General features: G+C 37.5%; 13 protein-coding genes and 3 long non-coding RNA genes across 37 annotated transcripts in view; 10 read left to right on the top strand and 6 right to left on the bottom strand.

Annotated features, from left to right (window-relative positions):
- The window catches only part of pdxkb (pyridoxal (pyridoxine, vitamin B6) kinase b), an 18,063-nt gene extending 17,780 nt beyond the window's left edge, over positions 1–283 (top strand). Inside the window, exon 11 of the mRNA XM_043246171.1 lies at positions 1–283. This exon is cut by the window's left edge and continues 4,447 nt beyond it. The gene's annotated coding sequence lies outside the window, so the exon portion shown is untranslated.
- Positions 284–1,616: 1,333 nt separating this feature from the next.
- agpat3 (1-acylglycerol-3-phosphate O-acyltransferase 3) lies at positions 1,617–19,050 on the top strand. 2 transcript variants are annotated; one of them, XM_043239553.1, is made up of 10 exons: positions 1,617–1,798; positions 10,742–10,800; positions 11,632–11,918; positions 12,559–12,728; positions 13,402–13,563; positions 14,721–14,874; positions 16,260–16,362; positions 16,658–16,733; positions 16,830–17,028; positions 17,819–19,050. In XM_043239553.1, exons 3-10 carry the CDS (start codon positions 11,741–11,743, stop codon positions 17,908–17,910), a joined length of 1,134 nt encoding a protein of 377 aa, XP_043095488.1. In that variant the 5' UTR covers positions 1,617–1,798; positions 10,742–10,800; positions 11,632–11,740; the 3' UTR covers positions 17,911–19,050. The 2 variants fall into 2 exon arrangements, with proteins under 2 accessions (XP_043095488.1, XP_043095496.1); XM_043239561.1 differs by lacking the exon at positions 1,617–1,798 and adding an exon at positions 9,188–9,330.
- Positions 19,051–21,135: 2,085 nt separating this feature from the next.
- On the top strand, positions 21,136–23,337 carry dleu7 (deleted in lymphocytic leukemia 7). Its single transcript, XM_043228879.1, has 2 exons — positions 21,136–21,682; positions 22,382–23,337. The coding sequence occupies exons 1-2, from the start codon at positions 21,248–21,250 to the stop codon at positions 22,586–22,588; spliced, it is 642 nt and encodes a 213-aa protein (XP_043084814.1). The 5' UTR covers positions 21,136–21,247; the 3' UTR covers positions 22,589–23,337.
- A 31,176-nt stretch (positions 23,338–54,513) lies between these two features.
- Positions 54,514–60,001, top strand: LOC122341430. Its single transcript, XR_006250464.1, has 3 exons — positions 54,514–54,781; positions 55,235–55,317; positions 58,355–60,001. It is a non-coding gene; the product is annotated as an uncharacterized LOC122341430 (long non-coding RNA).
- Positions 60,002–61,974: 1,973 nt separating this feature from the next.
- Positions 61,975–66,997, bottom strand: LOC122331092. The gene is made up of 2 exons (XR_006248131.1): positions 63,150–66,997; positions 61,975–62,774 (listed from the first exon to the last, which is right to left on the bottom strand). It is a non-coding gene; the product is annotated as an uncharacterized LOC122331092 (long non-coding RNA).
- Positions 66,998–77,997: 11,000 nt separating this feature from the next.
- Positions 77,998–84,195, bottom strand: LOC122346574. The gene is made up of 2 exons (XR_006251146.1): positions 82,504–84,195; positions 77,998–79,102 (listed from the first exon to the last, which is right to left on the bottom strand). It is a non-coding gene; the product is annotated as an uncharacterized LOC122346574 (long non-coding RNA).
- A 246-nt stretch (positions 84,196–84,441) lies between these two features.
- spryd7a (SPRY domain containing 7a) lies at positions 84,442–87,590 on the top strand. The gene is made up of 5 exons (XM_043241291.1): positions 84,442–84,679; positions 84,998–85,114; positions 85,219–85,385; positions 86,192–86,294; positions 86,510–87,590. The coding sequence occupies exons 1-5, from the start codon at positions 84,646–84,648 to the stop codon at positions 86,605–86,607; spliced, it is 519 nt and encodes a 172-aa protein (XP_043097226.1). The 5' UTR covers positions 84,442–84,645; the 3' UTR covers positions 86,608–87,590.
- A 1,154-nt stretch (positions 87,591–88,744) lies between these two features.
- kpna3 (karyopherin alpha 3 (importin alpha 4)) lies at positions 88,745–104,104 on the top strand. Its single transcript, XM_043239827.1, has 17 exons — positions 88,745–88,861; positions 93,611–93,655; positions 95,620–95,709; positions 95,826–95,855; positions 96,032–96,084; positions 96,496–96,591; positions 97,347–97,432; positions 97,517–97,603; positions 98,261–98,430; positions 98,938–98,982; positions 99,268–99,399; positions 99,479–99,607; positions 99,780–99,884; positions 100,554–100,625; positions 100,712–100,874; positions 101,049–101,143; positions 101,473–104,104. Exons 1-17 carry the CDS (start codon positions 88,793–88,795, stop codon positions 101,500–101,502), a joined length of 1,497 nt encoding a protein of 498 aa, XP_043095762.1. The 5' UTR covers positions 88,745–88,792; the 3' UTR covers positions 101,503–104,104.
- A 977-nt stretch (positions 104,105–105,081) lies between these two features.
- Positions 105,082–107,902, top strand: ebpl (EBP like). The gene is made up of 4 exons (XM_043241154.1): positions 105,082–105,325; positions 105,410–105,479; positions 106,175–106,313; positions 106,393–107,902. Exons 1-4 carry the CDS (start codon positions 105,110–105,112, stop codon positions 106,622–106,624), a joined length of 657 nt encoding a protein of 218 aa, XP_043097089.1. The 5' UTR covers positions 105,082–105,109; the 3' UTR covers positions 106,625–107,902.
- arl11 (ADP-ribosylation factor-like 11) lies at positions 107,668–108,636 on the bottom strand. Its single transcript, XM_043241279.1, has one exon. The coding sequence runs from the start codon at positions 108,459–108,461 to the stop codon at positions 107,931–107,933; it is 531 nt and encodes a 176-aa protein (XP_043097214.1). The 5' UTR covers positions 108,462–108,636; the 3' UTR covers positions 107,668–107,930.
- A 1,178-nt stretch (positions 108,637–109,814) lies between these two features.
- Positions 109,815–118,298, top strand: rcbtb1 (regulator of chromosome condensation (RCC1) and BTB (POZ) domain containing protein 1). 2 transcript variants are annotated; one of them, XM_043250116.1, is made up of 12 exons: positions 109,815–109,984; positions 110,925–111,115; positions 111,270–111,420; positions 111,610–111,776; positions 113,216–113,374; positions 113,537–113,644; positions 114,100–114,242; positions 115,445–115,635; positions 115,743–115,869; positions 115,978–116,129; positions 116,700–116,830; positions 117,086–118,298. In XM_043250116.1, exons 2-12 carry the CDS (start codon positions 110,990–110,992, stop codon positions 117,224–117,226), a joined length of 1,596 nt encoding a protein of 531 aa, XP_043106051.1. In that variant the 5' UTR covers positions 109,815–109,984; positions 110,925–110,989; the 3' UTR covers positions 117,227–118,298. The 2 variants fall into 2 exon arrangements, with proteins under 2 accessions (XP_043106051.1, XP_043106057.1); XM_043250122.1 differs by lacking the exons at positions 109,815–109,984; positions 110,925–111,115; positions 111,270–111,420 and having other exon boundaries at positions 111,636–111,771.
- Positions 118,299–119,081: 783 nt separating this feature from the next.
- cdadc1 (cytidine and dCMP deaminase domain containing 1) lies at positions 119,082–124,799 on the top strand. The gene is made up of 9 exons (XM_043235942.1): positions 119,082–119,296; positions 119,654–119,754; positions 120,088–120,265; positions 120,737–121,318; positions 122,159–122,208; positions 122,301–122,470; positions 122,632–122,821; positions 122,952–123,009; positions 123,488–124,799. Exons 1-9 carry the CDS (start codon positions 119,176–119,178, stop codon positions 123,550–123,552), a joined length of 1,515 nt encoding a protein of 504 aa, XP_043091877.1. The 5' UTR covers positions 119,082–119,175; the 3' UTR covers positions 123,553–124,799.
- cab39l (calcium binding protein 39-like) lies at positions 123,888–133,790 on the bottom strand. 3 transcript variants are annotated; one of them, XM_043235970.1, is made up of 9 exons: positions 133,535–133,790; positions 129,464–129,596; positions 127,668–127,832; positions 127,465–127,583; positions 127,091–127,259; positions 126,950–127,009; positions 126,659–126,724; positions 126,421–126,564; positions 123,888–125,788 (listed from the first exon to the last, which is right to left on the bottom strand). In XM_043235970.1, exons 2-9 carry the CDS (start codon positions 129,563–129,565, stop codon positions 125,609–125,611), a joined length of 1,005 nt encoding a protein of 334 aa, XP_043091905.1. In that variant the 5' UTR covers positions 129,566–129,596; positions 133,535–133,790; the 3' UTR covers positions 123,888–125,608. The 3 variants fall into 3 exon arrangements, with proteins under 3 accessions (XP_043091905.1, XP_043091896.1, XP_043091889.1); XM_043235961.1 differs by having other exon boundaries at positions 133,582–133,790; XM_043235954.1 differs by having other exon boundaries at positions 133,352–133,760.
- A 1,220-nt stretch (positions 133,791–135,010) lies between these two features.
- mcf2la (mcf.2 cell line derived transforming sequence-like a) lies at positions 135,011–196,077 on the bottom strand. Of its 14 annotated transcripts, XM_043237666.1 has the most exons (33): positions 195,926–196,010; positions 190,895–191,348; positions 169,154–169,237; positions 165,497–165,611; positions 162,133–162,223; positions 153,225–153,344; positions 152,951–153,067; positions 151,527–151,676; positions 150,640–150,764; positions 149,917–150,031; positions 149,202–149,321; positions 148,058–148,249; positions 147,417–147,608; positions 146,392–146,551; positions 145,846–145,898; positions 145,403–145,482; positions 145,253–145,319; positions 145,056–145,171; positions 144,908–144,977; positions 144,718–144,810; positions 144,350–144,442; positions 144,130–144,255; positions 143,793–144,014; positions 143,450–143,542; positions 143,245–143,323; positions 142,489–142,671; positions 142,103–142,195; positions 141,347–141,424; positions 140,204–140,278; positions 137,756–137,865; positions 137,532–137,644; positions 136,459–136,562; positions 135,011–136,377 (listed from the first exon to the last, which is right to left on the bottom strand). In XM_043237666.1, the coding sequence occupies exons 2-33, from the start codon at positions 191,055–191,057 to the stop codon at positions 136,298–136,300; spliced, it is 3,672 nt and encodes a 1,223-aa protein (XP_043093601.1). In that variant the 5' UTR covers positions 191,058–191,348; positions 195,926–196,010; the 3' UTR covers positions 135,011–136,297. The 14 variants fall into 14 exon arrangements, with proteins under 14 accessions (XP_043093601.1, XP_043093588.1, XP_043093595.1 ...); XM_043237653.1 differs by lacking the exon at positions 190,895–191,348 and having other exon boundaries at positions 195,926–196,077; XM_043237660.1 differs by lacking the exon at positions 190,895–191,348 and having other exon boundaries at positions 142,489–142,668; positions 195,926–196,077.
- A 2,300-nt stretch (positions 196,078–198,377) lies between these two features.
- Positions 198,378–215,892, bottom strand: tubgcp3 (tubulin, gamma complex associated protein 3). The gene is made up of 22 exons (XM_043248691.1): positions 215,649–215,892; positions 214,903–215,010; positions 214,531–214,598; positions 214,315–214,398; positions 214,014–214,225; positions 212,649–212,821; positions 212,152–212,264; positions 210,199–210,324; positions 209,613–209,681; positions 209,219–209,351; positions 208,904–209,070; positions 207,100–207,210; positions 205,921–206,029; positions 204,583–204,772; positions 204,269–204,404; positions 204,091–204,159; positions 203,041–203,176; positions 202,860–202,948; positions 202,649–202,780; positions 202,421–202,561; positions 200,519–200,635; positions 198,378–199,821 (listed from the first exon to the last, which is right to left on the bottom strand). Exons 1-22 carry the CDS (start codon positions 215,722–215,724, stop codon positions 199,660–199,662), a joined length of 2,721 nt encoding a protein of 906 aa, XP_043104626.1. The 5' UTR covers positions 215,725–215,892; the 3' UTR covers positions 198,378–199,659.
- A 1,088-nt stretch (positions 215,893–216,980) lies between these two features.
- Positions 216,981–279,481, top strand: atp11a (ATPase phospholipid transporting 11A). 5 transcript variants are annotated; one of them, XM_043235593.1, is made up of 30 exons: positions 216,981–217,488; positions 247,737–247,859; positions 248,611–248,700; positions 248,805–248,885; positions 248,977–249,084; positions 250,430–250,558; positions 250,734–250,837; positions 251,071–251,121; positions 252,662–252,726; positions 253,309–253,390; positions 253,927–254,077; positions 254,786–254,983; positions 255,064–255,237; positions 256,456–256,622; positions 256,838–256,909; positions 257,795–257,868; positions 258,885–258,988; positions 260,373–260,554; positions 263,673–263,924; positions 264,009–264,189; positions 265,139–265,241; positions 265,332–265,477; positions 265,808–265,867; positions 266,521–266,648; positions 267,996–268,131; positions 268,715–268,738; positions 271,716–271,781; positions 271,875–271,978; positions 272,056–272,221; positions 275,545–279,481. In XM_043235593.1, exons 1-30 carry the CDS (start codon positions 217,450–217,452, stop codon positions 275,821–275,823), a joined length of 3,639 nt encoding a protein of 1,212 aa, XP_043091528.1. In that variant the 5' UTR covers positions 216,981–217,449; the 3' UTR covers positions 275,824–279,481. The 5 variants fall into 5 exon arrangements, with proteins under 5 accessions (XP_043091528.1, XP_043091518.1, XP_043091553.1 ...); XM_043235583.1 differs by having other exon boundaries at positions 256,453–256,622; XM_043235618.1 differs by lacking the exon at positions 268,715–268,738 and adding an exon at positions 273,817–273,906 and having other exon boundaries at positions 275,545–275,666.
- Positions 279,482–288,358: the final 8,877 nt, after the last annotated feature.

Here is a 288,358-nt window from a genome sequence, read left to right as displayed (position 1 = left end):
TCTCACAGAACGCCAAATATGGATTTCAATGACTTCATAATGGGCAGGATGACATGTTGCCAGGGCAACAGTCGGAGGCATCGTTCTACTTCTCTGTAAATATGTCTCTCTCTTAACAGTTCTAATAGTGACATGTCAGTGCTTCACGTTTCATTTTGATTCCCTCTCTGTTGACATGGTTGTTATCAGAAATACGTTTTGTTTGTTTTTTGTTCTTTCTTTGGTTTTCCGTTCTGTATGGGGTCAGAAAAGACAATAAAAAAAATAAATGTTTGGTAAAGTTTTTAGTGCTTTGTTTTCATATTCTGAATATTTTATAATATGTAACAATAAAGATTGTAGTGTACAAATCCACATTTATAATGTATGTATGTTATAATGCAATAAAGAAAAACACAGTATTATATTAAATGTTGTATGTGTGTTACTTTAGGGTTTTGGGGGAAAAAATGCTTCTTTTTTTTTTACCATTTCTTGAGTGTCGGGTGGTTTCTTTGCACGGTTAAGGCTGCTCTGTGCCAGCTCAAAATTCATTGTACACATAATGAAGCTCAAAAAGCCAGACATTATGCCTGCTCTGAGCCACCTCAGCCCTTAGTATAGATGTAGCCTAATTGCTGTGTAAATGCATTTATGCCACCTCTGAGCAGCATTACGCAATGTATGTAAAGACACCTAAGAAGCGCTTCAGTGCCACCACTGCAATGTAAATCAGCATTAGAGTTTGTTGTTTGATATACAGCGTATATGTTTAATTAACTTTAAAGTGCATATATTCATAATTTGAGAATTAAAAATTAAGATGCTTTTTTCTGTCAAAATGAAATGCAGCATTAGAAGTGATTTCTGAGAAACGCTGTTGAAAGTGGATTGGACTAAGCACCAAAACACAGCCAATCACCAGCAAGGGGCGTGTCCGCACGAGATGGAGGCGTTACCAGTGTTGCACAGCCGATTAGTTGATTTGGGGGCGGGGCTACCAAGATAGGGGTGTGGTCATTTTTGGTAGGCGTTTGTTGTGGTGAATTCAAGTAGAAATATGGTGTTTCTGAAACCCCTTACTGCACATTTAAACTTAATCCATGTCATAGCAGAAGGGTGACCATAAGAGCCATTCCCCCAGGACGCGTCCAGGCCAGGATCTCTATATTGCCTAAAATATAGGTTTTGGCTTTTTTTGCGTGCAGACCGATCGGTGTATGACATCGGTTCCTTATGTTTTCAAAACGTTATCGAGGTACTCTGAATAAAACCAATACAGAAATCTTGGCAAGGACGCGTCCGCCAAAAAATGGCCCTTTTGGTCACCCTACACATTTAATTAATCCATGTTTAGATTTACAATTTCACATTTAGCTATTATTATTATTTTTCTGTGTGCAAATTCATTTTAGCCTGCAGTAAATCTAGCCTACATTTTGTCCATGGTATGAATGCAAGTGTGCGTGTGGTATAACTGCGTCGTTGAGGTAAAGTTCTTTGTAAAGAAGACTAACTGAAAGTCTAAAGCACTTACAGATACGGTCAGTTCTCCAGGTTGACTTTATCGACGAGGTCAGCGTCTTGCAGCGGTGGAACTACAAAACGCCATTGTTTCCAGTCGAAGAGGGGAGCTAATCGGACAGGAAGTCCCACGACTAGATGCAATGTGTGTGTGCTGTGCGTGGATGGATAACGACACATCTGAGCAGCAGCACAGAGGCTTAGATGCCAGTTTCCGACAGCATTATCACATTGCGTCGCATTAAACGGAAAAGCACGAATCCTCCACGCGGATCCACTGATGACATTTAAGCAGGTAACGCTAATGCACGCGCATGCAACGGACCGCCGCGCGCTCTAGATGACGACTGCACTCTTAACCCGATTAATAACGCCGTTATTAACGTTGACAGGCGGTTACACGCGCCCATTGCACGACCCTGTGTTTTCTCCCCGTATTTTATTATTTTGCGTTCGTATTATTCAGTGCATTCGCGGTGTTGTGCACGGGCTCGAGGTTTTCCCGGCACTGCAGTGGCCGGTTTATAGGCACAGCGTGTTGTTTAGGGCACTTCACAAAGCTCACTGCTTAGTAACCGATTCAAGGCAGTTTGACAGCGTACGGAACACCCGTTTAAGATAGGCGTTTGCCTCCATTTGCGTGAGCTGATGTTTGTCGTGCTCACCCAGCAGTCGTTTCCGTACGAGTGGCTTTAGGATCGCTGAAGATGAGCGGTGTTTGTGACTCGGTTGCCGTGTGTCATTCCCGACCTGCGTGCACGTCATTGTCGTGCGATTATCGGGGTTACTGGAGTTCAGATGCAGCGCTGGGCTGCTGCCTTCGGTTGAGGCGAGGCGATGAGTGGGGTTTTTTTCTTATGCACTGTATTGACATTAGTCATATTTTATATAATTCCAGCGTATATGTGTAACTGCATTTGGATATTTAATATATAATTGGGCGTTTAATATAATGTATATGTAATTTAATATAAAAATTGCTCCTGGTATAAGTGTTTATTTACATTTTCTGACATTTTTGAAAGACTTAACTTTTATATATATATATATATATATATATATATATATATATATATATATATATATATATATATATATATATATTTTTTTTTTTGTATTTGTTTTTTTTAATTATTTTTATTCAGATTACTAAGACACTCTTCCAAATTCAGCCTCATATAATATAACCAGTATTAACAATGTTATTTTAGTTATTTAGACTAGGAGTAGTATTCTGTTCCACCTTTGTTCAGCTAGTGATTTCTGCGCTCTTTTTATTTACAGCAAAGCCTCTCTTCTATATCCTGTCTTTTCAGTCGATCAGAAACCTGTGTGCGACCTGTGTAATCTGATTCAGTCGAAACAAATAAGGGTGTGGCCATGTTTCTGCCAAATTTTGCAGGCAAAAAAAAATTCAATTGTCCATTGCCGGTAGCGTAGTGATGCATGGAGGGCAGTTCATGTTTTGAAACCCTAAGTTGGTCGGCATGGCATGTTTGTTTGATCAGATTTCTATCAAAATGACTGGATTTTAACCATTAAAAAAATCACTGAACATTGGTAAATTTGATTCTACCTCAAGTCTTATGCCACCCATAATGCATAACTTTCAACATCATTGGGTAGCCGTTTTTTCACACTACAGCTAAATATCTTTTGAGCTTTATCCCAGATCATTTCTTTAAACATAGTGGTTGTAACTCACTTGAATGAGCAGCAATGATTTACTTCCAATTTCAGGCAATTCCAATTTACTTCCAAGATCAGTGATCTTCGTTAACTCTTAGTGAACAGAAAATTAGGTCAATAATCATGTATTGGCTTCATTATGAACCGGCTTGGTTTTTTAGCACATATGAATTGCATACCAAGACATTCATTAGGTCTGAAACTCGCTTTAGGAATTTAATGTACATGAATGAATTAACAAAACTGTACCTCTTTTTTCTATATTAATTCCATATTCTATTTCCATATTTTTAGGGCCAGTTTTTGGGTTGCAAAAGCTAAATTTTGGTAATGGAACCATGTTTCACTGCTTTGAACTTTTGTTTTACTAAGTGCAATTCATTTATACCTTGGTCTTAAACCTGCCATTCTTTGCCAGCCATATGTCACATGCACAGTATTTTGTAATCCTTTTTTTTTTTTTTTTTTTTTTTTTAAGAGCAATAATGAATTGGCTCTGAATAAAACATGCCATTGAATCAGTTATGCTTTGATGCACATTTTGGCCAGGTTCAGTTAGAAACTACATACAGAAAAGGTTGTTTACAATAAATGTATAGTTCTTTTTTTTAATATCTGTAGGCTTGCATTTTGTTGGGCCAAAACAATTTATAATCGCATGCATTGGGGGAGAATGTTTTAATAAGATTCTTGTTTTATGTCGCAGTATATCAATGACACTGCCTTGTTAGTGCATTAGACAAAACCTATAAACCTTACCTTTAATCTGATACAGCTTCTTAATTAAACCTAACACTATTGCTTTGCGCCTGAGGTAGATAACAGCAACCCCATCTTGATTGGGGGCATGTAGTCACATTGTTGTTGGACAACTTCGTTTTTCGCGATTAGAATGTGGGTCAGAGGTTTTTAGCAGTGACGCCTTGACATTATCCTCTTAACAACTCTCTGCTTCCTTCGGACAGCAAACAGAGCATTTATCTTTTGTTTCGTAAAAAGGGCTTGACTGACATGATCGCTTAGATTTTGTTTTGTTTCAGCCACAGGAGGTTGTTTTTGTTTCGATGACCGCTTGCCTGTTTTAGCTTATTCAGTACTGGGAGGTTTGACATATGAAGAAAATAGTGGCTAAATGCCATTCTTAAGATTATTTGCGATATTATGTTTATATCAGGAAAAGTAACAGACCTGGAAATCTCCTCGCCACAGCAACCCATTTGAACAGATCTGGGTTTCATCCAAATGTTGTTGAATTGCTGCTGCATTGACCACAACGTTGGAAAGGCAGGAGCTGAGGTTGTTAAAGTGCTGTGTGTCGAGGCCGGGAGAGAAGGAAAAGCAGTAAATGTTGCAGTACAGTAAAATTGGATTGTACCTTACTATTCAGTTGAGTCCATGCACAAGTTTTTTTTGTCTGCACTGTTCTTATAGCATATGCATTTCTCAAGATTCTTGTTAGCAGCCTGGTTCTTCAGTGTCACCTGAAACTTGTATGAATAAAAGATTATACATGGATGCCCAAATTGGCCACCGTTGTAATTTCATCACATTACTTCATTGGTTAAGCCTTTGTAATTAAAAGCAACAAACACAGCTGAATGAACTCTGTTGGTTATACCTGATAAATGGAGCATAAAATTAGTTTTTTTTTTTATAGTAGAATGAGTTTTAGCTATTTAAAATATAAAGACAGCTTGAAGACCGTTAAATATATGCTTTTTGTAGCATCCATCCGTCGTGGATGACTACCCAAAGAGTGCAGAGACTGTAGTTTGGTGGTGGGATGATAACTTATGTAAAAATGAAATGTCAACCTCTAGCATGGCTTTGTGATTCATTTTGCAGCATTAATTTCAGTTTAGTCGTTGTACAAGGTTTGTGTGAGACCTCTGGTGTACTAGGACCGAAAACACTGGCTCACTGAGAATTATTGACCCCCTTGAGTCCCTCTTAATGATGATTAAGTTCAGTCTGGCAAAGCTCGAGACTTAACCATAGCACAAGCCCTGCCTGTTGTTAATGGTGATCTTTTGTATGCGTCTGTAGAAGTCTGTAGAATTTGCTGAGACACAGTAGCAAAGATAACTGACATTTCCCACAATGTATTACAATAAAAAGTGCTGTTCAAAGGATATAAATGTATGTACAGAAGAATATTTATCGTAAAGTTTGGGGAAATGTAAAGAAGAAACGTTTATGAATGTAATGATAATGTCTTGGTTTGTTTAAAGATTTCTAAGAAGCGTTTGTTTGTTTGTATGTGTAAGATACTGATTAGATTATAGATTTAGACACTGTGACCTCAGCTGCAGTCCATTAAGCTGCTTTGGTCTCTCATGGCTCATAATATATGTTTTATGCTACACACCTTATCAGGAGATGGTTTTACAAAGTGTTGATGAAGGCAGTAAAGCACTTCTGTACACAGGACATTGCACATTCAAGAATACATGGACTCTCTGCAAGGGCTTTCCCATCGATAGAGTACACCAACAAAAGATCAACTCTACAAACCACAATTACCCCTAGTTTCAAATTTTGATTCATTGCTGACCCCAAAAAAGTCAAGAGCTTCATTTATCTTCCTTACTTGCATCTTAAGTTAGAGCATCTAACATATTAAATGCTGCAAGTTAGTATGGCTCTTTTGCTCTTTTCTGTGCTTATATTTCCCAGGTGGTCATCACATCAAAAAGGTGATTATTCTTTGTTTTCTTTTCCCCAAGTACGGCTCAAGGAGCACTGAAGTATTTACAGAGACCAAGCAAGGGTCTTTCTTTTGAGAAACCGCCATCATTGCACATTAATTCCTGGAAGCAGTTATGCTGACCTTTCTAAAATCAGAAGAATTGAGGAATCTGAGTTTAATGCATGTATACAGGGTTCACCGGCATCGTATAATCGAAGACAGATGGACACAAAGATAAAAGAAGAAATAACGAGATGAAGTGAGCAACAGAAGCAGAACGAATAAAAAAGGAAGCGCTGATGTGTGACGTGTAGGCCTGTGGCACATTGTGTTCTCCGTTTGTGCCAGTAATGCAGTTGTGCATTCATGGCTTTGGGCCACAACCTGCCTGATCTTCTCTGTCACCACCTCATCTAAACTGGACTTAGGGCCTTGTCGACCTTGGATGCCAAGAACAAGCTCATAGATCTCCGGCAAGGCCATGCCATGTAGATGCTTGTCCAGCATGCAACAACACCCACAAGACTCCAGAATCACTACCGAAAGACATCATGCCTCCTTGTACAAGATCTTTTAAATGCCTGAGAGTGGGCTTGACCCTAGAGGCTCCTCCTGGTGGCTGAAGGAAGTCAACACTGTCCTGTCCCACTTAGCTCAATCGCTTGAAGTTGATGTAAATACGATGTGACTTATCCAGGGTGCTGCTCCAGAGTGCTAATCATTGGTAATCTAATCCAGAGGAGATTAGAGAAGAGGAGGGAACACAGGATGCTGAGAACGGCTCTCTCTGGCTTAACGGAAGGTTGCCGCTACGTTTGTTGTGTTATAGGACTGTTGCATCTCGCTAAGGATTCGCTAACTCGAACTGTGCTTGGAAGTTGGGATAACAGTCCGTAACAGCCTCCAATTTGAGTTCAACATTGGTCATTTTTTACGTCCGCTCGTGTGCTTCTGAGTGTCGCCGCTTTTATGGGATCTAGTTTTGTTTCTGCTTGCATCATCATAAAAGTGCTCTCCTTCTGTGGGATTAGCATTAGCATGTGGCCTCGTTCAACTTTTTAAAAGGATTTCTTTGCCAAATATTTTCCGGAGCGCTTTCTGCACACATCTTTTCATCCGTGTCCAAGATTGTAGAGAACAGAACCACCTGTCTGTTTTTGAAGAAAACCAGAGGGGGCCAATTTCCTAATTGTTCTGCTTTGAAGGCCCATCACCAGAAGCGGAGATGCTGAACCAGGGGGCTGTGATGATCTTCACAGGGATCTGTGGGGCGTTAGTGGTCATGGCAGTGGCCTACTACGCCTACTGGTGAGTCCGGTTAATGGTTATCTAAAGCAACAGTGGATTGATTAGGCCGCTTGCTGCTTATGTGAAGGTTATTGGATTTGACACAGGCAAAGGTCCTAAGGTCTTCCTGGCCTAAGACTTTAATTTGTTCATTTGTATTTATTTGCATGCCTGTCATGTTTGTGGGGCACTATGTTGAGCACTTGTTGCACAGTTGTCTCTATAACCACTGAAAGGTCGGAGTCAGTTTTTTTTGCCTGTATATTATTAGCTTTAAAGCTTCACAGAGAGCCAAACAATGCGATACCAAATTGTTAGCTGAAGTCTACATGAAAATTAATACAGACTTCCATCCCAAGCACAACTTAACTTCCTCCTTTCTGTATTTTTTGAGGTATTGTTACGCTGCGTTTTCTCGGTTTGCTTTTGTTTGAAGCTGTTTTTACTTTTTAGGGGTACATTTCGTCCATCTTGGAAAAAGATGGCCCCAGGCTGTCTGGTGATGCAGGCCAGACAGCTGTTAACTCCTAAGCTGGTTGATCCCTCCATCTCTAATCCCCCCACCCTTTTGGTATAGCTGTCATGCTACTGAAAAGTGAATGAGGAACCGAGTCAAACAGATATGAACATGCATGTATCTGGATGATGTGGCATCTTTGTGATACGCCTTTGATACACCTTTTCAGAGTTTTGTGACACCATTTGATACCTCTGAATGAGAAACTGGATATTAACATAATTTCAAACATAGCGCTAAACATAAAGACTTTATGACTGAGAAGAACATGTTGTGCAAGTTTTATGGACCACGTTTAGGATTAAAGGAAACAAAGTTTCCCTTTCTTTAGCAAAGGAAAACCTCTCCTCTTTTCTTTGCAAATCCTTGGTTTCTGCTTCTAATTGAATACTGGTGTATTTTTTTCTCTCTACGTTCGGCACTAAACTCACAGTGCAATATATTTTACGTCATCTGCCAGTATGAGTGATCTTGTACCACAGTAAGCATATGTATCACAATGTAGTTATTTTTGCTTTAAATATGGTCCTTATGATATCGATTTCTGACACCATTTCATCATTCTTGTCAATAAAATAGCCAGTAATATTAGACTGCTTTCACTTTAAGAGCTACCTGGATCCAAATAAACCTGTTTCTGTTTTAACAGTTCATGAACCCATAAATCAGTGAAAATAACTCATTGTACACCTATGCTCCACAAGCATGTTTTCACATTTCTCATACAGTGTGTTTTTTATAGTAATTAAGTTCTTTCCATGGGTTTCAATGACTTAAAATCACTCAGTTTTGAATCGCAATGCTTTAAAAATGCATGCAAAGAATATATTATTTTGACTATGTAGTACAGCGATGTCACTTGAGCGTGTAACCATGATAGAGGTGAAATTGAAATAGGCCGCCTCAAACAAAAACTACATTTGAAGAAATCTATTCATATAAAAAAAGGCTTTGCCTCTGCTCTTTCCAACCACAGCATTTTAATCATAAGCCAGTACAATTTATAGAGTAAATTACATTGCACAATTTCAAAATTTTATGCAGAATCAATGTTGTTCAAGGAGCTCGGACACCATGGCACCTGAATGTAGTTTCACAAAACGAATCTGCTAAAAACAAAAACAGCAGATGAGCTGAATGAGAACAGAGATGCACTCTCCGACATCAGGTGACGCTTACTGAACAGCGTTTTTTTTTTTTTTTTTAAAGCTGAAATATCGGCATTGGCTATATATTGGTGGACCGCTAGATCTCTGTAGTCCCATATAGTTTGGTAAACGAAGAAAGATTTGTGAAGTATATATTAATGTCTTTTATTTGTTTCATATTGGCTGAGAAAATACTATGCTTCAATAAGTTGATCAGGTGATCCATCAGAATGCACATATACACTTCACCTCACAAACCTAGTGCAACTGACTGTCATTCAGAGCACACACACACACACACACACACACACACACACACACACACAGACACTTTGGTAAGGTTCCAAAGTTTACTTCAATTCATGCTGTGGTGGACAGGAGGACAGAGTTCAACTCTTTCCTTTCCCACCCTCACTCATTTTTCTTCCTTCGGTCGGTCTCTGTCCACTGTAAAGTCACAGTTAATCTTCTACACTGCCTATGGATCTTCATCTAAGGTTAGTGCTGTTTGTCTTGGCTCATGTGTTGGTAGAGGAACCGAAGCTTTGTCGGTTCGAACTTTTACTCGCTTGTTTCTAGAGGCCCCCCATGTTGTTTTGTGTTTATTTGAAATGGCAGCACATTTGGCCGATTTACTCATGATAAATGCAAATTCACAGGAATCATTGACTAGCTGACAGCTGACAAGTATTACAGGTTTAGTAATCCAGCCATTTTCCATCATCTGAAGAATCTGTGAGTGTCACTGAGGTCAATCTGGGTGGATTTTGTGGTGAATTGTGAGGAAAACAATGCGTGGAGTATGTCCGTCAGTAAATAAATGTCCACTTTTTCATCGTTTTACTTGCTAATATAAGATATATATATATATATATATATATATATATTTTTTTTTTTTTTGCTTTTGTCAACTGATGCTTGTTTTTACATCTTCAGGCTGAGTTCAAGCTCATTGTTTATCGTTGTAAGGCGTCATACAAATTGGATCTTAAGACTCTCCTAATCCATTATCAACTTTCGTTAGCTCCACACTCACAACACACACAAGAACAGATCAAGCAACAGACTGCACCGTCTGATAATGCTGGCCTATGGACTGTCGGGCAGAACTAATGTTTAAGTGATATCAGTGTAATAAGATGGTAGACTGAACTGAACTTTGTTATCAGAGCCGGCACATAATAACTGAGAAAATGGTAGTATTGATGGGGTGTCCGGCAGGTTACCAGACGACCGGTTGTAGTAGTTCGGCAACTTCATCCAGATGTGTGTCAGATAAACCTGCAAGGAATTACTCGGTACTCTCTTTTCATTTGCTTTAGCAGTGCTTTAAAAGATTATTTGGCAAATAAATTTGCTGAAGCACTCGTTTTGTTAGAGTATTAATCTAGTCTTTCTCTTGCATTTGTTGTCTTGTTATCGGATTAAGCGCTGCTGGGAGATTAAAGCTTGATAAGCTTTCAAAATCGATTTGAAACGAGAGACCTTCAGATCCGACGAGAGCGTTTGCGTGATATTGTGTCTTTCGGAGTGGGATTTTTGTGTGTGACGAGTCATGTTTAGGAGCTGCCATGTAATAATGGAGAGAGAGAGATAAAGTTGGGGATGAGAAAAAAATGCAAAAATGAGTCTGTCAATGCATGCAAAAGAGAGAGAGAGAGAAATTGGAGGAGGTGTTTGGAGTTCCTCCAACTGGGTGAGAGGGTGTGTGTTTGTGCATGGGCTTGTGTGTACTGGTGCGTGCGGAATTTTTAGTTCCTAAGGGTCTGTGGTCATGAACTCTTGTCTACTTCACAGTAGATATTCGTATTTTAAAACAGATTGTGAAAGTTAAAATCAAGGGACGATATGTGATGCTGGTGATGGTTTCATTCGCAGCTCTAAATGCACTCTCTCTTTTTCTCACAGGTCGGTGGTACTAAGTGAAGGGCCGTGTAAAAGAGGGTTGTAGAGACGAACTTGCTGTGGTGAGTTAAACTTTCGTGATATTGAGTAACTGAAATGATACGCATATATGTTAAAAATAATCATTAGAGAGCAGCTGGTACGAATTCTAATAATGCATAAATGCTACTAATGTTGTCGAGCACTTATTTGCAGATATTAATAGTGTGAATTCAGGCTTGATATTGTGTTGATAATCTGTATAACTGGCACAATGACCAGCTGTGCTGTTTATTTTTGCTTTGCAACAAATCATTTGGTTGCTAATTTTTCCTTTGAAAGCGTATAACGCCACGAACGGATAGTTGGACTAACAAAACATAAACATTTCCGTTTGTGTACTAAATTAGCAATTTGTGTAAAATTGATTTGCTAATAGTTGGCTTATTTTTAATAATCTAGTATAATAATTGTGATTAGTTAGATGGATAGACAGATTTTTATCAAATCAGCACTTACAATTAACACTGCTATTGCATATAAAATTTTAATAGTTGTCGAATCAGTCCGTGTAATTTCTGTGGGGGAAAAAAACTGTTGCAAAAATGAAATAAACAACAGTTTTTTTTTTTCAAATCGCTTTCTACAGAAGTATTGCAAAGGCTTGTCCATACATGCATCTTAACAAAGTTGTCGGTACATTAATATTGTACTCACTCCCTCAGATTTTTATACATTATGTAACGGGAGGTCTTTTTATCCCCTTGGGTTCTTCTGCCTTAACTTTTGAGGACCCCTAGTGTAATGTAAATAAAGCATAATAATATCATATGCATGAGTCAGCCTGTGGGCTGCTGCTTAATTATCCGAGTACGTTTTAATTTGCCGTCTCCTCTGTCTCTCTTGTCTTCCAGCTGTGTGTGTGTGTGTGTGGGGGTGAGTGTGTGTGTGTGTGCGCGTGTGTGCGTGTGTGTGTGTGAGTGGGGGTGAGTGTGAGAGTGTGTGTGGAAGGGGCTCTCAGTCATGGGTGTGGTGGCATGGCTGAAGAGCCTGTTCGTCCTGCAGCTCTTGATTGGCTTTGTGTTCGTGGTGAGTGGCCTCATTATTAACTTCATCCAGCTGTGCACCTGTGTGCTGTGGCCCTTCAACAAACAGCTGTACCGCAAGATCAACACCAGACTGTCCTACTCGCTATGGAGCCGTGAGTCGTTTTGTTTGTCCACAGCTCATATTAAGTTTGCATATGCATTTATAGACCCGTTTAGCAAGTACTTTTTGTTGACTTTGTTAATGAGAACGTTTGCTTTTAAAGTCAATTTATTTCAAAGCTAGGTAACTTATTATTGTAATATATATGTAAAGCATATCATTGAATGTTTTTCAAAATGTCTTAAACATGCATACAAGTTTCATGCTTGGTGTCAGATCAAGTGATCCATTATTATTTGACATAAAATTAAATCTTTTTAACTTCCTGTTTTTCTATTATGTCATTTCTATTCTTGTGTTTTTATTTTGGTTTAATAGGAAAGTTGTATAAAAATGATTATTGCTAATAATAACAACAACAACAACAAAAATAATAATAATAATAATAAAAATGATAGAAATTTAGTTATGTTTTTCTGTATTAAGTATCTGAATTATTTTCTGCTTAAGCCTGTCCTTTGACCAATTTACAGCATCTAATTCAAATTTATTTCCATTTATTCATTTTGCATATGGCTTAAATAAGCAGTAGCAATTGATTCACCAATTTGCATGGCGATATAGATCATACTAATAATGCATCTGGCGTCATAATACTTGCTCGACACACTTTTCTACTGCTTTCTTATCAGAGCTGGTGATGCTGTTAGAGTGGTGGTCTGGCACAGAGTGTATGCTGTACACCGATCAGGCCACGGTGGATAAGTTTGGTAAAGAGCACGTCATCATCATCCTCAACCATAACTATGAGATCGACTTCCTGTGTGGCTGGACCATGTGTGAGAGATACGGCATACTGGGGGTGAGTTCTGACGAGCAGTGAAGACAGCTTGGTGAAGTGAGAATTTGTGTATATGTGTGTTTGTGTATGTATGTGTATATATGTGTATATATATGTATATATATATATATATATATATATATATATATATATATATATATATATATATATATATATATATATATATATATATATATATATATAAATTTTTCCTCTAATTCTTTTTTAGTTTATGTACTTTTTAATGTGCAATATTTCTATTTACTTTTTTTTTTTAAGATTTTATAATTTTAGTAATTCAACATACTTCATTTGTTTTTAAACTATATAATTTATTCAATTAAATAACCAATTTTTCAACTTGGTTCCCAAGGTAACATTTCTACTTTTTGTTCTCAGACTATTCTTTAGATTTGATCTAAATGAACAAATACTAATTTCAGTAGTTTTAGTCCACAGTAACAAAAACAGCTTTGTCGTCATCCATTTTTGTTTTGTATTTAATAATCTTAGCAACCATGGGGATCAGTCCCAAGAGATTAATTTGCCTTTTCTCTCTTGGAGTTTTGAGGTTGGATTTATTTGTTTGGATTGACTGGATGATTTGAATTCTTCTCTATTTTCTCTCCCTTCCTCTCTGAATCCTTTTTCGCATTTTCTATCCTCTCTTTACCTTGTTTTTTTTCTCATTCAGAGTTCTAAGGTTCTGGCTAAACACGAACTGCTGAAAGTTCCTCTAATCGGCTGGACGTGGTACTTCCTTGAAATTGTTTTCTGCAAGCGGAAGTGGGAGGAAGACAGAGATACTGTGTTCAGTGGGCTGAACCGTCTTCGAGATTACCCAGAATACATGTGGGTGAGTACACCGAGCGATTAGGATGATCTAAAGACCTGATAATCAAGCAGAGCTTTAGAAATGACTTTTCTGTTTACCATTGTGATATGTGCTGAGTATTTGATTAAATGTTGCTGTCAAATGTAGAGCTAACCACAACATAAGATCCACCTTGTACATCTCTAAACCCATGCAAATGCTATTCAAAAAAACTATTCAATTCGTAATAGGCAGATTTTTGTGTGGTTGACAGAAATGTTGTTCTATTGTATTTTTTGGTGGATTATCCCTATTAAGCCTCGTTCGCACCAATGACGATAAAAAGAATCTAAAGATAACTATAAAAATAATTATATTAGCATCCACACCAGAGAACAATAACGTATGTTTAATTTAAGCAAAAGTGCATCTGCTGCTTTAAATTCTCAGGCTTGTTACTGCAGGATAGTTCTGATTGGCTGTCAATGTTTGTATCATTCATCAGCTGGAAAAAATCGTTTTGGGATTGATTTCAGTGATATTTCGCTGTGCCTTTCTCTTTTTCTAATATTAAATATTGAGAGCGATTTTCAGATGTTTATTGTTATCTGTATTGTCGTCATGTTTGATGAAAAAACATGAAACTACTCAAAACTCCAAATTTTATTTTTTGTGCTGTTAAATGATTAATCGTTTTTGTTTTTTGTTTTTTTACATATTTGTTATTGAGAATTATTTATTATGAGTATATAAATGGACATACAGTAAGTTTTTTGAAAATGTCACAAACAAGTGTGCATGCTAAAATATTTTTTTTTTTCAAACTCAGTTCACAAAAAAAAAAATCATCAAACATTCTGAATTAATAGTTTGTGACCTCTACCACCTATAACCCGTAGTAACATATTTTCTGAAGCACTTGACAAACAAAATAATGTCTTAATCCATCATTTTATTTATTATTTGCTTATTTTAATGTATTGAAGCTGTAGATAAACATTGTTGTATTATTTGTATGTGGGTCAGTGTTACTTGACAGGCAAGTATCTCCAGCGGTGAGGTCACTTATGACGTGCTCCGATTGGAAGTTTCCGTTGGCAACAAGAGGCAGAGATTACAAAGTGATAGGATTACTGTGTTTAACACTGACCCAGGAGTTACAATCCTCTGTTGTGTGTGTGTGTGTGTGTGTTTGGCAGTTCCTGCTGTACTGTGAAGGAACGAGATTTACGGAAAAGAAACATCAGATAAGCATGCAGGTGGCTGAGAGTAAGGGCCTTCCAAAACTGAAGTACCACCTGCTGCCCCGCACCAAAGGATTCACCACTACACTTCAATGCCTCAAGGGAACAGGTCAGATAAACATTTCCACACAAAGCTACTGTGTGTTACCCCGTTAAAACAGCCAAACGTCGACCCCTGGGTGGGTGATGGACAGGAGTGGTCCAAAGAGAACATGGTCAAACCCATAAGAGGCCTCATTCATGAAACGTTTTTGGACTTTCACCAGCCTGGGGTCTAATAATAATGTTCAAGTGACCCTAGACAGAGTGCAGTTATTCATAGCGTGATGCTGCTGTAGTGGTTATAGTGATAGCTAATGTTCTTCCTGGAATTCGCATGTTCCCAGAATACACTTGACACATTGCCATAAGAAAATCCCAACACATTCACATCCTCCGTGGTCGAAAGACTCTTCCGTCTGTCACCTGCTGCCTAAAAATAAGCTGTGAGTTTAGGAATAAACTACAATTTAGAAATTTGGGGTCGGTAAGATTGGTTACCAAGAGTGCATTTTACAGACTGCGATTAATTCGTCAATGAATTAATTCACCCCAAACTTTTAAACGCTGTGTAAATAAAAGCAGCCATTGTGCCGTACTGTTATTTTGGTATGCATCTCTTTTAAGGTATGATATTATCACTATGCAAGTCACAATATGATGTGATGCATGTCTAATATTGTGATTGTGTTCTGTGGCGCTTTATAATTCAACAGTAATTAGTTTCATAGGACACCACTTGCGGATTGCTTGTTTCAGAATTGTTCTTTCCTCTAATGAAGTGACTGAAATGGACTTGAACTTGATTTGACTGCAGACGGGCCATCATGAATGTGTGCAGCCATGCTGCGCTGCTTTCCATCATCCTGATTTTCATGCCAATTATGCTCAATTCATACTCTATTGAGCTTCGTCCCCTCTTATCCTGACATGAATGATATCTGGTGCTCTGAATCTTTAATTACATTACATCTCCTTTAGGAGTTCGCCCAAAAACTTTCTCATTATTTGTTTGTTTGATATAATGTTGCTTAATTTCTTCTTTGGAACACATAAGACGGCACATTTGTCCATTCAGTTCAGAAAGAATGCAAAAGCTCTACAAGTGGTCCATGTGACTCGTTCACTTTATTTAGAGTTAGATTGAAAATGGGGAAAAAAAGGATTGTTCACTCAGAAATGAAAGTTCTGTCATGATTTACTCACCCTTGTGATGTTAATCCCACATGACTTTCTTCTTCGGAAAACATAAATACAGATATTCTTGGTAGCTTTAGCATTTAACTTCCGTTCATGAACAAAAGCATAAGTATGAATGAAATCCGTATGCCCAGTCAAAGACAGGATTATCATTTTTGGGTGAACTGTCTATCTAAATTCTGCACAATGTATTTTTTTGCAACGTTCAGACATTTTGTTCCGTAACCCCAAAATGCATTTGCTTTGTTCCAACAGTGAAAGCTGTGTACGATGTCACGCTGAACTTCAAAGACAAGCAGAACCCGACCCTGCTGGGCATCGTTAACGGGAAGAAATACAAAGCGGACCTGAGCGTCAGGTGAGTCACGGAGCTGAACTTTACTATATTTTCATAAGCTTCCAAAATCTGACACGAGTATTCAATTAAAGGATATATTAGGATAATGAGTGTGAGTGTCCCAAGTTCTCATTCACTAGGTTTTAAGTATTATGCACTGCTGACCCGAGATCTCCCTAAATAGTTGGATTAAGGTTGTAACTAAGAGGATATGTTCCCAGATGAGCGGTTCTTCTGCTGTGTGCTGGCTGTGCTTCCAGCGCCCTCTATAGGAGCATTGTATGTGTGCTCTGACCTCTCGCTGTTGCGTTCTCAGGCGCTTCCCTGTGGAGGAGATACCTGATGACGAGAAGGAGTGCGCTGACTGGTTACACAAGCTCTACCAAGAGAAGGTATGAAGCTCAGGGTTTATTTGGACTGAGTTGACATTTTTAAAGATTCATTGCATTGATGTGGGCTGCTATCATTTCACGTATCTGTCTTTCAAGGATGCGTTACAAGAACACTATGAGAAGGAAGGCTGTTTCCCTGGCCCCACCATCGAACCCAAACGTCGAGTTTGGACACTGCTCAACTTCCTGTTTTGGGCTACTCTCCTGCTTTCTCCGCTTATTAACTTTGCCTGGGATGTCTTTGTCAGCGGCTCTCCCCTCCTCATCATTGGCTTTATGATCTTCCTCATTGTCGGTCAGTTGTTTTATTCATGTGCTCTCATAGTGGTTCTCTCACATTTTTACAGCTTATTCATAAAAAAACGCAGCGCATTGTAGATTACAAGGGCTATTTATCCATATCTGTGAGCACAGAGATCTGTGTGGTTGCTTTTAGCACAAATACACATTTAAAGTTTTTTGTTATTTTTATTTTTTTTCCTGAAAATAAAGATCGGCAAACGGAACTCTTTCTGCTTTTCAGAAAGTTGTATTCTCGGGTTATAAAGTAAACCAGTTGTATTGTATATTCCGTGTTTTAGGCAAACAAATTCAACATATTGCTTTAGAATACTTTTTGTTCATGGTAAAGTAGTCCACAAAGCTGACGTGTTTACCTGTTGATGTTTTGGCCAATAATTTTAGCCCTCTGAAATCTGGATAAACTGAAAAAGCCTGTAAAATATTCCTCCCTCTAAATTATAATTATTGTTTGCTTTTGTCTAGCAATAATTGAGATTCATCTGTTGTTTTGATTTGTTGTGATCATTATTTACCTTCTCTCTCAACCATTCATTGATTTAGATGGTTTTGTCATGTTTGGCTATAGCGCAAACTAAAAGCTGTTTGATACCTTTAACTAGTAAATAGCTTAACTAATTGCTTTACTATTTAATGTGCCAAAACATTAAAGTAAACTGCGTTTTTAAGTGCATGCCTGCTCAAAAAGCAACAGATTAAAACCATAAATTCTCAGATTAGAGAAGTTCCTGCACAAATATGTTTATATGTCATGGCATCAAGCGGTGTGACTTCTCTGTCTGCAGCTTCTGTAGCAGTTCGTCGGCTCATCGGTGTAACCGAAGTGAAGAAGACAGGATCCAGCTACGGCAACACAGAGGCCAAGAAGGAGAACTAAACATTTTCACCGTGTCAACACCGTGTGGCCACTGTATCGCTCACCCTAGAGTCCAGCCTCAGGCACAGAGCTGCCCTGTGTGCAGTTATCCTTCTTTTTACAAAAAAAAAAAGTAATTAAAAAAAAACGAATGAAATATTAAAATCTAAGCATTGGGAGGTATATAGGGGTATAACTGTAGATTTAACTTAATACGCTAGTCTATAAACATTACGATCATTTTTATGAACCAACTAAATGGGAAATAGAGGGGAAGAAACACTCGTCAGCTGCGGATCGATGACGAAATGCTCGTCTTCTCCGGCAGAGAAAGATGAGATGAACTAGAGAGACCAACCGCTGATACGCCTATCAACCTATCAGTGACTTGTCCCTCCTGTTTAGCCCCGCCCTTTAACATAAGACCGCCCCTTTCCCCAAACAAGCCCACTTCTTGTCATAGTTCTCCATTAATATTCATCATCTCCAGAAGTGCTTTGTAACACTTCCTTCACTGCATCTACAATATCAGTAGTTGTTTCCTCACAACGTTCCTCTTCCGATCTTCACCCTGAAACCACTCGGACTGATTTTCTGCGATCAGAAATGAGGAAGATCGCTTGAGGAAGACAAACAGCCCAGACGATCAACAATGATGGTCACGATCCATCCAACAAATGAACTGTTGTAGATCTTTGGTCTACTGCAGCTGGAGTGACGTTGGTGAAAAGTTTATGACCAACATGGTTAAAGATGTGGACTGAGCAAGGAAAAGCATGTCTTCTGTACTCCCATTTTTGAGACCTTTTCACGATGGTGTCTTAACCCACTGCGTCACCATTGTATTACTGGCTATGCTAAATAAGCGATAAATGTTTTCTACCAGTGTACTCCAAATCACCTACAGCATCTGTTTAGTTAGTGAGCAGTTTTGTCAGGAAATCGAAGGCCCATGGACCATGCTTCAGTTGCCCAATCTCTCTAGCCATGTGTAACTTATGAAATGCAGGGGTTGAAGAGCGACGGTGTGAGAGTAGCTGAATGACCAAGAAGAAAATGAGTTCTGTCAATAAAGAACGAGTATGAAAACTGTTTAGTGTGAACTAATGACACTAATGGTTTGTAAATAAACTCTAGAAGTTTCTTCTTGACTCAAATCCACCTGAATTCGCAGTACGTTTATGGTTTTGCACTTTTTGTCTCTCTTTTTATCACCCTTTTTTTTGTGCAACTTGATACTTTTCGTAGCAGTACAGGAAACTAATCGTGCAAGCCTTAACGGAACAGAAGAGTGCAGCTTTGTTTGGTGTGCGCTTGGACAGTCCACTTTGGTTGTGATTGTCACATATTGTGCCGGTTTGCTGATCCTCAAATCACAGATAGTGTAGGTCACCGATAGTGAAAGAGCTTCAGATTTTTACGTGTGTGTGTGTGCGTGAAAGATCTGATGAAGATCTGCACGACACGCGTGTAGCAGGTGTGAGGTTTATCATTTAGATAAAAGACCAAAGTTCATTCAATTAAAATATTACTGTAAAGGGTTTTTTGCCATAACCTGGTTTGAAGGAACATCGAGTTGATGCGTTTTTGTTTGTTTGTTTTTTTTCAGAAACTGAATTTATTAATTTCACAAAATGTGCAGTGATTCCCACAGCAAAGGTTTTATTTTTATGAGATAATGCTGTGGAAATAAAAATAATCTGTGTAATGTATAGGTGACGTTTCAGAGTATGCTCGCTGATCGGGGGGGGATCTGTGATTGTAGACGAGACCGCTATAGACAGGGTAGGACTCTGAGCCTAGATCCGTTCTAGTGCTCTAATGTCATTATACCTGATCTTAGGCCATTTCCGCTGATTGTAATAAATGTTGTTACTGCATACTGAAGTCTAGGACTGAGTTGAGATTCAGATCATTATCGCACCGACTAAGTGGTGGGCATTGGAACTGATGCTAAATAGTATTGAGTGTTTCCGACTTTCTTTCGAATCTCCTCAAAGAAATGATATATCAACAGAGGTAGAGTAGAACTAAAAATGTAGTCTGTTAAAATCACAATTTTTTTTTTTTTTTGTATTTACTTTCAGATCAATTAAAACATTCGGTGTATGATTGAAACTGGAGTTGTTTTATTTCATTCAATGAATAACCAGGTAGTCTGTAGGAATGGGCTTTTTATATATGAGTATAATAAAAGATGCATTTTACCATGTAATGAGCTCAAAAAAATGGTATAGTTATCAGAATAGGTTGTTTATATTTTACACACACATATATATATATATATATATATATATATATATATATATATATATATATATATATATATATATATATATATATATATATATATATATATATATATAATTAAACACCTCTATGTATAAACAAATAGTGAAATGTTCAGAATTTTTGATGACTTCTGAAATGTGGACAGTAGAAATAAAATTAAAAGTGTGTGTGGTCCTGGTAAACCCTACATTATTGGGGGATAAATGTCCCCACAAAGATGGAACCATCCAAAATCCTTTTCCTTTATGGGGACATTTTTGTTCTCCGTGAGGAAACGAGCTTATAAACCATACAGTTTTTGGAAAATCTAAAAATGCAGAAAGTTTTCTGTGAGTTTACAGCAATAGAACTATGTGCAGCATAAAAACCAGCTGAATCTCCCCATAAAATATGGAAATGTGTGTGTGTGTGTGTGTGTGTGTGTGTGTGTGTGGGAGTGAGTGAGTGAGAAAGACGCTTTTAATCAAAGAAATGCTGTCAGGTATTTTCATTTCTCTTAAAATCTCAGATTTGAGTATTTGTGTTGCGAAATGCTAGCACTGCCTGTAAAGACTGTCCCCTGTGACTTCTTCTTGGGAATCATGCAACCAGTGTGACATTGGTTGCATGAAGTCATCTGGGGGGGGTTAGGTTTTTTTTTCCCCTTGTTCTGTTATTTTGTTTTCGCAGAATAGCAAAATAATAGCAGCGTGAAGAGCCAGGACATCATTAATACGTTCAACCAAATGTGCTGGTAAGAAAAAAAAAATACTCAACCAGTCCGATTTGTCTGGGACAGGGTAAATGATAGACCAATGGTTCAAAATGCTAGCTGTTTCTGTTTTCGTGCATTCAGAACAACGCGTTATAACACCTCGGCTGGTGTGAAACGCCATCCTCACCTTCACATTTCACTGCATGTCGTACCATGTGTGTATGTGACAAATAAAAATTAGAATTTGAATTCAGTTAACTGCCTTTTCTGGGCGTCTTGATACAGGCAGGACTATCGGGTCACATTTGCATGTGTAAGCAAGCGCTCATCCACTCCAAACACAAACAATGAGGAAGTCGTTGGAGAAACAGTATGCCGCAGCAAAAACATTTAAAGCCGGTCATTTGTCACGCTGTTTCGACCAGAGCCTCTCTCTCTCTCTCTCTCTCTCTCTCTCTCTCTCTCTCTCTCTCTCTCTCGCTCTCCCTCTCTCTCGCTCTCTCTCTCCCAACAGTGACCAAGGCTGCCGATCAGGCGGCAGACATGGGGCTCTGCTCATTAACGCATCAAATCGATGCCTTAAACATCCTCAACGACCTGCGAGCTCACGCGACGACCGGCACCAGAGACGGCGAGGGTCGTCGCCCAGGTGATTCGATGAAGGAGCCCCGCAGACCGAAGACCATCGCGGAGAGAGCGCGAGAGAGCTGCCTCGCGCGCCTGCTCGACATCCTCGCGCGACTCATATCCATAGAGGAAGATTTTATAAAAGACGTCGCGTACGAAAGGAGTTTGCTTAAGCATAAGGTGAGGTGGTTTCGGTAAGAGTCTAGACACTAGATGCTGTGCTGTAACGACTCGAATTGTCGCGACCTGGCAAATCGCGTAGGGTTTGTTTTTTTTGTGCAGTGCAGATGGGGGCTACGGGGATCAGATCATTTCTTTCGGTCGTAGCTTGAAAGTAGCCAGTGTTTTGTGTAGATCGCTGCTCTGCGGGTGCGCCGTGGGATGCTTTGTAAACAAGATTTCCCACGTGAGCCGTCTTATCACTAACCAGGTTAATTCAGCCATCCATATTTGTAGCGGTGTATCCATATAAACACACAAAATATGCTACTAATATATGCGACCCTGGACCACAACACCAGGCTAAATTATAACGCGTGATCTGAAATAAATATGCTTTCCTGGACAATATTTGGTTGTGATACAACTATTTGAAAATCTGGAATCTGACGGTGCAAAACAAATTAAACTCCCAGCAACGAATGTTAAGTTTGGAAATATTTAATATAGGGAATGTACAAAATATCTTTATACTTAATATCCTAATGAATGCATAAAACATACAAACATACCCATGCTACTCGATGCATATTAAAATGATAAATATTCTGTCAACACTTGTCCGAGTCCTGCATGTGGACGCTGAACTCACCTGCCCTTGCTCTTGATTACCTTCATAAGATCTGTTTCGACTCTTCACATTTGTGTCCTCTCTTTCAGGACAGCGTTGACCTAAAGAACATATGCTTGAGGATGGCTATCGCAGAAGGCGGTTCTCGCTCGGACAGAGACATGAGGGAACTTCGGGACTGTCTCCGACTTATTGTGGGTAACCTGCTGGCGTACGCGCGAGAGGAAAACAACCTCTCGTCCACCGAGACCACTCACAGACTCAGGGAGCTTTCCAGCTCCTTCCCAGAAATCTGAAGACCCGGTATCACCGCGTGTATTCTAAGGAACTACCTCAGGAGCAGATATGATTTGAGACGCTACCTTTTTTTTTTTTTTTTTTCTCAGGAAATCCGCAAGCCACGAGCTATCTGTGAATCATCTGTCGTTTTTTGATAAGTATGGTGACGCTTCAGAATTCCAACGGAAGGCGTTGACGTGAGTGTTTTGACCTGAAAGCTGCGCATAGAGATGGTTTCATATTTAATGCTCAAGCCTAAGAACGACATTCTCTCGTACCAGTCACGCCTCAGGATGGGCTGGTGTGGCCGTCTTTGTCACCTGCTAGAAAAGAAAGTTAAGGAGCAAGTTGGGTGGGGGAGGAGGGTGTGTTGGAAAATATGCATTTGTTTATGTGTATTCCATCATTACGACACCGCGGTTTAACTACGTTCCAAATGGAATCATTATCAGTGTTACAACGAAACACTATTAGTTCTAAATAAGCGATTATGAGTTCAAGGCTTGACTCTTTTATTGCTCGTTTGAGCAGCACTGGAAATGAATCTATGCTTTTGCTCTGTTTTGCGAATGATGCTATAGCATTTGTAGAGTCTTGTCACTAGATGGCGCGCAAAACCAGCTTTTTAACGTATGTAAACATTGTCTGCTCCACTCTGTGAAGATGATCATAATAATAAGTATAATGTGAATGAACAGTCCCAAATACTACTGAAAAATGATGTTTAAATGCATGAACGTGAACACATTAAAAAAACAATAATCAAGTGAAGTTGTGTTTATTTTAAAGACACAGAAAAGGCTAAATGTTTCGTTAAAAAAAGCTGTTAGGTTTAGCTGTTAGCTTACCACTGTTAAAAACAACCAAAATGATGAAATCTTGTATTGCTTGTAATAGAAGTACTATTTTGTGATTTAAGTAATTTATATAGGACCAGCTGGTAAACCAGTTTAAAATATAGAAAGGGATGACTTATTTTAAGTACGTGAAGTACTTTAAATCATTTAAATGAATTATTCATACATTTAAAAATCTTAAAACCCATAGAATCAATATGTAGTCATATTTCTGTAGGAACCATTGTTTTATTGAAGCAGATACAGTTCTTGAATTGTGGCTAATTATTTTAATGTATATAAAAAACCACATAATTTTTAGTATAGGAGCAGAAATACAAGAGATATGCTATACTGTATTAGACAAATGAGGAATTCGTTCAAAGAGAAACACTCATTTGTGATGAATAAAGACTTTCTGAGACTGCAGTATCACATGTGATCAGAAGAGGGCGCCGTGCACACATTTTATATCCTCAGTGACTTCACACACCACATCTGACACAAAATCACTGGAGTTGGGGACTCCATCAGATGGCATCACGTGTCATCTGATTCATATATTAAATTGACAGATTATGTGTGAAGCTGCGAAGATCGCTTTACTTCAGTAGTAAATGTTTTCCAGGTTTAAGATTTACCATCCAACAGAGGAAGTGTTGATGACCACTTAAAACTGAATGAAAAACATCTGAGTCAGTTAAAACTTCAAACTTCTCATTTTACCTTGTAATATCCTTAAATGTTGGAAACCCCTGTAGGGTTTTTTTCTACTAGTTTAGTTTTTTTTTTAAATAAATTCTCAAGCGGTTAACCATTTGAACCTCGGGGCAACAGCTGCTTTTACCAAATAAAGATGCTACTGCTTCAAACCAGTCACTAGTTACTTGTCAAACGTATTTCATTTCTTTAATCAGCGTTTTCTCTTCTGGAAATATTTTGTAAGTGCTTCATTCTATCTTGAGGCCCTTCGCAAACTTCCTGAGGAGCGTGTTTGACTTTGTGTGTCCTACGGCTGGTCCTTTATGGCGTTGTTGTTTGCTGTTGTTTAGCATCTACTTCCACGAGACCGACTGAACTCAGCAACCCCAGGCTCGTGGAGGTCTGGGTTGAACCACTGTGGGCTCCTGACAGGCCAATGAGAAGCCAGCTCTGCGGCTGCAGACAGTGTCTAGCAGGATGGATGGCTGGGGTATTATGTCACTTCCTGGGACATGGCGAGAGCGGATTCAGACAGATGAGTAAAAGGATGAGTGTTGTGCGAGAAGAAGGACAGAGGAAAAGGCCGGACATTGTTGGGGGTCCGTATTTGCCTGTCTTTGTCTCTCTTTCACCCACGCTATTGTTTTTTTTTAGATCAACATTTAATTCTTACATCTTAAATGCGTCTCTCCTGACTTTACCTTGATTGTCTTACTTTTTGACTAAATTTTTTCACTTTTATAACCGCTTTACATCTTTTATGTATTTTTTCACATTTGCTTGATTAAAAAAATAGTCTTGTGACCAAAAACATAAAATAATTTATGTAAAGGCATGCATATTGATTTCCTGGCTAAATCTTAACAGTCTAATGACATTTCTACCACAATTGCCCACAATTTGTATTAAAGAAAAAAAGTATTAAAGCATGTTGATACATCAACAATGTAAAAATGTAATAATGCAAAAAAAATAAATAAATAGCTGATAGACATCAAACGCTTGGACATATAGTATATACTGTTCACCACTAGTCCTGGCTACTTGGTTCAAAAATCTATTGAACATTACACAAGTTTTCTGTTTAAATCAACGCTGTTGTTTTAAACTTTCTATTTCTCAAAAATGTGTTATCGTTTCAAAACAATATTAAGCAGCACAACTGATTTTAACATGATAATAATAAATGCTAATTGAGCATTAAAGCATGATTTCTAAAGGATCATGTGACGCTGAAGAGTGGAGTAATGATGCTGAAAATGCAGCCAGAAATATATTCAAATGGAAACTGTTAAAATGTAATAATATTTGATTAGATAAAGCCAGGCTTGCTGAGCATAATGTCTTTACAAAACATTTACACATCATACAGGCCCCAAACATTTGAAAGGCAGTATACAGTATATGGCTTTTCAAAAGATTCCAACATCAACCAATGGGAATAAAAATTCATACAAAATACTGCATTAATTACTACACTTTGAATGTTTCCATGTTTATTTTCACTAGCAGCTTTTTCTCAGGCAAACAAGCTACAAGCTGTCACTGGGTCAGTACCCTTTCTAAAAGTACACCTTTATCTCTGTGGTGTATATTAGTACCTAAATGCTCCAGTTTTGTACTTTTTGCGCTTTTTTTGTAATACGTTTAGTTAACACATTTTTCATCATTTATAAATTATATATTTTAAATGATCCAAATTTAGGACATAAGCATTTAAAAATAGCATGCAAACCACTGGAATGGAATTCGTGGTTTTGTCTATTTAAATAATTTCAGTTATCAGTTAACATTGTAGCATTTCCATCAGTGAAACTCCTATACCATTTTAAATTTTTTATTTTTTTTTTTAAGGACAGTCATACGACGTGATGTGTATATTCCTGTGGGGTCGAGTCATTCTCTCATCTTTTTCTTTCTATTCATCTCTCGGCTCTTTATTTTTTCCCTCTGATGTAGAGCCAGATGAGGACTCTGGGGTGGCTGTGAGAGTGGGGGGACTGACTGGAAATGTGTGTGTGTGTGTGTGTGTGTGTGTGAAACCTCACCCTGCGAGTGGGTGGTGGATGATGACCCCTCACTCTCCAGCAGCGTGTGTGTGTGTGTGAGTGGTGGCCCCGGCCCCTAGACGTCTATCTCCGGGGCTCAATCTCACGCTGAATAGAACCTCCACTGTGTTTCACTGCGGGGCTTTCCCGCACGCTTCACTCTCAATGTATGATTCATTATCCAATCAGAGGGAGGGTGACGCATCCGAGAGTGATCTTATCGAACCCGGGTGCCCACGTTCAGCCTTCCAGATGCTCCCTCTACTAAAGAAACAGAATTAATAGAGTTATTTTTAGTTCGGAGTCTCTTAAAATAGGCTGTGAAGGGTGTGGTGGGACCTCACGATCACGGCCTGTAGCTGAAATCAAACGGGCTTGAATGAAGTCACGAGAATCATCGTGACCGCTATGTTTGTGGTTTTGAGATGTGTAATGTTTTTGCTCTGTATTTTATTTATAAGTGATGTCTCCCTAGTACTTAACTAATCTTCAAATGGTATTGATTGTACTTAATTACTCCTCAATTGTTGTAAATACGCAGTACATAATGTAAGAAAAAGTGTAGAGGACGTCGGAGATCTTGATGCAGACTAATTTTATTTACAGTTCAGCAGTGACAAGGTATACACAGTACTCTGGATTCAGCAGAGTCAGATTGAACCCCGAGCTTCCTACTCTTCCAACGTTTCATACTGTTTTACGTCCATCTTCTTGCTTCTCTTTGGTAGTCCTTCAGGTGAGAACGACAGGATTATCTAGAATCCCTAGAAGTTATACGCCCCTTTTGGTCAGCAGATGGTTCTTGATGGCCCGTTGCCGATCCCGCTCTATAGGTGATGAAGTAACACTCTGGTGATCATATTTACATATTGTTGAGATCGGGATACACTATCTCTACGATACTCTCCGTTGTATTGAAGGGAGAATAGTTTTCTTGGAGTGAGAGTCTGGTCGAGGCAGACTGTAGTTCTTACAATATAATAAGTTTTAGATTCCTCCTGATGTTTCTAAGCGTTATTACTTTTACCATCTGTTAATAATTGTACAGCGTCCTTTACTTAAAACAGACACTGATTGAGATTTTCATAGAAGCTGAATAGGAGTTTTTAGGAGGGCCTAATGTTCAATTTTGAGGTTTTTTTGCATTCCTGTTCAGCAGAACAGCACATATACAGTCGATTTCCTTTTACCTTTCCAAACTGTTTTATTAGCTGTGTCACAGTAAGTGTCACATAAAATCTTGTTTACAAAACAAATTCGATCCCCTCAAGCAATTCTATTAACATAATTACAATCAGCCTCTCTGCACTATTAAGAATAAAGGTTCTGCTGTTCTTCTTTGGAGTCGTGTCAGCAAAGAACCTTCTTTCCATCAACAACCATTTTTTTTATTTATTTTTCCGGTTTAAACCTTATTTTGGTTTCAGTTGACTATATGTTTCTTAAATATATATATATTTTGTTTCTGGGTTCTTTAAAGTGTAGATATAAAGGGTCTTTGTATAAGTTGAAAAAGGTTGTCTTTTGACGTCAGACTTTGTTTTTTACTGAAAGAATATAATACTTGCATTGTGGATTTAAGCCTTACCTTCAATCCAAAGAACATTTTTTTTTTTCTCCGAAAGTTGTGTGACAGTAACGTTCCCATTACTATAGCTCATTTCCCATCAGAATGGCCTCTGACTCTTTTGTGAGTAAGTCAGTCATTATGAGAAAACAGGAAACTAATGGCCACTATTGTGCTTGTACTCACTGAGGGTCACTTCTTTAAATGTTTTAACGGGGGATTTGTGGCTGCAGTACTTTGATGTTGTTGTTGTTTTGAGGAACAATTAAAAATGACTAAAGCCTGAGTTTTCAGCCGTTGTAGAGAACTTTAATTCTCATGACATTTCTAATTATTAACAAATCTATAACTTTATAAGCAATGATTACATAAAGTGCATATTACCGGATAAGTATCTGAATGGGGAGTAAAGGTTCAGAACTTCTGGTTTTATATACGACTTAGTTTTTTTTTTCAATTTAAACTGAATTTAATTTTGTGGTTAATAGCTTTTTGAATGGATATTCTGAACTCTGATCTCTTTTTTTCTATTGGGATTAGGATGAAATCAGGTCTAAACTGCTTTCAGAGTTCTTTGCCCCTGACTTGACTTCATCCGTGCAGGGTCGCACACTAACAACAGTTTTTTGGCTTGTGTGTGAGTGTGATTGGTTTCATATTTGCATTATAAAAGCAGTGCAAATGCAAAAAGAGTGACGCATAGTCATAGTCGCACAATTGAGATTCATTATCAGTGTGAGTCGAGCTTAGGGAAGAACCCTTTTCTCCGCTTGACAATATGATGTAATGCAGTGCTGAGGTCATTCTTTGGTTGCCATGGCATCACCTTGGGAATGTGAATTTGAGGTATCGAATCAAGCTTTCAATCAGTACCTCATAAGTCAATTAACCTTCACTGAATCTCTTTATTTCTTATTGTTCATGTGTCTTGAGTTAAATTGAGTCTCAGAACTGGTTTCATCGTCAGTAAACCTTGTTCTGGTTAGATGTATCACTGTCTGACTAATCTGACCACAATCCAGAGGCTGTGACTGTAAACTCTTATTCTGAACCACAGACTAAATTTGAGTTTAGCACCTGTGATGGGGTTTGAAACGTTTCCAGGGATCCAGTTCAAGAAAGAAAAAAAGAGTTCAGCATTTTGTACGGCTTTTGTTTGCAGAATAGCTTTCACTCTTAAAAATAAAAGAACAACTATTTAGAAATAAATAAAGAATGATTTCGGTTCTCCAAAGGACCTCATGGAGCCTTTTTTTTTTTTTTTTTTTCAAAATGAAAAGAACATTTTCCACTATAAAGAACCTTTTGTGGAACTGAAAGTTTTCATTAATGTTTTAAGCAACAACAGAAGCCATTACCCTTTTAGAAAAATCTTTGATAGCACGTATTAGTACTTAAACTGTACCAGCCCAGCGACAACATTTGTATTCAGAGAGTGAGGAACGATTTTCATTGTCTTTGACTAAATACAATGCATGTGGGAATGCCAATGTTATGAATGTATAGTTTATCATACGCCGTTCAAAGTTCTGCCTTTACAACCATGACTTATTTTTCCACCTCTCTCAACCATTGCTGTATAAAGAAAGCAAATCAGGTTACAGCAATCCTCTTTTTGGATTATTTTCTTAGGGTTTGGGCGTTATAACTCAAATCACTCCCTGCCTGTCTCACACACACACACACACACACACACACCCGCAGGCTCAACAAATGTTCCGAGATAATTTTTCTCACAGTTTATATTGCGGACACCAGCATTCAGGTGACTGCTCTGAAGCCCATGTCAGAAATCGTCCCGGATCGGGTTCTAACACACTCCATGTATGTGCAGTGCTGTGTTCACTTAAGCTCATGCAAGAGCATTTAACTGAAGGCTTATGAACACTCAACATTGCCCCTTGCCCCTCTTTCTGACACAATTGGACTGGCTGAAGGTGTCTCCTGGGAGACATTAGTCAGTGAAAAAGCAAATACTCCATTTTGAATCCATGTTTTCAATTTGGAGGCACATGGTTTGAATTAGGGTCATGCTTACTGAGGTGGGTGAGTGGGAGGGTTAGCCTCAGGACCGAGGTGAGTGAGAGCTTGCTTTACACCCACATTTACACTTTAACAGTCAGTTTTGTTTCGATTTTTATGGGAATTTTGAATTCAAGACAGTAATGGTTATTCATTAGTTTGTCGGTTCATTTTGCAACTAACGAATTCAAGGAACAGGTATATTTCAACCAAAATTGAAAAGTCAGTCAACATTTTATTCACCCTCATATCGTTCCAAACCTGTATGACTTTTGTTTCCCATGAAAAGTTGTATAAAACTATTTTAAAATAAAAGTATGTGTCAACTGTTTTATATTTAAAATGTTTGCAATGCAATAGATTATAAAGACTACAGCTTATATTTAGGGTTTAAGGATTTACAATGGGGTGCATAAATATTTGAAAACTATTTAAATCAGAAATCAAAATTTAGAAGTATCGTCCATTGTTGCTCTAAAAAACCTAGTTATTTGTTATTGTAATCCCAGTTTATAAAACCCAATAATATACAATAATTACAATATTATAAAATATACATGACTTTTGGGGGTGTAAAATGGTTTGCCAATTCAAAATTACACTTTGCATTCTATATAATAAAAAAATATAAACAATAATATCCAGTGCATAATGCCATACAATGCCATGATGGTTGCTAGGCTCCAAGTTGTAGTCTAGTTTATAATAGCCTAAACCTATTCTGTGGTTTCCATTAAGACTTCCATTGCTTTTGGCATCTAAATTAAATTTTCAGTTCTAATTGAGGGATTAGGGATTTTTTTTTTCCATCTTAGTGCTACTCATTTGGAAAAGTTTTCTGATTCTGAAAATAGGCAAGAGGGCTAGTCTGGAATTCTTGGATTACATCATCCTTTATGATGTCATCATCATTGGGTGACTTTGGCACGTTACCGAGCGGGTGAAGTCAGGCGGAATTTTTGCTCTCGCTGCCCAGTGCAAATCATTTAAAACTGAGCCTCAGGGTCACTGTATCCGTACGGACAACTGTTAACCCCACATCCACTCTCCTTTCGTTACTCGTCTCTTCAAGGGGACAGCCGAGAGAAGGTGACGTCTTCGTTTTTTAAAAATGGCCAAAAAAGGGGGGGGTGGAAGCCTATGTTTTTCTCTTGGGGGACATCATAATGATTTGATTTACTGGCGGTCATTTGATCAACAGCGTACGGTCCACTCCCTAAACACACACACTCCTAGAGAAACTATCAGCGGCAGACGCGCGCAAGAAGGTGCAGGCTGCCGGACATCTCGGGGCTGGAATCACATTTATTCTCATTAAACTGCGATAGTGTCAGCTGGAGGCAGGGGAGGCACGAGCCAGGGTCATAAAAACTACCTCACTACCTTTTCCCGCCATTACCTCATACAGATCACATCACACCCAGTCAGCCATTCTCCAGTCAACGCCGAAGCTGCACGCGGGCGTATGTTTTTAATGTGCATCGCTTTTTTTGCTGGTAAGTTTTGTGCTTGTGGAACTAGGCTACTTTTGTTAACAGGGAAGGAAATGGCCCGTCTTTAACCTTCAAACATAAAGCAGTGTTTCACGCGTTTGTGAGTAATTTGCATCAAGTCGATATGCAAGTCTTTATTTGTGATAAGCAAATAATTCGTGGCCAGTTCGTATGAATTTGTCTTATTTGTGCATTTTCGTGCAATCTGCTTAAGTCCCCCACTGATGCTCAGGCTTAATTGTTGGGTTAGAAGAGGACTTTTATGCCTACTTTATTTTTCCAAAAATGTTGGCACAAGTCACATGAAATCGCCAACATGGAAAGTAATTAGAGATTAAAATGGTATAAGGGGAGGGGCTTTCATATTCAAGAGAATTTGATTGGATAAAGTAGTGCAAGATGAGTCATCAATATTTTAGAGCAGTTTTTAATGTTTTCAATTATTGTTTAAGCAACACAAAAAATGATATGGCCTAAAACTAAAACATGGACTAAAAGACAAACATTAATACTGGCTAGTCCTTAATACGCTATATGTTTTTTGTTTTATTTCAATATGCCATTAAAAAACGGTGACCTCGTCGTTGTTCTCTCCGTCATCAAATCATCCTTTATTTTATTTTTTTTGCCACCAAATATCTTATTTCCCAATTATACATCAGCTCTAATCCACAGGCATCCAGAAAGCTTCTATTTCAGTTTTTTCAACCCCACTTAATGGCAGTTAATTGTGCAGACTTTGGCCAGCCAACCCATACCCCCACCTCCCCCCACCCCCTTCACTTCATTTGTCATTCACAGTAAATATTTTGTCAGGATGCTTTTTACAGATGGCTGTTTGTTTTACAGCGACAGCGGAGGTCAATAGAGATGGCTCCACGAGATGAACTGACTCGCTCCCCCGAGACGTGCGTTCTCAGCGAGGCCCAGTGATAGATGAAGTGTGTGAGGGATCGGTTCGGGCCCGTGTTCAATCAAACTTCATGGCTTACGTTACAGTGGATGAGGCATGGGCACTTCATGGGACCTGTTTTATGTTCTGTAGGCCGTGGAGCGTGGCATTGTTTGCACTGGTGAGTGTTTAGTGGCTATTAAAATGGAGATTATTTTTCATTTTGCATGTCGTAAATCCAGCGTAAGTTTTAGATGAGATGAATGACAGATCTGTTCCCATATCCGTTTTGACTGTGCGTTTGTACACAAATTAAGAGCTGGCGTGAGTATTTCAAATTTAACAGAGCTTCAAAGGAACAGTTCACCAAAAATGTAAATTTGCCGAAGATTTATTGGCTCTTAGGCTTTGCAAGATATAAGTGAGTTTGTTTCATCATCAGAACAGATTTGGAGATATTTTGCATATTTACATTACTTGCTCATCAATGGATCCTCTGCAGTGAATGGGTGCCGTCAGAATGAGAATAGAAACAGCTGATAGAAACATTACAATAATCCACATGACCCCAGTCCATAAATAAATGTCTTGTGAAGTGATAAACTTCAAGCAATGAATCCATCAAGACATTTTCTGAGTCCAAACCATTGCTTCCAACTGAAATACGAGTACTTTATCCAAAATATTGACTTCAGCGAAACCGCCTCATCTCATCAGAAAAGAATTATGCACAAAAGCAACAGTTGCTACTAAAATTCAGTATTAATTAAAGGAAATGGCAAGTAACGTGTTGAATTTATGTGAATTTTTAAAGTAGAAAGTCTTTATTATAAAACATAATCCAAAAACTTGTTTTATTAACTCAAAAAACCTTTGTTTTTAAACATAGTTATTATTACACAATTATTTACAAGAAATGGCAGTTAACACATTGAATTAATGTGAATCTTTGAAGTAAAAAGACTAAAATATAATTTTTTTTAATGCATTATAATCCAAAAAATTAATTAACAACTTCAGAAACCCTTGTTTTTAGACAAAGTCAAAAATGTGAGAGTGAGATAAAAGACTCATTTGTGAGTGAGCTATTCATTACGTTTTTCTATCATAATAGTTTTCAAGGATATTTGGACTTGTGGACAACAAGCTTAAATCAACAGTAGTGAAAAGACAACAAACACTCCCAGTAGAAATGGCATAAATCAAATTAAGCAGTGAAGGTAATAAATTAAAAAATGTATCTTTTCATCAGAACATTGTTTTGCTTACAGATTTGATTTATTGTTTAGTTATCTTTCTTTCTGTCACACACACACACACACACACACATACAAAGTTGCTCACACACACACAAAAACATGAAAGCCAAACACACAAAACCATTGAGGTGTTTCTTGGGCTCAAGCCACATCCAGTGATGTCACTGTGCTTATTCTGAGTCTTTTGCCCTAATGTATGCTGACTTAAGCAGCCAAGAACACACTCACACACTCACACACACACAACCACATGCACACAATACGTAACTATAACATTAAATGCATACTGATCTTATAGATCATAACGTTAGTTAGTGTGTAGTTTAGTGGAAAAGATGCATTCTGAAATATTACTTTTGAGAAGATTAGTTTTTTTCAAGCTGTATGTCGTTGCACTAGATTGCATCTTGCTTTTTATGTAAGGTAGTCTGGGACTGTAATGATAATCGACACATTTAGACTTTTCCTCAAACATATGGACCTGAGACAGATGGATTACTTAAGTCAGATATAATTTGACAAAGCAGACAAAGGCTGATTTCTCACTATATTTTAATAGCAACTGAAATAGCTCTGTAATGTAAATTTATACAATTAATTTCCGCTGATAGGAGACTTACAATTATACATGACCTTGGTTTTTTCTAATATCGCTACCAAATCATATGCAGAAAACTGTAAAAAATGTTATAAAATTGTCCATAAATCTAAAAGTTGCAAAAGATATTTTTTTTCTTCACTTGCTCAAATAATTGTAAAATAATCCATATTACTGTAACATTCAAAAAAATATTTATATTGAATGGTTATACCAGTATGTTTGCAGTGAGTTTGTTGTGCTTAAAAAATTTGACTCAATATTTCTTGAGTGTTACAGGTATTCTGCTCAGTTTTGAGTACAGTCTTACTCAAGGGCATTACCATGGATCCTGGGGGTTTAAACCTACGAGCTTTCAGTTACCACCCCAGATCAGTATTACTTTCTACAGTCTTGCATATTTAATGCACACTTATGCTGTCTTACCAAATCAAGTGGCATTTGTTTCATAGGTGCATGTATTGCGCTAGCTTCCCAGACACTGAAGTTAATTCCTGGTTTAGACTAACCAAAGTGTTTAAAGCACATTAGTGGTGGAGAATTTTAGACCAGACGATCACGTAATGACCAAAGTAGAAAATTATTCCTGGGAGGATTTCTGTGTTTACCATTTCTTTACTTAGACAAAACACATACTGTTTCATTTAAAGGGATACTCACCCTTGTTTCAAATGTATTTGACTTTTTTTTTTCTTGTGTGGAGCACAAAAGGAAATGTCTACTAAGCTGCACTTTTCTTACAGAATTCAATAATTTAAAGGTGACAAACACAGTAGTGTTTTGAATTAAGTGCTATAATGTGCATCCCTAGGGCTAATTTTTGATGCAAGCTTGTCTTCGCTCCCCCCGTGACGTACGAAGGGAATCTTATTATAATATCAACACCCTGTAATCTGCAAGTGTCCACCCACTGCACCGCCATTGTGTACCAAAAACCGGTGTACCGGTTTGGCATGGCAAAAGTTCAACAAAGCATGCTAACTGTTCTGTCTGTTCAAGCAAAGCATGCTAAATGCTAACTGTTCTGCACACAACACTGTTTAGAGTCCCAGCCTCAGAGAAGATGAGACACGAGTGGATTTATTGATTAACTCACTGCTGCCACACAAATGTAATATAAACATGTGATTTCTCTCCCAGCAGTTTACAGATATTGTGTGCTTTCAACATAAACTTGTGTGTATTTGACCGTTTAAGACCAAAAAAGTTTTGCACTTCCATGCCTAGTGACAGCCACTTTCTGCTTCAGATGTGCACGTTCAGAAAACCCTGTATCAGTTTTTAATGGGTTACTCCACTCCAAAATGAACATTTTCTCATGAATCACTTAATCAAATCTTGATTCAACTTAAGAACACAATTTAAGATATTTTTGATGAAAACCAGGAGTCTTGTGACTGTCCCATTGACTGCCAGGTAAAGAACAGTAAAGTAAAGTCCAGAAAAGTGTCAAAGACATTGTTAAAATACCTACTGTAGGCAAACTGCGTACATTCTGTGTCAGCCGCGCTACAATGATACGCTGTTTTTTCTTCAAATCAAAGCATCTCCTGTTTTTCATCCTAAATATCTTAAATTGCGTTCCGAAGATGAACTAATCTTTTACAGGTTTGGAACGACATGGGAGCAAGAGGTTAAAAACGAAATGTTAATTTTGGAGTGCTAAACTAATCTGGTTTAAATCGCATGATTTCAGACGACAGACTTGATAATCAAAACTTTTTTAGCAGGGGATCTGTGATATGAGCTACAGCAATATTCTGGAAATGAGGGTGGGGAACAGCATCTCATTTGCATTTAAAGAGAGTGTGTTTCTGCTTCCATTCAAAATATTATTTTTATTATGTAACATTATGGTATTTTGTGCTGAAACTTCACAGAAACATTCTGGAGACAACTGAGGCTTATATTGCATATTGTAAAAAGGGTCATAATAGGTCTTTAAAATTGTGTTGTACTATTTTATAAAAGTAGAAATACATGTATTTCATTCATAAGTAAATCTGGTAAATGTGCTTCAATTGAGAATATTTCTTTGAAGTATCAGAAGAATATGCTAATATTTCTATCGCTCTTTCTTTCCTTTTGGTTTTCATAGCAGCATCGGAAAAAAAAATCTGTGTTAATTTCTGAAAAGAAGAATTACGCATGCGTGTTCCAGATATGGTTGCGGCCTTAGATTATTAGTATAGTATTCAGCATTAAGATGATCCTGCTTTCCCCTGCATATCCATTTTTGTGTATTGCTTTTCAAATTAAGGCTTGGTAAATGTGCTTCACTTGAAATGCAGTTTGCTTATAATATAATTCAGATGCTAATATTTCAAATTCTCTCCGTTGCTGCCTGTCTTTTTTTTTGTTTTTCCCAGCACCACTTGAGAGTCTCCGGGCTCTAAACAGATTCTGAGTCCCCACAACTGCTCCTGTGGGAGTTGGACACGCTGTATGTTTAGTCTACGGCACGACCAAAAAAGACAACGAGACAACAAGCATGCAAACACTCACATACGCATGAAATGCACGCACAGAAATTGGATTAGTACGTTTCTGTGTAACAGTCCATTGACAGCGTGCGGGGTATTGTTTGTGCATGTGTGGCTATGCTTTGTATTCAGAGGTGTGTAGTGATGATGACATCATCCTTGTCTAGCCGGCAATGTGGGGGTTATTTTGACAGTCTCCTGCGCTATTGTTTTGTCCCGCATCTGCCCGCAGATTAGGGCATGTCAGTTATGAGCATGAACGTTGCTCCCAAATATATAGTGCGCATATCTAATACAGATGCGCATAATGGCCTCGCTGCTTTTGCCAGTCTGATGAAATCATGAAGTTTTTAGTTATGCCAGCCAGCCAGTCGGGGTCCTTTCCTCCTTTGTGAGATCATGCTTGGCAGGGGTGGGCAGAGGTTCCCTGTCTTACACTTGTCTGCTGTGGGGTGGCCGCAGATGTGTCCGTCTCACATATGAATCACAGTGATTTAGATGTGTCTTTTCAATCCCCCTGAGTGGCTCATTCAGTGAATTAAGAGCAAGGCGTTGAGACAATCAATTTTATCACAATGGGGCCCGTTCCAGGGTGACGTCATCGCCTGCTCACGGGAGCGAGATGGAAGAGAGGAACAAAAAGAAAACTAAATTTTACCATAGTAGCCCTAGTGTCAGCCAAAATACCAGAGCAAGCATTCTTGGGTTGGGGATTTGAAACCTACTACCTATTAATATTTAGTGCGTAATTCTATCTATCTACCCATCTAATCACCTACATTTTTAAATGTGTTTTTGTGTTCCACATGAGCAATGGCAGTGGTTTGATAATGCATATATGCATTTTTATCATCACATTACCAGTTATTTTTCAGATACGCTACCAGAAAGATGTCACTTAGGCTGCAATTATTTGGGAAAAAACCCACAGAACAACAGTAATATGGTTTGATGTGTGCGATTTAGAACAAAATTTTATTTCTATATATAAGAGAAATGTTTAAAATGGCAGTAAATCAGCATATTATAGAGTGATTTTTGAAAGGATTGTGTGACACGGGTGTAAAGATGCTGAAAATTCACACATTAAATACATATATTAAAACAGGAAACTGCTACTACTACTAATAATAGCATTATTATTACTGTTTTTGCTGCATATTTAATCAAATAAATGGTGTTTTACTGACTCCAACTTGTGTTTCGCTCTCTACATTGGTTTCCCCATTTCCGTTTAGTCATTTGTGTTCATTGAGTTCCAGGTGCGTGTGTTAATTATCTAGTTTAGTCCTGATTTCCTGCCCTACTTAATCCCTGCGTTTCTAGTGTCCTGCCCGGGCTGTTAAATGTGCCTGTGTTCCTGAGTTTGTGCTACGCTGTATTCTGTTGGATTACAATTAAAGTACCAGGCCACCATCTCCCCGTTGTGCCCGCTATCTCGCCCACCGCTGACGGAGCAGGCCCAACGAGACAGAGGAACGGACTGTCGCGGAGCCGGAGTCCAACGAGACGTCAGTCAAGTACCACGACTGAGGGTCAAGTAACTGGGCATCTGGGGCTGCCAAAAGTGGAGGAGGATCTCATTGATTGGGATACTGTTCTGGAGATCGACCTGCTCCATCTTCCTCCTGAGTTCCCGCTGGGCCTGTCTAGCCCTCCTTCAGCTCCCTGTGCCCAGTCAAGGACTGTTCTGTGTTTCCTCACTTGATTGTAGAAGTAGCACCGCTTACACACACAGTGTATATATATATATATATATATATATATATATATATATATATATATATATATATATATATATATATATATATATATATATATACACACACACACACATTATTTATTCATTTATTTATAGGGTGAGATTAAGGAAATAGGAAAAATGGAGTAGTGATGTCTCTGATGAGTCTATTCATCGTCTCATTCATACGGCTTTATTTATCACGGTCTGGAAAGCATAATGTCAGTGAAACCTCCCTCGCACAAGTTCTCAGAGTGTGTTATGACATCACTCCACCCCTGCAAAGGTGAGGTGGGAACCTCTGTGTCGGACTAACGGGAAGAATGTCTCGAGAGCTAGTCTGGAAATACTTGGGATAGTTTCGCTGGCACGGTTTCACAAGGGGATGATGCCTGGCTAGTTGCATTGTTTGGGATGACCTCAGTGGAATGTTATTAAGGAAATTATGTTTTATGTTGTGTAGGAAATGTGAGATACAGGAGTATTTAGACGATTAGTCATAAACGCCGACCAAGACCTCACAGAGAGAGACATAACAGTAGCATATTGAGCCGTTTCATGTCTGCATATTTGAGTGATAAACTACTTTCATCACGTTTCCATTCAGCGCAGCTGTGAATCAGAGACTGGAGTCTGTATGGTAACGGGACCCTGCTAGACATCCAGTGCTCTGGCAGACGAGGGCAGAGTCCTGTTCCTCAGCCCACGAAGAAAGCTCTTAGTCAGGACTGGAAAAGCAAGGGGGACTCCCCGCTTTTGGGAAACCACATCTGCAACTCCATTATCCCTGACTGCTGGTTTCTAGACTCCGTTAAGACAGCAGAATCCTGGCAGGCAGCAGGTCAGTGTAAGGTCCAGATGTGGCCCTTCTTATCATATGGCGGAGAGCTCGGATTGTGCTAATGCACATGTGTTTGGTTATGTTGAAGGATAGAGTTTGCTTTCTGTTCAGTGGTAAACTATATTAGAAGTGGCGGTAGATGTTAAATCAAAAACACTACTGCTATGCAATGGACAAGCGAATTAGTAAAACTATTGAGACCAATTCTTGATATTGGCTAGTTGCCCTAGCATGCTTTTTAATGACATATTGTCTTTTTATTAGCACTTATAAAGCAAGCACATGTTCTGCAATGGATATATTCTTCGTCCCTAATTCACACCTAAACGTAACAATTTCCCTTACTAATAATAAGCAGCAAAATAGGCCAAAGCTAATAGTTAATAGTTATAGTCGTAGTTAATGGTTATTAAACAGAATTAAGTGTGCAAAGTCTAACATTTAGAAACATTTTAAAGGGGTCATTAGATGCACAAGTTGATATGATTCTTTAGAGTCCTAATAAAGACTATAAAATAGTTTGGTTAAAATTCCTCAATGGTAGTGTAAAACGCCTTTTTACCATGTGAGAAACGGCTCCTTTGAGAGCAAGCTGTTTTGTAGCGTTTTCCTTTAAATGCAGATGACCTCTGCTGAGCCCGCCCCTCTCTTCCAAGCCACTCTCTTAGGGACTATTTACTTTAGCCGGATTTGTAGCAAAACTTGCTAATTACCACATTATTATGAAAGGCGATTAGCAAAGATTCATTTAAAAACCTTATATTCATTTCTTCTGTAGGTGAATCTGGATTTGATCATTTGAAATGATTTGCGTGAACAAAGACACATTTAGGTAGATCGAGACACATTTTTTTTAAAAACAAACTTCATCCACTGTGTCTTCAGCTGCTGAGATGTCGGGAGTAAATGACTACGACTATGTTCATTACATTACTAACAACAAAACACTTAAATTGATTATGAGTCATTCTTGCATGCTTCTGCTCCAGCGGACCGCTCACTCGGAAAAAAATGTAAAAAGATTTGAACAAACCCCTAACCTTCAGTACGTAACTGATAAACTCTAGAATACACCGAATAGCATAATCCATACAGACTTTGTCAATAATGACAGAGGGAAACTGGCCATCATACACTACATGACTGTGTGAGGATTACACAGATCTCAACAAACTCACTCAGAGACAATGTGTGCCAAATATCAAACATGTCATCCGATCTGGAGCTAGTCTGGAGAGTTTGTGACCATCATACACTACCTGAAATTGTATTAAATCTATCAACTCAAATCTGCAGACTGGCTCTGACTTTTGCCAATTGGTGTCCACTTCTTCATACTGTTAATCAGGAAAATTGGGGCATGTTGTCTTTTTTTTTTTGTGTAAAACAGAAAAACAGAAAATCCCATAGACACTGAATGAGGAATCTGAGCTATATCTAGGAACCAAAATATCATAGAGATTTGGGGGTGGATTTTTTTTTTAACTTGGGCCAGTAAGCAACCACTTAGTAACTACATAGCAACGGGCAAAAAAATCGCTCCGATCACCTTAGCAACCACCCACATCATCATTGCATGGGCAAGCACCACACAGTTTTATTCAGTAAAATGCAAATATTCAATGAAATTGTTTAGTGCTTAAGAGATCATTAATGTGCATGAACAGACAAACTGTGAAACTGTCATTCATATTTCTATATGTATAACTACTGATATATAAAGCTTTTTCATTGAACTTATGATAAAGCATTTTAATTCCCGGTTTTATCACTTTGTCAGCATCTTTTCTGTAACCATGTTATACTTGCTCAGATTTTTCAGTATGCATTGCCTCTGTATTTGGCATAAGCCAAGAAAAGGCCAAAAAAATGTGCTCATGCAGGTTAATAATTTTTTTTTTTTTTACACAAAATAAGAACAAAAACTATAATTTTAGCACATCCGAACTTTAAGATGTAAAATACTTTTAACACACCATTTTCGGAGTTGGATAAAAGAAACAAACAACACTCTTGAAATGATTTGCGTTGATAGCTCTGTTTAATGACAGCATCAGAGTCTCTCTGCTCTCTAATTTCTGCCGTGCGTGGTCCTCTCTGTGTCTCCCGTGGGGCATTTGGGTCTGTTTGCTAGCACTCATAATTGCAGTGGTGAAAGAGAGAGAACGGGAAAAAAAACAGTAACAGTAGACAAGAGAGATGTAGAAAAACAGTAATTAGAGTTAGAGATGGTAGGAAGCCAGTTAAGACTTCAAGTCATCACGGACAACATCTTTATGTCATATAGAAGACATGAAGGCATGGGTCTAATTCAGTCTCAATTCTCAAATAATGATGTAAAATGCATGAATTTTTAATGGTTTTCAGCATTTTTTACAAATTAATTTTTTTTATTTTTTTTTTTTTTCCCTTCTTGGATTCAGTTTTTTTCTCCTTTTTCTAGAATCGGTTTTAATTGAAATCCTGAAATATGAACAGAAATGTATTAAATGTTTAACATAAATTATATTTTAAGGTCCCAATCTTTTTAACCCTCGAATTAATTTTTATTATTTGTTATATTTTATAGAATTTTTCAGGGTTTATTTTAATGGTTTCAGTACATTTTAATTATCAAACCATGCATAATTTATTGATTTTATATTTTTAAAAGTCATTATTATTATTATTATTATTATTATTATTATTATTATTATTATTATTATTATTACAGATTGTGTGTTTACATTTTTATGCTTTACACATTCTGGTAAATAATTTTCTCTTAAATATCTTTAATAATAATGTTATTAGTATCATTAAATTAATTAATATTTATGTCAAGGTTTCTGTAAAAGTCTTTTGAAATGTCTGTTTTACGTTTGATTATATCTTTCCAAAATTTGGCAAATTGTGTGACTTTCTGTGTTATAAAGTAAATTCCATTTTTATGACAGGATTACAAGATTTCATCCTTGTTTTCTGCGTTGCGGAAATCATAGGGCACTAAATTTGATAGGAAATATCTGGTAAAAATTGTGGATTTCTAAAAGAATGACTAAGAATGAAGTTTCATTATGCAAGAAATCCACATCATTCGGAAACGTCGACTCACTTTTCTCACAAATGAGTTGACATAACAGTTCTTATCGCAACCCATGTTGTATAATTATGCTTTTTTTTAAATGAAATACCGGTCTTGGCTTAAGTTGACTGGAGTATTGTCAGTGATTAACTTTGCGTTCAGTAGTTGATGTGAGAATTGGATGGAATGATACTGTAGGCACGGCCTGCTTTTGACTGTTGTCGTTCTTCATTTCGTTTACACACATCAGATGGAAATTGCTACCTGCTGCATTCGTCCAGAAGAGCAGCTAACTGTGAAGTCTGTGAATACGTGACTCATCTCCAATCTGCAGTCCAAGGCAAGTCAGAAGTAAATACTGTAATGTCAAGTCTCAAAGACTCTTAACAATTGCCAAGTCAGATTCACAATAACTCTGCTTACTGTTTTTCATCTAATAACATATTGATAAATACTACCATTCATACTTTGGTTAAGTTAATGCCTTTACTCAGCAGTTATGCGTTACATTAAGAAAAAGTGATATTATTTTTACATTTCCGAGGTGTGCTTGTGGTGTTTAGCCAGTCACAATTAACTGGGTCAGAGAAGGGGCATGGGAGAGCATGCCAACATATTCTGTTACACCAAATAATGATATTTAAAGGAGCATCATACGGCCCCTTTAGCAGCGCGGCTGTTTTCAACATTGATAATAATAAGAAGAAATGTTTTTGAGCAGAAAATCAGCATATTGCAACCACTTCTTCAGCATTACGTGACACTGAAAATGAGTAACGATGCTAAAAATTCATCTTTGTATCACAGGAATAAATCAGGCCTACATATTAAAATATATGAAAAAGTAGCTATTATAACTTGAATAATAATTCACAATACAGTTTTTTTAAATTTAAACAAAAAAAATCTTACTTACCCAAACTTTTGAACTGTGTTGTGTAATATTAATCAAGTTTAAATATATGCTTTAATATGTATATGTAATGTATTAATAAAATACGTTGAATAAAAATATAAAACTCGCTTTTATGTGGCACCTCTGAAAGCCATAACCTGATATGTTGTTGTTAACCATAAAAGCTTCAAAACTGATGATGAGAGAAGGATGGCGTTTTATTTTTTCAGTGTAGTTTCATGAGGAGTCACACAGTAACGGACAAACCAGAAAGAACTTCAAATACTTCTTTAAGAGCCAAACGTGATTCACCATTCAGTCATCCTGACTTGATCCCAATCTAACAAAAGACTGTCATTCTCGCAGCATTATTATCACAGCTTGAGCTCGCTGTGACTGTTTCTGCTTTTAGATGGCTACAAGCCTCTTAAAAAAGGCCAATGAACTGAAATGTTTAGGTAATGGCTGGGTAGGCTGGTATTTTGCGAAGGTGTTGTGGAGCAGCGGTTTTAGATCTGGGCCAGTTGTAGGTTTGAACTCTGCAAGGGGCGATCCGTGAGCTGTTATCAGCGTGCCCATGAGCGGAGCAGTAAACCCCAGGTCGCTCCTTTTAATAAGTGTACCGTGCGTAAAGCGTTTGCGAAATGACTACCGACTAGACCACTGCACTGTTTATGTCCTTTTATGTAAACTTTGTATTAAGCGAAGGCTTTTACGCCGTTAGTGTCTACTTCAAATGGACGTTAATCTATTGCCGTGACACCTGAAAAGCGACTAAGCCTTACTGGAAATGCGACGTGACGACTGTATTTTAAGAGCAGCTGTAATAGAGGTCAGCCATGTGGTTCAGATTGGCTGAAATACCTCACAGATGATTAGTCTAAAATACTAGACATTCTTTGTAAAATTGTCCTGATGATTTCCTGGCTGCACAGTGTGAAGCGCGCCACAAACACGAGGCCGCAGTGTTACAAATGCATTAGCACACCCCCTCGCCAAGGGCCCCAATCAGCATTCCTTCCTAAAAACGCTCCATTCTTCCTTCCCATATTTGGGAGAGAGGGGTAGGGAATCCCTCTCCATGACTCATCGAGTTTCTCCGACTGTAAGGGGAGTTCACTGAATGGAACGAACATGACTTGTTCATTTGTGGATTGAGGGATGTGCATGGCAAACTCCCTGCTAAGTCATAAAGCAGGAGAATTTTTAAACGGTGACTGCTGCTCGCTACGGCAAAACTTGCTTTCGTTGTTTTGTTCGAAGAATACAGATGGGTCCGGCTAATATGTCTAGTAGGGGGTCCTGCATGTGAATCAAAGCTTTATAGCAATATAACTGTTTACAAACTACAAAATCTATATTCTGTCACATGCCTATATATTCTAAAAGTATCCATACAGTACATGATACTCTATTATGTAACTAAAAATTATGCATGATGCAGAGTATAAATAAAAGCTACAACTGTTTGAAAATACTACTTAAAATTATATAAATAGAAAATGAAACCTTTAGTATGTATTTTATAGTTTTATACTCTTTTATTGTATATTTAATTGTTATTTCTATAATCTCTTATAGAAATAAAAAGCTATGCATATATACCTCGACTATATGCAATATAAGACTCTTATGCTCATCAAGCCTGTATTTATTTGATCAAAAGTACAGCAAAACACGTGTTTTATGTTGTAATATATATTTTAAAATAATAATATAACATTATGTAAATAATAATTTACTCCTGCGACGCAAAGTAGAATTTTCAGCATCATACTCTAGTCTTCAGTGTCATATGATTCTTCAGAAATCATTCTTCTATGCTCATTTGGTCCTCAAGAAGCATTTCTTATTATTATCAATGTTGAAGACAATTGTATTGCTTAATATTTTTTTATGGAAGTAGTGATTTGTATTGAAAATTCTTCATCTTTTGTGACATACACGTCTTTAATATTTTTTTGTTTACTGATTAAAAGTAAAATGAGACATTAAATTCTAAAAAAAAAAAAACGTACTGACTTCAAAACATTTGACTCTCAGACTTTATATTGCGTTGTAGTAACTTTTTTACAGCAAATTAAATGTACATTCTAAAAACTAGTCTTCATTCATTTTTAATATTAATAAATTCAGTTTGCAGTTTTCTTTGTCCATGCACAGTATTCACTTCAGGTACAAATATCTCCTGCTTTTGATTGCAAACGTGACATATGGATATCTGAGTCACATATCCTGTCCCTTCCAGTCGTAGCAAACAAACTCTATGACTGGAACAGTAGGTACGAACAATCCTGAATATACTTTTCCCCCTCTTCCTCTCTCTCTCTCATTTTCCACACTTCACTTCTTCCACTGTTAACCATAGTGGATTCAAACACAAACAAACAAGCAGCACTAACGATTGCAATCACCACTAATTTGGAGGCCTAGCTCTCCACCCCCACTCTCTTCTCCTAAACGTGCTCCATCCCAGAAACCCTTGGGGCTCCAGATGGGTGTACTGGCTGTCGTGAAGGGGAGAAAAGGACAGAGGAGGTGGTTGGTGTTTTTGGAGAGAGTGCAGATCTTTTTCGCTCTTCACTTTGAAGTGACTTTCAATAATACAGCTCTCGTCTTAAAAAAAAAACGGTTTTATAACAAAGGCTGGTTTTAAATGAGAGATTATGTTTAAGATCAGCCTTAGGACTGGATCAATATTCAACCGCAACAAAGCACGTCTCACAAAATAAGTCTTTTACTGCTTGGCTAGATCTTTGCATTTGCGTTGTGTAATACCGCAACAATGCACAAATCCTGACCCGAGACCAGTGCAAAATTGCCCCAGCCGAAAGCATAAACAGAGGACGGAGCAGGGCAATGGAGGGAGTGGCAGAAGTTGTCGTAATTGGTGTAAGTTTGGGGGGGTTGCAGCCACACTGCTGGGTTTTGAAAGAGTGTGCAAACGGAGCCCTGTCATTTACCAGACGCCCGTTGGGCTGGGCTGTGTGAACGCAACTCACAACTGTTCTCTAATTAACTCCTGCTCAGAGAAAGAGAGAGATGAAGCACTGCTCTGCCAGAGCTGACTAAACGCAGGAGAAAAGAAAAAAAAACACACTCTGTTTGGCTGCGGCTCGTTTGATTCAGCAAAGTTCGTAGATTCAACGATTCAACGGTTAAGAATCTAATTCTAATATCTTGATTCTAAATCTTGCAGTAGCGCTCGAAATCGAAAACAAACAAAGATCACAGCGTGATCTAGCATTTCCGGCACCAGAAAACCGAAACAGTGGCCTAGAACAAGAAATATGCAAGTTGGTACTCTGTTATAAAATCAGGTACATTTTTATTAACTCCCGTCTTACGCTGTAAAATATTACATTTTATACACATAGCATGTAACCACAGTGTAAGCACACATTGGTACATAGTATCTACAGCTGTAATGTCTGTGTAACTACACATATGTACCAACTCACTGAAGAGTATGTGTAAGTACAAATGTGTAACAGAACATTGGTAACAACACTTTTTGGTAAAGAAAGTATTACACTTCATATTAAGTGGACGGTTCCTATGGATTTATAATCTAATTACTTAAGTTAGCATACTCCCATTCAAACGCTTGGAAGACCAAGGAAACATTTAACCAGTCCTCTATGAATTACAATCTATCTTGCTCTTTAAGGTCGCAAAACTCAGGTGCCTAGGATAGCAAAGTCCAAAAACCGTATTATTTTTACTGTCCTAGAAATATACATTTGTGTCATACAGACATAATCACTGATAAACTACTAAATGTTGAGCTCAACTCCTGAACTGTAACAGCTTCATTAAATAGCAGGGGCTCTGGTTTGGAATGATAAAATAACCTTAAATAATTTATACACTACATGGCTGAGTGCACAGTGTATAGTGCATAACTCGGGATGCAGCTCGTAAAAATAGGGAACAATGTACTGTTGATAATTAAGAAATTTTCGGTATTGATTTATTTGACCTATATTTTGAATTACACATTTTTTAATTTTCAGAGTCTAGGAAACTTAATGGATAAAGGCCCCGTTTTATAGACAAGGCTTAGCCTAAGACAGGATTAAGCCATAGTTCAATTAGGACTTTTAAGTAATTTCCATTCACATACCTTAAGAAAAAAGGATTACTGGTGTGCATCTTAAGACAAAAAAAAAGGCGCTGATAAAAACAGATAAAAACATTTAAACTTTTCAGAATGCCGCAAGTGTACCGCGGGTCATGTGACGAGAATCAACCAATCAGCTTCATCATTTTCCGTAACAACATTGAAGGTTCAGCCAATATAAAGCAATGGTTGTCAAAGCTGTACAGGGATATTCATTTCAAAGTAAATATAATATCAGAGATAATGCTGGAAATCCATTTTTCCTTTGCTGATACTTCACCAGCCCGAAAAAAAGGAGAAAGCGACGCGCCTAGCATTTCCCACAAACTTTTAGGTATTATATGTGAACGGCTCCTTACAAGTTTCTTTCAGTTGAAACAGCTCAGATTTACATTTAGTCTAGGACTATAAGCTTAAGCCCTGTCTGTAAAATCGGGGGATAATCTTTATTTTTCTAGAGATTTTTAAGTCTAAAACAGTATAAAATAGTTATTCCATGGCCAGTGATGTCCTACCACTTTATGAAACAGCTGATTCAAAGGAATTATGAATGCAAAGGAAGTATCTATATTTGTCAAGCAGGTGTGTTTGTATATGATAAGTAATAATAAATGACTTTGCTTGTTGTGTAGGTTAAAAAATATTAAAAATGTAAGTGACATATCTCTGCAGAAATGTAGAGAATCAAACGAATCAGTAAATTGTTGAACTGGTTCATTCAAACAAATGCTTGAGTAAATAGATTCACTTAAATCAAGCAGAGATAACCGTGATATTTCTCAGATTGGTCCCCTTTGAAACTACATATCAAAAATACCATAGAAAGTCAAAGTCATTGTTTACTTACGTTCTTCAGAATAACTTCTGTCATACTCAACAGAAGAAAGAAACTCTTACAGGTTTGGAGCAACGCGAGGGTGAGAAAATGCTATCAGGATTTTCATTTTTTAAAAGGACCGTCTCTTTAAGTTAATTAGCTGAAGGCCGTGAGTGAAGCTGAATCATATTTAGTCCGGTTTTTCACAGCCCTCTGGGATCTGGTAAGAATCCGTTTAGGTCTTTTCTTTCACGCATGCACACTCTTCAGGGTGATGTCATTTCTGCTGGGCTTTTCAGCAACTCCCCTGGCCCACGTCAAGCTCAGGATCAAGCTGGCCAGTGTCAAGCTTTCGTCAAACGTACACGATATGCATTAACTGCATCAATGAGGCTAAAAGCTGTTGAAGTCGAGCTCTGTTCAGCAGACAAATGAATCAATCCAGTTCATCTGACAGACACGGGCCTCCCTTTAAGAGCTATTGTGGGACAGAGTGACAAGAAAACGCTTTGTGTTTGATTGACACGAGGTTCGCTGGCCTCACAGTGAATGGAAAGGTCAGAGGTCAAACTCAGGCCTCCAAGTATAGCCACTTGCAAACGAGATGAGCTCTGTTGGGGAACACTGTCACCAAGATTTTAGCATAGCGAAGAATGACTGCCTTTGTTCCAGCACAGAGAGAAAATGCTGTATCTTTTTAGGGCATAAGAGGCCTGTGTGAGCACTATCCCTGTTCCATCTTTCTGACTTTCTTTCTTATCGTTTCTTGTTAAGAAGTGCAAACATTTGCATATTAGAGCTTTTGTATGGCTTAGCACTTTAGATCATAAACAGTCTAATTAAGAGGGATTTTTGTTGCATATGTATATAAAGCATACATTTGTTTCTTGACTGGAAAGCTATGAAACTGTTTGGGGTTCATTTATAATCGTATGTAATTAAATGTACAGAAAGTATATAATTATTTTAGAATCATAATTAGTTTCACTTAAAAACAGTACTGTTTAAAACACAAATTTGTGTTCAAAATATTGTTTAAAAGGTTTGGTTTTGGTAGATGTTGTAGGTGTATTTGAACAAAAATATAGTAAACACAGTAATGTTCTGAAATATTACAATTTAAAATAATTTTCTACTGAAATACATTTTAAAATGTGACTTATTCCTATGATGGTAGAACTGAATTTTCAGTCTTTAGTGTCACATGATCTTGCAAATTAATGTATTAATTTATTTTTATAATTTATATTTATTTTTCTAATATTTTTTTAACATTATAATTTACATTATTTAAACATTATAAATGTTTTCACTATCACTTTAATCAAATTAAGGCCTCAATAATAATATTAATAAAGAGTCAGTCTATGGTATAGTATACTTTTAGCTTAGTTAGCTATGGCTAAACGTGTTTTAGTGTTTGCCTGAATAAACTATATGTGAGCTACAATGACAAAACTGAGAATGAAAAGGGGGATTTTCCAAAGAAATTATCATTTGAAAAAAAATCTATAGTCCATCCTTTATTATATTTCCACAGACGTCTCACTTGGGCATTTCCAGCCACAGGCGAGACCAAAGCATTCCAGCAGAAGTTCCCTGAACTCTTCAAAGCCTTGACCGTAACTGTGTGGTCAGACTCATTTATACCTTGAAGAGCTTAAATGTTTTCGGAGCACCACATATTAATGATAAATGCTTTAGTTTACTAGCTGCTTTAGTTACTGAACTTCAAAGCGGTCTGGATTACGTTCTCCTCCTCACTTAGTTTTCCTTCCCTCCCCTCCACTTCCCTCTCTCTCCCTCTCCTCCTCCCTGCAGGAATTCTGTGTAATTAGCATGCCGTTAATGGTCCGTGCGATTAGAGCCTTTTAGATAGTGAGGTTTTACACATTGGCCCAATCTAATCACTAACAGGCGTGTGGAGTCGTTCATTTGAACCATGTGCAGGAGTTGTGGAGAGGGAGAGAGAAGGTCAGATACTGTTTAGTAAAGTGCAGCATGGTTGTCCTGGTTTTCAGACTACATGCTTTTCAAGAATTAGTGGATAGTGGAAACTCGCATGACGTTTCGAAACACCAACCTGGTATTTAGATGTGAATATTTGGTGTGGAAGTGGAAGCCCAAGATACAAGTTGGTTTCCAACTGTTGAAAGAGCTCAGTATTGGTCTTGGATTTATATTTGTAAGATAAAACCCAATAAAACATATACACAAATGATCTATATACAATCAGCCTATGCTGACTGTGCAAAGTGGAGAAGTTTTAACTGCAAGGACGGTCTGGTGCTTCTGACTCACAAAATTTAAGTAAGTTACGTTTTCTTATTAAAAGAACCTGCTACTTGCTATTCAAACATGAGTTTTGAGCAATGAAGGGTAATGTTAGTGCTTGTTTGTTATTTCTCTGATCACGAATGCAGACATGTTGTTATGTTTATAAGACGCTATGCAATGCATCTTGTAAAAAGACAGTACTAAGTCTTTATAATTATCAGTTATATCTCCACTGGATGCAACAAATGCCTCAATTTTTGTATCATCGCTCTGGGTCAAGGGAATCACGTTATGGTAACATTTCCATCCCACATGCATGAGGTATTCAGCCAGTCACATCGCACTGTTTAGCTGGCCAATCAGAGCACACCTCGCTTCTCAGAACGATGAGCTTTGTAAAAATGCACGTTTTAGGAAGGCAGTTCTCAGAGGAGAAACAATAGTGTACAGTATGTGGAAATTAGTTTTTTTTTAAACTTTAAACTGCATAAACACATTGCATTCATTTCTACTCTGAAGATAAAACTAAAACTACCACCAGGTGGCAGTAAAAGTCTCTATGAGTTGATTTGTTCAAATGACTGATTCATTCAGGAATTCAGTAAACAGTTCTGTCCCTTTAAATCACTGATTTAAACAATTCATTCAAAACTCGGATTCATTCAGAAACTAAACTGCTGTGTTACTCTGAGATGCACAGCAGTTTAATTTTGGCTTTTTAGGTCATATTTTCTGTAGCAAAATTGAATTGTTAGCACAATATTAACTTATTGACTGAACCGTTGTATAAAATTACATTTGCACTTGTGTTCTTCACGACAAAAAACAGCACTTCTGTGATATTGCTCTCGTTGCTGGTGTGGCATAGTTTATCATTTGATATAAGATGAGAAAAATTTTTTGCCACAATATCTTGAATTTTATGGCATAACTGCATTTATGGAGTTATGTTTATGGAGGTTTTAGATAGATATATTAAAAAACATCAAAGATGAATTCAAATTATTAAAATATTTATAAGGTAATTATGTTGCAACAGTGGCAATATGTGACTGCACAAAAACGTACGTGCAGTATGCAAAGTCTCATATCAAAGATTTTTTTATATGCCAGCATTTGCTCAAAGCAGCGTCTACGTTTTCAGAGCAGCTTTGCTTTCGTTTACGTTCATTTTTGATAACAGATTTTATATTGGTTCTTTTGACTCAGGGTGACAGATGCTGTAGAATCAGGAGTCCTGGCAGCAATGCATCTCGCTTTCTTCCGCTCACTGTATCTCTCTCTCTCTCTCTCTGTCTGCCTCTCTTTTTCCCTTTTCCCCCCGTCAGTCCAAAACCTCCTGCTTCCCTGCTTGGCCCAATCTGGAGAGAGTTAGTGCCATCCCAATGGACCAGGTCAAGCAGCCCTTTTGTGCTGATCTAGGTTCAGCTGTGTTTATTCGAATCTTCAGCTTATACACTTGAAGAGACGCCACGAGACTGATCTCAAACCCATTTCAGGCAAACCCTTCAATCTCCGTCACGGATCAGCTGTTGTCCACAGCGTCTCAGTGTCACACTGAGGAGGACAAAAAGATTCTAGTTTATATTGCTTGATACTCGGTGTACTGATATATATTTGGTGAAAAGGCAATTCTGTTGTCATTTACTCACTAAAAAGAATTATTCATTGAATTTACTACTTTACTTTTTTTAAGTGGTTGCAATCAATTTATGTTAGATACATTTAAATACTAACTTTCGACTAAATTTGTTTATTTAAATGTCCCACTTACCTCAAAAAATGTAGTAAATTCAATGAAAATATTGTAGCATTTGTTTTTTAGTGATATAGTTGACTTTTGCTTAGAACACACACACACACACACACACACACACACAAAGAAAAAAATTAGGCAGAATGTTAACTCTGCCCTTTCCTATACACTGAAAAAAAATACAATTTTAAGGTAAAAGGTTGCAAACTATTTATTTTAGCTATAATACTTTTTCAACCACTTTCATTAAATCATTAAATTAGTAAATTCAATTAATAATTATTTTTTCAGTGTACAACAATCTTCAAAATATTTTCTTAAAACAATGTCATACAGGTTTGGAATGACTTGTGAGCTTTTTTGTGTTTGTGTGTGTGTGTGTAATTTATTTATTTTTTTTTCAATTTTCATAAACTGTTTGATAAACAAACAAAACAAATAAATGCCTCTAGGATATTTCATCAAATCTCATGGCGATGGCAATGACAACAATTACAGAAATGAGAATGATAATCATCTTCATTAAATTTGAAATTAAATTGGTCCGTATCGTTGCATGTTTCAAGGTCTACACTTTTTGCATTATGTCATGTTTCAAGAGTGTTTGTTGCTATCTCTTTGTGCAGAACTGAGGAAATGGTTAGCGAGAGACTGTACCACCCCTCCCTGTGTCTTGCTGTGTGTGTGTGTGTGTGTGTGTGTGTGTTGACTGTTGGTCCGTATGGCAGAAGAGTGGCACTGAGAAATGTAATTAAACTAACCCACCCCCTCCCCATCGCTATCTCTATATCTATGTATCCTTCTTGCTCTCTCTTTCTGTTAGTGTCCAGTGTCTTCCCACTTTGCTGTCCTCTTTTATGCCATACTGGCCTTATTTCTTATTACTAATGATGTCTGATACCTAACATTTGAAACATAACATTTCAAACCTAGGGTTAGGGCTCTTTTAAAATTCATAAAGGGGCAGTTCTCTCTCTCTCACGCACATACACACCTACATAATAAATACATCAAATTCTATCCAAAAATATTTAGCAAAATGTTGCATTTTTCATGACCATAAAATGAAAGTGAATAGAGTCCGGTGTTATTTTGGACCCCACTGACTTACAGTATATAAACAGAAACAGACTTCAAAATATATTATTGTGTTTTACTCTCAGAAATACAGATACAAAAGGCTGACATTGGGGCAGGACCTTTTTAAAAGGTACATGTTTGTACCTAAAGGATCCATTTTAGTACCTTTAAAGTGTGCATATTTAAACTTAACAGAAGCTTAATAGACCTTTTTGGAAAGGTACTGCCCCAGTGACAGCTTTTCTGAGAGTGTACTTAATCTCATCTTTTTTTCAAATATCTTTTTTCAGATACTTGTGTTGTCTATTTACCCAACGTTATGTTGTTTTAATATATATATATATTGTTTTTTTTTTTATTATTTTTTTTAAATTTTTGTTTGTTTAGTGTCCATACAATAAAATTTATTAATGTAAATAAATTAATAAATGAGTTTGGTTTTTTTTATCGTTCATAACATTAGAGCCAAGTTGAGTCTAATGTGCTTTTTATTATAATTATATGTTTTGGACCTCACTGATTTGCATAAAACAGTTGAGATCATTTATGGAATTCTTTTTGTTGTTGTTTTTTTATGTTCTTACAATAAAGGTCAATAGAGTCAGATGTTGTTTTAATCCCCACTGCCCTTCATTATATAGATAGACAAAAATGTTTTCTTTTGTGTGTTTAACTCATCCTCATGTTGTCCTAAAGTACAGATATAAAAAAAAATCATCTTTGTGTTCATACAATATCAGTCAGTAGTATGTTATTGTTTTGAACTCTGTTGACTTGTATCATAGGAAAAAACAGGTGCAGCACCCTTCTTCTTTGTCTTGCACAGAATAAAGGACAGACAGTATATGCTAGGAACCTGGTGGTCCACCCAGAACATGTTAGCAAACACATACCAGCATACTAGAAAACACTCAAAACAGCTTAGCAACGCCCTGGATACATCCACTACACTGTTAACACAGCAGCAGTGACTTTTGCACAGAGGAGCTCTAGTCCCTCTTCCATTGTTGTTGTCTTTGTCCGTTTCTTCCATCCCACTTTCTCTCTTCCCCTCTCTCTCTCTCTCTCTCTCTCTCTCTGTCTTTATCTATCATTCTGGCATGGATGAGTGAAGCAGCACCTTCTCTGTTAGGGTGTGTGGAGAGAGAGAGAGAGAGAGAGAGAGAAAGAGAAAGAGAATGAGAAAGAAAGGGATGCAGGGAAGGAGGGAGTGGGAGGAGAGGGGGGGCAGTGATGACACTGCATGGTGAAGTCATACTCCATGACATCATCCTCTGGAGCAGAGCCAGGAGAGCCAGCAGTCTCTCTCTCTCTCTCTCTCTCTCTCTCTTTACACGCTCTTTCAGAAGGAGCAGGAGTAAAACTCTAGGAGCCTTTTGTTCCCACAATCCCCCACCACAAGTAGCAGCAGCCCCCTCCCTGCAGCCCTCCGTCTCCGTCTCCCAGTCTCTCCGTCCGTCCGTCCGTCCGTCTCTTGTAGAGCCTCAGGGCTTGTGTTTGTAGATGAGTTCTGGCTGCAGCACGATCGATACAAACACTGCGAGTTGTGCGTCCCTGGTTCCCCTCTGTCTACACACACAGACACTCCGTTCATTTACTCCTGGCTTTCGTGCAACATGTGGTTCGGCGCCCAGCAGTTTGTGAAGTGCTCGAGTTCTTGCTCGCGGACTTTCTTTGTTAATGAAATGTATGTTTGCTGCCTCGGTTGTCTGACAGGTAATGTGCATGGAGCTTACCGCCAGCACGACTAAAGCGTGCTTGCAAGTGTATCAGGATGGTCGCATGTGGTCCAGAGAAGTCTCTAGGATTATTTCAGATCAGAATTGAATGTCTGGTCGCTTAGAAATGTGTCTGAAATATGGTTTAGGGTTACACAGCTAGGGTTTTATTCATACCCTAAATTTCTACCTAGGCAGACGTGCCTGTTTATTGTTGTAGGAAAAAAACAAAACAATAGATATGTTAGATACCTCTGAATCTGCATGTGTGCACACAGACATATAAATCAATGAATATAGTCAGTATTTTTAGATATAGTCATATAGATATGCAATGTTATGTGTCGTGTTTATTGATTGCGCTGATTTATGTATGGTCGTTTTGTGCTCTTTTGTCTGCTTGACTGCCAGTAGCTTTATTTGTATTTCTCTTTTTTTCTCTCTCTCCTAGTTTATAATGCGGAGATGAAGAACATCTGTGTTCATGCTTAACGTACAAAAGCAAAAGCTATTGAAGATGTTTCAAAAAATAAGGTAAGCTCACTTGCTAAATTCGCACATTAAAATCCAAGTTATTTAATCAAATACGTGAATTATCAATTTAATTAACAAATATAGTTGAAAACATGTCTCTTCCCTATATTTGGTATTATACATTTAGCTTTTTATTGATTGTGCACCTTAAAGGAACTGCCTTGTTTATTATTGTGTACTGTTCCCTGAGGTCCACTTGTAATGTTATAAACACTTACATAAAAAAAAGATGATTTAAAAGTAATAAGCTTTGATTGGCTAGCGTTGTGTATGTTTGACAACATACATTCCTCATAGACGGACGCTGCTGTCATTTAGGTTAAAAACACATAAATAACTTGATACACATCAAACGATCTGTAATAACAGACAATGAAATTGTGGCCACGTAATAAAAACAGTTAGTCACACTCGTTGCGATATTACTTTCAGATCACAGCATCATCTTTTAGTTTCAATCTTTCTGAAAATCATGTGTCAAGTTGTGCCTTGTTTGTAAAAGAGTCTGCGGTGAAATTAAATGACCAAGTTTTTATGTTTCAACCACTCTTTCCTAATGTTGGGATCAAAAGGAAGGCAGTGCAAAGACGGTACAGTGTCTTGTTGTTTTCGGGCTAATCTTCATCCTCGTCATCAGGAAGCACTGTAGAAGAAGGCGTTGATCATCTTCTATGGAGGCGGGGCTTATCCACATTGATACATCAATGTCTTTTGACAGACTCGTTTCAATATACACGTTTTTTTAGACTAGCTCTGAAACTTTACAGTGACATTGAAGTAAAATATCAAGTACGAGAAACATTGTTTCTTCTGATTGAAATCCTTACCTAAATGCACCTTTGCTCCAAGTATAGAAATGTGCGTTTTCATCCTACGATGCAGTCAATGAGTTGTTTACCTCTCAAAAACATATATAGAATAATTAGTCACTTTTAGAGTGTAGAACTAGAGCTTATGCTCGTAGGATTCATGGTTTAATGAAGTGCACGCTGTTGATGCATTGTCCAATTTAAAGATGCTGTAAGCGGCCTTGAAAGACAAGTCAACAAACCTGAGCAAGCAGAGGGCATTTGTGATGTCTAGTTTTCTGTGTACCATGTTTGTTTTCTTTTCCATGATCCATCTCTCATAAATTTGACATAATGAGTAGCATGTCACGATATCAGCACAGGGATCATGCTGTCAAACCTGTTCCTTAGAATGCACTTGCAGAACCAGATCACCAAGGGCACTTCCACAGAGACCTGCTATGACGATGGTCTCTATAGCAATAGAGTCACCGTGCACCATTTGTGCTGCTTTTATGCGATTGTGTCACCTAACTTCAGGCCAGCAGCCGGCCCTGTTTGGGGTTGCAGAGAATCATGAAAGCATAAACCGAAACTGATCAGGATGGTTTTTTTTATAAGGATGAAGAAGCTGCATGCCATTACGGACCTTTTGCTTTAAATGCTAAATGTTCCTCGTAAAAAGAAAGGGGACCTGGCCTGACTGCGCTACGGTACAAACTCTCACAAACCTGTAATTTTGTTTCGAAATGTCCGGCTGCTTTCTGCACATATAATGATAGAGAGAACGAGAGAATGTGCTCAATGTGTTGTGCTTAAAAAGTAAGGCCAAGATCTGAATAAGATCAGATGAGGGGCGATGGACCCGAACACAGAGCTCATCAATAAAGCTCTTGTTAACTGCTCTGAAACATCATATAAGTCAAATGCTGCACACAGAACAGGAGTAATGAGACGCTTATGAGACAGTATTACGTAAGACCAAAACCCAGATGTGCTTATGCACACAAAATAGAGAGCGTTTGCAATGAAAGCGGACGTGACTACATTATATGTAAAAATAATAATAGTAGTAATAAAGTGCTTGTAAAAATACTTATAAAGTGTATTTTAATCTAACATATAAAACCTTTGAAATGGTAATATAAAGATTATTTAGTCTGAATATGTGCTTAGTCTATATTAATGCTAATTTAATATAGTATGTTTTTGTATATTATAATTTTGAAATATAAATATGTCGTAATAATAATAAGGTTTTTTATAATAATAATGGTAACACTTTACAATAAGGTGTCATTTGTTAACGTTAATGTATTAATTAACATGAACAAACATTTGGATTTATTACACTCTTTATTAATCTTTGTTAATGTTAGTTAATAAAAATATTTATTTGTTATATATATCGTTCATTGTCTGTTCATGTTAGCTCACAATGCTAATGTTAACAAACAAAACGTGCAATTTTAATAATGCATTAGTAAATGCTGAAATTAACATCATAAATGATGTAGAAGTACAGTTCATTCTTAGTTCATGTTAACTAATGTAGTTAACTAATGAACCTTCTTGTAAACTGTCACCATAATAATAAGCTATTTATAAACAACAACAATGATCAAACTAATTATTATTATTATGATGCTTTAGTCCTTTAGTGTATTATTAGTTCACATCTGAACTTGGCGTGAATCATTCCTCATGGTGAGTCAGAAAATATGATATGTGTGGGACATTCAAGGGCAAAAAAGCAACTGCTAAATATTTTTGTATTTTCACATGCATTTGGATGAATCAGTAATGTAGCATAATATGACCTAATGTACTTCCACTGGTGTTTTGTAAAATGGAAGTTTGTGGAAAATCTTGAACAATCTTAGAAACAGAAAAGAATAGGAAAACCTCTCAATTGTGTGTGTGTGTGTGTGTGTGTGTGTGTGTGTGTGTGTGAGTCATTATTGATTGTGACTCATGGGTGCAGTGCTTTTGGATGAAGAGCTTTCAAAAATACACGTACCCAGTGCACAGCCCGTGTCACGGTTAACGGCGCAACCGCACGTCGATGCATTTCTCACTTTGATCGCTCAAATGTAATTTACAGTCAGGTTACAAGAGTCATTAATCTACATCGCGCAGCAGTTCGACTGGCGGTTCTTCTGCTTCTGTAGGTTTTCGCTCATAAACTTGCCACTGACCGATTTATTTCACACCAGTCACGGCTTATCTCTCTGTTTGCTTTCTATCAGCATTTGAACCAGCGCCGGTCCCGTGAATTAGCATATCTGCCGGTTCACGCTGTCTGGTCTCTCCTCATGTTTTGATGTGTTGGATGCGTGTGGGAGGAAAGGCAACAGGGTGCGCGTGTGACCAGCAGAAGAGTGTGCATCTGAAGTGCTGGGTGAGTACAAAGGGACATTTACGCCTGTGTCCACCGAGCACAAAGCGGAGCCTTCAGTCTGCAGGCTGGAGAGAGCTGGAGGGCGAGATCGCCCCCTCCTACTCTCAGACTCGGTGTATCATCCACACCTCTCTCTCTCTCTCTCTCTCTGTTTCTCTCTCTTCTTCCACTTTAATCCCTAATGTTGGTTCTGGTCCATCGTGGATCCATGCTTGGCCTCCTCCCTTCGCACAAGTGTCATTCTCCACATACGCATGCACACAAGCTCACCCTCGCTCCTCTACGCTTATGACTGACAGCACAAAGCGGTCATGGACGTTACACACATCTTCACACAATGAGACAATGAAGCGAAGTAGAAAACTAGAAAAGTTCCTCAGGATCATTTTGGTTTGACAAAGCCTTGAAAAACGCCTCGACAGTGTCTAAAATAATTTAATTACATAAATATTCTGGATTCAGTGCAACTCTCTCTCTTATGCACAACAAAAATGTATTTGTTTAAAAAAAAATTCAATTCAATTCGGAATATGGGTTAGTCAGGCATGTTCAGAGAAGGTGAATGAGATCAATCTGTACACATTAAAATACTCAATAGTTAATAGTCACAACATAAATAATGTTTCTGTGTGATTTATGAAAAACACATCAGCATTTTCTGCGCAAAATTATGTTTTGACATTATACCAGTTATTATTTTGACATGACAAAGTTACACCATAAACCCTAAAGTGACTGAAAGCTATCATTTAAACAACTTTACGGCTCAAAAACATAGGTTCGTATAAAGCTTCACATTTCGACTTTTATCTAAAAAATGTCTTTCTTTGCTTTTTAGTAAATGCCTCAATGCCACCTTGCTCTTCGTTTTTGTTTTTAGAAAACAAACATATATTTTATAGGAGACTATTCGTGCTTGTGTGAAAGACACAAGCAGACCCTGAGTCAGCTTTGTATTTGTCAGAGGTGGTCTCATGGATTTTACCCACTGTCCTCCACATGGCTGTGCTGTGGGCTTCTGTTAGCATCGGTGCTGCGGTTCTGGATCCACAAATGCTGACCCTCGATTAGCCTGGACCTGCATGTGACATGCCTTCCTGATCAGGAGATATTAATCAACGCTAGTCTCACAGTGGGTATAAAAACACAGCTCTGGCACTGACAGAAAACTGTTCTGCGGAGATGACACTCGCTGCTGACTGTATTTATGCTGCTGTTTTCAGCACATTTAGAAATTTGTCATCGAGATTTAAGAGTAGGGTGCATTTTATAACACAGCTCCTTAAAGCTGAAGGGGACAGCTCACCCAGAAATGCTAATTTTACCGTAACTCAGTTACCCTTGTGTCATTTCAAACATGCATGAAAATTTTTAAAAGTTTTTTTTTTTCCCACACAATGAATGTCAGTGGGGTCAGAAGTTGTTTGTACGTCAACATTCTTCAAAACCGATTCTTTTGTGAACATCCTCTTGCACTTTTTAATAAATTGTGATATTCGCTTCTTGTGCGTAGCTGTTTTTACTGTGCAGTGTGAATATTTCTCATATTTTTACACATATATGGTTAACATATTTTGTATATGTATGATACTTTTATACTTTTAAAAAACATTTTAATGTTTCTTCAAAATGTGCATGGCTGGGGGGTGCTATTACACTTGTGTCTATAATTCTGTGACAATAAAGTGCTTTTATTTGATGAATTTAAAAGGCATTTTAGTGCAATACAGTGTGACCGCTCTGTACAGTTGCAGTGTAGTCATAACTAACACACAGAGCTCTATAATAAAGAGAGAGGTTATAGAATATATGACCTTTGACCTTATTCCTATACAGTGGTTGTTTTGCTGTAACAGCAACCAGGCGAACTCAAAAGTCCGCCACTATAATTATCTCTCTCTCTTTTGTTGTGTACTAGAGTGGGTTGCAGGCTGATGGAGGGTGATTCAGTCTGAACTGAATGACTGCTCTAACAGAACGGCACCAGTGACCTTATGGAAGCATCATCATCTCACCCTGTGGCCATCTGGTAGTGTGATCCTCGCTCACACACACACTCACACATCCACCTCTCTTTTGAAAGCACGCGTGCTCACACAGTCTTACAAAAACACACAGGAACACAGTCATAAATGTGTGAGCTTATATACATGAGCAAGAACAAAAACACATGCTTGCACGCTAATATTCTGTCTCCCCCTTGGAGGCACGCATACACAGAGACATATGCTTATACTATTGCATAAAATCAAACAAGCGCGCACTTATATACAAGCATGGTATTGAAAATTGAATACTGGTGGTGGGCGAAGGTGAAATCTTAAAGGAACGCATCGAAAAATGAAGATCTGTGATTATTTACTCACCTTCATGTTGTTCCATTGGTTGCACTGGTGTCGTATTTAATACCAGAGTAAGATAGCAGATAAATTGCAGTGTGTTCTTTACAGCTATCGTGTGATTTCAGGTCAGGGCTGGAAATTAACGGTGCGTTTGGGAAAAATGCAACCAAAATGAACATAAATGCCCCCAAAAAAATGCACAGTTAAACTAAAAGGATTACATGTGTCGAGGTCAAATTGTACAGATTACATTTATATCTGCTCACATAGTATCAAACTTTTTTTTGGAGCATTGACCAATCACACACGCATCTGATGAGCACGTGAACACTGCTGTCCAATCAGTCAGAGGTGTGTAGGATTAGTTCAAACAGCTTCTGGTGGCTGGTAAAAAAAAGACAAAATGTGGAAATTTAGTTTTGCCATTCTGCTAATATCTCTTGTGATGAAAACAGGGTACGTGAAGGAAATAAGGGATTTAGAGACCCTAATTAAGATGATTTGAAATTTAGTAACCAAGTTGTTTTTTTGCCTTCCATGGACAATAATAGCATGGGTTTGGAACAACATGACAGATTTTTTTTTTGAGTGAAAATACACACACGTATAGCATCTGTTAAAGCTGCAGTCCCTAACGTTTTGTGTTCAAAATTGACCAAATTTATATAATTAGCGACTACATCATGAATCCATTTTCCAGTGGAATAACTGTTTATATTCGGACTATTTAGACTGGTTCGGGTCGATGCAGTTGCGGAGTAGCCCGGTTCCAGTGTGATTCATGAACAGTGAGAGAAAAGTAGCTCCGGCAACAATATTCTTCCGCCACACGTCGTTTATTAACTTCTAGGGCGCCAAAAGTTACGGACAGCAGCTTTAACAAACACTGCACATTAGCTGTTTGTATTTCTACATTTAATTTTGTGTACGAGCTTTGTAGTTTACATGTGAAGAGTTCATTTGCAAAAGCAGATATCTCCGTTTTTAACAATTCTTAAAAATCATGTTTTTTTTCATTGTGCGTTCCAATTAATCAGTAGTATTTTGAGTTATACTTTATTTCTACTTTTTTACTTCTGTATTTTATTATACGATGTCTGTATAGTTGGCATTAGCTGAAATAAAATAAAAAAGTAATGTTTATTTTATTGCAAGTCATGACATTTTCTATGGCTTTAGTTTTAGTTAACGATTGCAACCCTGCTACAAAGTGGACATTTCTGTTTCATAATTCATACAATCATATATTACACGTACACATGTGCTATTCCAAGAACAAGCTTAGTTAGAGCTGGCGTGTACAAAGAGTCTCTGAATTCATTCATAATTTATATTTCATTTTTTACCGCCACCTATGCACTTCCGTCCAGTTTCGGTAGCTCCGCCGCTGGAGTGTCTGCAGCTAGTGAGCGTCGTCGTGTCGGGGGTTGAAAGCGTGTTCACAGGCTGAAGCGTGGTGTTGGCAAGCCTCACCAGCAAGTGCAAATGACTGGGATGCCAGGAAAGCATGCCCTGATCCGTACCAGACACGCGCGCGCAAACCTCTGCGCTGCAAACAAACATACCTGCACACAAACTCTGGTACATGCACTCAGGCACATGCACACAGCAGGTGTGTGAGAGTCTGCGGCTCCGATGGGCGAGGGGTTCGGAGGAGGAGAGGCAGGCAATATACGAGGAGTGTAAGTCTCTGGTATTCGCTTGGAAGCTTTGTCATGCAGTCAGACAGCAGCTGGGCAGGGAGGTTACAGGCAAGCACGCGTGTCTGTATGATTTAAACGGCTTCTGTGAGTTCGGTTTTAATTTGGTCAGGTCAGTAGACACAATTCACAGCAGTTTTCCTCCTCCAGCCCAGCTAGTGCGACTCTGAAACCGTAATGCAGGGCACTGGACACACGCAGGACCTGTTCCTGGATCTGCCTAGCTCTAACGTCGAAGAGAAAAAGCACATATAGATAAAAAGTCCTGAAAATCCAGTTGGGTGATGCATAGATTTTTTTTTCCAATATTGCAATATTGAATGTATAGGATTTTTTAAATCGCTTAAGTTCATGACGATAGTCGCTGATTTATTATATAACAACCAAACCCTCTCACAGTTGATTTCTCTGTTGCTTATATGTACTTTTTCACTGTTACAAATTGTGTTCGCTTAATTGCATTTGCAACAGACATTCGATAACACACTCACAACCTTTCTCCATAAACTCTTGTTGAGACAAATGCTACAGATGAAATTTCTTAAAAGATCTGATCGTCTTAAAGCTACCCCAGGAACATTTTACAGCGCGTTCCTCTCACCTCTCACCGTTAATGATTTCCCTCAGGCCCAGAGAACGGGAGGCCGATTTGGAATACTTGTTAAATTACTCCGAAAATGGCATTTCGCAAACGTATTGACATCTTCATGGGCCTGTCATCTCCCGCAGAACACCTTCAGAGAGAAATACACGAGCTCTCGTGACTCGTCCGCCCAGCAGAAGCAGGCGAAGTCAAATGGAGAATTAAAATCAATTAAGGACAATCAACGGCAGGTTATTAAATAGACCAGGCAGCACGTTTTCTGTGTTACTTATCATACATTTGTGTCTAAGTGAGGAGTGTTTCTGCCAAATGAGTCAGAATATATTTTTGGGCATAGTATTTAGTACACACACACGCTCACACACCCTTCTGAATTCCCCTCTGTGGCCATTTTCTTGTTTGGTTTCACAGGGCAATCGAGGGAGCCTGGATACAGTGGGGATCTGTGAGAAGAGGCAGAGGGGTATGTAATCGAAGAGGCCAGCAACTCTTTATAAATAGGCTTGGGTCGCTATCATTGTAAAGCGAGGAGGAATCTGATCCTAGATCAGTTTGCCCAGACTTTCATGAACACAGGCACACCCAGGATGAGCCCAGAGAGGTGCAGACAACCGTTTGACTTGATGGTGAGGGAGAGACAGGGAGCGTGAGGGATGGATATGAGGATATAGATAGACAATCTGTGGGCGAGGGACAGCCTCTCTTCTTTGAAATGTTCTTCAATGACAGGTGTGAGACACTGAAAAGAGAGGGCGGTGCAAAACCTTCTGGATTAGATCATCACATTGAAAAGGTATGTCAAGCTTGAACTCCAAGATTAGTTTGCAAAGATGAAAAATGACCTAAACAGGTCCATCAGTCCAGCTTCAAAGCAGAAGTCACTCTGGATAAACGGCCCACTGAATTAATAAACCTGGATTAAGACGCATATTGCGCAATTTGGACGTTTTTTAATCGTTCAGTCATTCGTATTACAATAACACTGTGGACCTTTTTGTACGTTCATTTTCTTCCATGTTTAGCAAGCTATTTAAAAAAATAAAATAAAGCTACTCACCTTTTGTTTCATCTCTGCTCTTTAATTTTTTTTTTTAAATCACGTTTTAAAAAAATGCACATGAATCGACTGTGAGTCGATTTGAAGATATTTAACGCCGCGAAACCTGGCGTGTGAGTGCCAGAAATTATTTGATTGTTATTTTATATTTGGCTCTGAATGCAAATGACCCTGGGTGCCTCTGCCTCGAGCAATTTCCGCGTTCATAACGAATATAACCGCGTAGAATGCCACGCGGATTTCACGTAACACGAACAGAGCGTAATATATCATCGTCTAGGGGTGCTGACACTTTTTTTTTATAATAGCCTAGTTACGGTTGTGAGTCTCTCTTGAATCGTCTGAGACATAAACGAGGCGACAACCCCACGTGCAAGGACACAAACGAGCTTTACATCTTTAGACCGCGCTCAGATCACGCGTCAAAAACTTTACCGCGCGTTGAATTCGTGTGACTTGCTCAAACATAGCTGGATTTTTTTTTTCACGAATCCGCGTCAAATAAAAGACGGGCACAACATCGCGGCAGGACATATAACGGCTTTATCATTCAAACGATTCCCTGTAACGCTGATAAAGTTTGCAGACTGTTTATTTTAGCCGCTGCGATTCGGTTCCCGTTAATCGCTTGCGTCGATTTATAACTAGTGAACACGGGCGTATTAATTTTTAAACAGATTCCGCAAAAAGCCATTCATTTGGTCGGAGGAAAAACATTCTTTCAAAAGCATGCCATTGTTTTAATTCGCCGAACGCCTGCTATAGGTGACAGTGGTTAAAAAGAAAAAAAAACCTGGCGTGGCAAAGACATGTTTCTGTTTCGCAGAAATACAGACCATTTGACGTCCTTCAGCAAACGAATTCAAGTCCATTCGTTCAATCGTGGCAAGCAGAAATCTTATTGACGGAGATTAGGCTAATGTTGGAATCGCTCGCACGGATTCGCTCGTTTCTTACGGATGACCGTCCGGTTCTTTGGCTGAAATTTGCATTGACCGTTTTGGTGTCTCGTGGAGCGATTCTGACCCCCGCGAAGCCTTCACCGACGGCTGTGCTTTTTAAAGAATTGATTCCCGCGTGGACGCGCATTTAGGCAATCCGTTCGGTGTCAAAGTTGTCGGTCTACGGCCTTTGCGAACGCTTATTCCGCGTTTTCATTTATTCCAAAACGTGGAGAGAAAAAAATGATCCCATGGGCTTTTGGTTGACGTGTTAAACTCGTGTTAAACTTTTGAGATTGCGGGTTACTTGTAGGCTAACACCTGGAAGAATGTGATTAAATTATGGGCTACTCTTAAACAAATTTTCGCGATGATCGCAAATAATAGCCTGTTTAATTTGGTTTCTTTAACCTGTTGCGCTGATGTTTAAATCGCCTGCTGTTCTGCGTGAAGATCCCTGGGATCCTCGATCCTGCTGGAAAGCACGTGCAAATATATAAAGAGAGATTCTTTAGTTCTCCTCAGTTAGGCTATGCGTTTCATAATGCAAAGAGGGGTCGCGAGTAATTTATTCTTTTTAAGTCTTTAACACCAAATGCATTGTCATAAACAGCCATAAATGATGTGCATGCAAAGGAACGCGTTTGTTCCGCGGTGGTTCCCAGATGAACTTTCGCGTCCGTGTGGAGAAAAGTTCGTCCGTGGGCCTGAATCCTGTAATTTATCAAAGAACAGTGTTTGTTAAATGGCAGACGCTTCACTTGCGCTGCAGCACGAAATCTTTAACAACTCATTTCGCGACAGGCTACGTTTGTTACCGTGTGTTTTCAAATGACCGACACAATATAAAAAAAAACTGAAATTACCCCGCGGCGCAAGAACTTTATTACTTTTATCTAAGCAGTGTATTTTGAACACAGATGCTGCTATATAAAATGTCACCCGAACTTAATTTTGCACATTTCTAACTGTAGGTTTATTAACTTGATGGATGTGCTACCAAACAATTTGACCTCCGGGTTAAAAAAAAAGTTCAGTCGCGGTTCAATTTTTTAATGCATTGTCCTGTTTGTGTTATTACACAAATGTTTATATACTTACTTATTAAGTTTTAACATCATCTAAAAGAAAGGCCCGATGGGTGACAGGATACATCAGGTTTGGGCCAAGGTCAACTCCGATAAACTCAACAGGCCCGGTGCACTGTAAGGCTAATAGTCCCTCGGATGTTTTTCATCGCCAGAATTAATAAAAACGCTATTACTAAACTCTACCGAATGCATGTGTGAAACACATCAGTCTCATCAGCAACATCTGCCGCTCTTGGCGGTAAAGCTGTCACGCGGATATCTTTCTTTTGTCCAATATGAGCCGACACTTTTCAAAAAAACAGTCTGAATGAAACCACGAAGACGACTTTGTTAACATTAATTGCGTACAACGATTGGTTATCTAATTGAGTATCTGCCGGACGCTTTATTGGCCGTGGAGCGAAGCAGAAAAGCGACAAGCAAACTCCGTGATGCAACTCTGTTGTAACCGGAGCAATGGTCCGGTTGATTCGGTAGGACACGCATGCATCACCACGTAAAGTAATTCGGCTCGCTGCAAACTATAGCCTACTGTATGCGTGACGAATCTACTCATGAAAGAAACCTCTTTTAACGTCTTTGTGGACACGGCGCGGCAAACGCTGAGGCGTTCCGCCTGAACTTTTGCGGCTTACAGCTGGATCGCCGCCGTGCAGCGACAGCCGTGATCAAACGTCCGCAAAACTCTAAAGGCACGGCAAAACGACTTACGTTGACGAAACGTGAACACGCGCGTTGCAAAAAAAAAAAAAAAAAAAAAAAAAAAAAAAAAAAAAAACATCCGCGCGAGCGCATGCACGCACTTAATACAGATATCCGTCCTCGCTGTCACCGTGTAAGCCGCTCGGGCTTGTCATTGCAGCGCTTTGATGAAGACTCGCCCGGCACTTGGCGCTTCCTAGCCCGGCGAGCGCGTATCTTGCCCCGTACGAGTTGAGCTGTACAGTGAGGGGGGACACGTGATCTCATCTGATCCCGTCGATTTTGTTAAAGGGTGGAGGGTCTGGGTTTTGTGTACATAAGGTCGTGTGCTCGCTTCTTTTCTCTCTCTCTCTCTCTCTCTCTCTCTCTCTCGTACTCCAAGTGCCACCGCTCCGCCTCCTCTTTTCGCAACATTGACGCAATGTATAAATGCTGGAACAAAAGGACAACTTCCTTGAAGCTTGGCGTAATTGCAATAATAGAGATAGAGAAGGGCTCCGGTGACACACCGATGGGTCCGGCGTTTTACCGGAATATCTTTCGCACCGCTTCGCTGGCTCGACGTACACGCAAAACGGATTTGCACTTTCCCAGGTTATTCCAAGCCTGAAGTAAGTATCATAAACCAGCCTTTTTCCTCTTCCATACCCAACCTCTCCAGCTCCGCTCGCGCTCCCCTGCTTCACAAGAGGAAATACGACGGAGCGGAGCTTTGTTGTTGAGTTGCCATTCACAGCGCGTTTTCTCGCGTACTGGCCGTGCGATTCAGATGTTCGAGGACGAAAGTTGTCGTGTTGTTTACGATTCATCATCGGGCTCATCCGAAATTCGCATATGTTTAAGCGGAGGTGGTAAACAACCGCGGCGCGGGTCGCACAGTTATTGTTAGGTCTGAAAAGAAAAGCGCTAGTTTTTTTTCTTTTGTTTTTTTTTTTGAATGAATGTTTATTCGGGTTTCGACAAAGGGCGACGGACGCGCTCTCGCTCGCGGGGGGGAAATTGAAGTAGAAGTCGACCGATGCCAGTGACAGTTTCCACGATTAATTTCGCGGAATCGCGAATGAAAAGAGCGGCTCGAGCGCGCACACGTACAATCACCGAGCACACACAAAAAGAGCTACAGCGAGAGCCGAGCGGCGAAGTGCCGGGTTTTATTATGTTCAACTACACCGAAGCTGCATTCCGCTTCCATTCCGCCGCTCCAAAATTATACGAGGACGTGTTGTGTGCCTCAAAACCAATATATTCTCACATGTTGCTCGTTCTCACTGCCGAGCGCGAACAGGCGCGTTTTATTTCCGCGACCAAAACGGTGCCCGCGCTATTGCCGATCCGATACTTTGCGAACAAAGGACCGGGGGAGAATTTCGTGAGGTGGAGGACGACAGTAAAAGAACGGGTAGACTGTTTACAATAATAACAGGATAGTCGTGACGTCGAGTGATAGACAGCGCTCTCAGCCAGAGGAGAAACTTCTGAGGCATCAACAACATTCTAAATTTGGACAGGGGTTACATCATCGAAGTTAAAGCTGCTGGGGGGCGGGACTTCCGGTTGGATTTGAGTTCGTACCGCTGAAGCGGCAGCTCTTTCTGTTGTGTCTTTGTATCTGTCCGTCGCCGCGCAGTCAGTCGACTCCTTTTTTCCCCCTCGCCCCGACGCTTCACATTTTGACCGCGTGCTCCGCGGGACGTGTAGGAAACGTTTCGGGGCGATCGTAAATGGCTTAACGGCGTGGAGGTGTCGTGCGGACCGAACTCGCTACGTTGAAACAAGCAAAGCGCCACCCAAGCCAACTTAAAAGAAGCAGCGGACCCGTATGTTACGACTCGAGCTATCAGAAGAGAGCGTTGGCCTGTGCGTTATCTCTGTCAGTGTGTGGTTTTGTGCTGGTGCTTTTCATAAAATCCCATAACGATAGATAGTGGTACGACATATATTAGACAGGGTTGATGAAATATCATGTAAGGACTCGCTACAAAGTCAGCACAGTTCACTGTAACAAGAAATGACTAGGTATAATCAATGAATGGATGCCATAATAAAAACAGGTTTAAATTGTATTGCCATTTCACCCCCAAATGCGTTGTATATAAACAGCATACGTTTATCTCTTAGGATTGGTGCAAAATTGTCCAGGCTATAATGGCGGAAACCAAACTTTGTATAAAGTGTGGGAAAAACCTGACCTGTTTTAATCTGTTTTGCGTTCGTACTTTGACCGATTTATATATTCTGCAAAACGTTTAATTAGAAAGCTGTTTTTTGGGGGGTTTTTTCGTAAAGCCAAGCGAGCAGAGACCGTCCACTTTAAGATCCCTCCCGCTTTGGGTCACCAATAAATGAAGTTAAACCAAACAAACCAGCATGAGTCAGTGGCTGCGTCTTGTTAGGCCGGCCCACTTAACAGGGGTCGAAGGTTGCTGTTGTATTCTCAGACTTGACTTGCAGGCATCTATTGGCTTTTGATGGATGTTGTTACTTAAGTGTGTAGGCTCTGGCCTCTGTAAAAGTGGGGCTGTCCCCTCACATGCTCCCACCCCCTCCCTCATACTAAAGAGATCACAGGGGTGCAGCTGCTTCAGACAGCTTTGGGGTGGGGTGGGGGTCCGAGACCCTTCAACGAGAGAACAAAACCCTTTCATAAACACACACACTCAAGTTCACCCCTCACAACTGCCCCTATTTTCACACCCCTACAAAAAAAATAAAAGGTCTGAAAAGTGGAGGGTGCAAGAGTGCAATGGGGGCACAACACGCACATTTGTCCTTATCAGAACACTGCTAATTACTTAAATGTTAGGATCATAAATCCGCATAAACGAAAAGGCGTGTTTTCTGTATTTTTTCAGCATTATGTGGCTTGACTTGCAACTGATTTCAGAAATTATCAGAAGTATTGCATGCGAATGAACAAGCCAACAGGTCGAGGGTTTAATGTAATGCGAGACTCAGAATAATCAGCTAATGCGTACAACGAAAAACTCTTTAAGTTTCTACTTTCAGTGCTCAAGCAGTTGTAGCGTGCCGTAACCTACTTCGCTGACTCAGCAACTTTCTGCTTTTTTTTCCCTTTTACTCTGGTGTCCTCTTCGACTCCCATCAAATTGCAAAACTAAACCACGCGTTTGAAAAGAAGACGGATATATGCTTCTCACGCCAGCGGAAAACTCACAGAACAAGACAATCAGATTAAAATATCGTTTTCTCTCATTGATCGTATTGAATGCGATTCGCACGCCTGCAGTGTGTCTGTTTCAAGAGTTGTTTTAAGGTGGGATATGAAGGCAGAAAGTTTCATTTGATTCAGCAATTCAAGCTATGAATGTGTTACGGTTCTTTAGCCACCCTTTTTCTGTCGCACTTGCATCACGAGGTGACACACGTCCTATGACAAAACTTCTGAATTTAGACATTACTCAGTAATAATGTAGATATATAATAAAGGGCCTTATATATATGACAGCATGTATTGATTTATTGATAAAGTATGTATAAGTACCTTTACAATCGTGTATATTATTAGTGCTTCCAAAAGCATCCTGCTTCATGCATTTGACTGAGATTCATGCCGCATTAGTTCAACGTCTTTTAATATAGCTAATTACCCAGCCCTGTAATATTTATATGTGCCGTAACAAAGTTGAGTTTTGCGATAAGGTTGATTTCATGTGTTATGTACAACCGTAAAAAGTGGATTATTAATATTCAAATCACCAAACATTTGTGAAACTTGTAGCTAGGATTACCGGTAGCACACATCTACTGGCAGCGAGGTGCCATAGGCGTGATGTATATTCAGTTGGCTTATTAGAGCCTCGATACTGCTGCATATGAATGTTAGTTAGTAATAAATCACCCAAACTACAAGAAATGGGGTAACCCTCATGCTGGTATCTTCTACTACAGAGTATCTGCGTGTGGATAAGTGGGCAGCATTAAGATTTGGGCGTTCAAGTGTGTCACAAAGCAGCTGCCGAGGAAAAACCAGGTCATATCTCCCTCTCTTTCTGAGCAGAATGGATATTTTACAACACCACTGAGACTGAACTATCAGTTTGCATAGGGCGTATACAGAAGAACACCTTACATAAGTTTCTCTATAGGGAGCTGGCAGGGAAGTAGTCGATGAAATAGCTTAAATGACAAGCGTTGGATGGCCAAGGGCTACTTTTCATTTTTCGAGGCTTCTTATGTCCTCATCTGTCCCGATTTGGGTGCTTCCCCTCAACCGGCGGAGGCACGCGGGATTGTTCTCCTCTAAACACGCGCGCGTCTTTAAACGTGCAGTTTCGCAGAATAAAAGATTGTTTCGCGTCGCTTTGACGGCGATGAAAAAAAAAAGAAAAAGTGTTCCTTCCAGTAAAATCTCCCACCTTCAAAACCGCTCTCCAAGTCCATGTTCCCGGCATGCACATGCGAGCTGGGGGCGGCTCTTACCGATTTGAATGAGGAGTCACTTTAGGCGCCATTTTCGAGTGAGCGGCGATAACATCAACACTGAGCGCGCGCGCATAGACGGACAAGCGCGCGCGACGCTTCGTCTCGAAAAAAATAACGCTTATCGTCTGAAAAGGCACGGTCGGACCACGCTTAGAGAGCAAAATCGCCAGCGATCTGGTGTCGACGAGCACAGAAGTGACCAACGCGAGCCGATCGTGGAGCCGAAGGAGAAAAGGGGGCTATCGCTCAGCTGCATATGTGGAAAACCTGCGATTTTTAAAAAAATAATGCCTAAAAATAACACTCGACGCTGGGAAAAATATAGAAAAATTATGCAAAATGCCAGAGGGTCTTGGGATTGGGATTCAGCGCGGCGGTGGTGGAGATTGTGTCATTTTGGTGTTTTTTCACGCCGCTTTTTGAGCGGGAGTAACGGACGAGCCGCTGGCGCAGATACACGCAGATCAGCCCGAGACCGTGATGCATCAGACTCCAAACTCCGATTAGAGAGGAGACATCAGCCCTTTCAGACGGTAAGATGCTCGAAGCTGCTTATTTATCGAGTTTGACGCAAAAAAAAATGCGAGTTTGGTTGTATTTTGTGCGTTTTTGGGAGACCACGTTGTCGCGAAACCGACTTGAAGCGCGTTATTTTGAAGGGTAAATGCTTTGCGCCATTTTACAAGTGCGAGCACGGAAGTCTGTGTTGATTTTAAAAAAGTTCTTTGTTAATTTTTTAATTGTCGCCCTGACCCGACGCTGTCAGGATGTAACGCTCTCGATAGAGACGTCACGGTGTTGTTATATGTTACAACTTGACTGAAAGGAGAATTGCGGTGTTTATGTAACTTGTAAAAATTGACACGGCGAGGTAGTCCTGTGCTCACTTGCGTTACTACTCGGATTAAGAAAGAAGGAGGAAAAAAAAACCCGTGAAGTGTTGTTGTGTTAAATTGGAACAATAGTAAAATCGAGCGTTTTTTTTGTGTGTGCATCCAAAGCTGGGGAGGGCATAGGACGCGTTTGGTCTGCTGGAGAAAGGGAGATCGTTCTTGCTTTTTAGCTTTTCTTGGAAACGTGAATCGGAGTTCAGCATTATAGCTGCAAGCTGGGCAGTTTCAGCTTGTTATGCAAGTTGATGAATTCACGCACGACTTTAGCTTGGTTATTCACAAAATAAAGAATTGCATTTTTCCTATTCTGACCTTCAATAAATATCTGTATTTCTAAGTCGATTGCTTGCTACGTTCACTATTAGTTTTCAATAGCACCACTTCATTTTTTTAATTTTTTATTCCCCCCCAGCTTCTCTGATGAGTGGCCGTGTTTCCATTTTTGAAACAATAAGTAACTTTTTGTGCTGTTTTTGTACTCGACCGGACGGAAAAGTAAGCCTTGAACTACTGTGGGGGTGGAATGAAAATGCAGGCCTGTTGAGAAAAAGCCTATGTCAGTTGCAGAATTGCTGAGGTGTGTGTTCCTCTCCTCGTTCAGTCTGTGTGTGTATTGGGTGTCTCATGGAGGGCGTGCCGCACCTGGAGATTCAAATGAGCCAAAACTACTCTTTGACTTTCTTCCTGCGTGCTTCACAATATCGATAACTCTTGACACAGTCACGGCGTATGCGAGCAAGCCATCATACCAACAAATTTAACCTAAAGTACGCGAGAGATGATTGTACGAAAACACATTTAAGTCACACAGGCCTTTACCAAAAACACTTTCTGAATTGTTGTTCCACGGCTTGCTTTCTGCAGTCGTTTTTAACCAAACGGCTATAAACAATTTTGTCAAAAGTGTAACAACGCAGCGTAAGCTGTCCACTTACTCTGTAACCATTTTTTGAGGCCAAGTGTGACTTTAATCGGAGTTGATATTTCTTTGCTCATCGCTCAGCGTTGTGTCAGAAGGACAATATTGTTGCCTTGAGTGACTTTTGAGTGGGTTTTACTTCACTCGTCGCAGCTTATCGCAATTGATGTCAGTTATTGAAACGCAATAACACTTCTGAAAAGTTTTAAAAAGAACCTAATTTTTAAAAAGAAAGTTAAGCATTTATCACTTTTTTTGGGGGGGGCGGTGTTAATTTATTTCCTAGTGTGCAGTGCGGTGTAAGTGCTTTGTCACATTTTCGTGGGGAAAAAGAAAAAGAAGGCCTAAATGAAAACGCCGGTCAAAAAAAAAAATCACGAGAATTCGTTATATCTGTTGGTGTATGATGATGGGCAAAAATTATAGTGCGTTTTTGTGGCGCATTTATTGTAAAACCGGTAGTAGTTACTAATTAAAAGTTGGCCACTTGCGTATTCAACGCACCGTACACATACGTTCACTCAAAATTGTACCTAAAAATGACCGTCGAACATGATCTTCTAATATAAAGTGATGGTAATATTTTAACAGTAATGCGCCTTTCAGTCAGCTCGAAAAAGAAGATCGGGAATGTATAAAACAGATATTGTCATGGCGACATGCCTCAGTTACAGCTTGTCCAGCCACAACAACAACAACTATTCTTTCACAACTGAATACTGAGCCTGTATGAATCCACCCAGTCTCTTCATTCACCTCCCAGACAAACAAATAAACAGTAATTATTTATGCATAAAAACAAACAAAAAAAAAACCTTATTGTAAACAAATTTTATTGTCACCCTTATAGCTTGTCGTGTGAGGATTGAAAATGTTTTTTTTACTCTCTCTCTCTCTCTCTCTCTCTCTCTCTCTGTGTGTGTGTGTGTGTGTGTGTGTGTGTGTGTGTGTGTGTGTTGTGTTTATAATTTCATGTCAGTGTGTAATTGTGGTCATGAGGTGATCCCTCAGTGGTCTATTGTGAACGAGCAGAGGTTGGACATTACGACGACGACCCACTTTACATCGAATTTGTCTTTAGGTTAGGATTAAAGGTTACAGCATTATACAGGGCTTGTGTTCCTTTGATGGGGTGGCCACTCAAGACGTCGGCCCGATGCGAGTTAAAGCACGACGGATAATGACAAAAGCATGCCAACAAGGCCTAAATCAATGCACATTCACAGACAGCCACTCAGTTTGAAATAGCAATCGGTTTAGTTTTGTTTTTACAAGCGGAACAGAGTTTGGGACAGTCCCGTATTTAATCAGATCGTTCACAGGCAGCAGATAATAAGGTATTCGATAATTAAAGATGACTTCACAAAAGAAAACGCAATTCCACTCAATCTAGCGCCTTTGAAATCCTGATCTGAATTAGAATTTTGCATTCACCAGTAGAAAAATTCCTCAAGGCCAAAGATTGTACCTGATATTATTATAAGTCGTTTTATTAAGAGCTAGTTGTTACGTTTTATTAACAGTGTTATATTTTGTAAAACGCTCATCAACCCTTTCAAGGCCTAGCTGCATTATTTTCAACCAGTTGCAACTAATTTGCTACAAAGACGAAATTCTCCACATTTTGCTGTGACCTTTGATCTCGGTGAGCGTTAGCTTGTTCACTCGTGTCTCTGTGACCGTGACATATTAGTCATCATGATAGTCCATAATGACTCGCACTAGCTTATTATAAACGTGCATTGCAAATTTTTCACAATTATAATTTTTACACAATTGTAACCTCTTGGCCCAAATCCAAATAGAAACCCTCAAATACATATATGTACATATTATAGTAAGCAGTTTGTACATAAAAAGACCGCTGATACTTTTGGTTTTCTGTCATATGCCATTTGTGCCTTATTTTAATGGTTATGTAATACTGCATATTTGAGACAGACCCCATCCCACACTATATATATATAAAAAAAACTCTTTAGGTGCATGCCCTGTGAATTACCTTATCTTTTTTTTCCTCTAATCATTATTTGTTCCTCTTAATTTGAATGCTTCAAAATATAAAATACGAACCGCTTTTTCTACTTGCTCCCACTTTTTCAAACCTTGGCTTTAAAAATGATGCCTCATGCTTTAGACCTCAAATGTAATTTAGTATACTGTATGATTAAAAAAATAATTAGCCAGTGTTTGTGCCGCACACGAATCGAGGAGCTATCACTGGTTGTATTATTCATGTTGATTCTGATCAGTTTTTGTGGAGTCCATATCGACTTCAAAGGGATCACGTTTTCATCGTTTTTTTGGTAGCAGCGGCTCCCGTAGATAATACAACAGGCCTGTACTGTTCTAGCTAATTTTTATATCAACGTCTCTTTGCCTTAAACACTCCTGTAAACATTGCATAGCGACTCTTTGAAGTAAATGCGATAGCAGAACTGGTCCCAAAATGAGTTTGAGGTTACTGTTGTGTGTGTGTGTGTGTGTGTATGTCCCCCCCTTCTTTTGTGTTAGCTCATTTCAACATGCCTCTTGCCACAAAGTTAAAGAAGGGCCTCTAGGATTCAAAGAAGTTGGTTGATGTAGTTTCAAGCAGTAGCTTGAAGGGAAAATAAGAAGAGTCACTTGGCTGTGTTATCATCATGAAACCTGAATGTCGGTAACATTTGGGGCGGGGGCTGTTGATTTCATAACTTGCTAGTAAACCGATTGGTATGAAACATGATTTGAGGCCTCAGTTGTGTGTGTGTGTGTGTGTGTGTGTGTGTGTGTGTGTGTGTGTGTGTGTGTGTGTGTGTGTGTGTGTGTGTCGTTCGCCCAGCAAGATCAGAGGACTCTCGATTCCTGGTGGATGTTTAATTGTGTGTGTCCTTTTGTAAATGATCATTTAGATGCGAAACACAGAAATGAAAATCTTGATCCGAGTGTCAATTACAAAGGTATCTGCTAAGAGGAACACAGCGCCAGTCGAGCTCTCTGATGCCAAACAGCAGAGCTCTTCATTGTAAGCTCTTCTTAGTACTACATGTGCTGCCAGGGGCTGCCCCAATCTGACGTTACCAAGGCAAATGCACTTGTTATGGGGACTGGCGCTGTCGTCAAGGTATTAGGCCAGCGCAACCCCCCCTTCCTTGCTGTTAAAGTGCTTGATGTGTTTTCGCGACGTTAGTTCATGCAATATGAAATAACTTGTAGATTGCGTTTGTACTGCGACGTTTCATCACGTACAAAGGCAATATATTAATCTGAAGCAAGTAAGCACACTTACGAAATACCAATGAACCTAAAAAAAAATTGAGTGGTGCTAATTAAAAATTTTTAATTCAGTGTCTTTTAACAGTGAGCAAAAAATAAAACGGTAATGTCTTATACACTGTGTTTTTAAATGTGAATTGTATATAAAAAAAAAGATAAATACAGCATGCTCATTTTGATATTTACAGTGTAGCTCCAAGTTTCTAGTTATGTTTTAAAATGTATTAACATATTTTATATTTACACTGTTTGTGTTATATAGATATTAGATTTTCTGTCTATGGAGTCTAGATGTTTTCAAGAGTACACCAACTGCACAGAGATCAGACATAGTTGTTGATAGAGTGTGTGGACTGGGATTAAAAATGTCAGGTTTGTTTTGTTCAGTTCCAGGATTGTTTTACTGCGTCCCATCGGGCAGATCCTGTGTGTGTAAATGTGCTTTTACACACGCTCGTGTGCTCTCGTGCACCCTTCGCTTGTTACTCTTGTAAAAGCAAGTGAAATTATGGGAGCAGCTTCCCCTTTCTGTGGTAGGAAGTGAATGTTTCTCTGTAAACTTCTGGCATGCGAAGCTACAGGGAACGACACATCTAGCTGCAGTCTCGTAAAAATACACTAATCAGACTATCACCAGAGTGTGTCATTTTGGTTAGCAAATGTTTTTTTTGTTTTTTTTGTAAAGGTACACATGTATACTGCAACGTAGCATTCAATGTAAATAATATATAAATAACTTATTCTGATGGGCTGCTGTGTTGTTGAATTCATCGTCCCATCTAGATGTTATCATATAATGTTCAGTCACTGTAAGACTAAAAAAAAAATCATCAATGGGCTTTATACCTTCATGAATTTGCTTTTGGCATAGCACTAAATTATAATTTACAATTTCAAAAATGACTAATGTAAAATGATCTGTTGGTGTAAATAAAATTGTAGTTTGTTGCTGGGTAATTAAACTGAAATGATGACTCATCTTTTTTTTTTAACATTACTATGCTGTAAAAAGTTAAATGTTAGTACTACTTGGAATTATATTTATACTGTGGACATAATTAAAATATACTTTGCGTTTTTTGTCCTTTTGGTTCTTCATTTATAGTCTTTTATATGGAAAAGTGTGTTGTTTTTACTAAAGTATAATTTTTTTAATTGTTTATTTAAAAGTAATTAAACTTTATTTTTTTAATATCACATGTTTTGTAATCTTCAGAAAGCACCTCGTCACAACTGTAACAAACCTATGTTATGAGTTATTTAAGATTGAGGATGGGCTTCCTTTCTCTCTCTCTCTCTCTCTCTCTCTCACACACACACACACAAATCGACCATCACAAACCATGACACATAAGGATTAATCTTCAAGCAAGATTATGCAGTATTCATTTAAATATTGGACATAATGTGCAAGCACAATATAATTACACCAGTCCAAAAAAAAAAAAAAAAAAAACACTGCTTGCTATGGGATGGTATAATTTTTTTGTGTGTGTATGTGAGTGTGTGTACCTGTAATTATATTAATAAACATAACAGCCAGATTTTGTGCTTCATAAATATTCCTTTATTTTTGTTTTCTCCAGGAAAGGAATGTCGAGCACACGGCATGACTCTGAGCTGTGACACAGTAACTGTAAGTACACCACTAGTTGAATCATTTTAACTATATTGATTACAAGAAGCATGGTTCAGCTGAATTCTTTTCTGAAATGCATAAAATACCAGGAGTATATTAGAACCTTTTTTTTTGTCTGTCTTCTATATCCTCATGAAGTGCCTAACAAAGAGAAAACGAGAAAGTTAAAGTCATACAGACAAAGCAAACAACATAAGTAAATATTATAATGTGGGAGGTTACAGGCTTTTGTCAGGCAGCACTTTTTTCTCTCCCAGAAGTCCATGGGGCTCTTTTCATAACCTGTAATTTTACACTTATAGACAGCAGATGCTTCACTGTCCTCTTGCTTGTGTTACACCAAAAGTTTATTGTCAGTATTGGATCACCTGGTACAATAGCACATGTGCGTTTACTGAATGGAACAGAAACCTGGGGGTTTACGAAAACAACATCAGAAATAAAACATGATAAATACTGAAGATTAGTCATGCGTGAAATTGTTATTATTAGCCCAGTTATTTTGCACTTTGTGTCATGTAAATTATTTCTTGTGATTTCAAAGATAGTTTGGGGCTCACCCGTATGAAAGCTTCAGTTTCAGCTTACTCATATGGTTCTTTAAACATTCACGTCTTGACTGATTTAAATTACCTAAATGAATCTACTTGCAAATCTCGTTGAATATGAAGATAATTTTGGACGAATACAATTCCTTTAGAAAACGTGAATGCACTCAGAATACACTTGTTTTTTTTTTTATAACGGTCAAAAGTTTTTCTGCTTTTGTCAGATGTGTCTAAATGAAGGTCTGGATGCAGTGAACTTAATCACGGTGCACACTTACCTCGTAATAGTGAGTGAGGGAGAGGCAGGCAGGTGATGTAAGAGCAGTGTGAATATCATGTGTTTCTCAGAACAAGTACCAAATCACCACAACCGACCAGAGAGTTAAGAGTATGCAAATAGATTTTGAGCACTTTGTACTTCTCCAGAAAAAATCCACCCATCACTTGTAGAATAGAAATGTGCTGTTAAAAATAAAGTACAAAAAATAGTTATGAGTCTAAGGAGCAGCAATGTAGCATTTTATATAACATTTCTGAAAAAGCACACATACATATATATTTAAAAACAGATGCTCACTTATTGTCAACTTCATGATGTAACAGACTTTTAAAAATGGAAAATGATACATTTGACCTTGAAACTAGATATTGGCAGCTGCTAGGTTCTTTTCTGGTTCCCGTTTAAAACAAAAGCAAAAAGAATTATCTTCACTTGATTCCTAAAATGTTCCGAAATAGACACACTTTCACTTGGCGTACACGGTTATGTTAGTGATCCATGTCCTGCTGCATTTGCATAGCAAAACCAAACGTGAGAAATAAGTTCACTAAGCCTCAGGAAGTCTCGGGTTTTAATCAAAACTGCCACTTGGTGTTTCGCTTCTGCGCATCTGTTATTTCTCGATTCTAAGCGAGCCTTTTTATTTTCATTTTTTTGTCCTCCAACTCATTTAGACGTCAGTTGAGTACAGCATGCAGTCACGCTGACACTTAGCACTCACTGTCTTTTTATTTATCCTGTGTTTTCAGGTTGCGAAACGCTCAGCGTGTCTGTGCAGCGGAGCGGGCGCGCGTGCGCTCAGCGCGGGGCCTGTCGGTACTGTAGCAGCACAGAATGGTTTGTGAGTTATAACGGGGGTGCAGGCCGTACTGTGCTGCGGCAAGAACGACAGGACAGACGCGCACTTCACATTCAAACGGGCGCAAGGCGGCAGCAGCAGCAAGACTGCGTGAGCCGGCGAGACTCCTGAACTTGGCCGTGTGGCTGCCTGGCTGTAGCAGCACGTAAATATTGGAGTCAAAGCACTAGCGAATCCTCCAGTATTGACCGTGCTGCTGGAGTTAGGCGGGCCGTTTACCGTCCACGGGGCCCTCTGCGCTTCGGGATCACTCATCAGGAAAGCGCAAGAAGATTAACGGCCGACTAATAGCGTTCTGAACGCTTTTATTCTAAGAGCCCGTGACATGGAATCGGGGGGAAAAAACCCTCGAATAAGCTGTATAAGTGTTTGTCATTTCAGTTTAAATGAGTCACATGCTTTTCTAAAACAAAGTGCTTAGAACTCGTTGATACAATTTATGCACGTGGAAAAATGCAATAAAGGAAAATAAAAAAAATCAAATCACAACGATTGCATCAAGGCAATTAGTTGCACGGAGTCGCGTTGCGCGCGAATTCTGCGGTTCACGTCAAACACGTAAATCCGTCACGTTTCTCACACCAAGTCCTAATAAAAACATCTAGACCGTAATGCGCGGTTCCTGTTGCCTGTTATGTACGAAGCACATTATTATAAAAGCAGAAAAGGGTTATAACGTGTCGCGTTAACGTGTTATAAACCATCGCATCACCTTCCGTCTTTATTCGCACATTGTGAATTACGCAGCATCGCCATCTTCTGGGAAACTTTAAATGGTTTGAAGTTTTCAGATCGCCCCCCGTGTAGATTCAGGGAGGGGTGCTGACAGGATCACTTCGTGGATCGGCCCCTTTCGGTACTTTGCGCTGTTTGTTTTGATTCTCGTGTTTCTTTTCCCTCTGCAAGGCTCGTTAATATCGCTCTCTGTCGAAGCGCTCGGGCTGTGCCGAGGGAGACATCCTTCACAACCGCGTCCGCCATCAGGACAAAATTAAGAGTGGGTCGCGTTCATCTGGATCAACCGTACAAAAATGCGCCAAATAAGCTAAAGGAAAGGTGAAAATGGAAATCTGTGTAAAACTTTTAAGGGTACCACCAGCTCCAGGTCGACCCTGCTGACTCGAGGGATGCGAATAACCAAATATCACCTACATTAACTATAAGTCACACCAAGATGCGCTCGCTTGAACGTGCCTGAACCTTCATTTTTTTTAAGTGACAGAAGTCAAGGAAGGACGTGAAGGCGACGCGTCCTTAAATACGAGAAGGCTTTCCTGCCTAATGACAATTAATGGAAAAGAAATCCTTAAATGTCTTGGATGCCGAAGCGCCGCTCCGGGACCTCACAGTTACGATGGCAAAAAATAAAACGACACAAAATGCGATTGGACTCAGCCACAGATTCACTTGAAAATAAATACAATGTGCAACTGATCAATCAAAGGGGAGCTTTGGCTCATCATCCGCTCGACACATTCACGTGAATATCTAAAAGTCACAGACCTCATGGTATTTATGTACTCGAGCGACATGTAATAATTACTAAAAATGCTCAAGGGCTGCACAGAATATACTAACTGGTTATTGATTGTTTTAAAAATGTGTATTTTAAAAAAAAACTTTTAGATAGTCGGTGGTAGGATGCCGTGCAAATGATTTCGTAAAAAAAAAAAAACTGTACAAAAAAAAAAAAAACTGTACAAAGGGAAAACGTTCTTACTGTTATAAATATATATATAAATGCATGCATATATATATATATATATATATAATTGCGTAATCTTGATTGGTCACCTATGATTACGTAACAGACACTTTCTTTGAATACCGAGAGGTTTGATATTGTTGGATTTGTTGTCTTCCTCGCGATCTGAACGCAAATGGGTTCGTTTTTTTGCAAACTATACTCGAAACGACTCGCCCTTAACTTTACATATGGCGAGGGCTGTGATGTCACATCCACCTCTACTCTATAGTCCGTTACGTAACGAAAAGCGGGCACGTATGAAATCAATAACGCTGCCGAACGGCGCGCACGACGGACATAATTAGCGAAGCGACGAAAACGAGAGAAAAATGGGGCAGAAACCACGTCACCTTCTTGCGCTCTTACGTCACTCCCTTCTCGTGTCACTGAGGTCATTCTGAACTAGACCTTAAATACTGTACTTATGAATTCGCTCTGAACTCTTTCTGAAGCGGGAATCCATAGCGCGCCAAAAAGGGCTGCGTAACTTTTTTTTTTCTCCTTTCTTTCTGAATGAGCTATTCTTGGCGGGCAAGGCGAGATCATACCCGGTAATTTCCACAGAAACATCAGTTGTCGTGTCACAGCGGGTTTACGCCGAAACCCGACGGCGCGCTTCTGAAAATAACGGTTTTGTTATCGTTCAAAAGGCTAAAGGCGAGCGGATAAGTGCGGTCGTGCACGTCGTCTGCCAGCCGTTACAAAACTTGTTCACTCGTTACAAAAGCTAACAGACCTCACTATATAACATCAATTATATGCCATCACCTGCATCTCAGAATCACAACATGGCGATACCGGTAAAGTTAGTTTAAGTCTGTAGCCTATGTACAAAAAGTGGCAAGTTGGAACGCTCTCTCGCCGTTACAAGACAGCGACTATGTATGAATTATTAAACTAGATTAAGCTAAATCAGATTTTATTTAAAAAAGAAAAAAGGTCGACGGCAAGACCATAAAACACTGTGCTTACTTTACCTTCTTTTTGGTCCATTTACCTCGACATCCGCTTACTAGTCACCCCAAAAGACAATGTGGTGATGTCAGTCAAAATAAATACGCATATATATAGTTTTACAATACTGCAATAATCCTATGAAAAGTAGGGACGTTGGGTAAAACGGTTCCACCGCATAACTGCGAACACATCACGCGCTCTTTTATTGGATAGAAACCGCGCGCGCCAGTTACTAGGGCACTCAGAGAACGCAATCATGGCGCTTGTTGCTGTGCAGATTTCCACACTAGCGAACTTCAAAAACAACAAACAAAAGTTAACGTCGAAGTCACGCGTGGCACGGAACGAACGGGCGTCTTGCAAAATGTTCATTTTAACTTTTCCGTGACGCGAGGGCGAAAAAACATGCGAAGCGAGGTAGAGAGGTGTTTTCGTTTGTGAAAGTAGTCGGCCAGGGTGCGTCTCAATCGGCTCCCGCGCTCGTGGATCAGTGGGTCTCGTGAGTTCGCTCACTGATAAGTTCCCTAACTCAACGCACATTGGGACACGGACCACTCGAATTCCAGTGACGTGATTACGCGCGGCTTCAACAGACAAGATAGTAGAACGTCATCACTGAAATATATTAATCCGGTTTCCATATTATTTTTTAAATCTCGTTAATCACATCGTTCTGTTACATTTCCGTACAACATTACAGCCGAGTACTAATTATAAATGATAATTATGTGTGTTCATTACCGGTTTAGCGTTGTGTGTTTATGTTGAAACGTAAAAAAAACGGTAAGTTTTTTCAAATCTTCTATCATGTGTTATTATATTCATCGCGTTCGCTTGTGTGGTTTATGTTTCACGCTTAAGAAATGTGACGTTATTTCCGGTAAGGGAGCGTAGTGTGCACCGATGCGCCCTAGTTTTCGCGGTGCATTGTGGGATTTTTTTTCAGGGAGCGAACGTTCCAGTGCAGTGGAAGGATTTCGCGATTGAGACAGCCCTTAAAATGGCCGACTGCCTGCTCAGTGCCCTTACTACTGAACAAGGGAGCTGATTGAGACGCGCCCAATCATGGGTAGAGATCCCCCCTCACTTTGTTGCTATGCAAAACCTCATACTGTAACCGAGTGGCACGGAGCAGGTTAAAAGCTTTTAAGGTCACATCGATCCTTATCTCTCAGATTTAACGCCCTGTCTCGCGCACGATCGGGCACACATATCCAAACTTGTACAGTCTATCCAGTTGTCTGTCGTGTCAAACTTTCTTCCTGTTACCTGCGCGGTCTTATAATACAAAGACATCAAGGCCTAAATTATCCCATCAAGAGACATTATGTTTAGTGTGGTAATAATTCGCTCGCCAGTCTTACGAATTTAAAGTGATAGTTCACCCTGAAATTAAAATTCCGTCATCGTTTACTCTTCTGTCGCTCCAAAGTTGTTTGAGTTTATTTCTGCAGAGCACATGAGATATTTTGGAGAAAAGTTGACTTAAATGCTCTTTAAGCCACTGACTTAAGAGTATTTCTCCTCTCATACTAGCCAGTGGCCACCGTCAACTTTGTGGTTACACACGTTATTAAAAATATATTTTGTGCGAAGCAGCTGTAATAAACGAATACAGGTTTGGGACAACGTGTGGGTGAGTAGACTATGACAGAATTTTAATTTCTGGATGAACTTTCCATTTAAGTTTACCATTAAGGTCGACCAAAGTGATCGGTTACATCCCAGTTATTTATTCCATCGTTCTTGTTATGAGTTTCTTCTACGTAACACAACGGGAAGTCATTGTTACCTTTCACTTCAGGGTGAAAAAGATGCAATGGAAGTCAAAGGTGTGCGATACCAGCTGGGCAAGTCACGATATGACAGCAGTCCCTCTTTTGAACACTAGATGTCGCCATTGAGCTGCCCTGGAGATACTATTTTAAAAAGTTGAGGAAAAAACCTTGCACGTCATATCCTGTTAGCGTGTAGGAAGAATGAAAATGACCTCGGATGGTTTCTAGCGCAAACAACATCGTATAACAACCGAATAGAACCTAAACCCGTTATTTAGCGTTAAGGTTATTGTTGTGAGAGAAACACCGTTATGGCGGCTTTTGGTTTCGTGTTGTTTTGGCTGTTGTGGAGACAATAACAGAGGCCACGTAACACTGAAGGAAATGCCCACGGTTCAGCTGGACACTCATCACATGGGTAAGTGTCACGATCTGGCGTTTCATAGAAATTATATTTATTTAAACTAAACAAAGCTGTGTCATTTCACCGCTGTCAGAATTTGTGTAACCGCTTATTTACGTTTCTTCTGAGTTTGACATGTAATGACTTGTATAAAATTCAATGGAATGAGGGAAGGTGGCTTATTAAACAGGTGACGCAACATGTATAGCATGTGGGATTAAAGAAGAACGAATCAGTGAAAATAAAATCGGTGGTAAAATATTTTTGCGTCTAGTCCGTCATTTAAATGCGTTCCGCAATTCATCTTTTAAACATATTCCCATGATACCTCAGGTACTGATGTTGTCATTGTAAAGAGCGGAAGACGCATATGTGGAACTGGTGGTTGCATTGCGAACGCCCCTCTCCATCAAAACAAGAGCTACTTTGAGTTCAAGATTCAGTCCACAGGTAAGACGTGATGCGTGCGAGCATTAAAGTGCGAGCTACACTAATCAGTCAACAGCTGCTTGTAGTTATTAGGTGCGACTGCAGTGAACTTCGGCCTTTTGCAGGTGTCTGGGGAGTAGGAGTGGCAACACAGAAGGCAAATTTGAACCAGATCCCTATGGGCAGAGACCCACACAGCCTCGTGCTCCGGCAAGACGGCACCATGTACCACAACAACGAGGAGAAGAACCGGTTACCTGCAAACAGCTTACCGCAGGAAGGAGACATTGTGGTGAGTCTCGGCGGCGTTGAATTGATGTGGGATTTTTTTTGCTAAATATGTCCATTTGCGTGTGCTCGGTAAAGGGAGAAGTATTGCATTTGGACTGAGATTTCGGGATTTGCTGCTTAAAGGGATTCTTAACTCATTACATACACAAGTTTTGTTGTGAGCTTTATTTCGGTATGCCACCTGACTGTAATTTCATACTTAGTTTACTGGGTCAACTGTGACCCTTTCAGCATTGACGTGTATGCTGACAGCAGCTATGAGGGTTTTCTTGAAGGCAGTGGTTCGTTTTCAAATTCAAAATTCAAATTTGATTTGTCACATACACATACATACACGGTACGACATGCAGTGAAATGCTTTTTACAGTGCAGGCATTTTCTTTAGAGAAATATATAAAAGAGTGTATAAGAAGGAAATAGAAAACAAAATAATTATATATATATATATATATATATATATATATATATAATATATATATATATATATATATATATATATATGTGTGTGTGTGTGTATATATAAATATATATATGTGTGTGTATATAAATATATATATATATATATATATATATATATATATATATATATATATATATATATATATATATATATATATGTGTGTGTGTGTGTGTGTGTATATATAAATATATATATATGTGTGTATATAAATATATATATAAAAATATATATATATATATATATATATATATATATATATATATATATATATATATATATATATATATATATATATATAAATTTTCAGTGTAATATCTAATTGTTTTCACTCTTTTGTGTTTGTGTAGGGTGTCACGTATGACCACGTGGAGCTGAATCTGTACCTAAATGGGAAGAATATGAGCTGTCCAGCATCGGGCATTAGAGGAACCGTTTATCCTGTAGTTTATGGTAAGTATTTTTGGAGTATTATTATTATTAAATTGTTTATTAACTGTTGCTAACCACTAAGATCTTTGAAACAAGAACGGATGTCACTTACATAAGTGTAACGATTCACATATAATTCACAAATGAAAACGTATTTCAGAATTCTTGAATTTTTAAGAGACTTTATTGTTCAATGACCCATCTGAGCCCGTTTGCTTTCATCTTTTCCCTCTCAGTTGACGATAGTGCGATATTGGATTGCCAGTTCACTGACTTCTACCATCCTCCACCGCAAGGCTACCAAAAGATTTTGTTTGAGCAACAGATCTTCTAAAGTTCCCGGCATGCTATACACAAAACAAAATGTACTCCGCAGCCGGGAATGGAAGTGCTGCGGTTATGACTGAACTCTTGATGATTGTGTGTCTCGTCCCACTGGAGGGAGCTGAAACGACGCTATCTGCCATTTTGATTTGTGTAAAACTGACGCACATCTGCCCATTTCTACTACTCTAACGTCATCCAAAGTCGTACTCCATTATACCTTCGGCGCTTTAATGATCCGTGTACTGATTTCAAAAGGTTTATTCAAAAAAATACATCTTTCAGTTAGACTCCATCAAACGCTGTACGCTTACTCATGTGCGGTATTAACAGTGTGCTGTTGCGAATGTATGGATTTTTGTTGAAAGACAAAAACGGGTAATAACTGAGTCACGTATTAGAGCTGACTATCATGACTTTATACTTTATGCATTTCAAGAAAACAGAGTGATGCTGACCTGTAATGCTGATTTTGATTCAAGAATACTGTCAAAGATCGTTTGGATTTTTTTGTTGTCTGTGTGATGTATAACCTACAGACACAGACACACACACACACACACACACACACACACACACACACACGACTTGGATTTATACAAGCTTTACAAAAATACATATGTCAATTTCGTTGCGTTTGTATTATATTTGGTTGTATTTTCTGTTGTTGTTTATTTTATATATATATATATATATATATATATATATATATTACGTCTTATTGAAGTTTAATGTAACTAATATGCTAAATGTGAGAGGTACAATAGAGTAAGAAGTGTAAGGGTAATTAACCTTAAATATTTAATATTTTACCCAAAAGGAAAAAAAAAACCCTGATTATCTGTGTTCTCTAATTATAAACTGTTGCAACCGATCACAAAGCTGGTTTTAACTAATTGAGTATATATGATGTTATTTTTGTATGTTCTACTCTGACAGGTCTTATTTGTGTTTTGTGTATTTAGTAATAAATATTTTGCTTTTGTTCATAAAGACCTACCTCCCCATCATTCGTTATGTAAACCCGTTTCTGTTATTAAAGTGTCCATTTTTACTCGCCGGGCTGTCTGAGCTCGCCGGGCTGCGCGGTGACGTGACGTACGTTACCGGCGTACGTGTCCCGTCAGCTGAGCAAACTTGCTCAACCTCTAGTCTACGCACAATGACGCAAATCTACGGAACGGGTCCAGTGAAACACATCGGCTTAACTCCATCAATGTAAAGAATCGCTGCGCCTTTTATCATAATCTTTTACCTGAAAGCCCATAATGGAACGGCGTGAAACTAGTATGCATCCGAAAGACCTGTTAGTTGTCAAAAAGATAATAGTTAGTATACAGTCTGTGTCCCATCCGCTCAGCACTACCCCTGCTCTGGGTAGTGATGGGAAGTCCGACTCATTTCCGCGATTCGGACCTTTCCCAAAATGAACCAGTCCAAAAAAAAAAAAAAAAAAAAAAACAGCACTAACTAATCACCGTCACTAAGGTTAATCATAGGCATATTAGCTGTCTGAAAAGTTAAAATAAATATAGATTTTTTTTATTCTGTTTGTTACAAGTTTGATTAATTTTAAAAGTGCATAAAGTGATTTAAAGCATGATTTGCGTATACGATAATTATACACACAGACAAAAAATTGGAGACGTATCAACTTGCGTTTCTGTGAAAAAAGGGGCTTCTAAGAAGAAAAATGAATTGCAAGATTGTATAACAGTTAAAAAAAAGGTCTGAGAATTGGGAGAAAAAAGTCAAATCAACAAATTTATCAAAGAGATCAAAGTCAGAATTGTGAGATAAAAAGTCACAATTTTGAGTTTGTATCACGCAGTTATGAGAAGAAAAAAAGTCAGAATTGCAAGAAAAAAAGTCGTAAGCTGTGTTTTGAGTTTGTTTTTAATTTGCAATTTTCCAATTTCCATATTCAGTACGATATACAAGCGACATTTGAAGTGTACCCAGAAAAGCCAATAAAAGACGTTCTAGGAACGCGTTTTGGTTTTAGAACAACTTTGGGGAAAGTTATTAAAGTTATTACATTTTGGTGTAAAGTTTACGAAAATTGAGATTCGGCGAGTCGTCACTCGTGAAAAAGATCCGACTCCAACGAACGATTCAACGAGGAGTCGGACAGCGCTACACCCCCCGCTCCGCCCGTCGGTCGGGACTACAGACACACACATACACACAGAGCCATGGCCGAGAACGCCGGCTTGGAAAACCATCGTATTAAGAGCTTCAAAAACAAGGGGCGAGATGTGGAGGTAAGTCCGCCGAAGACCTTAGACCCCGGGCTTCATTTCAGTTCAGTTTCCCCCCTCTGGCTCTCCGTGGTTCTGGTTTTATGGTGTCGGATCGGAGCGAGCGTTTGTGGATCCAGCAAGAGCATCATGCGGAGCGGGCGCGGCCTAGATAGAGGCCTCTTTAAACACATTTGCCTTTAATATTCACCAGCTCATCGCGGCTTATACACGGGCTCGAGTAGGTATAACGCGTTATTTAGTCGTGTAGCGTCAAGACGGGTTTGTTCGTCAGGCCGGCCTAGTGGCCCAGCAGTTAATTTTTCATTTTAAATTACGCCGAGCCAAAACATGCAGATTTATCGTGTTAGCATGTGTGCTAACGGCTAACAGGTTAGCAGGCGGCAGATTAATCGCCCAGCAGCCGGTTTTTTTCGTGTTTTTTCATGCCCATGCTTTTAACGTTCACGTACAGTAGATGAACACCCCAAACAGTGTCACGTAGTAGGAAATATAACTTGCGAATCGGGTATATGCGACAGAGACAGGTGTGTTAACACCGGCTTTAGCAATCTCCAGAATTGAACTTATGACCAGTCATACCTCAACATCTGACCTCTTTTTTGCTCGTTCAGTCACGACAGGTTGACAGGCTGCTGGAGTTGATTCTGACAGACGTGTTCATTGATTAAAGCTGTTCGTGGTGTTTTAATAAAGATGTCATTGTGAAAAGACAGCTGCTTCACACCTTTTCTTCTTCAGTCACATTGCCCTTTGGCGTGGCAGTTAGCATCCAAGCATCACCTGTAGGTACACCAGGGCTAAATAAACGTGATTTTATTGCCTACAAACTGACCTGGAGACCTCCAGACGGTCCTGCTCCTGACTGCATACCCCAATCTAGGCTGTAACAAGGCGACCTAGAAATACTAGCAAGCCAGGTTGTGCAGTAAGACGGTAGATTATATAATGCAGCAGTGGATTTTTTTGCCACTGTTGGCTTGAACACTAGGCCGCTAAAGATGTAATTTAATTTTTATGCTGTTGTGTTTAAGTTTTATAACATGCCTTTCGGTTAACTCCTCGGGCGTGGGTGATATTGAAATTTTAAACCAGGACATTTATGTCCATTACTTACCATGGCGTTGATAGACCTCACAAAACGATCTTGCAATTACACCAAAGTTACACAATTCAAAGTAAATTAATGACCTACAACTACAATAAGTATATCAAACTTCATCTTCATACCGTCCACTCATTTAAGCGATGTATACTATAAAGCATATCTCTATATTATCCTCCCTTTAAAAAAAGTTGGATAAACATCATATCCAGGTTTATCCACGTACATAAATTAAATGTTAAACTATCACCGACCAGTGTTATATTTACATATATAATAATGCATCCAACTTTGTCTTTATAGTACAGTCATGTAAAGTATTAAATAGCAAAATGTAAAAAAAATATTATTGCACAACTCTCTCTCTCTCTCTCTCTCTCTCTCTGCTTGATTGTTTAAATCACACACATCTTTTTATTATTGCCTTTTCTAATGTGAAGTTGGATTATACGGTCTTACAATATTAAACGTCATTATTTTCTCTGGCTGTGTTGGAAAAGGACTATACAATTGAATTGGTATCAATAACCAAATACAGTTAAGTTGAGAAATAACAGCTGTTTCATCAAATGTATAGTCTTACCCAGAGGACCACTGTAATGAGCGCTCAAAGTCATTCTCAGCTGAGAAGCATAGAAGTTAAGGAGGTGCGATCACATTTATAATGAACTCATTTACTCTCGTACCATGTTGATACTAGACATCATTATCATCATCGGCCGTGGGCTCACGCGAGTAACCCCAGAGGCCTCCTTTAAGATTAACGGTGTGAATTGACTGCGACTGTAGGGTGCTGGTGTGACTCAGCCGTCAGACACACATGGCTTTGGACGAGGCCGGCAAAGCTGTCGCCCTTCTGCAGCTATTCCCGGAATTTGCAAACCAGATTCAGATTTCTCATCTTGTGTTCCTATAAGAGCGAAGGGCTTGTGCACAGAGGCTCAGCTGACCTATTTGATGTGGCCAGCAACGGACTGTGGAACTGTGGGATACTTTGACTCATTAGCTGCTAGATTTAGCCCATGACAAGGATGTAATCGTGGCTAACAAAGAGAGTAACAAGTGCTTCTGTGTTTCGCATTTGCTAAGTGGCTGTGGAAAAAGAAACAAAGAAGTTTGATTGGTCTGCCATGTCACACTCTCTTTATACTAAAAGATCAAAGAGATCATGTTCAAATTTGCACAATATTCGTTAAACCTTTGTGATTGGATTATGGGGCTGAGTGTTGACGCAAATTTGATTTGCCTGAGCTCTTGATTCAATCGATTCATTGTTGATTATTTAGATATATATTTGACGGAGTATGTTGATTTTGTGAAGAAAAAATCTCCCAATTAAAGATGTAAGTTACACAGTAACTTAATGTTGTTTTTACACCCGTCCATTCTGCAAACAGACATGACTAGTAGGTTAAAATGAGTGTAATGAATATGGAATGTAGTGCATATTTATAGTAAATGACCCTCTGTAGTCATTGTTTATGCAACAGAATAGTCTTTAGGGAATTGAAATGACATGCAAGTCAAGTTTTTCTGTTTCAACATACATTCTGGTGTTCATTCATGTTTTTTTTGTGCTATAGCTAATAGTAAAGAGGAAAAGAGATCATCCACTGCTACATCATTTGATGATTTTTGTGATTAAAAGTTACAGAAATTGAAACCCAAGACATTTTTCTTAACAATACTAATAAAACAGTTATAAGTAATGTTAGTTTTGTTCGTGCATTAGCATTAAACGGCAAATAGTAAAGGATCAATTTTGGATTTTAAGACTAATATTTAGATCATTTAAAAGAAGGATTGTCAAGCCAGCCGTGAGGAACTACTTGAAATCTCAGTAAGCCTGCATCCTGCTGTTTTGTATTTTCCAGATGCTTTAGCTAAATCACGTTTGGGTCGTTTGCATTTAATATCGACACAAGCAACTTACAGTTGCGTTCAAGATAAACATTTAATCAATATGTGTTTTCCCTTGAAATCAAACACGTAGCCTTGTCGTTGCGAGCTGCACGGTATTAAAATGAGTCAAGCCTGATGTTTGTGGCTATTATGCGGTCAGCCTATTTATTAGTATGTCGCGGACCTAACAGCAGTGAGACAGCATGTCCTCGGACCATGCTGGCAACCAGACAAGCACATGCACACATACTGTGTCATTATGCTGGTCTCTAGAGTGCCAAGCTGTCATGTCACCGGCGACGCATCACTCCTCTGACTCCTGGAGTGCTTCCTCTCGGTTCTGCCCTCCTGTCATTCTGCTGTGACTCACACATATCGCATGCGCCGCTGAAATACCATTGATGTTGAGACTCCAGGAATCTGCTTTGTGCTGAGAATTTTCTGTTTTTATTTGGTTTCTTGAAATGGGCCGAGATGTGACCTAATGTTAGTTCAACTTTGAGCCACGGTGCTTTTGCAGGTGAATCAAGTTAGAATTTGTAACGTTTTCTGCACAATGTGATTTAAAATATGTGCCAAATGCATAGTTTTAACTTTCTTCGTGTATCCAATCATACTTGTTTATTTAAGTCATTAGGAAACAAACCTTTTCTGTTTCCCTTTCTTGTTTGTTGGATTCACTTTACTTCAACATCCTCTAGCTCCCCCCACTCCATGGCTTTTGGATTGCATAAGGCACAGTATGGGTTTGCTGTAACCTGAACTAGGATGCCCAGTCACAAGATCAAATCTGATCCGTCCCACCATCCCCACCACAGAGCAAATGTAGTCTTTACATCGTTGGCTGCTGATGTTTTTCTTTTTCCTTCTATGTCCCATTAAATTAAGTTATATTTCAAAATATTATTTAAATAATGGCGTATGGGATGAATGATCTGTTCATGTTTTGCAGTAAAATCAGCATAAAATAAAAAATCACCCATTTTATTTTCTAAATGTATGTTATATGCATGTATGTTTTTTGAGTTGGCCAGCCTAGACTTTGTAATGTTTATCATGTTGTCAATACAAGGCCATATATGCTGCTATGGCAATAAATAAATAAACCAATCATTTAGATTGCTTAATGTCCTCATGTTCATCTGCGTTTACTTTTGAGTGCAACTCCCACATCTCAAAAACCAATCAGCAGCCAGTACTTAAAATCAAGTCCCTACCTTGCTTTTTATTTCTTTTTTTGATAACCTATAACAACTTGGATGTAGCCATATCACAATTTGGAAGAAAAATGGGTTTGTTGCTCCAGACATGTCTGGTGCAGATGTGTGTTCTATTGGATTTTGAGCAACAGTTCTAATAGAATGGCCACAAAATGTGATTGTCTAAATGGAGGAGTGAGTGACAGCTGGGTTCTGCTGTCACCATGGTTACCACGGTTGGTTGCCTCTTTGTTCTGTTGGAGTGGCCAGAATTTAGTTGCCATTAATGTTGCATTTTTATTTCGGTCGTTGTGGCCCATTCAGTGTTACAGTGTGTGTGAAAGATTAACTTGTGAATTAAAACAAACATCTAAGGAAAAAATAGTATTAATCTGGTAACTGCCCATAATTCTCCGGCAACACAAATGCACATTTTCTTCATAATGCGTCACATTTTAGCAGTTGTTTTAATGTTTTTGTTTTGGTCACTATTTATACATATGTTGTACTGCAGTTAACTCATCTGTTTCTTTCATTCTTTTTCAGACGATGCGAAGACATCGCAATGAAGTGACTGTAGAACTGAGAAAGGTAAGTTCACAATAAATGTACAGGTTTATCCGCATATTCCCTGTTCATTTTTATAGGTTTCTTCAGGATGGAGGTGTTAAAGCTACAGTGTGCAGATTAACATTGCATTCTGGTGCAGTACATGTGACTCATCAGAGAATGCTGGATGAAATAAACCAGACTTGGAACACTGGATTCTCATCCTCTTTAGTTTTTTTTTCATTCGTAAATAACTGTGCACTCTCAGCAACAACATTAAGCTCTGTTTATTGCGGTGATTCAGTGCGCACTTGAGATTTGTATTTACGGCTTGAGTTGTGTGGAATAGTTTCTCAGTCTCATTTAGGGCTAGGCTGAAACAAACCAAAACAATTATATCTTGATATTTTTCTCCCTCTTTTGGCAATATTTACTAGCGTTATTTATGCATTTGCTCCAAAATGATCTATGAAAATTAAAGATGTACTAATCGAAATAATTCACAATGTTCTAATGCCATCTCTTTTATCAGCAACAAAAATAGTGCTATTTATTACCGTTTCAGTTTTCTTGAGCTAGCATAGTAATGCCTTTAAAAAGTGTTTTTGCAATATAGCTTGTAATTTTATATTTCCAGTGAACTCTTCGGTACATTCGATCGCTCAGTTCTAATATCATTCACCCAGTATCATTTTTGAGATGTCTGACCCACCTTCTGATGTTCGCTTGACATCACTCTGAGAATTTACTTGCAGTTGCAGCGTTGTGTGTGTGCGTGTGTGAGATGAAGCAATTGTGTGGGTACATCACTGCAGGAAATAGAGGAGCATCTGTAGTTTAAATATGGCCTGGGCAGGGAGCTCTCTAGAGTCTCTTCAAGTATTACAGTAGACTTAAGCAGGTGGTGATTGCATGAAAACAAATATTTAAATGCGTTTGGTATTTGGAAAGTGTTTATTTCAAGCAAATGAACTAGTTAACTATGCAATAGAAATGCATATTGAACAACAACAACATGTCTTGCACTTAAAGCCTTCTCACGGCTGTGTTCTCTCATCCGGTGAGCTGTTTCTGTTGGAGATCTGTTTGCGCTTGCAGTATTTGGGTCACGCCATCCATGGTCACTGGGCCCCTGGCTGGCTGCACCCCAAGAAGAAGGGCTGTCATGAGGGGCTTCCCTCGTCACACACATCTCTCTTCCTGTTGGCAAGGGACTCAGAACCTCGCTAGAACTATTTGTTTTTTTTGTGGCTTTCTACATCTATTAAAGAACTTTAACAGATCCCTACTTGAGAATGTAGCATGTCATCACCAGAAGCAAAGTTGCCTGGAGCCTCTGACAAAGTCCATTAGTACAAATGGATACCAAAATGCTTTGTGTCACAGTCTGAGTGAGTAGAAGTCTCCTGTCGTTGGTCTACTAGGCCAGAGTTGATGTGGAGCAGAGGTTTAGTCCTAAAGCCTTGGTGGTGTTGATTCATTTGGTGCTGGATTGGGTGACACAGCAAGTCCTGTCCATATTAGGCAGTTACACGGTCAGCCCAGAGGAATCGGACAGAATTCTGCTGTAGCGCTCTGTGTGTGTTTGTGAGCTAGACATTCCTCTTCACATTCCTGTTTGCTCCAACATTAGAGTCACAGGCCACTTACTGACATTATTTTTCTCTCACTGCGTAGAACCAGAAGTTACTTTTTTTTTCTCCATTTTGTCACTTGCCTTTTTCAAGGGCTTGGTTATTGTGCTGTTGAATCGTAGTTAGTTGACATCGGTGGCTAAATATTCCATTAAGAGGCAATATCATGAGAATGTAGAAGGCTGAGTAAAACTTAAAATAGCTGTCTGAATGTGTGTAGCACCTTCCACTCTGTGTTAATAAACACACTGTGATTTCTGATTTGCTCAAATGCATTGAGTCTGTAAAATCTCAGATTAGTTTATGTTTAGATCTACATATAAAGTGCAGGTTATCACAGATAATTTGGTATTTATTTCTCAATCTGTACAGAACAAAAGAGACGAGCATCTTCTGAAGAAACGAAATGTTCCACAGGAAGAGAGTCTGGAAGACTCTGATGTGGACTCTGATTTCAAAGGGGTAAGACTTTTTTTTTTTTTTCTTTTTTTTTCCTCTCTCTCTTTTAATCTTACTCCCTATCTTCCATTTTTCTTTTATATAGTTTGTCTAAACTTTACCCTCCATTTTCTCCTCAGCAAAATGTAACGCTAGATGCCATCTTACAGGTAAGATTCTAGGATGTTTTAATGTTAAATGGTGGTGGTAAGAGAGGCATTGACTCTGATAAATAACCGATTCAGAGGGTCAGCACACACATCAGCACTACATTTCACAAAGTGTGTGTGGGCGGGAGCAGCCCCTTCTTCCTCTTATTCTCCTTTTCTCATATTTTTCACCACAGAATGCCACCAGTGACAATGCAGTGGTTCAGCTCAGTGCAGTGCAAGCAGCCAGGTAAAACGCTGCGATGTGTATAAAAAGATTTGTTTGTTACACAGTGCCTTCTAAAACATCTTTCATAACCTTGAAACAATGTATAAATATGGACTTTCTTAGTACACGTTCCTGGCGTTTACGTAGACGATTTAGCAGTGAACGTGACTCTAAAGAAGCAAGACTTGCACTAATTTAATTTCACATTAATAAATGTTACATTTTTATGTTAATATTTTATATAGAGCTGAAATAGCTGAATGTGAAAAGCCTAACACAAAACAGAAAAATGACATACTCTTTTAATTATGCTTGCAATTAAATATAATTATTTTTGGCTGCATTGGTCTCTTTGAAATGAATTGCATTAACACTGCTCTGGTGTATTTAGAGTGCTGAAAGATGCTTGTTTTTCTTATTTCTGTCTTACAGAAAATTGCTCTCAAGTGACAGAAATCCCCCCATAGACGACTTGATAAAATGTGGAATCCTTCCAATCTTAGTCAAATGCCTGGAGAGGGATGACAAGTAAGTGACTACATGGCTTAATTAATGGATCTTCTAATTGTACTAATTGTGTACGAATGTCATCTAAAGTACTGCAGGATTTTGTGATTTCAACAAAAATACATTATAATATTAACTGTTTTCAGTGTTGATTTAATAATAGTTGTTTTCCAAATCATTTAGAATTATGCTAAATACTTTCAATCACAGAAATAAAATGCATAAAAAATATGAAAAAAAGACAATTTTAAATTGTAATGTTTTTGTAGTGTTTTGCAAATAAATGCAGCATTGAAGATCAAAAGTGACTTCTTTCTGAAACATCTTGCCAAAATTCTTATTGTGTGTGTGAGAATTATACACAAGCAAAATCAATGCATAGCTATAAGGATAAATAAACATGAAAATCCTATATAAAAACATCTATATAATAAATCTTAAAACTTTCGTCCTTTTTGTTCACAAATTATTGGAAAAGTAATTATAATGCATTGGACATTAGCTGTGGGTACACTCATTGTATGACTCCTTACTTTTGGTCATGTTTGACTTGAAATGAGCCAAAAACTGTTACCATGTTTGTGTACTTTAAAAAAAAAAAATGCTTTTAAAGGTCAGCTCTGGCCACAAACGGAATCCTGTGGGAAAGTCCTACGGAGCCCAAATCAGAGTATTACAGGTCACTCTAATTTCAGAGTGGTCAGAAGCAAAGTTTTGTTTACCCACCACCTCAAAAACAACTGACCAAACTTGTTTTTTTTCTCTTTCTTCATCAGTCCTTCATTGCAGTTTGAAGCTGCCTGGGCTTTGACCAACATTGCATCAGGGACGTCTGCGCAGACACAGGCAGTGGTCAAATCCAGTACGTTGTTTGGACAGACTTGAGTCAGCCAGTTTTGACTTTATCCGTTCTCCTCTCATTCTCTCTCACTCTCTTTCTGTGTAGATGCTGTCCCATTGTTTTTGAGACTTCTTCACTCTCATCATCAGAATGTGTGCGAGCAGGCCGTGTGGGCGCTGGGAAACATCATTGGTGAGTAACTTGGTGAAATGTCCTCACACTGTTACTGCCTCTGAATTTTGTAACTAAAAGTGAGAAAAATCTGAAAAAGAATTTAAATTGAAACCAGTGAGGGAGTAAGTTTGACCTTTTTTTTTTTTTTTTTTTTTTTTTTAATTCTGACAACATCTCAGTAACTGAGCAGTAATATGTGAACTTTTGGATGTTGTGCTTTAAGCAGCTGCTACATGCATATTGGTGGCATTAACACATTAAAAACACCATATATTATCTATATATTTTTTTTTTTTTTTACCTTAAAGGGTTACTCCACCCCAAATTGAAAATCACTTATGCCTATGTCGTTCCAAACCTATGAACAGTTGAACCACTGATGGAAGATGGAGGTTTTTTTTTTTTATAATAATAATAATGATTAATGACAAAAATGTCATTTTGGGGGTGGAGTCAGACTTTAATTTTGCAAGCTGTGCCTGTATTGCGCCACCTATAGTACCGGAGTATATTCCTTTTTATTTACTTCAACAAATGTTTTTCCCTTAACGTGAATAGGTTTCTATTTCGGTTTTAACTTTTTAACCAAAATGCTGTTCCATGTTTTGAGAGTTGTAACATCTGGGATGATTTATCAGAGCTTAACCACGTGTTTGTTTTATGGTCCCTGTGCAGGTGATGGGCCTCAGTGTCGAGATTACGTTATCTCACTCGGTGTGGTCAAACCTCTCTTGTCGTTTATTAATCCTTCCATCCCCATAACCTTCTTGAGAAACGTTACCTGGGTCATTGTCAACCTGTGCCGAAACAAAGACCCACCCCCACCTATGGAAACAGTACAAGAGGTGAGGAGCGTATGTGTTTATGATTGTATGTTTGAAGGACTTTATAAACCGGCATTTAATCCAATTAAGTATCATTATGTCACAATATCCTAAAAGAGAGTGCAAGATATTATGCATCAAAAAATGTATTTTCTTTACACTCACCCTCTGTCAATAATCTGAAGTGTCTCTCCTTTCAGTTTAGTTGCTCTCTAATCGACATGCCAGTATTTTCTAATTTTTCTTGTCTACTCCTCTCTAATGTGGAGGTGTAGCTTTGAGCTGAAAGGAACATATTGTACCTCCTGCTGCTAAGAAATCATTAGACTGTGATCTCACACACTCTGTGTGTGTGTGTGAATATGTGTGTGTAACAACTGTTTCATAGATGGCAGGCTTAATGAATATTTTGATGTCCTACAGCTGATTTTATGTTTACATGCTGTTTGCTTATTCTCCCAGTCTGGTGGTTTAAACTAAAATACTAATTTTCTAAAATGTGTTTTTTTTTTTTTTTTTTGCTCACAGATTCTTCCTGCCCTTTGTGTACTCATATATCATACAGATATAAATGTAAGTACAAGAAATATTTTTTTTCATAAGTGTTGCTTGAATTGAGTAGTTGCTTAACTGGCTAATGAACAGTACTTTTTAGTTATTTCAGAAAAAATGGTATTCTATTGCCTTGAGGGGGATTTATTTTACAAGAATTATCTGCTGACAAGTTATTTTACGTCGTCTTATAAATTAAGTACATTAACATAAAATATTAGTTTTATTTCTTCAATATTATTTAAATCCTCTAAAAGAAAGCCTGTATCTGCATTTTAAACACTAAAAAAAATCTCCTTCCATTAGATTCTGGTAGACACGGTGTGGGCTCTGTCGTATCTGACAGATGGAGGAAACGAGCAGATTCAGATGGTAATAGACTCAGGTGTCGTCCCCTTCCTTGTTCCACTGCTCAGCCACCAAGAGGTCAAAGTTCAGGTAAAAAATAATGCCATTTATATACATTAAAAGCAACACAATGGCATTTTGTAAAAGCGTTTGTGTATCCTCTGTTCAGACTGCGGCGCTTAGAGCGGTGGGGAACATTGTAACAGGGACGGATGAGCAGACTCAGGTGGTGCTCAACTGTGATGTCCTCTCTCACTTTCCCAACCTGCTCACACACCCCAAAGAGAAGATCAACAAGGTGAGACAAACACACACACTCACAACCCATCTGATCCCATTTGTGTGAAATGCAATCAAGATGATGAAACCCAAACATTTACTTGTCTAATTTCATAAATGACTCTTGAAATCCCCCCAGTCGCAGCGTAATGTTTACAGTACATCTGTGATGTGTCTGTTCTTCCCTGCAGGAGGCAGTGTGGTTCCTGTCCAATATAACAGCAGGTAACCAGCAGCAGGTGCAGGCTGTAATAGATGCTGGTCTCATACCCATGATCATTCACCAGCTTGCCAAGGTAAGATGTTATCTGTGTAGCCTGCTGTACAACCACTTTTCCCTTTTTACTTTGTTAATTTTAGAATTCATTATAGGTTTTAATTACAGATTTGCAGTACTTGCCACACCTTAGATATGTAACGCATTGTAGCCATAGCCAAAAATAATGCATTGTATTGGTCAAATAAATAATATTTGACCAATATAAAGATTTTTTTTTTTTTTAAATGATAAATTTACTACAGAATATCAAAACTTGATTTTGATTAGTAATATGGATTATTAAGGACTTTTTGTTTTTTTTTTTTTTTTTTTTTTCATTTTTATTTATTTATTTATTTATTTTTTTTTACCCTGAAATTCCAAATTTTTTAATTATGTCTCAGCCAAACATGTTTGGAAACCAATGGAAAGCTTATTTAAAGAGGTTTTAGATGCAGAAAATTGCAATTTTGAGAAATTTTGTTTTAGTGATCCGAGGTCACTGATACAAATGGTTAACATGCTCCTATGGTGTATTTGTATAGGAGCAAAAGACATTGCAAAAGCAACGTCTGGTGATCAGAATATCATAGCCACTCACAACACCCAAGAATCTGAAGAAAATTCTGGAGGTTGAATCTAGACTCTTTGAAGAGTCCATATAAGACAGTAAACAGTGCTTGATCTTTAATATTTTTCTAAACAGGGTGATTTTGGAACACAGAAGGAAGCTGCATGGGCCATTAGCAACTTGACAATAAGTGGAAGAAAGGATCAGGTATTGAACCATTCCAGATTAATTTCTGTTTCCGTGCCACTTTCCTTTTCCTGCTTGTTAATTGGTTACCTTGATACAATTGACAGGTGGAGTACTTAGTGCAGCAAAATGTGATCCCGCCCTTCTGCAACCTGCTGTCAGTGAAAGACTCTCAGGTGGTCCAGGTGGTTCTCGATGGACTGAAAAACATCCTCATCATGGCTGGGGAGGAAGCCAGCACAATTGCTGAGATCATTGAAGAGTGTGGAGGTAATGCATTAAGTACAGAAATAGGTAGTCCTTCAAATTTAGACCATCTCTTTTGGCTGTATTGCAATAAATGCTTTGTATAATCGGCCAAAATAATCACACATGCGCATTCACTGACATTCTTGTAGAGTAAAAAAAAAGATTAGCAGTAATAATCTTACTTCTGTATTTCAGGGTTGGAAAAAATCGAGAACCTACAGCAGCATGAAAATGAGGACATCTATAAACTTGCATTTGAAATTATCGATCAGTACTTTTCAGGAGACGATGTGAGTCAATCTTTTGGTTCTTGTTTTTCTATATATTGCTTGATGCATTAATGTGTTGTTGCTTTATAGGGGCTCTTCCACCAGAGGAGTTTATTTTCATAGTTCCTAGTAGTACTGGTGGAAGTAGGAACAGGAACTAAGAACAGTTTAGTTTTGACTCTTAGGATGCAACCAGAAAAATGGTCCAAGGGGGAAACTGGTTCTTTAGGAACCACCATGCTGGCTAGTTCCTAGAATTTTGTGGTGTGAAAGCCCCATTTGTTGGTGGTTCTGTCTAGATTTTAGTTATGAGTAGATATGAGGTTAGTAATGTCTGGTTTTGTTTCTAGATTGATGAGGACCCCAGTCTGATTACCTGAGGCCACCCAGGGAGGCACATTTAACTTTGATCCATCCTCCAACCTTCAAACCAAGGAGTTCAAGTTCTAGACAACCGGATCATCGAACTTAAGAATGGTGGGTTTCCCAGCTGCTCCTCAACCCCTGCCACCTACTGACCCATCATCTACCAACCACTCACTAACCAGAAAACCAACCAATCACCATGCTCAGAAACGACACTCACTCACACAGAAGAAACTAGCACTGAAGGATCTGAGTCTCAACGCCACTCAAAAATATGGATGGATCTCAACAACCTCAAGACATGGAAGTAAAAAAAATAAAGAACAAGACTCATTATACTGCAGTTGCCAAAAAACAAAACAAAACAACAAAAAAAACAAACATCAAAAAAAGGATATATATTTTGCTCTTTCTTTCACTCACTCACACACATAGGTGAGCATGAACAATAATAGGAACTTCTGTTGTTGTACCAGCCATCATATCAGCCAAGGAAGATGAAAGAAAGAGTTATTCCTGAAATATAAAGGCAGGGATTTTCTTTTGTTTTCAAGAATTTCCTTCCCTTGAAATGTTGCTTTTCTGGTAATGATCTCAGACACCCCAACTCGATACGTCCAGCCTCGACTGTGTTAAGCCATTTGGACCCCCTCCCTCATTCATCCGAAATCTGTGAACTAGCCTATAATGGGTTATTCCATGAAATATTATTCAAATGTGGGAAGGGACTGTCTCTACATATGTGGTGTGCAAACAGAACTTAAATTATCGCCACCAATTTTTGCTTTTTCTTCATCCTGAAATTATGGATATTTACAAAACACTGAAGCTGAAAAAAAAAAAAAAAAATCACGTCAGAAGATCACACAAACTTGAATGGAGAAAATTTCATTTAAGGCAGTCAAACGCCCTCATTTTCAAGTTCTGCAGCGATAGTGTAGTGGACATTCATCGTGTCGATCTTTATTTGGTTTGCAGTGGGACTGTCGGACATGTCAAAGGAGGAACCTCTGTGATTTGTCAATTTGGCCAGGACTTTTAAAGGGGATGCCCCAGCCTTTGAAAGTTCTTTGAGATAACCTTAACAGGTCTTTCTGCTTAACAAGGGTGCTCTGGCAGCGCTTTTTATTTTCTGGATTCATCTTCTCTACTTCCTGTCTGTAAGCATAGTAATAAGTTCATCGGGATAAGCCCAGTTGTAACCGTTCGGAGGATATTTTCACTAAATCAGTGCATTTTGTCACTTGGTAGTCAAAACCACAAGAAACTTTGCAACAGTGATTGGATTGTGAGTTCTTTTTTTTGTTTTGATCAGTGGAGCTTCCGCTTTTGCAGTTTTTCCAGTCTTACGCGCACACTTTTGGTTTTCCCGTTTTATTGCTTAATGTAAGTGGAGAGCGATGTTCGCTTTAATTTTGACTATACAAGCAATGGGGAAAAGAGATCCATAACATTGTGGTTCTTTTTTTTTGTTTAGTTGGTTTTTAATCTTATTTCACTTGCTACAAAACCTAATTGTACCAACTAAAATAAAAGTATATTTCTTGTTTAGGTATATAATGCGAAGCTACCACTTAGGTCCACTAGACATTGTTGGGACGCTACAGAACAATAATAACGTTGTGACTATTGATTTACAGCCAATAGGGGTATTTTTTTTTTTTTTCATTTTTGATTTAACTTTGATTTTATAATGGCAAATGACTGCCATTATTTGGAAAATGGGCTTTCTTACTGTTGTGACTGGATGTTTTTTTTTTTTTTTTTTTCTTTTTTCCCTGTGCATTAACTTGTAAAGGGATGTATGGGAAAAAATTGCATTTGAACTAAAGTAGTTATGTTTGGGCCGCAAACTGCTGACAAAGACAGTAAGGAAGCTGAAGGCAGCCCTGATAATTTTTGAATTAGCCATTATTTGTTGAACAAAAAGAAAAAAACAGGTTTGAAATTCATGAACTTATCTAGACAACTAGAAAACGAGCCACTTTAAAGAAGTTTTTTGTCTTGTATCAGAAATGGATACAAGCTTATTGCTTGTTGCAAGATTTTTACTTGCTAAAGAAAAAAAAATTAATCTAAAAAGCGACAGATCGCATTTTGGCCTCTGATTGTTTGTATGTTTTTATAAATTTTAGAACTGAATTTCTCTTTAAGGTGGCTCATCAGTATTTTTTTTCAACTCTTGTGCATATTAAAGATAAAGAATGAGTTGAAATTCATTGTGCCTTTTGTTTTTCATTTCAAAGCAACTACAAAAGAGGTTCATAATGCCTACCACGTTGCATTGGAGCTGCTTATACTATGGGGTCTTTTGGGTGTTATGTCTGCCTATCTCTGGACTTTGCGATGAGACGTTCTCTGGAGTAGAGTATAATTCTCATTAAATTCTCCTCTAGTCTGCTGGCTGACTTGTAATTGATCCCCTTAACTTCCATTTTGCTCCCTTCTCATTCTTTTCATATGGTTCACAACTACCCACAATTCTCGACCTATCCACTCCCCCTTCCCACCACTACCTTTCTATGGCAACACATCTTTCGCTCATCACTCCCTCAGGACGTGCTTTATGTATCAATGAACCTAACCAAAATAAACTTGCTGTTAGCCATCCTTTTATTGCTCTCTTATGATTGACCTTCTGATGCTTTGGTGTCCCTTTCCTTCTTGTCCCTGTTTTGGCATTTGATTTACCTTTTTCTATTCAGAAGTCTCTTTCTAATAAGCGCAGCGCTCAAAGTTGTTCCTCAAGTGAGATTGGCACTAAATCAGAACCACACCAGTCACGCAATGTTCTACGTGAGGACTGCAATTACAATGAGAACGAGAGGGATCAACTCCCCAAACTTTTTAGAAAGCTGGTTTTAAAAGGCAGTTTAGGTTAAAGAACGAAATGTCATTTTAAACTTAAAATTGAACATTTTAAGCATATTAAATTCTTATAGGATTATTCTGCACTGACCTACAAATCGACACCATGACTGAAAAGTTCTATTGCAAGTGTTTGTGTTGATATATTTCATGATGTGCCTAAATGACCTTTAATTATTTTAACGTCTGTACGTTTGACAGTTTTACATGTTTTATGTCGTAGAATAATTATCAAAACGATGGCAGAAAATCTTAAGAATACTTAAAGGGTTAGTTCACCCAAAAATGATAATTCTGCCATTTATTTAATGAGTGGTACTCTTGGGAACTTGGGAAGAATTGTTCAATAAATCGTTTTTTTTTGTTTCTTGCGCACAAAAGGTATTCTTATAGCTTAGCAAAACTGATTTCGAGCCACTGATGTCACATGGACTGTTACTGTGTTTCTGGCCCTGGGAATATTTCAGTTGCCTTGCTGTTTATGGGAGGGTCAGAGAGCTCTCTCATTTGAAGATGTCAAATATATCTGCATTTATGTTGTGAGAACGAAGGCCTTAAGGGTTTGGAACGACGTGAGGGTGAGCTATTAATGACGACAGAATATTCACTTTGGGTGAACTAACCCTTTAACTTTAAAAAGAAATTGCCGCCAAAACGCAGTCCGCTCTGTGACGTGGACGGATGGAGTGGTGAGAGTTCCCCGCGAGCCTATGGCTGCAAAGCTCCACCGTTAGAACGAGGGGCGGGGCCTGGATGTGTCATTCAAACAACTGCAAACTTCTAAATACGATGGCAGAAAGCGAACAACCTGCACTTTTCACTAAAGTTACGGTTTATTCTCTACTCGCGTGTGCGGCTCAGTTTGCTGTCGGGTTTGTTTTTGCGCAAAAATGGGGTAACAAATGCTCAGCTGTTGATCGGTGGGTGCTCGTGTGGTTGTTTTACGACGCAATTGTTCATTTTACTCTGGTAAGTATTAAGGTGCGTGCAGGAAATGTTCACGTTTTACCTGTCCGTAACTTTCTGCTCACCTGTGGCTCCTCGACCGTGCAGGAGGGACCCTTCGTCTACATGTCACTTGTTGGAAACGTGGCGACTTCTGACGGTGTATTGGCAGAGCTATGTGAGTGTACCGTTACACAACGCACACAATTAATGGGAAAAGTATTTTTTTGCACTAATGAAATGAATTGGTTTTGTTAGAAGAAAAAAAAGACTAAAAGAGTAGGATGACATCTAGTGGTGTTCAAAGTTCAAAGGCCGTTCACTGAACATTGAGTGTTCTGTATAATCAAAATACAGGAGTAATGATAGAAATCAAATTGATAATTATTTATATAAGATGATAAGAAAAATAGTATTCAAAATGAGCTAATTCTGCAAAGGCTTATTTGAACATGTCAGTCATGTTTATACAAGCAGGGTTTATACTAGGAAGCCCAATTTTTTATGCCTTTAGCAAGTATATTAATTGGGTAAATTGAATAAAAAGTACACTTTTAAACTTATCCAGTAAAATTAAAAGGAAATTCATGCTAATTCAGCAAAAAAAAGTGGGATCCTTGGAAACATTCAGCAGTTGAAACCTCTGGAATTTTGACATTTCTATTGCAATTGGAGGGCCTTTAAATATTGTTGTGGACAATAAGGGGGTTAAAAAGTTTAAACCAGTTTCAAGGAATCAAATCATCAGAGTAAAATGACATGTTGCTGTTCTCCTCATCTCATTTCTCTAGAACCATCGGTTTTTTCAGCAGGTAGTTACGGAATGTTGACTCCTGAAGCAATTTATTAAATTAATATTAAAATGCTCAACAGGGAAAGAGTATGGCAAGGCAGATGAGCGCTGGTTGTACTCCGACCCAACAATAGTGTCTCTGGAGCTTCTGACCGTGGTTTTAGATGGTTTTTTGGCCTTGCTTCTAGTCTATGCCATCATCAAAGACAAGCACTACAGGTAAATCAAGCAACACATTTCAAAATAATACTGAAGCAAGATCTGTTCTAATGAAAATACAATCCATTTTCTGATCCAGGCACTTCGTTCAGATCACACTGTGTGTGTGCGAGTTGTACGGGGGCTGGATGACCTTCTGTCCGGACTGGCTAGTCGGAAGCCCTAGCCTGAACACCAGCAACTGGCTGTACCTGTGGGTCTACCTGGCGTTTTTCAATGGGATCTGGGTGCTGGTGCCTGGACTCCTCCTCTGGCAGTCATGGAGGGATTTAAGAGGAATGCATCAGTATCCAAAGAAGAAGAACAGATAGATTCAGAGGAACTGTGGTCGTTAGTAATCAGCCATATGATTGCCGTAATTAGCCTTTCACAATGAACAGAATGAGATGTGGAGAGAATATACTGCAGATGATGCATTTACATTTATTGTGATCACAGAATATTAGAGGAACAGTTGTTAAGGCGTATCTTTGAATAATTGCCGTAGTAAAGACACAAAGGAAGTGTCTCATACTATCTGCATTCCTACCCTATGACACCTAAACAGTGAATGCTTTATTATTACTTTTTTTTTAATATTCATACACTGATCCAGGAGCGGTTTCCAACTAATCGCCTTAGAAAACTAACTTATCCAGTCCGACAGAAAGCACGCATTGGTTCAATTCATGTTTCATCGCACCTGCTTGTCTTTAAAATATTGATGAATCATGCTTCTTTTTACGCAGACTGTGCTATTGAGTTGGCTGTTTTCTTGCGAGGTTTTGACAGCATAACAGGCAAGCCTGATGTATTTCGGTCATAGTCACTTATATGCGCAGGCCTGATCAAGAGATTTTAGGTATTTTCTCTATCATCGCAATTTCAAGTATTCATTTATTGCACAATTTGGGATTTGCAATTTTACTACAGCTTCATGTGTAAATAATATAAAAGGGTAAACGTTTACAATAAAGGCACATTAGTTCATGGTAATCAATGCCTTAATTTGCAATATTTGTTATGGTGAAAAATGTTACCTATAAAACACAAATTTCATTTAAAATCGCCTAATTTCATGAGTTTACCATTTGAGTTAAAGTAATATTTTTCCTTATAACGTATAACCTACAGTTAAACTCAAATACATGATGTATAAACAGATGTCGTCAACGTGGCATTAACGATGATGAATATGTTTTAAACATAAGTTCATGTTAATTAATGTAGTTAACTGAAGTTGATTGAACCTTATTGTGAAGTCTAAAACGAAATTGCATTTCAAAGCACCTGCTTTCTATTAATTTTCTTCAATAAAGCGTGCAGTATCAAAATGCATGTATCGCAGGATTCTCATCAAAATCACCTCGGCTGCCAAAATAGTCATTTATTTACAAGGGAAAAGATGTTTGCAATAACTACAGTGCATACGCTAAGTGCAGCACAGGAAGACGAGTAACACGTAATATTTACAGCACACACAAGAACAATAAACAAGTGCAGCAGTTCATTCAGTGCATTATTTCTCAACATTCTTGCTCTTGGCGCTATGCCTCTTCATTTTGATTGTTAGTAAGTTTACGCTTCAATAAAAGGAGACATTCTATGTATTGCCTGGTTAGCCATTTAGTATCTTGCTTATGCTTTATGCATTAGTTTATCTATAGAGAGAAAGGCTTGTTGGAGACCCAGTCCCTTCAGGGCGCTGCAGGCTTGGATTTCCCACACCCGGTCTGTGTAACTATCCAGGTCCAGCGATGAAGACACCTCTCTAATAGTCAGAGAGTTTGGCAGATCTTTTTTGTTAGCCAGCACCAGCAGGGGAACTCCTCTCAAATGCTCATGACTCAGAATCTTCCTCAGGGCTGTCTGGGCTTCTCCCAACCTGGCACGATCACTGCTGTCCACCACGAAGACCAGCACCTTACATCCCTCGAAATAGTATTTCCAATTGGGCCTCATGGTTCCCTGTCCCCCAACATCCCACACGGAGAGCGAGGTCTTCTTGTCCAGCTCTACAGTTGCAACGTTGAAGCCCACAGTGGGAGAGGTCTCCATCACCACACCACGCTGCTGTCTGTACAGCAAAGTAGATTTCCCAGCTGAGTCCAAACCCATGAGGAGAACCAGTGGAGTCTTTTTAAACTGTTTAGACTTAACGACGCCCATCTTGATGCGAGAGACGCGTTTCCGATTGAACTTGCGGACTCTTGTTGTCTGTGTCTCGTCAGGTTTGAACTAGCACCTGATTTCGCTAAGCGACTTCTGTTTCTTTTTCAAACTATAGCTCAGGACTGACCGTGGGATTCAGCTCGACTGGTTAATCCACATTTTTAAACGGGTTTGTCAACTTTGCATTCGGGCCAACCTGCTCCGGGAACCTAGACCTGTAAATAATGCAAACGACCCTGACTCTGTGGCTTGACAGCATGTAATGTGTATAATGTATGAAAATTTATATTTTGAATATATTTGAATGTTTATTACTGCCAAGTTAAAAGTAGAAAATATATATATATATATATATATATATATATATATATATATATATATATATATATATATATATATATATATATGTTTATTTTAAGATTGTGCTTTGTATTCTGTTGCTACGACTGGAAAATAGTAACATATACAAAATAGTTACTAATAATAAAATATTAAAGATTGAAAGTAATATACAATAAACGTATTACACATATACATTGATTTTGTGAGTCCCAAACAACAGGTTGACAGGCATGCAAGGTCAAAAACACTTTTTTTATAATATGCATTTATTTTTACTATATTTGTTCAACGACTCCCAACGATTCATTTTCCAAACCCCTCCGGTGATTGGGCGATTTCATTTAAAGCCCCGTTTATGAGGTTTTAGCTCCAAAATCGGCCAAAGAATGAATTAGCAGTTTTATTCAGGCCAACCAGAAACATACCAAGTGGGCGGGCAATATGCTAATATTTCATTTGACGTAAACATGAAACAGCTTGGGACACGTTAAAAAAAAGACTCGTTTCAATGATTCAGAGTCGACTCTTTGTTTTGAAAGACAATAACTTTTTACACGGTGAACGTACAGATGCAATACTTTGTAGGATATTTTCCTTCACATCATTTCATTTCATTACAAGGTTATTATGGTGATTTTACAAAAATCTATAATGGGGCACTTCAACCATATCACACTTTAATAGCAAAAAATACGTTTTTCATTTCAGCATGAATACAAAAAGTAGGCCCACTATTATTATTATTATTATTATTATTATGTACATACATAGTAGTTAAACCCACATATGATGTGGGATAATAATAATAACAACATTTTTAAGTCACGATTTAACAGAACATGTTTCCTTTATTCCTCTTTGTTATTGTTATTACTATTATCAATATGTATGTGGCTTGTTTTCGCGTGTATTTTGTCGTCCTTATTCTTAAGTCCCGCCCTTTTAACGCCAGCCTTCTGTTACAACCAATCCATGAAGTAGGAGCGACGAGCAAGCAGCCTGTGATTGGACAGTCGAGCAGTCATTCACGGAGCCGTAGCAACGGTGATCAGGAAACAAGTGAGCTCGTTTTCTCTTTAGCGTGGACGCGCTCCCGTGGATATACCGCGGCGCCACAGGCTTCTCGGGGAACTGGGGAACTCGCCAACTGCATGGTTTCAAAGTCCCGTAGTCCCTAGGTAGGTTTTGTAGCGTTGTTTTGATGAAAGCCGTTGTTTCCGTAGTCTATCTCATGCCCCGATGCAGCGATGCGGTAGCTGTCAGGCTAACCGAGCGTCGCTCGTACACACAGTAACGCGAGCCTGCAAGAAAATACGTTTAAGCCAACCCTGCTGATTTAGCGATTTTTTTTTCGCGTGCACATTACACACTAGCGGCCACCGCAGTCGTGTGTTTCCTTTTTGGTTTAACTTTGGATTTTGCTAACACACACGGTCGCCACTGGTCCCTAATCGGCTGCAAACGTGACACAGATATAATAAAAGCTGTATCTAGTGAGTTTTAGCGGTTGTTCCGTTGTAAAGAGTTTGACTTAAGCGTTTCGGTGACAAAACAACAGGCTTTATGAGCCATCAGTTCAGTGCTGTTCCAAACACAAAAGCCTTTTTGTATATTATGCAAGTGTGTTGTGTAAATTATTTGCGAGCTGTGGTATTAGGATATAATATCAAACCGAGTGCAGTGGTCATCTGTTATTCTTGTTAATTCAATTAACCTTAGCTTGATTACTGAATAATTGAGAAGCAAATCAGCATATCCCAATGATTCCTGAAGAATCATGTGTCACCAAAGACTGAATTAATGATGCTAAAAATTCAGCTTCGTCATCACAGGAATACATTTATATATTTTTTAGTTTTTTTTATTGTAATGTTATTCAGGTAGCATTTCATTTTCAGTTTAAGACCTACTAACGTTAAGTAACTTTGCAACTACATGTCAACTAGCAGTGATTAGAGTATAAGTAGACTGTCTGCTTAATGTCTCCTAACACTTTGTTTTGATGGGTCCGCATATATAGTTGACGTGTAGTTAAAAAGTTACTTATAGTTAGAGTTTTTAATGTGTTTTTCACCAGAGACGATAAAAAAAAATGACAAAATTGTTTGTGTTTTAAAGGCACGCGCAGCAGGTATCTTCTCATCTCCAAACCCCATCCCCTGCGCTTACAAAGGAGTGTTGCCATGGTGGATGTGAGCAAGTGGCCTCTCTTCACCCTTTTGAGTGCACAGGAGCTCGCCTCCATACGACAGGCATGCATCTTTGGAGCGTCTGCGAATGAGGCCATCTACATCACCCACGATGACGAAGTAAGCCGATCAAGAAACCGATAGTATCTGCTTTGTCTGTGTGGGTCTTGGTGGTGTAGGCTTACACGACCTGTTTTAGCCGTTTGAAACTAGCGGTTTGGTTGAAGTGCTTCTGTACCTGCGTATGAAAATGAATCTGGATGTCCTGGCACAGGTGTACGTGTTGGGGTTGAACTGCAGTAATTGTCTGGGCACTGGAGACAGTCAGAGCACAATCGTTCCTAAAAAGCTGGACAGTCTGACTGGAAAGAAGCTGGTCAGTTTGAGCTACGGCAGTGGCCCTCATGTTCTTCTGGCCACAGAAGGTACGTACAAGCTCAAATCTCTATATTCTTTGAAAACTGAAAATATGTTGTGGCTTCACCTCTAGCAGAGGCATAATGTGAAATCACTCGCTTGTGTGGATACGGTATAGTTCTGTGTATATGCTTAAACATAGTAATGGGTTTGTATTTTTATACTACTGCCTTATTCAAAGTCCACTTTTCTTCTAGAGGGGGAGTTGTATGCATGGGGGCATAATGGATACAGTCAGCTGGGAAATGGGACGACCAATCAAGGTGTGTCTCCTGTTTTGGTGACAACTAACCTGCAGAGCAAGAAGGTGACCGAGGTGGCCTGTGGTTCTCACCACTCTTTGGCTCTGACCCATGAGGGTGAGGTGAGGCTTGGGAAATATTTTTTTGTCACACTTAATTGATGCACTGCATGAGTATAGAGCCCATTTTCACCACAAACTTTATGTCTTCAAATTATCTCATAATTTAGACTTTTCGTCCCTTTAAGTAGAACCGTTAGCTCATAAACATGACGTTTGTAATGCTTCATATGGTAATAATGGTAATCGTTTTTTTATATCTGGTGGAAATGGGCTTCCACACACAAGAGTTTGCACGTTTAACCTATTATTTATTAGTTTTCTTTCAACAATAAAATAGAAAAATTGCAAAATTACATTTAGAAATTTTTTTGCCTACAGTATCAGCGCAGAAAGGCATATAAATGGGGTAAAAGGAAAAAAATCGTAGGTAGAAGAAACCATATGTGTTCTAATATAATCCTATTTGCAAAAATAAAATTACAAACATTTTCACTGGTAACCGGAGACACATCAGTGCATGCATTATTAGTCTGAGGTAATCGTACTAAACAAATTTCAAGGGATTGTGAAAGTTTTTGGTAATCAAATCAGAAAAGTAGTCTTATATTTAAAGCACCACCATTTACATGCATATAGATGTGCTTGGCCATTGTGGTGTTTTACACTGTTTTTGATTGTTAGGCCATGAATAGGGCATTTAAAAATCATGAAAGATGGCACAGAATCAAACTACTGAATGGTCCAGATCTTCAGCTGCCAAAACAAAACAAAACAAAAAGGCACAGCATAGAAACCCTATTAAACGTTGTCTATCCCATGATCTCTCTTTTGAATAAGTATGTCTCAGAGATGTCCTCTTTTATTTGTGGTATGAGCGCTATATAGTCTTTAGTGGACCGAGAGAGCTGCGTTTCTTACATTCTGGTTCATTTAACACTGCCTGTTGTTTAAAATACCCCGATCGATATTGATTCACATATGTCCATTAATTAGGGTCAGAAAGTTGAGATGCTGTGAATCAGCTCGTTACAGAATATGATTTCCCTGTTAACATTGCTTTGTGTCACACGCGAATCCTATAATCCAAGCAATATCCTTCTTGTTTCTTTTGCGTGTAACATTTTCCCTTTTATCAGAGAAACACTCCGGTAGTAGGTTAAATATGTAGGTTACATTTTAAAGGGTATTAGGTGGGTTTTGCTTTGACAAAACCCTCCTCTCCATCCTCATCTGTTTAGCAAGTACAGTTAGCCGCTTAGCCTCACGGTGCTCGGTGTAATAAGGAGCATGTGACCCTTTTTGCTAAGCTGCGGGGGCTTTTGTTTTCTCTGGGACTACAAAGATCAGCTTGGGTGTAACACTGCGTTTTTGTCCAATTGAGCTTCATGTATAGAGCTAGTGTGTTTTTATAGCTCACACAAAAACATTTGTGGTCCAGTCGGTTGTTTTTATAAATGACTATTTCCATGCTGATTTAGACTGATCGTATGTCGCCCTAGGTGTTTTCATGGGGCTATAACAACTGCGGTCAAGTGGGTTCAGGGTCCACCGCCAACCAGCCAACACCCCGCAAGGTGTCCAACTGTCTCCAGAACAAAGTGATGGTCAGTATAGCTTGTGGACAGACTTCATCCATGGCTGTGGCGGATAACGGTGAGGTAAGGGATAAACTGATTCATTAATAATTTATCGAAATATACAACGTTTTATATAAAATGCTACCCGTTGACCATTGACTGTTTAGCACGGCAGTCGCCTTGCTGTGTTTCTCACTGCAGCTGTGTTGCGTGTTTGTTAGTGGTGAAATGTGTGTTTTTCAGGTTTACGGCTGGGGTTACAATGGTAACGGCCAGCTAGGCCTGGGCAACAATGGGAACCAGCTGACACCGTGTCGTTTGTTTGCGCTACAAGGCCTGTGTGTGCTGCAGGTACAAAACACAAGATCAGTCACGTTCTCAGATAGATCGTTAGCTGTACGTTTAATGTCAAGCCGCCGAAAAGTCGAAGGTCAGTAAGATTTAATATTTGAAAGAAAGTAATTCAAAAGTGCCAGGGCATTTGTCATTTTACAAAAAAAGATTTCTATTTAAAAAGAGTGCTGTTCTTCAGATTAACTGTTTAGCAAAGAATCCTGGCAATTTTTTGCTCAAAAATATTATGCAGCACAACACGGAGAATAAATGGTTCTTAAGCACCAAATCAATATATTAGAATGATCTCTGAAGGATCACGTTTGTGACCAGGAGTTTTTCATTTTCACTTATATTATTTAGCAATAGCACTGTTTTTACTGTAATTTGTACTGACCCCAAACCTTTGAACCGTTACAATCTAAGTGGGTTTAAAAAATGGAATAAATGTAAAACATGTCACTGTGTCACAGATTGCGTCAGGTTACGCTCACTCTCTAGCACTGACCGATGAGGGCCTACTGTATACGTGGGGGGCCAACACTTACGGCCAGCTGGGCACCGGCAACAAGAGCAACCAGCTCAGCCCTGTACAAGTCATGACTGAGAAAGAAAGGTAAGGGGAATATGCTTTTTTTTTTTTTTTTTTTTTTTTTTGCGCCCACTCATTCACTCACTAACTTCACTCTAAAAAAAAAAAAAGGTATTATTTGCTAAAAGCATTCATTAATTTCAATAAAGCTGAAGTAAAAACTAAATGGTTGATGAAATAATATTATTTGAAGTATTAAAGGAACACTCCACTTTTTTTCCATTCTCTCTTGAGTTTTACCGTTTTCTATGCTAAAAGTGCTATCTTCTTGATTTGTGGGAGAAAAATACCCCCAAAAAGTGTTCCTTTAAAATGACTAACTGGGAAACAATAATAATAACAAATAACAATAATAAAAATAACAATAACAATAAAAATCACAGTCACATCACAACATTACTGAAATGTGAACTAAAATAAAAAAAACTGAACATGAAACAAAAATAAACTATATTTAATAATAGAAATTAATTTTACAATGGTATATAAATAACACTCATCCAAAAGCCACTAAACTGGCTTTTTATATTGTATACTGTCCTAAGCTTCAACATGCCAAGTGTGCCATTCAACTGGCCAAAATGTGCAACATGAAATACAGAAAACAGAACCACCTTTGTGTCAAGCACAGCCTAAAATGATCCTGTCTATGTTGGGACAGTAGGAATGCGTGATGTAGCCATTTGCATTTTGTCAGTGCCATTGTTAGTGTGAACGCAGAGAGATTTCCTGTTGGTCCAGTGGGAGCTTCCTGCAAGTCATCCTGTTTTGGGTGTAGTTTGAAGAGTAGCTCTCTTATACTAACTCTATAAGGTCACCGTTATCGCTGTTGTTATTATTAGGGGAACACTTAATTTCTAGGGATTATCGTCGATTTGATTACAGAGTAAGCATTTAATAACAAATTGTTCAATCTCGTCATTATACATCTCTATCATTGTATTCAAATATTTGATACCGTTCAGTGTTTTGATACAATCTACTAAAAGCACTATATAAACAAGTAATTGATTGATTTTAGATTTTAAATTTGAGAAAAAGCATGCAAACTGAAAAAAACCCAATTTATTAATCTCTAAAGGGAAAATAGCACTTCTGTAAGGCTCTGACTGATGTATCCCTCCCTTTCCCGTGTGTGCCCTCTCGTCCTGCATGTATCCTTCCTCGTGTCCCTGCTCCTCCACCTCGGCCTCCTCTACGTCTTCCTGCCGTTTCGACTCGTCCAGGATTGTGGAGATCGCCGCGTGTCACTCCACGCACACCTCTGCGGCGAAGACCCAGAGCGGTCAGGTGTACATGTGGGGGCAGTGCCGAGGACAGCCCATCGTTCTGCCACACCTCACACACTTCAGCAGCACAGACGACGTCTTCGCCTGCTTCGCCTCGCCCTCTGTGATGTGGCGGCTGCTTTCCATGGGTGAGTTTGTGCTGCTGTTTTGATGCTTTTCCGTTGTTTTAGTCTCAATGCAATTATTTAATGTGCAGAAATAAGCTCCCGCATAACTGTGCCGTATTTGTCATCAGAGCATGATGACTTTCTGACCGTGGCCCAGTCCCTTAAAAAAGAGTTTGACAATCCTGAGACCTCTGACCTTAAGTTCAGCATCGAAGGGAAGTACATCCATGTCCATAAAGCTGTTCTCAAAATCAGGTGATGACCTCCAGTTTAATCATTAATAATTTGTGCATTAAAAAGCAGAATGCTCACTTGGTAACTGCTAATCAAAGATTTCTTTTCTTTTACTCATCACTTTTTCAGGTGTGAGCACTTCAGATCGATGTTTCAGTCACACTGGAATGAGGATATGAAGGAAGTGATAGAGATCGACCAGTTTTCGTATCCGGTGTACCGCTCTTTTCTGGAGTTCCTCTACACAGACAGTGTTGATCTTCCTCCTGAAGATGCCATTGGTGTGTTCTTTTTGAGACGTAGTTGTATAAAAAAAAGATTCTATGAATATAAGAAACTATTCAAAATGGACCAAAACTACATCAATTACGAGAAAAAAAAAATAGTATTACTTTTGCCTAGCTTTAAAATGGACTTCTTGATTTTTGTCTCTTTTTGTTGCCAGGTTGCAGTTAATATTCCATTCACTATTTTTTTTTAACTATATGTATACATTAGTAATTTGGTTTTATTATTAACAATAGAATATTTATTTATAATAATGCAATTATGATGAGTGTTATTAACCAGCAATAACAGTTGGTTATTATTAATACATTTAATAATTTTATTTACAACAACAGAAATATTTTTATTATTGTTATTTACAGTAAATTCTTTTTAAAACAACAAAAATAATACAATAGTAAATACTGTTTTTATTATTAACAATAGAATAGTTATTTACAAAAACAATAAAAATGTTTTTTTTTTTTTTTTTTTAACAAGACACCAATAATTGGTTTCAAATGGTCTGAACATTTTTGTTGTACCCATCAAAAATATATATTTGATTAGTGTGTCTCTCACAGGGTTACTGGACCTGGCAACCTCATACTGTGAAAACAGGCTGAAGAAGTTGTGCCAGCATATCATAAAGAGAGGAATCACGGTGGAGAACGCTTTCTCTCTGCTGTCTGCTGCCATCAGATATGATGCTGAGGTAACACTAAACCACCCTGGAGGCCTGGTTTACCAGAACACTTAAGCAAACACCTGTTTTTATCCCTTAGCTCCTTTCGCTCTCATTCTGTTTGTTTGCTCTTTGCAATTAATCAACAATTTTAACTAATTTTAAAAAGAAACTCAAAATTGTACGCTAAGATTGCTACGTTAGCCATGGCTGAAAATATTGATTGTTCTTGCTCGCTTGTTCAATTACTCATAATTGCACGTTCATGCTTTCTTCCATGTGAAGGATCTAGAGGAGTTCTGTTTTAAATTCTGTGTGAACCACTTGACTGAGGTCACGCAGACGGCTGCGTTCTGGCAGATCGACGGCAACATGCTGAAGGAGTTTATCTGCAGAGCCAGCCACTGTGGAGCCTTCAAAAACTGACTCTGACGGCCACCAGATACACACACGCTCGGTGTCTTAGTCAAGGAGCCCATCTGTTACTGCAGCCAGTCCTCCTCGCCGCTAGAGGGCGCTGTGTCTCCAGGCGGTCATAGCACACAGCGCCCCCTGTTGAGCAGGAGAGGAACTCTTTCATAATAGATGACATTCGTGAAGAAGGGTCAGTGTCTGTGTCATGTACATCTGTTACTGAAGATAGTCGGAATGGACTTCATGTTTAAGAGGCATATTGCCTAGTTATTAACAATATCTAGTGCTGCAGATGGGAAGAGTGTTGTAAAAAAAAATATTTGGGCCAATCAGAGACAAAATTCAACTGTATTACTTAAACATGCACCACTGAAAAGCAGACAAAGAGACTAAATCAGTCTTTTTGTTTGTCCCTTATACTTTATAGCACGGGTATTATTGAACTAATTAGATTTGTTTTTCTTGCAGTGATGCTGTGCATTACAAATTGTTCTTATTGTATTGTATTGGCTGGGATCTGTTCATGTGCTTTCTATTGGATAAAGACAGCCCCTTATTTTGTTCACTTATTTTTGTCTAAATGTTATTGACCAAAAGAATTTCTGCTATATGGTGTTTTTGTTTTTTTGCTTGATCTGAGTCTTAAAATATAGGCCTTTTTTTCTTTTATATTATTATACGTTAGGAAGACTGTCTTTTATCGCTTATCTGCTGCTGCTGTTGCACTTAACCAGTCTAATGTTTAAGTTAGCTAAAATATAAAGAGTATTATAGTTGCACTAGATGTTTCCTGTGCAGGAGCTGCTCCTATAAGATCACTAGAGGATGTATATGAATTTTTACAGCTGCACCTTTTTAATAGGTGTGAAACACTTAGGGGTAATAATACTAATGCCTATGGTAAGTGTTTTTTTTGTTTTTTTTTGTTACATATTAACCAACTGTATTTGTTTTGTTTTTTCCACGTGTATATACTGTACAGTTTTTGCATTAGTTTTGTAAATTAATCTGTGCACATTGTGCGCCACAGATCCTCTTGTAAGTTATAAAAATGAAAAAAATAAAGCTTTTCTTATAAGTTGCATTGGGTGTTTTATTTTGTTTTTTAAATGTAATAACGCATGCTTGAGTGTATCTGGATTTCATGAATTTTAAATTTCATCGTACCTTACATAAAATTTTCATTAGAATTACACATTTAATACAATGTTAAACATTTAATTTTACATTTATTCAATCTTTTTTTATTAATCATTTGCAAATTGGCATTTGTTCTTATAACTATATGAGAAATGGTCACACACGTACAAAATAATGCTTATTCATTATGTAAAAATGAATGATGGTAATTGTGAAATCCTTGTTTCAGGTAAAGACGACTGTGCAGTCATTGTATGATGTGATGTTCAGAAATGATGTAGGGTTATTATGTACCTAGTTCACAGGTTTGGTTATTTCAGCTGCACCCATCAGCTGGTGTGTAAACACTGAAAACATTAAACATTCATGCAATCTTCTTGGACAAATATTTTAATAGTGTGGAGTGTTCAGTGACTCTGCTATATCATCAGTGAAGTAGATTAGTGAGTCTCTTGTGGAAGAATCTGACTGGCCTGCCCAGATCTGAAGACTGACCCCAATCTCCCAGCATCACTGATGCGCTCCTCTGACTCCAAAAGAGAAAAAAACCTTGCATCCAAGATCCAATGCGCTGCAAGATAAGATCAGTTGTCTATCAATGCCAACGAATGCAACTTTCTGTGTTCGTCGGGCAGTTCCGGGTGTGCTGTTTGGATCTCCGCGTGCTGTCATTAATTGTTTCTGACGAATCGAAACGGGCGAGCCTTTAAGATCGGATGCCCCGCCCCTTGGTGACGTCAGCGCAAACAGGAAGAGGACGGAGGGCTTGTTGTTGTTTGGGGCTGTTTAGTCAATGACAGGTCGATGCTGATCGCGGTTGAATGGCAGCACCGGACAGTCGGCGGTCTCACCGGGATTTCGAGGGAAACGGATCTGTTCCAAACGGCGAGGGAGTGCGCAATGCGAGGGATACCGGAGTACAGACGGATGCCAAAGTACAAGGTCAGTGTCTGCTTATGGTAACCAGACCCCAGGACAGCTCTACTGCACAGACTGCTCTGCAAAGCTGCTTCAGTGCTGCTTTTATTACGGTTTTTGTCGTTGTATTATTTATTAGCACAGCAGGTTATTGTGCATTGCATATATATTCTCTGCACATTTATTGTCTGCTCAGCAACTTAATATTAAGAGCAATTTGATTGCATTAAGTCTATTCTTAATTTAATTCAGATATGATTTAATGCAACACGTGTATGTAACACCATGTTGTAACAGATTGGTTTACCTCTATTGTTTGATCGACTCATATTAGTTGTTTTGTCCCTAATCTGTTCACACAAATCCTGTTTGTTTGTTTAGGCCATGGACCTCGACTGTCCAAAGCCAACCTCTTCACGTTGTTGAGTCTGTGGATGGAACTTTTCCCAAAGAAACAAGCCCAGCAGCGAGAGAATGATGCAGTAGGCATACTTTCATTTCCTACGTGTGTGTTTTAAGGGCAGTGCATCCGAAGATATATAATAAAAATGTGTTGCAAATGCTTTCAACCCTTGTGATATGTCCTGATTTGTATTAATTCATGTGAAAAAAAACAAAACGTTCTCAGTCCACAGCAGCAATGTTATTGGAAACCTGTTTCCCACGTGACGGAGTCTCTGTTGTGTGTGTATAATGACTGGTCTGAAGATGCAAATGAACTTGTAGTGTGCGCCAACTGGAAGGGCTGCTGCCATCCTGTGACTCATTAGCTGTATGGATATGTAAATAATGAGAGGTATTTGATGTGGATCCAGGGTGGAGACTGCGGTCTTGTGGTGGTCCATGAGCGCAGGGTTCTGGGTCTGCATTGCTCCAGTGAGCAGTTACATGCAGGACAGGTGGCTGTGGTCAAACACGGACCCAGACTGAAGGGATGCGACCTCTACTTCTCCAGAAAACCCTGCTCCACCTGCCTCAAGATGCTCATTAATGGTACGATCATACCTGCTTTGTCTAGAACTATTTGTCAAATAAATATAAAAATTAAAATAATTTAATCGCTTCCTAAATAGTTTTTGTCTACGTAACGTGTACTGTGTATATAAACACATGCATGTATATATTTAAGAAAAATATGTATAAATATATTTTAGACTATTAAATTAATATAAATAAATACATGTAAATATTTTCAAAATATATGCTGTATGTGTGTATATATATATATATATATATATATATATATATATATATATATATATATATATATATATATATATATATATATACACACACACACACACAGACACATATATACACACATATATATAATGTCAACAAAAACTTTATTCTGCATGCAATTAATTCCGATTTTATATATTATATGTTCTTAACATTTCATATATGACTGCCCTTCTTGCCCTTTGTTGGTACCCTCTCTCTCTCTCATCTCTCTTTGCGTAGCTGGTGTGAGTAGGATATCATACTGGCCTGGTGATGCTGAGATCAGTTTGCTGTCAGGCAGACACAATCACACAGACTCCAGTCACCAGGAAGCTATCTTAGATGCCACAGCCGCAGAGAGACTGAAGTCTAACAGCAGACCCCACATCTGTGTGCTCCTGCAGCCTCTGGACTGCACCATGCAGCAGTTTGTGGACGAAACGTCTCAAAACTGTGACTTCCTTGGGAAGATTGCTGCAGACAATCCAACTCTCGATGTCAAGGATATCTTTGGAAGGGAATGGTGGAACAACTTGCATGAATTCTTGGAGAAGTTCTTTATAAATGATGAGGAACAGCACAAGTATGTGTTGAACAAGATGGGACTGGAGAGCTTCTGCGCGGAACCGAATTTTAGCAACTTAAGGCAGCATATGAGGGATCTCGTTAGGATACTGGCATCCGCCGCCGCAAGCGTACCGGTTCTAGAAGAAGATTATGGGTTCTTCATGAGAGAGCCTTTAGGGACGGGTTCTCCTGCTTTACCTCAGGATGTGGTGCGACACTGTATCATACAGGCCCGATTACTGGCGTGTAGAACAGGTGAATGTCGTTCAGCTACAGTTACTTATTATTCACTTGCTTGACTTGTTGGCATCAAAATGTTCAGCTGTTATCAGAAATTCACAAAAGAAGAAACCAAAAGCGATGGCAGAAAGTGACAAGATGAATCTAGTATCGCCTAAAATGGTTGGCAGTAATTAGATTCATCAGGTCTTGTTTTAGTGAACGGTACGTTTAAAATCACAACAGAAGGAGCAGATTATTAAAGTTATGTTCTATGAAAGGTTCATATTTTGGTTTCGAGAGTCCCCAACAACAGGCTGACATACATGCAAGGTCAAAAAACATATTTTCATATTTGCTGTATTTTTTCAATGACTCCCAAACGACTCATTCAAATATTTTTTCCAAATCTCCGCAGTGATTGGTCGACTTCATTTAAAGGAACACTCAACTGTATTTGGAAATAAGCTAATTTCTTTTCTAGTTCTGTCATTCTAGCCTTCTTTTTCTTTTTTAATCCACGTTTGAAAACGTATTGAACAAAAAGTGAAAATCATGGTTTTGTAGGCTAGTCTGAATCAGATTCACTGCTTAGATCAGATCAAAACAGAAAACATAGATCGATCGAAGCTTGTCTTGCACAGTCCTTAAACACTGAAAATTTATCAACGGCAGGGATAGAGTTAACCATATTTTGAAATCTTAATATTATTCTGAGTGCTTTATCTAACAGTATGTAATGTCAGACAACATACTTAGCCCGTTGCTAATGCTGTTGTTTTCCTGTAAAATTATATCATTTCCTGGAGGATGATGTAAGGGTGCAAAGTTAAATTGAGGTACACTTCAAATGTTTTTTCTCTTTTTTTTTTGTAGAGGATCCTAAAGTGGGAGTTGGTGCAGTTATTTGGGCTGAGGGAAAACAGGTGAGCCAAAAAACTAATAAAACTTGACCTTCGTTTAAAATACATTTGTAAACTCGAACACCTCCTCTATTTTCTTCTGAAACTACGTCTAGTCACCTTGTGATGGCACAGGTCGGCTTTACCTTGTGGGCTGCGGGTATAACGCCTATCCAGTGGGTTCACAGTACGCCGAGTATCCTCAAATGGATCATAAGCAGGAGGAGAGACAGAACAGGAAGTACAGATACATCCTCCATGCGGAGCAGAACGCGCTCACATTCAGGTGAGACTCACGGGAAGGAGCAGAGCTGTCAGGAGAACGGCTGGCAACAACAACTATTCATCAGATTCATCAGCTCACACTGAAGATGTGCTGTTTTAAATGCTTTGACTATATTTGCCACTCAAACGTGCCTCCTCCGTTTGTTCTCCATCAATCTGCAGGAGCGCAGAAATAAAAGAGGAGGAGAACACAATGATGTTCGTGACCAAATGCCCATGTGACGAGTGTGTTCCTCTGATCGGCTGCGCAGGAATAAAGCAGATCTACACCACAGACCTGGACAGCAACAAAGTCAAACATGACATCTCCTACCTCAGGTTCGACAAACTCAACGGTGTCCAGAAGTTCATTGTAAGTCCAGAGTAAATTGCTATAATTACGAGCTTACAAACACACCACACTGTTGTACTTTTGTTTTTCTTTCCTATTTTTGTTTTACATTTTATGCTTAAAATAATAATGTGTGCGTTTTATTTTCCAGTGGCAGCAGAAATCATCTGCTAGACATATGTCAGAACCAGCTGCTCCGCCCACAGCGAGTAAGTGTTTTTATCAAGGTTTCTGAGTAGCTATTTTTCTGAACCCGTTATTTATTAGTATAGAAAATGAAAAGTAGTGGTTTTCTAAGCCAGTATGACTAGACACTACAATGCCATTTTAGCCACACCATGACCGCAGCAGGCTCACTCGCAACTTTTTAACTTTGGGGGAGTTGGAGAGTGAATCTATTTTCAAAAAAAAAAAAGGTTTTATAAATGCCTGCACATCGGATACTTAGCCTAATTAACACAGGTGGAACGCAATCAAGCTAATCGGAGCACGGGTATAAATACAGCTGCCATACCTCCTTTCATCTGGCGGTTAATCAGCATCCCTGCACTTCCCCTTCACCACGCTAAAACTCATTCACCTTAAGTTATTAACACGCTTACATGGGGGTCTGTAATTCTTAAGAGCATAAATAATTAGATGGAATATGGCACTATATATATTTATCATCATTTTATTTTTTTGCAGACGGCTACATGAAACGAAAAGAGGAGGAAGCTCATTTTCAGTGCAATAAGAGACTGAGATCATAGAAGACGTTTCCAAAGCCGCTCGTCCGCCGTGATGGCAGCAACAGACTTCACCTTCTGTGCTCATGCAGAATGATTTAAAGCACGAAAGAGGAAAGATGTTTTATGCTTTGTTTCATAAGTTTACCAGAACGGCCGGTTAAAGGTTAATCATATGCATTTTTAGAAACGGTATTTGGGTTGAAAGATTGTAAAATAGCACATTTTAAACGTACATTAAATCAAAGGGTTAAGCAGAACTGTTTATGGTTCACGCTATAGATGACAAATGATTTAAATTTGTTTTGTTTTACAGTGTAAAATATATCGGTACCCAAAAAACGAGTCAACGATGTTGCTAATGCTTCAGTTGGTCTTTATTATATAGCATTTCAGATGGAAACTGCACCTGCATGTGTAGTAGGAAAATTTTCAATTCAAATTTAGAACACTTTTTGGCATCTTCAATGTAACTGCTGACAAATATACCTAATAAATTTGGCTTCATGCGAATCGTTTGAAAATAGTTGCTTTGGAGTACAAATGAATTTGCTTCACGCTGTGATCGATGGCTCTTAACCACCGAAGCATATTTCATCCCATAAACCTAAAGACGATCGTAAATAAAACAATCAACTGTAGAGGAAAACAAAAAAAGAATGAAATTTAATGAATTTTCTTCAACAGCATAACTCAAATATAGTGAGTTAAAGAGGTTCATTGCTTAATCAAGCTAAATATGCTCAGTGAGAACATATTAAAAACAATAAAAAGAAATTAAGCTCCCCCTTCCAGAATTTCTTCTAAAAAAACAAAACGGAACAAAATAGTAAATGAACAACTCAAGAACAAAAGGCACCTTTTTGTACATTTTTGTCCTCTTTTCATCTTGTTTTTCAGCTATGCAACAATCTACTTCTGTCAAAAATCAAAGACAGATGAATTATGGGTTATAGCACAAAATACATACTACAGTAAAAGGTATACTATAGTATAGAAATGAGTATTACGCTACAGCTGCACTACAGTATAAGAAGTACTTTAGCATGATGTACTAAAGTTAAGAAATGCTATAGCACTAGGGTTACTACAGTATGGAGCATACAATAGTAATACCACAGCACTATAGCTATACCTCACCGATCTACAGGAAATCTACGAGTTGGAATATACACCGGTTCACTTAGTGCCAAAGTTGATTTTTCAAGATTCTTCTAAAACGGCAACCACCTTAAAGAGTAAAATCAGCGTCGTCTTTTTTTTTTTTTTTTTTAAACATAGGTAAACATCCAATAAAAATACATAAAACAAAATAGCGATGCTTTCTGATCAGAGAAACGGCCTGGCAGCAACTCAAAATGTACATGAAGACCCACAGATGCTCGTTCTGTTTCAGCTCAGATGAACAATAATTAAAATACTGATAAATGAATTCATCCTTCTAAATAATTCTTATAAAACACAAACAGAACGAAGAAAACGGGGAGGAAATCATCTGGTTTGTAGTGTTCGGGAAAATGAAACGAAAAGCGAATGCTGATGCCAGAGAAAAGCCACGAAAAGGAGGAATGCAAGAACAAAGATTAGTGCAGTCGTCAAGAGACAGAAGAAAAAAAGTTCGTAATTAATTTTTGGGGAATTTCACTTCTTTTCCAGCAATATCCAAATAACACAATCTCTTCTAGCATAGCCAAACTGCCGTGTTGTGGCGCCATCGGTGCCATGGAGAACGTAGAGTGTCCAAGCTCGCAAGAAACCTCCGCCAACAGAAAATTAAAGTTTACCTGTGCTTCCTCATCTGCACACCGCTTTGATGTTCTTAGACGGTTCTTCCCATTACTCAAACTGGCTGATTCCTACTTTTAAAACATCCTATCATGGCACGAGAGATCGCAATAAAATATGAAAGAAGGAAAAAGAGAAGCAAATAAGAACAGAGAACATCAATGATCAGGAACCTTCTTTTGTAAGCCTCAGAACTAAGAAAAGACAATTTTTTCAAGATTTTAAATAGAATTATTATTGTTAATATATTTTTTGTGTTGTTTTTTTTTTTCCCTAATACTGCAATAGCTAGAGTTTAGGAGGCTGGCTTCTTTAGGTCTCGTATTTGTTTGACGAGGTACGTCTTTTCGTCGTTAAACTGCTCGTCGTCTGTGCGATCCTTCTGAAAGTTGCTAAGGAAGTCGATGAGTTTCGTTTGGTTCTTCAATAGAATGTCTACGATGGGCTGCGTTTTATTTGGATTGGCCACAAACACCTGAAGAAATGCGGAAGAAAAAAAAATTATTAAAGACTGAAGGATCACTGCGGTATTTTTGAAAATAGGCTTATTTTCCAACTCCTCTGGAGTTAAGAGTTACGTTTTACAATTTTTTAATCCGTTCAGTCAGTCTCCGGGTCTGGGGGTAGCACTTTTAGCTGCAGCTTAGCATAATATCTAGATCACAATCTGACTAGCATCTCGCTCAAAACTGAACAAAGTGTTTTTGATATTTTTCCCATTTAATACCAATTTTTTTAATTTTCTTAGTACACGATGTAACTACAGAAGAGATGCTGATGGTAGAATTAGATTTAACGATCTATTCTAAGTTGCAGATAAAAGTGCTACCGTCAGACCCAGAGATTGGTTAATGGATTTGAAAACGGTAAAACTAAACTGTTTAACTCTAGAGTTGGAGAATTAGCCTTTTTTTAAAAATATAGGAGTGTTCCTTTAACATAAGTTTCACTAAATTTGTTAAATTCATAAAAATGCTTGATTTGATGACAGATTTTTTTTTTAAAAGCTATCAGATGGCCTTTACAAGTTTTGGAACATAACGCATGTGTCATATAAACCACAATTTTTTTATGCACAAAAACTTTTTTTGAAAGAATAAGGCGTACCTTGAAGACATGGAAAGCCTCAAACTGAATGTTGGGGCTCTTGTCTCTCAGGAGGTTCATCATGAGCTTCAGATTCTCTGGTTTACTGATGTACCGTGTCATGACCGTGAAGTTGTGTCTGTCCAGGAGCAGCTCACCCAGCAGCTGTCACATAACACACAAACACGTGATGTTAATGACAGGACAGGACAGGACAGGCCGGGCCAGAGAAGGCAAAAACCAATGTCGCAATACACACCTTCAGCGACTGTCTCTTGGTCACGTAGTTCTCAGAGTGAAGTAGTTTCTCATAGTTATCAAAAACCTGGTAGATCAAGGACAGCAATTTAAAATGACAAAAAAAAGTCCAAGAGTGCATATCAATTAGGTAAAAGAGCTCAATGTGGGTGCTTCACCAAACCAGAAATATGACAAAAAGATCAAAGTAGGCACACCACAGCCCCAAAAGTAGAAAATTATGTTCTCACCTTTGATCTTTTTGTCTAAATTCTATGATAGAAAATAACAATATATAAAATATATTAATTACCGCATCATAGTTCTGTTCTAAAAATTCTGCCACCAGAACCTTGTGTCTTGTGAGCAGATCCTGTAAAAAAAAAAAATTAAAAATTGCATTGAGTACCAATTTAGGTAACAATTAATTTTCAAATATAAATATAGCACTTACCTTGAAGGTGGCGAATGCATCAGAGGCAATGTCAAATGTGGACATCTCCACGTAGCTGAAGAAATCTTTAAAGTGTTCAGACTGAAGGACAATTTTGGCGAGAGGTTCATGCCGGATGCACTCGCGCAGCATAATCCCACAATTCAATGCCACCTGAGGAGTCTCATACCTGCCACAGAAGAAATGTCAAGTTCACATTCACGTGAAGCCATTTTCAGATAAACACAGCTTAACGATTTTAAAACTATTCTAAACTTGCTAAAATGAATAGATGGTTTCTTGCGGACTGATGGAATGGAAACATTTGAAAGCTTCTCCACTTTTGAAATGATATGCATGCGTGCCACATTTCAAAAATACCTATCATCTCTCACCCTTTGAGTAAGATGAAAAGAACTTCCTGATGAGAGCAGAAATATTCCACCGTTGGGCTGCGGGTCCCGATCTGCCTGCGCAGGATGTTGTTGAAGATCTGACATACGTCCTTTTTACCCTGTGAGCCCACATAAACAGTGCTATTATACCGATTATCACAATGGCATATGAACAGATGAAAGAGAACATGCAGTGTCCTCACCTCAAAATCGATGACCTGCAGGTTTTCCACCAGTGAGATGAGCAGGCCGCTGTTGTAGAGCTCTTGGGCCAGCTGGGCCACCGTTTCAGTGTGCGGCTCCTTGTCGTTAGTGCCGTACAGGATCTCCTTCATCGCCACCAGACATTTCGACACCTCCTCCGAAGCCTGACCAGCACAACAAAAACCACTTTAATCACTACAAAACGTGGCGATAACTCCACGCATTTCCACACGTGTGTTTACAGCGCATACGGCATCAATGCCACATATTACTCTGAACAGCTACAAGGATTCTGGGTAATTTCACAAAGAACATCATTAGCTATTTTATCAGCAGCTGAAACAGCTGGGTTTGAAAGTATGGATGCATCGTGGAGCATATGGATTCCCCTCCAGCTGGAAAAACCCCGGGCCCTGGGAGCGACAAGCAGCAGGTTCCCAGCACTTCAAACGCTCGACTTTAACACTGGCCTGCTGAAAAGAGCCTTAGCGGCCAGGTGAAAATGAGCAAGAGGTCGGGCAGAGGAGCGACATTCCCACCTTTCCGACATCTTCGTACTCGCGGCACAAACACCAGCGCTTCCAGCAACCACAATTCTTGCTCATTAAGAACGTGCTAAAAATGGGGTTTACACTCAAAATGAGCCACTTATTGACATGAAGATTAAAATTAAAGTTACCTAATGAAAAACTACACCTACCACCGGGGGTTATTACAGTTAACTAAAACTCAAACCATTAAAAACTTGAAATAAAATAAACATTAACTAAATACGAAAAAAATACAAAAATGAATACACAAAAATGTACAATTATTAACGCGACATTTTACGTTTATTTAGCTTAACATGAAGTACTAAAATAAATAACCCAAGTAAAATGGATAAATGTGAAACTAGATATCAGCAAGCAGACACTAAAATAACTGAGAACAACAAACATCTGCTGTTCAACAAGAAAAATACCTATAACTCAAGGCTCTATGGTCTCAAATCTCTAATGATGGTGTGCAAAGTTCACAAAACTGCATTCACAGACATTAAAATGCAGATTATATATATATAAAAAAGTTGATTTGAGTTAATACTCAAAACAAGCATGGTAAAACAATTACAGTCTTATATCAAAATGCATATCTAAGTTTTGAGCACATTTTATTACAGGACAAGATGAATCATGTGCACTGCTGAATGAAGTTCTCCGTCTGATCTAATGCACTGCTTCAAACACTTATTTGCCTTTGGCCTGGCCTACGTCTCTGAAAAAGCAAATGAAAAATGCAAAAACACACTGGAAAAAATAAGCAGTGGAAAGCAGGCTGATTTAGACAACGCCGATATTGTGGTTACGAGCTATAATGTGTCTCAGGGTAAAGCTGTATGGAGACCTAGGAAACTTGAGCATCACCATTTAATAGTCGAATTCATTATGCAATCATCTGAGGGTTTCTGTAACAACTGGGATTAATGACGGTATCAAAAGGAATAAAATCCTGGAATGAGAGCGAAAAAATAGGTAGAAAAAAACTGATTGTTGAACCAAGGTAAACATAGGGTCAAATTTACTGAATGTATTTCAGTGTAAAAACACCTGTAATCCATCTTAAGCAAGCGCTTAAGGCACTGGAACGGCCCAGTGCTAAACTCTTGTCATTCTTTTCTGTGTAAACGCCTCATTTGTGGCAAATTAAGCTTATTAACATGATGGAGTGATGCTGTACAGTCCCCTAAAGCATGCCAGTATCTGCTGGTGTAATTCACTCATAATATCCACAGCGACTGCGCTCAAACTCTTACCTTCTCTGTCTTCTTGTCCTGCTTGACCAGGATCGAGAGGTTGTCCTTCAGGGTCTTCACAATTTCTGTGGGGTTTTTGTGAGATTTACCAAATAGTGGCATGGTTGCGGCCGTAGACGTCTCGCTTTAGAACCTGGAGTAAATAAAACAAGAAAAAGAAAAGAGGAGGAGGACACAGGTCAATGGTTTTGACTGCCCTCTTCAATTCTGAGACGCGAGACAAAAACCTTCTACAAATTTAAACTAGGCAATTGCTAGAAATATTTAACTGGGAAATATTTATGCATTTAACTGGGATCAAACACAGTACAAACACATACTTGACTCAATATAACATTTCTCATGATCTTTTAAACCTTTTGAAAGAAAATGTGTTTAAATGCTTGAAATGAGACAAATACAAACAGCGCATGCTGCGTGGGCTGTTAGTTTTTCCATCTAATATTTAAAAATAAACTAATTACATGACGACCAATAATAATAAGGCCAGCAGTGATCTGAAATTATCTGAGCACTCAGGCAGCATGCAAGTAACTTTAACTATGTAAAATAAAGAAAGTCATTTATTTGTTCCAGCCTAGAAAAAACACATTTATTAATTATTATTCTCAGTTTGATGTAATGATATGGGTTCATAGCAGAAACAGGGCAGACAGGGTTGACACTTGAATAAAAATGTCACAGGAACTTTTCAGAAGCGACTTAAACCACATAATGAGGGGAATATTCACTGTTTTTCCAAGAGAACCCAGTGAAACTTGTGACTGGTAATCCTGTGATCTAAGAACCTAAGCAGAGAGTGTGTGTGTGTGTGTGTGTGTGTGTGTGTGTGTGTGTGTGTGTGAAAGAGAGAGAGAGAGTCCTAGAGTCCACTGTTCCTGTTGGAAATTTCCTGTTCCTCCACCTGTCAGCAGCTGCTCTTTGATCAGATTCCCTTCACACCGGTGCAGCGTCCGACGTTTTTAACAATACCTTACAAATTAATGATTACAAAAAGCACAGCCCATCTAATTTGACAGTGCTTTTGGCAAACCATTCTAAAATGCTTCCAATTTTTACAGAACATACTAATCTTTGTCCACGCAGCAATCTAGGCGTGTTTAAAGCCTTACAATAACTCACTATACAAACACTTCCAGCAATAAAACCGAGACCTGACCCACTCGGTCACGTCAAAGCCATAAGTCATAGCTGCAACAAATGCCACCCTCACCTCACCCACGTTTACTATCACAATATCACCTTAACCATCAAAAGGCCCATCGCAGAGGAATGTCACATGACCACATATATGCGGTAGCGAGTGAAAAGGTCTTCTGTTTGCTGTGTGACAGCGTTAGGAATTTCATACAGTCCTCCACAAAAGGAAAAAAAGAAGCTCCACCTTTGTTTACTATCTGTAAATACCACCATCAACAGGGAAGAACTCACTCTGTAGCACATAGACTACATAATTCATACAACAGAGACAGAAACCAGTGAGAATCACAATTAATATTCCTCTATTTGTCAGGAATTGAATATACAACACAAATGCAGTGATATTATTAGTAACTGAAACAATATTGTAGCATAGGGTAGAAAACGGCCACATTTATGAAAGAGTATAACAAATGACTAATAGGGTGGAAAATTCAGTCAAAAGTAAGCTGTCAATAGGGCTGCGCTTTTTGATAAACATATTATATATCAATAAATTGATAGTATTTGTTGACCGAGTTAAAATTATTCATTTAATTTACTCATTGCCAAACAGCAGTTTAAAACGTGGACCATCCTATAATAGGTATGGTTCAAAAAGCGTGCAGAATTTATTCATTTATGCACTACCGAGATTGTTCAAAAAAAGTGGGGACACATTTTAAATACACTATGGTCATTTGAATTAATAAATTAGTGATTACACGCACAGCTCAAAATGATCAACCTACAGTAAGCTGAAGTCAAAGAAACGCTTAAAAAAAAAATTATGCAGCAAGCTCATTCCTTCAATGGTCATTCAACGGTATCAATTCCTTCATCCTCCAGGAACTGCCTGCATACTCTCCAGGCACTGCTGTGCACCAGGAAGACACACTGCACCAGTGTAGGGATTTCATCCCAATACCTAATGGGATATTCCTCCCCAGTCCCACCACCAAAGCGGTCGTGCCGTTCTCCACAGCTTCATCTGGTGTTTAATGGCAAATGCAAATGGAGACCTGAGGTGCACGGCAGTGAGCGCAAGACCCACTAGAAGATGCCAGGTCCTCAGGCCACACTAATGAAGTCTGTTTGTTTGGTCAGAGACATTCACACCAGTGGCCTGCTGGAGGTCATTCTTGTGTTCGTCTTGCTCCTTGTACAAAGGAGCAGAAACTATTCCTGCTGATGGGTTAAAGACGTCCTACGGACTTGTCCAGCTCTGCTAGAGTAACTGCCTGTCTCCTGAATCTCCTCATGCTCTTGAGACTGTCCTGGAGACAGAGCAAACCTTCTGGTAATGATGTGTATTCATGTGCCATCCTGGAAGAGTTGGACTCACTGTGCAACCTCTGTAGGGTCCAAACATCACCTCATGCTACTAGTATTAACAGTCAAAACTGATGAGTAAATGTCAGTGATCTCCACCTGTAAAACCATCCCTGTATTGGGGGATGTCTCATTGTCTTCTAGTGCACCTGTTGTAATATTTCATTAACACCAAAGCAAACTTGATGCTGTACACTTAAAAAGTTCTCCTAGAGCTGTGTGTGTGTATGTATATATATATATATATATATATATATATATATATATATATATATATATATATATATATATATATATATATATATATAATATGTTTATATATAGTATGTATAGTATGTTTTGTTAATACAACTAATCCGGACTCTGAGGCACAAAAACATATCGAGAAAATCAAGTTTAAAGATGTATAAAGTAAGTCCTTATCAATGCATATTACTAATCAAATATCAAAACTTAACATATTTATGGTAATAAACAGCCAAAAATACATTGCATGGGTCAAAATGTTTGGTTCTCCTATTATTTATAAGAAATCATTTATAACTACTTATAACTATATTTATAACAAACATAATATTGATTAGTTTATTACTGATTTGACTTATACAGCTTTCAACTAGATTTTGTTTTGTATTATTTGTATATATATACACACACACATATATATATATATATATATATACACATAAATATAAACTGTATAATTCAAATTAATTAAATGAAAAAATGAAATTACAATTAATCAAATATGTCACAAACAGATTTTGACACTGACATTGTAATAGTTTTTTCAAAACAAAACCATTTGGAAAAAGCTTCACAGATTCCACATTCTGAGATGAAGGTTAACTGCGTGCCGTTTTTAACGTCAGTCGTGAGATTCGTGTGACTGAACTTCTAAAAGCTGCCTATCAACCCTATAGAGAAGCGCCTGACAGAGTTGGTGCTGTGTAGAATCGTGCCGAAATGCATGCTGAACAGAGCGAGCAGGCCCTCCAGTGCATGATCCGCGTGTGTTTGTGTTGAACTGAGTGAACGGGCCTTGCAGTGGTGTGATCCGTTTCGGGCCTGTTCACTCAATTCAACACAAACGGCAGCAGCGCAACTACAGCGTGACAGCGCGCGAGCCGCTCGCAACGTAGCACGCGAACGGAACGACACGGAACGGAACAATGAGACGGTTCAGACGCTCGCGGCTCAAACGCTCAGCCCGTCCGCCCTGTTACCAAAAACAAGCCCGACATGCGGAAAACTGGGCGTACGTTTGGCTTATTCTCCCGCGACAGCAAAATAAAAGACACGCAGCTCGTCGTTAAGAAATCTGAGCTATGGGATCAGATGAACGTTTCTGTAAGGCGTGAAATGTTGAGTACTTACAGTGCTGCGATGTAATTGTGTCTTCCGCGGCTGCTGTGGCTCTGTGTGTATGTGTGAGCGAGCAGCACTCTCTCTCTCTCTCAGTGTGTGTGTGTGTCTGTGTTTGTGCGTGCGTGCGTGCGTGCGCGCGCTGGGCTGAACGTCAGCGGAATGTGTGCATAAGCGAATTAAACACCGACTGACTCAAACGCGTATATCTGCAAAAGACATGATGGGTTCGTAACACAAACTCGCTGTCGGGCGGCTGTCCGCGGTCGAAGGATGATCTGGGATCGGTCCCGTGTCCGTCGCTGGCGGGTCGGTCCGTGCCGCGCGAGCTGATCTCAGGTCAGATGAAGACAGGCGCTTCCTCCCTCACCGAGGCGAGGCGTCGGGTTACCCGGATGTGGATGTGTTCAGACTGTATTATGAAGAGAGATACAGGCTAAAATAAGTGCATGACTCATGATTTCGAATCACGACGTTTTAAACTGTCGCGTCACACACCTGCCTGAACTACTGAACGACACCTTGCGTCACAGACAAAGTGCGCAGTGTGTCGCGGAAGCGCTGAGACTCTGAGTCACCGACGAGCTGAGGACGATCAGCGGCTGCTGCGTGAAGTCTGTGCAATCTGGACAGGTTAAATAAAAATAGAACATTAAAAAAAACATTGGGGTTTTTAAAAATATATTTTTTGTAGTAGAGTATAAATATAGCCTATGCTCAAATAAAAATTCAATCCGTCTTGTATCATTTTCTGTAATATTTTGTAATGCTAAATGTCTGTTGATTAAGACACTGTTTGGTATTGCATTCTCGATTGTTTTACTAAATTTAGCTATATATATATATATATATATATATATATATATATATATATATATATATATATATTTCTGTATCTCTGTCAATACTATTGATATACTTGATATTTATGGATTTTAGATTTTAATTCAAACTCCAGATTAAATGGAGTTTGAATTAAATTCAACCATAAAAAGGTTTATCCATTTATATTCTATTATCGTATTTAATACAAATCTGAAAAAGTAAATTATGGAAAATTGTTTTGCATTGACATGATTAATTGCGATTCTTTTTGTTTACATATTAATGTGCATACTGTGTGTATTTATTATGCATATATAAAACACACACACACACATACAGTATATAATTAGAAAATTTGCATGTATATATATATATATATATATATTCATATTTAATACATGAACATTTCTTTTAATATATATATTATAAGAAATGTTCATGTATTAAATATGAATATATATTTATATATACATGCAAATTTTCTAATTTGCTATATCTATCTATCTATCTATCTATATATATATATATATATATATATATATATATATATATATATATATATACACACACATTTATTAATTATAATCAAAATTGACTTCTGACTAATGTTTTCCCAATTATCTTTTATCGTAATGAAAAACGTGCATGAAATGAATAAACCAGCAAAATTATTTAAATTACAAAGTTTTTTTGTTGTTTTTTTGTTGTGGTGCACAATGAAAAGAGCTGATACGTGCAAACTCGAATTTACCAATTCATTCAAAGGTCATCTTCAAAGCAGAAATGAGAGAAATAGGAAGAAAAACAGCAGACATTTCTTCACAAATTCGAGCCAGCAGAAGAGGATAGAATGTTTCAGTGAAGTTTATTTAACCCTAAGCACTTTAAATTCATTCGTCTCATACATCCTCTTAGATACATATTTACACATGTACACAGATACGCGTCTAATACAGGAAAAGATGGAGAGGCAAAACTAACATGCAGCAATGTGCCACATAAAATTTAAATAGAAATGAACAATGTTTTTTGTATTACTGAACATGTTAAAAAGACAACATACAGTTATGGGGACGTGAACATTTAAGCACAGTAAGGCTGTGGTCAAACTGTCAGAAATTATGGCTTGATTTGAGGAATATTAATATAGATGAAATTTGTCAAGCTGTGAGAAATACTTATTCGACATTGAACCGTTTTACAAAAGCTGAATGATGGTTACAGCATGCCAATTATCACTTACCAGATATGACATCTAAAACAAACCGAATCGAACAATCTGTGGTGACGAAATAAATTACATAAAATGTGAACACGATTGGTACGTTCGAAAAATTGCAGTAATTGTACACGAATGGTGCAGAACAGACAAAATACAACAAAATACATTTCATTGACGCACAACGGTAGTGGTCATAATATACAATATGTATATTTTTATATACTGTTTTAATGAAAAACATGAGATAAAAGTTAATATCTGTACAAATCTTTTACAGGAAATAATTTAAACTATACAGCCGTTTTAGATTAATACATACAGTGAATAACGGGACTTTTCAGCAGGCATAACCTCAAGAGTCTTTACCGTATAAAACATCGCTTCATTGTCTTGCTGCTACAGCAAATCGGACAGGAGCTTTAGACGCCAACAAAGTCAGACATTTCAAAAAGACACTGATGTTCTCGATGCAAGATCAATAAAACCAGTGGAAGCTCGTGTGGTCATACATTAAAGTCCAATGAGAGTCCTTGTTATGTATATTTAAAGACTTCTAAAACCGCAGGCTGCTCTGAGGTTAATGCCGACTCGACCAAGAGCCCTTTTCTCTTTTAATCTTTGAGGAAATGCATGCAGACGTGAAACAAACAGCATCACACCGATACTTTCAAAGTAAAGGAGAATTTCCACAGGGAACAGCAGACACCGAACAACTTGTTTTCTCTCTCTTACGAAGGAGAGAAGGTTGAGAAAGCGTGACGCTCTGTATAAAATATCCTGAATAGCTCGTATTGACCGCAGAGGTCAATGCCTTTCTCGGGTGACGAGGTTAAATACAGTACAAGGACTCGAGGAGCTTCAGTAGAAAGTGCACTGTGTAGGAGCTGCCACAAGGCGCTGGAGCGGCGGCTTCAGGCTTTGATGTCTGAGAAGCTTGTGTAGGTTTCGCTGCAGCTGGAGGATGTGCTGAGGTTTCCAGACCCGCTGCCTTCTGCGGGGGAAAACACTCATTCGTCAAACGCAGATTTCATGACAGGGATATGTAGGGCTGGTGGAAGAGAAGCTGTGTTACCTGAGCTGGAGAGGGACTGAGAGGATTTGGATTCTCCGATGAGAGTGAGCAGGTTTGCGGCAGGGACCCAGCCCTCCTTATTGGTGCGCAGATTACGTACAAACCTGAATCAGCACAAAAACACAGATATCACACCAGCCTCCGCTGACAGAAAACGTCAGGTAATTCTTATATGGTCGTCTTATAAAAAAATGAAAGTACATCCATAACAGGATTTCAAACTCAAAATGTCATAATGGATCTATATAAATTAAACAATGTTGGCAAAAAAATAAATAAAAACACACACACAAAAAGTTTAGGTGGCCACGAGATCACTTAAAACTATAATAATAAAATGATTTACATAAACTCATGCACACATAACACATAAAAGTCAAATCGAAACATTTTTAGTTGCCTTCAATAAACCACTCATTTTACTGAAGAACTAAAGTTCTGGAACGCAGAACATATCTTCTGGAAACACGGGATATATTGGAGTATATTATTATGTTCATTAGTTAACATGAACTAAGAATGAACAATACTTCTACAGCATTTATTAGTATTAATGTTAATTTCAGCGTTTACTAATGCATTATTAAAATCACAACTGATCAATAAACAACTGTCTATTCATTAACTAACATTAACAAAGATTAATAAAGAGTTTAATAAATGTAGTGTTCACTATTAATGCATTAACTAATGTTAACAGGTGACACCTTATTGTAAAGTGTCACCATAGTTAAATTAACCATGTGAAATAAACATATATTTAGTATTAAATATATATAAGATAATTAAGCCGTTTTGTCAAAATTACAGCAGAAATATATGCTAATATATGATAAAATGATAAAACAAAAAACTATACTATATAAACAATACTAAAAGACTGAAAAAGGACAGACATAGCTGTTTAGATTGAGCTTTTATTTCCTATTAACTGATTAAACAGAAAAAAGGATGAACTGATTTCAGTTGTTAATATGTTGAAAACCATAATAATAATCAGCTTGTGAGTCATAGTGGTATGCAATGTGTAGCATGAGGATGAGTAAACATAAACCTGAATGTGAGCATCTTACCAGCGTCCATCGTCTCCCTCCTTTACAAGCTGCACTGAGTCTCCGCTCTTCACCGTCAGCTCCTGTGGTCCGTTTTTATCATGGTCAGCAACTACCACGTACCTGCCTGGAGACACACACACACACACACACACACACACACACACACACACACACACAATCAGTGCCAAATTCAAGATATCTGCAAACAAACATGGATGGGTCTTTAAGCGTGAATGACTCACCAGTTTTTTCCCTCCCTCATCCTCAGGATCAGAGTTCATGGGGTCCTCGGCGCTCGAGTAACCGTCGTTCTCCTCAGACGCGTCCACAGACAGCGATGCCTTGGAGAAGCCTTGTGAAAGAGAGGATGAGTATAACAAGTGTGACATTTGGCTCACGGTGAGACGATGAAAGACACGGATGAGTGGTGCTCCACAAAGATGGTGTGCGTGGAAGGTGAAGAAGAGACCGGCCCCGTTTCAAAACTTAGCGAGCTGTTTTGCTGTCTTCTAAGGCAGCGTGCTAAACGTGAAGTTCCTGAAGTGGGATTATCGCATTTCAAACGAATCTGGCATTAGCATGTTGCTAAGCTAACAAAACAACAGCATTAAAAAAAAAACTGACTAACTATTTTTAAAAACAAATTAGTACATTTTGAAATCAAACAAAGGAAAAAGCGAGTCTGGCATTAGCATGTTGCTAAGCTAACAACACAACAATCTTACCTTTTTGAAATCAAACAGAAAGAAATAGGACGTAACACTGAAATAAATGTAAAACTATGTAGCAGAAAGAGTGAAATTGTACAAAAAAATAATAAAAATACTGTTTAGTTTACTTTGGACGAGTAAATCGTGATCTTAGATGCTTTCACTGAAACTCTGCATTGGGAGTATGTATATGATACCTATGTAGGCAGCACAGTAAGTTTTGAAACAAATCCAATGTCTCTTTCTCTCGTAGGCTGTTGAAAAATCAGCATATGCTGGTTAGGTATGTTTTGAAGCTGGGATGCATGTCCTTTGCTGGGTTTTAAGCTGGTCGGGCCGGCACATGACCAGCTAAGGGCCAGCTTCAAAATATATCTAACAAGCATATGCGTATATTTTCGACAGTGTATCTGAAGAAAAGAACAGCTCTGGGCACTGATATAACAGGATGAGCTGTTTTTGTTTTATGTTCAGACAGCCATGACTCTGTTGATTTTGGTGACAGTTTGTAAAAAAGGCACGACACATTCGGAAATCATACAAAACATGTTTATGGAAAAATACATAAACATTTTTAGATCTGATTCAGTGGATATTAAAGGAGCCTGGAACAGTGTTTGGTAGAAAGGGACTCTGTGGTTTCAGAGTCGTAAAAGTGAATCCAGAACTAGCACCGCAAACCAGCAGACAGGAACCCAAACCAGACACTCATGCAGCGTGAAACGCAAGAGCTTCCACACCGAGGGAAGTGCAAGTTGAAACTCTTGCTCAAATTGACAAATTCCAGTTTGTAAATGTACAGGATTAAAGTATTAGTGCTGATTTGCTGTAAAATACTGTATTTGGAAAGGAAACTTCTGTCGTCATTTACTTGCCCTCATGTTGTTCCAAACCTGTATGACTTTTTGTTTTGTGGAAACAAAAGATTTTTTCATGCAATTTTTTTCCAGGGAGCTACTACAAACAAGAACTGAAGCTTTCAATTCACAAGAGGGATGGGAAAATTATTATCTAAATGCAAAAATCTCTTAATGAGCTTCATATGAGGAACAGGCTGAAACTTCATGCTCATCTTGAGATGCTGAGAAATACTGTTATCAGTCCAGTTTGTAAATGAATCCTTCTTTTGAGTCGGACCTTTTTAAATGAAGTGACTGATTTGATTCTCAAACTGAATGATTTATTCATGACTCAAGTTCAATTCAAAGAATCGTGATCTGATTGCGACGATTCTCAAATTAATGGTTCACCCAAAATAAAATTGCGTCATCATTTACTAAGAATTTCTTCTGTTGAACACAAAAGAGAGTTTGTAATCAGGCTGTTTTGGAGTCACCTTTGACTCCCATAGTATTTGTTTTCAGTGGTCAATGGCGTCCAAAAACAGCCTGCTTCTTTATTTTTGTTTAGCAGAAAAATAAATTCTTACAGGTTGACACAATATTTATTTTGTTGGTGAACTATTCCTTTAAAACCTTTAAAACAGTCAGTCAATAACAACCACTTCTGTGATACTTTTAAATGGCTCTTTCGCTTCTTCTTTTTTGAAGGCTGAATGCTTTATTCTCCATTCAATGCAAATAAACGGAAAACAGCAGCTAATAAATTTCTCTTTTTGCGCTCCACAGAAGAAAGTCAGTCATACAGGTTTGAAACGACACGAGTAAATAAAGATGACTGATTTTCAGTGAACTATTCCTTTAAGAGATTATCTGACCATTCTCTCTGCTGTAACAATAATAAGATATGAACTGGGCTGGTCTCACATTCTCCCACAGTAAAGAGCATTTCAGATCGTCGGCAGTAATTTATTGAGCAGTTATGTCTAAGAGATGCCATTTTAGCGTCGTGATTTATTCAAGCAAACCACCAATTACAGTGCTATCATACTCCGTGGTTAGTGTTTGCCAGTCTGTTTGGAAGTTTGCTGTGAGAGAGCAATAAAGACAAAGTTCATTCCCACACCAGGCATCTAGTTACCTCTCCTTTTAGTCTGCAACAGACTAGAAGTGCTCAGCCATCTCACTCGGGTAAGAGTGATGTGGGGACCTGCGTCTGAGGGAGAGGCAGCTGATAAGATTTCAAAGACTCCATCGAATTACCAACCACCCCACAGACTGCTGTTGCTGTTTGGGTGTACACCAACAACAAGCCAGTTTGTTTGGATTTTGATTGTGAACGTTTAAAGGGACAGACCACCCAAAAAAAAAAAAAAAAATGGTAACACTTTCTATGAAGCCTGTATTTATGACAGGCTGGTTATGGGTGTTCTTCAAGCAATATAATGAATGCATTATAAATAATTTTATAATATGTTGATCAATCTCTTGAATATTTATATATTGTTTTAATGTGTTATAATTATTTGTGGTTATAGCTATTAAAAGAGTATGATGATTTATAACACAGTGAAAACGATTCATCCACTTAAGTTTCAATGAATTATGTTTCTTAGTCATAATGCATCATAAGTCTCAAGTCTCAACTTACATTACTTAAAGGGGACAAACACAACTTCTAAGTAATAATAATAATAATAAAATAGGAATGTGTAATATGACAGTGTTCACTGTGTGTTATAATAATGTTATAACATCTAATTTATAACATTGTAATATTTACATATTTGCGATTATAACTTTTAAGATAGATTATAAGGCAATTAAGTTTTTTTTTATTTTTATAATGCATTATGCATTCATTTTAATGCCTTAAGAATACCCATAATAATGTGTTCTGGTAATTAGTAAATAATTCTGGCTTCATAGAAAGTGTTACCAAAGTCAATGGGAAATGAAAATGCTTGGTTATCAGCATTCTTCAAAATATCTTATTTTGTGTTCAGTCGAAAAAACTAACTCATACAGGCTTGGATGACTTAAAGACAAACACGCAATGACAAAATGATCATCGTTTTGGGTGAACTGTCACTTTAACTTCTAATACAGCAGCATTTTAGTTTTGATTACTTTAGGCTGATGTATGAAAGATGGTGGAACATAATATATGGAGGTGAAAGATAATTCGGCAACCACATAATATGACAAACTAAATGTTTTGGAACACTGGTTATGGCTGATGTTTGAGGAGGGAATGCTGGGATATTTTTAGGGGACAGTGTACCTCTGAAGCCAAACGGTGTAGGATCACTCTTAATCTCATGTCTTTTAGTTTTGTGGTCAGGGCTAGGGGGGGATGATCCTGGCAGCCATTGCAAAGAGCGAGAAAGAACAAAAAACAGGACAAAAAACAGGAATAAGAGAGAGAAAGTCTATAACAGGGTTAAAAGGAAAGCTTTTTAAACATTATAAAGGAAAAAAAGTGGCTCTGCAACATGTCCACTAAGTCCAACACTGTGCCTTAAATATCAGCAATGCGATAAAATGTGATTTTGACCTGATCCAAAAAAAAATCACAATCTTATAACAAGAAATACATTGTTATGTTTTTGGTGTGGACACATTCTTGTCCCTGGAAATAAGTCGTCACACCTGGCACAGTGACCAGCACTTAAGTGGCGGTTGATCTAAATTGTAATACTACCAAGCTTGAACTATGACGTTAAACTGCTGCTAATCTAGACTTCTGATTTACATACAGTCTAGTGTTTTCTGAGACTACAGTATACCTGGAGGACAGAGAGAGACCATGGGTAGTGTTAGGCTTTTGCCACCAGATGGCGCTATGAGTTCTGCAGCGGGGTTCAAGCCAAATATTAGTGATTGAAATATTCACAATTTATCCATTGCCACTGAAATCTGTGTTAAACTAATATCTTTAACCAATTATTTCAAACACTGAAGAGTTTCTTTTATCAGTACGCACAGTCACCGTTTTAAAAATATGATATGTTCTTTAAGCTTTGCTCTCCTGCTGTACCTTTTTGACTCTTGAGGTTACTGAAGCCCTGCAGTGTAAAGCGCTTTTTAGCAACCGCAGCTCTCTCAGTGTTGGGACTGGTGACAGTCTCGTCTATTCTCCGCAGAGACAGAGAGAAAGAAAGAGGAAGGGGAAATAATGAAGGAGGTTACAGGTTTAGACGGGGGTTACAAAGAACATCACAGAAATTTGCAAGAAATAAGCAGCAGGAGAAAAGATAGCAGCATTCTGAACTGTCTGAGAGATTTTGACGTTAGTCTGGGGTTGTTTTCACCGACTGATTGGAGTCATACATTTGTTGTGTGATAACAGAAAGATGACTTTTGTCCATAGAGTGTGTAGTGAGACCATATGTGTGTATGCTACGCTGCGAAGAGCTGACTGACCTTTGACCTTGTCGTTATTTTTAAGTGAGACGGCTGTACTGGAGTCTGCCATCGTGAGCTCAGTTTTCTTCTCTTCTCCTTTCTTGAGGGTCTTTGGGTAGGTCTTGAAGGGGCTCAGGGTCAGGCTGGTGCTGGTGGGAGTTAACTGTGAGATCTGATCTGAGCTCTTCTGCTGGCTTGCTTCTGAAATACATCACATCATTAGACAACCACACACAATAAAACCAATGAGGTGAAGCGGGCCATTTTATATATATACACGCTACTGTTCAAAGGTTTGAGAGGGACACCATTTTTTTTGTTGTTAAAAAGTGTCTCTCATGATCAGAAGGGCTGCATTTTTTTATCAGTTAGTTAAAACAGTAAAATACTGTTTGTACTGTAAAATATTTGTAATTTAAAACAACTATTTTAATTCTATTTTAATATATTCAAACTTTTCCTATATAGCAAAACTGTAAGGCAAAGCTGAATTACCAACATAACTCCAGTTCTTAGTGTCACATGATTCTTCATAAATCATTCTAATTTGCTGCTTTTATTCTTTATTTCTCATTATCAATGTTGAAAACAGCTTGTGCAGTTTTCTCTGCGGAAACCCTTATCCTTTTACGAAGGATTCTGTGATTAAGAACAGCATTTATTAAAAATGTTTGTAACATTATAAATGCATTTATTGTTACTACCGATCAATTTAATGCATTCTTGATAAATGAAACAATTTCTCTCAATAAAGAATTAAAAAAACTATTTCACCTCTACAGGCCTTTAGCTGCCCTGTTAGGACCTTCCGGATCTCGTTCACCCATGCCGTTTTGATCTCTGGTGTCGGTGCCTGAAAATAACCAATAAAATGATCATAAAGGCAAGTACCAGGATCACAGAGTGCTGCTTTAATTTATGTACATTCAATGTTATTTAGATATAGGGTTATTAAATATAGGACAATTTTCAGGTTTACCTGTACAATATACACCTCCTCTCGAGAATTACACCAGATCTCAAACTTTTTGTTGTCTCCTTTTGCATTTTCAGTAATACCTACAGCACTCATCTGTCAGAAGAAAAAAAATACATTTACACACACACATACATTATATATATATATATATATATATATATATATATATATATATATATATATATATATATATATATATATATATATAAATAGACTCAAACAGCTGAATTTGAATAGAACTTAGAATAAAACACAAATTAAACATTCAGATTTAATTACTCATTTTTCCGGGTTATACTACCGTTTCATGAAAAAATTAATTACAGTAATATTTGGTACTTACATTGAGTGAGTGTTTGAAGCTGTATGAAGGTGCTTTCTCATAACCCTCTCCGTTCTCCTCTCGTTTCTTACAGAAGAGCAGAGCTTTCTCATGCAGGAACAGGTGTCTCTGCATGGGCTTGAAGCGAGCCAGGTCTTTCACCTTCGCGTGACCCTTCTTGTGCTCCGTCCACACGCTGAACGACCCCTGCATCATCAGACGCCCCAGATCACTGAGGTTGCCCTGGAAACACAGGTCAGAGGTCAACGGCTACTCCAAAGGCAACTTGCATTATTGGAAACCATTTTAATTCAAAGTGAACATTAAATTTCACAGCGCGAGTAAATGAAATCGTTACTTCATATCCAGTGATGGCGATAAGGTGCATGGAGTCATTGACGGCTTTCAGGATGCCCAGAATAGATGAGAGCGCCTCCTGCAGGTCATCCTCACCCTCACAGCCTTTACTGTACTTCAGCAGTTCCTGACAGAAACACACATGAACACATAGAGGTTAAATCAGTGAGAGGTGCAAACATGGGTTATATATCAGCACGTGTACTCTGGGTCTCGTTTACCTTCAGTAAGAGCTGGTATTTGGTTATTCTCTGCACTGGTTTGAGCAGGTACGAGTCCAAACCGAGCTTATGTTCCAGTTTCCTTTGACACTCCTGAGAACAGCACACACAAACTCCATTTCTTTACTATGCTTTTTTTCTTATTATGATAATGGTGATGATGTCGATGATGTAAATCACCATATAACTATTATTTGACTATTACAATGAATATTTATTAAATTATAAATTGTATTTAATTAACATTTATTATTACTTATAATTAATACGTAACAGAAAAAAAACATTTTTTTAAATAAATTAATGTGCTAATTTAGCAAGGACACATTAAAATGACTTAGAGTTAGGAGATGTGTATGAAAGATGACCTGAAAAAAAGCGCAGTCAGAGCACTGTCTCCACAGAGACTCGGAGCGAGGCTTGTTCTGACAGTACTTCTCATAGATCTGCAGATCCGTCATCTAAAAAAAAAAAAAAAAAAACACGAAAACCATGTTTGCATAATCTATTCAATAATGTATTCAATCAGAACGGCCCAGAATGTAACACCCGACTCACTCTCTCCAAAAAACACCTGCCCACAAGCTCAGGATAGTCTGTGTACGCCTCCAGTTCACGAAGAAAGGTCCTGAAATATACGGAAAGTGAATACAGAGAATAAGAAGTGCTTCATAACACGAGACACGGACACGGAGGGTTCACTCACTTCTTGTGGAAGTGGTATATCTCAGGCATATTCCCAAAGAGGACGTCCTTCTTATGAAGCAGCGTATTGGGGATGAGGTGAGACATGGCAGGATTGTCCATCTCTGCTCCATAACCCTAAATGCAAATACATCTGTCAAGTCTTGAAATTCAGAATTAATCAGACTTTTAGAGGTTAAAAACGTCAGTGCAGCTCACCTCCAGCACACACAGCAGCTCCTCCACATACGCTCGCTCCGTCTCCAACAGCTCGTTCATTACGTGCCTGTAGAAGATGCACGATAAATACACAATTCATACAAAAAGACACACAATCAGAGCTGATTTTGTAATAAGCTGCTGACTGACCGTCTAAGCACAGCAAAGTTCTCCTCCTCATCAGAGACAGACGGGTGTCTGCTGCCATCATTCTGTAAGTGTATCTCTTCCTGAAAATGGAAACAACACTGCGTCATGATCAGATCACAAATGCCACAGAAGCTGGTTTGGCAGAACATTTTTAGCTCAAGTATTATTCAAATAACCTCTAAGGTTGTCAATATGAAAATAAAAGCTATTTTTTCTGCCACTTAATGTTTTTTTGTGTGCCAAAAACGGTCACATTTCCCATATAACAGAAGGACAATTTGCTTCATCATGTTATGATCAATTAACAAGCTTACGTGCAAACAAATGCATATGTTGAAGGTACACTGTAGCCAATGTTGTTTTACTTATCAATATCAAAGCCATTTTATAAAGATTATCGCTTATATATTCAATAAAGCATTGCCAAGAGATGAGATACCTACTTTTCTGCAGTTTCCATTGATGATATCACCCTCTATCGACTTCTCCCTATGAGCTGGGATGAAAGCACACTTATATAAATAATCTAATTAAAAAAATTTATTTTATATTATATACACTGCTTTTTGTGTCATGCAATGAGCCCTGCAGATCTCCATGGTAAACACTAGATGGCAGAAGAGATCAGCAAGTGACAGCATCCGCTGTATGTCTTGTGCCCGAGTGACCGTAAGTAGCTAATGGCCGGTGTGTATTCAAGTGCGGAGGGGGTTAGGGGACGACATTGAGAGGACGCACACATTACCGCACTGCGGAGCAGAGAAGACACTGCTGAACTGCTCTAAGGGAAACCGCTGTATTAATGCATTTGCATCTATGCACAAGTCATGTGATCATTTTGTTAGGGATTAATTCAGAATTAAAGCTGAGAACTTGGGTGAACATGTAAATGTGAGCATTTGAGATGAATATATTTGTCCCAAAATGTTGTATTATTCAGTAGGAGTAAGTAATCCAACACATTAAAAAGTCACGCTTAGGGGGTTAACCTGGAGATGAAATGGGTGATTTGATGATGGCCTCGGGACGTGGGGCGACAGGCTGCACGGGTCGTGTCTGTTTGGCTGCTAACTTCTTTAGACTGACCCTCCTCTTCTCAAACATTTCCTGCATGGACAGCTGCTTCTGAAACACTTTGTCCACCTGATCCTGTTCGAGCACAGAGAAGACATTCATTTAACACTAACGCACTAAAACCCACGCAAGACATCTGAAATATTACTCTACACTTTAATTAAAGGGGACATGTAATGAGAAATCTAAATTCCCTTGGTCCTTTGATATATAAGAGGTCACTGTGCTATAAAAACATGCTGAAATTTACAGAACAGATCTTTCTTGTTAGAAGATGATCAACGCCTGCTTCTACGGTGCTGCCTGTTTAGCTCCGCCCACCCATTACCGCACACAGTGTAAATAACTACAGGCAAAGAGGCAGGTCTATGCAGGAATCAAATGATAAACTTTATTTGATTAATTTTATTTTTAATTAAGTGGTAGACTGAGTCATTAAGAACTTAATGTTTTTTTATGATGTACAAATCATGGCAACATTAAATGTGGACCTCAGAGAACAGCAAAAAATAACAAAAAAGTAGTGCTGTCAAACAATTAATCACAATCAAGTTTTTATTTAAATACTATACTCCGTGTGTACCGTGTATAATTATACATAAATACAAATACATTATTGTATTTGGAAAATATGTGTATTTACATATATATGTTCATATAATTGATATTATATATAAATATATTTCATATACAAACATACAATTTTCTTAAATATATACCTCCATGGGTGTGTATTTACATATGCATAATAAACATACACAGTACACACAAATATACTACGTAAACAAAAATTTTCATTTCGAATACGATTAATTGTTTGACAGCACTACTTTAAATGAACAATAGCTATAACATATGAACAGTAGATATCTGACTATAAATAAAACTCTATATGCATATTATTGCTCAGCTATGTTTTTTAATGGTTTTGACTTTTTACCCTCAAGTCTTGTGTGAGCACCGACTCATAGTCCCTCCAAATTCCATTCAAATCTGTCAGCTTGTGCTGATTGGCTGTTTCCAGGTAACGCTCAATCTCCTGCAGCGCCGACTCCGCCCCATCCTGTGATTGACACTTATCCACAGGCTGAGATGCCAGCAGGTAGATCCCATCATCACACCATTTAGTGGCCTGGAAGAGAAAGAAAAAGAGTCAGTGATCATCATAAGAGGGCGTTCGGTCCAAGTCTGTAAGCTTTTGTAATCTAGTTACACTTGGCAAACCCTCCTCCGACATGATAAATATGGACAGTGACCTAAACATAAGTCTGTTAAGCTTATAAAACAGGCTATTAACAAATCATCAACTATAACTTAACTCAAACTCCTAATTTGCTGTTTATTAATAGTTAGTAAGGTAGTTGTTAACTTTAGGTATTGGATAGGATTAGAGACGTAGAACATGGTAATGCAGAATGTGTGCTTTATAAGTACTAATAAACAGCTAATATGTTAATAATGGGCATGCTAATAAGAAACTAGTTCATAGTGAGAATTGGTCCCTAAACTAAAGTGTTACCAATCCATTTGATACATCCTGAACAGTGCTGATGAAGAAATCCCTAGCTGGGCCTTCTGTACCTTCTCTAGACACTGGTGCAGCTCCATGGCTTTGAGCAGATAGGCTTTCTTGGCCTTGAGGACACTGCTGATCTCCTCACACACAGCCCTCAGCTCAGAGCATTTGGGCAGGATGGAGTCCACAGCATAATGAGACGCTTCAATCAACTGGTCAGCATCGCACGCTAGAGTCAGCGCTCGGTCCAACACCTCCTACAGGCAGAGAGAGAGAGAGAAATATTTCATCTGCATAATATTACGTACACTTTTATTCAGCAAGGATGCATTAAACTGATTAAATGTTACAGTAGAATACACACACACACACACACACACACAAACAATTGCTTAATCGTTCAAAGCAGCAGTTTTCTGTTCAAAATGCAATTATGTTATTCTGTTGTTCTTTTCTTTCTGCATTTTATTTTTGCACTTTTTTTTCATTTTAGTTTTAGGATAGCATTATAATACTATGCATATTTTAACTGTTTTATTTAAAGAAAAAATCGATATGTATAGTTCACAGTTAAGGCTTAATTCTATAGAAAAGCAATACGTTTTTCAGTTGTTTTTGGCTTTTTAATTTTCATCTAAAAACATGGAATGCGCTTGCTTCAAGCAATGATATAAACAACATTCAATGTAAATATAATTATATTTAAGCATAATTTCATAAAAATAATTAGAATTTCAAGAAAATTAATCAACAATTATGTAACTTTATAACATTCAAATTATAATATTATATACTGTATATATGTATATGGAAAAAAATGTATGTTTGCCACCCAGAATTCCCACAGTCTGGTGTCAGCAGAATGACTCCAGGAAAGTGATGGGTGATTTATCACATTGGGTGAAACACCCCCCTTTCTCTCCGCAGGATGAGGACATGTGGGTGATTTCTATAAGGGCCTCAAACTGCCATGCTCAGCAGTTTAATTATAGAGAGTGAGATTTACATGCTTTATCAGACCATATGCCTGTATCTCCACATGCTAGAACATTATAAGGACAAATCAATGTTTGATGGATGTAGACTGGATCCCTTCTAGAGGGAAGAATTGTTGTTTTTTTTGCAGTGCTACTTCATTTTGTATCTGAATGATAAATTATGTAACATCATTAAAACCATAAACTCACATGTCATCAAGTTAATACTTACACATGCTCTCTCTTCGTGATTGGTCAGCTCTTTCAAGATGTGTTCAACATGGGCAGGGCTGATTCCGATCTCGGAGAAGCCTGATAGTCTGTCATACACCATGTCTAAATGAGCTCTGACCTACAACACAGAGAAAAGCAGCCATTACAAATACTGCTCATAGAGACCCTCACACACACACACACACACACACACACACACAAACAAAAGTAACGATGCACAATATATCTGTATAAAAACCACTATTCAAAAGATATTATAAATTGCCAACTACAATTTAGAATTAAAACATGAAAACAATTGTATAATTTAAATATTTTTCATTGTATATTTACATGAATGTATAATTAAAATGAACAATTCTACCAATTTTATAATTGTTTATCCAATATTGTTAGCCACAAGTAAACTCATTACTACAAATTTTTTTTTCACTATTAATTAAATAATCTCCCACTGAAATAAAATATAACTAAAATGTGGTTACCTTGGCAACTAGATGACGTAAAATAAAAGTGCAAGTATCAATTAATATTAGTAATATTAGTAGTACCGGAACTATATTTAAAGAGAAAATATAAAAATAAAAGACAGTTCAGCATATTAATGAAATACAAGTACATGAATAACACTGAAATATCACTGCTTTATCTATATATCCCTACTAAAAACATATTTCACAGATATTTAAGATGCACCAGTCAGTGTGTCTCACCTCCCTGAAGTTCTGCTCAAAATGCCGTAGTTGTAGACATTGCTCCAGCTTGGTTTGATGTTTATCCCAAAAATCATCAAATGCTGTTTCAGTCTCATCTAACTGACCAAGCAACCTAGAACAGAGAGATGAAAACACTTGCTGAGTGAAAGAATACTTCACCTCGTCATTTAATTTCTTCTGTGGAACACAAAAAGGGACGTTTAGAAGAATGTCCAAGTTGTTCTTTATCATACAGTCAAAGCTTACAAACAGCATATCACGAAAGTAGTACAAATGATTTGTTTTGTCATCTAAAAAAAAAATCCTGCCTGCTTTTTCAGCTTTTGTTTGACTTTACCATAAATAAAAACTACAAATATAACCGCATCTACATAATAAAGGCTGACAGCAGGCGCCCCTGGATGTTAAACACAGGCACATATCCAGACCCCAGAACACTGCTTCACTGAAAGGTCATGCGAGTAGAATACGTTCCTGTTGGCTAATGCACTTGATACGTGTGTTTGAGTGTGTGTGTAGATTTGCTGTATAATCTTGTCCAGGTGGGTCATCTTGTTTTGCATGCAGAAACACAGCTGCCCTGAACAGCTTAATAAAGGGCAGAAACCGAACAAGGACACGCAACAGTCTGCTGCTGTACTGTAACCGTCTGGTCTCTCATTTTCGCATTCCAGCATGGTAGATGGTCTCTCTCACACACACACACACACACACACACACCTCTGAACAGTAGCCAGGTTCTCCAGTTCATCCTGGTTCATGGTATAATCTGGATCTTTCACCAGGGGCTCATTGATACTCTCCAGCAAACGTGATCCTTGACAGAGAGCGATCCTCAAGTCCTCCTGCATACACACACACACACACACACACACACACACACACAAAGGGACATGAAATAAACATATAATTCAGTGCGAATAGCGAGCATGAATTATTTATGTAAACTTAAGGTTTCTTTATAGCTTATAGCCATGTGAATAATCGATGTTAAATTATTTATGATCTTGCTAGACCCCTTATTAAGGACTAGGTTCTATACTGAAATATTATATTATATGATCTTTATTATACACCTCACTTTTTTTCGTGTCTGCTAAATTGTGTCAAATCTATGTATATAGTATAGAATTCTTTTGCATTTTTTTGTATATAATACAGTGAAAACATTACTGAAAACAAAATGTATGGTTTCCACAACTGGTATTAAGTTGCAAAAAACTTTTCAGAACTGGTAAGAACCTTTATTAATAATTGTGCATTAGATCAGCGTATTATAATAATTTCTAAAGGATCATGTGATACTAGAGTAAAAGTTTGCTGATAATTGATCCCAGGAATACAAAATATATTTTAAATATAAATAATATTGAATTGTAAAAATATTTCACAATAACATTTCATGTATTTATTCAAAACATTTCTGCAAATAAATAATCAGTCTACTTGAAGTATTATTTTGCATCCTTTTTTCCTATAATTTATTTAAAGAAATAGTAAAAATAAATGCACTAACAATAATAACTGTAATAATTTATTTACTGTATTTAGCTGTATTTCAGCATGATAATGTACAAGTCTAATATGCTGAAATGAGGTTTTCTGACCTTCATTTTGTCCTTCTTTTCCGTGTGGACGGTTAGAAGGTTGGACGTGGCCTCAACGTCATTGGGCAGCTCTGTCTCCGCCAGCTCGGTCCCAAAAGACTGGAGAGTTTGTGCCGTTTTCTTCACCATCAGAGCAAAACCTTCAATGGCCTAGAGGCACGACAAAAACCAAGAGACACATATGCACCAATCACACAACAGCAAGAAACCCAAACACAATCACACTAATGGCTGAGTGTGCCACAAATAAAAAACATCCACATACACTGCAAACAAGTGTGCTGTACTTAAAACACAGCAGCCACGGATCAATACACGCAAATCAATTACTGATTACTTAAAAGCAGGTCCACAAATGAAACGAGAAGAAAGACAATTCATCTGCTTGAGGTACAGATTGCTGTCTTGCTGGAAGGCTTGCTTGTTTAATACCACATTATAATCATGAAGCACCAAGATTTAGCATATGTTTGGCTTTTAATAGCATTCTATCATACTATTTTGTATGCAGTATGAATGTAGTATTATTACGTTTCCACTTTCTCTAAGTAACTACATTCTAAACATATACAGAATTCACTGGTGTCATGCATATTAGTACATCCCATAATGCAACTTGTCCTTCCATTTTGTGAGTGATGAATTGTGAACGTGAGACAATATTAACTATGATCTATTAAACATGTTTTTTATGAATTGATGCCATATTTGCATTATCATTCAAAAGTTTTGGGTCAACAATATTTAAAAAAAAAAATGAATACAGCAAGGATTTGGTGTTGATTAATTAAACCAAAATCATCTTTTAAATGGATGTTTAATTAGATCAATTAACACGTCTTTTAAAATGTTAAAAATATTACACTTAAGCTTAGTTTATTAGGTTTATTCAGTATGTTTATTCATTTGCTGTGTGTCTAAGATAAATCATGTGACTCTGCGGCCATCTTTGAAACACCTCTCAGGCATCCAAGTGCAGCTCCTATCTCTTTATATTGGGAAACATCAAACTCTGCCAAATTGTTCATTAATCCTTACGATTAAATTTCATATTTGAAATCACCAATGACAACAACTGTGCAACAACTGTTGTTTCTTTTGCTGAAATAGCATTATAAAAAGCTTATTTCTCAGAGCGAGATCGCACTCACTCCTAGGCACACATCTCACAATGCTGTTTCTATAGCAACCGGAACTTCTAACAGCAGATGTGGTGATGCGCTGACGTCACAGATCTGCTATTGGCTATTTTATTTAGAAGGCGGGGCTTCTTGTGATTGATTGGCCATTTTAAGAGTTGCATTTTTTCCCAATTCGAAATTATACGAGCGAAACATTTTTGGTATTCCATAGTCTTTGGCTTTATACATCAAACCAATCCAGTGCCCACTTTTAATTTCTAAGGTCCACAGGCGTGTACTCACGGTGCGGTGTGAAATCCATTTCTCGTGGCAGTACTCCTGCGTGCCGCCCAGTTCCTGAGTGAGCTGTGTGCGGTCGATGTAACTGTGCAGCTCAGTCACAGAGCTGAGCATGATCACCTACACACACAGTACATAATGGAGAGCACTTCTCTTATGTCAGTGTATTATACATCTCATTACGCTCTTCATTAACCACATGCCTCAGTGTGGGAATTTGTGCCTTTGTGTGTGTGTGTGTGTGTGTGTGTGTGTGTGTGTGTGTGTGTGTACTTACCGGCACCTTCATTTTAAACTCATCCTTGTTTAACTTAAAAAAGATGTCTGAGATTGTCCGCTGGAAGAGTGCTGTTGGTCTCAGTACCAGCACCAGCTGCAGGTTGCCTGGGAAAGAGCCCTACAAAACACACAAACAAGAAAAACAGCCAAGTCAAATCCAATCTAACACTCTGCTTCTTGAACAATGAAATTAAATGCTTTTATGGCTCATTTAGAATGATATACGGAGAATATAGAACTCCTATTCACAGGAAAACGCTGCAAATATATACGCAAAATTTATACTAAAATGTTTCATTTATTGCAGATGTTATCCAAGCGTCAAAAACAGAGATAGCTTGCAAAGTAAATCAATGAGATCCTTAAAACGGTGCAGGAGACTACTTACATAAAATTACTTGCGTAATACTTACATAATATATAAACATTGTCGTTCTACATCTCCAAATAATGTCTCAGTAAGATAGTGAGATGATGTTTAAATGCTTAGTTTTATAAATAAAACTCTTTTTTTTTTATTGAAGGAGGAAACACGATACAGTGCAATGATGACTTAAAGACAAATGCTCCTCAAAAACCTGATGTGTCACATTTTGACATGATTTCTCTAAAAATTATGCATGATGTAGAATCAAATAAACATAAGTAAAAATAAGTAAGTTGCTTCAGTCAAGATAAGTGTTTACCTTGAGATATTATTAACAATTCAAAAGTGCAATTTTCTTCATTATGTGTTTTTGACATTTCACAGCATAAAGATATGTATGTATAAACTATTATGAATGTATTAGATTTTCTAACAAGTTGTGATCGATTTGATCATTTAGAGGCCTTAAAAAACTGTGTCAAATATGATGCAGTAGGTTTTATAGGGTTAATATCTAGCGTATGTTAGTGAACCATTGCATTTGAATGGCACAGACTCCCTCCCACCGTCTGCATCCACACACACCCCCCATCTATATTCTGTTGCTATGACAACTCAGTTCCTTGAGAGACTAGAAAGGCTAACAATGGTCTCACATATGCCTCCCTGAGCTCTCTCTATCTCTCTCTGTGAATATATGAACACACACACACACATAACCTCTCGTGGAGTTCTTATGTTTACAGTCTCTTCATTAAAACGCCTCCCTACTGGGCACCGTGTCAAATCAGAAATATGTCTGCAGATCAATACAGAGCTGTGATGTTAGCGTGGACGCTGGCGTGGCTCTCCTGACAGCAGACGACCCAGCAGCCCCTCTGTCTCAGCGTAACTGACAGTGTATTGGTCAGGATGCAGTGAAGCAGAAACGAGAGGTTTTACAAAGTGACACAGAGAAAAAACCCTTGATGATGCATTAATATTCATCTATTCATTAAAAATGCCCGGTGAACACAATTTAGTCAGGGTTATTCAGTCAAATCATTTGGTCAAAAATACAGTAGAATCTGTAATATTCTAAAATATTCCAAAAATTATAAATATATATATATATATATATATATATATAAAATATTTTATATATAATATATATATATTCTTTATTCCTGTAATGCAATGATGATTTTTCATAATCATTTCATCAGTTGAATATGACATGATCATATTGATCATATTTGTTTTTATTATTAAATGTTAAAACAATAAATTATTGGCTCACAAAATAAAGAATCGACTCTACACAGCCTAAACGAGTCGTTAGTAATTTGAATCCCACTTCCCACTAACATATTCGCATAATTCCCACCTATGTTGTAAGTTGGCCAGCCGTGAGTTTAGCACGGGATACACAAAACGTTCCGGAAAGACTAGTATATCTGACCAGCGGCTCCACACAACCTGCAAGTATGATAAGTAATAAATGCTTATGTTTACAAAATAAAGACCTATGTCAATGGGCCTATTGTCTCTGATGCGCTATACATGGTAGAACAATCCCAACAGTCTGGGTCATCTGACCAATCAGAGCAGAGCAGGCTCACGGAAGGGAGGGGTTTAGAGAGACTGAATCATAGAACTGCTTCAAATGAATCATTTGAGAATCGCTGGATGAGGTGACATTAAACACACATTTTGAAAAAGCGAAGTGTTTTTTTCAACTTGCGTGCATGTGAACCTATTGTAGGAGACTCCCAAAACAACATTAGAAGCCTTAGAAATGGCATAATATGGGCACTTTAATACAAAAATAGAATTTATAATATAATTTATTTGAAAATGATTTTGTAATTATTAATGCCTTTTCAAATTACCGCACCCTTCCAGAAAAAAAGTATTGATTTCCTTAGAGGAAATTTTTTATACTTTATTTCAAGGGCTTCTTGTGTAATTATACATTTAGAACATTAACGTAAAATAGGATTAGGGTTACTTGCTCGTAATTATGCATACTTGTTATCACAATGGTGAGCAGACATAACAAGGACAACCTTAAAATAAAGTGCTGCAGAAAATTCATACTGACTACAAACTTTGTAACAATTTAATCTCCCTTCACGATATACATACATTCAGCGGCCCTATCTAAAATAAATAAAGAAATATAAATAATTTATCAAGTCAGTGTAGCAAAAACAGTGCTTTTTATTCATAAATCAATTATGTGATATATTAGCATTCATTTAAACTGCATTAGTATGTATCTAGTGCATCGTCATTGCATCTAAACGCAGGCAGCTGTCCAGTCACTCTGACCACAGATTTATGTTGGCGCCCAATCGGGATTTGTCACGAACACTTGAGCCATCCCAAGAATAAAAATCATGTCCTTACAGTTCTGCGTGAATCTGCCAACATGAGATAATCCTACAGCGGGTTGATCTCACAGTCTGCCATGCTGAAATGCCTCCAGATCTGGGTTTCGAGGAAAATGTTGTTACCCTGCCCCCCTTTTTTTCTTGGACAGTGCTGTTGTTTGTTTTCGTTTGCGTTTAACAATTAGGGAAAAGTGAGATTCAAGGGCTAACAAGAATAATTAGCATGGCAATTGGACATTTGGTTGCAGAGTGGACCTCAACACGAAAGAGATATGATTAATTAACCTCAGACCTTGGCACATGACTCAACGCGCATTTTGATCGGACACTACAAAACGTAACTACCTAACAATCGCCAAAACACTCCTTGCAACAAATTAACTAGAGGAAAAAAAACTAAAATGACAGAAAATGTAAAAACATTATTTCATTGTATGTCCAAAGCAACGGTCAAATCCAAATGAGCAAAAGATTTCCCATTCAGACGCACTCGTGTTTGATTGCTGACAAAGGAGTCTCCTCAAATTGAATCCCGCCTTTATATTACCATGACAATATCCCGTTCCTCTGAGGCAGATTGGCCATGCTTGTCCCCAACAAGCTGGCAATAACCGAAGAGTCGCAGGGGTCGGCTCCGCGCACAACAGGAAGTCAGAGAAACACGCCCCATTATTGAGTCCTCCATTAAAGCTCATTCAAGCAGATGTGACCAACACAGTTCCTCTTTTAGGAAGCTTTAGTAAACCGCTGTGTGGCTGTGATTGTATTACAGGACCGCCTTGGGCCTCTCATAAATACAGCAATTATAAGATAACATACCAGTGGTCTTGTTTAGTTTGTACTCACTGATATAGACAATGCAAATGCACACGCTATGTTTTCCCAAATATAATGCACTCACTAAAACATTAATGCAGAAATTAGTCCTACTCATTAATATGATGGCACTGATGTTGCAGTGAATGTGGTCACCTTCCCTTCCCCCATTCTCGCTTACTCAAGCCTTTATTATGTGTGCGTGTGTTTATGTGAGTGTGTATGTATAAAGACTGCAGTGGGTTCTCCTACCCACAGTCAAATTACAAAACATTGTTTTTATGGCTTATAATGGAGGGTAATATCGAGAGAGCAAGGATGCTGATGGTGAAATAATGGAGAAATTCATAAATATTATTCGATCACAAATTATATATAACTTATTGCAAGCCCAGAGCTGCTTTGTCTACAGCCGTTAACAGGAAATCCATCTTATTTACACGGCAAACATATTTTGCTTGTTATCAAAAGAATTATCTACTCTAGAAGAACTTTGCTGTTGTTATTGATTCTATTCGAATGTCTACGGAAGTATGCACGCGCAGTAACGTTTGTTTATGTTGTTGATGAAAATGACTATTTATACACACAAGCACAACCAAAACGTCAAGAATAACATCGCTAATTGACACACAAACTCTTTACACTTTTCAGAAAATTACAGGATATCAATAGAGAGAACAAGTGTGAGACGAAGAAAGGAATTACTATGTGCATTTATGGGGGTGTAACTCATTGTTCTCAAGGGAAAGCCGTGTGTGTGTGTGTGTGTGTGTGTGTGTGTGTGTGTGCACGTGTGTGTAAGGAGGTAGAGAAACCGTGTCTCTAGGGAGCAGCTGCCATGGCACTGATATACCACAGACTAATCAGACACGTGGCACGAGGAATTCAATTACACACACACACACACACACTCACATCTCCAGTCTATACACTCACTGAATTTCCCAATTCAATACACACAATTCAATCACTTTTTTACTTAAATTGGATAGTAAAATGGAGGCACACAGCAAATAAATAAAACACTAACTCATCAAGGCTCATAATTTCCTATCAAAATAGAAACGTTCCAATAAATAGCAAGGGATTCGTATCCCAGTGTCCCTGATGCTCATCTCGGTGAACTTTCACCTTTCATGTCTCACCTCAGGACTGCCCTCATGCCCTGTGTGAACATCACTGTTATGTACAGCTCAGAGTCACAGGTGAAACGCCTCCTCATCAGCACGCTTCACTCTTAATAACCGTGAATAGACTTGAGGAACCCAATGAGCTGTGTCCGAGACACTGATGGAGTGAGCGAGCGCCAAGGGATAGCACAGATGGAATAAACCAGTTCTCTTAAGAACTGTTCACTGAAAGCTTGAATCAAAAATTTTTCTTCCATGGGTCGTTGCTGCCAAAACCTCCTTTTGGAATATTTAGTGTTTAGATGATTCTAAATGTCCATAAAACAACTTATAGACCTTATACACAGTTCCTCATAAAGTCTAAGAGTAGGACACATCAAAGGTTCTACATATAGGGTAAAAATGGATATGGATGCTTTCTATCCTTTTACAGCAGATGTCATTGAGCAGACACTCTCCTGTCTTTCAACACACAAGCCTCTTAACAACCTCCCTTGAGACGTCTCAGACAGCACAGAAGGGAGATGGCCATCAACGCTTTCAGGGTCAAAGAAAGGAAATGTTTAGCGGCAGTAAAAAACAGCGGCACTATATAATAAAAGACATTTAAGCACAGCCGGATGGTCTGCAGGCTGAAGAGCGAGATGAAACGAGAGGGAGGAGCATATTAAACACGTGTTCTGTGGATTTACCAACTGTTTAGCGTCTCAATTATTTATGAATCATTGTGGAAACAATAATTAGATAAAATATGTTGTAGATATGGCTTTTAGTAAAACCAAATCACATTTACCATTTAAACAAAAGTACATAATATGTACGTTTAAAGAAGTGTATGACAATGATAATGAAATACATACCCGAAAGAAAAATGCACAATATTTATTTTGTATGTGTGCGCAGGGAGGATCACTGGTCATCCATCGCAAATATTACAAGGATAGCGCAATTTCTCAATTTAGCTACATTGGGGAAGATGTTTATCTATGCCCAATTATCATACATTAGCATGCATTAGCACACATTAAAATTTCCTAAAGTGAATTAGATTGGGCCGTGCAGAGACTAGTTCCGTCAGACTTCTTTGTTCACTGGTGCATGTTGTAGAACGCACAAAACTGCGCAAATCTAAATGCAAATCAATTAATAGCACCATTTCTAATAGCAAAAACAATAACGAGAATGTGCACAAGGGATTTTGTTCCATGTTAAATTTAAATGAAGAAAAAAACTGATGAACACACTTGTAATTACGCCCTAAATGAAATACATTAAAGATATCATTAACCAATCTGACACAGAAATCAACATCTCCTTCATGAGATATGATGTCTTGCTGTTCTTAATTTGTGAAGCAACGTCATTTTTTTTTTTTTTTTTTTGCATATGACTTATAAAGACTACAGCACACAATGTTTACTTTGTATGATGTTATTGGCACTGCATTTTTGTTTTGATTTTAGACACGTGTAGGAAAATCTCCTCCGGCCGTTCCACACCAGCTGCACTGCTGATAACCATTACCAATCAGCCATATGTGCTGTGACGGAAGAAAGGAGTAGATTAAGTGATTGTGAGTGCCAGAGTGTGTGTGTGTGTGTGTGTGTGTGTGTGTGTGTGTGTGCAACCAGAGTCAAACATTACAATTTAAAATAACTTAATAGAATTTTCAGTACTCCAGTCTTCAGTGTCACATGATTCTTCAAAACTCATCTTGCCATGCTTTACTCTAACTGTTTAGCTGCAAGCACTAAGGTTATGGAGTTGGCCGAGAGCTCGAAAGTTAAATGAAGAGAAAGATAGAAGGACGTGAGGCAAAGCAAGAATAACATCATCTTGTTATTTCATTAATGTCAAACCTCCACCTCTACTGCCAAATGCATTATGGCTATGAAACAAAGAAAAATTCCCCTCTCTTCTCCAGGTGCAAGAAAATCCTGGAGCGTGTCATCGTTTTTCTAAACTAAAGTAGGTTTGTGGGGTAGCAGAGTATACCTCTCCGTCATCAACACAGTAAAACGGTCCATACAACAGAATCGTGACGTTACCAAAACACCAAAATCTATTATTCAGAAAGAGTTCAGTTGTTACTATAATTGGCTGCCATGTGTTACCATGTACCACGTGAGCATCTACAGACTATTCAATGACATAATTAAATATTAAGTGCATGCTACTCATTACTATTACTTAGTACTTATAGTAATTGCGCTATTAAATGGGTACTAATGTAAGAGTGACTTGAATTAGGTGAATAATTCATTTAGTTTCCTGAAGCCTTTTTAGTCCAGCTCTCCTGTTTCTAACGGTCACTCTACAGATAAAAGCAGTTATTGCATATAACAATAAACAAGCAGTCCAACTGCTGCAGCCCAAGTTACCAGTTAAGTGGGCTGTGCTTACCAAACAAAACCAAATTTCATATCAGCAATTTCATTTAATGTATAAAAAAAAAAAATCAAATAAGATAAGTTTTCAACACCGATAAGAAATGCTTCTTCAGGTGACAATCAGCAAATGATTTATGTGATAATGTAACGCAGTAATGATGCAAGAAAAATGTATCTTTTTGTCACAGAAACAAATTACATTCTAAAACGTATTAAATTATCTTAAACTCCAATAATATATCCCTATGTTAGTGCAGTTTTGATAAAATAAATGCAGCCTTAATAAGAACCACAAAACAAAAATGAATGCATTTTAGCCCACTATTTAAAACATTAATGCTAATGAAACTTAGTCTCAGTGCAGTATAAAATCTCACGTATCAGGGAAAGAGTCACACTAAAGCGTAAATGCACTTAATTTGTGCACATCACCTGTCTCCAACTGCTGTATCAAACACAATAAAGTCAACGCATAATACCAATAATGACTCTAACAACAAATGAAACTACAAAAATCTAAGACCAAAAACAGTGCTCGTTTTGCTCAGTTTGACAAAATGTGAAAAATGATTAAAAAAAAACCCAAAACAAAACAAGAGTTACCACTTTTTGTCCTCGTTTGGTAAAGCAGTGAAGTTAGTACAAGTTAGTCATCATCTTGATTACTGGTTTGACTCCAGTAGCGTTTTTGAGTGCTGACCTAATTAAAGAGTGTTAATCTGATTAGCCCAGTGACCTCTCCCCTACTGACCATCATGCACACGCTCACAGCTTTAACACACCCCCTGCGGCCATCACACTTGTTGAAGAGTTTCCAGCAAGCATAAAAGCACTGATGATCACTACAGGCCGCACTCAAAACAAGCCGATGACAAGAACGGACAAAGATTACAGCTGCTGTTGCCCCTTTTGTTCATTAAACATAGCTTCAACATCATTTGTGCTTTCAGCGCGCTGGGTTTATATTCACGTGGACGTGCTGTGGTGCTCTATTCGACTCTGTGGTGGATTAAATATTTAGGGTTTCTATGAAAAGAAATGAGGGCCTTGTTTTAGATGCCCTCCAACTTGGAACAACACAGAAATTCTGACTAATCCACTCATATAGCCAAAGGCTCCTGCCTGTCAGTTCTTATTCTTCTTACAGTATGCATGGAAAAAAAAAAAAAACAACACACAGAGGCTCACGCAAAAGTTTCCTCATTCATATGGACACAAAAAGAGATTTAATATCTCTTAAAGGGAAAGTTCACCCCAAAATGAACATTCTGACATCATTTACTCTGACATCCAAAAACAAAATCAAGGTTCCAAAATGTTTTTTTTTTTTTTTTTTACAGCAATGCCATGATTTGATTGAATAGGCAAACCAACGAAGCACAGAGATACTTTTTTGGTTTCACATAATAGGCATTACATCGAGGGTAGTGAAGATTTTCATTTTTTGGGTAATTGCTCCTTTTAAATATAACGAAATATGCATATTCAAGCACATGCACACTCTATTTTTGTTCTCACACACACACACACACTATAGATGCCAATAAAGATCCTTTATCTTTCCCCCTTAAATTGTCAACTGGTATCCAAACAACATTGTACTCCATTGACTTGTCGTTGTAAGTTTTTGTATTCTGCATAATATACACAGTTTGAAAATTACATCAAGGATAGTAAATGACGACAATTTACATTTTTGGGTAATCTATCCCTTTAAACATAAATGATGATGTTCTCTATCACAATATACACATTTAACAACATGCCCATCCTATTTTTTCTCTCTCCGTCTCAGACGCACACACACACACTGAGGAGGGCTCACCGCGATCCGCAGCAGCGTCCCCTTCACTGATGCCCATCTGTCTTGCCGCCGGTCAATGACCAGGATGAAGCCGACCCCCGTCGAGCTGAGACTGAAAATCAGAGAGACACCATCACCATGGCAGCAAGTGCACATACACACACACAAAATCATAAACATTGAGATGCTAAAGATGTCACATATCCTAAAGTCATCATTAAACGGTTTTCTACTAAGCAACGTCAGACTGACAGGGTAACCAGCACTCGTTGCATTGCATACCATTATTTTATCCACATGTACACATCTACATTTGCCCCCTGACAAACGAGATGAATGCGTAACACCTCAAATTGCAAATTAAAACCCACAGACGTACGTTGAAATGCACTAGCCCAGAATGCAACCGTGGTAACGAAGCGCAGAGATGCTGAGCTAGTTGCTACGTCCATCACCATACAGAACGGCAGCTCTCCGCAGCAGCAGTATCAAGCTGTTTTATGGTGACCGAGGCAGCAGAAAAATCCAATTACACACTGCTGATATTAAAAACAAACAGCGTGAATGTGCAGAATCCACCCCCAACGCTGATATTCCAAGAATCCTTCAGCAGATTTCAGTGTACACAGATGGTTTCCCCTCCGTTTCTTTCTTCCCTTCAATACACCTTTGCTTACAGACCCTGTGTTTATGGTTCCATTTGAATGAGTGCCACCGTAGGCACAGACCGGGAGAGCAGCTACATTCTGCCTCCCCCTCTACAGCGACCAATCATGCAGCATCAGGTGCTCCCTCTCAACCAATCAGAGCTGAGGAGAGTGCTGACGGACAGCCGGGTTCTTGAATTGCTAATATGGAATGTGGGCGGGAGATAGGTGCTGATTGATAATAAAAGCTCCTCCCACTAGAAACTGGCACTGCAGATACTTGTGTATCAAATCTGCCGCCATTACAGTGACACACAGATTGTGTGTCTCTTTTTCTGGCTCCCGCCTTTTCCACCAAATTTCACACTCCCGTCCCTTTTCTCTCCTCTCAATCCCACTTCCCAGTCCCCCCTCTCAGCCTCCGGCTGTTTTTCTCAGGAACGTTTGTTCTCCGCTCCTTTCACAGAGGAGGGCAGGAGGAGGAAGCAAAAGGAGAGACATGCAGGGGTCTTATCAGCTGACAAAGCCCCGGTGCAGATCTGCACTGACACATTGACTAATGACCTTGAATGTCCATCAGTAATAAAGATCAAAAATCTGATTGCAATCATCACTGTAATTATAACCTTCCATTCAAAGTCTGCTGGGGTCTTGGAAAGCCATTGGGTGCTTCACTACACATGATTTATGGTCATACTGGTGCTTAGTCTAATGCTGTTTTTAATTATTGTTCTGTGTTGTTAATATATATATACATATATATATACATATATATATATATATATATATATATATATATATATATATATATATATATATATATATATATATATATATATATATATATATATATATATACATATATATATATATATATATACATATATATATATATATATATATATATATATATATATATATATATATATATATATATATATATATATATATATATATATATATATATATATATATATATATTTTGTTTCCTTTCACATATTAGATAGCTGAATGCTTTGAATAAACAATGGGATGATTTAATACAGCACATTTACAATTTCACTGTAAAAAAAAAAAAAAAAAAACAACCTCAAGATATTTGGGTCTTACTGTAAATTGAAAATATTTAAAAATATTACAAAAAATTTTAAAATATCTAATTATTTTACCATTAATTCTAGGTAGTTAAAAAGCCTTCCATTATGTATTTTTGATTTACATTTTTAGTATTAATATATATTTTTACTTTGCATTACAGTATAAGAATTAGTTTTCATTACAAGAATTTGAATTGTGTAGCCAAATAGCACAATTCAAAATAAATTTATAGTTTTAAAATATATTTTTTAAGGGTAAGTTGCATTGCAAACAATGTATTTTATATAAATATATATTTTTTGAAAATCTTTCAACTACATTTATTTAAATGTAGCTAAAATACATGTATAGGAACCACTTACCATAAAACTATTTAGTAAATTCAATGAAACATTTTTTTTTTCAGTATAGTATAGTATAATCATTTTCCTATTTCTTTTGTGTTAAAATATGACTAGGATGGATTTTAAAGGGGTTTCATGACATTTGCCCCTTTATTCAAAGAGCTGCTGTATTTTGCTCCTGAACTCTTTTGATTTACCAAATCAGAACTAAATTAAATCCCCATCAGCCATTTTCAGCATGAAGAAATCCATCTAATTACTCAATCACCCCCTCTCTCTCTGTTTCTCATGGGAATAATGGGGAAACAAGAGGTGGAGAGAGAGAGAGTGTGATGGAAAGCAAAGGGTCCAAAATCACACTTTCATTAGAATATTAACAAGGGCTGTTAAATTAAAGAGGATTTCACAGGATCAGCAAATACACCAATGCACCAGTGAACTTTCACAGGGATTAACATTTAAAAAAACTAAATGATATACATGCAAAGTAATTTAACATCTCTAGGTTAATCATTGATATGAAGGCATCCTTAGGTCAATAATAATGTACTTCCCTGAGAAAATCATGTATTCAAATTACTCACAAACTAAGAATGCATATGTAAAACAAGGGGCATTAGGATCACCTTGTTAATCGTGTACATAATTACGCATTCTAATTTAATATGCATGATGAATATTAATGAGGCAGCATTCACACACAAGCAGGCAGTCATGACTCAAATTCATTGAATTGCAAACAGAAAGAGGTATTTGAATGGGAAAGCATTAGAGTGCCCTCTACTGTGCAATTCAAGAAATAAAACAACCCCACCAAAAATATTTCTCATCTATTTTATCAACAGTGTGGTGATGTGGAAGATGCATCATAAAAAAAGAAATGTACAATGTTTTCTATTGTTAAACAAAAATAGCTTCAGAAAGGCTTTACTAACCACGTTACCGCACATTTTTTTAACAATGAACTGTCATGACATTTCCAGTCATTAATTAATGCTGGATTTTAAATCATGTTACCGAGCTTGAAGTGTATTTATATGCCAGGATGCAATTTTTGCAAATTAATATATTGAAGTACACACATGTTTCCAATAACAGCATTAATGGACAGGCTGATGTTATCAAACCGGTTTGCGTGCACATCTACTTTGTAAGTACTTACAAAAAGCATCTAGCCATTAAATAAGGACTTTTCCAGGACTGGGAGGAAAAACATTTTCCAGTGCCCTGATCAAAGATCCTGGTTGTTTTTTAAGTGCTGGTAATGACTGATGCTTCCACCTTGTGTTTTCTCACCTGGGAACGCTAGTCAGGTATGTCAGCACGTTCTGAAACTCCTGCTCCTCCAGCTCACCGAACGTAGGGTACTCTGGGAAAATAATGATGGGGCTGCCATTCTGTCCTCGGCCACCTGGAAATGCAGATTTGGAAGAAGGTAGCCATTAGCAATTCTATTTAAGATGCAGCATGAAAACTAATCATCATTTTATTCTGCTAAGCCCTGTGATGCATATGAGGTCACAAAGTCCTGCATAGTCATAGGGAGAATTGTCTATAGCCAGGGCCTATGAAGCTGCAGCCTAAAGTTTACAGTCAGACTGCTCAGGAAATATAATAATCCAGCGGCACTTCCGCTTTTAAAAAGTCTTCTACCCACAAGGGGGCATTTCTACAGCTTCCCACATTCAGAGAAAGACAAGTACATTCACAAAAGAATGATTGTAGTAATTATGAACTGCACAGATACGTCAAGGACATGAGGCAAGGTCATCACGCAACGGCATGAGGACAAAATCTTCAAATCTCCACTTTTCCTGTCATTGAGCTGCGACTTGCAAATACAGATGAGACCATTTGAAAACACAGAGACGAACATCATATACATCATTACTGGGGGTTTAGATATAGTCTGTGTGTGTGAGAAAGTGAGGGACAAGGAAAGAGGAAAAAGGACATGTTTGGTGCAGTGACAGAGGTCATGTGACTGTGTGTGTATTTTGATGCTACAGCACTCTGTGATTAATAGAGCAGGATGGATCCGCTGCAGAGCTCACACATATTAACACCTCTATGACGGTCACACACAGACACAGGTGCGCGCGCGCACACACACACACACACACACACACACACACAGCGGTTACACACAAGGTTAAAAGGACACTGCTGTCGCATTTGTAACCATCAGTAGAGCAAACCCAAAGAGCTCTAGTCCATCTGGACCGGGTAAGAGAGAGAGGGTCACTCTGCAACATTATATTACATGCAAGACAAAAGATGAAGAGCCATTCATCATCTTCAACAAACAGACACACACACACACACAGAGAGAAACTCTCTCTTCCTCGCTCCCTTTCTGACAAACACACAACATGAGAACAATATAATATAATACAGTAAAGAATAGAGTAGAATATAGAAGAATAGAGTATATTAGAGTAGAATTGGAAGGTAGGTCAGAATATATATATAAGAGTTGAACAAAGTGTAACAGTGTAAACTTTTGTAAAATGTAACATTAAAGCAGAATGGAGTATACTAAAGTATAGAATATAATAGAGTAGAACTGAGTATACTACAGCAGAGCATAGTACAATGGAGTATAAAAGAGAAGAATAATAGAATAGTGTAGAATGATTACAAAAGTAAAAAATGGTAGAATAAAGTAGAACCTGATAGAATTTATGGAACATTAAAAAACAAAGAAAAAAGCAGAACTGAGTATAAACGGTAAATCAGAATATAGTAACTGAGTATATTAAAGCAGAATTTAGCATGAACGCAGAACAAAGCAAAATTGAGTATAAATGGATGGAAGCTAGTAGAATTGAGTATATTAGAATTTATTGAATAGAAAAATAAATAAAAAAAGAGCAGGGAAGAATGGAGTTGTATTGGAGGCTAGATAAAGTACCATCAGAATACAAATACAGACCCAAGAAATCTAGAACATGGACAACATTAACAGAAATAAGATGAAAACACTACTCAAAAAGCCTTCATCCCAACCTCTCATACTGGGTGACTTTAGTTTCCGGTGTTTCCATCAGATACACACACATACACACCCTGTAAGATAATGATAGTATCAGACACAGGCCTCTGCAGCCGTCTGGGAGGAAAAAAAGAACCACAAAAAGAAAATAAGATGAAAAGAATAAAAAAGGAAATGAAAACAGGAAATAAACCGAAGAAGCACGGAGGTCTGTCATTAAATGTAGGTGGAGAACTGGGGCATGAGACCAGAGCAACATATTCAACATTACACACAAAAATAAAATCAGTGCATATGCTGCATGGAAACACACACACAATGCATAAGAGATCGCTCAGTTATTCATGAGGCACTAAATGGTGAACGCATTATATTGGGATGAAGTTAAGAAAATGAGGGAGCAAATCTTTGAAGTACAAACAGTATTTGATATTGCTCATTGCACTTATTGCAATATGGATAAGATTTCCATATTGCAATAAGTGCAATGAGTATCAGTTATACTCTATAAATGCTTCAAGATTGTGCAAACGATAGAGAGGTATGAATTGTTCACAAAAAATTCAGAATAAAATGGACGTCACCCCTTAATGTGCACTGCAAAACTGAAAACAGGAAGCAGTTTCTGAAGTCATAAGGTCATCAGTTCACAGAAACTAGAAGTGCAATGAACCCTGATCTTTCTTTTGTTTTTATTAGAATATCCTTGTTTCTTCAATGATGCAACTTGGCTCTTCAATCTTCTAGCAGTATTGTTGTAAATGTTTCATGGCATGTATAATGCATGAGTTCAGAGTTAGGTTTGTAAATATTCAGAGACTCTCTGATGCAATGAAGGCATGAGTTGTTTTATATAGAAAACCTGAATCCCAATCTAATCCTCTTATTCACTACAAAACTTCTATAGACCTCACACACAGCCTAACTGTCAATCAAATATTCTCGCAAAGCACATCAGCTCTGAACTTTGTTAAGCACATCGTCATGGCAACACTGAATAATTAAGAGGCTTCCTCCACTCAGGCGTTATCCTGGGCAACCTGAGCCGAGCCCTAACTGGGTTATTTACGGAGACTGGAGAGAGTTTCTGGAGTGTTATTAAGTGAGTGTGTGTTAATGTGGAATCTGTGCACTTTTTGACCAAATCTGCACACGTGAAACAGGACAAGCTCACGACGCCGTCAAAACACTAGGAATATAGCTCAATAGATCAGTGATGAAGGGAGGTATTCACTTCCTGTAGCAAACACATCTGCACTAGAATTAGGAGTAAATTAATTTTACATACATTATTTACACAACTATGCTGTTTTTCAAACATATGGGGTTGGCACGATTTTTAAAAATTACCTTTATTATGCAAAGATGCATTACATTGGCCAAAGAAACAGCAAAACATTTAATAATGTTAAAATGTCAACAGATTTATATATATATATATATATATATATATATATATATATATATATATATATATATATATATATATATATATATATATTAAAAAATAATATAAAAAAGAAATAATGTATTTTAAAATAATAAATTATTTATTATTATATATATATATATATATATATATATATATATATATATATATATTTTTTTTTTTTTTTTTTTTTCTAAGAATCCAGAAAAAAAATAGTGCCAGCTTCCACAAAAATATTAAGCAGCACACCCATTTTAAACTGATTTCTGAAGGATCATGTGACAATGGAAGCTGCAGTAATTGCACTAAAAATGCATCTTTGCATTACATTTAAAAAATATGTAAAAGTATTCTGAAATGTAATAATATTGTCATCCATGTAAAGGTGATAACATGTTAATGATGTTTCTTTGAGTTATTAATGTTTTGTTGTAAATGTAAGCTGATCGTTTTTATGAAGTTTCCAAATCGTTCATAGTGAGCCCTTTATTGGCAAAGCATTCTGGTATTGATTGTGTAGGAGACTCACCTGACAGGAAGGCAAACTGTTTCCTGAGGTCTGGGCTGATGTCTGCGGCACACAGAGGACTGCTCTCCTGCTGCATAATCTCATCTGTGGGGGAAAACAGAAATTTGGTTAGCAATCGTTTCACCATAAACAAGGAAAAAGACACAGGAATGTCACTTAATGTTCTTTATGTGTTTCTAGGTGATAATGCAGAGAAGAGCAGCTGAATGAATGGATGCAGATGAGATTGGATGGAAGAGAGTTTGAATGCATTTAAAGACGGAAGAGAAGTTGAACGAATGGATGGTTGGGTGGAGATAAGAAGGTAAAAACAGAGAAAAGAGGAAGAAAGTATCTTCTCAGAGCACCAGGAGATGATGGATTATTGTAAGCAGCTTTTCTGTGGTGTGTGTATGAGTCACTGCTGTAGTGCGGCACGTGTCTCTCACGCTCAGACTATATGACTTGTAGAAATGCTCTTCTTATGGTACAGGTCAGAATCTGAACACACGTTGATCTGCATAAATGTGAAGTCAAAACAAAATCCAAAACAAACTAAGAACACATGATCTATGGCAAGAGAGCCATACACAGCCATACACACTTTCATCCGTCTTCCCTGCTGTTACTGAGATGCTTGGGACCTTAAGGAATCTGAATTAGAGCTCTTGAACTCAGCAATAGCTGAGTATTTAAGTAGGTCACAGATAAACATTCCACTCACAGTACTGTGGGCTTACTGATTTCATCAATTTCTTTTTCCATTAGTTTTGCTGCAAAGGCTTTAAAGAAATTCATTGCTCAGTTTGCTTGATCTATACAAATGTTAGAAAGCACACAAGACAAATGCAGGTTAGGGTGGTTAAAAAAAAAAACTAATGAACCAAACAAAACAGATGAACAAAAATGAAACAAATAGCAAAAGAAAACAAACCAAACTAAACAAAAGCAAATGCAGAAAAAAAAAATGAGAAAAAAAATGCAGTTACAACAAACAATAATCAACCAAAACAAATGAGAAATAAACCAACAGTAACAAAAGCAAATAACAAATACAATAAACAATGCTAATCATTTTGAACTTGTACAAAAAAATAAAATAAATAAATCATAGTATTACAGATCAAAAAGTGAATTGAAACATACTTGCATATAATTAAACTGAGAAAAGTTATGTGTATTTGGCGTGCTGTCCAGAGAGAGGGCTCCGAGCTCGACAAGACCTCTGTGCCCGAGGCCCGTTCTCAAGTGCTTTTTAGAACTGGACAGCAGCCAGATACGAGTGTTTATGATCCCCAAAAAGAAAAACTTAATATTAGAGGGGTGCTGAACATCATACGAAAGACGTTTTGTTAAGGTGGAATCTAGAAAGAGAATATTGGCTTCTGCTGAAACCTTACTGCTGAGAGTCGAGATAAAGACTGTGCTTGGTTTTTAGAGAAGATTACTTGTGTGCTGATTGGATAAACGTTGTAATCACTAATGATTAACAGGCTGCGTTAATTATCTGAACGTGCTCCTCCCGAAATCAGTTTAGAAAACATCACGTATTATTAAAAATGAAAAAAATATTTAAAAGTATTCATTTTCGATAAATTATTTAAATCAAAACCCATGTTTACTCGCATCTGACACTGCCATGTGTCCATTTTGGGCACTCTACCCATCAACAATGTTCACTGTGATTTCCATTACAAGATTATACTGTTCTATATTATATTGTCTGTAAGAAACAGCACATCTGACAAAGCGATCATTAATCTAATGTCCTCGCGCAGGAAATGCCCTTCTTTGAAAACCGTGGAGTACAGTGGAGAAGCCTTCAGGAGAAGATAAGGCCTCTTTGAAGTCAGAAGGACAGTGACGTAAGACCCATTACAACATTACAGAAAAACACTCCGGCTACTCACCCTGTTATTAAGTTTCCGTAAAGTTCAATGACATTGTGCATGCTCTTTAAATAAAGGTTCAGCATTCCTCAAAGCCTTCATTTGTTGGACCACATAAGCGCACTCCCACGAACCTGAAAGTTCAGCCCCCAAAAGGTCAATAACTGATCGAAACACTCCTCTTCTTTTCCCACCGCTCCACTCCTGACGTCACTGATCACAGACGGGCACCTGTTTTCACCATTCCCAACACCACACCACGCCAAAAAACAGATGCTAGCAGATAAAGCCAGAGCTGTTAATCCTTTATCTACCCTGGTAACACAGACAGCGAGCTGGTAAAAGCCCGGCTTGTGGCGCAGATCGCATTCAGATTAAGATCACCGTGGGATTCCTGATCTCAGTGACCGTGACTTCAGATACAGCTGCCCCAGCCCAGGTTAAAAACTGAGCTTGTGGGGTTAAGATAAGATTATGGTACTGAAAGATTGGCAGAGCTAACCTGAAGAGAAGGTGTGACCAACAAAGACGAGTATTCTTCGCTTTTCTGGATGAAATTCAGTACAAGCCTTAGGAAACACCCAGGATTATTTGTACACCTGAAGTTCGTCTCGTGTATTCATCATTTGTTGCTTTGGGCTTAAAGGTTCATTCTACAGGTACTTCAGCATCACATAGATACCATCTGAGCTGAATGATAAAAATAGAAAGACTAAAAAAAACAAGTCGAGGGAATTTATGTCCAGGCTCTCCATGACAAGTTTCTCTGTGTTTCAAATTGGATTGTATTCCAAACACTATTATGCATTTAAGCAATTAGGTATGAGAGGCTGTTACATTGTGAATGTAGTCACGGCGACAGGGCACATGACACAGAGACAGAGCAATGCCAGGAACCCCTTCATCCGTGAAAATATTCACAATAAAGAACATACTCGAATGCATTACAGATTTTACAAGCACGTAAGCACGCAGAGCTGGGTAGATTACCTACTAATTGCTAAATGACATGACAAACATTGTAGTTAACAATCCATTACACCTTTAATTCAATATGTTCATTACTTCATTACAACATCAGAGAATCATGAACATGCAAATACGATACTAAAATATTTATTTTAAAATCTCAGTGGTACTTAAAGTGAAAATCGTCTGGAAATGCTTGTACTACCTATAAATAAGAAACAATGTGAATGCATGCAGTTTAACGTGTTTGAAAGTCAAAAGCCTTACAAGGACATAGATATATATACGGTTAAATAATTCATATAAAAATGAATGCATTCATCAGTAGTGGGAGCAATGTTTAAACACTTCTCAAACTTGAAATGGTTTTTGTAAATCCAGTGTTGCAACCCGACTAATGACGTTGTGTGAATGTTCACAAAACTGGAAGATATTCAGAATATATTTACAGAGAGTTTATTTACACTAAGTGCAAACAGCCCACCTTGTTGGCAGAGGCTATTTACACTATCTCCGCCCACCAACATGTGATTGGGCTAGACAACACTACAAAACTTCCAGCTTCAGTTGTGTAGAGGGTAAAACATGTACCACAGTAAACAGTAACATCTATTGCTATTTGCTTTTTGTGTAAATAGCCTCTATCGCTACTTACACTTACTGCAGTGCAAATAGCCGCTTCCATATATTTAAGTGTCAGGTCATTTCAAAAAGAAACACTAAAACGATGAAAAAGAATATGTAATCATGTAATAAATAAGTAATAGAAAAAAAGACTTTTATTATTTATATTTAAGCACATAAACATGCAAATATACATTTAAAGGGGACATAACATGCAGTTTTACCTCATGCTGATCTTGAGTACCTATAGAAAAGTACTGCATCCTTCATATCTCCAAAAAGTCTTTAGTTTTATTATATTCATGAAAGAAAGACACAGCTTTACTATTCTTTGCAGAAAAAGCCGAGCTCCTGGAGGGGTGCCGCGTGTGTGGAGCTAAAGAGTCACTTGCGCTGACCGTCAACAAAATTGAAGGACTTTAAACATCTGCAGTTCTGAATTATGACTGGGACCTCTTTTAGCTGGCCCCATCCTCTCCATCTCACAGTATCAAATGATGTGCAAACACAGCGTCGAACTAGGCCTCATGTATAAAACACTCGTCAACAAACCCTGAAAAATAAAATCTGCATCCACTGTTTACATAAATGTTAGGTTCTTCTAGGAAGCTGTATTTAAACGTAGATAATAAATATACAATATACATTTTTAATAAATATATAAATATACATTTTGTACTCAAAGTGATGCGATTAATCATTGCTTAGTGTAAAAATCTATATATTAAATAAATAAATAGAGCCTTGGAGAGCATAAATGGTCTTTAGAGAATTGCAGATTTTGGGTCAAATGTTCTTTGGCGAAAGCCAAAACTGCCTACAACAAAAACAACGATTTTAAGAGATTTTAAGATTTTATCCTCCATACAATGACCGGATGTGGTTTCTCATTTACATGGATCCCATCACTCCTGTTAAACAATACCAGGCCGTTGAGATCGAGGGGGACGAGTTTAGTCTTGTCACTGTCGCCTCAGCTGGGCTCATGAGAAAGAAGCTTGAGCAACGTCCAACGTTTCATTCACCATCTCATCTCTTGGTGTTTAATCAACAAAGCTACGGCACAGAGCCTCCACTCAATACAAAACATCCTCTCACACATCCGCAAAACTAAAGCGGCAATAACAGGGCTATAGAAACGGCCCAGGGCTCTGCACAGTCGCCAAGAACGCCAACCGCACATTGACAAAGCGATTCAGCATCGGAGCGCGGGGTGCTAGCATTCAGAAGAACCGGGGGAAGGGCAGACGCTCTCATTTTAATGCCATTCAACGGGTAGACGAGTATTCTTTACAAGGCCTTACATTTTTAATGCCACTCGGATGGACTGAGCCGTGACTGCTACCTCAAAGTGATTGAAGATATGAGTTTGGACTGTAGCATAAAAGGTCCCAGTAATAAAAGACACATCTTCATCTCAAGAAACTGCTAGCTGTCTTTAGTTCAATAAAAGCATAACAAACAGATTGCCTTTTTGTAATGATATTGAAGCTGTACTATGACTAGTGTAAAAAGACTATTGTATTTGTAAATTAAAAAAAATTAATATTTACAAAATAAGGTTATGTTTTAGTTTTTCTTTAATTTACTTAAAAGTGCTGATTCCCTGCCAGACCGGTCTTGTCTCACTGACACCCTGATGCTCTTATATATTGTAGTTTATGATAAGCAGGATCCAAATTCTTCACTAATATGCAATATTCAGCTATTATAAAAAAAAAAAAATCCAGTTGTGAGCCTCAAGATCTCACCTCTTGTGGAACTCTGTTTCCTGGTGCAGGAGAACAAGGACAACATGTTTTCCGTGTCTCTGCGGTTGTGTCCGCTCTCTGCATTATTTACAGCAGAGTGCTGGATCCAGTGGCATTAAACCTCAGTATTGCTCTAACAGCTGAGATGGAAAAACAAGACGCATACCAATGCACAGACACATACATGCTTGATGTTAACATCCTCTTTGTTCTTCATGTCTGTGCAAGCAGTCAAGGTTAAACGCATGTTGCGGTTTTTGTTAAAGACCTCTTTCGCTGTGTCAAGTCCGAGCCTGTCTCAACTACAAAGAACCAGTCCAGGTTAAAACACATAGGAGTGCAATATAAACCATTACTGCTACGCTAGACAGTACTGCCAGGCAGTTACACACATGCACACACACACTGTAAGCATGACATCTTCCTTTACAAAGGAATCACACCCATCTCATTGTGATTTCCATAATAACTACAAGCCTTATGTATTCTATGAGCTTCTTTTTTGTTTAGAATACATTTCAAAAGGATAATATACAATGAATGTTCCAGAACAACAGTTAAAAACATAGAACAAAGCCACATGTTATTAGTCGCTTCTATTACTTTTGTATTAGTCTTCAAATCACACAGTAGACCAAATTCTAAAAGGAATAGTTCACCAAAAAAAAATTAAATTCTGGTATTTACTGACTCTTATTTTATTCAAAATTTACATAATTATTTTTTATTCTATGGATCACAAAATCTATTTTGTAAAAATGGTAATCAGTGTTATTTTTGTCCATACAGTACAAACATTTAATTTTGAGCACCCCTGGCTTTCATTAAATGGACTAAACGGACTTTTGTATTCACAATTTAGACATTTTCATATACGGTCCTTTTAAGATGATTCACCAAACATCAATCTGTCTTTGCAATGCCCCGATCCTTAACCATAAAGTCTCATTATTTTATAATACTTTATAAAACGTGTAATGTAATGCTTTATACAGACTGTTCTGTAGCAAAACAGCTTCGCAGAAATAAACAGGAAATAACATCATTGCAAAATTCATGTTTCGAAGCTCTTTTAGAACATTCAATTTAGCTATAAAGGAAAGTTCCACAGAACACAATAACACCATTAAGCCCCTACGTTATCATAACACTCACACACAAATTGCTTCTCAGATCTTTAGCACACAAAACTATGCACCAGCTCATTATTTACACACTCAACACACACAAACAACGTAATGAATAAAGTCCCAAATGGCTTATTAACAGTGCACATGGTCAAGTGTCATGAGGGCGCTGTAACGGTGTGTGTGATCTATGCAGACATGAGGTCTGGCTCCAGCTATATGGACAAATGTGAACAGTGCCATATCAATTATACAATCACACCAACTGCTAACTGAAAGGCCAGCTGTGTGTGTGGCTAGCAGAATAAACTAGGGTGTGTGTGTGTGTTCATGCACAAACATTTGACATCTTATCTTACACTACACAGAGTCTCCATCTGTTAGGCTGAAAGAATACAAAGCAGAAGCGCACACACACACACACACACACACACACACACACACACGCAGCCCCCTACACCAACAACAAATGGGCAACAAGTGGGTCAAATTCTTTACATTCCAGTGCCCGTCTTTTTAACAGTTTAATTGAATGTATATCAGATTATTGGGGTCTGAAATGGAACAAAAACAAACCGAGGCCACTAAAGTTCAGAGACTTCTCTTTGAAAGAGTATTTAAAAACACGCTGATCAGAGCCTCAGAATTATATAAATGCAGCGTGTTACTGATTATGGGGTATGATTTTACAATTTTCTATTTTCGCTCTCAGTGACGATATTGGAGAGCAAATGTTTCTGGACTTGGTGGCCAGCGAAACCAAAGTGGTTGGACACACAAGACAACAACCACACCAGACGAATAGAGACAGATGGTTACAAAAAAAAAAAAAAAAAAAATGAGTGAAATTGTCATGAAGTCAACCAGAAGAAAATATAAAATACAAAATGCAACACTAGTACAGCTGCTCATACTGTAAACCTACTGTAAATACACTGCAAAGGTTGTTTAATTATTAAGATTAGTCAAAGATGCATTAAACTGATCAAAATAGACAGTAAAGACTTTGATACAAAAAAACACCTGTGTTCTGTGTTCTAGCCATCAAAGCATTTGAAAAGTCACCACTTTTACCAAAATCCTAAACACAAAATTTTCAAAGTTTTCAACATTAATGATAAATGCTTCTTTAGCAGCAAATCAGCATTTTAAAATGATTTCTGAAGAATCATGTTATACTGAAACCTGGAATAATAATGCTGAATTTCAGCTTTGCATCACAGGAATAAAGTACATTTTCTAATATATTCAAACACCAACAGTTGTAAAAAATTGTATAACCAATCCCACGTCAGGTTTTTTTTTTATGTCTCATATTGTAGGACTTGTTTAAAAGAGGTGAGCCGTTACTTAAAAAGTGATTTTTTAAAAATTATTTAGGTACCAGGGTGCATTTTTGACCAGCCCGAGCACCCTTGCAACCACACAGCAACATGCTAAAAACCTCTCACCTTAGCAACAGCATAGGAATGCCCTGGCTTCGATCCACAACAGCCTGACATTGTGGCGGCAGCTTTTGCTTTGGCAAACGACATTCAAATTTAATCCAGAAAAAATTGTGTGAAAGAACACACTTAATATCATATCTCAAATCGTACACACCCTCTTAAAAGATATAACTTTATGCATCCTGCTGCACATAAAAAGTCACACTCCACATACTCGTAATATCAGACAGACACGCTACAAACAGTAAAGAAAATAGCCTACACCTTGCAGCACTTAAAACTGCTAAAGTTTGACCCCTATTAAAGCTGCTTTCAGTTCTTTCAGTTACATAAAAGAAAAGCTGAGCTAAAAACTCATATTTGAGTTCACATCTGATTGAGCACCCAACATGACCTAACATTTTCCATTCACACTAAACTAATTTCAATTGACAGTGTCTTATATAGTATAGCCTCAGGTCATAGTTACACTGACAGCAAGCCAGTCTAGATTTAATAAGCAAATATCTTCTGATGTGCCATTACTTGCACACAAATACTTTGTGCCCGCGATGAGCTTTCACAGCTAAGAAATCCGATCACTGCGTATATTGACAGGCTTAAAGCAAAGCTTTGAATCTGAAACAACATTTTGGTGCCAGTCCAACTGGGTTCTGGAAGTTGGCATAAACCCAGACTGGTGGCAAAAGTTGTCCATATGAGCTTGGCTGAAACTGTTACAAACCGTTGACCGACAGACAATACGCTTCTCACGATCTGAGAGTGCAAAAAAAGGAGGGGGGAGTTTACGTTCAAATTCAGGGTCGCGTTTAAACTTGAAAATCAACGAATTGTGGCAAAGTTTAAAATGTAAGCAAACAGAGATTTCAGACAGATTTTATATATTTGTTTTGTATTAAAAAAAAAAAAATAGGGTCACATTTTATATTAGGTGGCCTTAAGTACTCTGTACTTGCGTCACAAAATATGTACAATGTACAATATTGTGTTCATATTGAATTGCAAAACACTTCTGCTCCTACTGAGGTGGGATACGGGTAAGGTTAGGGACAGGTTGTGGTATGGACAGCTTTAGGTGTAAGGGATGAGTCAATGGTGAATTTATAAATGTAATTACATATATTTATTTTTAAAAATATAAGTACAATGTAAAAACATATAGGTGCATTAAACCAAACAATTAAACACTTAATAATCTATTATCTACATACACAGCATAATCAGAACAGGGATAAAAGGTCACTAAAATGTTTTCCTATTCTCTTATAAATTAATGGGGCTCTTCTGCCATAGAAGAACCATTTTGGATTTCAAATACGGATAAGAACCTTTCAAATAACAGTACTTTAAAAAACTATTCTAAAGAAGCTTTTTCCCTTACAAAGAATCTTTTGTGGAAAGGAAAGGTTCCATGGATGTTAAAGGTTCTTCTAGAACCCACCAATATCAATGAAGAACCTTTATTTTGAGAATGTTTATTAAGCTTTGAATAAATGTAAACATAAATACACCAGAAAATCCCCAAAACAAAACATCAAACTAGTCGTATCTGACCTGGTTCAATACATTTACCTGGTTACACGACTATAAAGACTAGTTTAGTCTCCTACCTGTCAACACTTTGAGTTGCAGCCATAGTCTGGTAATGTCCTGGCAGAGCAGGGACACTCGATTGAGTTCCATCCTGCTCAGAGTGCACCTTTCCCGGCCACCCTCCCGTCTCAGGTGCCTCTATCTCTGGGGCTTCATCCTCCCGCAGGACTCACGTAAGCTGCCACGCATTACCGAGGCTAAACTGTCCGTCAGCGCACTTCACATGTCCTCATCTCCAACACTCAAACTCCACCAGCATCAGGTTACTCTGCCACACACACACACGTGCAGGTGGAAGCAACAGACGGTGGAGTTAAAGGGAGGAAAAGCCCCGGGGCAGCCGCTCAAACAAACCAGAATGCAATTCTGTAGCAACCTGTGTGTGTGTGTGTGTGTGTGTGAGTGAGAGGATAAGCTCTGACATACGCACACACACTCTCTAATCGTCCTGCCTCTAACAGGTTTGAGAGAGAGAGAGAGAGAGAGAGAGAGAGAGACAGCAGTTTTCTCTGTTACTCTGCCAGGGCCCTGTGGATTAATAATAGACAGCCAATCAAAACACTGGGGCCGGACAGAGAGGCGGAGCACTAAAACTACATTACTCCATCTATCATGATACTCAAGCCATTTATACTAAAATATGTTTAATAATTGGGATGTTTACTCAACTGTACTTTTTCCTCTTTTAATAATTGCTTTACATTTTTTTTGTTATTTTAGTTAGTTTGACACTGTACTGTGAAAATCCAAATGCATACTAGTCCAATAGTAACTTAACTTTCATCTTGAATTTCCCATTTAAATAGCTATTTGTATTTGTAAAAATTTGTAAAAACAAAATTACATGAAAGTGACAGTGTATGGTCATTAACTTAACACAAACCTTTTAAATAACTTTGTAACAAGATCCTATTAGTTAATGCATTAGTTATTGTATTAGTTAATTCATTAACTATAAATAACCAACACTGAGCAATTAATTTGTTACAGTATTTATGGATCTCGGTCATCTGTGTGTAATGAAATAACAGTTTAATGCTCAAATCGACTGAATAATTTTGAAAGATACATCATTTAAAAAAAAAACAAAAAAAAATACACATAAAACATAAAAACATAAATATACATATATATATATACACAGTATACATATACACATATATATACATATACATATATACATATATATATATATATATATATATATATATATATATATATATATATATATATATATATATATATATATATATATATATATATATATATATATATATATATATATAAATGTATTTATTTTTCTTTCTTTGCATAGTGTACTGCCATAGAGCTGCAGGGATGCCACACACACACCCAGTTCAACATCTTTTATATGAGAAACCAAGCAAAGCAATCCATAAGAGCAGAGTGAAAGGCGCTGTACGTCTGTATTTTGTATTCACAAAGAGCCTGGGAAAAAGACACACACACACACACACACCACCTGTTTGTGGCTGGAGTCGGTGCATAGACAGAGTCTGCTGCTGTGAATTAAACAGCTCTATAGTTCAGCAAAGCCTTTGATGGAACTCAAAACCCTTCAGCTTGAGAGAGAGAGTGAGCGACTGTGTGTGTGTGTGTGTGTGTGTGTGTGTGTGTGTGTGTGTGTGTGTGTGAGAGAGAGAGAGCTATCAACGGAAACAAAACAGATTTAGACACATCAAAATGAACTTTTTATGCTTACAAAATAGTTGAACAGCAGCAAAGACTGCCAATGTTAGATAAACTGGAGAATATATTTAGAGATACTTTAAGATGCGTTTTTTTTTTTGGTGAGCACTCTATTCTTAGAGCACCTTGGTTACTTACAATGCATTTGAATGCGCTGCGCTATATTTTCAAACAATATCACAGATAAGTTTACAAGCAAGGTATATCTGGGCTGCTGCTGTCTGGGAAAGTATATGTTCATTGTGACTTTTGTGACACGCAATCTTCAGCTCAAGGCTCTCTCACAGCCTGAAGGTCACAGGCCGCATACAACAGGAGGACTTTAAAATGCAGGTCAAGTTCTAGACACTCTTGCTGGAAATCCCCTGGCTCTCTTCTCTTAGATCTTGTGTCCGGCTATATATACCCACTCCATGCTCGTCTGAGACACTCACACACTACAGATTATTTAAGAGAGACAGGGCTTCACTTTTATAAAGACAAACACAATGGCCCTTTCTGTGCTTGATCAGTAACACTATGCCACTGAGCTAGATCCTCTGGGCTAGAACAGCTCTAAAATGTACACAGTTACATAACATACATATGGCTAAATAACCAAGTATAAACCATTACGACGTAGTACAATTTAAGTCTATAATAAGAATAGATTTTATTGATTAGTACTAATGTACTTCAATTAACTTCAATTAACTTGATTAGTAATATATATAAAAAAATAATAATTTTTTGTATAAATTACAATTAGACTAAAAATGTCAAATATAAAAACAAATTCCAAATATTAAAAATAGAATATAAATAATACCAACATTATTATTAATAATAAAATAAAAATATTAGTGCTGGCAAATGATTAATCATGAATAAAAATCTAAAAAATGATATTATGTAGATGTAAATACATATCCATACAGTATATATTTTGAACATATTTACACATCTATATTTATATTCATATAATTTATTAAATATTTTTAATGTATAAATAATCTATATCTTTTTCTGAAATATATACATGCCTGTGTGTGTGCTTATATATACAAAAATATACACAGTACACAAACCCACATATTATAATAACAGCAACACATCGAGTTGATCATTAAGCACAGATGTATTTTCCATTTATGAGGAGGAAATGAGGGTATAAACAAACTTAAATGAAAAATAAGTGTTGATGACAAACATTATTAAAACAATAAAATGTTTAATAACGTTGTGTGAGTAACACATACTGGCAGATGAGAGTAAAAATAGCCTCCAGGCCTATTGATTGAGATAAATGCAGAGTCTAGAGGGACAGGATACATCAGGATATGCATGTAGTGCAGCTGTAATGAGGAAAGCAGGAGTGTGTTCACTCACTCAGACATCCTGTTTCTGACAGGCTCTGGTTCTCCCTCGGCCATTCAGCAGAAAATGAAACCGATGCTTACGATAAAATAACAGGATTGTGTGCAAATTACTTAACATACTGTGTATCCAACAAATCCAGTGATCATGATGGGATAAGTGTAGCTTTTGATGGGATAACTAACATCATATTTGTTGTAGAGAAATTGAGGACTTTTACAGTAAAGTTAAAAGTAAATTCAAGAATCACCTTATACTATGAAAAAAGGTGAACTAGGTTTAATTATTTCAAGCTAACTGACATATAGCCAACATTATTATCAATATTATATTAAATAAAATATAATAATTTATAAATAATTACATTGAATTATTTTATTATCATTATCCTTTATTATTTAATATTCTCAGGCATGAATATTTCCGAAATGATCAAAATTAGCTTTTTTCAAAATTATCGAAATGTGCCACTCAACAACTATTACCAACAATAATATTGTGCTCAATAAAACAAAATGCACATGAATTATAATTATGACAATGTGTACAAAACAGCAGCAAATAACCGTTTAATTTTAACTTAAACTGGGTAGCTACTTCCTGCTTGCAGGTATTTTTACTTTATTTTTTTTATAAACAAACCTGAAATTTGCTAAAGTAGAAGTTGTTATATTCATTGGAAATAGTATTTAATTTACTCATATTTACTTATTGCATATATTGACATACGTTTTACCTTTTAATGAAACTGTCAGTGTTGGTTAAACAAAACCCAAGTGCCACCATCAGGCCTATTATGTGAAATGTACACACACACTATACTATAATATAATATAATATAATATAATATAATATAATATAGAATATGTGTATGTAATATATATGTAAAAAAATAAATAATTATTAGTCTGAATATAATCTGATTATACTTTTGAGACTCTGCCCCTGAGGAACACTATTATTATATTATTATTATTATCGTTATCATTTCTTTTTCTGCATGTAACCTCATTAGGCGTTAAGACTATGGTTTATTTTATTAGTCTTTATATTGTGGCATTTCAGGTGTAAGTGTATAAGAACGTCTTTCAAACAAAGTCTTGTGCTCATTTGAGTCACAAGGCAAGGATGAATTTTTACTGAGAGACACTTTTAGGAAAGCACATGATTCTTTGTATCTTAAGAGGAAATTGTCTTTCATAATAGATGTTTTCCTGTAATTCTTCTATAGCTGTAGATTTTTTTTTTTTCACAGATAGTTCTGTCAACTGAACATGAATCTGAAGCATTACTGTTTCAAACAACCTAAACATTTTTTATTTAATCATCTTTAGGGAAAGAAGCCTGAATACAGTCAATCAGCGCATTTGAGGGAAACAAATGCTAAAGCGAGCATGTGACCACGAATTTACCAGAAAGCGGGAATTTTTTAATCACTTGAGAACGATGGTGCAACTCAGGTCAGTTCAAACCAATGATCATGTGACCCATTTTAAACATCCTTTCATCATCTCTCTCTCTCTTACACACACACACACACACACAGGCTAGTCATGTGATCAGTCAGTGGGTATTTGCATGGGTTTGGTCAGAGCAGCACATCTAAAGAAGACAGAGCAACCAATCACAACCCAGTGATTAATAACCATTGGACACATGTGCCTGTTTGCAGAAACTCAAAGATGCTAGTTGAACTGAAATAAATAAAATGTGCTTAGATGAAAAAGAATACACATTCTGACTTAATCCAGTTATCTTTTTGTTGTTCTTCATAACGAAACAGGAAACAAGCTTGAGACAAAAGGTAGTTCTCAGACAGGCACCTGCAAAGAAGTCCCGGGAACACACAGAGACATGAATATATCCACAGGATATTACTATGACAGCATGTCTGGTTTACTACAAAAACACAAACAACAACAATAAGAATGCAAGAACTTCCTCTGCAGGCTACGAAGCTGCAAGGAGAGGAAGGAAACTTCCTCTTTCTAACTAAAGTATAATCCCAAAGACGAAGAGAAAAGCAATGATATTCCTTATATATAACATACTAAACTTTTCACCAATAAGATTGTGCTTTCGCTTCTTTAGTTGAAATTTTTCTTCCGATTCTTTACATCTCCCGGAAATTCGGTCATGCCAGGGGGAGAACGTCCCATCGTTAACCCAGATCAGTGTCGACGGTCATCACGTTCTCCGGCCGTCTGGACAGCAGTTTAGCGGTTAGTTGTTCTCGGGGACATTCATGTCACCACACCCCCTTTATCATCCAGATTTAATCAGCACAGTCACTGTTCAGGCCTCAGCTTTACCCCTCTTAATTATCCATGATTACATATACTGTTTGAATTGATGCAGTTTCGCCCAAACAGGAAGCCGTGTGTTTATATGCTCCTAGTTTACTAAACCTAGGAAACTTCAGGAATCTATGAGAACATGAAATAACATTTTTGTTTTGTTTTTTTAAATGGAATTTTGCAGTATTTAATATTTTTTTTTTTTTGTTTTGTTTTTTTTTAACAAATTGCATTTAGCAAAATGCGATGATCCAATTAATTTAAAATTGACAAAATGAAGTCCCTATTTTTTTCTTGTTTCGCTCAGAATCAGATAGACATCACAATAGGGAAGAATCACCTATTCGGTTTCATGCAGACATTACATTTTAATTAAAATTGTCATTATTTATTTACTCTCATGCGGTTCCACAAAAAAAATTATAAGACAAATATTAAAATTAATAATATTTGCAGGGGTTTAGGATTAAGACTGGGTGGCTGAACGGTATAAATAAATAATAATAGCACAGGAAATATAGATATAGAGATTGATGAGCATTCAAAGCATTTTTCCCCTAAATCCATACACAAGAGAACAGAAGGTAAAACATATCATATTATCCCATTCTTTGTGTTTAAACAAGTGCGAAAAGACTTAATGCTATTTAAATGAGTTATAATTTATCATCAACTTCAAACTAAGAGAAACCACAATAATAAAAGAATTCATTTACTGTAAATCCTCGTGCTCAAGAGGAAGAAACAAGAGCAAATGGAGAAATAATCACAGCAGCTGATTGTGGCTAAATGTTGGTTCATCGGCCGCGTGCAACCCTGCATAAAATCACCATGCAACACAACAATAGCAAGAGGAAGCATCCTCTAAAGATTTCCTCTGAAATGACAAAGACATTTATGCCTCTATAATTTGCATATCCAAAAATGATGCACAAAACGGGAGATTCGCACACACTACTGCAGGGGCAGCCAAAACAAGGACGAACTCAGCAAGAGTAGCAGTCAGGATGAGGAAAAGGAGGCCAGTGGCTCTAATACACACTGACAGTGACGCCAGAGGAGAGACACTCATAAAGTCAATGAAAAATCATGATGTGAGGAAATAATGGAGGCTGTAGGCCCAAACAGAATCAGCAAGAGTAGATTCCTGCAGAATGAAAAAACATGCCATTCTACATATGCCACAATTTATATTAGAAATATAAATATTAGATTACATATAAATTTAAAAAAAGCTAAGAATATAAACATATACACACACACACATATAAATACATACACATACTATTATAAGTCAATAGTTATCAGAACAAAATGATTACAATTTATTATTAAAATTAATAATCATTGATAAATATTCCAGAACAGAAAAACCTCTAATGCTCATAGTTAAGTCTGCTTTTGATCTGTCAGCGCAGGTCTCTGAAAACAGTAAAACCCTTGCAGTAAGAGATTTGCTAGAGTAAACATACACTACAACACGGGCTGTTTCACCAAAACAAAGTACTGCCGAGTATATAAACTCGGTGAGAGCAGACGTTTACTCAGAGCAAACAATGATGAGGAGAAGGCTGATGTAACCCACACTAACAGCAAAATCAAAGAGAGGATGTCAGGACACCAGTCTGCAAAGTATTGATAAACTGTACTATACTGTACAGTGTATTGGTTACGGAGCACCTAGAATTGATGCATATGCAAAATCGACTCATACTTGATTCACTAGTTTATTTATATAACATCATGGTCTTGTACACGTATATAACTGCATCTCTCGACAAAGTGTGTTCATTGGCAGTTCGTTACTGCACTGCCTCTGCTCCCACGAGAGATGACACCATAACTTCAGTCTCTGGTGATCAGCAATACAAATTAACGCACAAGCATACAGCTCATCTGAGCGGCTCGAACAGCACCACTCCACAGCCACACGGTAGATGCTGAGAGCCAAAATGGCCGCCTCTATTTCATCAACATAAGGTTGGGCTTCATAAACCAGGCAAGCTCATCCAGTGTAAACAGTCAAACCTAGAGTGGTTTAAGATCAACTGCGTCCTTACAACACTATAAGCAAACCTCACCAGCCCAATAGGCAAATAAAGACATGCTCTCGTGTCCTCTTACCGCTTCACAGGCGCATGGGCATTAGGGGAGAGCTCTTTTCTGGTTTGATGTTCGTTGGGATATTCCCGCTGCAAAGGTTATGCAAAATCCTTAAGCAGCACAGAGACGGACAGTCAGAGAGAAGCCATGCTGAACAACCACACCCACAGAGGAACATGCCAGCAGGTGCATCTAATTACTACATCCTGTCTACAGACGTTTGAATGTCTCATGACAAATGCAATGTCACACGCTTCCATGACATGTGAACTCTGGCTAAGGACAACCTAGATATAGTGCTTGTTATGTCTTTACTGGTTACCTTAATTTTTAATCCCGTATGCTGTTATTTTATTCAGTAAGGCACTGGGAAATCTTTGGGCACTGGAAGAAATATTAACCTTGTGCTATTTAGGTAATTACAACAGTTAGATTAAGCCCCATAAAGGTCAAAACTCTATAAAATGGCACATATGCTACATCATTGCCATCAAAATGACACTGGTTCTTGCAAATGTGGTAATCATGTGAGAATTTTAAAATTCTGGTCACAAATGAGAGCTTTATAGGGAGGGTAAAGTGGAGCAGACATGTTTGGAATAAGTTTTAATAAAACTACTTTTATGATGCCATTTGGTATTTTTGTTCTTTATGGATCCTTACTCCCCCTGGTTACCATAATATCGTTGACTAAAACTTAATGTAAACTATTAAAAATTGTTTTTGGTAGTTGAAATGACTCTGAAATAAAATAAAATAATTATATTAGATGAAAAATCTTGGCAACTAACTGGGAGTTTAAATTAAAGTAGTTAAATTACAGAAACTAAAACTGCAGCAAGGTGCAGCTAAATAAACAATAAAAAAGGACAAATGCACATATACAAATATAAGAATAAAACAAATTCAGTATTTAAAAGAATAAGAACCATAAATAAATAATACTAAAATTCAGTATATAAGAACAATATATAAATAATACTAAAATTCAATATATAAGAACAATATATAAATAATAATAAAATATAATTACGGGTTTTTATGGTAAGAGCTGTAAAATAATTCTTCAAAATTTACACTTGTGCCAGAAAAAAACAGCAGCATATTGGTTTGGAAATGAATGAGGGTGAGTAAATAAATCATTTCTATTTAATTTTTCATTTGATTTTAATAAATGTACTTCCGATCCTTGCAGGGAATTTAAAATCTGACAGCAAGTGTCACTGTATCAGATACTAGCAAAATATATTAAAATTACAGATGTATTATCACTCTGAAAACATCCCATGGCACATCACCGCCGACAGCATCATGATACAAGTGCAGGAAAAAACAGTGAAGTGCCACACAAACACTTTTCGTCTTCTCAGCACATGACACAAGAGGAACTTACAGTTCAGCCCTTCACAGCAAACAGTGAACCTGTAGAAACTTTCCATTTCCTCTAAAGGGATCTTCACCCAGCTCCTGCAGATCTCCGGGGGCCGGAGGTGAGTCCCAGTCTCCCCCGTCAGGATCATTTCACCTCCTTCACTCGATCTCAATCTGCCCTGCTGCTCTTATTCATTCTCCCTTTTACTGTCACATCCCTTCTGTCCTCGCCTTGAAAACACTCACCCCCTGACTGATCCGACGCTGTATCTGTCTCTCTCAGGTGTGAGTGTTGCATTCAGCAACGTGACGCTGTTCCTCAGCCACGCCCACCTGAGAGACAGGTAACGCCCCACAACAAACACATCTGTCTCTTATATCACCTGCGATTTCAGGCACTGTCACAAGCATCTGCATTCTCAGAGCAATTTCAAAGCAATTTTCAAATACAGGCACAAAAGTAGAAAAAGGTATTTTATCAGTAAACGTTCTTAATGATGCTTCACTTTGTATTATTTTGAGAGAAAACCCCCCCACAAATAAACAAATGGGACTATTTAAAACGTTTCTGGTTAAGGTTGGTGCAGCTCATGGATTTGAGTTCCAGGAAACAAACAAGCAAACTGGTATAATGTATGCTCTAAATGAATGAATAAAAAAACTCTTAAATAAAAAAATAACGAAAAATTGTATTTTGCAATAATTAAACATGGATTTTTACTATGAATTTAATTTGAAATAATTCAAATATTAGCAAAACAAATGATTAAACAATTAGGATATTATAGATGCTTAATTTTTTTCTCATGCTGTTAAATTAATTATAATTTAAATATTATAAATACAATTTTAAAACTAAAAATGTAAATAAATTCATTAAATGCATTGGTTTAATGTCACATTTTTGTGCACCTATTAATTTTAGCGTATAATGATCTTCATGATTTACCATGTGGCTAAAATCATTTCAGGTCCTAAAATATTGAAATTAAATGTACAATAAAAAAATGTTGCAACTATATTTTTATGCTATGACTCTGGCAAACATGGAAGCTGTTTTACTATAAGTTTCACAATTTTTAGTTTTACAGTATGATCCACTGTCTTATTTACAACTTAATTTAGTACTGTTAATTCTTATAGTTATTTTCCACATTATTTACACTTTTTGCATATGGAGTTATACATAGAAGTTTCTGCATGTCAGAGACTTCTCATACAGTCTCAAAGCTGATTTCTAGATCTCAAAGGTTATCCAAACACATTTACCTTTTTGCAGAGTCTGCGTGTACCTGGTTTGTGTCCTCCCAGGTTTATGGATGAAACAGCACACTGTTTCCATTTCTGATTATCAGGATTCCAGCAAACACAGACGTAAATGGATCCAGCAACCGCTTCAGCACTCTAACCGCTTTCCATTATACTTTGACCTCACACAAACCACTACAGGTTAGTTAACCATTACCAGACACCCGTACAACATACAGCAGGCCCCACATGGCCATTAATTATATATTAAATATAGGTATCAAACTCAAAATATACCACACTCTAAGTATGATTATCATAAGTAAGTAAAACTAAAACCACCTAAAAAGTAATTTTATATCAGCTAGTTGCCAAGGCAATATTTCTACTAAAAACTTTTTAAAATAACATAAACATAATTAAAAAGTACTAAAACTTTCAATGTAAGATTAAAAAAAATTCATGACATGATTAAAAACTATAACAGCATTTATTTTTTATATTATAAGAGTATTTCTTTAAAAAAATGCTACGCGCAGGCAGTCAAGGAATAACATGGCTACAAGCTGTGTACCAACATCATATCTTATTCTACATAAAAGACTTTATGCCAAAGCTGGGCTGAGATCAGTCTAAAAAGATAGTCTGCATATGACAGATAATGAAGTCCAAAATAGCGCGTCTGCGTAGCACAGATACAGAACAAAAGAGTGTGACAACATCACAAGGATGCTGGGAGTCGTCTCATATTAAACACACAGAAAGTCAAACATCAAAGAGCAAATACACACAAACACACTCCGACTTAAGCGGCATTCTGTTACAAGCGAGAAACAGACACAGAGCGGCTTAAGATCAGAGATTTACTCACATTTCAGGGCGTCTGACATCTGCTCTCCAGTACAGATAGCGCCACAAGCTGTCCTTGCAGTGCCTTGATTTCGAGTGTGTGTATTCCCTAGCTTGTCCGCTGTGTGCTATGCAAAGCATAGCAATTGTTCAGTTTGTTACTGGGGTATGTGTGTGTGTGAATATCTTTTTTGAGAAGTTGAGATGATACGCTATTTGCCCGTGTCTATCGGCGTCTCATTCCCTAAATATACCGGTCCAGCTCTGTGCTGAGATGCACCGGTTTACTGTGAAAACAAAACTTTTAGTGCAAAGTGTCTGAGCGAGAGAGAGAGAAAGAGAGAGAGAGGATGTGTGTCAGTGCGATCCGGGCAATGGGCCATCCACATGCATCTCAATGATGTGAGAGAAATCCCACTAGGAAACCACCTCTCAACCACACACACACACACACACACACACAAACATTTACTTAAATTGGCTCTAAAAATTGATCTGAACACCTAAAATGTAAGAATCTAATTTCAACAGATGTTCATGTTCAAGGAATAGTTCATCCATTCCGTTCTTCATTTAAAGCCGGTTCTCGAGAACAATAACTATACAATACTTATTGTCCACACCAACAGACAATAATGTTCTGTTTATTGTAAGTGCAAGCTGAGTTTCTGTCATCTCCTGCTTTTAATGCTTAAGCTCTTTAAAGTCAGGTGGACTTTGGTTGGCTATTAATGTCTGTTTTATTAGCTGGAAAAAAAGATTATATAAGTTATTCTAATTATAATTCCTTTGAATTATAACCATATTAAATTTACAGTTATAGTCGAAAGGCTTGGTGTCACAGGCATTTACTTTTCATTCGAAAGGAGATATTTTAAAGAATGTGCAGGTCATTATTTTCCTTGTATTTACCAAATACAAAAGAATTGAGTTTTCAGACTTAAAGAATTGAGTTCATTCTTTTAATGCTAAAGCATACCCAAAGACACTGTGAAAGTATTATAAGTCCATATAAGTCCATATGACTTGTGCAATATTTTATTGTCTGTCAAGAAAACAATTCTAAATTTAAGCTATTGTGGAAATTTATGGTACTTTTGCATTGTTTTTGAAGCCTGAAAGTTTCAGTTCTCTTTCTTACAAACTGCATGAAAAAGATCAACTGGTACCACATTCTTGAACATGTTGCAGTTTCTCGGAAGAAGGAAAGTCATATGAGTTTGGGATAACTTGAGGGTAAGCAAATGTTGCCAGAAGTTTCTTTTTGGTTGAACTATTCCTTTAACCGTGTCCTCAAACTGAATGACTCCGAATCTAACAGAGGCAGTCAGCGCAGTCCATCCTGTTTCCTCAGAAAAACCATCTGAAAGCAACACCACCAAACACACACACACACAAACACACACACAAATATTCTGGTCTCTCACCGTTCCAGTCCCTCCAGGAGCTCTTGCGGCTGAAGGTTGTGAAAGGAGAGAAGGGGACCCCCTGTAAGACCGTAGCCGATAGGTTGTAGAGGAGCTGGGTCAGTCGGGACAGGATCCGCTGTGGGGCGTCCTGGCCCTCCCGAAGAAACTCATGCAGAGACATTTAAACTGGTTCCCACAACCAGTCTTGACTGCCCTCGGCTCGACCTGATGTCTCGGAACCAGCCCAAAACCAATGCGGATCGATCCACATTCGGTCCAGACCGATTCTAAAACCGTCCTGACCGCACCAGGGCAATCTGTACCAAGCAAGACCAATGAAATCCCAAGCCAGGATGATCTGATCCAAGAGAACGCTGGGAAGACTACAGCAGCCCAGTCCTGGTCTCAAAGGGCTTCCTCTGTCAGATGGGACCCGCAGAGAGAGGCTGCATGCAGACGCATCTCGGACCTCCTGTTTGTAAGGAAACAACCCCGGCATTCATGCACGCTGTCGCAATAAACACACACGTATTCTTGCAGAGGAGAGAAGAAGAGTGGAGAAGAGGGGAGGGAGAGTTTTAGCACAAATCCCCTTCTGCTCTGCTAATTACACACACACACACACACACACACATAATCACAGACACTAATCTCCAGCATTCTTGTGCGCCACTTAGGGGCCAAACTGACTAACTTTCTCTAAAATTTTAACCTTTTTTTAAACCAATCATTCAATTTACATATCCATAACAAAACATGCAAAAAAAAATTAAGAAAGATTGAAAAACATACTAAATATTTAGCATAAAAATATAAACATGAATAAAGACATAGAAGTAGGGAATAAGCAAACACAAATAAAAGTCAAAGCAAAGTCTTGTATGTGTGCGTGTCTGTGTGTGTGTGTGTGTGTGTGTGTGTGTGTGTGTGTTTGATGAGGAGTCAGATGCAGAGAGATGAAGAGCAGGATAAGCCCTCTTAAGGTTAGTATGGAGCATCTGCACACATTCACCCAAATAATCCAGAGTACAGACTGCAGGGATACACACACTAAATAATGCATGGGACTACAACTAGCATGCTTCTTTAAGTGTGTTTGTATGGTTCATACAGTGTATGCATTTAAACGACCATATACAAAATACACCCATCAAAATATTTGCATATGGATGGCTCTGCAGGGACTTAACTGTCCTGGTTAGACTAGTAAGATAATACAACACATCATTTTGCAAGGTCAAGCAGCAAAATTAATGACTTTTACACACACACACACAATTTATAACTAGCACATATGGCAGTTATTTCTTATCCAAAATAAGTTTTGTCTCTCTTGTTCTCTCTCACACACAGTCGCTCTCTGTTTCTCTCTTTGCTCTGCATCTCTCCCTGTTTCACCCTTGGCACTGTCTTCTTCATAGAACACAGATAAAGGAGGAGTGAGAGAGAGAGAAACTGCCTGCCAAGGTTTGGGCAAAGGCCTTCACAGCATGTAATTTAGCCCTCTAGTTCTCATCCTATTACCACGGTGGAAGTAACCCTACAGAAGAAAACAGCCTCCTCTTGAAAGACCGCAGAACCCGTTACCACGGCAACCCTCAGACACAGTACAGTATTTAGAGCCATATTATAATAATCTATGCTAAATAGAGGAAAAAAGCGTATAAACCTACCATAAAAACCTTGACAAAAAAATAGCTTTTTGTATCGGTATTGTATTATACTCTTCTGTTACTGGATATCCTGACCTGAGACATCCGCACTTTATAGAGCATCACGGGTAAAACAGTACCATAAGTCAAACAACTAGATGGACTAGGCATGCTTGGCAGAGCCTGTCCTGACATGATTTTAAAAGCCGGAGATTTGAAGATTTAGTGTCAGACAGACAGAAAGCAAGTCAGATGAAGATAGGAACACGAATGTCTCAGACAGACCACTTCAGACACCATTCAACTTCATTAGACCCACGGTTCAGACTCAGATAAACTTTTCAGATCCAATTACACCGCATAAGATTCCTAACATGTTTCCAGCAGCATTTCATAACATTTGCATTTAATGTTTTATTGTGCTGCTAGCAATTTTTGCATGCTACTAGCATGTTTTAGTATGTCTACAGCATGTAGAGGACCACGAGGGGTTAGTCGTTACACGTGGTTTAAATATTAGATCCTTAAAAATTCTTCAATTAAAAAAAGTTGAAAACTTAATTTTATTGACAAATAACATTTTATTGTCTGAAAACGCTCCACTACACCCATGACTAGCACAATGCAACCAAGTTTTAGCATGTTTTATCAGTTTGTTTAAACATTTTTTTAATGTTTTAACACACTGCTAGCATGGTTTAACATGTTGCTAACATGCTTTAACACATTGCTAGTTTTATCATGTTGGTTGCATATTTTACAACACTACTAGAATGATTTAGCACACAGCTAAATAGCTACACAGGAAGCACATCACTACCAAGATTTAGCATGTTGCTAGCAAGTTTATAATGTAGTTTTGTTTCTAGTATAGCAAGTCAGAACATCCTGAAGGTCTTTAATTAGTTGATCATAGCTTTAAAACTCTAGGATAAGATATACTGTTAGAAACTTTGTCTAAAAAAAATTATAATAATCTTGAGTAGTTGAGCATGTTTGCATTTGATTCAAACATGTCACTAAACTTTTAAAGTGATAGTTTACTCAAAAATTACAATTAATGATCTCTCTCCTATGTCCAAACTTATTACCATATTTTCAGTCCGTGGGGTCCAATTTCAGAATTGTAATTTTTAGAGAAACTATCCCTTTAAAAATCAGATGACTGCAATTTTAAAAGACCAGTCATAAAGGTTTATCAAGATTGACAATTTATCAAAGATTTATCTTTATTATTACCTCTGACTTAGATCACATCTAACTATGAGGGAGATGTGACATGCCAGATTTGCACAATAGGTGACATTATGAGTGCAGACGTTATGTCATGTGTGAGTGTGTGAGAGAGAGACTGTGAACACGAGCAGACAGCTGTAGGCCAGCATTAGCTCTTTGACTAGACAGAGTTTTTTAACATCCAATAAACACTTGCAGGTTCTGTTTGAAGTTTATAAGTCACATACTCTAATGCGGCATACTGTATGAGAGACAGCCTCAGGTCAACGCAAAGGACAAAACTGCTAGCTCAGAAACTCACACACATATTCCCAATCTGCATTTCATCAACATCGCCACTGATAATGCATTGTTGTTTCAACATCTTCAACTTTGTATAGATCTTGTAATATTCTTGGAATTGGTTTATAATAGGGGTGTCCAAAGTCGGTCCTGGAGGGCCGCTCTCCTGCAAAGTTTAGCTCCAACTTGCCTCAACATACCTGCGTGGAAGTTTCTCATTCCTAGTAAGAGCTTGATTAGCTGCTTTAGGTGTGTTTAATTAGGTTAATTCATTTGAACCACATTTCAACAGTGAAGGTGGTCAGGTTGTTCTTCTTCTGTGATGGCGGGCACTTTACATTGATTCAGTACTGACCTATTCTTTTACGCATTTCCACCAACCTTTCTGAATTTTTAGCTTCTCAAAAATGCACATTATATATATTTTTTATTTTAGTTGATCCCCACAATATAGCTCAAATTCTTTTCTTATTAAAAAACAGCAGGTCATCTGACGCTCATTTCCAGTTCTGTATATGATTTACAGATATTTATAGTTTATAAAAATATATCGATAAATATTTGGGTCTGATTAGACTTAATATACACTACCATTCAAAAGTTTGAGGTCGGTATAATGTTTTAAATGCTTTATGTTTACAAAGGTAGCATTTATTTGATCAAAAAACAGTAATATTGTTAAATATGAAACATTTTCAGCTGTCATTGCTCCAATCTTCAGTGTCACATGATCTTTCACGAATCATTTTAATATGTTGATTTTGTGCAAAACATTTCCTCTTATCATCAGTCGAAAACAATCGTTTATTTGTAATACTTCCATGTATTTTGTAGCATACAAAAGTCTAATAAAGAGGCATAAATTAGTCATTAATAATGAATATTCTGCATACTTTGTCTGGAAATCATATCATGGGAAGAAATATCTCATTTAGAAGTGCTTCAGCAAATAAGTGAGTGTGGGAACATGAGCAGGTTGAGCGTGAGTTCATCACAGTGTAAACAGTAACATGTATCTTTATATACCAGAACGCTAAAGGCCAAGACCTCCAGACTAAAGGATGACCCATTTACAGACATATAATGTTTTTGAAAGACTGAATGTGTGAAACGATGCTACTACACTTTGCGTGTTTGCTGTTTCATTGTGCTGGTGTGTGTTTTTAGCTCACTGCCGGTGGCGGACTGCTCAGATGTAGGGAAATAGGACATACTGAATGAGAGGAGGAACACAACGTAAAAACACAGCTAGGGTTACCCACCACAGACACCGAGAAAGAGGATCAGATCAATATTCTAATCGCAATTCAAAAATAACTTCGCAATTCTAACGTTAAATGAATTCCATTTTCAAAATCCAACGTCTAGTTCAAATATTCTAATTCCTCTAATCTTAATTAGAACTTAACATTTTAAATGAAGTTCAAATTTGAAGTAAATTCTCATAACAATTCACATTCATAATACAAATTTTAAATTCAAATTTAAATGTCAAAAATGTGAACTTCAGTTGGTGCACTGATAGGGATTTGTGTTTTTATTCAATTTGAATTTAAACATTCAAAATACCAATTTTAAAATCCAGTTTTTAGTTTATATTGAGAAAGTTCTAATTCAGACGGTATTCAGTTTCTGGCTTATAAGGGGTTTCATCGACAATTTTGAGCAACTAAAGGTCTAAATATAACCGCTGTTGTGGTTTCATGGTTTCAACGATTCATGAACCAAAGGCAAAATCAGCACAACGCATTCTCAAATATTTACTAAAGCAAAGACAAACAGGAGGTGCAAACAACCTTGAGCTATTAGTTCCCATATATTTCTCCCAATACTACTGATTCACACACACACACACACACACACACACAGCTCCTCCTACCGATTTTATGTACGACAACATTAAGTCGTCTGACGAGCTCCTCCAAAGAGTCCTCTCTTATCTTCAACCAAATGATCATGATGAGCAGGATGCAGAGAATCAGGAGCAGTGGATTCACGCTGTGCTGCTGCTCAGGAGAGGGGGAGTCTGCTGAGGGAAGAGAGGAAGCCGTCTCGTGCTGCTGCTGCCGCAAGAGATGCTGGAGAGAGAGAGAGAGAGAGAGAGAGAGAGAGAGAGAGAGAGAGAGAGAGAGAGAGAGAGAGAGGTGCGAAGCGGCAAGGATGAGACAGCAATACACTGACACACATACACACACATCAGTAAGGCAGAGTCAGCACGCACACACACACACACACACACACACACACGCACACACACACACAGGTATGCACATTTGAGTGATGGGCTAAGGTCACTATATTGTACTTTCACCTATGACAGAAATGCATGCAAACTGCACACAAACAGTCTGTGACCTAAAATCATGCATGCCCTCATAAGCATTCATGCATAACAGTGTGTGATACGTCATATCCATTTATTATCCTCTCTTACAGCTAGAACAGGGTCTGAGGAAATAGCTGCACTGAAATTACATTTAATATCCAGCAGGCAACTGCAACTGCTTCAGAAATCACCACCAAGGTCACGAAAGGACATGTAGGTTTCTTCAGTTGTAATAAATTCAGTTATTTTTGATTCCGGTATGTTGCGAGTAAGTTGAATATTAAACAGCTGAATGTCTCCCTACTGTTAAAGCAAATCGCATGCATGTAGCGTGGATGGCTTTAGTGCTGCATTATGTACCTGCGTTATGTTCTCGTGAGAAGAGCCCAGAGATCCTGTGTTTTTGAACATGGCGACATCTTGTGGTCGAGAAGCAGTACTACAAGATACGTTGAATTAGCGTTATGTGGAGACTAACTATTTGGTCAAAACACACCGAAAACTAGTATCAGTAAAGTCAATACTGCATAATAAAACGCGACATATGATCCGCACTTAATCACTAAAACTAAGCAGGCCAGTGCTTAGATGGTATGTGCTGCTGCAGCGGCTAGTTTTAGCCCCTTCAACAGCTCCTTCCCTGACTTCAGAATGTAACACGAAGCCATCTTTTAAAACGTTAGACAGACACCCGTAAAAAGGAGAGTCGCTGAGAAATGCATTAAACTGGCCTCCTGACATTCTGTTGTCATTAATTCCCCACCTTCCGTCCTATAAAACTAATAATAAAAAAACTATTCCATCTTTCTTGAACCAGGCTGTTCTGAAATTCCGGGCAGAATGATGTAGTTCTGCACAGGCCCCTCCCACCAATGCATCTGCTTTCGCACTATATTATTAGAATGTTACCCTAGCTTCATCTAAAGAAGAAGCATAAAGGTTTTCATATGAAACTTTGCAAAACGCAAATATAGGAAGCAATCCATGTTAATGATGCAATGGATTAATTAGTATATTTAGCTTTACAATTATCTTTCATTAAAAGCCAGAAGATTTACAGTAGAACATCTTTAAAAATCTAAAAAAAAAATGTTTTAAACGAATTAAGCAGTTTATTTTGTACAGTACATCTACAGCTAAACAGTATTTTCTTGCAAAACATTTTTTATTAACTCTTCTTTATTTTATTAAATATAAATGAATTAATAAAATATACACTTTTTGGCAAAATTACCATTCTAACAAGATGAGGCAGTTTTAATAATAGAGATAAGTTGATCAAACATGGCTGTTAGGTCACACAAGCACTTACATTTGTTATTTGTGGGGACCCTCCATATGTGTAATGGTTTTTATTCTTTACAAACACTGTATTTTTTCTGGCCCTACACCTAAACCTACCTACCGTCCTCATAAACAATGTTTACGCTGTAGCACCCATGTCATTATACACATTTGTGTCCTCAATCCATATATACCAGAACACACACACGTTAGGTGTCCATGTTTTATTCCAGACATAATGGTTTTTATACTGTACAAACCCTTACAAAAAACCTTCTATCTATGATTTATAATCTTTGTGGGGATACTTTATCTCCATAATATAAGCTTTACCAGGACCACATTTTAATTCCGTAAGCATTAGCTTATATTGTAAACAGCTTTATAATGTAAAGCTTATATTGTAAACATATGGTAAAGCATTACATCAGTGATATACATAAATTTACAATCCATTGCAACTAACCAAGCTTTTCATTACAATTATGTTTTCAGCTGTATGGTTTCATTGTAGCTATAATAAGGCAATAAAATCAGAAAGCCACAACTGCAACAAACTCAAAAAAAAATACACCAAATAAAACAAATTTTTGTTCAGAAGTTAATATTTTCAATATTGAAGTCCATATAGATAAATCCAAAGAAATCCGAAGTTTGATTATGAAGCACACCTTTACTGATACTAGAATTTACCTTTAAAACCAAAAGAAAAGTGACCTCATTTTTATTTTATATAAAAAGGTTTATTTGTTCGAGAAAAGAATGACAGGATGTTTGCTCATGTTGAATTCTGCTTTGTACACATGTGCTATACAGTGTAGAAAGAGTTTCAAACTCTTTAATGGACAATCATTTTACTCTGCTTAACCCTTAAATCCCTGCAACGCATTAAAAGACCTATAAAAACCATTGCTGCGACGCGTCACTGTCTTTTCCACTTAAGCCAAGGACAAAAAGGAATTCTTCAGTCAATTTTCATTTTCTCCACATAAGTGCGCACCACAGGGGAAGAGGGCGAGACAGATTTTCACCAGCTTTACCAAGCCACTTCTATCAGTACATTTCATGAACATGGGAAAGACAAGGGAGGGATAAACACTACAACAGTAATCTACAGTCTTGCCCATAAGGATCCAATACTTCAGAATATCAACTTTGTCCTCACAGTATCACCCTGAGGCTCGATAAGATCACACAGCATTGTGGGTAACTGATTTTGCATGTATGAAATGAGGTGAGTTTACAGGATCTTACAGAGGTCATGTAGTTCATTTAAGTGCATGTCATTTCAACAGGTCCATTCATATAAATTAAAGAACTGGTTGACATTTAAGGTTTTTTTTTTTTGTTTTGTTTTTTATACACGCAGTACAAAAAGGTCACAGCCTGTTTAATTACAAACCTAAAAAAAAAAATTCATATATATATTCATATATATATATATATATATATATATATATATATATATATATATATATATGAGAAAATGGAGTTGAAAGATGAAAAAAGGCTCCTTCAGCACTGATCCAGAACCACAGGATGCCACATATGCACCAGATAAACTGACCGACTTCACAGCCAATCACATTTGTCTTTTTTCAACATCAGGAGACTTTAAGACACAAACTCACGTTGAAGCGGAAAATAAGAAAGGGCCTTACAAAACCAAGAAACGTGAATAATACGGATTTAAATATTACCAAAATGTAAACCCAAACACAAATCTTTACAAAAACTAATATTCACACATTAACTGAAGGGGAAAAAAAAAGAAACCACAGACCTGTGACCTTGTGCTACTGACAATTACACTAAAATCACTAGATAGTTGATTGTGTGTGACTGAAGTTATTTGGCGATGACATTGAAATAGAATATCCTATAAACAGTTTCCCTGTTATATGAGTTTCTTACAGAGCGTCAGAAAAGTTCTGAGTAGCCCTATTAATAAACAGTCTCTTGACAGCAACCACATAACATTAACTTTCCCAAAGTCTGCAAGGTCAGATGTTGGAGCTTCGTCTCCCTCTAGTGGCCCCAAGCGAGGGCCGCAGGCGCGGATCACGGGCCTTATAATGCTCGTTGAAGTCCAGACGGAAACTGAGGAACTGAAGACTCTCATCAGAGCTTGTCATTAGCAGCCGCAGAAACTCCTGCACTATGCCCTAAATAGAAACAATCATGTCAGGGTTAGATGAACTTCAGGTGCTTGATAATTATACACTGTCAATTGTCCTTAAAAATTGTACATTGTTAAAATAAATAAAATATATATATATTATATATATATATATATATATATATATATATATATATATATATATATATATATATATATATATATACACACACACACACACACACACACACACACACACACACACATAAAGGTGTTAAATTAATATAGACGTTTTATAACAATTAGTGAGAGCCCAAGAAGCTTGTTTTAGTTTATTCCAAATATACTGATTACAGTCATATTATAAGGATATTCAATTAGCTCTTAATCATTCCAGAATGAAGATTTACCCATAATAGGGGCTTTAATCAGAAAATTGTTCATATAGCCTAAACATGATCAATGTTCATTCTACATTATGATCTAGTATTATCAGGCATTATATGTGGTGAGTATAAAGCACATTCTGCTGTAATTGTATAAGATTCACATTAAGTGTTTGACTGTAAAAGTAGTAATGTCTGGATCAGCATAAAACGCCCCACTGAACACCATTAAGCATGTTCTCTTGCTCCGATACCTGCTGGTTCAGCACTTTTTCCTGCATGCATGAAATGATTTAAGGTTTATTGGGTGAGCATATTAAAAGTGTATGAAAGTGTATGAAAGAGTGGGTAGGGTACCTGATAGAAGTGTGTGAGTAATCTGAGCTGAGAGCACATTTTTGGTATGGTGTCTTTAAACTCCTGCACACGTCTGTTCTCTTCTGCCTCCTGCTCTGCTGTTACACCCCACTCGCCCTGAAACACAGAAACAGAGCTTTAAACAAACCAAGAAAAGAGAGAGAGAGACACAAATACACACACTTCTGTTTACAGCAATTTAGCTGACAAGAGAAAAAAAAAAATCAATTGCAATAGAAAACTAACACCGTCCCCATAAAAAGATCAGCCTCTTTCGTTTTTGGCCTATAAATTTGTTAATGGCCACTTTCCAGAGTCAAATAAAGGAGTGGAACATAATTCTCTTTGCATAGAGATAATCTGACGCCCTTAAAGCGACTGATCCTCTGGACATGGTGACTTAATCGTTAGTAATGTTCTGGCCTATAAGTAGTCTTGCTTTCTTTGAACGTCAGGTTACAGCAATGGCCATTTTTGCTTTTAAACATGTGCATCTCACCAAGCTGCATTCATTTGATCAAACATATAGTAGAACCAGTAATACTGTTAATATTATTGCTATTACATTGTTTTCTATTATAATGTATTTTAAAAGATTATTTATTGCTGTGGTGCAAAGCTTAATTTAAGCATAATTTCTCCAGTCTCCAGTCTCATATGATCTATTAGAAATCATTCTGATATGCTGAATTGCTGCTCATTTCTTATTTTTATCAATGTCATTATAATTAATGAAAACTGTTGAGCTGCTTGATATGCTTGTGGAAACTGTGACCAATTTTCAGACCAAAAAATTTAAATTTTATTTCTTATTTATAAGTAGGCTTGCTGTGATAGACTGTGTTGGCGGTGAAACCGTTGTTAAGATGCAACACTGCTTGTGTCACTTCCCACACCGTTGTTCAGAATTTTTTTATAATAATAAAAATCATTCAGTTCAGTGAGACAATTAAAACAATGATGTGAAAAAGACAAGATGATAGAAGAGTTCCAAAACGAAATGCAAAAGCGCCTGTTCAAATATTTTGGATTTTGAAAAGCCTGTTGACTTCTGCCAATCAATCTAGATGATAATGAAAGTTAAAAAAAAATCCATTTCTTTCATTTTCTCACCTTTCATAATTATTAGTTCCTCATTCTTTATTTTTTTTAGTTTTGTATACCTATAACTTACACAAAGTTTACATTTTAATTTCATATTAGGCATAAATCATGGTGTATTATTCATTTTGTTAAGAAATGTTCTGTGTTCTGCGTATTTTGCTGTTGCTTGAATTGAATTCAAGCATTTGATGTCGAAGGAAAGCGAGGGAAGCTCAAACGAACAACTGCTCCTCACCATCACAACCCTACTTACAAATAATGTTTGTCTACAGCATTACAGAAATCTACAGGGCAAGACATTCTGGGTCAAGTACGTACTTTATTTTTCCATACAGATCAAATTACATGAGTTAACATGAAGTTTCACTGAGCTGGAGACAGACTAGTTCAGTGGTTTTCAGTGTTGCTCCTCGTTTTCCACATTTTGCATGTTTCCCTTATCTGACACGCACACGGAGTTCATGGAGCTCGTTCCTAATGACCTAATGACCTATCTGAACCAGGTTGTGTAAATTAGGGAGACATGCAAAAGCTGTGGGTCCCCAGGAACAGGTTTGAAAACCACTGGACTAGTTTTTATCTCAAGATGTTGCAAGTATAAGTGATGCTGTGCTTTAAACTGAACCCATATTAAATAATCCAGTTCTCATGTGGAGATGGCCACTAAAAATAATATTCTTATTTCACCTGTCAAAATATATTTTAGGCTGCAGGTTAAAAGCATAATGACTATTATTATTACCTATTCATTTTCTATGCGTTTAAATGTGTGGAAAAGCACTGATTTGATTTACATACCATTTGTTCCCTCTGTCTCTTCTTGTCTTCGAACTGGATGCGTAGTTGCAGCTCTTCTAGAGCAGAGCGGTACAGAGTGTCCTGAGCATTCTGGAACTCAATGATCTGATCAAACACTGCGCGCAACTGATTCAACAGAGACTGCAAACACACACAGAGGACAACAGAGTTAGGACGAGCATGAGGGATCAGCGTCGGTACACCGTTACCCTGATAAACGCATCATACCCTGTTGTTCACATCCAGCAGGCAGCGAGAAATGATGGTGTCCAGAAAAACGTCATGAGCTGCTATAATGTGATCCAGGTCCTGAGCCTGCTGGACCTTATTCCACAGCTCATCCCAAGAGCACTCCAACACCTAGTGACGCAATATGATAAATAATCCAGCTCAAATGTTGGAAGGAGAAACAGGAGGCCGAACATAAAGAGGGGCGTACCTCAAATGTGATGTAATACTGCATCTGATGGATGAAGTGAACCATCTCGGAAGCGAGAACGTGACATTGGTGCAGCACACCAGAGAGCTCTGCGCAAATACACAGCACACGTCGTATTTAGATCACGCAAACAGTTCAAGTTGGGTTTTATAACATCTAACCCGATGAAAACTGCTCTCACCCGGCATGCTCTTCAGCAGTTTGGCGTTACACATTTGACCCTTCCATATATCTGTGAGGATGTACTCCATTCTTTTGGCTCTCCACAGGAAGTTGAACACTCGCAGGTAGTGGCTCATGCACTCACGGGTGAACACCTGACACATATATACGACATGCGTTTAGGGATGCACTAAAACAAACTTTCTGGCCAATTTGGAACAACTTTACTGTCATGTCAAATTTTTATCATTTTTTGAATGCTTTCTTTTTATTTTTTTCTTACCAGTTATATTCATTAGGGTTGTACGTTACGTCTGATGTTTTTAAATGAATATTTATTGCATTATTTCAGTATCGTGTGTCACTATGATGATGTTTGGCGTTTGTGTGAATGACAATGCATCTTCTATATATGTTTTATAATACTGTGTGTATTACAGTGAATTTAAATTTAAGTCTGTAAACCCTAAAATATTTTTACAGGTAAAGATCTGGTAACCACAGCTGTGCATATTTTACTGTAATGTCAACCTTTTTTATTTTTACAGATTAAATAATAAAAAATAAAAAAAATTAAATGATCATTTTAAAGACTGCACGTGAATTTAGGTATCACAATGTACTGTATGCAGCAATATCCACAGATTACACTACAAAAAAACAACAACAACTGCAAACTAGGCTTATAAAAGTGTCAAAAAATGATATTTTTCAACAAAAACAAATAGTATCTGATGAATAACTTGCTCACTGTGAACTTTAGTGCTTAGTTCTTGGACCCACACTCTGATAGCCCTTAGTCTAAGTCTCAAGTAATCTAATCTTGGTGTCTAACGTCTAGACAAACTTTGCATTTTTAGAATTTATTGTTTAATGTTTTCAATCTCTCCCAGGTCAAAACCATAATGTATTATGGTCTAACAGTAAAGACCCACTTTAAGTGAGCAGAAAAGTGTTTGGACTTTAGCGTTCTGCTGGTGAGGAAAAATACATCATGCACAATGTCAGAGTTAAAGGACAGAATTTGGATAAAGTTCATTTTGGGCTTATGCCAAAAGAGTTCATTTACCGTGGCAATGGGCCCCTCTACATGATAATCCAAACTGAAGACATCCCAACCAGTGTCCCCGGGAGAAACCTGGACAAAACAAAACACCAGATCCACATTCAGTGATGGACAATTATGTAATATATACATTTACCATCAGCCCGAGTTTAATGTTTTTGACTCGGTCCCCTCTAAGTACCTCCAGTAGCCGTACGTCAAGCCTCTTCAGGATCTCTGGACTGTCAAACTGGGCATTAGTTGCTCTGACAGCAGTCTCCAGGATACCGGTTAGATTGTGTTGGTAAAGAGTGGTGGCAGCTCTCGCCAACTCTGGCCTAAGAGAGCGAGAGGCGTAGAAAGATTAATGACTCAAAAAAATAAATTAATCTGTTAAAAAAAAAAATCAGCAATGAAATCAAGCACACTCAGATCAAGCAATACATCTAGGTTTTAAAGAGAGATCACTCATGGGCACACACAGACACACACACACACACACGCACACACACTTACTTGAGGAGGTCCATGAGGTGACGGATGAAGTCTCCTTGGCCCAGCAGCAGGTATCTCCTCATAGCCTGAAGATGCTCCAGCAGCTGGTAATTCTTATTCAACACATCCAACAGATACTTACTGGTCTCAAAATATGCAGCATCAATCTTACTCTGAAAGGCCCCTTCCAGATCAGTGAACAGCTCTGCCGCTAAAAACAAGATACACAGGGTGTTAAATAAAAGCAAGGAAGGAAGACAGAAAGAGAGAGAGAGAGAGAGAGAGAACAAGAGCAGGACAAGTGGAAAGAAAAGCGTTAAATAAATGAAAGGATAAAGAAGAAAAGTGAGGCAAAGCAAAAAAAAAAAAAAAAAAAAAAAAAACTACAAATGAAAATAAACAATTCTGGTGAATCCTTGCCAGAAATTTACTGCAAGCTGACATTTTACACGCAAATAAGCAGTGACCAGGGTTACAATAAACTAAAAATTTGAACAAAGACTCAAATAAATAATGAGGGCTAAAACAGAACTTATAAGAGGGGTTGAAAAAATACAAATAAAATATATTCTGAAACTGAAATCTTTTTGTAGTTAACAAGCATTCAGCATCTAGCATCTTGTTTTCTATCCACAAAGCAGCAAATTATTTTTTTAGTTGTGATTTTTAAAAATCGCACAATAGTTAAGTCACTTAAATTTAAATTCTGTAAAAAAAATTTAAACTGTAAGAAAAAAGCCCCCACCACCAAAAACACTTCCACATTGGATCTAGACAAATCAAGTACCGGTAGGTCAAAAAGGTTTAAAATGATGGTGTGGAACAGTGTCATGGTGGGCCAGTGATGTTTCCAATTTATGAGTGCTTATTCAGCATGTATAATGTGTCATGAGCATCTGAAGAAAGTGTAATATCGCTGGAGAAACCTTTTAATAAAACATTTTTGCGAGGTTATACAAAAGATAAACATGAAAAAAACCAAACAGCTTTAAGGTCAGAAAAATAAAAACACGAAACACAAGTCAATGCAGAGAATGAAAGAGAAGAACAGAACACCAGAAAATAAAGAACCTTCTAGAATCACACTGAAGGACAGGTGTACGCTGGAGGCTAAGAGCATTGATTAGGCATGCTAGCGAAGATGTTAAATACAGCCAGCATCGATATGCACAACTACACCATAGACAGGTGGTCAAAAACAGCACTTTCCTCCACAACAGATCAATCCTTCTCTCTCCTCTTTTTTCATTCCTCGCTTTCAGCAGGTTATTTAACTAATAGCTGCCATTATAGCCACAAATATTGCATTAGCCAGCATAAACGCGGCTATTTTAAGCGATTGCATTAGCGCTAGCTCACCATCTTTGGGAGAGTCGGTGGATTTGGAGGCGGGCATGATCTTTCCCGGCGGCGTCCTGTCGTGGCATACCTGATGCAGGAAGTTGATGGATTTGCCAATGAGTAGCACCTGGAGAAGGACAGAAGAGAAGAAAACATAGGCTCATTTCAGTCGGAAAGTGACTCAATATTAGTTAATGTCTTGCATTAAACAACCAAAGTGGGAAGAAAGTGTAAGTGGTGCTTGGCTGTGCAAAACACACACTTCCTAGTGTTTACTGGGTGCTTGATAAAAGGTTAGGTCCAACATGAGGAGACGTGTGCTCTAATATACTGTATTGCACACATTTCAACAAAATGAGCAAATAAACAAGCATTATAATTCTAAAAATATTACCACTAAATATATATATAATTTTATATATTTAAATAAAAATGTTATATATTTGTACTATGTAATACGTATGATTTAAATCGTATTTGTTATTTTTAAGAATTTATAATAAATCTCATACATAAAATACATTATACACACTGTATTTCAGTGTATTATTTTTATATAATTATTTTTAAATATTAGAAAATATTTTGTTAAATATTAAATATTTTTCTAATATGGTATAATTATAAGGGTAAGAAATGCATTACAATGTATACAATTATAATAATAACAACTATTATATACATAAAATTTGATGTATAGTATTTTGTATATGTATTAAGCAGATTATTAAATGTGCTTGTTATAATATAAATTATTCTAGTTACATTATTTTTAATAATATTAAATTAATATAATATTATATAATAACGCTATATTAATAATATTGTCTGTGCTCATATATATTTACCGCATTCATGAGGTAGAAATAGATCAAAATAACAATGCATATTTTACATATATAATATAAATGTTTAAGTGTTTTAATTGTTCTATAACAAATATTATTTCTGTGCTCTTTTACTCATTCAGGTTTTTTTTGTGTATGCTCATATTATCTTCCATATGCATGTATAGATCCCAGTCCACTTTTAATGCTCAGAATCTTCTATAAAATGTTCTCTAGACGTTTGACTGGTGTTGATAGGTCTTGTTCATAGAACATCTACTAGCGATATGTGATGTAACGTCAATGTAAAGTGCACAATGTACTATGAAATGCAGATACATGATGCACTCTCATGGTGTAAGCGCTGTACCTTCCTGGCTTGATCCATGGTGATGAAGGAGGGGATCATGCTCTTCCTCAGAGAGTACTTGTCGTGCCACAGCCTGTCTGTCTTCACCGTTGGGTCTGAAGCTACAAAGAACTGAATACAGGTTTTCGATAGTCAGTATGTTTTGAAAAAAAAAAAGTTTTTATGCTACGGCCCGTAACACAAACTCGTAATATTTACACAGCTCAATGTCAAATAAATTACTTCCACGGACTGGTCATTTATTGCTGCAACACAACAAATGACCTTCAGTGGTAATTACACAAATGGAGGGACGAACGCAGAAGAGCACATCAGTACTTTCAACACGCCAACTATTAAAATGACAACTGCCAAGAATAACGATGCCGAGAGAAACGAGGAGCTCGTAAACCCTTGGCCCAGGAGGAGAGCGGCTTCGACGGGTACATTAGTGATATAACCCTCTCCGTCACCTCCGCCCTCAACAGTGCTTACTCTGTGAAAAAGCCTGTTACACTTCAGCGAGGGCGAGATTAAATCCTGTGATTACAGGCAGGAGCGTCTGATTGGTACCCGGGCGGAAAGGAAACTGGGAGTTGATTGGGCGATAACTCTTCTACGCCCGACGACTTCAGACTTAGTCGAGTGGGCATAGACTAAGTAAAGAAAGATTCATTGACACTATTTGGTAATGGTGGAGGACAAGGAGAAGTAGATGTGAGAGTAATAGTGGAGGGAAAGAAAGACAGAAGGCCATAGAGGAAGCAGAAGGAGACGAGCCCATTAGCGCGCCCTCATCTGTCCTCATCTGGGTGTCTGTGTGTAGGAGACTGTGGTTCACTGTGTCTGGAACACTAAATCACACTCAAGTGCAGCTGTTTTCTCAGACACACAACAGTGAACAAGTCAACAGTCAATTTGAGGACACTGGCCTAAGCTTGGCTTCCATTATATGGTGGAACAAAGACCGATAAAGTTAATTAGTTTAAGTGTAATTATTAACTTTGTATTGATTAATGGGTATTTTGTTTTACAATTCAACCAAGAATTAAAAGACATGCTTTGATTTTTTTTTTTTTACACTAAATTAACTCAAGGAACAATATACGTATGCATATAAATACAAAATAATGTGTAAAATACTTTATTGTTATTTATTTGTATATTTGTATGTCAATTGCTGAATCAGAGTTTTTAATCTATTCATTAAAATGGACAGTCGGAACCAGTGTTGATTTGAAATCAAATCAAATCAAATCAAATATGAATGAAACAAAAAAACAACTTCAAAAACACAATAAATGTTTACATTTATAAAAAATAAAACATTTAATTAAAAACTGAAAATGTAAAAAAAAAAAAAAAAAAAAAAAAAAAAAAAAAAAACCAGCAGCAGCTAAAAAACTAAATCAAAATATAAATAAATAATCACATATAAATAAATACACAAATCTGAATTCGTGGAGGTAAATCAAATTGTCAGCCTACCTGACGTTTGAGGTGTAAAATCAAAGACACTATTAAAAATCTGTCTTAACACTCTTACTTGAAGAAAATTACATACTCCTCAGGAAATTTAAACAACCAAATTAAATCAAAGTTAACTACAAGATATTCACCTAAATCTAAACTGGCAGCAAAATAACAGAATTCTGAATATTTAGCCCAGGTCTACATGACAGGCACTGTAAAGATAAGAGTACATAGTTTTGCAGTGTGCTGACTTAAGAGTACCTGCTCAATTAATGAACTACAGCCAGGACACATCCAGCAAGTTCTAGCAAGGATATCTGGGAGTGACTTTGCAAAGACAAGCAGTTCTGACCTCATGGTACGTATCCTCCAGCTCTCCGTCGTAGATCCAGCGATACAGGAAGTTAAGAATGGGGTGGGACACCAGACCAAGGATGTGCTGGATCAACGCTCTCATGTGAGGGTCACCCGTCTTTCCATAAGCATGTACAGCTGAGGCCAACTCTCCTCCTTTACGCCCTGAGAGAGTTATCTGAAATCAAATCTTTGCACTAAATGCACCTTATTCCTGTGAAATATGATCAGGAGTCTGACATTTACACAGACTGCATTTGAAATGTATCGCGTTGCAGATTTGATCTCATTAATGACATGTACCACCACTAACCTTGGCAGTAGTCCACCAGAGCAGCTAGTGTTTTCAGTCGAACCTTGGGGTCGTAGGTCCACACCAGCAGTCTCCTCAGAGTCAGACTGCTGTCCACGCTCATGTTTACACCCTGATCGTCTTCCACCTGGAGCTGAACACATATACACGTCAGTTACCGCTTTTCCACTGAAATGCTGCTGGTTCTCATGCTTGGATGTTTAAGTATGCTTTTCACACAACAGGGTTATTTCAGACAGGGTACATAAACTGGTCAAGGCTTTACTTGATTATATTATCCAGCAGACTGTTATAGATAGGAACCAGTGGCGGAAAATTCCGGCTTGAGTAAACAGATGTTTCAGGGTCAAACACACATTTTTGCCTGCGCTTTTAAGTGGTGTCTCATACTCACCTGTGCATGAAGTACAGACAACAATCTGTAGTACTCCTTCAGCTCTTGATGCAACGCAGCACAAAAACTCTGAGGATAAAAACAGGAAATTAAAGAGTGTGAAATACCTGAATTACAAATGTTCAAGTTTCTATTATTTTAATTGCATTAAAAATAGAGTAAATACAGTAATACTGTACTAAATATTAGTACATGCACGCATACACACAGATTGTATAGCAAACTTCAAATGAGTAAAATGTACAATAACAATTTTTATTTTAGATTTAGTGAACATTTTATTTTTGTGATGGTGAAGTTGCATAATTATACAGAAATCATTCTAATATGCTGATTTGCTCTTTAAAAAACATGTTGTCATTGCTAAAATTGCATTTTTCTTTCATAAATAGAAAGTTCAAAAAAATAATAATATATAGTAAAATATAAAATCGCCTTTACGGTTACTTTTGACAACTTTAATGCATATTTGCTGAATAAAAATACTAATTGTAAAAATGAATACATAAAAATTCAAATGTATAAACTTTCATTATAAGATCTGTGTAGGGGTTATGTTCATTTCCTGTCATATCACATTTCCTACCTGTCCGACTAAGCCAAAGGCTCGATCCAGGCTATGGGAATCTGTGTATTTTCTAATCTTATTGTGGAGCCAGCCGAGCTCTGCTAGCCTGCTACTGGTGTCTCTTAGAGACTTACACAATGGCACCTATAAGACAAAACAAAGTTATTTACTATCTCACAACACGCACAGCAGGAGTTTATGATCCCATAATAGCAGACAAAATGATTAGAATGTGTTTATTTGCAAGAATTAAATATCTGTGGAAATGAAAGTGTGCTTTCGTGTAGGCTGTGTGTGAACTGGCCAGTATGTACCCTTGTGACACATTGGCAAAGACATCTCAACAGTCTGAAGAAATGGCTTTGGCTAATCTTGGCTTTCACTTGTTTTGGTCTCTGTGAGCATCATCATTCCATTCAACATAAAAACACTTTAATAGCTTTTAATAAAAGGCCCATTTTAAGCCTCTGAATAAGTATTCACTTATAAAGGTCACCAAGATTCCTTCAAAGCAAGCGCTTAGCAAACAGACAACCAGTCCTTTTACTTTTCTCCTGGAGAGTGAGATGAAGACAAAAAAAAAAGCTACAGCAAATCTCAGACTGACTACCCTAAGAATGTGTTATTTCTTACGTATATCCACAGAACTGCAACGGAATATGCAAAAAATTTAATTCTTACAACAATGATCCATAGAGTAGTTAGGTTAGATAACGAATGGCATCTGAACATTTTCAAGAAATACCTTCAGATTTTTTATATAATATATATATATATATATATATATATATATATATATATATATATATATATATATATATATATATATATATAAACAGATTCTGTAATTTATGTACTCATTAAAACACATAAAAATTAAATTCAAATTGAGTTTGATTGTAAGACTTTATGAGAGGTATAATATATATATATGTGTGTGTGTGTGTGTGTGTGTCTATTTATCCACCTCAATGGACATAAAGAGCAGATTGTTCTTTTTCAAATAAATAGATGGACCATTTTAAAAGTGTCACTTAAAAAAAGACATCTGATCGATTAACTCTGATTCACGGTCAACGTCTGCCAGGAATAATAATAATAAAAAAAAAAAAAACACAAGCCTTAGGAGCAGCTTGGCTAAAATGGATTCGCGAGGCCACGTGAGTTGTAGCTAGAGAGAAGCAGCTGATGATGAGATCAATGCTTCTATATTCCCCATGACGCACTGTCTACAGGTGCTCCTACTTAACTTTAATAAGAACTCACATTACAAGTGCTTTTATAAGAAGCTCTAGTCTACACTAGAACCTTCTGCTCATAATTACTTCCCAGCATTTCAGTCTGACATCTAATGTGTTTGTACTGTAGCTGAAGTGGATAAAAAAAGTAAATGAAGAACATAAAAAGCTAGTAAGAGCCCTTTGTTCATTTTCTTCACGATACAGTCATTATAAATGGCCCGAGTAATTTCCATTTGTTGTACATTTTGATTAAATAAACTTTCATAAGCTTTTTACTTGAGGTGCCTTTTAAATGAGAGGTAATTAAAAATCAGTTTTACAACAAAGCAAGTTCATTTTTATGATTATATTCTTGCTAAATTTAAACTACACTCATAATAATAAAACAACCTTGCAACATTACTTCTTCATTCATCATTTTATGCTAATATACACTACTAAAAACTATATACGGTGTCCGAAGTCTAATTTAGTTAGTTATCTCCTATACCGATTACAAGTACTCCTACTTTAAATGGTAGTTAGCATTGAGAATGCTAACCATTATTGTGACAGTGGCTCAAAAATGTGACAAGCACCTTTTTAAAAAGCTTAATTTGACTGTTCCTTTATGCTTCCCAGCAACTCTAAACAGCCTAGTTACAACAGTTATATAGTCTGAGCGAGTGAGCTACAAAAATCAAAAGAGAAAGACCAGAATGAAAGGAAGACACAGCTAATAAAGAATCACCTTTGAATCAATTTTGTAGCAGTTTTCTGGGCTGCACATCTTGATGAACTTTCCGTCTATTCCCTGGAAAACATAAAGAATGTCTCGAACGAGAGCAGCCTCTCCGATCTCAGCTGGGCCAGAGGAGATAGAAAGTATAGTGAAAAGGGAGAATTTAAATTAAAGTGCTGTAAAGGTCACACTCATATATCTGTCACAAAGAAAGGTGCCATGCGGCCAACTGCATCTTTAACACCTCTGCAATAGTTCTCTCTACACCTTAAGGATCAAATGCATTAAAATCTAATGTAAAGTACAATTAACGAATCAACAATAGCCTAAATACGACTGAAAAAATTTAGCAAAATATAATAATAGTTTGTTTATGGCATCTACAGCATAAAATGCCCTTCTTTTTTGTTTTATATACATACTATACTATTTATATTTATAGATACTAACTTTATTTTAGCATATAATCACCCAGTTATTCCCTACTATTCTCTACAGACACTCACCACTGCCATCTCCTTCCCGCCTCGGTCTCTGTGGGAGTTTGGGTGCCTGACCGGAAGAGGGTCCACTGGGGGGACGAGGGGCAGCAGCTGCCCCAGAGGGTGAACTGGAGACCGGGAGAGTCCAGGCGAGACGAGACCCTCTCATAGACTCACCGACAGCCTGGGGTCCAGGTCTGAAAATTACAAAAGTGGCAAAAGATTCTTATTAATACACTCAAGTTCATCTGAAAACCTCTACTTTTCTCATTAAAATCACTAAACTCTACTACAGAAGGTCAAAAAAAAGAAAAAAAAAAAGTTTGCATTGTCTTATGTGCTACATTAATTTACATCTGAACCCCCATTTCCTTCAAACTCGTTCGCCCATTAGCAAAACCAGTGGGAATTCACTAATTACCTTGTAATGGTGAGCTATAAACAAATAATGACACTGAGGTTCAGACACTTTAATGATGCCGTTGGTTCAACAGATTTACTGTGAAATGGATCCAGTAATCAATTAATTCAGGGCTTGGAGTACATGGCCATATTTAAAATATCTTAAGTGCTGCAGGTGCTAGACAGCAGCATTAATAATAGATGAGTGTACGGCAGTTCAATTAAACATGCCGCAAATACAACAGCTGCATCACTGAAAGATAAATTACTATAGAAGACCCAATATGATTTGTCAAAGGCCGCTGTTGAGTTAAAGCACCCTGTTAAACACAATAAAACATGATCAAAAATACATTGTGTGCAATATTTTCAAAGAATATATAATGCAAGCAATATTAGTCATGTTGGGTATAGACACATGCAAGACCAAGTAGCACATGCAAACAAATTTATACTGTTTTTTACTTTTCACAGCTTCACTTTTTAGAGACATGCGAATGTATAGTATAATAAAACATACTATAATGTAGCTCTCCATGTTCAGAAATATTACAATGATTTCTAATTAAGTAACATAGAAAACAACTGATCAAAGTTTTGATCAAATAAATGCAGCCTCCGCATTGGTGCATTGAAGGTAGTTCACCTCAAAAATAAAAATTCAGTTATTTTTCTTATTGTAAATAATGACCTTTCAGAACAAAAAGAGAAATTTTGAAGAATGATTCAGTTAATTTTTTAAGCCTACAGGCAACAGGCAAAAACCTAAAAATGACAAACCCCCCCCCCACCACCAATTTCACATAATCACATGACAAAAGTATCCATGTCGTCTTGCACTACTGACACCTAAGTTTGTGTAACGTGCGATATATGTATGACTTTTATGGCACTTTTTCTTTTTTGAGCTTGACAGCCCAAGGTCGCTGTATGCTTTCACTCTATGGAAAACAAGACAAACTAAGCCAGTCCATCACTGTCACTCACCCGGTGAGCAGAGACGGAGGAGTCGGCCCGGGCCCGTTGATTGAGAATACTCCCATACTGCTGATGCCACTGGTGGCCATGCTGGAGTTATGGGCAGTGGCTGAGCGCTCTGGGTAGCTGAGCGGGAGGCTCTGGGGCCGGGCGTAGTAGAACGGGGTGGAGTGGACATCACGAGGCAAAGCCTGGGCAAGCAGAGCTCCATAACTACACACCTGTGAACGGCAAAGAAGAATCAGTCTCACATACAATCATTTTCGTTACATTATTGTGCAGTATCTGCAGAAAAACTGGAGAAACGTACAGGAACACGGTTAGACGGCTTCCTTGGGTCCTCACAGAGGCTGAGCAGGAGGTATAAGATGGACCATCTATGTTTCAATATACCCTGTTCACCAGAAGCAAAACAATCAGCATATTTAAACACACCACATGCCGTCTATTAGATCTAATCTATATGTATCGTGTATAACGTGGAAATAATAGACCTTATACGCTGATGATGAGCTTGAATACTGACCTGGGTCTGAAGCTTTCGGTGCAACTCAGAGAAGAGGGCCGCATCTGCTTCCCGTCTTTGTTTCAGCACTGCAAAAAATTCAAAAATAGATTTTTTGGAACTTAATCTGAATAAGACATATTAAAGGATACTACAATAATATTTGGGCCACTACTGTACTATAGATCGATCAGTATTATGTTTATTTTTGGAAGACTGATAACTAATATGCAAAATGGATATAGGTTTGAGTGTTATGTACACTGTGTTTTGCATTAATTGGAACTACTACACTGATCGACCAAACCTTTTTGTTAAGCCTTGTCCAATCAAAGTCTCCTGAATGCATAATTGCACTTGAATAAACCAAGCACAGGGTTTTAGATTACTCACATTCTTTCTTAATCTTTTCAGACACCAGAAACTCATCTCGTTCGATTGTGGGTGCATAATTACTTCCGATGACCCGCACGGCATACTGGAACTGATGGGCCACATCAGCTGACAGAAGATACACAAACAACAGATTATAAACCATCTGAACAACCAGGCCCATAAAGCTGCTCTAAAACACCAACGCATTTTTAAACCCATATAGAAGAAGTCACATTCAGCTCAATATCAGCTCTACATGCCATTTATGTCAAAATCTATAGAGTAAAATCAGTATCTGATTACGCATGCATAATAAAACATTGACTTCTTTTTAGGAAACTGAAAGCAGGGATCATCTTCTGGTATGTCTACGGCTGTCTCTTGTCCAACAATATAATGAATGTTTGTTTCTCGTTTGTTTATGTCTCCTGTGGACTCTGAGACGCGTTTAGCCTTGATTTTAAATATTAAAGCAGCAGTGAGCTGAAAACAGATGAGATAGCAGCTTTAGTTTAAAGCATCACAGTGTTGACAAGAAGAGCCATCTGAAATAGGGGCCCTGTTTTATCCAGCATCCACAGATGTTTTCCAAGCATTTCCGCTTACAGCATCCCGTCTGTTCATCATCTGACTCTCCATCACAAACATTATCACATCATATCATATTATCCGTTTTAATCAAGACTCACAGCCTAGTCCACCACTGCACATGCTAAAGTTAATCATTTTTGGCAGCTGTGAGGCTGAATGAAATGTGTCTTTACCTTCACTCTTGCCCATGATCTTACAGCACAGATTCTGCAGAAGCACGTTGGGCGATTTCTGATCAAGCGCCGCCATTGTGCTCGTATATATTACCCTCCGTGCGAGCAGAAACGGTCCACCGTGGGTTTTTAACCGCTGTCGCTTTTCATCTGCTGTCTTTCAGCTCCTGGCAACAACAGCGCCATTTTAACGGAACCCGCCGAAAAGCGCCCACAGTCGGACAGTCGACGGAAAACACAGCACTGGTGCGCAGCGGAAAACCGAAATAAGAGCGGAAAACACAAAGCATGTAATTATAATGATAATAATAATTCACTAATTAAATGTATTAACAATTAAAAATTTAAAAGAGGCGTGTATGAATCAAATGCGGAGGACTACAAAGGGACTCTTAAAAAAAAAAAAAAAAAAAAATATATATATATATATATATATATATATATATATATAAACACACACCGGCTGGGAAATAAGAGCATGGAAGCGTTCTATGTAATAATGATGATTATGACGATTATCCTTTTACTATAAATATATATATATATATATATATATATATATATATATATATATATATATATATATATATATATATATATATATATATATAATTATTGTGTAATCGGAATTTACTTATTGTTTGTTGAATTTATTATTATTATTTATATTTATTATGGTCTTTATTTGAGCCTCAACTCTATATATATATATATATATATATATATATATATATCTATATATATATATATATATATATATATTTATATATATATATATATATATATATATATATATATATATATATATATATATATATATATATGTGTGTGTGTGTGTGTGTGTGTGTGTGTGTGTGTGTGTGTGTGTGTGTGTGTGTGTGTGTGTGTGTGTGTGTGTGTGTGTGTGTGTATTTAAAGCTTATTTATTATTATTATTTATATTTATTATGGTCTTTATTTGACCCTCCAACTCTAGCGAACTATTCTAATTCAGTTTTATCTGTTTGTTTGTTTTTTTATTTTATTAAAACAAATAAATACACGAATACATGCACTCTTAGTTTTTTTTCTAACTGCTTGCTTCTTGCTGTGGATAAAAGCGTCTGCAAAATGAATGAACGTAAATGGCTCCTCTTGTCGTTAGTTACTCTTTTTTCCCAAGTCACCACACAGTCCTAAAGCGCGCCTGAGAGGTCGTGTCATCGCCTCACACCGGTCCGTTTCTGGAGATTGACTGGCAGTAACTGGATGGGGAGTTACCGGACGCAGGAGGGCAGGCCGAAAAACCCCGGTGGGCGGGTGGGTGTAGCCGAGGAGTGCGCGTGCGCTCACGGGGCTCGTGACGTTCCGGCGCTAACCGACTGGAGTCGGGAGAGGAGAGCTCTACTACACCGAGAAGAAGCAGAGCGAGTGCGTCAGTACACCGGAGGGACGCTTGACAAGGCAGAAGTGGCCGGTCCCTTAACATATCCAGGCAAAACCTGGGAAAACGAGAGCTCGTTGTTTTTCCTTCTCAGTCAGGGTGTTTGTAGGTGAAACCGGAGCATGTCACTATGACAACGTTTGGACTTTCCACAGTAGCCTTCTCCTTCATCATCTCAGTAACGTTAGGTGCTGCTCTTTAGGTATCGCAGTCGCGGTAGTCGCGTAGGGCTGTCAGTTGTCGAGCCTTGAAGAAGAAGAAGAAGAAGCCGTAGAAGACAGTCATGGATCAGAGACTTTCTACAACGATCAGCTAGCGTCTCGTGTGCCCCTTCTTCAAGATCAGAGGAGAAAGCGAAGACAGCGCACCTGGGGCAGAATGGATTTGAGTAGCATCAGGAAGCTCATCACTAGATACGTGAGTACAGACGGTATCGCGCTCTTTCCAACTTGTTGGTCTGGTTTCGAAGGGCTGCGCTGCTCTCTACGCGCATTTTTCTACTTTAAAGGTAAAACGACGCGCTGTGTGTTCGCGCGTCCGTTTGTAAGGCGTTAGTGCATCACTTTTGAGGCTCACTGTGAATGTGGAAAGAGCTAGCAATGTGGACACCACCGGCCGGTATCAATCTCAGGCGTTCGGAATGAAGTTATCACCGCGTTTCCGTTCCGTTTGACTGTGACCTGATTCTCAAACGAACTCGCTAATGTTATGTTTTCATGCCTTATAACGATGACACCGGCTGAGCTCATGACTGAGATTCACAGAGCGTGTTATTAAATATCAAGACTAGAAATTAGCCTCGATTAATATAAACGTGGAGGGCAGGTGTGGAAGAAGGATACGAAAATGTGAATATTTTAGTAATGCACACTTGTCAATATAATATGTTAGTGTCCCGTGAAACATAGGCTATAGGCTACAATCTAGATTATAAATATATAATATAAATATAAAATGTAATCTTTTTTTTTTCCCGCCAACCAAATATTTATATTACCATTACCATAAACATGATTTTTGGATATATATATATATATATATATATATATATATATATATATATATATATATATATATATATATATATATAAATATATAAATAATTAAATAATATAAATAATATATATATATAATTTTTAGTCAGTTAAAATTTTAGTCAATATTTGGTAAATCTAACTTTATCATGAACTGCTCCCAAACTAGCTTATCCAGCTCAATGTTCATTTATTTTGTGTAATATATAATGTAGTTCGACTGCTTTTATTATTTGTTTTACGAAAGGAAAAATCATGCAAAAGTATACAATTATTTTATGCTTTGTAGAAAAATGCGTGTTGTTTTGTGCATCAAATTCCATTCGAAACGGAGAAAGACTGCTGCTCTACATTTTTTTTTATTATATAATCCAATCGTTTTCATAGACGTGTTCAGTCGATAGGTTACTGTATGTCATTACTGCACAGATTAGACCTGCATTTAAGCCACTTAGCTCTCAGTATAGGCAAGAGTGCACGCTAAACCAACTGTCCAAGCTGTTGGGGGTTAGAGAAAAAGATTTGCTCAGTAACTGAATCAAATAGTGTTATCATGGCAATTTCTTAGTGGGTAAAACAGGCGAAAATAATCACTGAAAAACAACTCTAGATGTTCTAATAAATATGTGACTCAATTTTTAACAATGTTTCCGTTTGTCGGTTGGTAATGGTGTAAAAGCCTATGAAAAATCTGCATGAGTATTTAGTCCTCCGTCACCGAAGGCCATACGAATCTGTTAGTCTGTAGTCTGTCACTGTATGAAGCTGACATGTGAACAGATGAGCAAAATCTCTTGCACTGTCTAGACAGTCTGTAGAAAACCCGATGAAAAGAGTGTGATAAACATGACGTGAGTAGTAATGGTTGTGTCGCGTCACAAACACCTCTCACCTGTCTGTATGTTTGTGTTTTGTTTGCTCGGGTTTTACGGTAAACCATGTAACGCACAGAGCTCAACAATAAGGGCGCCTTGATGAACGATCGCTTCTTAACATTGAGATAATAATTTTAAATTCGTTTTTATTTTTCATTTTAACAAGTTTTGAATGAGTAATTAAGTAAGTTGTTTTGTAATTGTAAATAATGTTTCTATACAGTTATTCATCACTGTAGAGCAGTTTTAAATGTGTTCATTGAAGTACATGAAGTGAACTAAATGAAAAACTGAAATGTTGCCTTGTCAACAAGTTGAATTAAAAGTTGTTTATTTTAGTTTAGTTAATATCCCACAAAATATTGCGATCGTCATGGGTTTTATTGCCTTACAGAGATCTTTTTGACCAGTTAAAAACTGATGCGACTAATCATATTTGCATCGTTGAGGCTTCATGTGAAATGCAAAGCAATAAAATGCGATACGTTTTTCTCTAAACTTTTGAAATTCATTTTTTTTCTGAGGAAAAGTTTTATGAAAGTTAAATGCATGTTGGTTTTTGCTGGGAAACAGGCAGTTTGTTTATCCCACCCTAACCATCATTGAGAGAGAGCTGTGTCATGAGACCGGACTGAGTGTGTTAGTCACATGAATGTGTGTGTGTGTGTGTGTGTGTGTGTGTGTGTGTGTGTGTGTGTGTAAGATTGCCTGTAAAAAGCACAGTCCACGCCACTGCTCTTTGATCTAATGCGTGGTAATGCAGGTTGGCAGAGTGAGAGGACAAAAGGCAAATGAGAGTAACGGGTAGACGAGAGGGGAAGAGAGATGGAGCGAGAGAAGACAAGAAGAGAGAAGGATGGAGAATGAGATGGGTCAGAGGAGATGAGAAATAAGTCCCAGTACGGATTTGACTGGCTCAGACAACAAAGGAAGTGACAGTGGAATGATTTGCTTCCACCTGTAGTAGCGCTCACTTCCAGAGTCTGTCTGCTGAATGGGCATTTTCACTGTAGGAAGATAAATATGAAATGGAAATCTGAAACCTCTGTTAATATGCAAAGCTCATCATTTTTACTTCAGCTAGAATTAGTTGGAAATATGAAAACTGTTGTCCTTTTGAAGTTTGAAGTCTGGAAGAATGTTTCCTGTTTAAGAGCGAATAGATTAGTTTAGAATTCGTAGCAAGCATGTCAGAATTATTAGTTGCAATCCTGTTTTTTGTTTTGTTTAGTTTTTTCAGTATTCAAAATCATAAAATGCTTAAAACATAGCAAGACGGAGATCGTGTTAGAGATAGTGTAATCTGTATTATGACTTGTTTAAACAATCACTGAATTAAGTAACGTCTTCTTAATGAATAGCATTCTGTACTAGTGAAACAATGCATTATTCCAAAGGTTCAATGTAATTTGGTGGTTATTAAGAAAGAAATGTTAAACATCACGGTTCTGTTTATACTGCAATTTTGAATTTATTATTCACATACAAAGAAACAAAAACATACTATCGCTGCAGTGTATTATATGCCTACTATACAAGTCCAAATATTGCAATTTTTGATTACAACAAAAATTATAATACAAAGTAATGCCTTTTTTATATAAAAAAAAATGCTTACATTATTAACACTATAAATCCGATATCCAGTGCTTTATTACTGCATGACAACAAAACTCCCAGCCTTCATCGGCCTCTGAATAATTTCCAGCGTTGGACAGGAAGTAGTATGACTGCCCATTTCCTATCCCAGGAGGCTCTGAGGTAATTTGAGCTCTGTGTACAGAGGTAATCTCATTGTCTGTGGTCGGCATCAGGAAAGACTTATTGGAAATCATCCTACATGAGCAGGAATATGATTCAGCTGCTCAGACAGTAAAACAACATGGAAAGTCATGCCAAGCAGGTTCATACAGTACATAAATGTCTCCAACTATGGTAATAATCAGCTGCAGACTAACTAGCATTAAGTCTAGGAGTAGGAGAATTATTAGGAATATGTAATATGGAGGAGTAACATATATCATACAGTAAACATTACTGTTGTATGTGTAATTTCGATGCACAGATCAACCAGATGTATTTTTTGAGATTTTTATTTTCATTTAACCAAACACTGATTGAGTGTGCACTGTAAGAAAACAAAGGTCAGTAGAAAAAGGTACTGATCAATGTCTGCCAGGGCATTATCTAATAATTTTATGGAAGCTTCCTTTAACAATAAAACACAACAAGGCATTTTGTAAAAATACATGGAAAACATTTTTGAAATCCTTTTAATGAACTTTATTTGGAGTAAAAAGGCATGTTTATCTAAAACTGTGTTTTGGCTAAATAATTAGCAGTTTTTATCTACTAAGGTAACTAAATAAATCACAAAATCAAAAATTGTAACGAGGTCATGTGACAACGGCGCAGCATACTGTTGTTTTGCAATGTTTCGCATACCGTTATGAAACTATTGTATGCAGTAAGCCTGCCAGTTATGTCAACCATAATAACATATTGCATCGATTTTAAAACGTGTTTACATGACCAGCATTAATGGAGACATATTTTATCAATAAGAACACATCACCCTACACAGTAAGTGCCAGCAACTAGCTGACCAAGCAACGAGAAATAAAACCATCATTAAGACAACCATCAGTTTCCCTTAATTAGTCTTAGCTTATGTCATTGTTGATGCCTTTGGCTGGATAGTAACACCCACAACAAATTTGAGCAAACCATATGTGGATATTTACTGCATGCGTCTCTTATGATGGATCATGTTGGTTTAATAAAGCTAACAGCAGCAGATCAGGGTGATGTTGCCAAAGGAACAGTTCATGCAAATGAACACTCTGTCATCACTTACTTCCCTTCATATCTTTATGAACCAGTATGACAGAATTCACATTTCGCGTGTGAAGTTTAGGTATTAGACTGCTGAGTGCTGTGTGTATGCGGCGTATACATGCAGGCACGTACGCAGCTCAACATTCATCCCGTAGACAGCGAACGCTGACCCGTGAACCGCATCCTAGAAGGATTTGTCGGTAATCGATACGGGTGATGAAATGATAATCATTATCCTCAATCTTGACGTGTTCACCATAGTTCAGCTGGAGTTCATGCTTTGCGCAAGTTGAGAGCTGTGTAAGGAAACGACTAGAATTTTTTTTTTGCCACGAAAAGCTAAATGTGTTCTCGCAAACTTATTTAGACTTTTCCGTTCGAGTGGCCTGCTGCATTCCATTCTGAGCAGCTGATAAGTGACAGCACACTGTCAGCCGAACGCTGGTCCCTCAGGGTCTGTCAAATAGCAGCACCATGTGATTCTTTTCTAAGCAGAATGATCTAATGACTGCTGCTGCAGTCAATGTAATAATAATAATAATAATAATAATGTTTGTTCCCCAGTGTATTTGTTACTGGATTTGTGTTCGGTGAAGAAAAGAAAATGAAAAAACCTAGGCGTGGGGAATAATCGCAGCTTCAGGATGGAAACGTGGCTGCGTGTGATAGTGACAATAAAAAAATGCTCGATTTTTCTTTTTTTTTCCCCTTGAAGAAAACTTAAAGGTCAGAAAGGCATGGTAATGTTTTGACAGAGTTGTCGCCATTCATAAATATATAAAAATATCAACTTATCTCTCTTCTCTCAAGCAGAAAATAGCGTGATTTCAAAAATTGATGCATTTAGCACAGCATAACGGGCACTCTTTTTTTTTTTTTTTTTTTCCTCGTCCGTCTGGCACAACTTCACAAAAAAAAAAATGCTTAGAGCATATTTCACCCGAAGCAAAACAAAAATGATTTTGTTTTAGATAGTTGCTGTATCCATATTTTGGTGGGAGAAATACACCATGGACATGGACTTAACTGTTAAATCAAACATTTCAGCCCATGACTACAGTTTAGACGCGAGTGTGGAGTCTTTGGGTGTAACCCTGTTTACGCTCACTTCAGCTGTCTTTAGAAGAACCAACATGCTGCGACAAGCAGAGAATGTTGTTCTTTCATTTAAAATGGAAATTTTTCATTTTTTCAAGGAGGGTATTAAATTACCTTCCTGGGCAATATTAGACTTATTTTAAGATGCTGATGCATTTTCAAAGATCTTTTGAGATTCTTGGAAGCTTTCTTGATGCACGTCTATGTCTACTGTAAATCAAGATAAGGACAAGGCTAAATAGTACCTCTGCTCGAAGCCACTGCAAATGCCCTTTATGATTAAAAACTTGTTCTAGACCTTCTGCTCCCATATAAAGTACTGTAGCTCTTGAGGGCTTACTGCACTCTTAATACAACAGTAAGAGGAAAGAGCCACTGGAATAATGGCCTATTGATAGCTGCGAAATTGAATTGTGCTTGTTAAAAGAACACATGACCCTTCACTCAATGGCAATAGAGAAGTCTGAATGCCATTGAATGGGCAGGTATTTATTTGAATTTGATTGTGGGCATTACATTTAGCTTTAAGATAGAGGGGGTGAAGAAGGAACCAACGGATTTGGTTTGAAATGACCTTCACTGAATTTAAGTTGTATATTTTACATGGATAGTATTTTTACCCAACTTTAGAGTATTTCTCTTAATGTTTGGGAATGTTATCCTGTTTACTACTAAATTCATGATTATGTAAAGGGGAAAAAAAGAACATGTCACCCTTCGCAGAAGATCCTGCATCCTTGCACAGATGTATAGAAAAATAACCATGTTTAGTTTTTGAGTTATTCAACAGAGATTCTTTGCTGAGTCAGACTGTCTTTGTATGAAAGGGTCGTTGAGTTTACGCAGTGTACCCACAGATCGATGGAAGCATTTACAAGGGCTCAGCTGCTTAAATCCAGGTGTCCCTGCCTGCTGGGAATGGAAATTCACATTGCGCTTTTCCTTTGCTGACCTGAGATCAGTTAAATAGTCCGTCTCATGACAGTTTTAGGTAGAGGATAGACAAACTACTCCCAGATCAGTTTGAAAGGAAATATTTTGGTTATGGTACATAGAGTCCTGATTACAGCTTCAGATTTCTAGGCCATGTTTTTTTTTATTTGGCATAGTAGTAATTATTTATTTTTAGACTTTACATTTCTAATCTTTTAAGGTCAACTAGCCTGGAATTAACGGTAATGAATTTTTGCTGAAATGAACTTATCTGTTAGATTAAAAGACCTATTTTTAGCATGCAATGGGTATTTGGTTTTCACAGATGTCCAGATGGAAGTTTATATATATATAAATATATCTGTGAAAAAACACTTTTTAACCTTCACCTCTCCTTGTTCACTTCTTTTCTTTTTGTCCCATGGAACCCTCACTAAAAACATTTGAATGCTCTAAATGAGATTAACAGGAGACAGGAGAGTTCAGCAGAGCGAGCTGCCAAAAGTACTGGGCATGTGACCTCACCCCTGTCTGATCCCATAAGGCCCCAGGTGGTAAAAACCAGGCCAGAAAGGCACAGAAAGGTTTATTGAAATAGGAAATCTGGATATTTATGTTAAATATTGGGTTTTGTATGGCCTGTGTTTGTACTGAAAGGTTTGTCTGTCTACACCAGCAGAGTTTTTTGAATCAAATAGAGTGCTGCAATAGACTGATGGACTGCCAATCATAAAGCTACTGTCACCTCTCTTCTCTTGAGGCATTGTGTGTGTGTGTGTGTGTGTGTGTGTGTGCCAGTCTGATACAAGCAGTCCTTGTCTAAGCGACTCAGAAACAGAGCATGTGACGTACTGTGGAACGGGAATCTACACAACTAAGGTATGGAAATTGACAGGACAAAATGGACGGCCATTAACAATGTGACCCAGTGACATCCAGCTCCACACAGACCTGAGCAATATCTTCTGATAATGATAAAGGAAACAAAACGTCACACTTTATAACACAATATTCCCATGTGACTCCCCACAAGTTCTGATGATGTACTGCCTGCTTTATGCAGGTGCGAGAAAAATAGGAAAGTAGATAACAGTAACACCACAATCAGCCAACTGTGCTCACTCACTCGTGCAAAGATAGCCTCAGCACTGTCACATATCAACGCTGCACCTGTATGAAGCTATAATAATATGTTCTTTCTTTTGGTCACAATGACATTTTAAGTGCTGTGCTGTCAGAGAGCACTTTTTAGTCTTGTGGTTTTAAAAATGCAAGACGGAGCCAAACCAAGGAACTTAAATATGTACCCAATCACTGCACACACACACACACACACACACACACACACAGTTGGATAGATTATGCCACTCCAACTAACTACATTTGTTGTTTAAAAAGCAATGTTCCATGTAAACATAGCGGTTCCTGTAAATTTCTCTACCCATCAGGGGGGATTATGAAGAGTAACATGTTTGTCTGCCTTCCCGCTGGTTTGTTTAATTATGTATGAGATCAAAGTCACAGATGAAGTCATGTTATTAACATGCCCGGGACACATGATGATTACAAGATTAGTACTCCCTGTGAGGGGGCTACTTAATGAGCACAGGCTAATTAACTGGGGCGCCATGCTACCTATTAGAGATCTCTACAGCCAAGAAAAGTTGATTTGGTGATCGGAGGACCTCACTTGTTGCAATTTGCATAGTACATCAGATTGGAGAATTATAAGGATTGCTGTTGAAGTATGAAAAAAATAAAGAAATAAAAAATAAGAGTGGTTACCTGTTGTATAGATTACCCAAAAATTAAAATGTCTGTCATTGCATTCTCTTGTTTCTTTCTTCTGTTGAGCATAAAATTAAACCAAACCAAACAGTTGCTGGACCATCAGCTGTTTAAAGAAATACATAGAAAATTTTAATTATACACTGTTAAAAAAAAAAGAAAAAAAGTTGAGCCAGCTTACAATTTTAAGGTGAATCTTAACTTTTGTTATATAAACTTAAAACAAGAAATTGAGAAGTCAAAAATCTGTTGAAGATGGCTGCCTTAAAATTTTAAGTTTCCTCAACTTTTCTTTTTTTACAGTTTAGTTTGCTCATACAGCGATAGAAGTCAAATTTACTATTGGAGGCATTCACTGTTGCCAGATCCTTCCTTATGAATCAAGTCTTGTAAAGGCATATGTCCAATACAGTTGGCCGTCTTAGCACTTGTAGAAACACCACTTATTGAAAACTATAAAGCTGGCTGGATAAGAAGGTGTGAAGGAAATTGCTGCCATCTTTTCCTTACATTTGCTTTTAACTCGCCTCATTTGAGTACATGCCGTGACCACGAGCCATCTCTTCCCAGGAGCTCGCAGGAAGCAGGAGCATTGATTTATTAAGAGTTGGCAAATTAAACCAAACCTCATGAGAGCACCTGGCTTTTTTCGGCTGCTCCATTTGCCAGCATGGCACATTAATGAATAGAGGGATAATAGTCGACGCCGTCTGTGACTCTCAGTGACGCCAACAGAATGTACTGTTTTAGACTCCAGAATTACTCATGATTAACTGGTGGTATTGCGTTTGATGATGGCATTTGTCTTTTTCCTCCATGGGATATTTGAAAAAAAAAGAGCTTTTCACACCATGTTGCAGTTCTTTAAGAACACAATCCATTCTTTTGAGTGGCCATTTATTGTTTTGACAATGATAAGTTGTAATGGAGGAGATTATTAAGGGTCTCTCATTACCAGAAAGCGCCTGTGGTCAGTTTAAATTGGAGTCTGCTGTGGCTGAATACTAATGATGGTGGGTGGACATGTGTACAGGATCATGATCATCACATTTAATATCCTGGACCCATCTGACCCACATCATGCTTTAAATGTATAGAGGGCTGTAAGCAATATCTTGCGTTTTTGGTTTTTTTTTTTTAGTTGCTACCTGAGTAAACCACTTCCTCATTGTCTATCTCAGCACATTTTGTCAAATTTAGATATGTTTGAGTCAATATTCCAGATCTTACCTAGTAAGCACTGTAGTAAGCAATACTGAAAATAAAGCTTATTTTTTGGCATCCGGTTAACATCAGTGGAACCTTCACATTGACTGAAAAATTGTTTTGTAGATAATAAAAAATGTTCTTCACACTAAAAAATAAATGGTTCTATCAAGAACTGTTCAACCTTTTTGATGTTGTCGTTGTTGCAGACATTTTTAGGAGTATACTGTTATACAAATATTCATATGTTTGAACAGGTATTCTGAACATTTAAAGGCTCAGCAGAATGTTGTTCTATTGACCTATTTTTTTTGTTCCCTGGAGGAATTTGAGGGCCCAAAGATAGATAGAGATGTTAACACTTTTGGATATTTGCTTGCACATCTTCTTGTGGATAATCAAGCAGTCTTGTATCTCAGGAGAGTCTCAACTGTTTCATCCTGTATCTCATTTTAGGATGAATTTAGTGAACTGTGTGAGCTGAAGATGAGCATAGAGGTTGGTTGAAGCGACAGCCGGATCAAGCGTTGTGTAACATTCAAATCACACAGGGAAAAGCCGTTAATGGGCACAGCCAGGACCTCATAAGACCCCACAATCCTTTGAGTCTCTGGATGATAAAGCATGTGAATGAAGACATTTCTTCGAACTGACGAACAGGTTGAGGGAGTTCATAGTGGTTTCATTGTGAAGTGGAGGATTAAGCCACTTTATTAATGTTAATCTGAGAGTAGAAATTGCCCTTTATTGTGTTACATAGTACTGCTGAGTTCCATTGAGGGCTCAATAGTATAATGAGAATAATGGGATACTATAACAGTATACACAATAATGGTAGAGATTATATGTGACTGGCAAAGACTATACAGAGCAAGATAGACTTGATTTGTTTACACTATAAAATGTATGAGGTAAAATTGTAAGAGTTCTGACTTTTGGAATCAGATAGCTTGAGGGTTTACAGCCGATATCTTAAAGTCTCCTCAGCTTTCCTTTACTTTCTTCTATAAAGGTGCTTGCTCTGCTTATATAATGTCTGCATGTGACTTCCAGAGATGTTTATTCTTAAATTGGACATCTTATGTTTTATTCAGCGGCCTGGTGCAGATGCACTGACCGTTCTCACATTCTGTAAGTCACATATCTGTTATCAGCATATGGACACATGAGAACATACTGCGGCAGTCCATGTTAAACGCTGCTGTGTAATGGTAGATTTCTGCCATACGCTGGGCTTACTGAAAGTCACTGGCAGGTGGAAGAAGCAGACAGATTATGTAACGCCTGTTTTTTTTTTTTGCAGGAAGATAAAAGCTGAAGCTATATCACTGATTGCACGGGAATTGAATGGGATAGAGCTGAACAGGCACAATTGTGGTGTTACCTGACTAAAGGCAGTGATGGTGAAAATATAACTTTATGCAACAGCTCATTTTATATTTATGCAGGGGTATTAGGGAGCGTCTTCATCAAATGTTCATGAAAACACCATTAGCGTGCAGGAAATAAACAGGAAGAAATGATAATCAGATTTGTGGTGGGATTGTAGTGAACTTGATGGGTAGATCTTAAACTGCTCTGTTCTGTTTACATTAGAATATATATATATATATATATATATGTGAGGATCACACCAGGTTTTAGAATTGTAAGGGCTTACACCAGCACAAACAAAGTTTAAAAGGAAAAAATACTTTTAATAAAGAGCCAAAAATATATATTACACACACAAAAATTCCCAAATCAATAAGCAGGCCTTATAAAACAAAAATAACAAAAATACAGAACAGAAAACTACTAGCAACTCAAAGACGACACCAACTCCAACCACCCAAAATGACAGAGCACTTATATACAAACGGACTAATCCATTAGAAACAAGGAGGGAAACACAGGAAATCAATATTTTAAATGCTTGCATAAATCTAACAACAACAAATCATTTCATAACAAATAGTTGCTTAGATAAATCATAAACGGAGAAAGAAATATAGCAAAAAGGGAAAAATAAGATTAACAAATTGAAACAGTTGACCACATCAGCGCTCCCCTACAAGTTCCCAGCTGGATGGAACAAGCCGGCGGAACTAAAAAGAGCAGCCGTGGTGGCGGGTCGCCCTTTAAACTGCCGGACCTCACAAAGGAACAGCCGGTACCTCTGCCACTCTCCACACCACCGCGACATGGTAACTTAACTCAAAGAAATATATATTAAACCAAATAAACACAGTAAACCAACTTGTGTGCACCCAAAGCGGTTAACTGCTTTAAAATAAATAAACTAACAAACTGTGTACGAGTCTTATTTCAAATAATAATAATGAACCATTTAAACAAAATAAATAAATATAGATTAGTGTATTGGTGTATTGTGTATTTCTCACCCGATCGTTTAATGTGCGGCCACCACATGGGCCGTCACATACTCCCCCCCTTCAGGAATGTCACTGGCACAACGGAAAGGTAATCTGCGGTGAGGTTCTCTTTGCCAGGGACATGTCTTATAAAGAATCTGAAGGGTTGAATTGCCAGGTAGTAATTCTACTGTTGGTGTCTTTCATCTTTTGAAGCCACTGTAATGCCTTGTGATCCGTTTCCAGAACAAACTCTGTACCTAAAAGGTAGTACTTTATGAATCCAGAGCCCACTTCACGGCTAAGCATTCCTTTTCCACAATAGAGTACCGGACTTCTCTAGGGAAGAGTTTACGGCTGAGGAAAGCAATAGGGCGTCGGGCATCAGGACCACCTTGTAACAACACTGCTCCCAGACCTCGATCTGAGCGTCAGTCTGTGTAAGACAAAGGGCTGCTGGAAGTCAGGGTTATGCAATACAGCGTCCTTACTCAGGGCTGTTCTAAGATCCTGAAGGCGGTCTCAGTCTCTGCCGTCCACTGGAGCTGATTGGGACTCCTAGAGCCCACCATCATCAGTCAATGTTGCTGCTCTACTAGAGAAATTAGGGATGAATCGATGGTAGAATCCAGCCATACCCAAGAATGATCTTAACTCTTTGCGAGTTCGTGGCTTTGGACATTCTTTAATGGTTGCCTTTTCCACTTGGGGCCTGATGACTCCCTTGCCAATGACAAACCCCAGATACTTCGTTTTCGTTTCAGCCTTCGCTAAGCACACTTCTGAGGGTTAACAGTCAGACCCGCTACCTTGAGAACGTTTTAGGACTTGCTCAATATGCTGAATATGGGTCTCCCATGTCTGGCTGTAAATCATATCATCCAAGTAAGCGGCTGTAAAGTCCAACCCTCTTAGTACAGTATCCATGAGTCTTTGAAACTGGCAGCAATGCAGTCCGAATGCCAAGACCTTAAAATGGAATAAGCCCCAGGAGTTTTAAAGGCAGTCAGTTCTCTGGATTGCAAGGTTAAAGGAATTTGCCAATAGCCCTTAGACAGATCAATGGTGGTAAGAAACTTGGAAGTACTCAATCGGTCTGTGAGATCACCAAAATGGAGTAGGGTAGGCATCAAACTTGGTGACTGAATTGAGGTTTGAAAGTCAATACAGAATCTTATACCACCATCCTTCTTAGGAACCAGAACCACCGGATGACACCACTCACTGTTAGAGGGCTCTATAACTCCCAGCTTCATCATCAGATCCACTTCCTGTTTCAGTGTGTCTTGCAGGCGTTCAGGAATCCTGTAACTCATTCTTCGTGGTACAGCATCAGGTTTCAAAACAATGTTATGCTCAATCAAGGTAGTGTATCCAGGATATTCTGAAAAGACTTCTGTGAACAGATGTCCCTCACCTCCTGTTGTTGTTGTGGGGACAAGTGACTCAAGTCCAGGGACCCGCCTTCCAGAGCATGTTGAGGTAAGAACTGCTCAGATTCCTCTTCCTCCTGCACCCGCCTAATCATCAGGCTCTGGACAGAATCATCTGGGCGAGAAACCACTGCTTAAGCAAGTTGACATGCAGACGTCGTGCTGAGCGATCTTTATCAGGTAAGGCAACTTCATAAGTAGTGTGACCCAATCTTCTTTTGACCTCATATGGCCCTTGCCACTTTACCAACAGTTTATTTTCACAACTGGGTAACATCACCAGAACCTTCTGACCAGGTTCAAACTGTCGATCACGAGCAGACTTGTCATACCAAGTTTTCTGACGCTTTTGGGCTTCTGCCAAGTGAGATTGAAGGCTGACATCTTCTGTAGACGTTTTCTCATTTCAATCACTTTTGTTCACCTCGCTGAGGCTCTTCTTCCCATGTTTCTCTAAGTAAAGAGAGGGCCCTCTTACCTCATGGCCATATAACAATTCAAATGGGGAGAATCCGGTGAGGATTGGGGCACTTCTCTGCACGCAAACATCAGGTAAGGCAGCCATCGATCCCAGTCAGTCCCAGCATCACATACAAACTTTGAATCATTTGTTTTAAAGTTTGATTGAATCTCTCAGTAAGTCCATCTGTTTGAGGGTGGAAAGGAGTGGTTCTCAGACTTTTAATGCCCAGCAGTTGGTATGTTTCTTTCAGCAACTTTGACATAAAGTTAGTTCCCTGGTCAGTTAAGACTTCTCTTTGGGAAACCAACTCGAGAAAACAACTGCAACAAGCAAGTTGCCACATATTTTGCCTTGATGGACCTTAAAGGAAACACCTCTGGGTACCTGGTAGCATAATCAGTCACCACCAGCATGAAGCGATTACCTGAACGGCTTCTCTCCAAAGGAGTCATTCCCAGTCTTTCAAAGGGAGTGCCTATGAGTGGAAGTGGTTGAAGAGAACATGTTTCGGTTTGTAAGGAGAACTTTCTGACAGACAGGTCTTGCAATGCTGAGTAACATCTGAAATCAAACCAGGCCAGAAGAAGTATTTTCGGATCCGGGCAATGGTTTTCCGTCTCCCAGGTGGCCAGCCCAGGGAATCGAATGACCCAGAGTCAGAATCACTTCACGGACACATTGTGGTACCACCAATTGTGTCTCTTGCCCCAGCTGATGGTATAGTATAGAAAAACAAATCTCTCCTTAGCAAAAGAGTTCACAACATTTTCTTGCTTGGCTCTTTCCAGATACAAGACAAGACTAGCATCCTCCTGTTGTAACTGTCTGATGTTGGTAGGCTGAACTCTGGAGCAAAGTCTGACAAAGTCTCTCGATCTTGCAGAAGCTTGATACTGGATTTTCTCAATCGTGACTTCTTGGGTTTAACAATATTAACAGACTCCACATCCTCATTGAAAAATGGCAGGGTACTCAACAGTTTCCTTCCTTCCTCCGCCTTTGCTTGTGCTCGAGTTGTCACCAAATTGCAGGCGGAAGCCGGCAACAAGTTCAACAGGACTGGCAGATCAAGACCCAGCACTACCGGGTAGGGTAGGTGGTCCACGACTCTCCTACATCCATCAAATCGTCTGTCCTCTCACTTTTAAATAAATCACAGCAGTAGGTAGTAGTTTCTCATCTCCATGTACACAGCGCACAGCCTTTCTTGATGTGTGAGTGGTGGATAAGTGCGGAGGGAATGTATTTTCGATGTACTAGAGTTTGCTCACTTCCTGTATCAATCAAAGCATCCATCTCCTTTCCATTCACCACCACAGTAGTCCTTGGTGTTGCTCCTCCAACTGCCTTTGGTATATACCTGTCACTCCTGGGCACAGAACACAGGTGAGTAGCTTTGCTGACATTTTTAGGACACATGGGTTTCGTGTGACCCTCCAGCCCACACAGGTAACAAACAGGCACTTTCCTGAAGTTCTTAGAAGCAGAGACAAAGGCAGGTCCTCCTCCTGGACCAGCATTTGGAAAAATCTTCGAACTGACTGGGATGGATCCATCTCTGGTCTTCTCGACGAGACTTCCAACTCAGGACTGGTTTCTTTACGGGCGGCCACAAACACATCAGCCAATGCAGCAGCTTTGAAGCAGTCTGTGGATCATGTTCGAATCCAAACCTGAAGCTCAAAGGAAAGCATTCTCAAATATTGCTCAAGTATAATCACTTCTCCAACTTCATCAACTGTCTTACTTCTAGGCTGCATCCACTTCCCATATAACTCTTTTAGCCTGTGACATACAGTTCTTTAGGACTTTCACGAGATCCACTTCAAGTGATCGGAACTTCTGTCTTACGTTTCTCGATTAATATCATTCAAGACAGCCAATTTCAGTTCCTCATAACTCAGAGAATCCTCCACATGCATGATGCAGCCCGGGCCTTACCAGTCAGAAGAGAATCAGATGAAAGACCCACTCCTCCTTTGGCACACCGACATACTACTGCCATTCTCAAAAGTAGTTAGAAAATGTCAATATCATCAGAATCACATAACTTTTCTAATTTCAGCTTTGAATGAAGACCAACCTGAGAACACGAGGTTCAGTCCCTGCTTTCTGCCAGGTGTCTGCAACAATGGCCCTTTCGGACCAACAGTCTCATCGCTGCGTTCCAGTCCATCTGGTGACATTTACTGACTGAGGAATGGGAGTTATGGGCCTGCACCTCCATTTGCAAAGTCAAACTGATGTTGGAGAGCTTTGAACCGTCGCTCCTGCTGTGCCATCTCTGCATTCCTTTGCACCTCCTGGGCATCCATACGTGCCATATGTGCTTTAAGCAGACCAACCAAATCAAGGGGGTTGGTTCACTACCTGCCAGCTCTTGATCTCCATCACTGACATCCTTACGTCCCCATCTTGCAGTAGTTCAGGTGCTTCTTTATCCTAGAACATGGGAGGCCTTTCCGTCCAACCCGACTCTGCCAAAAAAACAAATGCACTGGTTACTATGCCCTTACTGGCGTTAAACGATCCCACTTCTGACACCACTTGTGAGGGATCACACCAGGTTTTAGAATTGTAAGGGCTTACACCAGCACAAACAAAGTTTAAAGGGGAAAAAATACTTTTAATAAAGAGCCAAAAATATATATTAACACACAAAAATTCCCAAATCAATAAGCAGGCCTTATAAAACAAAAATAACAAAAAATACAGAGAACAGAAAACTACTAGCAACTCAAAGACGACACCAACTCCAACCCCACCCCAAAATGACAGAGCACTTATATACAAACGGACTAATCCATTAGAAACAAGGAGGGAAACACAGGAAATCAATATTTTAAATGCTTGCATAAATCTAACAACAACAAATCATTTCATAACAAATAGTTGCTTAGATAAATCATAAACGGAGAAAGAAATATAGCAAAAAGGCAAAAAATAAGATTAACAAATTGAAAAGAAATGATAAGTTCCAGCTGGATTGTGGTGGGAATTGGTAGTGAACTGACCTCACAAAGGAACAGCCGGTATCTTCCACAACCCGCGACATGCTAACTCAAAGAAATATATATTAAACCAAATAAACACAGTAAACCAACTTGTGTGCACCCAAACGGTTAACTGCTTTGAGTCTTATTTCAAATAATAATAATGAACCATTTAAACAAAATAAATAAATATAGATTAGTGTATTGGTGTATTGTATATATATATATAATATATATATATATATATATATATATATATATATATATATATATATATATATTTTAAATTTTCAGATACAACAGTGTAGAAAAGTTACAGTATCCATTGCACTGGTGAAAAGATTTCTCAACCAGTGAATAGACAAATCGGGTTTAGTCTCTCAGCGTTCTTCCTCTGGGTTCACAGTGGGGGCAAGAGTGAATTATTCCCCTGCAGTGCGCTGTCAATTACAAACCTATGGCTCCATTTTTCAATTGGCTGGAACACAGGATCCCTGGCTGAGATGGCTGAACATTGATCTTCGTCTGACTCTTGTTTGCATCTGAAAAAACATCAGTATGTTCTTTCGTGCTTTAGTTCACTTTAAACACTGTTACCTTTTGGTCCAACACACACTCACGCTTATACAGGGAAGCTTGTATAAGTGAAAATGATAGAACAAGAACAGTTGGGTTTTGCTTTTAAATGGTATGGTTGAGAGGCGGTGCTTGAGGAAATATGATATCAGGGGAATGACTGGAATTCATCAAAAAAAAAAACTTAAAATAGTCATATTCTGTTAATTTCCTGTCTTCCCTCTTCCCCCAGTCAAAATCCATTAGATGCAATATGCAGTATATATAAAATACGATCACACTCCTTAGGGCTCTATGGCTGTAGAACTTTGTGTATATGTGTGAATTAGTGTGTGTGAAGTCATTACACTGCAGAGAAGTGAAGCCTAGCAGAGCTTCTATGTGACTCATTTGGTAAGTGGGTTAATTAGAGTGACCCACTAAAGAGGAGCAAACATGTGTTTTAATGTGAGGTTAATGATAAAAGTGCTTGCTGCGGGTCAGGACCACCGAGAGCTTGCGAACACCCTGAGAGACCGGATCCTATACATTCAGTTTCTCATACTCCCGAATCGGATCAAGAAAGGGTCCTGCCTGTATAATAAACCGTTGAGTATGACAGAAAAACCTATTTCTGCTCATCAAAACAATATAATATGTACAGTGGGTCAGTGTACATTATGTATAATTTAATGAACAAGTTCATAAGTAGAAATAAAATAATATATGGATATGTATATGCTACCCTGGACCTCAAAACCAGTCTTTAGTTGTTGAGGTATATTTGTAGAAATATATTGTAAGGGTCAAAATGATCAAAATGAATATTTTACGCCAAAAATCATTGGGATATTAAGTAAAAATAATGTTCAATGAAGATACTTTGTATTATATTTACAGTAGGGAATTTACAATTTATTTTTGATTACTCCAGACTCCATATTTTTAAATAGTTGTCTCTATAATTGTAAATATTATTCTATCTTAACAAACTATCTTGGTTTTGTGGTCCATGGTCCATACCATGCTGTTTAAAAAAAAAAAAAAAAAGATTTCACAGTGCAGGAGTGCATAAGAAAATATATTCATTTTATTTCTCTTGATATATCTTTGAAATCTCTAACTGAAAAAAGAAATTATGCAATATTTTTTTTTTGAAAATATGAAATATGAAATAGCCAGACAGACAATTCATTAACATTTATTGATTTGTTTTGGCGAGTACTCTGACATCAATCTATAGATCCTGGGTACTGTTAATAACCACCATCATGTGATCATCATATGTGTGTGTTTCAGCCACACCCCTTCACATGATACAAATGTGACAGATTAGAGTGAGTTTGAGTTCACGTGGCTCACGTCCTGAGGCTGGTCACATGCTAGAAAGATTGATTATTGTGTCGGGCTGAGAGAGGGGCAGGGGTGTGGGTGTTTAAGTGATTATTCTTATATAATTCTAGGAGGCTCTAGCTGTTATTCTCGCCAGTTTTTAAACTGCTGACTACTCAAGAGAGTGCTGCACATCTGGTCCAAGCTGCTGGCTGTTGTAAGGGGCTCTAAACAGCTGTTTGATCTGTACACAAATAGACAAGAGATGACTTATGCATGCTTTCCCACGCTTGGCCACTGATGGATCATGGGTTGTGACCAATGCATGTAAACTACAGATGACCTGGGGCACAGGATTCAATCTTTAATTCTCTTTTGTATGGATTATTGTTCTTGCTATTGTTTTTGCTATCTATTTTTTTGTGTCTGAAAAATAGTCTGCTCATGTTATGTAATAAAGAAACTATCATTGTCTAGTAGTAGTAGTAGTAGTAGTAGTAGTAGTAGTAGTAGTAGTAGTAGTAGTAGAAATGCATGCATAAATTTAAGTAAAATGTTCTGTTTATTTACATATATAAGACTATGAATATATATTTGTGTATATACATGCAAAATTCAAAATATATACTGCATGTATATTTATATATACATAATAAATATACACAGCACACATACATATATTATGTAAATAAAAGCTTTTATTTTAGATGTGATAAATCATGATGAATTGTTTCACAGCCCAACTTTTATTATTATTATATACTGGGTATGTGTAACAGATATATTTTTCTCCTTATTATGCATTGTATTTGTTTGCTTTTTCATGTATTTATTTATTGCTTTTATGTTTTTACGATAATTTCAAGTTTCCAACAACATCAATAACCATTGCTCTTGTTATCTTGGACTTACTTACATCAAATACCCTGTTTTTTTGTCTTTTTGTGCTTTCCATTTATTGTACTTCTAAATATGGTGATACACAAGGACAGGTACACTTTACACTAATGGATACTAACTCCAGGCCTCTAAATATTTTATGTGCACATGTAGCACATTGGCCTGGTGTTCCTGTGAGATGGCATAGACCAGTGAAGGAGTTGTCTAGCAGAGACTGTTTAAGCCTGACGAGTGAAGAACATTATGGCGTTCAAGTCTAGAAGCTTCCAGACCTCTCTGCTCTCTTCCGGGGGCGGAAGTTGCTAACAGATGGAGCGCATTTGAGAGCAAGTGTAGCATTTACCACAGATACACCTCCACCAGCATCAGCGTGAACCCCCGGTCAGTTAGTGAGCGTAGCATGATCGCCACAGATGGCCAGTGTTGTTGTGCTTTGCTGATTTTTATATATTTGCTTGCCATGCTTTCTGTTTTTCCTAAAAAAAAATAATTACGATTCACATTTTGATACCAGTGAATCAGTCAGACTTGTTTTCGAAATGGTGAATGATTCATTAGCAAACCGATTTGCATAAAGTGCTTATCCAGAAGACTGGAAAAATCTGTAAGGTAATTCAGCACAAAACAGCCTTTCATTTGAAGGGTCAGAGAAAACGCTCACGCAAAACTAAATTATGTTGCCACTTGCCAGAGAAAAAAAAATTGAGAAGGAGAAAAGTTCATACATCTGCAGCAGACTAACAATTTGGGTAGCTTTTTGGATAGGGTCTTACTAGCGTCCTGGAGTTAACCACACACATTTTCTCCCTGTTTCCCTGTGTCTTGGCTAGGGGCTGATTGTTTGGCCTGTTGACAGCCCTATTAATCTCAGTCCTGCACGGGCCTGTCCGCCTCCCCCAACAAACTATATTTAAAACGCCTTTTGTGATGTAAAATGTTGTTAACCTTAAGGACGAGCTGACTGGACAAGCGTGATAGCTCTTATCGCTGGCCACTATGTGGACAATCCATGAATTATACACAAGTGTTTAGCAAATGTTACCAGAGCTACCACTGCATCAATAGGCAGGACGTGTGTGTGGGTTGTGTTAGAACGGCTGTGTTTCAGTCATCCTTGCTTTGCTTATCAGAGGGTGAGATAAAATACGTGCAGCTCTGTTTTTTTTGTGGTTTGGACAAAGAACAGACTCTAATACCTGAATCTCAGAGACTCGACAAAAGCATTTCATTTTTATTTTGCGCTTGAATATTTATATTCATGCTGAAATTACACTTTAAACACTTTAAAAACAGATTTTGGTGAATTAAAGTATTTGATCATTGTTAATCTTATATGAATTCTGTTTGCTCAAGTGACGCACAATATTTATAGTTATTAAATTATATTTAATTGTATGCTGCTGTTTTTATTATTATATTAAATATTTATGTGTTATGATTTTTTTTTATTTAACTGTAGCACACTTTAAATTATAAAATTGCTTTTAAAGAATTTTTTTAAAGGCAAAAGATTTTAATATCAGCCATTAATCGGTTATAGGACATATGTATAGGCCACAGTTCAAATTACAGCCATAAAATGTATAAAAAACCTTCATGTCTTTGTCTCTGGTGACCATGATGATGCTGCCATAGTGCCTTTCAATGTTTCTACTGACTCATATCAATTATTAAATAATATATTATGTCATGTATCCTTCTATCTTTATATTACTTGACTTTACTTTTAAAGAGGCTAAAAGCATCTCTTTCTTATATAATTGCTGTGCACTCTTACATGCAGAGAAATATACACATGTAGACAGATGGATACAAACACCATATTCCTGGTACTCTCAGGCAAAGACGATGACAATGCAAGATAAAAAAAGAAGATATATTGGCCTTTTTCACTCACTTGGCAGCGCTCACTTTATAGCAAAATTGTATTGTGTAATAGTTATGCAATATGAACTGGACAGATAAGGCACACAATACACAAATGTTACTCTGAAGGTGTGTTTTTTTCCACATATACAGTAATATAATAATTTCCCATGATAGAATAATTCAGCCATAAATAATGTGCTTATAATTCTCTAGAAGGTAATAATGAGCTCAGTGGGGAAAAAAGCACAAACACACCATCGATTTATTTTTATTTATTTTTTCCTTTCTGTGGTTTTCTTTTAATCTAAATACTTTCCAGTGAGTATTAATTTAGGAGACGTTGTTTTTGATTTACTAAGTGACAGTCCCACTGCTGCAGCCTGGGGTTTAGTGTTCGATCCTTAAGGCATTCGAACCAGACACCCTAGATACCAACCCAAGCTTCTACCAATATAACAAACCCATTACATCCTTGTTGTACAATCCAATAACTGATTTCATAAAACAGATCAGGAATAGAAATAGGTTTAATGTGATCACACAGAGACAACTCTAATGCACTCTTCAATCCAGACATATTTAAAAGGTAAAATCTGATCAGTGGCAGAACCACATTCAGCGATCTTCTCTTTAACAATGCTTAGCTGCAATGAACTACTGTGGTTTTTACCGTCCATAGATGTTAAAGGAATATTACATTTTTAGTCTCACTTAATGCTTGCCTTGCTTTTTGGTGTCGATATAGTATACCATGTATAACAGAGTCTGCTGCGTTGTTGTTTGGAAATACATTTGCTGACTCGCTTTCCATATAAAAGAGGGTCGGTAATACACGTGTGATTATTTAGCATTTACTTGAATGCATGCAAGCAAGAAGAGATCAATTAATGCAGATCAATCAGACGTAAGAATGCATTCATACTTTCCGTACTATATTATAAGTGTTTTATGTATTGATTAAATGCCCTATAATAGCTTTCTGATCAATAGAAAAAGTATGCGGAAATGGAATCTGACAGCTTTTTTTGGTTATATAACTTGCTATGCGCTCCATTGGTCAGAGTAGCTGCGTATAATGGAACGCTCAATCACGTTGTTAAAATCCACACATTCAGACTGCACCATGGATACCTGCTGTCTGCTTTTATTCCACTCATAAAATATTGTTGCCATGCCCAATAAACATAAAGTGACACTAACTGCTCCGTTTTAAGCAGTTAAATTTTAACAAGTAATGCACTGCAGTGCTTTTATTGGATTGTTGAGTTTAAACACTGTAAAACAAAATAAAATAAAAAATGTTTCTGCTTGAAATAACCGCGCTGCCTAAAATGTTTTAGTTGAGTCAACTTAAAATTTTTAGTTACTTAATGTTAATTTAAGTGACAACTAAAATATTTTTGTTGACTAAACAAATGTTTTTAGGCAGCGTGGTAACAAGTTATTTCAAGTTGAAACAACGTTTTTTTTTCTTTAACAGTGCATCATGTTTTGCATTTTCTTTCTTTTTTTGTCATAAATGGAAGAGTCAAATCATATCCTTTTTCCCCTCTGAATAATGAAATGATAAATAATAAGAAAAATTAAAATTATATATTTATTTTTACTCACCATTATCAACTTTCCAAAGTGCATTAATTTCTCCAGTGTTTTTTTCATGGTCCCCATTGATATCTGGGCTCAGTTTATTTACAAAAATTAAAAGTTTTTATTCAGTTATCTATATCATTTAAGAAATTTGTACTTTTACTGTGCATGTATGCATTAAATTGGTAAAAAGTGACATTCATAATGCTTTTTCTAATAGAAATTTTGCAGAATTATTAGTTCTTTTAATTATTATTACTTTTAATAAATGCTGCTTTGGTGAACATAAGTGACTTCTTTCAAAACCATCTTACCAACTCCGAACTTTTGAAAGGCAATGAATCTTATTTTGTTTTCTCTGTGGAAGCAAAATAGCATCAATCAGCCGTGCTGCTATGTCAGCCGCGTGTTCTGTATGTTATTCTTTCAGTCTCACACTTTCACAATGAGAAAGCATTTTCCCACTCTCACCCTTCCTGCCTGCCTGGACTTTCGTTGGCTCACCCTTAGCATCAGTACGCATCTTAACCTTGTAGTTAATCTGTTATAGATAAGATGATTCACCAGCTGTCTCTTAAGACTAAACATCTAACCGAACCACCTGTACTCTGAGCCTCAAAGCATCCTGAATATGAATATTTCAAAATGTAATAATTTAGCAAACAAATGTCTACCATTTTGACATGCTACAGACTCACTGATGTCCAATTTCTGCTTCTTTTCTTTAGTTTCTTTCTTGGCAGATGGACCCCCCATGAATCATTCACATTCCAATATATATTGTACACTGTGCAAAAATTGTTTTCTTCAGTCTGAGGAGGACAATTTAGTCAGTTTTAAATGTGCTACTACTTTATGGAACGCAAATCTGTTGTAGTAGGTATTGATTTCAGATGTACATTCCCCTAACGTCACGTAAGCCAAACAATAAAATAACAATAAAGGCTGTTATAGGCTGTTTAGACATCGTCTTCGTGTTTAAGTGGGCAGTTTGTGATTTCGAGCACTAAATGAGCTAACTGGAATGATTTCTAAGAGATCATGTGACACTGAAGACTAGAGTAATGGCTGCTGAAAATTCAGCTTTGCGTCACAGGAATAAATTTCATTTTGAAATGAATCAAATAGAGAAGTTCTGTTAATTTGTAATAATATTTCACTTTTTATTTAACATTTTTACTTAAAGAATAGTCAAACAAATTTGGACTGATATGACAGAATCTTTATTTCTGGGTGTACTGTCCCTTTAAAGCTGTGCGTGAATCAAATAAGATGCAAAATTGACTGGATTTTCAGAAGTCTGTCTCTGTGAGCCTGACCTGGCTTTGCATAATATTTTATATTTGTTGGTTCTGATGACCTTGTCAGGTTGGCTTTGAAAAGCTTTTGAGTTTAAAAGTTTTAAGTCAGCACGGTATTAAATATGCAATTATAGTCATTTATCACTCTAAGTTAAAACTGTTTTCTTTTTCTTACTGGCCAGTTACATCCATTAAAAAGGTCTTTGCTGTTATCTTTCTGAAAGGGCATGTTTTCCCCTGTGGAGCGGATGTGTGAGATTTGTGTGTGTGTGTGTGTGTGTGTGTGTGTGTGTGTGTGTGTGTAGGGTGATGTGAAAGGGCTACCAGGCACAATATGTGTGTGGGTGTTTATTTCTGGCATTCATTTAAAACAACAGGTTGCCTTCATGTAGAATGAGTAAGAAAGGAAGAGGGAGAAAGGAGGAGGTGAAATTAGAGTCCGCCCCCAGATTATTTGAAATGCAAACAAATGTTGTCCCACTTTGTTTACAGGAGAAGTCAGTGTATATTTGTCCTGTTAAAACCCTCAATGCTCCGATTATCTCTAAAGAATAGAAAACGTCCTTAAACACTTATGTTTTTCCTCAGACGAAAGTACATTTCCTTCTTGTAAACAGCAATTGTTTGTTTTAGCTCAGGGGAGGAACCCCCCACCCCTTGTGCTTCTACTGAAACGACAACTTTTTGAAGTGAAGCCGAACAACCATGTGACCAAACAATAGGAAAAACAGAGATACTCGGGCAGTAGGCCAGGGTTTACTGGTTTCACTCATTAACAGGTTGAGCAGGGGTCATGGAAAAGCCGCTGAGGAGAGATGAAGGGAACGAGGGTGAATAACGAGCTGAAACGATCCAGATCCAGATCAGAGAGGTGTGAACGGACACCTGCCTCATTCAGATTCGGCTCCGCTTTTCAGTTACAATAGACTGGTCAGGAATATTTTGTAATAAAATAAGATGCATTGTTCTGAAATAAAGTGGTGACATTTATGTAGTAATTAGTAATTAGTTTTTAGTCCTGATCAAATAATTAATTTAATAAGTTTAATAAAAAATGAATAATGTAATTTTGGTATATAGTAGTGCTGTCAAGCAACCAATCGCATCCCAAATAAAAGTTTTTGTTTACATAATGTATATGTGTGTGCTGTGTATATTTATTATGTATGTAAAAATACACACTCTATACCGACTATATACATATTTTGAAAATATTTGTATATATGTATATATTTATATAATTTATATTAATCTCGATTAATCATTTGACAGCAGTAGTTTTAGCAAACAAGTACACACTCACTATAGTTCATGTTTCTGCTTTTCTGCATTTCCCTTCTTATCTCCATGTCTTCCTTCTCTCAGGCATGTGACGCTACTGTCACACTTTTAAACGAGAGTCTTTAAACGCTGACCTACATGTAAGCTGATGACAGCTTGAGTTATCACTGAATGCTCCTCTGTTCGATTTTAACTACCTAACTTGTCCATAGAAACATTTCGCCACAAAAGACATTTCGTAAGTCAGTTTGAGAGGACCGTCAGTGTTTTGATCTGAAATGAGTTCCTGTCGCCTGTTTAATTGTTTGCATCGTGTTTCACATACAACAGTCTACAGTTACAGGAATCATGCAATGCTATTTTTAGCCAAGTAACTTCAGTGATGCCCTGAAGCACTTTGAGAGTGTGAGTGTTGAGATCAGTTTAGTGGTTCTAAAAGTAGTGGTTGTAGTCATAGTTCCTATTTTCCAGAAAACACAGTTCTTATTGCCTTTTATATTACACATAATACTCACAAACTCAAGGAAACTACTTGGATGTTTTGTAAGGATAAACTCACTCTGGCGTTTTGAATGTGTGAATTCTTTAAATAATAAAATGAAAGCCATGTAATATGATGCACACCATTATTAATGAAATAGTCTTTATTTTGCATTTCAGTGATTTTTTTTTTCTTCCATTATTGTAATGAGAATTTGGAGAAACGTTGACACTACAAAAAGGTAATTGTCTGAATATGGATAAACTCACTCTGTTATACGTTTATATGCCAAGTAAAATAAATAATATAAAAATAATAGAATTAAATGTGTGTGTGTGTGTACAAATATTATTATTATTATTATTATTATTATTATTATTATTATTATTATTATTATTATATTAAAGTGTTTGGCTTTCAAGAACTAGTTTTAATGATCTAGATTGATTTGATAATTTATTATCATCGAAGTAGAAGTGGAATCTGAAATTAAATAAAATATATCAATTTAAATAAACACTATAAATGTGCATTTGTTACATTATTTAAAATACAGGATATCATGGAAAATGAAGGATGCATCCATGTTGACTGGTTTGGATATGCCTTCTTACCTCCATATATTTGGATATGCCCTCCTACGTCCATACACTGCCTGCTGTTTTTGGTTTGATAGCAAAATATTAAACTGCCATTAGCTAGTATGGTCACAACTGGAAAATGTCGTCATGGAGAGCATTAGATTTCAGTCAGTATGACCTGTGGTGTCATGGAAAGTGCTGATCTAGGATCAGTTTTTGCCATTTACAGTATGTCCTGAAGTAGCCTATGTCATCATCAAAATATATTTGTTTTCATAGGTAGGGATAGCTGTTCCTGGATCAGCACTGATCAGCATTGGCTGGAGGAATTTCAGCTGTTGTTTGCACGGACAGTTGATGATGGTGTGTGTGTGTGTGTGTGTGTGTGTGTGTGTGTGTGTGTGTGTGTGTGTGTGTGGTATGGTAACTTGAGCTGTTCCTCGGGAGCTCAGGCACGAGTCGAGCGTGATATAATCCCTTTGACTAGTGACCAGACTACTGCCACCTCTCATTCTTGTGTCACTGTTTGCTTCTCGGTTATGAGCTTGTGTATTTGGTCTTCATGAGAGCTTAAGCTTCGATTTTAGTCAGATTTTTCCTATTATTCAGAACGAATTAGTGAAAAAAATAAATACCAGCATGTAAGTTTAGAACAACATGTGGGTAAGTAATTGAGCAGCAGATGAAGGCTAAACTGTTAATTTAACAGTAAATACCGCGATTCATCCGTGATTAAACTGTTTGGTTTAAATGTTAGCCTGGTAGCTAGCTAGTTTGGTGGATGTTGTATTTATATAGGTCATCCCAGACCCGTCAGGTGCCTGGAAGAAAACAGAACACGCTCATTCATTGTGTGTGTCGCTCTGGCTCTGTGTGTGTGTGTGTGTGTGTGTGTGTTTTAGGGCAGTGGATTAGGTGTGATTATGGGGCTCAGGGTTCACTGAGCCTTTGACCAGCTGCTCAGTGCCGTCTGCTTAAATCCACCTCTATAACACATAGAGAAAACACAGAGTGAGAGGAAAACAGAAGAATTCTTTACGTAGTTTCAGCACGTTTGCAGTAGAATTTTCTCTCTGAACATACTTCCAGCACATCCTATGAAGCAGCCTCATGTTTGAGGATCATTCTCATCAAATAAAGTAAAATAAAATAAAATACACATTATTTTCAGGAACCAATACATATTGTTTTCAAACTAAAGAAATACTCCAAATAAGTTTAATACGTTTAACTTTTGTTTTATACAGTAAATCTTAAGTGATATGTCAATAAATAGTATGAAATTAAATAAATTCATTTTAAGTAGTCTAAATTATGGCATATTTTTTTTTTTTTTTTTTACTAAGCTATTGGAAATCTTGTAAATTTAAATAAAATATCAAAAGAATAATATTTCACATTACAGCAAAGAGATTTAATTATTACTGCAATAAGAAGTGTGCTCATTTGTTCTGAAAATAATGTCACTATTAAAAATCTAAATCTAAAGATGCTCGCTTTTCAGTTGAAAGCATAATATATTGTGTTTTTTGTTTGTCTATTTTCTTATCAAAGTGTTTTGTGCAATTTACCCTTGAATTTGTTTTCTTTGGAATGCGTGTTGTCATTTTAGGGGAGCTGAAAGACATTTTGAGTAATTTGTGTAGGGTGGATGGTGTCTGAGCTCACTCTGCAAGGTCGAAACCACACACACACACACAAACACACACACAAATACACAGAGGCATAGAGATGCATGAGTCACAGAGAAACTTCAGACTGACTTCCTGTGGGTCTCTTAGGATTTTCCATGATGAACAAGGTGATGCGAAGAATCTGACATTGCTGTGGACCCTGACGTCAGTCTGAATGCTAAAGGATTTAATTTGTATAATTGATGTTGACGACAGCTGACCACGACCTGTATGCGTTTAAATCCCTGCCAAAACCTAAATGCTTAAAGCCAAACACAAGAACATTCAACACGTTCTCAGTGTCCTTTATGTGACAGAAATCCGCATGCATGTCCTGTTGCATGCAGTGCTGGATGCAGGCATTCTTTTGAAGTGGTAATAGCTCATATTTCTCATCTTACGTAAGCGTTTAAGAGGCTCGGCCGGATTTAATCCCGCCCTGACTGAGAGGGAGAGGCAGAGTCACATAGCAGCCAATGCTGTTACGGTCGTTGACACTCGCTGCGGTTGCAGACAGGTTACTTGTAGTGCTGGAATGTAAAGACACACGATATTAGGTGACTCCCTTCACCCTGATCTAAGATCAGCTTTCCTTGCATAATCCACACCCATTAAAGCTGGCGTGAAGTCAGCGGCAGTAGCAAGAGCAGATGCTTCAAAGTAGCAAGTAGCATGTTGAGTGAAGTATGAGTAATGAAAAACGAAGAGAGAAATTCAGATATGTGCAAACCTGCTAGGATGAATATTTCACGCCGTCGGTTTTATTGTCACATAGTTTTCCGCTGTTTGCTTTTACTTAATGTAGTATGAGAAATTAATGCCCACTGCTACTGTTTTTTGCATTATCTTTTACTATTTTCTGTCAGTCATATTGTTATTGAATGTATTATAGCGATAGTTCCCAGAGAAGCATAAAAAAATATATCATTATTAACTCAGCCTAATGTTGTTCCAGGCCTGTTATCCAGTCCAGTGTTATTTGTACATTTTTTAATTCACAAAAAAGTGGAATGTCATAAAGGTTTGAAACAGTGTTTTTTTAATAATTATATTTAAATATAAAATAATTCATAGTTATATTTACTTTTAGTTTAGATTTTTAGGTTTCGTTTTAGTTACTTTTTTTAGTAATATATTCATGTTTGTTTTTAATTTAATTTATTTTTTGTATATAATGTAATGTATGGTAATATGGTCTTTTTTAGGTTAATTTACTTTCTAAGGTTTAGTTCGTATTTATTTCCTTTAGTAATTTTTAGCGCTTTAACTAGTTTCAGTGAGTTGTTCATTTTAAAGTTTAAGTTTTTCATCTAATTAATGATATACTTAGTTTCAGCTGTATTACAACAACAACAAAAAAATAATACTTTTAGTTTTAGTTAAAGATAATTCGGTGTTACATTAAATGTAGATGAATCTAAAATATCTTAAATTTTTGCCAGGTGAGTGATTAAAACAGGTTAGACTACAAGTCTCTCTCTCTCTCTCTCTCTCTCTCTCTCTCTCTCTCTCTCTCTCTCTCTCTCTCTCTCTCTCTCTCTGCCTCACTCTCTCTCTCTCTCTCTCTCTCTCTCTCTCTCTCTCTCTCTGTCTCTCTCTCTCTCTCTCTCTCTCTCTCTCTCTCTCTCACTCTCTCTCTCTCTCTCTCTCTCACTCTCTCTCTCTCTCTCTCTCTCTCTCTCTCTCTCTCTCTCTCTCTGTCTCTCTCTCTCTCTCTCTCTCTCTCTCTCTCTCTCTCTCTCTCTCTCTCTCACTCTCTCTCACAAACACTCACACACTTGTTCTTTGTTATGAAACTATGTTCCCCTGCCTTTGAGAGTCAAATCAAGAATGGCAGGAGCCATACGTTCTGTATCTGTTCTCTTTCTCATCAGAACAAAACTATTTGTAGCTCAAAAGCCGGTTCCTCGTTTGTGCACCTGTTTTCTGCAGTGGGTGGATCTCACTTGTGAACTCAAGTCAGGCCAGTCGACCGTGTCAATACTGATTAAAGACCGTGTTCTCCAACAGGAAGCAGTCTCATTGGATGGATGATGCACGAATATCTATGAATAAATGAATAATCCGCTCTCTCTATCTCTTTGTTTCAGTGTACAGGAGAGGAGAGCTGGGTGGACAGCAGGACGGTTTATATTGGACATAAAGAGCCTCCACCAGGAACAGAAGCGTACATTCCACAGAGATTTCCTGACAACAGAATCGTATCCTCAAAGGTCAGATGTGCTCCACAGCCAAACAGCTACCTGAACCAAAAATGACACGCAAGAGATGATGTCATCTGGTTATTATAGGATCAGCACATGGTCAGGTCTTGTTATCAACATTTAAAGGGTCACTCCACTCCAAAATAAATATTTTGTCATTGCTCACTTACCTCATGTTGTTCCAAAATGTTGTTTAAAAGTCTTTGGAATGCAATTTAAGATATTTTAGTCACAAGTGTCTTGTGACCATCCCATTGACTGCCATTGAAGACTGTCAAGGTCTAGAAAGAAATCCTCAGAATACTCCATCTGCCATCAGTGGGTCAATCTGTATGTTATGAACTGATAAGAATACTTTTTGTATGCAAAGAAAATAAAAATAACAGTGGCGCTATGGTAATAAGACACAGAGGAGACAAATTATTAAATAAAGTCATTTTAATTTTCTTTGCATATAAAAAGAATTCCTGTCACTACATAACATTCAGATTGAACCACAGATGAAAGATGGACTGTTTTGATAATGTTTTTCATACTTTACTGGATCCTTGACAGTGTTATTCACTTGGCAGTCAAGCCTTCCAGTTCTTCCATCTTTTTTTGTTTGTTTTGTTTTACAATTTATATTCATAAAAAGCTGAAGAGGTTAAATATCATAAAAATCAAAACATTTAAAACAAACCGAGACCTAAATTGTGTAAGATAATAGCTGCATAAGTGTACATTGCATAAGTGTATATTAAATATTTTTTCTCCACAGTACACCTTCTGGAATTTTATACCGAAGAATCTCTTTGAGCAGTTCAGAAGAATAGCCAATTTCTATTTTCTGATCATCTTTCTAGTGCAGGTTTGTGATGGTGTCGCTTATGGAAATTATCCCATTAGAATGAGCTGACCTTTCTGCGACAGCGTGATGTGTGATATTTCCCCTCTCACCATCTCTCTCTGTAGCTGATCATCGACACACCAACCAGTCCTATGACCAGCGGTCTCCCTCTTTTCTTTGTCATCACTGTCACAGCCATTAAACAGGTGAGAAAAGACCATTCTCTTTCCTCTATAATAGGTGTCATACTTGTAACGTCACTCTTCTGGCCTCTTTTGCCCCTCCAACTCTCTGCAGGGCTATGAAGACTGGATCAGGCACAAAGCGGACAACGCTATAAACCAATGTCCAGTCCACGTCATCCAGCATGGCAAAGTCGTACGCAAACAGAGTCAAAAGCTACGGGTGCGTAATCACCGAGAATGAGTCGAAAATATGGAGCTGACAACATATAGATTAGTGCCACCACATGGATTTGAAAAACATGACTGTTTTCAAACAGGTTTCCCCAAGCAGTCCATTGGTTTACCACGTATGCAAATTAAGCTGGCATAGGTATAAAATAATGCTAAAAATTACACACTTTGGCTTTGAAAAATGTTTTTTTTCTCAGAAAAATAAATCAACAAAGTTTCGCTCTACTAACCAGCTTTCTGCTTACGCAGCCAGCTTGCTGTTTGGAAACAGAATGTTGGCCTGTCAACAAGCAGAATGACAGTGTGCCCACATTACCCACAATGCATTGGGAATCCTTTTGTTATTTAATTTTGAAACCATTGCTCTCTCTCTCTCTCTCTTTCAATACAGACTATAAAACCACGTATAAAACTTGAAAAGCACAGTGAAAAACACTGGAAGCTGTGATGATAAAGAGAGAATGTGCTTGAATACTTAGCATTACAGCTTTTCCTATTTATAATCCGGTCAGCATCTGTAATCCGTTACGCAACACATGCAGGCAGGCCAGCGGGAACAACAACCCGGATCAGGATTTTCATTTATGTAGATTCATGAGTATAGTTTATTTATTTTTATTTATTCCTCTGTTATGTAAGTGGCAACTCATTTTTTATAGTTGATTCAATGATATTGATGTCGCACAGATGTAGTGTATATATTACTCTGTACAAGCACTCTGTCAGGGAACTAAAAAACTTTATAATACTTGAGTATTTAGGTCACTACAGAAGTATATTTAGATATTCGTAAGATGAAATGATGAAGACTGATGAAGTTCTTAAAGTCACAGTGTGTATTTTCTGCAGGTTGTTTCAGTGTTTTCACGACTTTGGTCCAGGATTGCAGGTTTTATCCATGCAATGGTTGCTGGAAACTGTTTGGAATCTGTCATTATTTTTATGATTTTTATCAAAATTACACTCTTCACCATTACTTTTTATAGAGTATAGCACAATGTAAATTATTTACATTAGTAATCCTGGACCACAAGCCAGTATTAAGTTGTTGTGGTATATTTGTAGGAATAGCAAAAAAGTACATTGTATACATTCTTTTATGCCAAAAATCATTAGGATATTAAGTAAAAATAATTTTCCATGAGGACATTTTGTACATTTCCTACCATAAGTATATCAAAACTTAATTTTTGATTAGTAATATACATTGCAAGAACTTCATTTGGACAACTAGTTTTGTGGTCCAGGTTCACATTTATCTTCAGGTTGTTACTGGATTCAGTCTGTTGCTGTAAATGTTGAATTTGACCCTTTCTCGCTCTTTGACCTTTCAGGTGGGTGATATTGTCCAGGTTAAGGAGAATGAGACATTTCCATGTGACCTCATACTGCTCTCCACAAGTAGAGAAGATGGTACATGTTTCGTCACAACAGCCAGCTTAGATGGAGAGTCCAGCCATAAGGTGATTGGTCAGGCAAACATGCTACTGTTATTATTCACGAAATATTTCTAAACATTATTCTATACATTGTGAATGAAATGTTTAACACACTTCCAGTAATTCTTATTAGACGGGAGTTTTTTTTTGAACTTGGAATGCCAACCAGATTCTCTCGTGCTCTCCTCTCTATACAAAGACCTATTATGCAGTTCAGGACACAAAGGCATTCAGCACAGCGGAGGAGGTGGACACACTGCACGCTACGATAGAATGCGAGCAACCCCAGCCAGACCTGTACAAGTGAGTGATGCGCGCATATATATCAGCAAGAAAACACATAAACAAACCCTCGCTTTCTCTTACAGACACTGACTGTGCATAGAACTGCTGTTAGACTGGCACAACTTTATGCCACACACTCCAGATAACCCACACAAATATCCTCACATGGTGTCTAACCACACACACACACACACTGACACGGAGCCCAGACTAGACATTAATTTTTGTCTTTTCTTCCTCTTCTGTTGTAGATTTGTGGGACGCATCAATATTTATTTGGATCAAGACGAGCCCATCGCGAGGTAAATCTATACTCAGGAAATTGACTCTTAATTAAGGGGCCAGTGTGTAAAAGATTGAATTCAGTAGGGACACTTTATCATTTTCATAGAACAGATCTCTCGTCCAATCTTGATTCTTACTAAAGAATTCACAATCCACTCTAACTTTAATTAAAACTGTTGTGTTTGGATTTATGTAAATAAATATAAACGTACACAATATAAAAATGTAATACAAAATATTGAATATTATAATAGTATATGTAAAATATATTGCATTTCATGTAATAACATAGAGCAAATATTGTTATATTGGTCAATTAAATATATGTAAATATTTTAATAAATCTGAATAAATAGAGTATTTAAAAGTATATAAAATTAATGATATGATATAATTATGTAATTCATTATATGTATAAATAGAATGGAATAAAATAAAAGGTTCATTTAGGCTGCTACACAAATATTTATTTTCATATTTAGTCAATTAATATTAGGATAGTTGATACATAAGGACTGTTTTATGTTTTAATTAATATGTAATTTATCATATGGAATGGAATGCAAGGTTCACTCCCACTTTATTTTAGGTGGCCTTAACTACTATGTACTTGCATCAAAAAATAAGTACAATGTTCATATTGAATATACACTGGTTATATTGTATTGAAAAACACTTTTGCTGCTGTTAAGGAGGGATAGGTTATGGGTAGGTTTAAAAGTGGGTTAAAATGTAGGGGATGGGTCAACAGTGTATTTAAAAATGTAACTACAGAAATTAATTACAGATGTAATTACATATAACATGCATGTATACAATGAATGCATTGTATCAAATGATTAATTTAAATGTAAGTACACAGTAGTTAAGGCCACCTTATATAAAGTGGGACCGGAGGTTCATTTAAGCAGCTTCACAAATATTTATTGTCATACTTATTACATGCTATTGTTAATTGTTAATTATTATTAGGATAGTTGATGCATAACATGACTGTTTTATGTTTTCCAATTTATATGAATGTACAATACGAAGTTCATATTTTCATTGCTTTAACTGGTCACCATTTCTTTTAATTTACTGCTTCCATTTACCATTTGACAGTTATTTATATTTTATAGGGATGCATGATAATCATTGTCCGATATGTAATGTGCATTGTCACTAAAACTGGTTCTGTAATCAGCGATGCCATCACGTGTGTTGTTTCACAGCACTTACTACACAGAGCCGTTGTTCACTGATAAGCAGCGCAAAATTACGCTGACAATGAACACCGATATGCGCAGCTTGTCCGTGAACAACGGCTCTGTGTAGTAAATGCTGCTCAATGTGAAATCACGCACATGATACCGGTTTTAGAGACAAAATGCTCATTACATATCATCCAATGATTTTTGTGAATCCATAAAATTTCACTTAATCTTTTCGTTTTTTTAATTGACCTGCAATGATGACTTTGCAGTAGAACATATACACACTGTAAAAAGACGTAGGCATAATTTTGTTTATTAATCCTGTTTGTAATGCTGCATTTGATTTGTTGGATTATTGTAGACCCCTGGGTTCTGAGAACCTGCTGCTGCGTGGAGCCACACTGAAAAACACTGAATACATACACGGTAATAAAAAAACAACACTACATATTTATGTTTCCTTATTTTATCCATATGCACAATTATTAGATTTGCAGGCAATTTAAGGTATATATGTATTAGTATGTCCCACTGTTCGCGCGCTGTCCAATTCTATTGGTGTCGATGCTAAGATCCATCGCTATAATCTGCCACAATGCTAATGTGATTTTTTTTTAGGCAATAGGAAGGGCAGGAGAACAAGAGAGGAGAGTTGCTGATTGAGTCGTTCTGTCACTCCGTTCCCACTGTAATTAAATGAGTCACTGAGGCTTGTGAGATCAGAAAGAAGTTCTTAATTGCTAGAGAGAGAGAGAGAAAGGGCGAGAGAGGGAGATGAATGTCACATTATACACACGAGAATTCTAAGAGCAGGGCAAGCTCTCAAAATGTTTAACTTTGTTACAGCCGAGCCATTATGACATAATGGCACCGTACGGTAGGACAGAGAGAGCTCAGTTATGTAACAATGGCTTTAACATTATCATAGCATCAAAGAGGCTATATAGAGACGGTCATAGAGGGGAATTATGATCTCAAAATGCTCTTGCTCATCTCTTGTTTCTCTAGCCGTGGCCATCTACACGGGAATGGAAACCAAGATGGCCCTCAACTACCAATCCAAGTCTCAGAAACGCTCCGCTGTTGAAAAGTAAGACACAGCGATAGGCTTTCGATCAGTTTATCTTGCTGTCAGCATGTACAGGGTAATGCATTTAGTGTGCTGTTTGTAAAGCAAATTGCTGGCTTCTGTATTTGATGTCACAATTTGTATCAGGTTGCGCTCACATGTGTCTTGCTGACAATTCTGTCAGACAGATAGATGCAGCCATTTAAGAAAACATGTAAAATATGTTTATATTCAATAAGCAGGTTGGCTTTTTAGAGATCTCCTTTCAGAGTTTGGATAACATTGACTTTTTCAATTAAATAAATGTTGATTTTTTTTTTTTTTTTGGTAGACTTAATTGAATTTAATATCGTACATGTCATTTGGACAGGAGATTTTATTATTTAATTTGTTTTCAGAAAAAAAAGCGATATTAAACTCGGAGACCCTCGGGGAAAGTTACTGCGGTTAGATCTTGTCAACCTGATGTATGATATCTGTCTTTGCCATTAGGTCCAAAAATGATTACGCTCATACTGTGTGAGACTTGGATCATCTTATCACATTTTGTCCTGCAGGTCTATGAACGCCTACCTGATTGTGTACCTCTGCATTCTGATCAGTAAAGCTCTGATCAATACTGTCCTGAAATATGCCTGGCAGGCCAACCCAAACAGAGATGAGCCCTGGTACAACCAGAAAACTGAGACAGAGAGACAACGACATGTAGTACGTGCTAAAAAACTATTTATTGTTATTTTTATTTTTTTTTTAAGAAATTTAGCTTTTTTCTATCACTTTTTATCATTAGTATGTTATTTTCTTTTTTTTTTTTTTTTATTTTATATATATATATATATATATATATATATATATATATATATATATATATATATATATATATATATAGTTATATGTTAATGTTTTTTTTAAAAATGTAAGTAATTTAATTATTATTATTATTATTTTTAGAAAATGTCTAATTCTTTTTATTAGATATTTTATTATTTATGATTTTTTGCACTACTTTATGTACTAATACATAATTAGAAAGATATGTTTCTTTCTAAAGAATTCTGACAGTGAATGTGAATTCAGCTTAGGATCATGGAAAAATACATTTATAATAAAATTATTAAATATAATTGTTTTAATTTGTAACAAAATTTCGCAATATTATAGATTTTTTTGTTTGTTTAGGTTTTAGTTTTTTTTTATTAAATATAATAAATGCAGCCTCAGTGAGAATAAGAGACTTCTTTCAAAAATCTTAATTATTCCAAACTATGGCCTTGTATACTGTATTTTATTTTTTGTATACAACTATAACATATACAACTATATTTTACACTTTTATATCATAAAATATAACACAATCAAAGCAAAGCAATTGCACAAACTCACGCTTATTTAATTCCCTGCATTTTGTTCGTTCAGTTAATCCGGGCATTCACAGATTTCCTCGCCTTCATGGTTCTGTTCAACTACATCATTCCTGTGTCTATGTACGTGACTGTGGAGATGCAAAAGTTTCTCGGTTCGTACTTCATCTTGTGGGACGATGACATGTTTGATGAGGAGCTCGGAGAGGGACCGCTCGTCAATACCTCAGATCTTAATGAAGAACTTGGACAGGTAGGAAAGCTCTTCAGTCCTCTTGAAAACTGCTCCTCACTCGTCATTTGCTGACTGCCTCTCTTCTTTCTCCATCACAGGTGGAATATGTCTTTACAGACAAGACTGGCACTTTGACGGAAAACAACATGGAGTTGAGGGAATGTTGTGTGGATGGACATGTTTACGTGCCACATGCCATCTGTAATGGGCAGATCTTACCTGGAGCTGCTGGAATGGATATGATCGACTCCTCTCCAGGCGTAGATGGAAAGGTAACGTAATAACGTATTTCCTAGTGAAAAAGTCTGATTACTTTTTTTTCCAAAATCTATCATCTATTTCATTATTATTAAGTATGACTTAAGTGTGTATATATATATATATATATATATATATATATATATATATATATATATATATATATATATATATATATATATATATATATATATATATATATATATATATATATATATATATATGTGTATATATATATATATATATATATATATATATATATATATATATATATATATATATATATATATATATATATATATATATATATATATATATATGTGTATATGTGTATATATATATATATATATATATATATATATATATATATATATATATATATATATATATATATATATATATATATATATATATATATATATATATATATATATATATATATATATATATATGTATGTGTATGTAGACACTGTAGACATTTGATAAAGAAGCTATATAAACGTTAAGAAAAACATGTTTTTGTGAGCAGCGAGTTATGTTTCATTGCACAGATAAATCATATTATCGCGAAGGCAAGTTTTTTTCATGAATATTTTAGCTGTGGGTGGGTGAAAAGATGGATGGATTCTAAATTTATCTTTTGATAAATGATCTTAGAGCAACGTGACATTAATTCAGCAGATTAGCTAAAACATCTATTAAAGAATTTGTTAACTTGTTAAATTTCCCATCACATCTCTCGTCACTCGTGTTTTTCAATGTGATTTTTATGGATGAATCCAAAAAAAAGTTTCTGTAAGAAATCTATTGTGTGCATGATGAAATGAAATATTAGAGCTCACTGTTGAAATTTTTAGTGCCTGCTTGTATCAAAAGTATCCAAATATTTACTGGATACATGAGTATTGACTGCATTTTGTTCAGAGTTAGACACGGATAGCCTCTCTCTCTCCTGTTATCCTTTCTGTCTCTGTCACTTAATCCCTTTTTTTTCTAGTCTCTCTGTCTTCCTTTCTTCTGGTATGTGAGGAAACAGATGAATGATTTTGTTCCTCTGAGACGACTCGCTCTTAAATAAAGGGAAATGTGTGTGTGTGTGTGTGAGATGACTGAATTGCCTCATGTCTAGCATACTATTATTAAAAGTGATATATATATTTTTTTTTAAGAATGATTCTGTATTCTGTGTGCAGTACTTCAGCGCAAATGTACGTATGTGTGTGTCTCAGCAGGAGCGAGAGGAGCTGTTTTTCCGTGCTCTGTGCCTCTGTCACACAGTCCAGGTGAAGGAAGAGGAGACGGTGGATGGCATAAAGAGAGGTATCCATCAGGGCAAATCCACCTCCTTCTACATCTCCTCCTCTCCAGACGAGGTTGCACTGGTGGAGGGCATGAAAAGGCAAGACGCATACTGTACATTCATGCACTCACACAGACACTCCAGGTTTTGATATGTGTCTCACTATGGGATTGCATAATCCCTACCCTAAACAGTTCAAACATTTTTATGCCTAATTTCCCTGAACCCTACATTTGCTGTACGTACAGCTGTGTCTGACCTTTTACCCTTCATCACAATAACATAACAAGTTTGCTTTTCTCTCACCTGTTCAGGTTGGGCTTCACCTATCTCCGTCTGAAGGACAGTCACATGGAGATCCTCAACAGAGAGGATGAGATGGAGAGGTGAGCCATCTGGAAAACAGCATGAGCGCAATGACCAACAGGAAACTAGCATGCTTTTGAACAGTCTATCACTCTGAGAAAGTGGTTTTACCCACAGTCTTACGTAATATGTCAAATACGTTTTTTACATTATTGCCAAAAAAAAGCATACATAATTCATAAGAAATCTATTTAATAGTGTTTTTTAAATAATTTATTATTAAACAATATTTTTTAAATAATAGTAAAATAAATGTAAAAGTCAAAAATGATTCGAAGATATTTATGCATTTTACACTTACAAAATTTACCGCATAGAATTTACAAACAAGCTTTTAGCCTCATAGCGAACCGCTAGCAGTGTTGCTTACACCCCCTGTGGTGACTGCAGCTTTAATTTTCTTGTCATGCTATGTATTTTGCCACATGCTGTGTGAGAAAGAAACCTCAGCAAAGGAACAGTTTGCTCAGCCTAATCTGTAATCATCTGTGTATTTACTCAGCAGGTTGTCATATAAATGTCATTGTGTTTATTAAAATAACACCGTTATACAGTATCTTGTAGGAAGCAAAGTTCCCCTGTTTAGTCGGTGTTGTAAAAGGACCGGTGTTTGTGAGATGGAGTGTGTGTGTGTGTGTGTGTGTGTGTCCTTGAAGGACAAGGACCAGCCGTAATTAGTGCAGCTACACACTGTCCTACAGCCGAGAACAGAGTGCAGTCACATAAAAACTCTGTCTCTCTGTGATAATAATGTATTACAAAGGACCCAGTCAACGTTACATATTACACATGAATGTAGTTAGTTAGAAATGGTAGACCTGGTACCCTTTTGAATCTAAGCTCTTGCAACATTGTCTTTTTGTGTGCATTTGTGTTTATTTATTTTATGTATTTAATCTTCACAGATTTGAACTGTTGGAGGTGTTGAACTTTGATTCAGTGAGGAGGAGAATGAGTGTTATTGTAAGATCAACCTCAGGTGGGATGAACGCACACACACACGCACACACACACGCACGTGCGCGCAACTTTTACTTACACAACTTCATATATTCTTAAATTCACACACACACACACACACACACACACACACACACACACACACATATATATATATATATATATATATATATATATATATATATATATATATATATATATATATATATATATATATATATATATATATATATATATATACATATATATATATATATATATATATATATATATATATATATATAAAATTAACATTTTATTTTATTTTTCCACAATAATGTGTCTTTAAATGACCTCTGGAAATATTGATATGTGCAATTATTTGTGATTGATTTGATTAATCTGCCCGTCGTGCAATAATTTGATTACAATTTTAGAGATTGGCAGCCCTAATTATTCACTTTATTTGTGAATGATTTTCCCGTCTGAGAACATCCCCAAAGGGAATTAACTAATGTCGGGGGATAATTTTGTCCTCAAAGCGTAGCTGAGTAAACACACACATGCACACTCATTCTGGAACTGCAAGTGACTGTTACACATTCCACTAAAAGTCTCTGAGTCACCATGTGTGCCTAAATGAAGGGGCCAGTTAATGCAAGTGGGTTAATGTGCTACTAGCATACAAATGAGAGCAAGATTTAGACATCTGTATGATTCCTGAATACAATGAGTCACATACAATTGGCCCGATAACATATCTTCTAATATAAAAAGCAATTAGGATATTCTTGAATACATTGAGAGCCAGGCAGCATAACTAATGTGCTATTATAAAGTCAACATGAAAAAGCATTTGTGACCCATTTTACTATCATATTATAATGTGTTACAGAATAAAAAAATAAAATAAAATCTTAAAGACAATAGGTCTGTTTTTTAATAGGTTAGTGCCTATTATAAATGTATCAAAGCATGATATACTGGTAGTTGTACACTTTATTTCTCATAGCTGTTAACACTTCATTTGTGTTTATAATTGTTGTTTTGTTCTAGGAGAGTACTATTTGTTCTGTAAGGGTGCGGATTCTTCTATTTTCCCACGGGTGGTTTCTGGGAAGGTGGAGCAGGTCAGAGCGCGAGTAGAGCACAACGCTGTGGTGAGCAGAAATCGGAAACATCTTCATCTTCCTTCTTATTTTAGCAGAGCTATTTATAAGCCACAAAAGCACCTTCCTAGATCTTGATGGAAAGGGGAAAAAAACGCTCCTCTCAAAAGTGTTTGATGGTGCATCTTTTGTTTAGCATGAACGTCAACCTCAAAGAGAGCTGAAAGAGGAAAGTACCTAAACTTCACAGAAAATAAAAGAGGGCAAAGACAATGTGTCTATTGTCTTTCTATTTATGTGTTCTCACACTGCAGCCCAACGCTGAGCTCATTAGCTTTCATAAGAGGGATGAGTTTTGTAAACAAGCGTTATTAGTTTAATGTCTCTGCAGGACTCAGAAGTCATTTGTACTTTTTGCTCTTGATAATCTAATGAATATAATTATCTTAAACTTGACAAATATGTGAAGTCATTTGCCAAAAAAAAAAAAAGATGGTCCCAGGCATGAGGAATGGATCTTAACACAGCTCTATGTTACTTCATTGTGTTACTCACAGATCTGGGTCAGGAATGACATCACTTTAGAAAGGGGTTTGGTGGCACTGGTGGCTATGCTGATTCATGATTTTGGTAGCCATAGTGAAAAGGTTTCTGTAGAGACAGACTCTTGAATCTTTGTTTTCAAGACTGTCTGCAGGTCAGTAGTGATTTATTAACAGTGCTGATGGAATTTTTTTCCACTAGAGCATTTTTGCTATTTTATAATCTACATTCCAAAGGGATAGCTCACCAACAAATGATAATTGTGTTATTATTTACTCACCCCCATGCCGTTCTAAACCAGTGTGTCTTTTATTTTCACATGGAACACAAAATGAGATGTTTTGCAAAATGTTCACGCTGCTCTTTTACATACAGCAAATTTCGATCAAACAAGATGTCACCACAAAATACCATTCGTGAGCATGAAATATACCATTTGTCATGTGTTTAAGTCATGCAGGCTTTTTAGATGGAAGCCTATTTTCGAAAGAAATGTAGAAATTTGCAGATGTTAACTCAAGTTTAAAAACTCAATTTTGAGTCGCAGTACCGTGGTAATAAGCGTCCGTACTTTTGTCACCACATGATTCATTCTATTGAAAAGAGCAGTGTCCGCATTCTTGAAAATATCTCCATTTGTTGTACCTCAGAAGAAAGAAAGTCACAGGTTTGGAACAATGCAAGGGTGAGTAAATAATGCCTTCTTTTTTTCTACGCAAAGGTATTGTTCTTTCCTTTTGTATTATGTTTATTGTGGGTTATGTTTCAATTTTAGTAATATCCAAGAATAATACTGTTTTTAGAAAAAAAAGTTGAATTTAGGCTCTTTTTGTAAATGAATGGACCTGGCAGCCCAAGTTGACACTTTTTGTTTCAAATCTTTCCCCTGTAGGAGGGCTTACGGACCCTTTGTGTGGCTTATAAGAAGCTGACTCATGAGGAGTATGAGGAAACATGCCGTCTGCTCAACAGTGCTAAACTAGCTCTGCAGGAGCGCGACAGGAAACTGGCTGAAGCTTATGATGTCATTGAAAAGGATTTCATCCTGCTGGGAGCCACAGCTGTGGAAGATAGGTAAATCACTGTCAACCTGATTAACATTTACCAAACACCACGAATACCATTTAAGTTTGATTCGACTTATTTAAAAATTCTTCTACTGAAGTGAATCAAACTTTTGATTTCAGAAACGGTAAAAGAAATAGCTAACTGTGTGTGTGTGTGTGTGTGTGTAGACGCAATCTTTATATGTGATAACAAATAAAACTCACAGTTAATTACGTGTAAAAATAGCTGTAGTTAATCATGCCTCCTGACCAGTATGTTAATTATATTTTTAATTAATTAATAAATTATTAATTCATTCATTTTATTGAGGTTATGTTTATGAAATAGAAACAACACAAATATATTAACTTGACATTATTTAATTCATGTCTATTCAATGTTTTATTATATATTATTCTTAAAATTACCTCTGAAAATATTGATATGTGCAATTATTTGTGATTGATTTGATATATCGCGCAATAAATTGATTACAATTTTAGAGATTGGCAGCCCTAATTATTCACTTTATTTGTGAATAATTTTCCCATCTGAGAACATCTCCAATTTTTATTTATTTATTTTTTTAATTACATTTTTGTACAATGTGAATAACTTTTGAGTGAAATATTTTAGTATTGTTTTTCATGGTAATTTGTCATTGGTCATTTCATTGTTTTATTTTTTTTAATATTGTTTTTTTTCTTTGTAGTCTAAGACTTTTGGACTCCACAACAGTATGTTCCCAGGAATTTACAAATTTGTAGTTACACAGTAGTGACTATAGAGAGTCAGCGGTCATTTTTTTAGGTTTTTGTTATGGTAATGCCTCTTCAGTTATTTATCCGTGAATATGTAGATTAAGAATCAGGGCCTCATACTCTTTTGCTCTTGCCAACTACTCTATCAGAAAATCCATAGTGTCAAAATCTGAACCGTGACGTACAGTGCATTTCTGAGCATTTCCGATATTGCATTCCAAGTTGCATGTTGCTGTAAAAAAATCTGCATGTTAATAATAACTTATGCTTTTCATAAAGTGCTTTATGCATTTGCCTAAATAAACAAGGTGCATTTCCCTGAACTGAAATGGAGAATGGATGTGCATTAGCAATATTAGATTGTTAACTGGCTGAAATCCAAGGTTCCGGTCGGCCCAACAACTGGATGGAAGAGTTACAGGTCCAGCGTCCGTTTGAAGCTCACGTGAGCACCCGCGGCCCTGTCAGGACCAGCGCGAGTTAACGCTAATTGCACAGGCAATCAATAGAGTCCATCCGTTAGGCTCCAGTGTCCTGATAATGAGCAGCTAACGTAATTAGACCCCCTCTTGAATCAATCAGGGGCCGGCAGACGTGGTTCTGATGAACTACTGTTTGGGCTTATGCACTTATGGAAGCCATCCAACCCAATGTTATAAATAAACACATCAATCTATGTTGGTCGCCTTAATGAATATGACAGAGCAAACAAATAGTGATTACTGAACGGGAACTTATTTTTTCAGGCTGTGTTGATTAGGTGCAATCAGTGCCCTGTAGGTACCAGCCTGCTTGTGTCTTCAAGAGGTCACTTCATGTGTTAATAGTTAAATAAACAGGAAGCTAAATGGATGAAGGGCAGCGTTAACTACTTGTAATGTTTTTTTTTTTTTTTTAATTAACTGTCGTCAGTTGTGTCGCAGTATATTAGGTCACTTTCAAATCAAGCAGCTGTATGTTGGTCAAAGCTGTATATTCACATGACCAACTTAAACTTAGTGGCAAAATCTGTATTAATATGGTGACTGGACTTAAATTACAGAAATTGCTAGACTTCACACACAAAAATTCTTTAAATGTCACTGCGCCCTTAAGGGTCCAACAGAAATATTCAAGTAAAAAAAGAAGGGTTTTTATTTTTATTAAAGATGTTGGTATACCAGAATAGAGCCTCACTTGATTGTACTCTAAGACTAGTGAATTGTATAGAGGATATGGTCTATATTACATTAAAGTTAATCTGTATTAAATTAGTGTTAAATAATGGTCAGGAAAGTGTATTTAAGGAAGCATATAACATAAAATCAGATTTTAAGCCAAGTTTTTTTTTTTTAAATACAGAGCCAAATTGAATGTTGGGGAAGTCTGAAGTAATGTTATGACTCAACTAGAATGTTACTTAACTTGGGGAATTTGTTTTGCTTCAATAGAATGTTAAGTGAAATGCAATCCATGTTATTAGAATGTTTAATAGGTGGTGTAGTAGAACGTCTTGCGGTTCTTCCCGGGAGTCTTTGTGAGAATGTCACTTCCTGCGTGGCTGGGCTGTGAGTGAGGTGCAGTGGGGGGTGGAGTCTTAATTATCTGGCAGCAGTGGCACTGTGAATCCTGACTGCTGGGCTGCTTAATTACTGAGTGAAGTGGGCTGAGACATCACACTGCGGTATAAGACTTCCCCGCCACCGAGCCATGCAGAGCACTGTCCATTAACTTTCACTCCGGCACTGCGCAAAGAATAAAGCATACAGCATTGCTATATACTATGGCAAATCTTTCTGCTGCTGCAATATAACTGGGCTGTCAATGCAACAACTGCTTAATTGTCACTTTGTATATCTGATTATGTTTGTATGGCTATTATTTCTGTCAGAGTGTCATGTTATTAACTTGTTTGTAAAAATTATTATTTTAAATGGACTCAATGCTAAAATCCAAAGCTAAGTTTTTAGATTAAAAAAAATGTAAGTATTATTGTTATTATTATTATTATAAAAATCATTTTAATATGTTAATTTTATTCTCATTAGTTTTATCAACATTAATAACAGTTGAGTTGTTTATATATTTGCAGACACTGGTACTTTTTGTTTTAAGATTCTTTGAAAAATTACTGCCCCCCGAACTTTTTAAGGAAAGTGTAAATAGTTAACAGAGGAATGTGATTTAAAAGCTTTGCCAACTGAAAGTTTATTTAAAATTGCATTTAAATCTGTCCAAACAATCAGGACTTAAATAAATGTATATAAGTAAGGCAATAATGCAATTGTCAACATTTGCTGAGGTCGGATTGCTCATTGGTTAAGTGACTACTAAATAGACAGCCCGATTACAACATGTACGTGAACTGCTTTTAAAATCATCTTGGTTGTTATTTTATATTTTAGGCTGCAAGATAAAGCAGCCGACACGATTGAGTCCCTGCACAAGGCTGGCATGAAGGTTTGGGTCCTCACAGGGGACAAAATGGAGACTGCAGCAGCCACATGCTATGCTAGCAAGTTGTTCCATCGCAATACACAAATCCTGGAACTAACAACCAAGCGGACAGAAGAGCAGAGTCTCCACGACGTCCTGTTTGATCTGAGCAGAACTGTCTTGAGACAGCATGGCAGCATGACCAGGGACACTTTCTCAGGGTAGGCACAGTAGAACGCATGTACATGCACACGTAGACGCTCAGACACGCAGACACCTTCACACATACGTGTCGGTCCCCACAGGCTCTCAGGTGATTTCCAAGACTATGGTCTGATAATCGATGGAGCAACACTGTCAGCTGTTCTGAAGCCGACACAGGAAGGACCCAGCAACGGAGGGAACTATAAGGAGATTTTCCTGGAAATCTGCAGGAACTGCAGTGCTGTTCTCTGCTGTCGCATGGCACCTTTACAAAAAGCACAGGTATTACAGCACCTCAGTCAAGAGCATACACTACCATACAAGAGACTGGGGTAAGATGTAACATTTTTTTAATTTTTTGCATGAAGTGTAATGAAAATACAGTAAAAATTTGTATACAGTTTAATTTTTTTCCCCCTCTTTTTATTATTGTATTAAATTTTTGTACTTTTTTTCACATTGTTAGTTAAATATTGCCCATACAAAGACATAGTTGTCTCGGATAAATAATTCCAGACAAAGAAATAATGTTTGAATCTCTGTTCCTAAACAAAATGATTGAGCAAATGATTCAGTAAAGAGTCTCACTTATTTTCTTGAATGAGCTTGAACACTGCACATATCAAAGTCAGAAGAAACTGGAACTAGCTGAAACTGGTATTAAATCATTTGTTTTTGTTTTGTTTTTGTGCAATCTAATATTTTAATACATCATTTAAAAAAATTGTACAAGTATTAAGCTATTTTCCTTGTGGGTTCTATTGACTAAAGGTGATTTAAGGTCTCGGTGTCTATTTGGGGACATTTAGTTCCCACAATGATGATAAAACCTGACTCGCACAAGCACAGCCACCTGCCAGAGAAAGGTTGTCCTCGTTCCCTTATTCTAATCTCTCAGCTTGTGAGTTACACGGCGCAATCAAAAGAGTCTCTGGTCTCTTTCTCGTTCTCATTTACTGCACGCTAAACCTGTCAGTCACTCTCTGGGGCTGCTGGGAAAACCAGAGACTGTAAAGTCAAGAAGTGAGAGAACTCGCAGCATTACAAGACAATTATTGATGTGAAACGAGCAGTAAAACCCAATGCAGTGCAGTATCAAAAGCCAAATCAAATAGTCACTTTGTATGAGATATTATCCCGTCAGTCACATGAACGGCCAAAAAACCCCGATTAATAATCTAATCTCTCAGTCGCTGTGATTTGACCTGTGGAAATGAAACTGTTCTTTCAGATTGTTAAGCTGATAAAAGCATCAAAAGAACACCCCATCACACTGGCCATAGGGGACGGAGCCAATGATGTCAGCATGATTCTGGAGGCTCACGTGGGCATAGGTGATTTTACAAAGCATTTAAGAAGTTATCCATGATAAGCTTGTGTTAAATATCAGTTGACTGCCAATTGACCGGTTATTCTTCCTCTAGGGATCATGGGTAAAGAGGGGCGTCAGGCGGCCCGTAACAGCGACTATGCAATTACCAAGTTCAAACACCTGAAGAAGATGCTGCTGGTTCACGGACACTACTACTACATCAGGATCGCCGAGCTGGTCCAGTACTTCTTCTATAAGGTGGGCTCAAACAAGCTAAACGTGTGACACACAAAATAAAAAAAGATAATCTCAAGCAAAATGGCTGATTGCTAGCTGACACGACACAAACGGCATCGCCTGCGGTTGTAAACACAACGAAAAAAGTTGCTTAATATATGTGGATGCTACTTTTTCCCAGGAGTTCTGACTAAACCACTGAACAGTCTTGTTGAAAATGCAACTCTAATGCAGTGCTATTTATAGCTAAACAGGATTCACAAACACACACACACACACACACACACACACATACTCTCCCCCTAAAGGGTTGAGTACGTCAGGTACTGAGGAGCTGTTTTCTTTCCACAGAATGTGTGCTTCATCTTCCCTCAGTTTCTCTATCAGTTCTTCTGTGGCTTCTCTCAGCAGGTAAACGCATACCTCAAAGCGTCTTAAAGGTCTATCACATTTTGACTACATTTGAAATAGATGTCGAAATTGACACGTGGAATATGAACGTGCACATGGTTAAAGGGTTAGTTCACCCCAAAATGAAAATTCTGTCATTCATTTCTCACCCTCATGTCTTTCCAAACCTGTAAGATCTTCAGAACGTAAATTAATATATTTTTGATGAAATCTGAGAGTCATCTGACTCTCCATAGACGGCAACACAACTGAAATGTTCCCAGGTCCTGAAACGTAGTAAATCTACATTAATAAAGAAAACAAAAATAACGTAATTTACTCAACGATTCTTCTCTATCTAGTTATGTCTAGTTGTGTCTAGTTCTGCCATTTTAGAGAGTATCACAACACATGTGCATGCTTTCCTCTAGGCATAAACAAGTTTACGTTCATGCGCTGAAAGTTGAGCCACTGATCTCACATGGACTGTGTTTCTGGATCTAGGAACATTTCAGTTGCGTTGCTGTCTATGGATGCTCATATGGCTCTCTGATTTCATCTAAAATATTCTTCATTTAAAAACGTCTTAAGGGTTTGGAACGACATGGGTTTGATTTTGGGCTGAACTAACCCTTAAAAAAACAGCAGCTAACTTAATTTTTGTCCCTCTGCAGCCACTCTATGACACCGCATATCTGACCCTGTACAATATCAGCTTCACGTCATTACCCATCCTCCTCTACAGTCTGATGGAGCAGCACATTAACATGGACATCCTCAAACGGGACCCTACTCTTTACAGGTGAGGAACGTTATCGTTTCACTGACATCCCCTTCATCTACACCTACATAATTATTGCATCAAATTCAGACTGTAGAAAAAAGTTCATCCAGATGGGAAAACCCACATGGAGTTAAAGTTACGTGACGTGTGGTGCGTGTCATCACGTGTACAGAGGAGGTATTTTGGTGCAGCACGTTTACTATCTGTTCACTATTCTATTTCTGGGTCTCTCTGTGAGACCTACTGATAAATCCCTGTCTACACACTGGCTATTTATATTCACCTTGGCCTCCTTTTTGCATGACTGTTGGTTTGCTGAGATTCAAAACAATAATTTTTTCTTATCCTGAGATCTGTTTTCCCCGAGATGAACTTATATTCATAAAGCACTTTGAAATAGTTCAAAAGTGTTACTGTTTTTATATATATAAACTTTGCCGTAGCAAAGGAATTAAAATACGTTCATATACATATTCAACTAATGCAGGTTGTACTGATAGCACAGCACTGGCCCATTCAGGTACTATTTAATATGCTAAGTCAATTAAAATGAAAATAATCTGTATTTTTTTGAAAACTTTTATTTTGCTTGCATCATTTGTGTAGCTAATGAACCGCCTGATGTAGCCCAATTTTACTCTCTACATTTTCCCCTTTAATAAAATGTTCTTTCTGATTGTGAGCCTCCAGGTTTTCTCACTTAATCACATGAACACACTGCTTCCAAATACGAGGCTGCTATAATTGGACAGTTCCATCAGCCTTTGGCAAACATATCTGCACAGACCCTTGCACTAAACTCAATTTACACACTACACTGGGCAGAAATACCGTTAGAACCGCTCTACATTTTATCACCAAATGTCCTGACACTGCATTTTTTCCTCTCTTATTCCTCTGCATTGCTTGTTCAATATATACAGTGTTCATTACTGACACACAGTGTGGCACTTGTAGCCATCAAGGACATTCTCACTAGAAAAAGTGCTGAACTGGTTTTTTTTTTCTATATGTTTTCAAAGTAAGAATGGACACTAGCAGCACTGATGCTTATTTTTTTCTGACCCCAATTTCACATCCAGTCTCAAGTGTGGTTTGTGACTAAACTCACTGATTTTTCATAGAGCGCTCAAATGACCATCTTAAAATGAACCCTTTTAATGCTTGTATGCTTTACAGTTTAGTATCAGTTGCACTTCATTTAGTATACATTTATACAAACAATACTATGAATGATCACAAAACCTGAGCTCAGTTTGAGAATTTCCTGAGATCTCTTCCAAAACTCTAAAGGTGGCTTGTGTGTTAATTCATTTAGTAGGCAGTTTGTCTTTATATTTTCATTTTTAATATCTTTTTATACAGAGATATTGCCAAGAATTCCCTCCTGAGATGGCCCACCTTCATCTACTGGACGTTTCTCGGGGTCTTTGATGCCGTGGTCTTCTTCTTTGGTGCTTTCTTCCTTTTCGACAACACAACTTTCACCAGCAACGGACAGGTAACGCAGTCGCTGTCTAAACCATGATTTGGCTTTCAAGTTTTTCTGTGTGTGTTTTGTTTAATCAACTTAACCAGCCTTTTTTTATTTCTTGAGCTCATTGTTTTTCTCAGTCAAATAAAGCAGTCGCATACAAATTGAATGGGTGGCCGATGCTTGTCGAGTGAGTTGTTTTGTGGTTAAAGCGGTTTGTAATGTACATACCTGTGGTTTAACTGCGCTCTTGATCCAGCTTGCAGACTTCTGTCTGTCCTCTTTTGCGTATGTTTGAAGTCATTACAGGTGCTTCTCCATTCATTTATGCGACACAAAGCATGCTGGTTAATCAGTCAGACCAGACATCTTTCTCTGTGCCATTAAGTTAAATCATAGTAACCTTTTTGGATTGCTTTTTTACCTGTTTGATTTACTTTCAGTTATAACATCCTAATTTTTTCTTTACTTTCTTGCTCCCTGTCCCCTCCCTCTCCTTCTTTTCTTTCATTTTCTTCTCTTTCTCTATCTCTCCCCTCTCTCTTTTTCTCCTTTTACCTACCCCCCTTTTTGCCTTTCTTTTCTTTTCTGCTTCTCTTCCTTTCCTCAGCTAATGGCCACCAACACACAGATGGTAAGCCTGTCCCTATCTGTTTCTCATCCTATTTTTAGTTTTAGTTTTACTGTTACCCTCCTCAGCCCCTCCCCTCACCCTAAAGCCACTCCCACTCACATAGTGTCTACTAACACTAATCGTTCACTGCCATCGTAGCTCTCAAACAGTACCGTTCGGCATCCCAGTGTCCCCTGTACCGAGGACCAGCCACTGTAGGTATAGCGTAGCAAGCCCCCCGTCCATCTTCCTCTGTCTATCATCTTGTGATGGAGTAGGAGTTTGTGTCCGTCCCGTGTGTCACGTCGCGACTGTGTTTTTTGCAAACCCCCGAGTTGGAGGGGTGTTGTCATACTCATCCTCATCGGCCTTTAGAACACACGTCCATCCTCTCACGACTCACTGCAAGGGCAAATGAATGAACAAGAGGGCTTGTTTTTACAACATTTCACTTTGAAAATCGAATCTGTTCAGCAACGTTTAATTAGAAGGGATGCTGGAAGCTTTTTCCACAAATAGGGTATGCATTAGTGACTCATTGACCTTTTTAAATCAATATTTTTACTGTTGTTATGTTTTTTTGATTTAATACGTTGGGGTGTTAAGTAATGCCACAAATATCAGTAAAGTAATTAGCGCTAATTGTAGCAAATCATGTGCCCATAAATTTACCAATCAAAACCTCCTACAAATGCATATTCAATAACCTGAGTCGCAAAAATAACTGTCTATGCCTTTTTAGTACCAATTCCCCACTACTTATAATAAATTTACAAACTAGCGATTAACGATTAATGAATTATTATATCAGTTATCATTTTTTACCATAGTAAATGGTGCTAATACGTGTTTCACACAAATTTTATTAATAATTATATAAAAAATATAATTGTACATATTAACTGTATTAATCTCTTAAGCACATTTATTGCATTGTTTAACAAAAAATAAACTAATATTTAAACATTTTTAGTTTAAATATTTATTTATTAAGAAATAGCAAAATCAAACACGTAATTGTTTTAAATTGAACTTTTGGTTACAGGGTTGTAAACATTACCAACCTTGTATAAAATGAAAATCAAGAAGCTAATGTAGTATTTAGTTTGAGCCCCTGATAAGCGATTAACGTGCTTAAATCAATAGTTCACCCAAAAATGAAAATGACACCATAAACTACTCACCCCCAAGTCATCCTAAGTATATGACTTTCCTCTTTCAGACGAGCACAGTCAGAGTTTTTAAAAATGCATCCTTACCAGCTTGATAATGATCGTAGATAGTTGCCATTATTTTTAAGCTCCATGAATCAGATATATCCGCAAGTACTATGATGTAAAAGTAACCTATACACCTTTGAGGGGTTAAGTATATGTTCTCTGAAGCAGATCAATGTTTTTTTAAATTTCTAGTATTATAAATTCTAACCTAAATAATTGATTTCCATTTTTTTTTCCCCACAAGAGTTCCGGGTTCTTGGCTGACCTATGACTCGACATGTGATGCAACTTGCGTCATACGTCGAGTCAGAAGTCATCCAAGAAGCCGGAACTTGGTGAACTTCAACTCCAAACAGCGTTTATTTTTTCCATTTGTGGAAAGTGGCAAAAACTATATATTTAACAGAAGAATCATTATCTTAATAATCATAAAATCGCAAAGCTGGAGAAATATCAGATTTGTCATTTTAAAAAAAATCTTTTAACTTCTTGAAACATCATTTGCCCTTGACACGTTTTTGTTTTTAACACAAAATTTCCTTTTGATTGCTCATTAAGGTAAGTTAACTTGTTGACATTTACTGTGTGTCCTTGTTTTTTGAACTGGCAACTCATCAACATTATACTGTTCACTAAAACCATTTGGTGCCATAGTCTTCGACCTGCTTGTGTTTTGCTGTGGCTTGTTGAACTTGATTGTGACTAGTTTTTAAAGGTAAACATGCAGCGATTTTATAAAGAGCTCTCTTTATAGTGTTGATGTTGTGTTGTATAGTGCCATCAACAGCGTGGCCGGTCCGCAGACAGGGGAAAGTTCTAGAAGAGAGTCCATTGTGTCTAAATACAGCCGTTTGCCAAGACCGTAAACAATGAGGGAACAAATCCTCCCAAAAGATACAAACGCAATCACACAGAGAAGCTTACAGCACCCAAGGTTTATTGGGCCAATCTGCAAAACTGAATCCATTATAACATTTTAAGGCACTATCTAAGCTCACTAGTTATTTATGAGGCTTTTATGGACAAAATATAAAATGCACACAACATCACTGAGCTCCAGACATCATTAAAAATCTCCGTAAAACAAAATAGAGTGACACAAAAGTGCTTTCATGTACAGTACCATTAAAATAAAATAATACTACTGTTTCTTGGAAATTATTCACAAGCAATAGATGCAAAATATTTTTAAAGGAACACTTGATGAGTTTTTGCTTTGATTTCTGCATTGGCTAAACTAAAACTCATATCATATGTTAAATTAAAATTGTTAATCAACCGTTGGTATAAAAAGGAAATACTAAAATATGATGTTTTGTGTATTGATTAATTGTATGCATATATTGCATATAAATTATATCTGATATCAGCAATTACATTTTTAATACAATTAGATGTACAAATAATATATAATATAAATTCCTACCTAAAAATTCTAAATGTAATTTTATTTTTCATGATTTAGGTGAAAGCCTTAACCCATTATGTTGCATCTTTTATTGTTGTTGTTGTTGTTTTTTGTTTTTTTTTAGCATATTGTATCGTCTAGTATTTTCCCTATCAGGAAAAAAAAAAATTATGTTTGTAATTAATATGTTCTATACTTTTGCTAGGTAATACAAACAATATTTTTCTAGCAAGTGCTACCGAATTGTACAAATACGCGCATACATTTTTTAACATGCATTAATTAATTAAGAGTGAGCTGTGCAAATAAATGGTTATTTATGCTTTAGCATCAATATCTTTTTGCCTTTTTCAATGTTTCTCTGTTCCAGATGTTTGGTAACTGGACCTTTGGAACACTGGTATTCACTGTCCTGGTGTTCACGGTCACGCTAAAGGTAATGCATCTGACGCACACACGTGATGTTGTTAACTTGTGTCAACATCACCAGCTTTATCTTCCCGTTTCTTACCGTGTCTACGTGCTTTAGCTTGCCCTGGACACACATTACTGGACGTGGATCAACCACTTTGTCATATGGGGTTCGCTGCTTTTCTATGTCATCTTCTCCCTCCTGTGGGGAGGCATCATTTGGTACGGCCTGCCCCGTTACACACTTAATATCACTAAACCAAATACACCTGAGTCTAACATGATTCTGTCCTTCACAGGCCTTTCCTGAACTATCAGCGGATGTACTATGTGTTCATGCAGATGTTGTCCAGCGGTCCTGCGTGGCTCAGTATCATTCTGCTGATTATAGTCAGTCTGCTGCCTGATGTGGTAAAGAAAGTGTTGTGTAGAGCTCTATGGCCCACCACCACAGAGAGAATACAGGTACGAAAGCTCGCTATCTACACGTGCTTACAAATAAAAGGTACAAGTAGCTTACATGTCATATTTAGACAAACACGTCTATGTTTCATCACAATAATAGGATATTTTAAAAAAAAATATTATATACATACATTTAAAAAAAAAACTATGATTTTAGAATATGTTGTAGATATTTTTAATATTATATATTTGTAGTATTTCTGCAGCTGAAGTCTATTGGCCTGACTGCAGCTTCGTTTTAGTTTTCATTAATCAACCTAAAATATTGTCGAACCCAACTAGGATTAATTGTTTCTACAAGAATGCAAAGTATTCAAAGTAAAATACATTTTACAATAAGGTGTCATTTGCTAACATTAGTTAATGTATTTGCTAACATGAATACATTACAGTATTTATTCCTCTTTCTTAGCATTAGATAATAAAAATACAACCATTCATTGTTAGTTCATGTTCAATCTAATAATTATTGATGTGAAGCAGCTCACTAGTTCTCTAGTTTGTGATCATTGCTACTAACTGGTCTTCAGATTTACACTTGCGTCGGACTGGTTCCCAGTGTGCTTGATGTAAGTGGATTCTGGATTCAGTTCAAGATTTGCCTTTTATGTTGGATGACTCTGAGTCATTCAGTGCTTTTATGTGACCTGTTGACTCCTTGTCGAACAATATATGACAACAATAAATACTGTGGATTACTGTGGATTGCACACATAGTATGTTGTCATACTATGTTAAGAAAAATTTCAGAAGGAAATTTAATGTGTGCGTGTGTAAACTGCCTTACCACTGGTTTAACCCTTGTGATGCTTTTCCTTTCACTCATCTTCCCTATTAAATGTCCAGAGTGCTGAAATATGTCATGTAAATGTGTATATATATTTTTTTTCTTGGTTAATGTACAGTAACTCTGTACTGTTCCTACATTTTTCAAATATTTTTATTTTTTTAATCATATTGTTTATAAATTTGCATTAATGTAATAAAGTTATTAATATATTAATAGTAAAGTAATGAAGTATTTCATTTATTAAGTTACTTATCATTAAAATAGATAAATACTGAGTGTTAATTTCTTATACCTAATGAATGTTATTGACAGTTAGATTCTGTTATAGTAAATTATTAATATTTAGAATTACTTTTTTCAGTTTACATTTAAAAGCTTAAGTTTTGGTCATTTTGTTTTGTGCACAAATTCAAGATTTTTAGTAATAGTATTTATTTTAGTACTTAAAGATTTTTTACATTTTTATTTCAGCTTTATTTCAATTAACAAAAATGATTTTCGTCAGGATGAGATGGTAAACGAGTTAAAAGCTATTGTAAAGTTTTACTAATAATTCTGCAAGAACAGTACCTTAAAAATGCTAAATCTAACACTAACACTTGCATTTCCAGGAACGTTAAATGCTTTGAAAGCTGCTGAACTTCCTTTATTAATCTCTGAGGATGAGACCGGTTGTTCACCTTTCTAAACCCTTTCTTTTTTATTCCTCTTCCATCTCTCTTTCTCTCTCCTGATGCTCTTCCTCTCTGATGCTTGACCTTCCCCTTCCCCTGTGTGTTTAACCCTTGACCTGTGGTAACGGCAGACAAAGCGGCAGTGTCTCACTGCTGAGCAGTCCACCATCTTTATGCTCTCCCAGACCTCCAGCAGTGTCAGTTTCTGAACTGAGCCGGAGGTGAACCTACACACTCTCTCTGCATGTGTGTGTGTGTGTGTGTGTGTGTGTGTTTCAGTGAATGAAGACACAACAGGGTCACGAGTATGACAGACCTACCGAACATTAATGCGGCTCACATGCCAATAACACGCGTTGCAGAACCCTGTGGTGTCTCTCTTTATGTTCTAAGCATTTTTTACGTCACTTTACATGTTTGCATGCATGAAGTGCGCATGTTTATGTTTGTACATGTGTATTTTATGTTGCCGATATGAAGTTGTTTAATGCATTTTCTGCTGCCGTACTTTCAGTTTCACCAAGAGAGCTCAAAGTCGAGACTAAGTCTAGAAAATACTGTGCACATGGGTCTGTTATGCCACATTTGAGTCTGTTTGTGTGTGTGATGTTTCACAGAGAATGAGGGCTGACAGGATCTTTGAAAGGGTTGAGACAAACATTCGTGATTCACTGCTAGATGGCGTTCAGAACACCACTGAGGCCTAGCAGCTCTATGGTAAAGAGAACGTGAAGTTGAAGACTAAAGCCAGAAAGAACTAATCCACACTTAACTCGAGAGGAGCTCTAGAGTTCTCAGATGAAGTGTGCAGTTCTAGAATCAATCTGAGAATTCCAGAATCCTGCTAATTGGCTCTTTCCATTTGAAAGCAAACTGGACTAAAATGCCTTTGGTGCACCTGTGTGGGTCTGTTGTTTGGTGTGAAACCTACAAACTGGTTTGGTTTGGTTTTAAAGCTTCAGAATGAAAATATTGGGTTGTGGTTTGGGGTGTGCTGTACATGCAGCAGCTATCAGGACATGGGGACTATGGGTTCTTCTGACACATGCACAAATACACACAGCAGGCTTGACATACAGTTTAACACCTAACATTCTTACATGCATGGGTATTTTTTTCTTTTCTTAAAACTATTTTTTTTATATTGTGTCTAAATCTGTGAAAATACTGTCATATATTTCTAAATGTCCACCTTTTACTGTCCATTCCTAGAATGTGCTAATGATTGGTGAATATCACACAATTGTGAACTTGATGTCCTGGTGTTTCACTGCAAACTTAAAAGACAAAAAATATTTTTATGCAAAAAGTCGTTTTTGTAAATCATTTATACATTTTTACAGTAATTTTAATGTAATGCGTACTAAAAATTCAGCATTGCATCACAGTAATAAATTACACTTTAAAATGTATTAAAATAGAGAACAGTTCATTTAAATTGTAATACTACTTTACAATATTACTGTTTTTACTGTATTTCTATCAAATCTATTACAAATCTAATCAACCACAATTTTTTTTTTTTAAATATTCTTTTTTGGGGGATGAATGATCTTTAATCCTCGAATGGAAAAAAAAAATCTTTAAATTTTTCATTAGCCTGAGCTACATTTCTCAGCATTTTATCCTGCAACAGCCTCTCAATCGATCAGTTTAGCATCTTCTGGGACTGGACTTGTGCATGCGGTAAACACTGGATTTGTGATTTTGTATGTAATATTCAGTTCTTTTTTTTGCATTGCTTCTTGCTGGGGCTTTGGATATGTGTTGTTTCAGCTTGTGACGTGACCAGTGTCTGCATTTGCATCTGTATACAGTGCAGTCTGCTAATTCACCTCCTTTCTCACTCTTTTCTCCAGAATGCCGATAAGTTGTATAAGGGCCACCTGTCCGAGTTCACTCCCCTGTCCTCCCTCCATGCTCCACCTGTGCGGAAACACGACAGACATGGCAACGAAAACCAGAACCACACCCATCGCAGGTCTGACTCCTCCCCTCCCAAAAAACTGATGTGTACCTACTGGGGGGGCAGGCCTGACTACTGCACCTTCAGCTCCTTCCTCCGAATAGGAGAAAACCCAAGATTCTCTGGGGCAGCTTACGCCTATAGCGCGCCGGGGCCCGAGACGTCCGTATGACAGTCTCGGGCCGCACGAAAGAAATAGTCGACTTATCCAGTCAAATTAGCCCTCGATTATTCCAGAGTCAAGATTGGGACACAATCTTGGCTTGTTACCCTTTATCTGAAACAAAAGCACTGAAAGGCGTTCTTGTGGTATACGCTAATGGGCTAGCGATGCTGTGTGTTAATTTAGAAGCTGGAGGAAGGCCAAACTGAATTGGCTGCACCATCTGCGAGTGTGGCGTACTGCGCTAAGCGGCCTTGGGACCTATTTACCTTGTTTCGTTTGTGTGTACGTTTAAACGTCAGAGCGTGTTCCCTTTACACTGTGGGTTTACGTGTTCGCTCACCTACCCTTGTAAATCCTTCGTGTGAAAAATTACTTGAAACCTACACTGGGCAGTTGTAGCACAAACCTTTCCATCTCAAATGCAACCCCTACCACTAAATATTCATGTGGATGACAGTTAAAATGGCCTTGGATGATCTCGAAAACTGACCGTTCTGTTTTTTTTTTTCTTCTTTTCTTTGTTCTTTGTCGTCTCCCTTTCCCTTTTCTGTTGTGTGCTCCTTCTCTTTTCTTGTCCTCCTTTTTTATTTCATAGAACAAACTGGTGTTGCCTTTGTGCAAACCTGTTATCGAGGAACACTCCATAGCCTGCGATTGTCTTTGTCCGATTGCATTGTAAGTGGCTAAATTTGGCCATTTCTGTTGCTGCACTGTACTAGAGCGAACTCTGTGTGTGTGTGCGCGTGTGTGTGCGCGAGTGTGAAAGTAGGCCTTTGTTAGAACAACTACGAGAAGACAAATTGTAACTGGACTGTCATTATGTCTCACCCTTTAACTTTCAAAAAGGTGGAAATCCACTCATGTTCCAAAGTTTGTAAAACCATTGACTTGTGTCATTGTGACAACCAGTTACTCTTTCCTAGCTGCTTGACGATTCGCTTTAAAATGTCGTAGTTCCTTACGTATAATCAGTCCTTTAGTTTTGTTAGCGTAGAACCAGTACAGAATGCTAATGGTCACGCTAGCCACCTTAGCTTGACTGTTCTGCCTTAATGCTAATGTTTTCCATCTTTTACACCACAGTTTGGAACCAAAGGTTGTGAAATACGGAGTATTTTAATGTGCGTTAGTTGCCTTATGCTCAAATAGAAATGGAGGAAAAGTGTTTGATGGCATTAGAAGAATCCCACCACACTGCCTTAAGTTGACATTGCACCAGCTGAGAATGGAGGCTGATAAAAGTAGTATCCAACATCATCCAGTGCCACCAACACGGCCCAGGGCTCCTGAAGATAAACAAAAGATATTTTATGAGTTCTGTTGATGTAAACATCTTTGTGCTTTCACAAAAAGTACAAATTAACTTCCTCATCAGCACACTTTCATGATTGTAATGTCCAATTCGACTGTTCCCGAAGCCTTTTGTCTGTATTAATGTAACTGTCGGAGCCCTGTGCTGAGTTGCTATCATTTCCTTGTTGCACATTACTAATTTATGATCTGATATAAATAAGTCAGATGGAATTAGCCTGTGATACTGTTCATGAAAAACTCATTAAACTAACAGCCTGATCAAGGTCAGCATCACAGATGGCCTATCTTGGCCACTATGTTCACAGAAATGGCTCTTTTCTAGAGTGAATAACGCGAATAATAGAGTGAATGATTACCAGAAAACGTTTAAAATGTCATTTTCATAAACCTATTGCGAAGCGCATTCAATTCCATTTCCGTCCTGTCAGTGAATTCAAATTCACAGTGATTTGATATTGAGTGTGAATGCAATTCCGTTTAAATTCCAGATTGCACTATAGCAAATGAAATGAACACCTGTTGAATTCAAACACACATTTATTTGTGAATGTAGTTCAGTTTAAATTCCAGAAGTAACACTGTAACAGACTGGACACCGCATGATTTGACATCATTCTCAGAAAAATATTGTGAACTACTATTAGTTTTATCTCCTTCCTGTCAATTAATTCAAATTCACATTGATTTGAATTGAGTGTGAATGTTTAAATTCCAGATAACACTGTAACAGACAGACCAACTGATGTCTTACCTGTCTAATATATCATTCTCATAAAAATATTCAAGCATGTACAATTCTGTCGCCATCCAGGAAATGAATTCAAATTCACATTGATTTGAATTTGAATTGTGTGTGAATGCATTTAAATTTAAATTCAAGGCAACACTGTAACTATACAAAACTAAAAATCAGACCATTTGATCATCAAAACTACATCGGTTTGTCCACAATACCATTTCCCTGCTGTCTTTTACATTCCATGCCTGTTTCTTTCTCATTTTGTTTCTGCTCCCATTGATTCTGGAATGTAGCGCTGCTCTTCATCTCGACTTCTTTCCTCGCATGCGTTTTTCCTTCGCCCGCCCTGTCATTCAGTTCTCGTGACGAGGCCAGTCACCCTTTTCACCATTTTAACCATCATCCATGACAGAGAGAGAAAGTAGGTGATGTCAAAGACTATCAAAACCACCGTTTTGATGATTACTCCAAGCTTCTTGTGGGTAGGTGCCTTCTGGTGCTTTTTAACCTCAATGTATGTTCATGCGTTCAGTTCAGTGAAGCGTGCCCATACATGCGTTTTCATTAGCCCATCAGTTGGCCTGCAACAGAGAATGTCATGGGTTGTTATGGGTATAGCTAGTTTGTTAAAAGGTTTAAGAGTCATATTTGGGTTAACGTTGATGAAATGTCACAGAATAGTAAAAAAAGAATGTCCTTTTTTTGTGCACACATTATATCTATATATAGAATATATTGATGAGTATATTGATGTCAAGGTTTACAAAGGCTGAGTGGATGAATGGATGGATGAATGAATGAACATAATTATTTAACATGTCGAGTGAGTAACTTTATTTCTGGTCCAAAAGTGTATCATTTAATTTGTATGAATGTAAAATCTGTCAGAAGTCAAACACTGTCTATTTTATTGATTATGGAGGTCTGAACTTTGCATGTCGTGTAATGCCGTAGTAATGGACCAACCACTGAGCTTTATCAAGCATTTGAGTCATACTCTCATTTATATAAACCACTTTTATAAGTTCGGTTCTAATTTTCAGTCCAGTCCAAGTGATTCACATCTACGATACCAAGTACTAATCAATGCTGGCAAATCTGAAACAAAACAAGAATGTGCTTTTAGATAGAATCTCTGATTATGTTTTTTTTTTTTTTTTTTTTTTTGTTAGATTGCTAGAATAGGAGTAAACTAATTAATTTCATGGGGTTTTTTTACCGTTATTTTTGTTTTGCATTCTACTGTATTTACTGTTTATGTCACTTTTACAGTTCTCTCTGGCTTCCTGAATGTAACAAAAAGGAAAAAAAGCCACTATTGTGCACTAAACAAAAAACGCGTACCGTTAATTGGATAAGCCGTGAACGACAACTACAAACTACCACAGCTAAAAAGCTGGTTCTAGAACAAATGTCCCTTCACAAATGTGTTTTCTTCTCGTTTCTGACGAACTGTTGTTTTGAATCAGAATTATTTTTTTGTAATGTAGGAATAATTTGAACACTGAACGCTGTCTGCCTCAGGGGGTGCGTTCAGGCACTGGCAAACACTGTATCCTGTCTGTCTAAAAAGGCTACATGAAATAGGTATTTTGTATATCTTGTGGGGTCTCTTTGCTACTACTTTTGTATCTAGAGGATGAAGAGAACTACTTACAGTTACAGAATAAGAATGTTACTGTTCAGTTTTAAAACAACCAAATGTAAGGTCACGGGAGAGGTCAACTTAAGTAAAGATGAAAGTTAAAAAAAAAAAAAAATAGCTTTAACCGTCTGGTTTTTGTTCGATGATTTTAAATGTGTTGAGGTAGTTTTTAAGATGACGTGCATGGTCATTGCTCACACTGACTGTAGGAAATACACTCGCTGTTTTTAAAGCAGGTGTGACCAAATATTTGATTAGATGTCTACTGCTATAACTGAAGGCTTTATTGCCTGTAGTGGGGCTTCATCTGTGCCAGCCTATTCAGATTAACTAAATATCTAAAGCTTTTTTTGTTTGTTTGTTTGTTTGTTTTATCTGCACAAATAGTGTATATATATATATATATATATATATATATATATATATATATATATATATATATATATATATGTATATATATATATATATATATATATATATATATATATATATATATATATATATATATATATATATATATATATATGTATATATATGTATATATATATATATGTATATATATATATATATATATATATATATATATATATATATATATATATATATATATATATATATATATATATATATATATATATATGTATATATATATATGTATACTACTGTACACTTTACAGCATATACGTATGTAGTAATATTCATGTACAGTTTGGGCTCCTTTTTGTATAAAGTTTTTAAAAGGTTGATATCTGTAGATATGTGAATTTTTGCCAGTTTTTTTTCTGTAGCTATTAACGGCAAGAAAAGCAAACATTGCTTGTAATAAAGAAAAAGATTTAAATGTTCGAAAGCCTCGGGACTTTTCTTTCCTCACGACGGAAGTGATCGTTAGCGCCCCGCATTAAAAGGCAAGGTGTGGAAGTGTTTGACTGTAATGAAGAAGAAAACCCAGTGGCGCAACATGTGCGGTCGTACAATGACCACAAGGGGGCAGCAAAGTGTAGCGTTGAGATTGCTTCAACGGCTTTGAACGCAACCAGCTCCGTACTGATTAATATTATGAATTAAATATAAGAATGAGGATAAATTCAAAAGCTTTTAACAAAGGGAAAAGAGGTCTATAATATAACAGAGGACCTTCATTCGTCATAAACTTAGATTATAGCCTATTCCAGAATGCAAAACATCACGACCTATTATAAATGTATATCCACAGCATTTAAAGTGTCCTTTAAGTCCTAACGTTTTCTATCGCAAGTGAATGTAAAAATGTACACCGATTTGATCCTTTGGCTTCCATTTCCGTTGGCGGAGAAGACTATACGCTTTTTATAAATTGCTTGTATGAATCTCAAAGCTGCGTAAAAGCAATTTAACATTTGCAACCGTGCTGCGATACTGAATATTAAAATTAAAAAGGTTAGCTGTGACCTTGTGTCTACGACTAATATCGCTTTTTTTAAACAGGATGTAATTACTTTGCCAAGCCTTGCTGAAAACCAGGTTATAATAATATTGTCGTACATCACGCTGATATATAGTCTAGTCAACACTCAACAGGTAAGTGTCAAAATAGCATAACTGACCATTTCATTAAATTAAAATCAATCAGGATGAACAAAGGCTGTAGGCCGCGGGCGCTGCTGGAGGTGCCCCGAAGTTGTAATCCTCTGACTAAGTCTTCATTTAAAATGTTTAATGGAGTGTGCATTCATGTGTTCTTGGATGTGTGTAAGTGTGTGTGTGTGTGGCCGTGCTCACGGACTTGTGAAATCGCTCTATTAGATCTGAAATTGCTGTTATTTGCTAAGATTATTTATGACTCATTTAACTTTCTGCTCTCTCTCTCTCTCTAGCAGTGCTAGGTGGTTTGGTTCATTATTGATTTTAAATGCTCCAGAACACACTGCTAGGACCTCCTGCTCGATTTGGGTTGGATGTCTATCATGTGATGACACTTCTGTTCGATTTCGACTGGAGACCACCAAGGCTCCTGAAAGGGGATTTTGGTAAAGGTTTACAATTTGCAAAACCTCCCATTCAGTTTATCGGTGAATGGGTTATAAACAAAGCTCTTTCTGGACTGATTTACAATCTCCCTTACTGAGGACAGCGCCGTGTACGGTGTATTTGTGCGTGTATACACACACACACGCACGCACACACACACGCACGCAATGTATGCATGTGACACGTACACAGAATAAGGCCATTGGTTAAGAATGCTCTGAATGCAAAGGTAGTCAAGGACTGTGAAAGTATTCTTCCTACCTATTTAAAAATGTCAGGTTGCATGCGGCGTGCTCATTTTATTCGCCCCATCTTCACCTCTACATTTCCGTGGCAGAAAGCATGTCAGACGACAGTGAGGATTCTGACCTTGCCGTCACAGTTGTAACCTCACAGTTGCCTCCATCACTGACCTTGAGCAATGAATGCGGCAGGGAGCAAAGCAAAGGAGCGATAAAAAATGAGAGAAAGGGCAAGTGAATCGTCAAACGCTCCCCTCTTAACCTCTTATTATAAAAGCGCAAATTGCTCTGAAATTTCATTTGATAGCGTTCCCAGATTTCTCTCGTTAGTTCTGAAGTGCGCTGATGGAGATGCTGAACAAGCTCACCGGTACTTGTTAAACTCTTAAAGCAGACAAGACTAACAGGCTGCTTATTATAGAAATAATCGCTAAATTATATCTATGAAATCTATCATTATGATATATATCAGTTATATATATATATATATATATATATTATATATATATATATATATATATATATATACATATATATATATATATATATATATACATACTGATATATATATATGCTATATATATATATACAGTATATATATATATATATATATATATATACAGTATATATATATATATATACAGTATATATATATATAAGCAGTATATATATATATATACCCAGTATATATATATGCAATACTGCATATATATAGTATATATATATATATATATCTGTATATCTATATCTATATCTATATATATATCAGTATATATATATATATCCATATATATATATATACATATATATATATATATATATATATATATATATATATATATATATATATATACTGTATATATATATATATATATATACATATATATATATATAGTATATATATATATACAGTATATATATATATATATATATATATATATATATATATATATATATATATATATATATATATATATATATATATATATATATATATATATATATATATATATATATATATACTATATATATATATATATAGTATATATAATATATATATATATATAAGACATAACTCAGTAAGAAAGACATGCATATATTGCTATAAATTATATCAGAGGATCACTTTCAAAAGCAAGGATGGATCAAGTTGAAAGCCATCTTGATTTGAAAGCCACTATTTGCATAAGCTGACTTTAGAAGATTGAATCTCAAAAGAGGAATATATGCTTTATTGTATTCATCATATTAAAGGGTCAAAACACGTAAGTGTTTTCAAAGACCAATATAAAAAAAATGAAATCCAGCTGGAGAAATATCAGGCCTGCTAAGTCTTTGCTAAAACAGATTGTTCCGGCTCTTCTAATTGACACAGTCCCCCGTGTGATATTTTCAAATCACGCCTGAACATTTAATCTTTTAAAGTCCTGATTCGTTTTTGACAGGTGGCCTTATTTAATCCTGCTGGATTTGTCAATAACAATCCGCCTCGACAGTGTTCTGGATGTATGTGCACCTGTGATCTACAGTCCGCGTTATATAACGCATAATTACCTGTTATCGATCTGTAGCCCGATTGAACTAACAGCCGGGTTCTCTCGAGTCAAAGCGCGCTTTCCCGCTTCGCCAGAGGAGGGCGCTCTGCTCCTGCCTGAGACGCGCGCGACGCCGGACGCGAGCAGAAAGACGACAAACCTTTGTTTGTTGCGATTTCTTTGTAAAGTGACTACTTTAACAAAGAAAAGAAATGCTGATGTCTCACAATATCGCTCGCCGCTATTACAACCCGACAACACGGCTGTTGAAACGGATGTCATAATTTCAGATAATGAAATTCAATTAAGTTATCTGGGCCTAATCTTTGCTCTCTCTTTTTTTAATCATTTATCACCCAGCCATCATCGCGTCTGGATGGAGTGTGTTTCTGAAGCACGCAGACTTATCCGTGATGAAGGCAGACGCGTTTACAGCAAAACAAATTATTAAACATAAAACTAAAATTAAATTTTGCTTCACGGAAATGACCTATTTGTGTTTGTTGTGAGCGCGTAGACCTGTCCTCTAATTACCGACAGGCTTCCGCGCCTTCGGTTAAACGCATTTAAGCCTAATATGAGCGAAACGGCCTCCAATTGAAATTCATTAATAACGATCATTCGCCGAAGTAATTAACATCCCCGATGATAAACACGGGAACAATACCCTAATCAGCGGCCGGCCTGAGTTTGACTACCCACGATGCTCCGCGTGATCCGCGCGCAGCAGGCCCGCCGGGCCGTGTGTGGCTATGGAAACGGGGCGCGCCTAATTAACGGCGGAATCCTTAACTTCGCTTTTCTTCCCGTCGGTCTTTCAGCACGGGGCTAGATTGGCGCTGGCCCCGGGGTTTGTGGGAACCGGGACAGCCCTTTCACGCAAGCTCTCCTCGGGTCGACATTATTACACGGCCAATTAAGTCGGTTCAACGGCCGCGAACTCGAGCAAACAGCAGGGCCGATTGTTTTCCGCAGCCCTCCCCGACTAGCTTGCTAATTACTCCGTGGACTGCCCCTAACCAGGATGCATTCTGAAGGGCTCTGCCGATTCCGTCACCCCCCTAATTAAAGCGTGAACCTCCCCAAAAGGAAGCCTGAACGAAAGGTTAGGAGTCTTTAAACTGTACCTTTATTTTTAAAAGTACGCATTAGCCTGGTCTTTGTGTGTTTGTGTGCGTGTACATATATGTAAACATGTTTTTTTGTGCGAGTGTATACACATCTAAATAGAATAAATTCATAAATGCATAATCACAAATATATGTAAATATGCAAAATAGATGCTATATCAATATTACAAATCTCTCTCTCATATATATATATATATATATATATATATATATATATATATATATATATATATATATATATATACACACACACATTATATGTATATTAATATATAATTATTATAACATATATATATATATATATATATATATATATATATATATATATATATATATATATATATATATATATGCACACATGTTATAATAATTGTAGTTAATGACATGATCTTGGTCGGATCTGACTACTTTTTCAGATTTTTTTTATCTAACTTTTTAAATCTAGAATTGCTTTTTCAATCATGGATTGCAAAATTATTTACATGTAAATATAGCTGGCTAAATGGTATGACACACAGTCAGATTCTTTGATTAAATTATTAATAACATGCTGCTATTTTCTGAATAATAATCACGTAATTAATAAAAAATAACTGCGATCAGACTATAAGCAATTTAAAATGTAATGCAATAATCCAATTACCAATACTTTTTAAAATCCGGATTACATGTAATCAGTTACTGCCCAGCACTGAATATATTCATAAAAGCGTAACCGTAACACTCGGATGTAAAATAGATGTTGTGGCACTGTAATGTTGAAGTGCTGCCATTACTTAAACCAAATTAATAATTATAATAAAAAAGCGTGTATTTAATGTTAGTTAACTTCTAACAATGAGACAAGTGCACCTTGCAAAAATCCTTTGAAACATCAATCAAATAATTAGATCCTTTTGTTTGCTCCTTTAAAATATATTTACTGATTTTATTAGCAACGATACGATGAGCAGTAGTGATGTTTGCTTGTATGTTTTCTGTTCAAATACCGGTTTCCATTGCAAACAGGCCCTGAGGTGAGCGACTTAAAACAGGTGACTCGTTTTGGAGGCAAAACAAACACAAGAAGGGGATTTGGGTTGGAGGCAGCTGTGGATCCTGCACGCTCAGCTGGTGACGCACAAAGAAACAGGTGACGGCGTCGGGATGTTTGCCCTGCAAGGGTGCCGCCACGTGCTTCTTTCCCCCGGAACGAGCTCTCTCAGTAAAAATCTGCACCTGGCCTGGTGGTCTTGGCAACATCGGGCAACCTCTAGCAGATGTTCGCCCTCTCTTTTGTCGATGACTTCGCGGTGGCTGCTCCGCGAGACAAAACTGCGGTGAGAGGTGCTCCTGCCACAGAACGCTAATCAAAAGATGACTAACATTCTTCCCCTTTACCCCACACTTCCAGAGAGTGCGAGAGGCCACTTTCGGAGTGGGGAGCTTGGATGGGTAATTGTGCATGATTAGCAATTTTAATTACCAGGTGCTCGGGGTCCCATCTGAGAAAGTGTAAACAGGATAGCACTCACAGCTCCTTGAACATCCCACATGGCCGTCCGATGCTGTGTGTGTGTGTGTGTGTGTGTGTTGACTCGCAAAATAAAGGAGGATATTCACGTTTACTGGGAAAATTAAGACTCTGTTACATTTCCTTTAGGCCGTGACCTTTTTGGTGCGTCCCGTTTATGTTTACAGTCCCAGAGCTTATTGTTAGTGTCATCGCCTTGAAAGCAAACCGGTGCGTGCACTCCTTTCAGAAAAAGAGACAGCCATGAGCACAATCCTAGTAAATTGGGCTTTCGTTCTAAAGCGTTTTTTTTTTTCTCCCCCTCTCTTCTCCAGGTCTGTTAACCTTGCAAATTTTGCCGTTTGTTTTTTGTCTGAAGGATTTCTTCTCAGTCAAAGGCTTGTTTTCGCTGCAAGTTTCCGATGGAGAAAATGGGCGACGGTTCTTTGTTCGGGAATATCTTGCTCTCGAATCAAAAGTGCGAAGATTGCACAAGGCTGAGCTGCCTCTTTAGGTGAAAAGAAGTATAGTCTCACGGCGACGCGCGCATATCTCACACCGCACGCATAAAGGAAAAGTGTATGCGCGTTGACCCTATCAACTTCTCATTCTCATTTGGAGCGGGAACGTAGCCTTGAGCGCCATTCAGACCACGGTGCGAATGACCACTATCGATCAGGTTTGCTCTTTAAAGACAAACTCGATTCATCAACACAATATGTAGAATTTATGTATTTGAGCTCTGCTGCCAGAGATCACCACAGGGCAGAGTCATTAGGATACAAACTCTCCTTTTCTCGCTGAGGTCTCTCTGATCTCATCGCAGGACATAATAAGAACTATTCTGAAGAACCTGAGGGAGTCTTTTGTATCAGTCCAGTGAATACAGCTGTGGGTCAGGTGTTTAAAGGTGAGCAGAAGAATGTATTTCCACAAACATGCGATGATTTCTGTGGAAACCAGCGTCCTTGCATTATATTGTCATTGCACCGTTTTTTTTTTTTTTCAGATGTTCTCATTTTCTCTGTATGTGGAGGGGGAACCGTATGAAGCATGTATGTTATTGAGTTTAAATGTGTGCGTTTGTGTGTGCAGGATCATCTCATGGGTCCCTCTGCTGCAGGGATCATATATGGTGAGGCTTTACTCAGTCACCTGATCCGGGATGAAAGTTGCCCTTTGGCTGTGTGACAGACAGGAAGAAAGGGACGCTCATGCTAGTGTGAAGGTATAGTAAATTAAAGGAACAATACAGTTCAAATTAAACCGCAGGGAGTCACTGATATGCACACACAAACCTGTTTAGGGATATCCGGAGTGCGTAGATTCATGGACGGTGCCTGAGTGCATGAAAGAAAAATATCATTTACAGAATCAGTAATAAAGACGGACTGATATGTTGGCCAGGCTGATTAATCACACATTATTTGGCCATATTATTATATCTTAATTCAAACGATTATGAGATTGGTATGATTTATTGACGGTCTTGTCAATGGATAATTGCATTTTAAGTGAATTAATATTATATTTAAAAAAAAATTAAGAATATTTAAAAATATATCTATGGTTAATTCATGTGGTTAAATTATATTATTTGCACTATCATTCAATAGACCAGGATCAGTAAGGGGTTTTAAAGAAATTAACATCAAGTTCCTACAGAAATCAGCAAGTGTTTATTAAATAGATTGAAAGAGACAGTAAAACCACTTACGTTACAAAATGATGCCTCTTTTGAATGCACTTCCACTCGATGCGTCTCAAAAATGTATGACAAAAATGTAAACAGCACTACTATTATTTCTGAAGGGTCATGTGACACTGAAAATCGGATACTAAAAATTCTGCTTTTCCATTACCGGAATAAATTACATTTCAGACCGTACTATATTCAGAAATAGATAAGCCTAAAATAGAAAACGTTTAGTTTTCAATTGGAAGAATGTTTCAAAATATTACTGTTTTTACAGCGTTTTCGGTGAGCCTTTCAATGGTACTTCATATACGGTAATCAGCAGTATTTGATCTCATTGTTGATCACCAGTTTGAGTGCTTTCATTTACCTACTCTGCATGAATATTTGGAGAATGTTTGTAAAGCGGCACGTTAACAGTGACTTGCTGTACAGTACGTTGTTGATAAAGGAGGTTTGACAGAGCACAGTTTTGTGTCAGTGGCTCAATCCCTGGCACTTTGGCTTGTATTAATGCCTATGGCTTGTCAGTCTAGTGGCCATGCTGATAGCTAATGGCCTAATCCATATCACATTACAAACAGGATGATTAAGTGCTGTCTCGCAGTAGGATTATCATGGGATTATTATGGGATCAGTGATATCTCTGATCTGCGAGACACTCTTCTCTCTTCAAGTACCCTCCCAGAGGTACATCATATCGCATCAGATACACATCGACTCGAGAGACTTCAATCA

The sequence above is a fragment of the Puntigrus tetrazona genome, chromosome 1, assembly GCF_018831695.1.
Source record: "Puntigrus tetrazona isolate hp1 chromosome 1, ASM1883169v1, whole genome shotgun sequence".
NCBI lineage: Eukaryota > Metazoa > Chordata > Actinopteri > Cypriniformes > Cyprinidae > Puntigrus > Puntigrus tetrazona.
The sequence above is the reverse complement of the archived record's forward strand: the minus strand, read 5'-3'. Positions and strand labels throughout refer to the sequence as shown.

Bases quoted from the DNA above. Each gene is read 5' to 3' on its own strand.
- agpat3 (XM_043239553.1), top strand. From the start codon at position 11,741: ATGGGTGTGGTGGCATGGCTGAAGAGCCTGTTCGTCCTGCAGCTCTTG. The intron at 13,564-14,720 runs GTGAGTACACCG...TGTGTTTGGCAG, and splicing joins ATTACCCAGAATACATGTGG to TTCCTGCTGTACTGTGAAGG. The intron at 14,875-16,259 runs GTCAGATAAACA...TTGTTCCAACAG, and splicing joins TCAATGCCTCAAGGGAACAG to TGAAAGCTGTGTACGATGTC.
- dleu7 (XM_043228879.1), top strand. From the start codon at position 21,248: ATGCCGCAGCAAAAACATTTAAAGCCGGTCATTTGTCACGCTGTTTCG. The intron at 21,683-22,381 runs GTGAGGTGGTTT...CCTCTCTTTCAG, and splicing joins GGAGTTTGCTTAAGCATAAG to GACAGCGTTGACCTAAAGAA.
- spryd7a (XM_043241291.1), top strand. From the start codon at position 84,646: ATGCCCACGGTTCAGCTGGACACTCATCACATGG. The intron at 84,680-84,997 runs GTAAGTGTCACG...ATGATACCTCAG, and splicing joins GCTGGACACTCATCACATGG to GTACTGATGTTGTCATTGTA. The intron at 86,295-86,509 runs GTAAGTATTTTT...TTTCCCTCTCAG, and splicing joins CGTTTATCCTGTAGTTTATG to TTGACGATAGTGCGATATTG.
- kpna3 (XM_043239827.1), top strand. From the start codon at position 88,793: ATGGCCGAGAACGCCGGCTTGGAAAACCATCGTATTAAGAGCTTCAAA. The intron at 95,710-95,825 runs GTAAGACTTTTT...TTTTCTCCTCAG, and splicing joins TGGACTCTGATTTCAAAGGG to CAAAATGTAACGCTAGATGC. The intron at 101,144-101,472 runs GTGAGTCAATCT...TTTTGTTTCTAG, and splicing joins AGTACTTTTCAGGAGACGAT to ATTGATGAGGACCCCAGTCT.
- ebpl (XM_043241154.1), top strand. From the start codon at position 105,110: ATGTGTCATTCAAACAACTGCAAACTTCTAAATACGATGGCAGAAAGC. The intron at 105,326-105,409 runs GTAAGTATTAAG...TCGACCGTGCAG, and splicing joins CAATTGTTCATTTTACTCTG to GAGGGACCCTTCGTCTACAT. The intron at 105,480-106,174 runs GTGAGTGTACCG...AATGCTCAACAG, and splicing joins CGGTGTATTGGCAGAGCTAT to GGAAAGAGTATGGCAAGGCA.
- arl11 (XM_043241279.1), bottom strand. From the start codon at position 108,461: ATGGGCGTCGTTAAGTCTAAACAGTTTAAAAAGACTCCACTGGTTCTC.
- rcbtb1 (XM_043250116.1), top strand. From the start codon at position 110,990: ATGGTGGATGTGAGCAAGTGGCCTCTCTTCACCCTTTTGAGTGCACAG. The intron at 113,375-113,536 runs GTAAGGGATAAA...TGTGTTTTTCAG, and splicing joins CTGTGGCGGATAACGGTGAG to GTTTACGGCTGGGGTTACAA. The intron at 116,831-117,085 runs GTAACACTAAAC...TTCCATGTGAAG, and splicing joins CCATCAGATATGATGCTGAG to GATCTAGAGGAGTTCTGTTT.
- cdadc1 (XM_043235942.1), top strand. From the start codon at position 119,176: ATGGCAGCACCGGACAGTCGGCGGTCTCACCGGGATTTCGAGGGAAAC. The intron at 122,822-122,951 runs GTAAGTCCAGAG...TTTATTTTCCAG, and splicing joins ACGGTGTCCAGAAGTTCATT to TGGCAGCAGAAATCATCTGC. The intron at 123,010-123,487 runs GTAAGTGTTTTT...ATTTTTTTGCAG, and splicing joins AGCTGCTCCGCCCACAGCGA to ACGGCTACATGAAACGAAAA.
- cab39l (XM_043235970.1), bottom strand. From the start codon at position 129,565: ATGCCACTATTTGGTAAATCTCACAAAAACCCCACAGAAATTGTGAAG. The intron at 127,584-127,667 runs GTGAGGACACTG...GTGGGCTCACAG, and splicing joins TGCAGGTCATCGATTTTGAG to GGTAAAAAGGACGTATGTCA. The intron at 127,010-127,090 runs GTAAGTGCTATA...TTTTTTTTACAG, and splicing joins ATGCATTCGCCACCTTCAAG to GATCTGCTCACAAGACACAA.
- mcf2la (XM_043237666.1), bottom strand. From the start codon at position 191,057: ATGTCTCTGCATGAGTTTCTTCGGGAGGGCCAGGACGCCCCACAGCGG. The intron at 143,543-143,792 runs GTAAGTACCAAA...TTCTTCTGACAG, and splicing joins GCTTCAAACACTCACTCAAT to ATGAGTGCTGTAGGTATTAC. The intron at 140,279-141,346 runs GTACACTGTCCC...CCTCTCCCTCAG, and splicing joins TACACCGTTTGGCTTCAGAG to ACGCAGGTCCCCACATCACT.
- tubgcp3 (XM_043248691.1), bottom strand. From the start codon at position 215,724: ATGGCGGCGCTTGATCAGAAATCGCCCAACGTGCTTCTGCAGAATCTG. The intron at 209,352-209,612 runs GTGAGTATGAGA...ATATGTGTTCAG, and splicing joins TGTCTGTACTTCATGCACAG to CTCCAGGTGGAAGACGATCA. The intron at 202,949-203,040 runs GTGAGAGCAGTT...GTATTTGCGCAG, and splicing joins ACTGCTGAAGAGCATGCCGG to AGCTCTCTGGTGTGCTGCAC.
- atp11a (XM_043235583.1), top strand. From the start codon at position 217,450: ATGGATTTGAGTAGCATCAGGAAGCTCATCACTAGATAC. The intron at 250,559-250,733 runs GTGATTGGTCAG...CTCTATACAAAG, and splicing joins ATGGAGAGTCCAGCCATAAG to ACCTATTATGCAGTTCAGGA. The intron at 272,222-275,544 runs GTACGAAAGCTC...TCTTTTCTCCAG, and splicing joins CCACCACAGAGAGAATACAG to AATGCCGATAAGTTGTATAA.